At 41.9% G+C, this 284,536-nt stretch overlaps 17 protein-coding genes across 33 annotated transcripts in view; 4 read left to right on the forward strand and 13 right to left on the reverse strand.

Moving 5' to 3' along the window:
- Window positions 1-2,013: 2,013 nt before the first annotated feature.
- Window positions 2,014-16,261, reverse strand: ark2ca (arkadia (RNF111) C-terminal like ring finger ubiquitin ligase 2Ca). Of its 3 annotated transcripts, none has more exons than XM_069169581.1 (8): window positions 16,116-16,261; window positions 8,611-8,911; window positions 8,403-8,528; window positions 8,138-8,267; window positions 6,990-7,094; window positions 6,664-6,759; window positions 6,464-6,564; window positions 2,014-5,317 (listed from the first exon to the last, which is right to left on the reverse strand). In XM_069169581.1, exons 1-8 carry the CDS (start codon window positions 16,174-16,176, stop codon window positions 5,200-5,202), a joined length of 1,038 nt encoding a protein of 345 aa, XP_069025682.1. In that variant the 5' UTR covers window positions 16,177-16,261; the 3' UTR covers window positions 2,014-5,199. The 3 variants fall into 3 exon arrangements, with proteins under 3 accessions (XP_069025682.1, XP_069025691.1, XP_069025700.1); XM_069169590.1 differs by lacking the exon at window positions 16,116-16,261 and adding an exon at window positions 13,183-16,062; XM_069169599.1 differs by lacking the exon at window positions 6,990-7,094.
- Window positions 16,262-19,601: 3,340 nt separating this feature from the next.
- On the reverse strand, window positions 19,602-30,608 carry ark2n (arkadia (rnf111) N-terminal like PKA signaling regulator 2n). Of its 5 annotated transcripts, none has more exons than XM_069169633.1 (4): window positions 30,367-30,605; window positions 28,079-28,987; window positions 22,527-22,638; window positions 19,602-22,422 (listed from the first exon to the last, which is right to left on the reverse strand). In XM_069169633.1, exons 2-4 carry the CDS (start codon window positions 28,920-28,922, stop codon window positions 22,233-22,235), a joined length of 1,146 nt encoding a protein of 381 aa, XP_069025734.1. In that variant the 5' UTR covers window positions 28,923-28,987; window positions 30,367-30,605; the 3' UTR covers window positions 19,602-22,232. The 5 variants fall into 5 exon arrangements, with proteins under 5 accessions (XP_069025734.1, XP_069025742.1, XP_069025712.1 ...); XM_069169641.1 differs by lacking the exon at window positions 30,367-30,605 and adding an exon at window positions 23,083-23,253 and having other exon boundaries at window positions 28,079-28,985; XM_069169611.1 differs by lacking the exons at window positions 19,602-22,422; window positions 22,527-22,638 and adding an exon at window positions 23,448-26,270 and having other exon boundaries at window positions 30,367-30,608.
- A 788-nt stretch (window positions 30,609-31,396) lies between these two features.
- On the forward strand, window positions 31,397-36,309 carry atp5fa1 (ATP synthase F1 subunit alpha). Its single transcript, XM_069169652.1, has 11 exons — window positions 31,397-31,504; window positions 32,073-32,148; window positions 32,247-32,416; window positions 32,868-33,041; window positions 33,730-33,896; window positions 34,699-34,999; window positions 35,106-35,330; window positions 35,410-35,517; window positions 35,599-35,743; window positions 35,835-35,985; window positions 36,085-36,309. The coding sequence occupies exons 1-11, from the start codon at window positions 31,445-31,447 to the stop codon at window positions 36,161-36,163; spliced, it is 1,656 nt and encodes a 551-aa protein (XP_069025753.1). The 5' UTR covers window positions 31,397-31,444; the 3' UTR covers window positions 36,164-36,309.
- A 1,378-nt stretch (window positions 36,310-37,687) lies between these two features.
- On the reverse strand, window positions 37,688-40,738 carry hwa (huluwa). The gene is made up of 3 exons (XM_069159944.1): window positions 40,150-40,738; window positions 39,059-39,226; window positions 37,688-37,860 (listed from the first exon to the last, which is right to left on the reverse strand). Exons 1-3 carry the CDS (start codon window positions 40,736-40,738, stop codon window positions 37,688-37,690), a joined length of 930 nt encoding a protein of 309 aa, XP_069016045.1.
- A 431-nt stretch (window positions 40,739-41,169) lies between these two features.
- Window positions 41,170-45,070, reverse strand: LOC138210482 (dnaJ homolog subfamily B member 5). Its single transcript, XM_069169664.1, has 4 exons — window positions 44,832-45,070; window positions 43,955-44,213; window positions 43,043-43,596; window positions 41,170-42,131 (listed from the first exon to the last, which is right to left on the reverse strand). Exons 1-4 carry the CDS (start codon window positions 44,937-44,939, stop codon window positions 41,898-41,900), a joined length of 1,155 nt encoding a protein of 384 aa, XP_069025765.1. The 5' UTR covers window positions 44,940-45,070; the 3' UTR covers window positions 41,170-41,897.
- Window positions 45,071-48,967: 3,897 nt separating this feature from the next.
- On the reverse strand, window positions 48,968-56,611 carry LOC138210493 (urea transporter 1-like). 2 transcript variants are annotated; one of them, XM_069169675.1, is made up of 9 exons: window positions 56,493-56,611; window positions 54,560-54,993; window positions 54,248-54,376; window positions 52,747-52,876; window positions 52,589-52,657; window positions 51,950-52,097; window positions 51,593-51,727; window positions 51,435-51,484; window positions 48,968-50,343 (listed from the first exon to the last, which is right to left on the reverse strand). In XM_069169675.1, exons 2-9 carry the CDS (start codon window positions 54,865-54,867, stop codon window positions 50,020-50,022), a joined length of 1,293 nt encoding a protein of 430 aa, XP_069025776.1. In that variant the 5' UTR covers window positions 54,868-54,993; window positions 56,493-56,611; the 3' UTR covers window positions 48,968-50,019. The 2 variants fall into 2 exon arrangements, with proteins under 2 accessions (XP_069025776.1, XP_069025783.1); XM_069169682.1 differs by having other exon boundaries at window positions 50,251-51,323.
- Window positions 56,612-56,985: 374 nt separating this feature from the next.
- thbs4b (thrombospondin 4b) lies at window positions 56,986-73,747 on the reverse strand. The gene is made up of 22 exons (XM_069169695.1): window positions 73,516-73,747; window positions 69,647-69,844; window positions 68,258-68,508; window positions 68,037-68,139; window positions 67,798-67,880; window positions 67,632-67,683; window positions 67,343-67,494; window positions 65,580-65,717; window positions 64,371-64,448; window positions 64,124-64,276; window positions 63,912-64,016; window positions 63,702-63,809; window positions 63,086-63,245; window positions 61,863-61,981; window positions 61,461-61,513; window positions 61,178-61,371; window positions 59,817-59,995; window positions 59,228-59,276; window positions 58,939-59,135; window positions 58,574-58,746; window positions 58,151-58,290; window positions 56,986-57,823 (listed from the first exon to the last, which is right to left on the reverse strand). Exons 1-22 carry the CDS (start codon window positions 73,592-73,594, stop codon window positions 57,765-57,767), a joined length of 2,823 nt encoding a protein of 940 aa, XP_069025796.1. The 5' UTR covers window positions 73,595-73,747; the 3' UTR covers window positions 56,986-57,764.
- An 8,906-nt stretch (window positions 73,748-82,653) lies between these two features.
- Window positions 82,654-90,423, reverse strand: LOC138210516 (BCL2/adenovirus E1B 19 kDa protein-interacting protein 3). Its single transcript, XM_069169705.1, has 6 exons — window positions 90,181-90,423; window positions 86,885-87,035; window positions 86,557-86,638; window positions 85,973-86,046; window positions 84,850-84,996; window positions 82,654-83,414 (listed from the first exon to the last, which is right to left on the reverse strand). The coding sequence occupies exons 1-6, from the start codon at window positions 90,221-90,223 to the stop codon at window positions 83,366-83,368; spliced, it is 546 nt and encodes a 181-aa protein (XP_069025806.1). The 5' UTR covers window positions 90,224-90,423; the 3' UTR covers window positions 82,654-83,365.
- Window positions 90,424-98,658: 8,235 nt separating this feature from the next.
- LOC138210523 (mucin-2) lies at window positions 98,659-134,068 on the forward strand. Of its 4 annotated transcripts, none has more exons than XM_069169722.1 (5): window positions 98,659-99,210; window positions 106,690-106,978; window positions 107,439-110,478; window positions 113,676-113,750; window positions 132,997-134,068. In XM_069169722.1, exons 2-5 carry the CDS (start codon window positions 106,939-106,941, stop codon window positions 133,184-133,186), a joined length of 3,345 nt encoding a protein of 1,114 aa, XP_069025823.1. In that variant the 5' UTR covers window positions 98,659-99,210; window positions 106,690-106,938; the 3' UTR covers window positions 133,187-134,068. The 4 variants fall into 4 exon arrangements, with proteins under 4 accessions (XP_069025823.1, XP_069025837.1, XP_069025847.1 ...); XM_069169736.1 differs by having other exon boundaries at window positions 113,679-113,750; XM_069169732.1 differs by lacking the exon at window positions 98,659-99,210 and adding an exon at window positions 104,848-106,285.
- An 8,774-nt stretch (window positions 134,069-142,842) lies between these two features.
- On the forward strand, window positions 142,843-171,654 carry pcsk5a (proprotein convertase subtilisin/kexin type 5a). The gene is made up of 37 exons (XM_069169758.1): window positions 142,843-143,174; window positions 144,721-144,825; window positions 145,529-145,687; window positions 145,833-145,976; window positions 146,270-146,346; window positions 146,593-146,681; window positions 146,795-146,967; window positions 147,133-147,339; window positions 149,365-149,465; window positions 149,580-149,683; window positions 150,033-150,153; window positions 150,423-150,611; window positions 152,401-152,537; window positions 152,661-152,783; window positions 153,009-153,111; window positions 153,381-153,571; window positions 153,809-153,893; window positions 154,359-154,462; window positions 154,618-154,756; window positions 154,949-155,064; window positions 155,479-155,581; window positions 156,810-156,946; window positions 157,638-157,838; window positions 158,018-158,086; window positions 158,248-158,290; window positions 158,521-158,663; window positions 160,245-160,445; window positions 162,160-162,243; window positions 162,380-162,578; window positions 163,327-163,541; window positions 164,713-164,955; window positions 165,691-165,927; window positions 166,020-166,197; window positions 167,196-167,413; window positions 168,752-168,852; window positions 169,235-169,439; window positions 170,668-171,654. Exons 1-37 carry the CDS (start codon window positions 143,025-143,027, stop codon window positions 171,135-171,137), a joined length of 5,664 nt encoding a protein of 1,887 aa, XP_069025859.1. The 5' UTR covers window positions 142,843-143,024; the 3' UTR covers window positions 171,138-171,654.
- An 85-nt stretch (window positions 171,655-171,739) lies between these two features.
- prune2 (prune homolog 2 with BCH domain) lies at window positions 171,740-183,671 on the reverse strand. Of its 3 annotated transcripts, none has more exons than XM_069169841.1 (11): window positions 183,517-183,671; window positions 181,582-181,648; window positions 181,302-181,472; window positions 180,717-180,893; window positions 177,964-178,066; window positions 174,210-174,341; window positions 173,986-174,072; window positions 173,624-173,722; window positions 173,475-173,513; window positions 172,986-173,036; window positions 171,740-172,860 (listed from the first exon to the last, which is right to left on the reverse strand). In XM_069169841.1, exons 2-11 carry the CDS (start codon window positions 181,610-181,612, stop codon window positions 172,827-172,829), a joined length of 924 nt encoding a protein of 307 aa, XP_069025942.1. In that variant the 5' UTR covers window positions 181,613-181,648; window positions 183,517-183,671; the 3' UTR covers window positions 171,740-172,826. The 3 variants fall into 3 exon arrangements, with proteins under 3 accessions (XP_069025942.1, XP_069025933.1, XP_069025924.1); XM_069169832.1 differs by having other exon boundaries at window positions 171,740-172,857; window positions 181,302-181,499; XM_069169823.1 differs by having other exon boundaries at window positions 181,302-181,499; window positions 183,517-183,670.
- Window positions 183,672-184,455: 784 nt separating this feature from the next.
- Window positions 184,456-190,422, reverse strand: LOC138210575 (guanine nucleotide-binding protein subunit alpha-14-like). The gene is made up of 7 exons (XM_069169812.1): window positions 190,161-190,422; window positions 187,857-188,041; window positions 187,446-187,600; window positions 187,214-187,342; window positions 186,088-186,217; window positions 185,840-185,993; window positions 184,456-185,283 (listed from the first exon to the last, which is right to left on the reverse strand). The coding sequence occupies exons 1-7, from the start codon at window positions 190,279-190,281 to the stop codon at window positions 185,093-185,095; spliced, it is 1,065 nt and encodes a 354-aa protein (XP_069025913.1). The 5' UTR covers window positions 190,282-190,422; the 3' UTR covers window positions 184,456-185,092.
- Window positions 190,423-192,838: 2,416 nt separating this feature from the next.
- LOC138210566 (guanine nucleotide-binding protein G(q) subunit alpha-like) lies at window positions 192,839-203,214 on the reverse strand. The gene is made up of 8 exons (XM_069169798.1): window positions 202,946-203,214; window positions 202,602-202,758; window positions 200,819-201,003; window positions 197,571-197,725; window positions 197,100-197,228; window positions 195,983-196,112; window positions 195,297-195,450; window positions 192,839-194,320 (listed from the first exon to the last, which is right to left on the reverse strand). Exons 2-8 carry the CDS (start codon window positions 202,735-202,737, stop codon window positions 194,133-194,135), a joined length of 1,077 nt encoding a protein of 358 aa, XP_069025899.1. The 5' UTR covers window positions 202,738-202,758; window positions 202,946-203,214; the 3' UTR covers window positions 192,839-194,132.
- Window positions 203,215-204,335: 1,121 nt separating this feature from the next.
- hnrpkl (heterogeneous nuclear ribonucleoprotein K, like) lies at window positions 204,336-218,792 on the reverse strand. 3 transcript variants are annotated; one of them, XM_069169778.1, is made up of 16 exons: window positions 218,518-218,791; window positions 217,239-217,345; window positions 216,033-216,130; window positions 215,290-215,346; window positions 214,387-214,430; window positions 213,013-213,085; window positions 212,244-212,357; window positions 211,819-211,947; window positions 211,406-211,710; window positions 211,024-211,077; window positions 210,827-210,863; window positions 208,920-208,935; window positions 207,775-207,807; window positions 207,581-207,648; window positions 207,314-207,483; window positions 204,336-206,668 (listed from the first exon to the last, which is right to left on the reverse strand). In XM_069169778.1, exons 2-16 carry the CDS (start codon window positions 217,297-217,299, stop codon window positions 206,638-206,640), a joined length of 1,290 nt encoding a protein of 429 aa, XP_069025879.1. In that variant the 5' UTR covers window positions 217,300-217,345; window positions 218,518-218,791; the 3' UTR covers window positions 204,336-206,637. The 3 variants fall into 3 exon arrangements, with proteins under 3 accessions (XP_069025879.1, XP_069025872.1, XP_069025887.1); XM_069169771.1 differs by having other exon boundaries at window positions 217,239-217,348; XM_069169786.1 differs by lacking the exon at window positions 207,775-207,807 and having other exon boundaries at window positions 217,239-217,348; window positions 218,518-218,792.
- Window positions 218,793-221,769: 2,977 nt separating this feature from the next.
- ntrk2b (neurotrophic tyrosine kinase, receptor, type 2b) lies at window positions 221,770-239,152 on the forward strand. The gene is made up of 17 exons (XM_069169853.1): window positions 221,770-222,481; window positions 224,388-224,462; window positions 224,630-224,701; window positions 224,802-224,870; window positions 224,964-225,115; window positions 225,272-225,408; window positions 226,910-227,042; window positions 227,691-227,999; window positions 228,107-228,125; window positions 228,384-228,438; window positions 229,239-229,338; window positions 230,257-230,445; window positions 231,105-231,235; window positions 231,344-231,516; window positions 232,947-233,187; window positions 234,880-235,038; window positions 236,064-239,152. Exons 1-17 carry the CDS (start codon window positions 222,285-222,287, stop codon window positions 236,247-236,249), a joined length of 2,397 nt encoding a protein of 798 aa, XP_069025954.1. The 5' UTR covers window positions 221,770-222,284; the 3' UTR covers window positions 236,250-239,152.
- Window positions 239,153-241,220: 2,068 nt separating this feature from the next.
- Window positions 241,221-249,813, reverse strand: kcmf1 (potassium channel modulatory factor 1). 2 transcript variants are annotated; one of them, XM_069169873.1, is made up of 7 exons: window positions 249,560-249,813; window positions 248,064-248,231; window positions 247,723-247,862; window positions 245,441-245,542; window positions 245,141-245,324; window positions 244,532-244,826; window positions 241,221-242,916 (listed from the first exon to the last, which is right to left on the reverse strand). In XM_069169873.1, exons 1-7 carry the CDS (start codon window positions 249,573-249,575, stop codon window positions 242,652-242,654), a joined length of 1,170 nt encoding a protein of 389 aa, XP_069025974.1. In that variant the 5' UTR covers window positions 249,576-249,813; the 3' UTR covers window positions 241,221-242,651. The 2 variants fall into 2 exon arrangements, with proteins under 2 accessions (XP_069025974.1, XP_069025965.1); XM_069169864.1 differs by lacking the exon at window positions 249,560-249,813 and adding an exon at window positions 248,406-249,474.
- A 1,640-nt stretch (window positions 249,814-251,453) lies between these two features.
- Window positions 251,454-284,536, reverse strand: part of itga1 (integrin, alpha 1) — a 55,925-nt gene continuing 22,842 nt past the window's right edge. For both annotated transcript variants that reach the window (XM_069169893.1, XM_069169884.1), the window contains 29 exons: window positions 277,874-277,994; window positions 275,191-275,300; window positions 271,058-271,146; window positions 269,005-269,119; window positions 267,790-267,917; window positions 266,905-267,053; window positions 266,147-266,297; window positions 265,678-265,852; window positions 265,230-265,303; window positions 264,111-264,258; window positions 262,464-262,609; window positions 262,135-262,278; window positions 261,767-262,018; window positions 261,284-261,414; window positions 260,243-260,415; window positions 260,002-260,153; window positions 257,732-257,842; window positions 256,338-256,414; window positions 255,880-256,009; window positions 255,721-255,798; window positions 255,534-255,610; window positions 255,272-255,361; window positions 255,069-255,171; window positions 254,825-254,941; window positions 254,579-254,677; window positions 254,391-254,495; window positions 254,184-254,279; window positions 253,967-254,080; window positions 251,454-253,514 (listed from right to left, as the gene is read on the reverse strand). In XM_069169893.1, the coding sequence (XP_069025994.1) occupies window positions 253,458-253,514; window positions 253,967-254,080; window positions 254,184-254,279; window positions 254,391-254,495; window positions 254,579-254,677; window positions 254,825-254,941; window positions 255,069-255,171; window positions 255,272-255,361; window positions 255,534-255,610; window positions 255,721-255,798; window positions 255,880-256,009; window positions 256,338-256,414; window positions 257,732-257,842; window positions 260,002-260,153; window positions 260,243-260,415; window positions 261,284-261,414; window positions 261,767-262,018; window positions 262,135-262,278; window positions 262,464-262,609; window positions 264,111-264,258; window positions 265,230-265,303; window positions 265,678-265,852; window positions 266,147-266,297; window positions 266,905-267,053; window positions 267,790-267,917; window positions 269,005-269,119; window positions 271,058-271,146; window positions 275,191-275,300; window positions 277,874-277,920 (3,438 nt within the window). In that variant the 5' untranslated portion in view covers window positions 277,921-277,994 and the 3' untranslated portion in view covers window positions 251,454-253,457. The remainder of the gene's footprint in view (window positions 253,515-253,966; window positions 254,081-254,183; window positions 254,280-254,390; window positions 254,496-254,578; window positions 254,678-254,824; window positions 254,942-255,068; window positions 255,172-255,271; window positions 255,362-255,533; window positions 255,611-255,720; window positions 255,799-255,879; window positions 256,010-256,337; window positions 256,415-257,731; window positions 257,843-260,001; window positions 260,154-260,242; window positions 260,416-261,283; window positions 261,415-261,766; window positions 262,019-262,134; window positions 262,279-262,463; window positions 262,610-264,110; window positions 264,259-265,229; window positions 265,304-265,677; window positions 265,853-266,146; window positions 266,298-266,904; window positions 267,054-267,789; window positions 267,918-269,004; window positions 269,120-271,057; window positions 271,147-275,190; window positions 275,301-277,873; window positions 277,995-284,536) is intronic.

A 284,536-nucleotide genomic window follows, 5' to 3' on the forward strand; every position in this document is an offset into this window, starting at 1 on the left:
CAGAGAGATATAACTGGACTTGGATTAAATGGGGAGCAATATAATACTAATGTTACTCTGTTTGGAAAACTGTTTGCTGAGTTGTTTGTCAAAGCAAATTTATGAGGAAATTATGTGTTTTGTTTCATTTTATTTTTACAGCTTGTTCTTTGGTCCAAAAAAAAAATCTCCTTTAAAGTTTAGTAAAACTATGACTTTATACACATACATGTACACATTTTCAAATTTGATAAATAATGTAGAAATTGATCCACAAGACACCTAAAATGTTTCTAATGGAAGAAAACATCAAGTGTCAGTTTTACAATTTGAAATCTGAGACCAAAACACAACACGCAAAAACAGGTACTTCTCCATTTTATCAGGTTTATTACAAAAAGAGCACATATAAAAGGATAATATACAAGCCATGAAATAAAATTAAAAAACAAAACAGAACAGTTTGGGTTTAGCAATGCAACTTTTGCGATCATTATTAGTAGTAGTAATAATAAATAAAGTACAAAATTCCACCAAATGTGAATCTAACATTTACCCATAATATGCTCATCCATTTCTTCATCAACACACTCACCACCATTAATGCGCTATTGCTTTAATATTAATGATAAATAGTTCTATTTTCAGATAAAATATCCTATATTGAAAAACATTGCGCAGTCACAGCTAAACAGCAGATTTTCATACAAGGATGGCGGCAGCCCTTTCACTGGCACTTTTTGGGATATTTTCTCTTCAGTTTTGTTTTTCAGATTCAAGCAGCAACAAAATTAATACTTTTTTTTTTATTCTGTTATATTCTTTGTATATATTTTCACCATATACTATTAAAACCATTGAGACTATATTGAAACCTGAGAAAAACATGCATTTTTTAGAAAAGGTTGTGCTTTAAGATTCTTGCCTTCCTGTTAGTCTGTGAAAGGAAACACAGGACAATTTCGGAGAGGACGGACGGACGGACGGACGGTAAAATCAGACAAATGAAAGAACAGGAACCAAGAAATGAACCAAAGAAAGATTACCGAAGTATTTGTAAAGACCACAGTGAAACATGCCTCTTTATAGCCAAAACTATTTCCACAGTTGTAATGCTTCATCCTACAAACCAGCAACTATTTTGAACAGTTTTACTTGAATTTTTGAGTATAATGGCTTTTATAGACACCTGTTGTCTTAGCTTTCCTTCATGTACCGTTCATTTATTTAACTATGCAACCAATAAGGCATGGTGGCTTCATGGATTGATTGATTGATTGTTGTTGTTTTTTTTAAATGGTTTCAGTAATATGGAAATATCTCCTAACACCTAAAGCGAGGCACTTGTTATGCTAAAAGTCTACAAACTATTTTGGAAAAAACAACCGAAGAGAAACACCAGAGAGATGAGAATCAAAAGAGAGATACAAAGAGTTAAAGCGAAGGAACATGCTTCGTTAAGACCCATAGTGCATTGTGAGAAGCTGAGCGTAAAAAATAACAGCCAGTAAAGTTGAAATCATCTTTTTTTTTTTTTTTTTTTTTTTTTTTGCCAGTGAGAGGGTTCCCATATTTAAACAAGTGAGTGCAAAACTATAAAAGAAAAGATCACAAACTAAAACCAATTCACTTCATTGCAGTTTGTTCACTACATCACAGCATGGGGGATCAGAGAGAATTGCATTGAATGGAATGTAACCAAGATCCACAGCACCACATGAGAGAGAGAAAGAGAGAGAGAGAGAGAGATACATAGAGATAAAGAGAGAGAGAGAGAGAGAGAGAGACGGAGAGCGGGCTCAGTAGCTCAGCCTTGGACAGTAAACATCGCACAGCCAGCTTGTGGAGATCAAACAGCAGGGACCTTTTTTTCTTTTTGTTCGTTTTTTTGCTTTTAGTGTTCCAAAAAGTACAACTGCATGCAAAGCATTCCCATTTAAAACAATGCAAAAATGAGGTAATAGTTTTTTTTTCATAGCGTTTTTGTGTTATTTCTAAATAAATAAATTATGATTCAGTCGCCCCCCCCCCCACCCTTCAAAAAAAAAAAAAAAAACTATATAAAATTAAATACGTACCGACAATATCTACAGTTAGTAATAAATTATGATTGTTAAATACTTAAGGCATCTCAACTGACAACACCCTGTGTAAACTATGAAAACTTCATCACAGATGACTCCACTACAGGAGGAGGCAGTGTCAACACTGGCAGTGCACAAGACAGGGAGAAGTAATCCTTGTTAATTGATCCTCGGCCCACGGCGCTCAAAGAGTCCCTGACCCAAGTCTTATTCTTTCTTATCACAGTGCAAAGGACGGGGAGGGTCCTAAAGGCATCCTTTAAAGGAGCAGTGTGTAGGATTTAGTGGCATTTGGTGCATATTGCAACCAACTGAATACTCCTCACCTCAACTTCCAACAAACTTCTGGGAGAATCTACTGATGCTCTCGAGAGTTGGGGATTAAATTGTCCAATTTGGGCTCCGTGGAGGAGGACCTGCTCTCGATGGACTGGTGCTAGATTGGATCAGCGGGAGAGATGCTCCGCTTGAAATTGGTTGTTATGCTGTGGGAGAATTAAATTTAGGGTTAGGATTGTTGACTGTATAATAAAATGGCTGTAGTCTCAGGGTCTAAAAACTGAAGCTAATTGAGTGGCAACCCACCCAGTGCAATGCCACTGACGGCCACTAGTGGCTGGTTTAAAAAAAAACAACCTCTGGCTTCAATAGACTCCCATTCAAAAAGCCTGAAAATATTCTTATGAAATACTTATAGTCAATTGGTTAATTAGATAAGTCTGGTTTGATTGACATGCCTGGAGGGCAGGCAGGTTGCTGTTATAGGTAGGTGGGGCATAGTGTCCTCAATCACCTCCCCAGCTCGTCTAAACATGGTCACCTCTGGCTACAAAAAAACAAGACGGCGATGACCAAAGTGCGAGACTCGAAGCTTTCAAATGGAAGTCCACAAACCGATGGGTGGGTTCCCACTTGGATCGGATTAGGGACCAGTTGATGGACAGTAAAACAACCAATCACAGCAGAGTAGAGTTTAGTGCGTGCTTCAGTCCGGCTGATCCAATCTAGCACCAATTCCCCCTGTGTAAATATGCAGAGGTCATTCTAATTGAACCAAAACACGATTCTAAGTTTTGATCATACACTATGAATAACAATATGAATATTATATTCACTTCCTGCTAATAGATGGCCCTAAATCCTGCACACTGGTCCTTTAACACGGAGCTCTGTTCAACTGAAGTGACAAGCTGACACAAAGAGGAAAAAAAAAGAAAAAAAAAAAAAGAAAAGAAGAAGTGTTGGTGGGGAGTGAGTGAAGGATTCGACTTGTTTTAACAGCCCGAATGTTTTCCTGCTGTCGCGTCGTCTCGCGTCTGTGTGCACTGAGAGATGGAGGCTGCCTCCGTCGCACCACGTTCTACATGTTCTAGCAATACAGCATAGCAACCAGCATAGCAACCACGAGGGGAGGTCTGTCACACAAATACACAAGATCAATACGCAAGCTCCTCTCCCAGCTCAAACACTGCATGAATACCTAAATATAAACCAACGCAAATGCAATACCAAGGAGAAACTTTTGTTGCTATAACTATTGTCACATGTGCTTGTTCTTTAGGCAATAAGGTAAACATCAAAAAAGAGGATCCCATCGTTGCCACCAAAGGGGACAGGATGAACACACGCTACGAGTCAGGGGAGCAACCACTGACTGGCTTTTTTTTTTTTTTTGTTGTTGTTTGTTTGTTAGTGTAGAGAAGATAGTCACAGCTCAGATTAACTAAGTCATGCGCAGGCGTCTCTGTACCTTTTTTAAAATTGAAGTAACGCTACCAAAGCTAACAGCCCGAGTCCACAATGAAACATGCATTTTTAGCACAGGCTGTTCATCCACTGGCCCCGCGCCAGGCGGAAATGCAGGTGCAAGGGCTGCTAAATCCTCCCACCTCGCTCTGCAGTGCATGATAGTTTCTAGTTTCCTTTTTTCCATCCTGTTTTAATTTTTTTTTTTTTTTTTTTTTTTTGGCTTTGTGTTGTATAAGCACTCCAGTGGCCATGCTAATAAACCTACAGTGAGTTAAAGTCTTGAAAACACACTCACATTTGCATGTTCGACATCCACACGTTTGTTAGACACATTCTTTGCGTCACACACACACACACACACACACACACACACACACACACACACACACACACACACACACACACACACACACACAAAATCTGTGCGCAGATTCAAGCTACACCGTGACATAATGCATTTTGGTAAAACACTTTCTACCTATTTTTTTTTTTTTTATATAAAAAAACAAAAAATTTGAAACACAAAAACAACTCAATCACTGAGTTCTGTTTTCAACAGCAGTGAAAGAGACCTACTCACACGACACCATCTCACATGACACCAACCCAAATGTACAACTGTATTGCAAAATGTCAAAGCTGCATGATAGAATTAAAACACTCAGCTAGCCGGCGCTCGGCCCCACGAAGGCGGCAGCGCACCACGTATCACTTGTTGGTTACTGCTACTCTACTACGACCACAAATGATCTTTAGGTAAACATGGCATCAGAGCGTTTAGTTCCTGTTAAGCTTTCTTGTGTGGCAGAATATTTACTCTGATTGATGTGTGTTTGAAAGGAGAGAAATATATATAGATGTGTATATATATATATATATATATATATATATATATATAGAGAGAGAGAGAGAGAGAGAGAGAGAGAGAGAGAGAGAAACGTAGCCAGCTCAGTGTGGGGTTATGCGTTTTTCCACTCTCAGGACATTAAGTCATGGCTTTGAGGACATGCTACACAGCCCGGGGCTACCTACAGTACAACACCACAACAGCAACAACACCCCACTTACGACCAGCAAGCTACAAGTAAACCCTGTGTACATGAGTATGTGTGTGTGTTTTGCGTGTCTTTTGCTTCCAGAGGGATGTGCTTCTATATAAAGAGAGTCCTTCGCGGGCTCTCGTGCAGTTAGTTATCCTGGCTTGGCTCAGTAAAGCGCGAGTCAGAAGGGTGGTGATGTCACATGAAGTCTGGGAGACATTTGGCAAAGCACCCAACGGGGGTGTGGAGGGCGGGAGGGGTGGAGGCCGGCGGGCGGGCGGGCGGGCCGGGGTGGAAGAGAGCAGGAACCACACGGGGGTGATTGAATCACCAGGGGTCGAATCTCATCAGCTGTCAGGGTTCAGCTGTGTTTCGATGTCAACTCGGCAGATTGGACACTTCCTGCTGGTGGCCAGCCATTGGTCCACGCAGCCCTGATGGAAGAGGTGCATGCAGGGCAATCTCCTGGGAGACAGACAGACAGAGGAGCACGGGGTCAATGTTGATTCACATGGGCGAGCATGAGTCTCCCGGTGCGTACGGCTATGTGCTTGTTAAAGAAGTTCGGAGACGAGCAGGGATTTTGTTCATTCAGGCATGCGGAGACGACTTCTGTTGAGTCATCAGTCCCACACGCCTCTCGGACAGCTGAGACTCCATATGCCGTAAGCCGACCCCCTCTCCCCCATCCCAGGGTACAGCTCTTATTCCCTCAAACTCACTCCCCCAACTTGGTTTAAAATGCAAGTCGGTGCGCTCGTTTCAGAGCTTAAAGGAGTAGATCCACATTTTGGGAAGTATGGATGAGAAAACTGAGACCACTTCATGCCTGTGCATTAAATATGAAGATAGCTTCATGTAGCTGGCTAATATAACGCTGGTGTGTACAGGTTGCCATAACAACCCGGGTACTCAACATGCAGAATAATTTTTTTCATTGCTGTAAAGTCGTTTATTTTATTTTTTTTATGTCGATGCAATATTATAATGCATGTTACTTAATGTAATTACGGGTTTCATAAAGATGATCGAGTTTGTATTGTAAGTCACATGACCTCATGACTGAGAAGTTTTCAGCAGAGCTCAGAAAACGTTTGTTTTTTAAACCATTTTTTTTTCTTTCTCATTTTTATGGCGTTCCATGAAACTCCAGCAGGAGCTAAAAACAAACATGAACGTGGACATCATTAAGCAGCACAGCATCTCTAGAGCTCATTAATATCATAGTTTAATTATTCCACTGGAAAAACAAAACTTAACTGTAACCAAAGTGCTAATATATGGGGGGTTAAATATTGGACTGTTTCTTGGCTGCCACCATTAACTTCCCTGAAGTCTCCGCTAGTTGCTTGGCAACTGCTCACAGCAAAGATATAGTCCCCTGAAATCACGGCAAATTGTCACTTTTACACTTGAATTTGCTAATCAGTAATTTTGCTACTGTATAGGGACCAGATTTACATCGTTTATGCCAAGCTAAGCCAAACAACGGCTCGATGTGGCCTCAGATTTACCATACAGACGTCAGTGTGGTATCATTCTGCTCGTCCATAGACGGAGATTAAGGATATTTCCCGACCGCATTTCAGTGACTCGAGGAGCATTTCTCACCTGACGTCCTCTCCGTCTTCCAGCATGGACAAACAGATGGTGCATTTCTCATCCACATCCGTTTCCTCCTCCACCCCGATCTTCAGTTGCAGGGGCTTTCTCTGTTAGCAGGTCGGATTTCAAACGGACAAAAGCCGGGGTCAAACAAAGGGTTAATATATTCACCAGGTTGTGTCTCTGCGTGTTATTTACCGCCGTACCTTCTTGTATTTGTGTGGAAAGGTGAATCTCTCTATAGTTGTCTGGATGGCTCCTCTGCTGACGCTGCCCAGCCGGTCCTCCAGCTGCAGCAACTCCTGCTCAAACAACAAGTTCAAATATGTACATTTTCAGTCAAATCCATCTGCTGGTGAAGATCATGTGATTCGATGGAAAGCTACAGAACAGCTACCAAATAGATACCAACTAGAATACGTAGAGCAGATCGGGTGGCACAAATTTGGCATCGTTTCTTTGCAGCAGGAGAGTACAGGGTCAGACGGAGGGACGGAAAGTTTAACGTAAATATGATTTAAGGCAGATTTACCTCATAACTTTCCCGCACAGCCGTGGCATGCCTCGAAGGATTCAGACTTTGCAGTGCCAGCAGATGCAGCTGGGGGTACGGGTAGTTTCGTATTTCATGCACGACCTAGTAAAACAAAATATATCAGCAATCGTATTGTTTTGATGCATTTTTTTGGAAACCTTATTTTTGACGACCTTGAAAGTGACACAAAAATCAAAGCCGTGTTTCCATTTGCTAAACATCAAAATCATGCTGCTGAAGGCTCAAAACTCCTGACACAATTATTAAAATCATGTCCTAGTGTGCAGCTCTTGAAGTGAGTACCGGCCCAAACTTCTACGTTTTACTCTGAAATCCCGCGACTTTTGTTACGTTGTTTGTGTGTGTGTGTGTGTGTGTGTGTGACCAGTTAATTGAAAGTGAACCAACCAATCACAGACGCGGAGAGTTCTGCGTGCGTTTGCATCTGACCAATCGAATCTCGCCCCGCTGTGCTCCTGCTGGCTGCTTCCCTCTGTCGGCGGCTAGTCTGAGTTACTTTACATTACCCTTAATAACGTTGGCTTGGCTCCAAAAGAGCACGAAGAGAATGCAAACAGAGTCATATGATGACACAGCGCTTTGTCAAATCCACCTCAACCAGGAGCAGGAAGCAGCAAAGAGCCAATTAATGTAACGTTAGCATTAGCGAAAACACCTTCGGCCAGCATTTAGTCTAACCCCAGAACAACATGGTGCCATTTCTGTAAGTATGCAAATATCTTACTATTAATAGCAGTGTTGTTTGTCCTCCCAACTATGTCTAGTGCTTATTAAATTCATGCTATCATGAAATATTCAGTCAATTAATACAAACGAATTGTCTGCTTTTTCTACAAAGTGTGCATAATTCCTGAGAAAACGGCCAAAGTCATCATAGGCGGGCTGAGTGACAGAACTTTCTGTATTGTTTCATATCAAAAGCCCTTCAGTGTTTCATCCACAGTCCGAGATTAGGAAACAGTCTGGTGCAAATGCCTTCGGCGGCAAGTCCCTGGTTTGATTTGACCTTTACTGCAAGTCATTATCTTTCCCCGTCTTTATTACGGCTGTCTAGAAAATTACAAAATTTTGGATGAACTAAAAAAAAAAAAAAAAAACAGCAGCACAGTCTGGGACCAACATACCACTTGCGCAGAGGATGTGTTCCTGGGGAAGTGGTGCATTCGAGGGGAGGCCAGGTAATGCTGATAGTGCTGCGGAAGCTGGTGGAGCTGGTACTGATGGTGAGGCAGGCCGGCATCTACGCTGAGATCCCTGCAGAAAGAGAGGTGGGCCACTAAATCAGCGTCATCTCCCAACGTGACAGGCGGACAGATGGGTGCGGAGATGAGAGCTCGGGATAATTTCTCAGCTCTGCGGGATTCTCGTTAATCTCCGACGGCGACTCACCAGTCGGTGCCTTCGGCCAGGTACCGCGGTTGCTGTGTCATTGGCTGGGGGAGATGGAGGGGAGGGGAGAACTCGAAGCCAGAACGCAGTCGGTGAGGGTTCAGGGGAATACGCTCCTGGGTTCTTCTGCAATTAGAGAAAAAGATTAGATAAAAACGTTTGGCCTGGTTTCCCGTGCGCCTGTGTTTGTATTTGGTTGTATTACTACCTGGAGTGCGGGAGGATCCTGCGATGCTGCGCTTCGAGGAGCTGCTGCTGGATGAGGTATTGCTGGTGTAAGGCCTGAGGTAGGAATGAAGGCCCCGGCACATCCTGGAACTGAGGGGGTGCAGGCAGGGCAGTGAGGGGCGGATGGTGCGCGGCGGGGAGGTGCGGGGCCAGGCCCGTCTGCGGGGGCTGGCTGGCGTGTCCTAGAGGGAACTCGGCTGAGATGGGCGCCTGGGGAGCGCCCAGGTGAAAGTGTCGGCAGGAGGTAGCATGGCTGTGTTGATGCCTGGTGAAGTGTGCTCCTGTGGGAAATAAGTGCGAGTGATCAAAGTTGAGCCTTTGTGATTACTTTTAAATTTAAACAAAACACCACAGAGACAGAAACATCACACAGCAACACGCTGGAGGAGACACATTCACGTACAGCCGAGAACAGGTAACGTGGAGGACGCATAAAAAATAGCAGAGACATGACACGGGAAGAGACAAGACAGACAAGACAGCAGATGGACGATGACAGACATTGAGACCCCCTGTGGAGCTCCATCTAAACCCAGATTGAACCCAGTGGCCTGCCGCTCCACTCGTCATGATAGCAGCCAGCAGGAAAGACCCATCTTCACTAACAGCCCAGGTTTTTTTTTTTCTCCCCCCCTCCCAAGAAGATCTACAGCAGCGAGGCTCGTCTGCGCTCCATCGCTCGTTACCTTAATAGATCTGCGCTCTGTTATTTATGTCTGCTGTTGGAAGGAACATCTTAAACTGTAGATTTCTCATTGAAGGACTCTGATAACAGTGAGGCAAATTAAAATGGGCTTAAAAAGATGACGTGCCTCCGTTTCTACCTCTCCCTCACGCCTTCCTGTCCGAGGCGGAGGAGACGAGGGATCGCGTGGAAAGTCTCACCGAGTCTCCTCGGTGGCACACTCGCACAAAACGATCGATAGAAATTACTCTGCAGCCCGAGAAACGAGGGCTCAGGAGGAGGGTGAGACGGGGGCAAACAATTACTTCTTCCACCTCCCATTACAGCTTTCCAGCTTTCTGGAGCGGGACGCAGGCAGCCGGGTCTGGAGGACGGAGAGTGCACCGTGTAATAAAATACCTCAGTATTGGGTTTTTTCCACGGCCCGTCAATAAGTAGAGTTCATTCAAGTGATGATGTAAACAGTTTCGAGTTCAATCAGGCTGAGTGTATCTGCTGAAGAGTAATATGGGCTGACGGCGTATGTCTAATATGAGCAAGGAGGAGGATTTGGCAGTTAGTTAATGGTTTGTCATATATTTAACATTTGCTGACAAATTGAATTAACAGTAGACGGTTTACTGAGTCGAGGTCTAATTTACAAATGATCAAGTACGTCATATATTCCAGGCAAGAAATCTGGCGTTTGTCCAAGTAAACGCAAAATCCCATGACTGACAAAAATGTAGCCTACATCTAAATATTTATTTTATTTCATTTCAACGGTTCAATAAATTAGAGAATGTGCTCATAGTAAGTTTTTTTCTTTTCTTACAATGGCTGGTTAGCTTAGCTTAGCACACAGCCTGGAAACAGAGAAACGGATAGCCTGACCGTGTATTATGGTTACTAAAGCTCGCTCATCAAAATGACCTCGTTTGATTATTTTTGCACAAAAATCAAACTGTTAAAGCAGCTGAGATCAAGTTACAGCTCCATCAAAGACATACAATAGTTTGTTCCCCTTAAAATGGCAAATTATCATTTCAACACTTTTTTTTTTTTTTTTTAGGTGAATTAAATAAAAGTATAACTGTTTAGTGGGCTTTAGAAGTGGAGATAGGAGAATGTTTTTATCTTTTAACAGAGACATTTGCAGAGCAAATAGGAATATTTCTCTGAATGTCAAACCGTTCCTTTCGTCATTGCCGAAGTGACATATTTGCACGGTTTTGCTTGGTTGAATGTAGCCTTGGGACGTGTAATGCCAGTGAGCACCGACAGCCTTGAGCAAACTGAAAACAACATTTGGCTGAGGAAGTAGAGCAGAAATGGCAGACTGGTGGTTTGGATTGGTTGAAGGCTCCACATCGGTGTTGTATGAAGCCTGTGACCCGGTAAGACCGGACTCCGTGTGAAGCTCAGGGTAGATATCAAATTATTTGTCTGTGGGCTCTTCCACAACGTGAACCGCTGACATTAATATTTGACATACTGCAGAGAGAGCCGGCAGGAAACAGCCCTGATGCTGTTATTGTTACATCTCTGCTTCGATTTGCAGACATGAAATGCCTGATTGGTGCAGAACATACCCCCCCCCCCCCCCCACACACACACTCCACACACACATACACACATACACACACACACACCTCACCCCAGAGCTGCTGCACCGGCAGCCCCTCCCCCACAGTGTGGCTGCGGCATGGTGTCCCAGTGTGAGTGACAGCTCGCGAGGCCCCGCCCACTTGCGACTGCAGCAGTCTGACATGGAGCCTCTCTCCCTCACCCTCTTCCTGCTTCCATCACTGCAGCTTTACAATTCACACCTCCTCCACACACAATCCTGTCCTCTGCCTGTCTGGTGGGCTTCCATCATGTGACACGCCACAATCACCACACCTGCTGGCGTGTGGTAAACTCTCTCCGTCTGGAGAGGAAGAAATCAGCCTCTCTGTTGTAGAGCTGGACTGAGAACCTGCATACAAACAGCTCTGCGTGACACATGCTTTGCACTCTCTTCACTGACCTTGCTTCTGTACTCTGGCCAGACATGTGGGTGGAAGACTTTTGTGACCTTAGCGTCGGCCTGTGCCAGCGCAGCTACTGTGGAACAACATATGCATTACAGCTGTTGGGTTATTTAAAAGTCTGTTGCCGTAGCCGGTGGAGAAATTTGCCGAGCACACGCGGCTGCGTCTCGGGCACACTTTGTGTGTCTGCACATAAATAACTATTTCGGACATCGTGAACACATGTAGGGCTCAAATGGTCAGAAGTGGACCGCAGCCAAGTCCCCGACTCTAAAACTCTTTACATTTCGGTAGAATAGATTTAAAATGGGCATCTAAATACTTGAAGTTTATAACAGCGGGGCCCCACGCTGCATGTTGTGACTAATTGTCCGACTTTCAAACTTTTCAGAGGCTTTTAATGCTGTGTACAAAGTGAGCGCACCACTTAAAGGCCAGACAGCACATTTAAAAACTGAACATTTAAAGGGAAAAAACTGAACTTATGTGCATACACCAGGTGTGTAATTAAATATTTTTTTGTAGACACCATCAAGTGAAATATTAGAATTTACAAAAACCTCTAAGACTTTTAGTTAAAGTAATGTCACTACATGTTTCGTAAATAATTCAAAGCCTTAACTGCACTTGTACAGTAATGTGAGCCTAATTGGGTTTATTTATGCTATGGTGACAGGCTACAAAGGCGTGCGACTACATGATGTATTAATATGTTTTCACATTATAAAACCGCGGGCTGAAAAAAGCCTCTTTGTGATTTAAAAGTTGATCACTTGTGCCGAGACAGTTATGTTTTTGGCAAAGTTTGTTTGGCTGTTTGCTGCCAGGATGACGGAAAAACCAAACCGATTTTCATGAAAATTGGTGGAAGAGTGTAGCACGGGCCGAGGAAGAACCCATTCAATTTTGGAGCAGATCGAAATCACGGGGCAAATAATTTCTGGCTTTCGTCAACATTGCGAATTAGGCCATTTGGTCTGCTAAGTGCCGTACATCTTTAAATCCAGTAAGGGGTAGTAAAGTTAAATTGTGACAAAAAAATCAAAACATAGTCCATTCTACAAATAGGATGATCCTGTGTCATAATCCACATTCACAGGTAGCATTAATCCTCTGGGATACACATACAGAAAATAGTCCTTAAAGATCACTAAGGGCAGTGGTTTCATAGGGGAGAACTCTAACCAGTGATTTTAAGAGCCACAATTCAAGATTTAGTAGACAACTGGTCCTGGCAGAGGTCTGCGCTCTTCGAGTGCCCTTCTAGTTTAAAAATGTGTCAAGATCTATTCTTTTAATTAACAAGAAAAAGACAAGTTAAGAGGCTTGTTGCCTTCAGCATTACATAAAGACTGAGGAAAAACAGTAACAAAATCTGCTTACAACTCCCTTTACAGCTCATTAATTAACACATGATCTGGTGTTTGTTTAGCCCAGACACAATTGAAGTACAACAATGAAATGTTGTAGTTTTTACAGACAAAAATTAGCCTGTTAACTAACCTCCTACACAAAGCATTGAGGTTTTTATACATAACGTTGCGTTGTGAAGCTGGTGAGTGGATTTTGTAGGACAGAGTCAGGCTGTTTTCCTTTTGTTGTTGTGCTAAGCTAAGCTAACTGGTTGCACCTTCATGTGTTTCATACAGACATGAGTGGTATTGATCTTCTCATCGAACCGTCACAAAGACAACAGATGGGTTTCCTGCTCCTTTAATAACTCAGTGCAGAACTACTCAATTTTCAGAAGATTGCAACCCAGTGTTTGATAAAGAGAGACTTTGAAAGGTCTTTTAGCTTTAGATACTCGTCAGTCAATACCCTGAAGAAAGGTTGGGGCAAAATCAAGGTATACCTTCAGACGATTCATGCATCATTTTGTTTCCACCGAGGCGTAAAACCCTTTGTTATGTCTGAGTGTGTTAGGGAAATTATGGATTTTTGAACATTGATTAGTCGGAGATTTCTCTCGGATTGTTTTATCCATAAACATCTTCTCAGATAACTTTACAGAAAACTGATCTTATCACCATGTACATTATCAAGACAGAAAATGAAATACAACATGATTTTTATCCGCTCAGTGGTTCCAAAGTTAACTCAACACCAATGAACACCAATGAGTGAATGTGAGGGAAGCTGTTTTGTTTTATAAATAGTGTATGGATTAGAAGGGAATGACAGGAAATATCAATGCTGGTGTTTCAGTATAAACATGCTTTTTTTTTTTTTTTTTTTTTTTTTTTAAATGGATAGAAAACTTGGTTGCCCCTTCTTTAAAAATAAGCAGAGCAGCAACTTGAAGAAACTGTCAAAGACAGCTGAGAAATGAGAGCACATATAGAGTGAGGGGACCGTCTCAGTGACAGCACAGTGTGGAGGGAGGAGGGGAGGAACACATGGAAATCAGCAAAAAGCACACTGAAGGTTAGGAAGAAAACTACAGTCTTTATTGGAAAATATTAGTATGTGTGGCACTGTGTGATAATAGTAATAATAAGAGTTATATAGCCTATATAATCATAATAATACCATGCAAATAAAGACCATAGGCAAGGCCTGACCATGCTCTCTGTAGGGTTAACAGAACAGAAGCAGCATCCAATGAGTAGATGTGTATGCTTACAGCACATTTCAGTACAGCAGGGACATCTCTACACAAAGATTACATTGGAATCTGCTGTTCAATGTGGAAAAACAAAAGTATAAAATGACCATGCATTAGGATCTAATACAAGAACATAAGGTAGAAAAAACCACAAACAAAGAATAAAAAGACATTTTGATTCTAGAAGGAGATCTACAGCAGTGCAGGATATACACATCCCTGTAAAATGGATAGCATTCTGGAGGTGCCGGAGGAAAGATTTGAGAAAGGGGTGGGGGGAGGAAGGGGGAGCTGTGCATGACAGTGGGTTATTTTTTAAAATGGCAAGATGAGTTAGACCTACGTCTCGCCAATTTATTGTGAAATCAATTCAGCTAGCAAGGAACAAAGGCTTTGACACATGGATAGGATTACGACCAGCTGTTTGGACGCTACTAGAGCGGGCGCAGTGGACCGTAACCTCACACAGGTTACAGTGATTTCACTACTGCGGGTTATTGTCCAATTTTTTTTAATTTTTTTTTTTTTTAGAATAACAGGATTTCGGGTAAAACGGTGCTTTTAGGCGCACCTTTTGGAAATAGGGGATGGAGACTGTAATTTAAATCGGCTGTAATCGGAAAATCGGGGAGGATCAAAAATGCATCCACTTTACAGAAATTTACAGCAGAATGTAGTCTATCCACACTGAATGGGAGAATCACAATGACAAGTCTGTAGTAAAGTCTCACGCTACAATGGGTTATTCACTAAAGAGCAACATGACAGTTTTAAATAAAGACAAAACTGGTTGTTTTTGTTGTTGTTGTTGTTTTTTCTACAGAGAGTGTTATTCTTTAGTCGGTTACACAGAAGGATACGGTATGAGTGGGAACTCGGTGTTTTTTTTTTTTTTTTTTTTTTTTTTTTTTAATGCCAATGTCGTCTTCAGATGGAAAGAAGAAGGAAATGAGGAAGAAGGGGGTTCACAATACAGCTAGATGCAGAGAACAGGCAGAGGGCTACGGCAGACAGCAGCAGATGATCGTTAGCTACACAATGGAGGGGGACAAAGGTCTGAGAAATGCGGAATGTGGAGCCAGCCTCGATACTATGGAACAGGAAAAAAGAACACAAATAAAAGCACAATGAAATCATTGGTGCTAACTGCATGTAGTTGTTGTTGTTGTTGTTTTTTTTAACAATGCACGTCAAATTACTATTATTATTACATAATCAACACAGGTAGCCTGCTGCAGTGGAGGATGATGCTGTTGTTTGTTTTCATTTTTTTTTTTTTTTAATGCTGTTCACATTTTTACTACTTGGAGCACCTGCGGCGAATTAGGCATTTTTTTTTTTTTTTTTTTTTTTTTTTAGTAAAAATGCCACCATTTTATAGCCTATTTATAATATAGCCAACAATATCCCTGATCTAAACGACTGTTAAAAAAGCGCCTGTCTTAGATGGAAGAAGCGGTTCTGGAAGCTAAAAAATAAATAAATAAATAATCTCAGAAATGAGGTTAAAACGTGCGCAAAAAAAAAAAAAAATATATATAAATATATATATAACCACACAAAGGAGCGTTGGATTCAGATACCAGACGCCTGCCGGCTTGCTTGATGATAAATTAAAAGGCAAGAGTTGGTGTTGGTGTTGGTGGTGGTGGTGGGGGTCTAATTAGCGACAGCTGATCTCGTATTAATCTGATGGGTTTTGTCCGGTTCGGCGACGTAAAACAGGACAGACGAGCAGCCGCGGAGGGTGACCGAGGAGCGGGGCTGCCATTTGACAGCTGCGGTCATTTGGTGCGGTTAACAGGGCCCCGAAAAAAAAACAAAAAACAAACACCCTAACGCGACATCCTCGCAAGGCTGTTTTTGAAGAATAATTAAAAAAATAATAATGTCCTGAGTCACAGTAGTAAAGTACCTTTTTTTTTTAATTTTTTTTTTTAAACGGTCTCGGTTTTTTTTTTTCGACGCGACGGTCCAGCTAACGAAGACGGCTAACGCTGCCTCGGTCCGCTCGCTGGGTTTTTTTTTTTTTTTTTTTTTTTTTTTTTTTTTTTTAGTTAGCAGGTGTCAGCTCTGTTTACATCATTTATATAAAAAAAAAAAAATAAAAAAAAAAAAAAAGAAGAAACGCCGAGAAATGTGTTAGGGTTAAGGACAGAAGAACATGAAGCTAGTCGTACCTCTGTTTCTAACTGAGCCGAAGACGGGGAGAACCAGATATCCAACATGTACTAACACCATCCTGGGTCCTTCTTTGTTGTGTGCGCAGCCCGTGAGACAGATGGTCCATGGAAATGATCCCCTCCAGTCCTCGGTACATTCAAACGGACAGGCTGCGCTGCCTGCACACACAGACCCGCACGGTCCAATCACCGGACCCCTCCCAGCAGAACCCTCCGGCTCCGGCAGCCGGATCCACCAATGGGGAGCGTCGGCGGGGCGGGCATGTCTGTTGTGGGTTTTTTTTGGACCGCCCACCCCTCCATGATCCTGCAGCCCGGATCGAGAGGTACTCGGTGGCTCTGTCTTCTCGTCAGGGACCCCGTGATGAGCACATGAGACTGTTTATTTACAGTTTGCATGGACGTTTTTGGTCATTTGTTTTTTTTTTTATTTTAAAGGACTTTTAAAGAATTCAGCGGTGGTGAAATCAGAAATCAGACAGCTTTATTGGTTACACATACAAGGAAGGTGACTCTGGTTGTAGCTTTTCTCTCTGTGTGCAAAAAAAACAACAACAGACAGACATAAATAGACATATAAAACATAAATAGACACATATATATATGTATGTATACATATATATATATATGTATACATATACAGCTAAGAAACTAGTAGTACTCAAACTTGAGGTGGACCTACTTCTTCTCTAATACATCTATCTGACAGCTTTAGTTACTTGCTATTACTTTATAATTTCATTCAATAATTTCATTAAACAAAACATACGTAATGGTTGTAAATGTTTTAGCTCCATTATCGGTCAATTTACAGAAAAGTGCAAAGATGCCACACGTTTTATGATTCCACCTTCTCTAATGGGATCACTTGCTTCTTTCCTTTAATAGTTAATTTCAGTAACTTGCATTTATTTTTGGGGTAATTTAGAGGTTTGCGTTGTTTGAGTGTGACAGTATCGGTTTGAGTTCTGGCTTATTGTGATGTGGATTTGTGAATATTTTCAGAAATTTACAAACTCAAAGGAAACGATTCTATTAATCCTTGATGTGAATGATCATCAGTTGCTCCCCTGTAACATAAATATAGAAACAACCAACTTCAACAGTAAAATCCAAAGGGCCATTTTTTTTTCTGCCATTGAGCACTTCTACTTTTAAGTACATTTTCATCCCAATTTTGACAGCCTCATTTGGGGGAAACATTACAAGTTCATTCATTCGCGAAGAAGATTTGCCAAGTGGTTCAATATTTCTCTCCTAAACTCGGCCTGCTGACTCATTTTAGTCATTACATGTGAGCACCAACTACAAGGCCAGTCTGAGAGAAAAGAAACCCATTTAACTAAATCCAATTATAATTTTAGCTTATCTGTGTCACTTTGGGATGCTGTGGCTCATTTGTCCCGTGCAGCCATCTCTCATTGAGTAGTAACTAGCAGACGATGTCATCAGGGAAATATAAATAATCTGTTTCAGATCATCAAGTAATATTTGATTCTCATCATAATTCCTGTGGCTCTCCCTAAACATATGTTGCGCTATTTTTTTCTGTAGAGCAGAAGTGCTGAAAACTGTCTGTGTCCTGAAAACCTTTCTGCCTTCAGTGTTAAGCCTGAAGGATGAAGGAACAGATGGGCACGGGGAGGCTGAGGGGGTCACAAAACTCTTAGTCCCATATGTCCTCCTCATCCTCCGGTTCCCACCATCCCAGGCTTTAAGCCTGCAGTGAAACACAAAGAGCCTTTCATAATGCTTTACTATCACTGCCGGTCAAACTCCTGCAATCACTTCCTTTTACTCTTAAAGAACGCAGTCTTGATCTTTAATTTACAATATCTGAACTGCATTTCCTTTCTGTCCTCGTGTTTGTGAGTCACACTGCCCTCTACTTCAAGGCCACAAAATGTCAACATACAATTTCATATTTTCAAACCTCTAACTAACGATTAGTTTCATTATTAATTATTTTCCCTCTCATTTCAGAAGTTTGAAAAATATTTGGGTTCTTTTTTTTTTTTTTTTTAACCATTCGTACTTCCAAATTTATTGATGAATTCTTGTGCCATGCAGAAACATATGGATTTTTTTTCAAATGTGTTTTTGAGGGCAGGATCCAAATATGTTTTATGTATTTATCACTCATATATTTTTGTTCTAGTATGCAAACATGGACGTGGAAAAAGCCATGTCAAGGACAGTGTTGGTAGACTGTTGCTGAACACTAGAGGGATGTTCCAGAGGCCAAATAGAGGTGAAAATCACACACGGGTACATTTTTAGAAGTGATTTTGGGATTATTTTAAATCTGACATCAGCCTTATTTATGACAAAGTAATATAAGAGTTTGTCACTTAATAAGTAAGAAATCTAAAAACGGGTTCAGCGTGAAAAGTAGATTATGGTCTGTGTGCCAAGTTTAAGACAGTTGATGATTATTATGTCAATCAACATAAAGTTTTCAGCTCCAAACATTTTAACAAAAGGAAGTTGTTTAGAAAGCAGCTGATATTTTGAGTTCTCTTAGGCAGAGCCAGGAAGTTACACTCTAAGTCCTCACTGGTAATTAGAAGTAGTTCCATGCATAATTTTATTTTACAAAGTCCCGTGATGCTTATTGGAACCGTCATTCACGAGTGAGCTGCCACTCTGAATAAACCTGGAAACAACTCGGAGCAGTACATCTGTAACACGGAGTCTACGTCATTGGGGCATCACTGGGGCTAAAGAGACATCTGCGAGAGAGAGAAAGGACACTCGTTTCTGGCTTTGGCACATTCACCAGTCTGTGAGGCCACCACTGCCCTGTAAAAATTAGCATACAGCTGATGTTCTGCCCCGAGGGTGAAAAGAGTTGGCTAAAGGACCCCGCAGACTGCATTGCTCCACTCCCTCATTGTCCTCTTCATGTGAACTCCGTATGTCCCCCTAGTGGCAGGTGCCACACGGTGACCTCTGACCCGGCATGCCTCTTCGGTGGGTGAGGATGAAGCGACATTGTTCACAGCGAGGCAGTTGTCTAGACTGTTTGGCCGCGGGATAAAAAAAAGAAAACAACGAGAGAGCTCATTAAGTAGGTACAAACCTACAGTGACGAGTATTCTCATTCACACAGACAAGAACATACTGGAATAAAAATCTTCCCGGTGTACAAGAATTTGGACCTCAGGTGCATTCATTGTCATTGAAAGAGGAATTTCAGTAACAAGTTGTAAAGTTATCTAAAAGGATGAAAAACACGTCACCAATGTCAAATGTCTTCAGCTCAATTAAACTCTTTTGGACCGCCAGAGCTGTCAGCCATTTTTGCAAGTAGACCTTTAGACAAAAAAAATAAATAATCCTCAACCCGCCAATTATCCTTCTGTAAATTTAACATGAGACATCTGACATCCTAACAGTCACAGCACACGAGCAAAGACTTACACAACCTGCTTGTAAAATCAATAACTTGGACTTCAAAAATAAAAACCACAGCACAAAAGATCATTAAATAACGCTCTATTTATTTAGTTTTTAAAATAGTTTCTTTTTGTTCTACAGACATAATTTCAAGGAAGTCAGGGACTTGCAGAAGCAACAAAATAAACACATTTTTTTTGTTGTTAATTTAAAATACTGACAGTAAAATAGAATAAAAATAAGATAAGAGCAAGGCTGAATTACTGGTAATGAGGATAATATCTGACTTGAGGTTAAAAAGATGCCACCAAACATGCTATGTGCAACCATAGTCGAGCATCGCTGCCCTGTTTTCTACCACACCTCTATCACTAAAGACATGAGCAATGTCTTACTAACGTTTCATAATAATCCCACGGAACAATAGCAAAACTGGATTTTGCAAGCAGAAGTGATCTGGTAAAGAATTCTTACAGTGGTAGCTGCAAATATTGGAAAGAACTGGCCAAAGGAAAACAGAAAATATAATGGAACAATATCTTGAATTTTGAAACAAAATTCATGTTGCTTTTTTTTCCCCACAACAAATGCGCTGACTTCCAAATTAAAAGTTTAGACTTACAGAGCAAATTTTTTTAAGAATAAACATCAGGGAAATGAAACAAACCGAGAACATAAATTCCATTTAGACTTTGGTTTAGTTGTTTATATTTAGGATTTTCCCTTTCTGTGACCAGCAGAAGTTAAATAACATTTCTTGAATTCTCAAAGCATCACTTAGGAAAGTTATTCAATAGAACAAAATGAAATGTTAAAATAGTGTGTAAAGTTGTTGATAAAAATTCACCAGCATGGCTGCAGTACTGCATGACAACAAAATAAGACTGCAGGGAAGGCGCGCGAGCGGCCCTGAGGATCAGGGTGAAAACGGTTCATACAGTAAATGTCTTATCTAGAAACGCCCCACATGTGGGCACAAACTCAACACCACTTTTACTCTTTTTATACGTGTGCTAAATTCACATCTATTAATAAAATATTTATTGTTGAGATAGCAAAATCCGCTGCTTTGTAAGGTAAAAGAATAAGCTTTATACCATTCTGAAAGAAAATAGTGCACAATTCAAGGCATTCAGGCCATCTTGCTTTGCACGATTCAATGGAAGATACATTTCCTCGGTTATTATAAAGGGGTCCCCAGAGTTTTAAAGGAGTCTGCATTTATTTAGGATAAGCATGCAAACAAGAAGTCCACCCAGTCAGCACTGCAAGCTCATACATTCATCGATATCGACTGTACGTCACCTGGGACACTCGCACTCACAAATGTGGCTTCCTACCCATCTCAGCAAAAGAAATATTTTCTATTGCCAAAACACCACCAGCACCATCTGCAGTAGTGCTGCGGTGGAAATGAGCCACGTCTCGTAGTGGGTTTGTGACACGTGTTTTCATCAGAGTCAGACTTTAAACAGTGGTTTTTTTTTTATTCATTAAAAAAAAAAAAAGGGAGAACATTTTGTTGTCTAATAGTAACAAAACCTGTGAATTTAAATCAAAGAGACATTTTGGGAAACGCGTTCATTTGCATTCTGGTGAAGAGTTAATAACATGGAAAGGTTGACGCCATCTTTCATGTCTTCTATGTTGAACATTTAGCTACAGCCGCTTAGCTTAGCACCAAGACATGGAGGCGAGGTGGGGGGGGGGGAACAGTGAACCTGTCTCTGTCCAACTGTTTGACCAGGGACTGACTTTACCTGGTCAAGAAACAGACCAGCTGACAACCCCCCCCCCAAAAAAAACAACTATGAATGTTGTTCTAATTAGGGAGCTAGTAGATGGATTTTGTTACCTTAGCTCTTTCTCTGTTTCTTGTCTTAAACTAAGCTAACCAGCAATATTCTTAACAGACAGATTATATCAATCTTCTCATTTAACTCTCCGTAAAATGTGACTCAATTTCCCAAAATATCTAATGATTGCTTAAAGATAAACCAAACCCCTTCCTGACAGTAACAGAGCCGAGGCTGTGCCCGTGCTGGACACGGTAGAGCAAAGCAAACTATAAATGCAGACGGATCTAACTGTGAATCCAGTGGTGAGACCTTTGAAAAAACTAAATCCCAAAGTAAACTTTGCCATCTATCTATGGTCAACTGTACAGTGGAAAGTGTACCAGCTGCCGTTTTGTCTTGACCGCAGGTGACTGCAGATAAAAATGCCAAATCCTGACTGAAAATATCCCATTCAAAGTCTGTAGTGAAGCAGGTCAACAGCCATGTCGTGATACTGTCCCGCTCTGAAGCAGCAACTCGGACGTTTTCACTATACAGCTTGCAAGCACACAACACAAAACGTCTACCTACATCCGTTATTGAGGGGTAACTGAGGTATTAAATGAAGGGGGAGAGGATATTGCTATCATTAACAGTTAAATCACTCTTGTACATCTCCACCTGCACTTGAAGTGCTGTGCCATTTTATTACAACTAAACGATCGGGGGAATCACGTTGGTAGAATGGCTTTGATATATGATTGTTCAACAGTGAGTCAAAAACAAAGAGTGCTCGGGAACAGGAAGAGTCCACGAGCGATTACAGGCGAGGCCGCAACTCTAGAGAGGATTTCAGCCTTTAAACATGGAGCCGAGGCAAGGTGGACGAGCAGGGGTGAGGGGGAGAAAACAAAGGAGTCTTCAGTGTACAAGTTGTTTAAAGAAGGTATTTGTGTCCGGCGTCCTCGTCCAGCGTGAGATCCACCACTTCAGGAGGGGACACCCAGATGGGCTGAGGGGAAACAGTAGTCCAGAGCTGGGATTGATTTGTGCTGTTTAACTGCTCCACTGAGTTTTCCTTCCAGGAGGACAAACTCTTTATCACCCCTCCACATGGATGGGAGCATCTGGATTTGAAAAGGGAAAAACATTAAAAAGTTGAATTCCGGCAGGGAGAGAGGAGCAGGAAAAGTAAAAATGTTTACATCTTTCCCCCACTGAAAGTCTTTACCGTGCTTTTTCTTGCACTCCGACTATTTCCACCTCGCTGTCGGAGGAAGCGATGTTAATCTGGCCCTTGTGCTGAGAACCCTCCTTGTGCGACAGCTCTGCCTCCACGTGGCCTGAAACAAACGAGAGGAACACAGTCACACATTGTGAGGAGGACGGGAGCAGTCGAGAGCTTCAGGCCTCGCCGACACATGAAGACTGCAGCTGCTTTGACACAGACAGAAACAAAACAATGATGAATCTGACACTCGTGTTTGAAAAGCTCGTCTGGACAGCATGGAGTGACACGTTAGATGGTGGACTTTATATTTTGACAATGTCGGCTAGTTAGTCATCAAAGGTCAATTCTTTTGTCTCGATGCAAAGCAGCGAGACTCTTTGTAGCGAGCCGGCGGCGTGTGGAATGAAGAGTACTTCAAGGGCGTCTTGCCGAGATAAATAAGAGCGTTTCCCCACATAGCACCTTCTTATTGGTGTGACCCATGCCTTTTAAATGTCCTGCCGTCACTGACAGGAGTGGAAAGTAGCAGTTTGGATATACCGGGTTTGTAACTGACCTGCGATAGAGCTCAGAGCTCTTATACACCCAGAGTGAGATGCCATATCCTGGCCTCTGTGTGTTTTTAGCTCATGCTTTATCACCGTGGGCCGGACTGTCTCCACACTCATACTCTCCTGGTAAGAATCAGTGTCTGAAATATCATAGTGACCCACTACTGGAGGCCCGTCTGCAGAAAACAAAGAAAACACTTCATTATTCAAATCATGGCTGGTAATAGTGGGACTGGACGCTGCATCCGAAGTCCTGCCAGTTGCAGCATTTACAACATACACAAGGAAACACACCCCATTTTCCCAGATGGAAAGGTTTATATTGATTGTAAAGTCAATTATTTGGTGTAATAAGTTTAGTAACATGAACTGTGGAAGTGGTTATCATCAGTTTTTTAAAGCTACACTGATGAGGCTTTTACATTAGACGTGTGGTTGTGTTTGCAGTTTATTAATGAACCTTTTGCAGCAGCAGATTTTTATTTTTCTTTCCATTTATTGCTTTTAAAATAACAGCCATTCACATAAAAACTACACTAAAATACAGTCATTACAAAACACTTCAAAATAATGTTACTCAGTGAATGAAATGTAGTGGGATAATAAAAAGCCAAACGACAGAGGAGTAAACGGTGGAAGAGCGGGAACACGTATCTTTGTTCTACCCTGTAAAAGGAGTCCCTGGGAGTGAGAGAGACACACACACACACACACACACACACACACACACACACACACACACACACACACACAGCTATCCAGACATATGTGTGGGTGTGTGAGGGGGTTCGTCTGGACTGCATGTACTAGGAGAGAACACTGCCTATCAATAGCTGATTGGGCTGTAATAGGCACGTACCAGGGTTACCAGGGAAACCCAGCACTCGCCAATGTAAAGGCCATAGAAAGAGGACTCGTGTAAACCAGGATAGTCTCTTTGGTAAACATTGGACTGTCCTTAGTGTTGTTGTTTTTTAATGCACAGTTTTGATTGTATGCAACAGGCTCTCTTTACTGATGATTTAAAGGTAAATTTTCAGTCTGAACAAATGCTGATGTTGGATCCATTTAAATCCAAATGGCAAAAATGAATTATGCACCGTGAAACAAAAACAACAATATTCACACAATTTGAAAGTAAAACCCATTAGGCCAGAAGAAAACAACTAAATAGATCAAACGTCCTGCTGTCATTCACCATTTATCAGCATAAGCAAAGCTATACCTTGCACACATGCTGCTGATGAAAACTAATTTGGCCTTGCACATTCTATATACTAATATAATCACATGCAAACAGGTGGGGAGACGATGCATTCAGCTTTCGGTTCTCTAAAACTGACAGTCGTAGGGCTACACATACACATACGGAAAACACTTTAACATCCTAACTATAAATATGATTGGGCCAAAGACTCCTTCATCAATGTCTGTGATGTTTCATAGTGTTAAGAACTGTGACACTAATGCTCATCTTGAATCAGTGAAAGTAGTTTGAGGAGATGGTTGAGGAGGAGTGATTTGCTCCCCTCAAAGACCACAGGATCTGAACCAGAGAAAGGCCACTTGATCAACCAGATCAGTCCGTTTTTTTTGTTTGTTAAGAAAAATCAGTAAACATTGCCATGCACCAAACTGCAGCTGTGTCACTGCTGTGTATTTGTTAGTTTGATGCCTGGGTTTTCAGTTTAAAGTCAAGCTGCGATCACGCAGTGCCTCGTGAGGCACAGGCCAAGCTGGCAGACCAGTGCAAATAAAATAGAAATCAAAATCAAAATCAACTAGACTAATATGCGAGTGAAGATTTGAGGCTCGTCATTGCAGCTAACAGCCACAACAAAGAAACCGATGCCTTATCCATGTCTATAATCTATACATAGGCTACTAAAATTAAACACGGGGAGTTATTTTATTCCCCCCCTCACTAGTTTCTTGTTACTGCACAAAGGCAGCTATAGCAGCAAATGTAACAGAAAGGCCAATATTAAAAAAATGTAAACACATCTAATCTAAATATGATGTTAAAAAGCAAGAAATCCTGTGGGTTAGTATATTGCGTTTATATCTATAGGCAAATCTATGTTTAAATGTTCTGCTGTTCGTAAAGCTATGCCACCAAAATAAAGGTTGTCACAAGATTTTCCTGAACCATTTCCATGCAGAGTGCAAACAGTTCAGGAGAAAGAGGGCTAATGTAGAGTGTTCAACCTGATTCCAATAGAAATAGCACTAAAATGCTTCATCCGTCATTTCCCAGCATGAGTTCAAGAATGACAAGGCACATGCTATTATGCAGCAGCACCCCACCTAGCACTGTGATGATGGCTGCTCCGGTGCGGTAATGCACGCTCTGTTTGAATGTAATGGTCAGCTACTTTGTGTGAGTGTGTACAGCTGGTAAACAAAAACAAACAAGCCATACAGTAAGAGATACAATAAGAGCCCTGACTCAACAGTCTATTGAGACGTGTCCTGTGTCCGTGTCACAGACGCTGCAGAAATCAAACAGGTGAGTTGAAGTACTCTGAATGTTAAATCTCACAGTGATTCAGTGCGAGCAGACGCATGGAGCCTCAGGTCTGCACGGAGTCGAGTTCAAATGAGCAGCTCAGGCCCGGCTGCTGTTGTTGGTGTATCTGTTTGGGGACCTCACATCATTTACCTATTAATACCCACTGCCATGCTTTCGGCATCAACTAGTACTACACTTGGTGAGATCAAGGTATGTAACTGCGAAGAAGTGAAATCTAAACATTCAAGAGACCAGGGTCTGGAACGCCTAGATTTCCATTCTGAGTGACAGCTTCGGGGAGGATGTTGTTGTTGTTGTTTATAGGGGTGGGGGTGAGACTGTTGTTCTCCCGTGCCAACATGTAGTTGGCCATGGTCTCTGCAGACTCTGACGATGGCAAAAAAGAACTGGGAGGGGAAGGCCGCGCCCCCTGGGAGGGATGCTGCTGCCCCTCTAGGGCGTCACTTGAGCGTTTGGACGAATCGTTGTCCGAGTCGAGGTGGGCAAGCTTTTCCATCCAGACGCGGAAGCGCTCCTCAGTCTGGCGCTGCATCACAGCAAAGCGCGTCATGGCCTCCTCCAGAACACTGCCGATGCCGTTCCTGTCCCACGAACCGCTGTCCAGCAGCCCATGAATCTGGGCTCCCACTCTGGATCTCTCCGATGCACGTCTGAAGCCAGCTTTAAAGACATTGAGGCCAAGCCATAAGAAAATACAGTAGCACGTTCATGCTTCGGAGGTGGACTTTTGTATTAAAGAGAAAATGACAGTTTTGTTTTTGGTTACGTGCAGATCGACTCTTTCATGCTGATGGACTACATCATGCAGTTGTAGCACTCAAATCTGTGTGTGGGATGTAAAAATGGTTGAAAACACTTCATGTACTACAGATCCCTAAAGGAGGAAAACTGGATGTCTGGGGTGACTGATTCAGTTTGAAGAAATGTGTGAGACTTTGAGGTAAACACACCTATCTGAGGCAAATTAGATCCAAATCTACGGCACAAGAGCAACAAATATGTTAAACTATGTTTGCTACGAGGGGAAAATATGAGGTACAGTTAACAGCAGCCAGAATACTGCTATAACGTAGTTAAAGAAAAAACATTGGTAAACATACCAAGAGACCTCCACAATAATTTAACAAACAAAAGCATTAAATGGAAAAGAAAAGCTGCCGACCAGGAACGACCCAACTGGTTATATTCTTTAAAAAAAAAAAAAAAAAAAAACCAAAACACAATCACAATGAAAAGCTTAGCCTAAAATAAACAAAGTGACTTCCAGCAGCAGCGGCAGACACGTAAATACAAACCTGCTACCTCAACTCACCCAAGAGATTTCTACAACGACTTAAGAGAACACACACAGAATTTATTCCTATTCGACACATCTGTGCCCCAGTTAAGTTCACAGCATAGAGCCATCCTCAGTCAAAGGTGTGCACAGTATGCATTAACCTTTTCCAGTGGATGACACAAGAGCTACCGGACTCTTCAAAGGTGCTACAGAATCCATTAGAGAAGAGAACCTCCTGATTGCAATTCCATAAAGATTCACTGCCTCCCGTGTGGGCAGAGTGAAGTGCATGATGGGTCAGGACCTAAAGAATATTCAAAAGCTTGTAGGCACATTTGGTAAGGACAAACCCCCCCCCCCCCGCAGGATATACTAAATGCCTAGCAGGACAACTTGAGGACAGATCTAGACATTCAGTAAACCCCCCCCTAAAGAGAAAAGATTGTAATAAATATTAGCATTTTTAAGTAGTCTAATAAAATGGCACATTTAATATGATTTGAAGTCTTAACTCATGTAATATTTCTACTCCACGCCAACCCTGAACGGGAGCTGCAGAGTGTTTGCAGCTCCGACTAACAGTGAGGTCTATTTACAGCAAAGGCTGAGGATACAAATAGCTTACTTGTTAAATAGCAGAATCACACTATAGGTTAGATTACCACAACTGTTTTATCACTCCATGAGTTGAAGAATGTCAACAGCACTTCAGGAGCATGCGAACGATGAGACAAACTTATAACAAAACTTAATACTGTATTACAACAAGTGACCGGGCGTAGGCCCTCTACACATACAGTCGATATATCTGAACAGACAAGGTGAATGAATATAGATGATGAATGAGAAAAGAACTAAAAACAACAGAAAATGATCGATAAAACAAACATAAACAAAGCAGTTTTGTATTGATTTGATATCACAGAGTCTTTGTACAGCTCCATTAAATGTTCTTATATCAAGTTAACAATTTGGTTTAGGTTGCCTGAAAATTTTAAGTCATGCCGGCAGCCTCTTATTGTTTAAGTGTGCATCCAATGATTGCGGTATATTATAGGCCTGTATTTATTCTATTACAATGTGATACAGTGTTTTATGTGGCATATCTAAGTGGCTGCTCCTGTTACCGTGGACAGTGGAGGTAGAAGTGCTGTGCTTTAAGAATGTGTTGTGAACACTGGATTGTTACCTGGAATATCTGTCTTGATTGTCTTGCTACCTCCTGATGTGTTGTCGTCCTCGTAGTCGGAGGAGCTGGTGCTGGAGTCGCATGTGAGCTCGCTGTCACTCGTACTGCTGTCCTGCAGCAGGTTGTACTTCTTCCGTGCTGCTGCCTCTCGTTTTTGCCTCAGCAGACGCATACGCTCCTTGTGCTTCTGGCTCCTGTGACCTTTCACTTTTGCCAGCTTGCCATTGGTTTGTTTTTCCTGCCCCCCTGCTGCGACCATGGTGGGCTGGCAGCGGTTCTTCTTTGCAGCCATTGCGTTGGGAGGCATCTCGCTCTCCGAGCGTGACCGCCGAGACTTCCTCCCGCCCGAAGCCGTGGCAGATGTTTGCTTTCCTGCTGCTTGCCCAGGATCATTTGCAGCCTCCATGCCGCCCTCTTCCTCGTCTCCTACGGGAGGAGCGGCACGTTCTTCCCCTGAGGAGAGTGTGTCTGAGTCAGCTAGGTGGCCGCTGGATGAAGGGGAGAGCATGCAGGGGTTTGAGGAGTCACTCTCATAGATATGATGAGATGCAGGCTTGTCACTCCCTGTAGAGGCATTCTGGGACTCTGGGGAGTCTCTGCGGAGCTCCTTCATCAGGCAGGGCATGGAGAGGAGACTCTGCTCACCCTCTGTCTGCAAGGGGCTGTCTAGCTCCTTTTCCCTCGTGGGTGAGCTGGTACTGGTGGTGGTGGTGGTCTCCGTTTTCAGATGCTCATCCTGATCTCCTTGGACAGAAGCCGTGGCTGATTGTGTTTCATCAAGGCACTCTGGGGGGCACTCAGCATCCACAAATTCCTCTGCCTTCTCTGAATCAGCCATCTTCATGCTAGTTGAGCCCAGAGCCCAAAGGTCCAACAAACATGGACCGATGTGCCTGGACAGGAACACACCTGCTGGAGGAAATACATCAGGAAAAGAATTACATCACTAACTCCAATCAACAGTTTAAAATTGTGCAATTTGTACACGTGTCCTCTGGATGTCGGTAAGCAGGGGAATAGGATCTAAATGTTCACGATGGGAAGAATTATTCCTAAACCGTGCTGGCAACGTGGTTTTACCGCAACTGAGAGGTTCATATTAAAAAGATGAACACAAATTTTGAGCACTAAATTGTTTAGAATCAAACATAAGCTCTTTACCATTAGTTTTCATTTGGATATGTTTAAGACAGCTGTTAAATGCAGTGCTCATTCAGAGTTTCACTAAACCTGTTTCAGAGGTGGGAGGAGTAATCGGTTCTCGGTAAAACTGGCAATACCACTATGAAAAAAAAAAAAAAAAAAAAAAATCCAATTACAAATAAAAACCCTACATTGAAAATCCTACTCGAGTTTTACGCCACAAAATTACACAATTTAGAGCGTTGTGCTCGTTACACGTGAATTATTTGGGATATCGACATGCACATGACAGGAGTATTTAAACGAGAGCTAATTTCAAACTCATGATACTATCTGATATCATTTTTTTTTTTTTTTATGTATAACAATATTGATCTGAGAAGTAATTCGCTGGGAAATGAATGCCATGGAGTCAAAGCCCACGATTCCCCTTCAAGATGTAGTGGAATTAGAGTATAAAGTAGAAGAATTTAAAGTCCAAAATTGCCCTATAAATTATCATTAAAGTAAAAGTACTTAATTACATCCCACCACTGGCCTATTTGCTTTTACACACGCAGACCTCCGGTTCAACTAGATGTGTTAACACTGATGACTTTACACACATATAAATACTCATTTTCAGTTTTTTTATTGTTGTTGTTTTTGTTTAGTTTGTTCTGGGTTATTTCACGATAACTTAATTGGTCCCACACTAGAAAGAATATATAATCGTATTAATAAATCACCAGAATTTCCTTTACACGGTAAATGAACGAGATTAATCTATTTTTTTTTAAATTATTATTTTTTTAAAAACACATCTCACACACACAGATTATAAAAAAAACATGAAGTTCAACCAGATTTAAAAAAAAAATAAAAATAAAAAGGTGTTTCGCCTGAGACAAGACTTTAGCTGAGGCTAACACCTCTTTTAGCTGCGTAGCGAGGCTCAACCTCGGTCACAAACCTCAAACGCTCTTCAACACAAGTCAGGGGGGGCAAATATTCAGCTTGCGGGACGGCTGCCTTCGTAATAGTCTATAAATGGACGCGGTATCTATCCGGGCAAGAGTCGGAGCAGGCAGGATAATGTCGGCGGCTAACGGCAAAAAAAAAAAAAACTTAGCATCTAAAAATCGGCTCCGCTCGTTTCAACTCACCGCAGCGTTTAGTTATATTCTTCTTTTCCCAGCGTCAGACTTTTCGACATCTTCGGTAATTTGTCGCCTCTCTTTTACTTCTTTTTACAACTTGATAAGAATTTGAACGTGTTTTTTTGTTTGTTTGTTTTTTTTGTTTTGGCGCAGTCCGCTCGCACCTTTTGCGAGATGCGTTAGCCGTTAGCATTTAGCTGGTGTGTTTATTTTAAAATGTCTCCAATCGAGCTGTCGTTTCACAAAAGCTGCGTGCGACACTTCCGGTTGGTTCATTGCAGTCGAGCGCCCTCCCTGGGTCGGTTGTCGGTACTGCAAGGTGGAGAAATAAGTACAGAGCGGTTCAGGGCTTGTTTTCCATCCAGTTTGGTGTCAAATGAAACAGGCGTTATTATGAAAGACTGAAAGACTATTTTGGTCCCTTAGTTTCTTTTTCAAAAAACGAGATGAGTGTCCACTTTTCATTTCTAAACATCAAAAACACCGACAGGCTGCTGTATATACTGTGCATTTTATATTTTGTATTTTATATTTATATTTTATATTTTTTATTGCTTTTCTATTGTTCTGTTATTATCTTATTGCTCCTGTATGCTGCTGTAGCGAAAAAAATTTCCCCTCGGGGATTAATAAAGTAACTACCTAACCTAACCCTAACCTTACGAGCTGCACTGTTCCTAATATTTTGTCCAACCAAATTTATTTAAATGGGAGGGGGAGGGGGGGGGAAATAACCTTAGGAACAGCTCTTAAATGACACAATCAATTTTTATAAAATATAATTATTAATTTGTTGAATATTTAGCTGAAACAACTACAGAACAAAAATGGAAAGACGTTTTCAAAATAAGTATACAATTATATATTTCAAGTTAAATGAATTATTTTACTTACCGTAGTGAGCCATTAACCATAGATATATTGTTTTAATGTAACGTAATAAAAAAATAAAATAAAAATAAAAGTTGTTGCTTTTGAAGTACTTCCGGTTCGCGGTGACCTTTCTACAATCCGCCGCTGTGTCCGCCATCCTTCTGTGTCTCTCGGCTCCGGGAGGAGGACAAGACGACCGCACAACACCAACATGATGTCGGTTCGCGTCGCAGCGGCTCTCGCCCGCAGCCTCCCTCGACGGGCCGGACTCGTAAGCAACTTCATTGTGTTGCTCATTTGTGTTGTGACGTTAAGGTTGCTGCCAGTGAAAATGAATGGAAGTGCAAAAATACTGCCAAATGTATATTTTTTTGGTACTGAAGGTCATGTTTTTTTTTTTTTTTATCTCTCTGCGTGCCAGCTCTGGATTTACACAGTTGAAGGGAAATAAAACGGGATTATCACACTGTTCTGGTTTTATATTTTACTTGTGACTTGTGTCTTTTGTTATTGAGGGCTTGTGCCTCTGTTACTCTGCAGACTGCATGAACAGGGGACCTTTTAAATACAAAATTTTTTGGTGGGGTAAAGTATTTTTTTTTATAGCAATATAAGCCTTGTCTTAAAATATAAATATACACACCAAAATTAGCACACTTAGTTTGTTATCTCCAGGTCCTCTTTAGATTGTAATCATAGAGCTCAGCAAATAAACATGTCAATGTTTGACAAACCCAGAAAGTCATTTAACTACATCTACAGCTGTTCTGGAGGTGTTTTCTTTAAATTAACATCCCCCAGATTTATTTTTTTATTCACTATTTCTCATGTTGTTAAAGGTATCCAAGAATGTTGCTGCAGCATGTGTAGGAGCCAATAACCTGCACACCAGCCGTCCATGGCTGCAGAAAACAGGTGAGGAAACTTGAGGGGAGGGGGGAAAAAAAACAATAACATTTGGGAACATCTCCAAAAGTGGTCCTTTGCTCATTAACCACTTCTCTCACATGAAGGCACAGCCGAGGTGTCGTCCATTCTGGAGGAGAAGATCTTGGGAGCCGATACCGGCGCCAGCTTGGAGGAGACCGGTCGCGTGCTGTCCATCGGCGACGGTATCGCCAGAGTTTACGGCCTGAGGAACGTGCAGGCTGAGGAGATGGTGGAGTTCTCCTCCGGTCTGAAGGTGATGACGTGAACCTGAGACGCTGACCTTTTGCTGAATACACTACGGGGGTGTTTGAGAAGATGGACTTTTCTTGTTTTCTTGGCCGAATCGTGAAGCAGAAGGTTTATGACGATGATCTCCACATGGTCAGAAACTGTTGCGCCTCAGTAACACACTCAAGACACGAATACAAGTGACGGATTGTAATGTGAAGTGGCCCAGAAATAGTCATTTCTCAAATTATTATTAACTTGACTAAGTTTTGTTTGTACTTTCTGAAAGTGTTTTTTTTTTTTTAATTTTTTTAAATAGATTGATTTTGTGGTATTTTGTATTTTAATTTAAAGCGACAGTAAAGATACAAACAGGAAATGCATGTGATGTGGGTCTTAACCAGTCGGCTGATTATCACTCTGTAAACTAGAGGAAGCAGCAGTAGCAGTGATGGTTTGTTTGTTCTCTTATCCAGGGTATGTCTCTGAACTTGGAGCCCGACAACGTTGGTGTTGTGGTGTTTGGTAACGACAAGCTGATCAAAGAGGGCGACATCGTCAAGAGGACGGGCGCTATCGTGGACGTGCCCGTCGGTGAGGAGCTGCTGGGCCGTGTTGTCGACGCTCTGGGAAACGCCATCGATGGAAAGGTACCGTTCTTCTTTCGGTGTTCCTCATGTTCAGGGGTATTTTATTATCGTCATGCTGTTATTTTTCTTGATAAGACAGTGGGGATATGCCACGTTCTGTCGTTCATTTTTAATATGGATATAACATTCATGTCGTGATAGACTTGTTGACATAATGACATAACTTTGGTGTGTAACTTTATGCACGGTCAATAACGAACATGGCTGAAAGTGGAGCCGCTTCAGTCATGTGGAAGTGGTTTAGTTACAAAAGATCAGATGTACAACGAACCACATTCATATTTTAGTTTTTACTGAATGTTTGAAGTCAGGTTTATTGCATGCTAATTGATTTTTTGATGCAATTATATGTTCTTGAAAATCACAATAAAATATTTTTTTTGTATTTTGTCATATTGTTATTCCAACTATCTCCAAACGTTTTCTGATTATGATGCCGTGACAAAGAAAAGCAGCAAGTGTTCACAACCGAGATGCTTAAATTCAGAGGAAGTTCGATTTGATTGAGAAATTAGTTGGTGATTAATTTTCTGTTGAACTGATTCGTTAACTAATCATTACAGTTTTAGTGAACAGAGAATTCTGCCTCCCAGCGTGGTCTCCTGTTGTTGTCTCACATCCATCTTAGATTAAATTCATTAGCTGATGGCTCTCCTGATCTTTCTTTATTCTCTATTTTTCTTCGCAGGGCCCGCTCGGCTCCAGCATCCGCAGGCGTGTGGGTCTGAAAGCCCCCGGGATCATACCCCGCATCTCTGTGAGGGAGCCCATGCAGACTGGCATCAAAGCCGTGGACAGTTTGGTGCCCATCGGTCGTGGCCAGCGTGAGCTCATCATCGGAGACCGGCAGACTGGGTGAGAGGATTCATCTCAAAGGGAATAGTTTCGCACACGGCAGCATTTGATGTTATTTCCAGTTCCTTTGAAACTCTGTCGCTGCGGTGGATGTGATGACGCTGAAGACAGGTGGGACAAAGGATTTATGTCATGATGAAAGCTGCTGTGAAAAGGTATAACTTTTGATCGTTCTGAATTCTGGTAGTTCGTTGGTTCGTGGCTGTTTACAATGCTGACGCACGACTACGCACTGCTGCATATTAGGTACAAATATTCACTTTGTGTGGTTCAGTACAGATGTCCCATTGAGTCTCTAAAAGTAATGTTTCCTTCTGTAGTTGTAATTAATTTTCTTAACGGCTTTTAAATGCATTAAGTCGCTTTTTATGTTGGTGTTGGTGATGTTGGGAAATTTGGAAAGTGCAGAGAAAAGATTGACAGAACAAATCCATGGAAGAATATATCATGCAGTCTGTCCCAATAACGAGGCTTCTGGTTATACCGATCTTCGAGCCTGTATGCCATATATCTGCACAAGCTACATCTGTATGTAAACGTTGTATTTATGGAGCTGACTCCAGGAAAAGGCAGAATTCCGGGGTATTATTTATAGAAAAGAATGAATTCTTACAGATTTAATTTGGGACAAACACGGAGACAAAAGATCTGAAGAAAATGAGGGAATAAACCTTTTACTTTAAAGGTTTTTCAAAGTCATATTAATGCTTGAAACTTGCAGAACATTGGACTCCAAGGCACCAGAATGAAACCTGTTTGTCAGCGTCTCCATGGTACTAAAGGCTTTAAATTTGTGTTGCAGCAAAACCGCCATCGCCATCGACACGATCATCAACCAGAAGCGGTTCAACGAGGGAAAGGACGAGAAGAAGAAGCTGTACTGCATCTATGTCGCCATCGGCCAGAAGAGGTCCACCGTGGCTCAGCTGGTGAAGAGGCTGACCGACACCGATGCCATGAAGTACACCATCGTGGTGTCCGCTACGGCTTCCGATGCTGCTCCGCTGCAGTACCTGGCTCCCTACTCCGGCTGCTCCATGGGAGAGTACTTCAGAGACAACGGCAAGCACGCCCTGATCATCTACGACGATCTCTCCAAGCAGGTGAGGCTGATTCAACGCTGGAGGGTGTTTTAACACGAGGAAACCGAGCAGCTGGAAGCGGCTTTAAGAAAGAGAACTCCAACCTTTACTCGCGTGTTTCCTCCAGGCTGTCGCCTACCGTCAGATGTCCCTGCTTCTCCGTCGCCCCCCCGGCCGTGAGGCTTACCCAGGAGACGTCTTCTACTTGCATTCCCGTCTGCTGGAGAGAGCTGCTAAGATGAACGACAACTTCGGCGGCGGCTCCCTCACAGCTCTTCCCGTTATCGAGACCCAGGCTGGTGACGTGTCGGCCTACATTCCAACCAACGTCATCTCCATCACGGACGGACAGGTGAGCGCGTGACTGGTCGTCTCGGCTCATCCTAATTAAAAGTCTAGAACCAGTTAACAAACGACGCGTTCCCACACAGATCTTCTTGGAGACTGAGCTGTTCTACAAAGGGATTCGTCCAGCCATCAACGTCGGTCTGTCCGTGTCACGTGTCGGATCTGCTGCCCAGACCAAGGCCATGAAGCAGGTCGGTCCTCCTCGTGATCTCCCAGCTGTTATCACGCTGCAAGTCTTCCTTTATAACCCACCGTTTCCCCTCCATCCTCAGGTGGCTGGTACCATGAAGCTGGAGCTGGCCCAGTACCGCGAGGTGGCTGCCTTCGCTCAGTTCGGTTCCGACCTGGATGCTGCCACTCAGCAGCTGCTGAACCGCGGTGTTCGTCTGACTGAGCTCCTCAAACAGGGACAGTACTGTGAGTGTTTACCGTTTATTTCTGCATCTCTTTCACATCATTTTGTCTGTTCTTGTCTCACCAACGGAGCCTGCGTCCTTTGATCTTCCAGGCCCAATGGCTATTGAAGAGCAGGTAACAGTCATTTACGCCGGTGTGAGGGGATACTTGGACAAAATGGAGCCGAGCAAGATCACCAAGTTCGAGAAGGCGTTCCTGCAGCACATCCTGAGCCAGCACCAAGACCTGCTGACAGCTATTAGGTAAGTCAGAAATCTTCGAGGCCACGGCATGTGATTCTTTACGTTGTTTTTTTTCTTATGTATGGAGATGTATCGTAACCAAACTCTTTTCCATTGCAGGTCTGATGGCCAAATCTCTGAACCATCCGATGCTAAACTCAAGCAGATTGTGTTGTCGTTCCTCTCCAGCTTTGAGTAAAGTGATGCATTCTGGTCCGGTTCTTTTCATGTTCCTATGGTGCAGCATCAGTTTCACTTTCTATGAACTGAAAAAAATTCAAGTGGTACTTGATCGTTGATGTACAGATATATCTGCACAGAGAATAAAATATTCAGACTAATTGACTTCATTGCCTCTTTTTGTATTTGCACTAGTTCTAGTTCTTATTCAGTCATTTACATGCAAACATTGAGCTGATCCCAATTTTTTTAACTGAACAATTTCAGATGGACTGCTGCTGTTAAATTCAGTCTTTCCTTCAAATCATTCAAACGACAGTTTCATGGAGATTGAATTAGCATTCATATTTGTATGAATATTGACTGACACTTAATTTTGATGTTGAAAGTGCATAATTGAGCTATTTATTCTAACTCTGAGTTCCTTAAATCTCTCACAACTTGTCAAAAAAGAAAAAGATCCCCACAGAACACTTGTATTAAAAAAACAAACCACATACTGTAAATTCAGAGAAATTAAAATCCACCAATTTAGAATATAGTGAAAAATGCCTGTCTTGTAAATGTTCCAAATTATCAGCCAATTGCAGCCTGATGCTTTGAGGTTGGAGTTAAAAATTGCCGTAGTGGCTCACAGATAAGTTTCACTTACACTGTTGTGATGGTCTACAAATTAAAGAAACTTTTTGTGTTAAAACAAATATATGACGGAGAAATATGAAATATGGGCTGTTAAGCTTAAAGCCCAAGCACTGGCTGGCTGGCTGTTATTTCCATCCAGTTAAAACCACACCTACCACACTACAGTGCCCTCTGCTGGTCAGAAGTAGCAAATGACATGACATGCCCAAATCTGAAAAGTCCTAATACCTTTAAATCAAGTTATTTTGTTTATACATCTAAACCAAACAAAAGTTGAACAAAGTGTTGCGCGGCATTAAACAATTAAAACAAAACAAACTTTGACGGCTGGCTTTAAAGCATCTCCGACGGTCCATAACAGAACCAACAGGTCGTTTTTAAAAGGGATTTTTTTTTCTTGATGCCTAAACCCTGAATCCTTCTACAAGTCCTCAAAGCTCTCTACTGACACACCGTTTTTTTTTTTTATTTAATTGATTGAAGTTGAAAGATTAGCAGTCAGTTTAATTAATGGGCATTTTATTTAACATACATTGCCTTTATTGGTCAGAGTGAAAATATTTTAAACAAACAGTGACAGTGATTTGACTGTTGGTGAAACTCAAACCCAGCAAATATCCCTGTGGTCATGAAATAGTGACGACAACTAACGTATACATGAGTGAAAGATGCTCAATAAACATTTAACAATAACTGAAGTCATGGTGCAGAGTAAATATTAAATCATTTGAACAAATTCAGTGGCAGCCTGCAGTCACCGACATAAAATAAATGATGTCAAAAGTGTGAATCAAAAGCGAGACAAATAAAATAAAAGCTCTTCCTAAGACTAAAACGTATATACGATATTTAAATTAAAATAAATAAGTAATAAGAATAAACACACATTTAAAAACAGTCTTCACACCCAGTATTGTTTTGTGTGCACTGCAGGTCTGTGATGTTTGTGTTTGTGTTTGTGTACGTTGTTCTGTTTGATGTAGCAGGGGTCGTAATAATCCCACTCCAGAGGTGTAGCCAGCACGCCGTTGGACAGGCCGTCACTGTCTGCGGACAGAATCCGCAGGGAGACGCCTGAAAGGAAACGAGTTCGCATTCATTCTCAACCTCACCGACAAATCCACGGTCTACTAGTATGTAAATATATTTCATTTCCAATGTGAAAATATTAGATGCGAGATGCACATGAAAGTCTGTTGAATGTTTGTGCACTGAAGGATTCACATCACACTACATTTTAAATTCAATCAAAAAGTTATATCAAGTTTAACGCAGAGAAACTTGAAAAGTGAAGTAACAGTAAGCAAAACACATTTGTAAGTAACTAAATGCATAAGCTAAGTTTATTTAGTACACAGCAGCACCTTTCACTGGGAAAATGTCACAAAGTGCTTCTCCAGACTAAAACTAGTGTGTTGAGGGGGAGTTTAAATGAAGCAGTACAAAGACTTGCTTCTTGCTTCCGGGGATTTGTTTTTCAAGGTTTTGCAGCTACAGTTGTTATGTAAAACAACACCTGGTAGTTCAGACTATACTGGAGGGACCGTAGCATGCAGAAGAGATTTCTTTATATTTTTAGATGACATAACATTTTGACTATCTGAATAACTACCTCTAACTTTTGGATCGGTTTTCTTGATTATTTCTGGACTACAATAGCAAAGGTGATTGTTCAGCATGCAAACGTTTCCATCTTCATAAAGAATCAGTTGAAAATGATTTACAGTGATGAGACAAATTCTCAACTTTTATATTGATTTATTTTTCATTAAACCACCAAGACTTCATTCTAAAGCTGTAACTATTATCAGCTAATCTGCTCATCAATTTTTCAAATTATTATTTAAAAAATTTGTAAAAGATGTCATTAATATGTCAATAACTTCTCAGACAACAAAGATTACTTCTTCAAATGACTTGTTTTGTGTTATTAACGGTCCAAAACCACAATATTCAGTGTAAATTGGCAACAAATCATCACATTTTAGAGGCTTAAACAGCCAATCAAGCGATCAACTGATTAATCCACTGCTTGTTTCAGCCCTCATTAAAAAACAGGATCATTGATCCTCAGTGGTGAGACTCTGAAAGATCAATCGATGTTTGACTCAAAGTTAAAACATTTGTCCCAACAAGACAACAAAAACTGTGGTGAATAAGTTGACAAACTTTTGTTTTTGATTACAATCTACCCTTTTGTTTTGTATGATGAATGGAGTCTTATTAATGGATGTTGTATTGATTACAGGACAGCTGAAGCAGACTGAAGTACCTGCACTCGCTCCGAAGTCGCCGTCAAGTCCAGAACAGACAGCAGACGTGTTCAGGCAGGACGTCTCTGAAGGCGGGTTGATGTACTCCATGTCTACTGCAACATCTGGGCTCACATCTGTCAGCATCTGATAAGCACTGCTCCGATGAATGTGACCCAACTCCTGTTGTGAACAAAGAAACGAATGCAAGCGTCACACTTTGGACTTGATGCTTGGAGATTAGATGCATGATAACTTTACTCCACGATATGCAGTGATAGACACGGAAAGATGAGAGGAACACGGAAAGATGAGAGGAACACAGCTGATGTTTGGGACTTGTAGAAGTAAAACTAAATGTGAATGATTTAAATCAGCAGTCAGCCAACTAACTAATCCAAAGTATTATCAAAACTGTAAAACGTCAAGTCAGAAGGAAAAGACAAGAGATAAATAAACTTTTTAGATTTTCTGTTTTTCACAGCAACAAGCTGGTGTAACATTTATATTTTGTGCGGACAATGAAATATGTACATATTCAAGTCACATAGTGTCAAAATGTGTACAATATCTAAAATACAAAAGGAAACTGAAACACGCAACATCAAGCACACTGCAGGAAAACCACCTGGGCAACGCAGGCAACTGGCCCCGGGCCCCAGTCCTGCCGAGGCCCTCATAAATCCCATATTTAATGTGTGCCAATTTCTGGTATTTTCATTATCTTTGTTTGGTAATATGGAAATAATATGTTCAAGGCCCTGCATCAAAATCCAGTTTAAGACCATTACCAATAGCAAATTAGTGTTTTACTTGAATGTGCATGAATAAATAACAGTATTTAATTAGACGATCACAGAAAACCTGAGTTGGCCTCAACTGAAAAGAATAAAAGAAGACTAACAGCAGGTGAATCTGGCCGTGCTGCAGGCTCAGTGCAGTGGATTTGACCCTGTGTGTATTGGCACCACTTGCCCCATTGTTAGAATTATAATATCAGCATAGCACAGTACTGCATGTGGCCTATCTCCACCAATTAGCCAATGTTCATTACCAAGAAAACAAAAACAGCTACCCTCTACTCACTGGCCCTGTGTCCGGTAACCTTGATCACTCACCATCGGAGAGTTTGGTGGAACAAAGTTCAGTCTGGCTTCAGCCTCTGAATCACTGGATTGTGGTAAAACTGGTGCACTTTTACACCAGCCCGCCCTACTGACGCTGTAGGTCCGTGAGCCGGAGAGCAGGTCCAGTCTCGGGATGAAACCTGCAGCAGGTGAAGTGGCCCGGATGGTGCTCGGCGCCTTCAGGGACCCCGAGCCGGTGGCCCCATCAGGCCTCAGGAGTCGGATCCTGTGATCCTCCCGGGACGAAGCCCTGGAAGAAGTGAGCGGGTGGTGCAGCACGGGCTCGGACAGAGGTACGTAGGCTCTCCTCCGGTCCTCCAGCGGGTGGAAGGCCGCGTCGGACACTCTGCAGGCTCTCTGCAGGGTGGACCGCGAAATAATCTCCTCCGTGTTCTCGCGCTTCTTTCTGTTGTTCTTCTTGGAGAGGATCAATAAATTGTAGCCCAGGAAGAGGCAGTTGAGCAGAAGCAGGATGATCACACAGGGAATGAGCAGGAGGACGACCACGGTCAAGTTTGTCACAGGGTAACTTTCGCTCAGATGTGATACTGTGGTCTGACTTGACTGCGACATTTCATCTCTGAGCACATGCAGGGCGACTTTTACAGAACTGCTGCTCTCACGTGAGACTTCACGTCGTGTCTCTGTGCACAGGTTGATGTCTCAATCAGTGTGGATCACTTTAAGTTGTTTTTGGTTTTTTCCTATCTTATGTCATCCTGCTTCTCAAACGTGTCTGCAGATGTGCACGTTGTGTCCATCCCTGTAGACCAACACTGTCCGCGTTATCAAAGCAAAGGCTCGATATGAGACAGTCTGCAGCCACATAAATCACACCAACAGGTGTGTCGTATTGATCCGCGTTGTAATAGCAAGCACTGGCCGTTAGATGGCAGCAGGTAGCCCCTGTTCTCTCGCCGTGCTGTATTGAGGACTTTGCTTGTCCACTTATTTGCGAAATACTTTTTAATTGCAAAGAACAGCAGAAAACAGAATTCAAAATCTTGTTGTTTTTTTTTCTTTATTTTTCATGCTTTCAAATATGTCTCAGGTAATAATAATAATAATAATAATAATAATAATAATACATCAGCAGCTCATTGCAGAATAAATACAAACATTTCAAATAATTCAATAGAACATTTGACAGATGAATCTCTCTTAGAGACAATGTTTTCGCATTTTGCACACAAAGTAGATCTTTGTACGCAAGTACATTTTGCTATTGTAAGAAATCAATGCAAAAGATCAGTCATATGAACACCATATAACTATAATAGTAATAATAATATTAATAGTAATAATTGTAATAAAGTTGTTTTTCTATTCTTCATACATTTCTACCATTCAGCTTTAAGGAAGTCTATACAGACTTGAATAGCACACTGATATCCTGCTAAAATCTTTGCAAGGATACCAATACAAATAACCTTCTCGTTCAGGAGAAAGGTTATCCAGAGTCAATGGATGCCCTCAGATACCAAAGACCCCATTCATCGGTTCTGACCTCTTGTGGCATCATAGTTGTTGTGCTTCATACCGAACACCTGCACAAAGTCACCTCCACATCTGTCTGAACCGCAACTCACTCTCAGCTCTGCTTGCCATTTCCAAACACAATGAGAGGTTGTGATTGGTTGTGATATTAGCACCTTGGGCAAGGCTGTGTTTGTGAATTGATAACAACATATACACACGGTGATGCTGTGTCAACTACAATTAAAGGAGCAGGCTAGCACTGGGCCAGGCTGTGTTTGATGATCTCCCGGGACTGAGGTGGGATCCTGTCGGGGAAGAGCACCTGGAACTCCACCACCAGGTCGCCTCGCTTCGACGGGCTCTTGGGCAGCGGCAGGCCTTCGCCCCTCAGCCGCCGCACAGCACCGGGTTTGATAACGTCGCTGCAGGGCAGAGGCATCATCCGGTTGTCGAGTGTTGGGACGTTGACGGTGCAGCCGCAGAGAGCCTGGAGACAGAAGGAGGAAGAAAAAGTTAGTTCTGCAGAACTGTTATATTTGGAGCAGGTTTCATAATGCTTCCTGAGTGGCCTCATTATGACTGGAATGAAGTTAACGTGGGAAAAAAAAAAAATCTATTCAATTTGGTGTCAAGTTACATAAGAGATAAATATGGGGTGTCTGTCTCTTTGAAAGATGAATGATTTTCTGTGTTATGCAACAAACCGGTGTCAGAGATTTTATAATCGCTGCTCTATTTGCTGTCTGTGTGTGGGTGTTAAGAGTTTTAGTGACTGAAGGGAGCCATAGGAAGATGGAGGAGCTCTTTGAAATGTCAGTCTCTGTGACTGCTACCCTGCTAATCTGTGTGTGGGTTGGTGAAACTCAGAGCCAGAGACAGAGCGGGGCCAAAAAAAGCGCATTGTGGAGGCAGAGGAGTCTGCAGCAAGCATAGTAGCTGAGAGTGAAGTGAAGTGTTAGTCGTGGGGGCAGTCAGAGCTGAGGCTAAATTTAGCTGCTGCTTTCTCTCTCTCTCTGCAGGGGCTGATGAGGTAACGGAGGCGTTGGCAGGCTGCTGCTCTGTATGTGGGAGTCTGTCGGCTCATTGTAAGCAGGGGGCTCAGATGCACATATCAGAACACCGTGTTCTGTCCTCCGGCTGCAATCAAAGATGTTGCCCTTAATGCTCTTGGCAGAGATTGCACCTTCTAAGTGTGATTGATGGTTTTCAGTCCTTGATTTTCTTTGGTATTAAGAAAAAAAAACCTTAGCAACACTTATATAAAGGATGAGATGTGGTCCTGATGTCTCTGAGTGGGTGTAAGTGATTGTGTCTGCTTATAGACCAATCATATGTTTCATAATATAGGCCTCTCATTCGTGTGGAGGGTAAAGCCTGACAGAAGGGCACCAAACTCACCTCTTTAAGGGTGATCTTGGCCGTGAAGACGAGGTGGGAGCCGTCTCTCTTGTACTGCGGGTGCTCCTTATCCCTGAGAATGAAGGTGATGTCTGCGGGGGTGTTGTTGGGCGTCTCGTCTCCTTCCCTGGGGAAGGTGATCTTGGTCCCTGCTTTCCAGCCCTTCTTCACCACCACGTTCAGCACCTTGTCCTCCGTTCGTAGGCTGCGGCCGTCGGGGTTGAGGCGGCTGCGGGTGATCTTGACGTGCTTCGTGCAGCCTTGCATCACCTCGTCCAGGGTCAGCAGCAGTTCGTGCACCACTGCGTCGCCCTGTAGCCGCCGCTGGCCTCTTCGCAGACCGCCGTCGCTGCCGGCGAAGCCGCCCACGTGGCTGAAGGGGAACCGTCTGAAGGGGTTGAAGAGATCGTCTTCACTGTCATTGTCGTTGCTGAAGAAGATGTCAAAGTGGTCGGAGCCGTGGAAGAAGGAGGAGAAGGTGCCGTGGGGGTCGCTGGGGAAGTTGCTGCGGAAAATGTTGCTTTGGCCCGCCAGTGACATGCCATTTTTAAGGCCTAAAAAAAACAGAAGGAAAACAGACAGAGTGAAGTTAAACAGCTGCTTGATGTCCTCCTCATGCACTCTCTGCCTCTCCTTCTTAAGGATTTACTGAACTTAATCATCTCAGAGTTTTCAGGAAATTGCTCTCATTTCTCCCTGAATAATTTATCAGCCTCACAGCTGTCATGCTGCACAGCTGGTTTAATAGGGGTGGGAGAGTTTCAGTCATGATCCTCCCACTGCACAACATTATTCAGCCTTTAATGCCCACATAAATAGTCAATGTTCCCGCCTCCACTAATTTGTCAGATGGCAGATACTATTTAAGCTATTTAAATCACATAAACAGTTTCAGTACTTCCTCACTCTCACCTTCTTCTCCAAACTGGTCGTATATGCTTTTCTTCTTGGGGTCAGTCAGGATCTCGTAGGCCTCTGCGATCTCTTTGAACTTGTCCTCTGCGTCAGCGTCACTGTTCTTGTCTGGGTGGAACTTGAGAGCCATCTTCCTGTAGGCCTTCTTGATCTCGTCTTCATTGGATTCAGACGCGACACCCAGGACTTTGTAGAAATCCTTGCCTGGGGGTTTGATGGACAGGCACGGTGTGTCTTGCTCAGACTTGGTGCTTTCCTGTAGAGACACAAACCAGTCATTTAGATCATTTTCTTCATCCATAAAACGTGATATGAGAATTTTGCTTTTCCATATTGTTTTATAAGTGTTTTATACTGTAAAAAGGCTGGTGATGAATAAGTATTTAAATTAAATTATTCACCCCCCCAGAGTACAAAGCACAATTGCTGAAACACTGTATATCTTCCACACCAACTTCTGCACAGTATCTATTAACATGCAGAAAATCAGATCAGCCCCCAGCAAAGACTCTCTCTGGGAAAACACCCTTATCTCTGCTGCTATGGAACTGCATATCCATGAATTTTATAGGCGGATGCACATCTCAGCGAGAGAAAGGGGGGGGGGGGGAAGTCGTGAGGGGCAAAAGACTTTCCCCCAACGACTGAGATCCTGTGCAGCGATTGGCTGAGCGCGAATCACATTTCTTGCATGTGAATGAATCCAGGGCAGCCACACCGAAGATGCCGGTACATCAAAGGCTTTTGTTTTACAGAGAATTTAATTCTATAAAATTGATATGACATTTAATTATTCTAACAATCTTTTCATCGGATCGCTAGAATTGACAAATAGGTGAAAAAAAACAAAAAACTTTATAAAAAATGTACTTACCGCTGATGATGATGATCCTGAGCTGTCACCTCTGTGCATGACTCGCACTTTGCACTTAACATTGACATTTTTGTGCTTCACTCCGAACTGGGTCCAGATGAGAACCATGATTGTAAAGTTTGAGGTGGTGCTACGTGTCGCTGTCCGGCGGCGCTGGTGCTGAAATCGCTTCGCTTTGTCGGCTCTTAAGGCTCCGGTGCTTGTCTGCTCTCTCCTCGGCTCTGTGATAAATACCGCCGCGGCAGCTCCTTTTACTATCCACTCACCCGCCCACGCAGCGTGACAGAGCTTTCCCCGGATCCGCCCATTTCCTCACGCGCGGCACGGGATGCCGGTGTCCTCAGATTGGTTGGTGAGAAACCATTTGTGCTCCGGTGATGATCACACGGATGTTGCATCCCCCCTCTCCATCTCGAGGCTTGTTTCCGGAGTTCTTGAAGGCAGATCGGAGCAGACAGTCACGACTCAGCACATAGAGTCCTGTTTTCACAGACAGACAGAACAAGCACTTAAAAAAAAAAAACCCTGCTGTCTGGACAGTCCAGACAGCCTCCTGCTCAGTGATGGAGCCCCTGTCCTCAACTGACTTTTCACATTTTGGACATCTGAACCCACGTGTTTTAAAGATTAAGGCTGTATTCAATGTGGATACAATGACTGTGTTTCTTATTTTGGTGGGTTTTTAGGACTATTTTTGAAGGGTTTGCAGAAATTTACTTGAATCCCTATAAAGTTGAATGCAATCCAGTTAAACAGCACCAGAGGTATTTAGACCCTTTATGTAGCTAATAGAAATATCAATATATAGTCCTTTAGAAGCAAAAGTTCGGTACTTAACATTTCACTTACGTTATAGGCTCAAGCACAAAAGATTTATCAGCAAATGCAAATAATGAAAGTATCAAAAGGAAAATGTCTCCTATGAGTAAGAAACTCACAGAGCAGTTTATTAGGAACACCTATGCAGACTAGCAATTCAATGCAACAGCTCTGTTATCTGTTACAAGGATTACATATGCATAAATAATTAGATCCTTTATTTCTTATTGAGGTCGTAGTGGGTGGTGGTGGTGTACTGGACTGCAAAAAGCGGTCCTAATATTTTTTTCCCACCACATTAACGTTCATAAAGTTGAATGATAAGCCTCATGACAGTAGAAGTTATTGCAGCACTGGTATCTTGGATTTGCTGTAGTCGCTGACTCAGATGGATCTCCAGTTTGGTATTTCACTCCTGTCACTTGTCGAGATAGATGTGAGTGGTTGTTACATGACCAACAGGGTAGGAAAGAAAGACAAAATGACTCAATAACCTGAGTTTGGATTATGAAACCACTGAATAAGCTCCTTAGACATCATGATGAGGAGCTGTCACTGTATTTTTTTGTGTGGGCATGAGCCCTCAAATGTGTTGTTCTTCATTAGATTATCAAGTGTTTTAATGCACTATTTGAATCTAAACGGATAAATGTAGTGTTGCAAAAGAACTCTGAAAATATTCTGAAACAGTGGAGTAGAAGTATAGTGCAGGTAAAGTACTTCAAAACTGTACTTAAGTATACATGTAGTGCTTAAGTTGATGCATAATTATCTTTTTTTTTTGTTGAGACTGAGCTGTAGCGTTGCACAATCATATCACCAAGTGGTGTGTTTGTTACAATTTACCACAATTTAAAGGGAAAAAAAACAAACAGAAATTTCAGCATTAGAAAGTTTTCAGTGATCAAGATCCTGAGTTTATATCCTGTAGCTGAAATGATCCGTCAGAGGCGTTTGACAGAAAAGGTCACGGTAGTATTTCTTCAGTGGTTCTTCTACACATTAGATAGTACAGGTGTTCATGAAAGTTGATCTCCTCGGCAGTTGTGTTTGGTGCTGCAGACGCTACCTGCAAACCAATGCAAATGAGGCACTTAACAGCCGACAGCTGTGGAAGGAAAAGGCAGCTCTAACTTATGTAACCGAACGTGTTAAAAAAACAACCTTGTGGTGTTTGGTGGGTGTTCGTATATCGTGCGAAAATTCAGAATATCACCTCAAGAGCATGTTGATTGACTGCAGGATGCAGATTGCTTTCCAAACACAGGAATTAACATTTTGTAGAAACTGATGTTGATAATAAAAAGGACTGCACAGAAGTTGTATAACTAACCTCAAGTTAGTTTAATGGAACAATAATTTCACACATTGCACAAATTACAAGTTAAAGAGGGAATTAGTAATTGCCAAAAAAACAAAAACAAAATGAGTTTCCAGCCGACAGAACGTTCCTGGTCTTTGCTTTTAAGAAGAGAAATTAACTGTTATTAACTCTGCCACTGCATTAGTGAAGACAACAGAGGATTCAGCACCAGAATATTTTCACTTCGCCCATTAGGAGAAGATGGTGTGTTGTGTGAACATGTCTTATGTTATGATGCAGAATAAAGTAAAGGTAAATGCTGGCTAGTGAAAAATGTACATACTTTTTAGAAAGATAATGTGTAATTTCAAAGATCCGTGTCTGCTGTTTCTCAACGCTGACGCTATGGTTCTACTTGCTTGTTGTCTATATATAGCAAGGTGTATTATCATGGTCCATGGAGCACACAAAAGGCCTTTGTTTGGATCTAATTATATAACTGTAATCTTTTTATTGTAACTCTCTGGGGTTTTTTTTCTCAGTGAATTTCGCAATAAAAGATTAAATAGAATATAAAATCTGGGGTACAGAAAACAAATGGCCTCTTCTCTGTGCTCCCAAAACAATCACATTTCCTTCCCTCTAGCAAAATGAGAAAATAAAACATCCTACATCTCAGATCCTAACGGGATACTGTGTAAGGATAACAGAAGTGAGAAATAAGAAAGAGAAAAGAAACCATGAATAAAAGATGTTAGAAAACAGTCTTGATTTAAATATTGTCACTACGTGAAGGTCACACTTTTGATTAAATGCAGCAAGTCATGTGCTTAAACGTCCTTTTTACGCCGCTTGAAGTGTCTCTATTTAGAGGTTATACAACCCATACAGGATTCAGCACAGAGCCGACTGCAGCCCTGGATATGGAAATGTGAGTCACAGGGAGCGTACATACATGGCAGTGCTTCCTCCTCCGTGACGCTTTGTGCAACCAATGGTGGATGGAGTTTCCTGGGGATTCTCTTTTCGTCTTACAGGAAATGGAAGACAAATTTGGTTTGAGCTGGTTGAGCCGGGCGCGTCATGCTCCAGATAGAAGCTCTTATATACTATTCACAGATTTAGCAGATAGAGTGAATCAGAGCAGTTGGCGTTCAATGCTTCTGCCCACGGGAACACTTTGACTATGTGTTGGCCTGTTTTTTCTCACATTCACACTATCTCTTTCTCTCTCTCTCTCTCTCTCTCTCTCACACAGAATAACATACAAAGTTACCTGTCAGTCTCAGAGAAAATAATGCTAATTAAAGCAGCATGACACTGGTGCCTACCTGGGATGTGGGTTGTTGTTTACATGTATTGAACAGACTAAATAGCCTAAATGTATTTTATAAATTATAATATAATGAAAGTAGATTACTCCATTTATCTCCCTTAATACATTATCAGTCATAGTAATAGTGTACCTTATACTTATTATGCCAATTTATATAAAACCTTTCCCAAATCTTAGACGGTGGATGTGGGACAGTGGCAGCTTGTAGTTGCTATAGCAACAGCAACATTTGACCCAGCGACTGCTAAAGTCTTGTGTCGCGAAAATAAAAAAAAATTAAAACTATCAAGAAATAACAACATAAAATATTTGATAAAAGTTTCAGAAAAGGATTATCTTTTAATTTTAAACCAGCACACCTGGTTGAAAAAGTCAACAATCACCATTTGTAGCTGTCGGCTCAGGATATACTAACATGCGTGTTGTATACTAACACGTGTGTTGATGTGCTGTGTGAACAGGCTGGAATTATTGTTTGTTTGTTTGTTTGTTTATTTAAAAAAAAAAAAACTGCTGTCATACAGCAACCACAGAGCTACTGCAGTTCAAATATACCCTGGCATAAAATCCTACATGGCGAACGTACAGTGTCCTTCAAGAGCGTGTTAACAGTCAGATGGATGTTTTTACTGCATTTGAGTTTGAGATGTAAAAGAGACAAACATAGAGGCTGGCTTCAGCATTTTATTCCACGCAGTTTATATGTGAATAACATCCATATACGGTGTGTATAAAGCTGCAATATTGCAAACGGTTTCAGCAGCCATGCTTTTATCTGACTGTCAACTGTGAGCCAAACTTAAAGGCCATTTATTCCCTTTTTGACCGTTAGTTTAATGGTAAATGCCGTCGTTTCTGCAACATACCCGTTACTTTACTGCTCAAACCTGTTCAGGTTCCCTCAATTCTGAAATTAGTAATTACTTTCCATTGGATCACTCCCTCATTTCCTGTCATCTCCCCACTATTGCCGCCTAACAAAGGTATAACATGCTGAAAACAGAAGGAAAAATACAACAAATATGTGGTGTAAAATGTGGCTTAATGGAATAAATTGATAGTGTTTAACCGTGTATGGCTAAACTGACCTGATATCCATCCCCACTTGACATTATATACAGTATAAACTCCATGTAGGAAGTAGGTCTGCTACTCCCATTATTGTGTCCTTCAGACTGTTGTCAGCTTCTTCCTGTTCATACTGAACAGTGTTTAACTACAGTTATAAAAGACTCTGCCCCAGTTTGTTATATGAGACATGTGATTTGTAACTGGAAGACGCTGGAGGAGACACAAGCACGGGTGATTTTGTGTCACCCTCTACTGTTGGGTTTTGTGGGTGCAGTAGGTGCTGCCTGAAGGGGACTCGCGAAGGTGAATCACCCCGCTGAGAGCTCGCAGAGGAGGTGACACCAACCTCATCGCACATCATCCCACTGCCAACACTTATCCTGCCCTTCAAAGGTCACTGGATGAATCGTTGTTGTGTAAAAGGCCACTGAAGATTGCACTGACTGAGGTCATTTTCACCTACAGGCTGCTCTAGATCAGAGAAAATGTTACCGACAGTGTTTTGGAAAATTTCCCCTTTTGTAATACCTCGAGAGAGTTTGACAGTTTAAGTGGAAAACCATTTGATTTGAGCTGGTATTATGTTACACATGGAGCAGAAAGAAGACAGGCACATTAGACATTCAGTAAAAAAAAAACAACAAAAAAAAAACACACCCTCATAACAAGTCATATTTTATCACCAGGCAAAGAAATGAGATGTTCTCATTTTTCAAATTGTCCCCTTCTCTCGTCTCGCACCTTCTCCTCCGATGTTCTGCAACTCCCACACATGTCTGGGAGTGTGACTTGCTCCAATGTGTTGTCGTGGCTAGACTACAGCCGTGTGCACTCGATACACAGACAGACAGACAGATGGCAATATAGACACACAACGATAGATTCATAAATGTAAATATAAATACAGACACTGACCCAGACAGAGCGCTTTCATAAGCTGACATCTTGGCAGCTTTCTTCTCACGCAGATTGAAATCTTTTTGCTTCAGGCAAAAGGAGAGAAGTTGTCCTCAAAAGATGAGATGAAGGCAGATAATGCCAGAAGAGAGAAGTGGAAAGGAGAAAAGTAGATGTAAAAAAAAAAGGGGTTAAATTGAGGAAAAAGCACGGCTAATAACACAAAAGACAAATGATGAGAGAAAACAAAAGGACAGATTGGAGTACAGAATGCAGTGATGGATTATTGCTGGCAGGGAAGAAGGGTGTTTTTGCTGGGGGAGCACTTTATGAAATCTCCCCTACAGCTCAGTGTCTGTCCTGATGAAACGCTCTGCTGCATTTTTAAACCCTCCACCAGCGACCAGTCAAATTGTGCCGTCGAGAGCAGAAAGTGTGTTTATTTTTCCTTTTTAGCTCATGCATACAATTAATGCTGCATGAAATGGCTTTGTTTGCAAAGTCAAATGTTTAATAACGTTATGTTTTGTAGATATGCTGTTTTCCTAACTGTGTTATTAGATTTATGTGCACTGTGGTTATAGCTATCCTTGGAATGTGCTGCCCTCTGCAGTGTAGAAGAAATTCTGCAGAAGAAAATGTTAAAAAAAATAATTAAATTATCGCCACAAAACCAGGCCAAAAACTAATTTTGTTGTATAAGAGAGAAAATACCAAAATTGTACATTGCCCCACTTTTACTGCAGTTAAATCTTTACGGTCAGTGGTAAATGTCAGAACAAAAGAGCACTTCATAAAATCATCCACTGCAGCCCAATCACAGGCCCACCACCAGCTGGACATTTGGGCCACCACTCTCCTTCAGCGGGGCCTCTTCTTGGCTGCCGCTCTGCTGACTGTGCTGAGCTTTCTCTGAGGCCTTTAATTGTCTCCGGTAGCGCCGATTTTCCTCGGGGTAGGAGACCACAGGCAGAGGCAGTCTGCATATGGCCGGGATCTCAGAGGAAATGAGGAGGAAGATGAGAGTCGACAGGCAGAAAGGCCACGTGCAGGCTGGTAACGCAAGCTGAAAGGGGATGTCGTCAGAGAGGAGAGCATGACACATGATCTGAGAGACATCTGGGTCGTTCACATGACGTTTATAGAGTTTGACCTGGGGAGGATGTTTGCGACTTACCACAGACATCAGTTTTGAGGTTGCTGAAGTCATGTATGCGGAGAAAAGTGCTGGAAAGAAACATAGTTTTTACATTTGTAATTAAGACCTTTAATTAAGGCCTTTTTCTGAGCATGTACCTGCTAAAGGATATTAATAATACTGTGCATGAGTCTTACCACATATTATAGCCAGTAGATGGGTTTGCCATGTTAAAACATAGAATACCCCGCCAATGGCAATGCAGGATAGCGCGCTGTTATATCCCCACAGCCCTGAGTAAATATCCCTGTGAGGAGCAGCCAGAGCGAATCCTGCATGGCATGTCAAAGAAGAATACAATAACCCCATAATCTACGTGAAGTATTACCAAACAGTTGCACACATTTGAAAGCTAAACATACAAATTATTTGAGAAAAACATGCCATGGTTCATTCACCATGATCCCACGGTGCTGTATGAAGAGCCAAAGCTCGCAGTGCAGCCTGAACAGACATTATGCAGATTTATATGCAAATGGTGGAGAGTCTTTTACCAGTAAAAATGCCAGCAGCTGAACCCAACATGGCATGAAAACAGATCGTTGGTGAGCAGAGCAGCAGGGCCAGAAGGATGAGACCTCCTGTCCAAGGACTGTCACAGCCGTACACCTGGCCAACACCAACTGGCACAGACAAGAATAGCTGCAAACAAAACGCTTCCATTTAGTTACATTTTAAATAGTTAGTGCCTTTTTCTTTAATTAAGATGACACATAAGGTCCACAATAGCCGCTATAATAACTCGGGTAAGGTGGGCATGTGAAGAAGAAGAACGTGATAAAGTCAGAGTAGGGACGAGGCCGGGAGAGGCTGGACAGAACAAACAGGACTGGTACCCTGGAGACCAGTGTTTGAGTCTGTGAGAAAGCTAAAATCAGCTTGGATTTCTTTTGAGTAATGTAAATAAGTTGCTTGAATAACGTAACATATTTAATTTACGTACATAACATTTCTTACCTAAAACTACTTATTTTTACCCAAACCATCTTTTCCAAAAGCTAACCACCTGAGACACCTTACTTTTCACACATAAGCAAGGAAAAACACGACACTGACACGGTATCGTGAAACGGATTAAATCGGGTTGAATAATTTAGATTGTGTCATTGTGATAGTGGACCAATAACATTCACCTGAGAGATACTGAGGCTTTGGATGGAGTCATTTGAAGGGTGCAGATTGCTTTTTGGCTGGATATCCACCTGAAGGTGCAGAAAAAAAGAAAAAAGGTTTCACTTCCATCTGTTCTCTGTGTGAGAGCATCTTTGTGTGTTGCAGAGCTGCACTGTACCTCAGGAAAGTATGGGTGAGCAGCTCCTGTTGCTGCGATGTGCAAACACACCAAGATATTAAAGGGCAGGGTGAATACAGGGAGGTCCCATTTGCTGGCAAGTGAAGACAAAGCGCTGGAGACGACTGGGCTGCGAACAGAGGCAGGAAATTAATTACTGATTGGTCGGAAAGGCGAACCAGACCTTATTAGACATTATAATCCTGCCTTGATTGTTCATGTTTGCCTTAAAGGTGGAGCTGTACGTAGGAATTACAAAGCCAAATACACCATCTGTTCTTTATATTTAAAAGTAACTGTGTACTGAAAATCTCACCTGAATAACTGTCAAATTTAAGCTTAGCAAAGAGTGTACAGGAGGCCTGTGGTGGGAGAGCTACTCTCTGCAGGGTGGCACCTTCTTGTGTCGTATCCAAATGATGAACACAAGAGCCAAAAGCTTCATGGGGATCACCAAAGATATCAAGATCTTTTGTCTACATAGTCCAAAATCAAGGACATATTGTTTACAAGAATAACCAAAGCTTTGTCCAAAACATCTCAGTCACTCATTCACTGCTTGGTATATAATAGAGACTGAGTGGTTCACTCAACAGTGAGCAGCGAACACTCAGCCGACTAATCATCATTATTTTGTGGGATCGCTGCAGGTGTAGACTCGCACAGCAGTAATCTTCTAGTCTTGGCTGAGTCTGAAATCACCACATCTTCACTGTAAGTGTAAAGTATAGTCATTTACTGTCCAACAGTTCTTTTTTTTTAAAAAAGGTGTATGAATGAGCGTGTAACTGTATCCACAGTGTACTGCCCTCAAAAAACCTATAATGAGTTTCAAAAAGTGTCCTAAAAAAAAAACCCCACAATGCAAAGTGGTGCATTAACAGCAGTTTGTGATGAATCAAAATGATGTAGCATACTTCTCTGTGGTATATGTTAGCAGAAAGTAGGTCAAGAAATTAGAAAGTAGTCACGATTTTTGAATATTAGTGATTAAAACTTTAAAAAAAAAAAGTCAAATTGTATATCCGGCTCATGTTCTTCCGTATTTCCTGTTTTTACCGGTGCCTGGCTGTGATGCGTTACTCCTGTCAGAAGGTGGCGATAATGCACCGAAAAGCTGTTTAGCAGCCGCTATTAAACAACTTGAGGAGAAGAAGAACATGTTGCTGCCAGACTCCGAAGCTTTGGCGTGTAAATATTAAATTATCAGTGCAGAACAATCAAATAAAATGACATATTACATAATGTAACGAGTAATTTTGACTTTCACTCCCTCATATGCAGATTATCACTGTGAGCTGCAAATGGATCACAAAGATTGACAGGTGTAGCAACAGTAACTAAGAGGACAGGGCTTAGTGAATGGCCCGTTCTTTGGAAACAGAAACCGTAACCATGGCTGAGTTTGAATACGTCTCCCGCCCCTCACCGCATGCTGGTCCCTTTCTCTGTTTCCTGTTTAAAGTGTGCTGCAATTGGATTTTTAGAAGAGAATATTCACCATAACATGGACGTGAAGACATTTGGCAGTAACAGCCACCAGTACCAGCTTCCTTTGGCAGAGAATACAGCCATCAGTATCCCGACCAAGGTTCCGTTGTAGCCGTGTAATCCCATTGATATGGCTTCCCTGAGGTGAATGTGACAGATGCAGCCCACACGATTAAATGAGAAACAAACTGTGAAAACAGCAGCGTGTGAAAGCTGAAGAAAGTGCAGCCACAAGGAATATAAGTGAGAGATGATGTGGGAGGAGGAGGAAAATATGTCTTTCTTTTGTTATGATGAAGTCTAATGAGGATGAGGAGATTACCTGCTCTGTCCTAGTAAGATGGCGGACCCAGTGGAGACGAGGGTGCCCAGCAGACCATTCAGAGCCCACCAAGGGTTCTGCACGAAGAGGCCGGCCACGACGAGGAGCCCGCTGAGAGGGTTGTTGACAAACATGACCTGGGCCACCCCCCGAAAAATGCAGTCCAGCAGCTGGATTACCACAGCCTGTCCTAGTAGAGATATCCAGCATGATTCTTCCGACTTAAATGACAAACTGAACCAAATACTATATTCAATGAAATTTTTATTTAATTCGAGTATAACTGTCACCTCACGTCGGCAGATCATCACCTACTTTTCACCCACTGTCTGTACCGCCTCATGTTCCCGGTCAAAAGCCCAACAGCTCTGAAGACACAATATCGAGCCGGAGCTTCTTCTTCTGAAGGCCGGTTGCTGTCGTCCATATTTGCTCTGATATATACAAAATGCCAAATTATTCAAAAACATGTATTCAGGAAACAACTGGCTACTAATATACTTCAGGTTATATCAGCACTCGGAGATTCTCTGAGTGGCTGCAGACTGAATTATATTAACAAATACTGGATTGATTGCTATAAAAGTTTGTAGAGACGTTCATGGTCCTCCAGTGGTCCAGCGAGGGGAGCTTCACTACTAAAATCTACTGACTCCATCACCGTGATCGTGATTCAGTGTAATGACTTCACTCTGAACCTTCACCGTAAAATACTTATTTATACATGCAGTTGAACATTTTAAATCCATGACGCACAGAGAACGAGCGCTCGGACTTTGGTGACCCTCTGATTTTTTTTTTTTACAGTACCATCATCTGGAACTCTTCACTTATCAATCAATCAATCAATCAATCAATCAATCAATCAATCAATATACCAATCAACCAATTAATCTATCAATCAATTATTTCAAGTGGAGAATCACTAATCAATGTGATCCTAATCCACATTACAAGTACAAACGATAAGTAGACCAGAACATAAAAGAGAGAAAACCACATTAAAACATCAATGTCAATATGCAGACCATGAATTTAGAAACTTGTCCAGTGAAATACGGTTTGTCTACATCGACAATGATCTTGCCATCTACCCTCTGCTTCGTACACATTACAGGCAAGTCGATGCCTCCCTGCACACAAACTAAATCAGTGTGAATGTTTCCTTTTGTTCCTCGAGTTGAAAACAACTCCAGCAGAGAGCTGTGAGCTGAAATCGAACCCTCACTGGCAGTTTGCCGCATCGTTTTTCTCCACTTTTTAAAACAAATCCTTCTTATTTATTTCTTTATTTTGAAGGAGTGATCAAAGCAGATATCCCGAAGAGCTTCCCACTGTTACCGTCAACATCCTCAGTCGCAGTTCTCCGCATGAAAGCCGGGCTGTGTTTATGTTGCTCAGCGAACGGTGAACCTCTTGATCTTTGAGCTCTGCCTCTTTCCCTCTGTGCTGCAACACTTCCAAAGAGTCAACAAATATAGAAACTACTAGAACACAACTTTGCAGTAAGTTTTGTTACTGCAAACAAAAGCCGTGTGATCAAATATAAAATGAACAATCGCCTCCTTTCTGAACTTTTATCGAACAGAATTTGTCCAAAGGTAATTTGGACCACAATACTGTTATCTTCTAGCCACCACATTGTTATTGTGTTGTATTGTTAAGTGTCATGTTGTACTGTTTCAATTATTTGAAAGAGAACAGCATTCGCAGCGCTTATATGCTGCATATGCAGTCTGATTTATAAATTTATAGGTTCAACAATCCCAACATACAGTATAGTGAAGCGATAGAGTGGACAAAAGCAGTGCTGTTTCAGTTAATCAGTTGCATTTCTGGTAGAAATTGAATAGCAATTTTAGCAAAAATAAGCCACACTGCATTCGTCTGTTCCTTTCCTCATAGTACAAATTTAAGAAAGGAGATTTCCTACCTCTCGGCGTTGAGGATAAAAATCACAGGTCTTTTATCTACCAGCTAAGTAAACTGAAGCGTGCATGCTTGATTAACAAAAAAGATATGCAGGTATGTGCATGATTCTCGCTTATAAAAGAAAACACCCCCATCCTTGAATATTTTCCGTCTGACTCTCGCCTCAAGCAAAGCCCATAGTTCCTATTCAGCAGCTAATCAGGGATAAGAATGTTTTTTAATAGGAAGGTATTTCCTGGTCAAACTAAAGAGGGGCCTTTGTTTCTCAAATACCCCTGAGGAAAAAGGGGACTTTCACCAGGAAGTAGGGTCCTGTAATGCATTGAAGTGGTCCGCTGGTGGTACATATGCATGTCCAGTGTATTCTGTGTGCCGTTTGGTATCTTCAAGTAAGCAGGTGGCTGCTAAAGAAACTCCTCTGAATGTAAAATCATGAACATTTTGAAGTGAATTCTCAAAATTAAACACAACATCAACAAATATTTACATGTATTTTAAAGCCCTTTATTGTGACCAGGTTTATGACTACACAGATATGACATAAACAAGATCTGGAGGCTCAAATGATGGAAAGAGAAAACAATGTTACATCAAGCTTTAAGTTAATCTATATTAAGTCAGACAGCAGAATCTGAAGTTTGAAACTTCTTACTGGTCATCCTTTCGCAAAAGGAATACAAATTAACAAGCTGATAGTGAAACAAAAAGCTTAACACACAATGCGACCCATTTGTGATTTAAAAAAAATAAAATATAGGAAACATCATCTGGCCTTTTTTATTGCGAACTATAGTTTGCAATGAAATGATTATCGTACTAGACATGAGCAAAAATGTTCAAATGTAACTACTGTTTAAAAGTAAAAATGTAGTTTTCATCATTATTACCTTTTTATTTTGAAAATGTCAGATTTATTATGCAGAAATATTTCAAGAAAAAAAAGAAGGAATATATGGAAAAACTGGATTCTCTTGTTCTCATGTTGTGTTTGGTAAAATTCATTATAACTTACAATATTCAGAATCAGCAAGTCTTTTGAGAGACGATTAAAAAGAAACGACACATTTGGGAGAAAGGAGTCCGACATGATAATATGCACATACAGTACAAGGATAGCGGTCATATATGCACAGAAACTGTACACACCAATACGCAGACACACACAAACACTCACGGTTTCTCTGACGCCCACACACACACAGGCACACACACTTCAACACCCACACAAAGACTCACTCTTGATAGATGTGGTGTCATATTTTTGTCTTTGACTTTAGAGTGAGTCAACGCCGTGCTGAGTGCTGAACTCCTGGAAATCCTCTGGGATGGTGTCTGTGGAAGTGACGAGGCAGGTGTCAGGTGACGAGTGCAGAATGTAAAAGCCGGTGAGGCCAAACTAATTCTCTTCACAGCTTTAGTCTTTATGCAACAAGATCAAATGTAATGATGTGCCAGTATCATAGTTGAAATGATGCTAATATTTGTTAATTCGCATTAAACACAACAGATATGGCTGATGGGGATGCCATAAATCAAACTGACTGGAATTCAGCCCCCCCAAAAAAGAAGCTTTCTATCATTTTAACCCATTTAGAAATATAAAAATAATTCAAATAATAATAATGTATGATGGTGCGATTGGAACGAGTGTTTTCTCACCGTTGCAGCGGTATTTCAAATTGGACCAGATGATGTTTTCTTGAGAGAAACAGAACACGCCGAGTCGTCCTCCTCTCATGGTCGTGTCGATAGTCACACCGGAGTCTGCAACCAGCTCAGTTCCCTCATAAAAACGTGCTCTAAATACAGAACGAGGAGGGATTTTGACACGTTTCATCTCTTATCTTTAAATGTAAAGATCGACGCCATTCTTATACTTGGCTTACTATCAAGACTGGAAACGGGGGGATGCAGCTACTCTGACAGTTCAAATCTACACTAATTAACAGACCACACTGACTATTCCTTGTGTAATATAATGATATGGATATGAGGGTAGTATCCAGCTTCTCGTGTCGTTCCCAGCGAGAAACTGAAGAAGTGATGCATTTCTCTAAATATCCAGCACACGTCTCATCGTACCTGATGTATCCAACCTGTGGGCGGTGCTGCAGGTACCAGCGGTAGGACACCTTGTCCTTCCAGCCCACGTTTCGTGGGTCCTTCCACAGCAGACGCACCTGGTCGTTGGTGTCTCCCGTGTGCCACAGTGAGTTTCTCAAGTGCTCCCCGGGGCCTGATTGAGACTTCACAGCCTGGCAGAGGCAGCGGCGCGCGCACACACACACACACACACACACACACACACACACACACACACACACACACACACACACAGAGAGAGAGAGAGAGAAGAAAAGAGAAATGTGGAAAATATGTCAGACGATAAAAATAGGATGAGCATGAATCTTCCTTCCGGGGATTCGTGACACGACTTGTGCTCTCACCTTAAGCTGGATGCCGGGCTCGGCCACAGCTCTGAAAGGTGTCGCCTGCCAGTAGGTCTGTTCGGTCTGCTTCCACATCACCACGTAGAAGGACGATGAGTCCTGGTAGCCAAAGATGAAGCCGGCGTAGTCGTCGTCAGTAACTGTATTCACGTGAAACGTCCCCTCAAAGTCTACTCCGCTGAAAGCAGTGTAACCTGACATCAGAGAATGTAATTAGTGCATTATACATGTTTAAACTGGGCTTAATGGAGAGCACCGTGTAATACTGACTGATGTTACATCTTACCAACAGCAAGTCCTGGGTCACTATTCATGGTCTGAACAATTTCCATTCCCTATTTAGGAAAGAGAGACAGTTGGTCATAATGAATTTGGCACTTCAATTTTGTTGTTATAGCCAAATGCTCATTAGGTTAATTAAATGCAGCTTTATCGGAGGTTTAATGCGTTTTTTATTTTTTTATTTTATTAATCTGGCAAATTTATGAGCAAAAAGTTGTTTATGTAAATATTCAACAGTTACAGTGCAGCATTAAGTTATTTGGAGTGAATATAGTCATCCATCACTCTCTCTGCATCTCCTGAGGAAAATATCTGCCATTTTACCTGCATAACGGCCCACTGGGTTTAATGACTTGTCACAAACTGTTCCTCAACAGATATTGTGCGTTTGGTTTTGAGAGCTTTTTTATGCTTAAAATGAACCAAAACGGTAAACCCGGACAGAAAAACTATGAGTTGTAAATTGTGAGGAAGCTTCAGATTTAGGTGATAATTCTCTGCAGATTAATTGCTACAAGCGACTCCTTTCACATGGTCATTTAATACATATAAAAATAACTATTTTAGTTTGTGCTAGAAGAGCAAAGTTTCACCTGGTTCAAAACAACCCAGTTGGGATCGATCTGGGCGTCGCCCTCAGGGTCCAGCACCACCGTCTGATAGGCCCTGAAGTCGGTCAAGGTAACCTCTGCATTCTCAGGGCAGTTGTCGATCCTGTCGATCACTTTGTCCTGGTCAAAGTCAGACTCACAAATATCTCCAACACCATCATCTGAGGATCAACAGAGGGGGGTTAAATTCAAGTAAAAAAAGATGTTCATTGACCAGCTCTTTTCATTCCTTTTAAAACTAGGATTGAAAAGAAATTCCTTTTGAAAGTGAGTTTTTCGACTCTTTTCACCGAAAAAAAAAGTGTGATTTCAAAAGTAAATAATGTTTTTGTTCAGAAGCTGTGGAGGTGCAAGACCTGAATAGAAAACACCCTCAATCATGTGAGTTGCCAAAAGGCGAAAACAGACCTTTCTTCCTCTTTTTACTTTTAATAAAATGTTTTTCGATGGACTTGTATTGAAGCTCAGGTTGGTCTGAACCCTGCTGTGTGACAGGGTTTCTAATATGTGCAGTTCTGAGGGTGTATATTATTAAAAAGAAGGAAATAAGTGGCTGAGCTTCTTCAACATATTGGAGTTTTAATAGGTTATTAATTCAGTGAATGTACCCCGACCACCTCTGACTGCACATGAAAATGGTCTCAGATTTTACGGTTTTTAGTATAAAAGCTTTCTTGTGTGCTACATTAACAATTTCATTTGATGAATGTGACACTTGGTATGTGCATCTTGATGAAATTTTTTTGGAAGCAAAAACAGTTTCTTTGAGTATTTGTAGATGTAGAACTGCTGGCTTTGTGCAAGGCCACATCTTCATCGGCCTTATATAATAATTTGAATATATATATATATATATATGTTCATCATTAGGATGCAGCTGAACATACAAGTCTAATAAACATCTTTGGGACAGCCTGAAGGTCTCAGTCCAGTCTGCTCTGCATCACTGGACTCTGACTGCCAACAAAAACAGCTCTGCCCCATTTGATTTGAATTGACACTCGACTCCCATTTGTTTCAGAGAGCCTTTTAACACAAGTAATGTTACAATGTGTCATAAAATTGAGTTCAAGCACACAAAATGGTGCTTTCACTTTCTCCGAAATTGCCGTGTAATCTACTCAAGGTTGTCGTTGCTTGATTCGCGTGGGCGTGAAATTGGGCCTCAGAAAATGCACTTAAATGTCATCCAGGTTCCGTTCCGAGAGAAAGTGGACGTTTAGATGAAATTATGAACATTCATCTTTTGAGCACCAAGCTGCTGTTTGTGCAAATATATCAACAATAATATCTGAAGGTTACAGTAGATAGTCTGTGTCTCCAGTAGGTGTGTTCAGACTCACTGTTGTCATCAATCTGGTCCGGGTTCGGTACCAGCCGGCAGTTGTCTGGTCCCGGCGGTAAAGTGTCAGGGATGCCATCGTTGTCGTCGTCATCGTCGCACTCGTCCCCGAGCCCGTCTTTGTCGGTGTCCAGCTGAGAGCTATTGATCACGAGCGGGCAGTTATCCTTGGTATCCTGGTGACCATCGCCATCGCTACGGTGGGAATGTGACACGGTGACGTGAGATAAATAACGAAATAGAGCGGCGGGTTAACGACATGCACACTGTGACAGTGTTGGTACCTGTCTTGGTTTGTGTCACAGGAGTCGCCAACCAGGTCGTTGTCAATATCAGACTGAAAAGAGAGCAGACAGTAGTTACAGTCCTGTATTTAACATCTTGGTTAAGAAAAAGTATAATCAGCAGAATGCATGCATGTTTATAAACATATGTTGTGCTGTAAAATGACTCCTGAAACGGACCTATTCTTATTGAAGGTATTATTAGATTGTCATAACTAATATATTAAAGGGTAAGCAGTTGGAAAGGACACAACTCACTGTGTTGAATTCTATGTCCTTATCAACTCTTGTAGTAGTCAGATAAATGTAATGGAACAAATACTCAAGTAAAGCACAAACACCTCAACACACAGTACGAGTATACGGTATTTTGTACTTTATGCATTTATTTATCTGAGAGACCTGGTTTGGGTTTGGGATGTCGGGGCAGCTGTCGCAGGCGTCTCCCACTCCGTCTCCGTCTCGGTCCAGCTGGTCTCTGTTCTGGACACGCTGGCAGTTGTCCAGGAAGTTCTTCAGACCTGCCGACCAATCAGCCAGAGGAGCTGGTTAGCCTCATTTGACACCCAAACCCACCTCTGAGTGGTTTTATACAGAGAATAAATCTGCAACAATTTAAAAAATTCATCATTTTGCCGTTAAAAATCCTCAAACACTCCGTAGCTTCTCAGTTGTAGAGATTTGTTGAATTTATTTGTCTGATGTGACAGTAAACGGAATATCTTTGGCTTTTTAACTTGTGGTCGGACAAAACAAGCTATTTAAAGATATCGCTGGGCTTTAGAAAGCTGTCATGGTCATATTTTATTTTTCTGGCCTTTTATCGACGAAGCAAGAATAACAGCCATAAATACACCAGCAGATGAATAAATGATGAAAGTAGAGCATTATTACAAAAACAAAACATTATTACCAAATATGCATGTTGATTACTTGAACTGATTACGTTGCTGCAATCATATTTATCTGTGTATTTGATATCAGTTTTTCCTCTGAGTGATTTATATTAAAGTGAAGAAGAAATTTACATTTATTCAACGAATTCACAAAAACCTTGAGTCCTAATAGAGGTGTATAATCTTGTATGATCGACTGAGTCATGTTACAGCCTGTTCTTTGTCATTTCACCACTGGGAGGCACTGTTGCACTTGCGATGTGGGTGAGCCCAGATGGTATTTTCTTTTTTTTTCATGGCAGGGAAGGCAGCAGCAGCACCAGAAATGCGTAAAGGTCAAGCAGCAGTGATGGAAGAAAAACTATCTCCTGTCCTGTGGGTTTTTTTGAGGTGTAATCATACCGCTGGATGATCAAAGCTTGTGTTTGCTCTGAGGTCAGACCGCTATTGGCTTTGACTTTTTTTTTTTTTTGCAGTGCTGTTTGTCATGCCTCAGCTTGCTTATAAAATCATCCATCCCACTCCATAGCGATGCATTTAAAAGACATGATTTAGAGAGTTGTTTAATTAACTGTAAAATCTATATAGATGAGTGTGATTCTTCTATAATTTACTGGTGGAAACATAAAAGAGGAGAGCTGAATAATAAGTCCGAGCAACGAGTGCCTTCAGTGATGTTGGTTACGTAACATGAGCGTCCAGTGTTGGTGATGTAATATCTCTCCATACCATCTCCATCCATGTCGTCATCACAGGCGTCCCCTTTGCCGTCTTCGTCGGTGTCCCTCTGGTCGGGGTTCTCCACCATGCGGCAGTTATCGCAGGCGTCGCCGTGGCTGTCTTTATCACTGTTCCTCTGGTCCAGGTTGGGCTTCAACCAGCAGTTGTCCTGAGACACACAGAGAAAACACAGGTCTCATTCACAGCACGTGGATGTGAGTTGGCATATGTTTGTAAATGGTAAAAACAGGATTGAGGAGTGATTGTGTAAGTCTCTGTGTGCTTCAGAGGTCAGACCAAGAGTCGAATAATTCATTAGTCGACCGACAGAGGACGGGTTTGATGATTAACTGTCTGTTTAAAGTGTTAAATAGTATATTTTGTTAGTTTAATTTGGATAAAAGTGTATATGAATTAAATTGGAGTTTAATAGAAGGTAATGTACCACACAATTCCCATGACTTGTTGATTTCACACTTCAGTTTTACACAGGATATAACGTTAATTACTGAGCATTGGAGATGCTGGTAAATAGTTTTTGTGTCCTTTGGACACAACCTGTCTCGTTGTTTCTCAAAAGGAAAATCCTCAGTTGCAAGCATCTCTAGAAACATTTCCCACAAACCTGCTCATTAAGAATACCGTCACCATCTGCATCGGGATCACAGGCGTCTCCCTGACCGTTCCTGTCGGCATCCTCTTGACCAGAGTTAGGAACGAAGATGCAGTTATCCTGTGAAGAGATGTGACAGTAAAATGATTATAAAAAAAAATAAAAAAATGGCCTGCCTATCACAGCGAAGTGGCATTTTCTGATAATTTGCGCCTTGCTTACCTTTCTACAGCTTGCGTCCTTGCATTTGAGCTTCTCATCTGGATATCCATCAATGTCGGTATCCTTCCCGCACAGGTATCCATTACCGGCCCAGCCAATTCCACACTGACAGGACAAATGAAACTGCTCAGAAACTCAGACAGAATGCATTTGGACTTCTGCTTTAATACAGTGTGTGAACAGGTGTATGTGTGAGGAGTGTAAAATCCAACCTGACAGGAGATGGACCCGTCTCGTTCCACCATACACTGGGCGTTGATATCACAGGGGTTGGTCAGGCTGTTGCCACAGCTGATCTCTGGCTTACATCCCTTCACCTGATCTCCTGTGAAACCAGACTTACAGCTGCCGCATTGATAGGAGCCCTGTGTGGGATCAGGACAGCTGCACATGAGCTGCTTCGAACAGCCACACAAATGAAATAACTGTCCCCAGGATGATATTTCACAGTAGTCTTACCACAGAGTTGTGACAGATTGAGTTTGCAGTACAGCCTCCGTTGTCGGCTGCTTTGCATTCGTCAATGTCGTCGCAGACCTGAATTGTGCAGAATGAGTCGAATGTAACGTAATCCATATGCTTCAAATGCTGGTTTTATTGTGGTAATAGTTACTGAATAAAAAACAGACAGAGGACGCCATATCATCCCCAAAGGCTCCGCAGAGGAGCTTAAGCTTGCCATAATTAACACTTGTAGCAAATTACATTGTTAGTATTTTGTACACATGGGGTGTTTTGAATGTTTGTTTAGGAGGATCCTTGAAATTAATTACATTGCTACTTTTTAACTACCCGATGCATATTATGTCATTACATCCACACATCCGCTGAAGGCTATAATTATCTTAAAAAGGATTGAACAATGAATGCTTTATTTTACAGCTAACAGCCATAACTCACACTAGTGGAGCATTCTCACACATTTTCAATGGCTTATTCCAACGACCATTACCTCAGCTGGAATTAGTGATGCATGCTTTTCAGAAGTGCTACCCAGTAGAAACTGAGGGAATTTATAAGTCATTTATTGAACTGATGAATACCCACACGACTCTTGATCCCATAATTTGGACTCTATAAAGTTTGGTCTCTGAGTGTGTGTGTGTATTTTGCCATAAATTGTTACACGGTTCTTTGAGAACATTGGTTCTTTAAAACCAGTTTCGGTCGGGATAAAAAGCTGCAGCTTCTTTCCAGGTTGAGCAGCAATAATATTATACACTCCTCTAGATTAAGAGTAAAATTGTTGTTTACATCTTGCAAATCCAGAAGTTTTGTTAATATTTTTAGTTCTCTGGTGTTCTCTCTTGTGGAATCCTCCAGTAACGTGCAAAGTACATTGGCAAGTTTGTGAACAATTATGTTTGCAACCCTGTAGGTGTGGTTAAAGTAAGTATATCTCCAGGGTCATTTGTGTAAGTTTATTTATTGTTTCCAATGCACTTTTTGATATACTTTGTCTTTTTTGGAATTGCCAAAGTTCCCACTGGTTAGTTTGTGAACAAATTTAACATTCAAACACACATTTACCTCATTTCCACTTTCCCCCAGCACATTAACATTAAAAACTCTCTTCAAAATGAGGTTATATGTCTCTAATTTGCATGCACACCTTTTATAGTCTCATTTTTTTACTCTATATTATCCATACGTTATCCACTCTTTTACCTGTTTGTTGGTCTGTGCAAACAAAACACCCACACCCTCCACTGGCATGCCGGTGAAGCCCAGCGGACAGACATCACAGCGAAAGCCCGGGGCGATGTTCACGCACTTCACTCCCGGGTAGCAGGGGTTAAACTGGCACTGCAGAAAAGAGGACATGAGCTCTGTCGAAGCTGCAAAATGTATGTGGTTCTCACAGGGCTTCTCCCCGAAAGCTTTTAGGTCTGATGACACTTCTGCTCATGCAAAAAAGAGAATGCTGAAGGGAAGAGTCCTCAGAAAAGAGGTCAGTACAAACACGAGAAGACAGACAGACAAACACACATGCACACACACATCCCTGTACTTCTATCCTTATGGGGGCCTCCAAAAGCAAAAGTGATTCTTTAGCTTTCACAAAATTTCTAAACTTCTATCTTTCCCTGGGGCTTTTGTCTATATACAGCATGAAGCTCAACGATCCCACAGACAGATTGTTTCCTAAATGAATGGTAAAATATGTCTGCGAACTCTCACGACCTTTGGAGGTCTGGAAAATCTTGTCACCCAGCAAAACACTTTGTAGATCCTTAAATTACACTGGTACAGCTGAGTGGTTTAAAAGAAAAAGGCCTGCCATGGCAACCTTCTGGTTAAGATGCATTGAGATGCATCTCAAGATGAGTTCCTGTGTTAAATGTTCCAGCCTCACTTTGGTGAGATTTTCTTGAATACAACCAAATGTCTAAAAATACTGCAAAATCTGCAATTTACGTACCCTCTCAATAGACAGCTATTTATCTTTTCCTATAAAACTTTTGAAATGTTGAGCTCCACTGCTATCTCATTGATTGATCAACATATTTATTGCTATATTGTATGTGGGATGTACTGTATTAGGGACACAAATTCAGTAAATATACACCTACTTTACAGATATTTATATACTAAATACATGCATTGCAAATTCCGGCATCATTATTATACAATGGCACCAAGGTGTTCGCTGTAATTTGAGTACACCCCCTGAGGTGGAGTAATTAATCACACTCTGTTAGTTCATAATGTTTTTCATCTGGATCCAAAACGAACTTGCTGCTATGCGCCAAATGTATATATTCAGTAAAGGCCAACTTCATCTATTTTAACATTAGCGTGGTGATAATCTCATAAGCTGCATTCACATCAAAGATTCGCGATGAGACAAAACTGTTGCAGGGGAAAGTTGCAGCAGTGTGAATCAGCCAGCTGACGGTGTCGCCTGTAACTCAGCTTGTAATGTCGCCAGTCAGCTGGTCACAGTTATAAACTGTCAGCAGCTGATCGAAATGGCAGAACCTTAGACAGAAGAAAGACTAAACAGGGAAACTCGGGTGTCTCAAGGGCGCTGCATAAATCTGTAAGTCTCCTGGATGTTTCATTAAAGTGCCAATGGGCAGCTCTAAGTTCAAGACCCTGTCATTTTGCAGTTTCATCATTACTAAAAAGGTAACTGTTTCCTCGTTCATGTTTTAGGATGGTACAAATGAAATCCAGCAGCAAAAAAGCCTGAAAAGCTGGCAGTTAAAACTGGCAGGTTTCCGAATGGTTCAGACTGGGGAATTGTGGGTAGCTGCAAGTTTCAAGTTTTCTGTCGACTCTTCGGTCTGAACTTGCCATTAAACCAGTAAACTAAGTTCTTGCTCTAAAATACAAACCCGGATTGCCACACTATGTAAAACTGTAGTTACTCTGCAGGTCTTAATTCTCACATTGAGAAGCACAGAAACACACAAGTTAAACTTTACCTCGTCCACATCATCACAGCTGAAACCGTCCCCGGTGTACCCTTGAGGACACTGTCCACATTCAACACCGTTCGCTGTCTCTATACAGATGTCTTCACGAAAACAGACACCTGGGGCACACCTTGGTTTCACCACCTCAGTACCACCCAGACCTTTAAATACGAGAGGAAACAGATTTATTTTATCACCTGCGTATTTGTTTTATTCATAAACTATCCAGAAATAGTCATGAAAACCAAACATTTACTGGAGAGTGAAAAAGACTGACAGTTATTGGAGATTATCTTACCGCAGGCCTGACACTCTGAGATGGTGTTTCTGAGAAAGTCGGTTTCTTTAACCTGGAAGGGGTCGAACATAAACAAGTTTATATGCAGTTGGGGAGACTGTCAGGGAGGTCAGGGTTTAGGAGGCAGGGATTAAGTGGCCTCATAGGGACTGTTTGAGGTAGTTACCTGCCGAATGACGACGTCTTTCAGCTCAATTATCACCTTCGTTAACTCAAGCATTTGATTGGACAGCTGCTTTGTGTTGACCCCTAAGAGAAAGGCACTGTTATTGTGTTGGACGGAAACAGAGGTGGGGGCTTTTCAGAGCCTGTCCCTTGAGTCACCCCGACAAACACTGACCGTTGTTGTTTTACAGTCAGGATTGTTTTTCTGGGAGACATTTACTTCCACAGAAAAAGTCTTACCCAGAGTTTGGACAGCGTCTCTTTGCTGGAAATGGCAGTCTTGTAATGAAGCAACATTCTCAAATGAGTCCCCGACCACCAGCTTTAGCTCATTTAAACCCTCCTGTTAGAAAAAAAAACAAGCCAAAGTGGACAACTCAGCCATCTGGAAAGCTGCAGAGCCATTACTGGGACAGAAACATATTTATTATTGTATGGAAATGTTGTAAGTGATGGATCACCTGCTCTCTGGCTTGCATGGTCTTTAGCTCCACCATACCATAGCCTGTTGGCAGGCCCTGGAAGGCGGCAGGAAGATCTCGGACTGTGTCCACCAGCCTGCAGTCCAGATGCAGCTCCACCCCACCTGGCCCCTGCTGCTGCATCCCTTTCAGGTGGAACAACAGCCGGTGTTGTTGGCCGTCTGCCAACACCAGGTTGTTGAAGGTAACAGAGCTCATCCTCTTGTCACTCCGCAGGTAGCGTAGCACAGCTTTGAGAGGACGAGGTCGTGAGAGATGAAGAGAGGGCAGAGACGGAGGAGAAAGGGTTTACGCAGAGCATTTACTGCCGTAAGATGGTCGTGTCTGTGTGATGTTAAGCATTTTCATCATATTTGTTTAGCATGTTAGCATACAAACATTTGCTAATTAGGCCTGAACATATACACACCATTTCATTTAAGTCCACCCAAAAGATTTTGTGATATTTCCATATGGACCAAATGTTTGAACGACAGACCAACATGTCTTAAGCCATAACGCTAGAGTGACTCCTTCTTTACTTCTTCTTACCTCTAATTTTGAGATATTAATCTTTGAGATTTATTTGAGATTTTTCAGAGGAGTAAGAAAAGCTTCCCTCACTTTAATTTAAGGCAGCTGTTGTCAAACAATTATATTAAGAACTGGAGCAAAAACAAGCACTTTTCCTGGATGTACATTTAAGGGGCCCAATGACCTCGGAGTATTACGTTGCAGCCCGTTCTGCGGCTGCCTACTGTCAGCACTTTCTTTCAATACTAGAATAATATCAAAATTTGTTGACCTCTTTAGTCACTTAAGCCCAAAATGATGTAGAAGTAGAGTCCAGGTTTAGTAGGTGAAACACTAAAATCTAAATTTAATGAACACACACATAGCTCTAAGTATTTTACTTAGAGCTATGTGTGTGTTCATTAAATTGGCACAGTTGTACAGAAGGCTCCAAATTGTTTTGTAAAATAAAGCCTCGAGAGCAAAAAAAAAAAGGGCAATTAATTAGAAAATTATGTAAGCAGTTGTAACCAACGAGAGCGATCCTGTCTTACTCTGTTAAAGAGTTAAAGGTTCCTAATCCCTCAGACTCATGTTAATCCTTCAAAGCAAAACGGATTCTTGCAGTCAGTTTGTAGAGCTTCTTTTCTTAAAAAACAGCTGTGACTGAAAACTGGGTTGGTGAAAGTTGTCAGTGAACCAAAACAGTGACGTTTCAGACCTTAAAACCAAAACAATGAGCTGAATGATACTAAAATGCTGTTTAATGGAAGGGAACTGTGGAGTTTTAGGGCAACCCCTATGATGTTTGAACCTACATAAAAATACTGAGTGGTGCAACTTTAAACGTCCAGAGCCTCTTTCATGTCCTCCTACCTCTGTTGAGCTTCCCCATCACAGTGAACTCAAAGTACTTGCTGTTGTCCCTGGGGTTGTACAGTCCAAACACAGTGGTTCCGGTTTTGGGCTGCAACTTGAAGGAGGCGAGGATAAAAGCCTCATTCACCCCCTGGCCGATCAGACCGCCCTGCAGCAGGTCTGGCAGGCAATCAGGCGAGGTGAGCAGATCATAGACTGTTGACAAGGATAGGAAAGATCGGTGGTAAAGCACACGAGTAATGGATAATGAGGTATGAATATTTACAACCGGCCGCCGCGCTCTGACAGTAGAGTAAATACATCCTGAGTCGACGAGAGGATGATGATGTTGACCCAGTGTTTGTTGCTTTTGCGAGGCACCACGTCAATCAGGCAGGAATAACTTGGCAGGCAGAGTTGGCTCCGAGAAATCACACAGAGTTGGATTTCAAAGTAAATCAAAGTTATGTACTGTGACTGTTAGATGTATGGTGTTTTATTACTTTTTTTTAAAGGTCTATACTAACAACAGTTTGGCTTAGAAAACAGTTTTTGAGCTTTCTTTTCCAAGCAGAAGTGTGGCAGAATTTAGACATATTGTATCTGCTGACAGGCGTCTCAGTACGAGACAAACGTCAGACGGGAGCAGGACACTTGCGCTCATGGTTCGAGTCTCCTTTTAATAAAGTAACTTCGGGAGCTGGGCAGGCCACGAGGATGTGCAGTGAATCTCGAGTCCACCATCTGCACACATCATGAATACACAAGTACCATAAAAGCAGTCTGCAACGCCCTGTGTCATGAGAGAGTAAAATTGCTCCCAGAGACGGGCTGTTTTCAGCCAAGATCGCCCCAGATGAGAGCGCTCCGTCTTTCTTTTGTCCCTCTCCTCCTTTGAGTTTTTCAGGCGCATGGCGTATTTCAGCACAACACAGAGGCTTGAGATGAGTGCAGTTGAACGGGACTAAGCCACCAAAAATACATGCTTACATCAATATGTCAACATCACTTCCACGAAAAATGTGATGCTTTTGAAGGTGTTTTGTTTTCACTAATATCAAGATCATCATCTTATAATAGGATACAATGAATGAAAATCCCCAAATAAACAAAACAAGAGATGAAAGGTACCATGGTCCCTGTTTCATGTTTTTAGAGTAACTGTAAGACTGCAAAGACATGCACTTCCACATAAAGCACAGAATCCTGTGATCATAAGTCTTGTGAACAGGGAGCTTTGTGGGGGAAAGGGTCGTCTTACACAAGAGACCCTGAGAAAGTGCCTCATTTCACCCCCTGATTAACCTCCGATTTCAAGCTTCATAAAACTAGTTCAGCGGGAAGCCATAAAGCAATCCAGTTTCTTGTCCTTTCTTTAACACCAGAACATAAATCTGTCACAGATCACCAGAAAGTGTGCAAATAGTTGGCATTCTTCATTTTAGTGCTTAACAAATGTGTCACACTGGAAGTTTTGTATAGAGAAAGCTGTGATTTATTGTTTCATGTTTAAAAGTAGCAAGTCAAACATTACCGGTGATGAAGGAATTACATCATCAACGTCAGCGTGTAGTAACCATAAACACTAAAGTCACATTTAGCCATGAGTAATGGCTAATAGGAGCAGCGATACATTATATTTCATGATGCAAAACAGTGCAAGAATAAAATGCTCTCATTTGCATTTTTGTGCTTGAGACAAAAACATTTCAAATCTGCAATAACTCTTTTTTTTTTTGAACATATGTGGACAGTAGAAACAAAAACACAGAACTGGCATCGTCTTTAAGTTGAGATGGCAAATATGTTAGTTGCTTATTTGTATTTAATTCCACTCCCTCTCTTTTGGCTCTTTTTTTGCTCGACACCAACTCCTTTATCATTGAGCTCTTTAGCTGCTCAATGCTTCGCTATGTTCACCGTCTTCCTGCAATTTGATGCTGCAGTCCCGCATCTCACTAAAGTGTAATACACCCAAAACTCCCCTAGAGGGGAACATGGTAGTGTCACATTTTGACTTGCCTAGCTATGACAAATACGTCCGTTTTTTATTTCCAGGGGTACAAGCAGTGATAAAGTCTACATACACACAGGTGTGTCACCCAGGAGACTGGTGTTAGAGTCCATAAGAGAGCAAAAGTCAACGTGGATTTCTTTTAAGTTGCCTAAAGTAAGTTACGTACATATAACTACGTCTTTAACTTATGTAACGTACATGTGAAGTAACTTACTTGACGGATGTAACGTTACGAATGTAAAATCCTTGATTTCAAACCACAAGCTTTTCCTCACCCTAACTTCGTGGATTTGTATTTTTCACGCCTAGGCGAGGCAAAACCTGACACGGTGTCCCGTCGTGGACTGACGGGTGTATGACACGCTTTAGTGTGATATCGGGTTGGATACTGAGCAGCCGGTGTACAATAGGTATTTAGAGAGAACGGCTGCCCAACATCAACGCTATGAGAGTGAACCAAAAAACGAAAGTTTGGGCCCATGCAACTAAACAATGAGCTGAGACTCTCTGGAAACTCTGTAAACCCAAGTGGAGCTGCAGATTCAGCTCATAATTCCCTTAATGAACAACCCTCTCACTTCGTTTTCACATCGTCATTATAGACATTGTTGTTATAAAAATATCTGTAAATAGTGACACTTAAGGTTGGACTTTAAGCAGGAGGGAGTCTTTGTGCCCAGAGTAGAAAATATGTTTCAAGTTCCAGTAATCTTTAGTGAAGTCATCCTCAAGACTTTAATATTGATCAATGACCCCAAAACTCGACAGAATATAATGACTGTTTTGTGTTCCTAAAATCGGACTTAAGCGCTGCTTGAAACTGTTCTAACTGCTTATAAACACAGTGAATTCCCGTCACGCGTATACAAAGCCATTTGCAAGGGAAATGATAGATGATGAACTCCATTCATCTGGACTTGTTTTATACATAACATCAGGCACCTTTTGCCGAAAGATTGTAGGGATTACTGGGCGCTTGAAAGGTACGCCATCAATCACCTGCCGTGATTTGTAAGAAGCCGATAAACTAAAAACACAGATATTTCTACGTGTCGTCTGCAGCTGTGTTTGTGTGTGACCTTGAACAAATTTGTGTGTGAGCGCATGTGTGTGTCAGAGAGGAAAGAGAGAGAGAGGGGAGAGTGTGACTTGAAGTTCAATAGTGTGCACAGATCATCTCTGATTATTCCCATGTGTTTGACCTCGCTGGGACTTTGTTTGAATTCACAGGAGCCAGAAGGCTGAACCTCCTGAGCCGAAGTAATCAAGCAGATCCGGCTAGATGAATATGAAAAGCAGGGTGACTTTACTTCATCGGAAGAATAAAACTCTAATTTCTTTCTTCTTTTATTCTTTATCTGCGTCCTGTCAGAGACACAAAAAATTATTCGACTTTCCCATCTCTTCTACAAGTGACAGGGATATTTAGCATTTTACTCATACCTCAGCGAGTATCACCCACCATGTCTAATCCTATGTGTTCTTTGGGTCTGCACATGATAGTCTCTTTCACAGTGTCTGCTTCATCCATTATGCATTAAACTCATACATACTGTGTTAAAATACCTAGTGGTGGAGCCATTACATCTTTTTTGACAGATAATAAAAATGGAGGATTACATCACAGCCAGGATGTCAAAAAAAGTGCAGAATATAAAAAAGTCAGACATCTTTCTTTGTGTGTGTTGAAATCTAAACAACAAAAAGAAAACCTAAAAAGATGTTTCTTGAAATGTTGTCATCCCTAGCAGCTGCCACAGCTGTTGCAATCTGGAATCGTCAATCCACATGACACACTTTGTAAAAATTGAAATGACTTTTTAAATGACTGACATGAAAAGCAAATTAAAACACCTCAAATAACACTCACCCAAAGCCTGAGCTTCCACACGTAAGCACAGTTTTAGTAGCAGCTGCGAGGCCAGAATTAGGGCTGTCCACACACCCATTTTGTCCTTCCAACTGGTCCCAGATCTGCAGTTTCTCTGTAATGGCTTATCTGTGTGTGACACAGTAGCAGTTCCCCGTATGTCTGCGCCTGCTGCGAGTGGTGCGTCTGAGTCCTTGCCTCCTTTTTGAATCAAAAGTGTGGCAAAAGAAGCTGTTTTGTGTGTGTGTGTGTGTGTGTGTGTGTGTGTGTGTGTGTATATGTGTGTGTGTGTGTGTGTGTCTGAACTGGTATGTGGATGTGAAGAAGGGATCGTAGGAGTCTGATTGAGGGAGGAGCATCAGGGTCCGGAACCTGCTTTTAAAACCTTCCTCATACGGCCCCATGCAGAGAAGGAGTGACCTGGGGAAACTCTTTGCATTGGCTCTCACTGGCTGCTACCAGATTCCCACCGGCTCGCTCAAAAAAATCCACTGTACACCAGCAGCTCTGAATTCAGCCTAGGAGCCCATGTTCTGCCACTGACATCATGTTTCAGACCAAATTGTGCCCAGAATATTTTTAGACTCTCGAGTTCACGCTTCGGGTGAATTGCTGAAAATGTGTTTCCCACCTCCAGCAATTAAACTTCTAGTTTGTTTTTTTTTCACACTCCTGCCTGAAATACAAGGAAGATTCTTTCATTTTTCCTTCCGGTGATCAGATTTAACACCTTTCCCAACGTGCCTTCGCTTCCCTCTTACATCTCCGGGCAAAGTCAGGAAATGAGCGCTCTGGAGCTCGCGCCTTAACAAGCCGCGTTAACTGTCCGGCAGAGCTACAGACAAGCTGCTGGCTCACGCGGCCTCCAGGTCGTCAGCATGTCTGGCACCACGCGACTCGCCACATTTGGCTGAGTTTGCAGAGGCTCAGGTCCTAACAATGTTTGTTTTCCCTTTTTCCTTTCCTGTTGCATTTTATTTTTCAAGCCACTCAAGCTTAATTCCAAGGGTGGGTCACTACCACCGAGCACAAAAAACACTGAAACTATTAATGATGTTTGAAGGCTTCACCCTTTCAAGTCTCAATGGTTACAAGATGATGTTCCTACTTAAAAGGATAAACACAGGTATCTATAGCAACAAACACCAGTGGCTGAGTCATAGTTTCCACACATTTACTGAAGTACCACAGGTGTTCCTTGTGGGTAGACTGTGTACAGTGTCTTCCAATCTTTTGTTGCGCGTGGACTCCAGCCAGCCAGCTACAGGACGCTCAGAGTTTTATCTGCTCCCTGATTGGTTTTCAGAATGATCATTTACAGGCGTTGGGGGTTCTGGACCACAGAAAGCCCAGTAGACCTCCGTGCATTGTCGGCAGCTGCAGCCAGAAGCTCAGCAGACCACGTCGGTTTGCCAGAGGACCTGGGCTGACTCACATCATGGTGCGGTTGATGAGGTCAGACAGTCAATGCCACAGCTGGCTCCGAGATAAAAACCAAACCCCAAATGTGTCTGACACCATCTCCTGACTATTTTTATTTGTGATACCGATACGACCAAATCCTCGGACTCGTAACTCAACTTCACATTACTTTGTAACAGGCACTAAATATTGTAGCGCTGCCGTAACCGCAATGACAACAAAACGTACTGGGTTACTAATGACCGATACATAGCAGACATGAAATTGGGGTTTTAAGCAGCGTTGAAACACACTGAAGGCCGTTTGTGTGCTTATGGGAGCTCTGACCGTTCACATTTTTCCAAACATTTGAACCAAAAAAGAAAACAAGACAAAACAAGGATGATGTACCTAATTGAAAGCATGTGGCGCATTAATAACAAATCAAGGGAAGATTTTTGTAATCCAAGTATAAAAAAAAAAAAGGACAAACTTGCATGGCCTACAAATATTTTATGAACAGCATTAATTCTCATCAGATTCTGCCAAAGACGAAATCCATCCTTCTGTACTTTTTGCGTTTTTGTGCGTCGTCTTTCTCGCAGATGTTTTGCAGTCATGTGGTTTTGGTCGTTCTTCCTCTGGTGTGGTATCGTCAGATAATATATCACGCTCGCAGGATTAAATTGTCAATGGTAAGTGTTTTTATGATTTACTCGTACACTATTGTGGACTATCACTCACTGTCCCTACAAGTTACTTAAACTCCCATTTTATTCTCTTGGCACAGCGCGCTGCATGAAGGGCACGCATGAATATATGTTTTTCTCATTGATGTGATTTTTTTTTCTGGCGTAATTGAAAAAGATTAACCGGTTGAGACTTTGTGGGAAATGTGTTTTTATGTCAGAGAATTACAGTATTAAAGAAAATAATAATTACATTCACCACATGAAGGTTTCTCCCCACAAGAAGTTCTTTCATAAAACGACTTACATCAGTTGACTTATGTTTGAAGAATGGACAGACTTTTACAACCGCAGCTGGAGGTGGCCATAACTCTCCTCGCTCCTGCGCTGAGTACTTATGTGGTCATTACACTGTGGGATGCTGTACCTTACAAGCTGCGCACTGTCTTACCTGATGAAGTTACGTAACAGCAGCCAGTCAGCAAGTCAGAAGGGTCTGATCCAACACCTCATTAAATCTGCAGCATCTATCAAAACCGCACCCGAGTCTGGTCGAAGGGGACTCGCTCCAAACCCAAATTACAGCATTAAATTGCCTGAATTTTTGGTATTAGACCGACTGTAGCTCTGAACCCGAGGCAGAGGCTTAATAAATGGACCCACATCCTGCAGCATATTTAGTCTGCAAACTCTTGAGCCAAATTGGTAAGTCATGGTGGATAAAGCTGTCAAGTTTCCTGGAATCGTCTAACGTAGAGTGTAGAGGGCATGAATACAAATTATACATCAAATGTTATAGATCCAAAATTAATCAGAAAAAAAATACTCTGAGCTAATATAGAACAGGAAATGTTTCGAAATGAGGCCCCGTTTATTACAGTTTATTTAGTTCCCGGCCTGAGGTACCTCAACTGAAGCCGCTGGGAACGTATTTGATCGAGCTGAAGATGAGTTCAGATATCAGTCCAGGATTTGTCTAAAAGTTAGAATCCAAACCTCAGAAAATAACAGGAAACTGATGAAATCATTTTTTCGATTCCATTTACCTGACCGAATCGCCCGACTTCATATCGCTCTGGGAAATCGCTCAAAGCTGCCTCAGTTGTGGACACTGTAACATAAACCTGCCCTGCTTGGAAAAGCACGGCTATTATGCTGGAAGATTGATGATACAAAGGTATTCTCAGAATAACCTCAGTGGAACGGGGGGGACATAGCCTTTCTAAAACAACAATGTGGTTTCAGCCTCTCAGTAAATTACTCAATATTATACAAGCATATTAATGAAAGCCCCCGCAAAGCCACTGTTAGAAGTTTCAGTTGATAGTTTTGCCATGTGTAAACTGTGAGTTCACTCTCAGACCATCTCAGACTATACAGCTGCTCTTTCAGTCACTCGCACCAGCTGGATGCGTTCAAACTCATTCAGTCCGTTCCAGCGCACGTCTCGCCTCCACCTACACACCTCATACGGTGGAAGGAGACAGCTGTAAATCACCACAGTATACTTGACACCAAGTCAGCCATGCAGCTTGGTAAATTCCTCTCTATGTTTCTCACATGAACACCCCCAACTCAACCTTTTGTTGTTGTTTTTTTGCCATGCTAGTGGCACGGCTATAGGAAAGAGTACCACTACTTTGGTCCAGACTAAAACATCTCAACAACTTTTGTTGCCATGAAGATTGCTTCAGACATTTATGTTTCCCAGATGCTGAATCCTACTGACTTTGATGATCTTCTAACTTTTCCTCCAGTGCCTCCATAAGGTTTTGTGTGAAATTTTGACATATATTGGATGGATAGCCACTAAGTTGCTCCAGATGTTCAGTTTCTCCGCCGAATGCATTTTTCATAACTGCGATGATCATCTAGCACCATTATCAGGTCAACATTTAAATTCTTCCTGTTCTATTGTTTCATGAAATACCATTAAAGCCTATGTCATTGCCTTTGTTAGTGAACAAACTGTACTGAATCACTTCTTGGAATGATTCGTTCATTTCTGTCTAGTTGGAGTCTCAGTCAGGGATACATTCCCACACATTACAGTCCTCTCCACTGAAGGCTCTTGTTGACCCTGTGCCAGAGCTTTTGGCTGGAAACTATCTCAGATCTTTCCACTGTGCATTTTCTGAGATTAGGTCATTGAATGTACGATACAGTGACGGTAAATCCTGAGTTATCAGCAACTCATTCTGCAGATATTAGGCTCAGCAAGTTCAAGGATAAAGCCGAACTGTATATCAGTTAAAAAGACCTTAAAAGTCATTAAAAATCTGTGTTCATCTCCAGAATTTGGGAAGGAAACTTTTAAAATATCAAGAATTTTAAATGGAGTTTGGCGCGTGTCAAAGCGACAGCACTTGCACTTCTGGAAGCTGGGCATCATGTGCAATATACACCGTTTGGCCATGGAGCAGTTCAGTGAGTGGGACTGCACAGTCTGGGCTCCGGTCAAGCACTGAATGATTCGTTTAACAGAGCTTTTGAATTACTTATTAAAATGAACTCATTCTAATGATTCGGGACACTGAAAAGAACCACTTCTCACATTCTTAGAAAGCAAAATGAAAGGTCGCAGGTCATAGAGAGGGAAGAGATGTAGTAATTATATAAAAATGGGAGGAATTGAAGCCAAAGTCTGCAATGGTCATTTACTGACATGACGTTGCACCAAGTGGCAACCAACAGTGACGTCACCCGTTTTGCTATTTTGGAGCCAGAAGTGTCCAAATTTGGGTGAGCTGGGAAGAAGTGAGCAATGTTATGTGACTCAATCTGATTGGGAACCCGAAGATACTACGCCCGCCCACCTATAGCAGAAACCTGACTGCACCCCAGGCCTGTCAGTCAAACAGATACGCCACAGAAAATACCGCTTTTTGAGGCTTAATATCTAATTAATGATTATTTTCAGATGGACAGCTAGAAAACTAACAAGAAGGAGCGACTTTAGTTAATGACACCATCATGGTTTTAGGAACATTGCATTGACTTTGTATTTCATTGGAGAAGTTGAATGGAAGTCTATGGAGTCAGAGCCTTCTTGGAGCCCACCCCTAGTGGCCATCAGTGGTATTGCACGTTATGTCCCTTCTGTATTGGCCTCACTTTTCAGACCCAAAAGCTACCTCAACTTTAATAATACAGTCTATGTGTTACACTCTGCTCCCATTGGACGGGAGGAAGGGAGTCTCTGTTGTGTACAGCTTGGTGAGTTTTAGCATACAACATGCGTCATATGGTGGCCAATCCCGATTGGTTCCGAAAGTTAATACAAATGTTTGGCACAGCTCCCCCTCATTCCAATGGTGTTGGGGGAGAGGGGGTTTCCGAAGGTATTTGATCATCCGAAGAGCTGCCCAAGTTAAGCATACTGAAGGTATTAGTCTTGATCCTTGTACTCAACACTATTATGAAGCCACACCCACTCATCTACAGTGTGACAAATATATCCCCCCTTTTACTCAACTCAACACATCCGTAAAGGATTCTTCAGAGCAAACCATGTGCGGGACAATTTCTTCAAGATGTCAGTACAAAGCACACCTATACTGCATTGAGCTGTTTGTTTACACAGTACGAACAGCAGTGCATTGTGCTCCAGTGAGTTTTATTCCAGGTGCTCTCGTTAATCCTTTGAATTTCTGGCACACCGAGACCGAACGTGTCCGGGCTGGAAAGATCCGTCCTATGGCGGGAAACGGCGCAGAGCGGCAGAGCAGCACACTGGGTCATTTGTTCAGTCCCAGTGCAGTTCACGTCCACGTCGGTGCCCCGCTCGCCCAGCGTGATTAACTACTGTGAGGAAGAAAGAGCAGCGTACACAAGAGTGAGGAGAGGGGCGACAGCACCAGGGAGCAATTATCGCCCCTTTTCACCAGTGTGTAATCTGGCACAGATCCAAGATGACAAGCACATGAGTACATGACAGGAAGCAAAAAAAAAAAAAAAAAAAACCCACCAAATTATTTAAAGGAACTTCTTTCACTCTCCTTGTTGCACCTCAGTGCCTCGTCACATATCCGGCCTATTAATCAAACTGCTGCTGTTCTCAGAAGTGACCTCCACAAATTTTCATCCTGTATTTACTCAAGCAAATATCAGACATGGGAAGTTAATGCATTCAATCTTCATGATTCATGAGCCCAAACTAAAAAGTTTTTCTCTCTTGTGTAGCAGTGTGTTGTTTTGGGAAGCTGTATGTGATTACGCGTCTGATTTTTTTTAGAGTACATCACTGTTCTGTAGAATTATAACCTCATAATGAGCGGTCCATGAGGCGGAAGTGGGCCACATGTGGTAAAGTAAAGCTACTTGAGATGGAGGAGGCTCAAATTAGTGACCTTGTTTTAGTGTTAAGGTGCAGACGCCGCGCCAGGGAAGCTGAATTCTTTTGTTACATCCACACTCTTTGAAACCAGACTCTCTATTTCCTGTCTCGCAGTATACGAGCAGGAAGGTAATGCATTTCCCAGAGAGGCAGATGTCCGATCTCTAAAAAATTCGGTCCAGGAAATGAACAGACTTCTTCCACATTCTGCCTCGGCTTCAGTCTCCTCCACCTTTGAGAACAGGATTGTACTTTTTCTTTTGTAACACCAACTGCTCAAACTCATTTATTTCCCCCTATTCCACATGTACCTCCATGTATGCTCCGCACAACTGACGTGTATGGAAAATCACAGATGGTGTTTAATGTTGTTCACTGTAGTAATTGCGGAGAATAGTACAGGGTGGACAGATCTTAACACGGTCCCCTGCCATGAAGAAGTCACGAAGGTTTATGGCAACAGGGGACGAAACTGTGAGAACATGATGATTTCCATCAGCCTGCCCCACCTGTGGCCGCCAGTTTGTCCCGAGATAAGGATAAACCGTTCAGGGGGTTGAACCAGGGACAACCTCCAGGCCAAAACTGATGGCCTGAATTACTGTTACTATTACACCTCTTATCATAGTTTCACTGTCATGTTTATCAATTTAATTGACGAGAATCTGAGAAATGTCACTACAATCAAATTGACTTTGATTTGGTTTGTCATCCGGTTAGGTTCAGACTAAAATATCTTGATAATATTAGATGGATGACCATGAGATTTTAATGTTTCCCACACTGGTGGAAAGTAACAAAGTACATTTACACATGTACTTTAGTAGTACTTGTGCTTTCTTTTAGTGTCTCCATTTTCTGATACTTAATATTTATACTTCAATATTAAATTCGAAATCTTATACTTTTTACTCAAATTTTGGATTACTTACTGCTGATTCTAGTTAATAAAATGAAATGTAATCAAATAAATGATGTGGTATTTTTACGTGTATATATTGGCATTCACAAAAATACCCAGCTGTAAACAATAACCTTGAACCTTAAAAAGCCTTTACAAGCTGCAACATTAATGTGTACAATGATGCACCAATAATTACAGGCCAATAATAATATGTTATTCTGCAATTTGCCCTTCTGCATAATGACTATATTTACTTGCTGCTAAAACTTTGGTAGTTCAGTAAAATCTTTAATGCTGGACTTTTACGAGGAAAAAGTATTTTGATTCTGGCGTCCCCGGACTTTTCATGTGGTGCCACAGTGAGTTTCATATCTTTGCTTTTGAGTGAAACGTCTGGTGGTTTACTTTGAAATTTGGTGCAGATATTCATGGTTCCCAGAGGATGTTTCCTAATGACTTAAATAACGCCCTGATTTTTTTAGAAAGTATGCAAAAATTGTACCTCAATATTTTTTTTTGTCTTTACATTTTTATGTTGTTTTATTCTTGTTTTTGGTTAAAATAAATTTGTTGACAAATTGGGGCTCTCCTTCACTGTTGTTAATGATCTCTGGCCAAGAAAAACGGTGCACTAAACTACAGTAAAAAGTTGGTCAAAGCTGAAGCAGAACGTCAATCTGTAAACCCTGTTGGAAGCTCAAATCAGATTACTTGGGTAATTATTTTCTGGTTTGCTTTACTTTTCTCTTCCAATAAGCTGCAGTACTTCAGACTTTAACCGTTAAACTGCAGCATTGCCTAAAATAAACAGCCTGATGTCAATCCAAGATGATGAATGGACATTTCCTAAACACGTGTAATCCTTTCATCTACCTACAAAGTGTTTCCTTCTGCTCCTTGTTGTGTAAAAGTGATGCCAAAAAAATGTTCTAGTAGTATAGATTGCTTGTGTGTGCACGTGTGGTTGCCTGTGAATGGAAACCAGGTGCTTTTGTGCTCTGCCAAGGCAGGCTTGTTGTTGCACCGTCAGCTCGGTGCGTCTAGAAGTAGCTTTAATGAGCTCAGCAGGGCCCCTCACATCAAACACTCAGCTAATGGCTGATAAACTCATTGGGCTTGGTCAGGTTGGACAACAAATGGGCACCTTTACGTCCAAGACACCAGAGCAAAGCCTCAGTGTGCTTCTCAAACCCTTCATTCAAAATGTAGGCCGGCTATTTTCATGAGATGTTAAGAGGAAACGGGTTTATGGTTTATGGGAAAGCAATAAAATGTGAAATCCTTGAAGGGTCGAAGCAGCAGTGTGTTTAAAAAAAAAAAGAGAAAAGGAAGACTTATGTGGGGTAGGGAATGACAAACACAGATGGAAAAGAGACTTGTTGGTGTGATGTCATAACATTTGTGCAAGAGTTCGGTTAGACAGGAGGAACAGTCATCACTGGTAAAAAACCAGCAGCAAAGAACTTATCAGGATAAACCAACAGTCATTAGCAGTGATTTACCTCATGTGGAAACAGGAATCAATTTTAAACAGATGCTGTGGTTCATTTACAGGTTGTTAACTGCACAGTAGGTTGTAAAAAGTCTTCCATTCCTGTTGTCTATGACTGCCTACAAATAATCTCCAGACTACCAAAGCCTAAAAACTAAAGATTTTTATTGTACAGGGGCCAAAGCTTACTTCAGCAAACCTTTGTGCTGTTGGCTAAAAATGTTTTACCTGCATTTATTATAAGAGATGAACATGTGCACAACAAATGCTGCCAGGATGAGCGCGGAGGAGAAGAATAAAAGACCCAAGAGGCACATTCAGGTTTTGAGGAGTGAAGTTTAATGGGATCATGTTTGTCTTTGTCAGAGGTCAAATATTTAATTGGTTTGTGGGACAAAAAGCACAACCAGAGCCACTTCCTACATTCACTCAGCCAACTAAAAGTCTCTACGTTAGATTCACCATCAGGCCAGACAAAAACCCAACAATCACTTTAGCTGCTCAGTCTTACAGAGGGTCATTACTCTCAACATATGGACATTTTGGTTTTTCAAAGGTTGGGAGAATGGCTATCACTTATTATCTTTCTCATTTTGTCAGACGACACCGTTCCCATCGATCTGTTTTCATCTCCTATCAAAGGGATTTATTGTTCTAGCTGGGTAAAACTCTCTCTCTCTCTCCTTTCTCTTCAATCTGGGCAATCTCTCCCCTCCGATTATGCTTTAGCTAGATGAGATCAGTGCTACTCTGCGCGGGAGTAAAAGTGACCTCAGTCTGACTCAGTGGTCGGCATCCATCCGCTACCCGGACCCTACGACATGCACAGACTGAAAAAGAGGCTGACAGAAAGGACAGACTGACTGAGTACTGCTGGGTAGACAGATGTGTAGAGACACAGACGTACAGACAGGCAGGGTCCTATATGTTTGCCCCCATAAGGAAGGAAGGAGGCAAGTTAGAGAGGCCGGACTGTGACCTTATTGGCCAGACGGGTAGCGAATGGGGGCGCTGGACTACATCTGACGTCACAGCGTACAGGTTGTGGAAGCGGCCAATCGCTTTCCTATGTAGATCCTAAAAAGAGAAAAGAGAAAGCAGGAATTAACGATTAACCCTTCACCCGTAAACCTGAGCAAACATAATTAGGGATTTGATAGCGCATTCTGCCTTTTCAAAACCAAAGATACAGGAGCAAAAGTGTAGGAAATGAACCAGTGTTTGTATCTGCTCTGATGAAAGGTAACTATCTACAGATTATATTAAAAAATGATCTAAAAAAAAAAAACGGGCTCACCAATGGCACAAATTAGGCGTTTAGTATCGAAGTTTGATATAAGGTTGGCATCGCTGCCTTACACCAGTAGGAGAGGTCAAGTGAAACTGGTGGGTTTTGGTCATTTCTTTAAAAATCCTAAAACTCTGAAAATCAAGCTTTTAAACAGAACCTTTTCTCACAGTATGCCATTTGGCTTGCTTCCTATGTTTCACAAATATCCACTGTATCTTTTAATGAACACCATTTCCATTAAACCCTAGACGAACGAAACATCCCATCTGGACGGAAGAGATGACCTAATGGACGAGTCAGGAGTCACATGAGTTCAGAGGTAACAACTGGACATTTGAAGACAACTTTTTGGTGAGTTACAAACCAAGTGATGATGCATAAATACCAGAAGTGCTGCACTTATATCTTTTTTTAATGGGAGCTGCATTTTTTTTCCGTGCTCACACAGTAATCATCTAATCCTTTCAATCCTTGAGGTCTCTGTCCCTGTAGCGGGACCAGACTCCAGCGTTTTTTCAAAGGTTGTTGAGTGTGCCACATTCAATAAAGAAGCTGCAAAGTGGAGGCTGAAATATTGGAAATAACCCAATATTTTTTTTTTCTTCTTCAGAAAAAACAATGAAAGAAATGTTAAATGAGAGATTGGGCTGAGTTACAGAAGTGAACTGGTTGTTGGATTTGGGGGAATTTACAGTCCAGAGAAGCAGCTGAAGCATCGTGGGAGGGAAAACCGCTTCAAGTAAGAACAAAATGCACTTTCTTTGTTTCCATTCAATTCATATAGATGCTAACATTTAGCGTGGAACATGCTGTCACAGGTTTTGCCATCAACTCTATCTTTAAAAAAAAAAAAAAAAAATCCTCTTTTTGAAACTAGTCAGCTGGATAAAATGGAAGACAACTCATAGAGATAATTTATCATAATTAGCCAGCTACAGCGGATAAAATCTTCCAGCAACAGGGAAAGCTCAAAGGCGCCATCTAGAAATGAAACGTGAAGCTGTTGTTGTCTACATCTGTTTGGAGTAAAGAACCCATTATTTAAAACATTGGTGAGAAGATCAAGCTGTAAATCTACCGTTGCAAAGTGCTTATGAGTCGTGTGAGGAAAGCTTAACAAGCAGCAACAGTAGGAAGTTGGAGGCAGGACGGTTGCAGCCCTGTAATGTACATGCAGTAGATACCAATGGTTAAAGGGTAATTGATGTGAGTTCGTCTCACCCGACTCCGAGTGTGAGCAGGTGTGAAGCCAGCAGTGACGGAACAAGAATGAGGAGGACATCAGAGGAGAAGATTCCTCTCTTCATCACCTCTGTCTTCCGAACGCTGAGGGAGCTCTGCTGTTTCGGGTGCTGAAACACAAACTCTCTGCAGAGAGAGAGAGGAGAGGAGTCGGAGATAAGAGATGCAGGAGGAAGGAAGATTGAAAGGGTGGAAAAAAAAAATAAACAGAGATAATGAGAGCACAAGAGAGCAGACTGAGAATGCAGGAAAAATACTGAGTCTGAGACCAAGGAGAGCTGCTACCTGTCAAACAGACTTTATTTCACTGCAGGAGATTAAAGGTGAAGAGTGGCAGTGTAAATAAAAATGAGGTTGATTCATGTGCTTCAAAGGTAAGATCCATAAGTAAAGTTAAAAACACTACGTGCTCTTGAAGTTAAACTGAACAAGCAGACTAGACAACCAAGGAAGCCGTGCTTACGATTATTTTTAATGCCGTTATCTCAAGATCATAAATTAACTATTTTTTGATCTCGATAAAACAAAAAGCAGATTTCTTGTTTTCTATGAGACTTGCAAGCCCATCCCACTTTACATAGTGATCTCCACCGCATCGCCACTCCGGCCTACGGACACCTGTTGACTGTGACACTAGATTTCTATCAACAAATTGATGGGGTGGCATGACACATCTGAGGTTTAAAGAATATAAGAAGAGGAAACAACCTTCTGTTTCCTCTTGATAACACGTTGATTAACTTGAGATAACAAAGGTCGTTTTCTCGGGATAACAAAATAATGAACTTGTGATCTAGAAATAGCAGCAAAAAGTACAACAACAGTAACAAGAAGACAACATGACTTCAATCAGGAAGTCTCTGCTCCTGGATGCATCTCTCCATTAAACCATATTTTTGTTGTAACTATTCATTTTAATTACAAATTAAACAAACTGGATCGGCAGTGTTAATTACTGACCTCTAGAGGTGCTGCTAGGCAGAATTTAAAACTGGTCATCTTTGCTTTCCATCTTTATAAAATCTTTATGCTAAGCTAAGCTAATTGCAACATGGCTTAGATCTCTGACAACAGTAAATAGTGAAATTCAAGTCGGTCTTACTTTGGTGGCATATTTTCAGGCCTACTGGACCAATCCCAGACCCAGTCAGTGTCCACCCGTCGCTCTCCTTCCTCCTGCAACACACACACAGTTCATCAGATGTCTGACAGTAAAAGTAAAACTGTGACAGTGTCATCATTGCAAAATGGGTCACGTAAATCTTTTGAGGAAATCTAAAACAAGAAGAAACAACTGCTCACAGACAGTTCTATAAAACAGCTTGATTGGTTCCCTTGGAAGTCAGAACATTAAAAATTTAGATCCCACTAAATAATTTGTTACGTAAATGCCAAACATATTCCCTGATAATGATTACCGATTTCAAGCAAAGCTTCTATATCCGCAAGTGGATTTCTAAAGTGTTCCAAAATAAATAGAAACGATGCCTTTGTGTTTTGGTGGTTAGTCATCAATAATGTAAAATGTAATGCAGACACATGCTGTGTGGGTTTCATAACTACAGACAATGTTTATATTCTTTTCACTACATCATTAAATGGCTCTGTGGTGCGTTTCTGTTTGCAGATTACAGGAAGGAGGATCCAGTGAATATGAACATGTGTCAGTGTTGACAAAATGAGCACCTGTATGGTGATACAGTCGCTGTCCTGCTCACTAGCGGGTCTCGGGGAACCAGTGGACTGTGGAGTCACTGCCTGTGGAGGACTGTGGACAACAAACACACATTAACAATGTGGCTGTAACACCAAGAAATACACCGAGTGCAATGTAATAATTCAACATTTGTGGTAAAACAAACAAAAACAGAAAGTAAACACATTTTTTTTAAAACAAGCAAAGTTCTTCTGAGGGCAGAAAAAAAAAGCTCATTACTGTGAAAATGCTTTCCACACCTTGCTGTGCAGCTCAACCCCCGAACAAAACAAAACAAAACAAAGCCCACTGCATTACCTGTCTCGACTCCTCTCGCACTCGAGCTGCGCCTCCAGAAGGATCCTCTCCAGCTCCCCCTGCAGGGTGGAGGAGATGTTGTCCTGCGACCCTGTCAGACTCTCCCTGCGGCTCACTGCTGCGATCAGCTCCTCCAGCTCGACCCAGGAGCCTGGGAGGGGGGGGACAACACAGGCCGCAGTTTGTAACAACGCTCAGGGGGACAGAAAACAATGCTGCTTCATGCCGGACTGTAATGAGCCAGAAAGGAGTCATGATGAGGAGAGTAAACAAATCTACACCCTAAAAACTGATTGTTTACACAACATCACATTCATCAGGCTTTCGACCTTTATTTAGATTGTTATTGTAATTTTTGTTCAAATAATGAATAGATGTTAGCACTTTGCCTTAATTAACAAAAAAAAAATCTACTATTAATCTACTATTTCTTTGAGCATAATTTTCAGCCATGAGAGATATTCATATTTAAATCTAATGAATCTCACATTTTCTATGAATGATGCAGTTCAGTGATATTTTCTGTCTATTCTGGTTGGATACACTCATACTTTCTATATGAATTTAGTCTTTGCATAATGGCCAAAACATGACTTAACACTTGTTTAATTTTCCTCCCAATTTTAGTTTCCATTGTCCACATTATTTTTGCTTTATCGTCATGTCAACCTATTCGATTTTTTTCTTTTTCTTTTTAGAATAACTGAAGACTTCAGCTCTTGTTGTGACCAAACAAACCATCCTAGTCAGTGGCTTAGAATAATCCAGGCAACCATATTAGATTTACTGGACTTAATATTTCTGTAAATTCCCATTTCACATTGCGGTATTAATAGGCTCCATTTCACTGAACTCTAAAAAAGGCATGTGGGTAGTGAAGCCTGTTGGTTTCCTTCCAACCTGCCGACTGTTTACTGTGAATGGACAGGTGTGTGTTGTTGTGCGCTGACATATGGTGACTTATATCCTAAGTAGCACCTCAAATGCCCTGACGTGACATGGGGTGACCAGAGGGACCGCTGGACGGACATCCGGCCGCGTTACACACATGTACGAAACCCATTCACGTAAACATGGAGAGAGAGAGAAACAAAGCGTCCGTTTCCGTCTGTCAGTGCGCTCTGCAAAACATACGCAGCAATACGAATGAATGAATGGACACGCAGGTTCAATGGGTAGAAGAGCAGGAAGAGATTTACACATGCACACACATAAACACACATGCACGCTGGTGTGTATGGCGTGCACACGGCCTCAGCTAAACAGTAGGGCAGGCCTAACTCGGGCTGACAGCATGCTTGCTTACGTAAGATCTTATTTCTGTTAGAGATTAGCCATTCACCCTCTCCCTTCCTCCCCTTGCATCTCTCCTGTCATGCTGTCGGTGTCTCTCTCTGACACAGACAGCTTTAACAAAATATCTCGCCTCATCTCGCCTCCCAAAGTATCCTTCCCTCTCATCTGATCTCTCCCATCTTCACTTTACCCGGGTTTATGACACACAAACAGCAGTGGAGGGGGTAGAGGCATGAGTTGGCACGGTGCTGGAGGGAGGGAGGGCAGAGGAAACTGTGCCATTGCCCTAGTTATTCGCCTACAGACGGGACTTATGACATAACAGCTGCTTCGCTGATGACTTATCTATCTGTTGCCATTCTGCGGCACTAAATCAGTTTCTATGGTGCAATCATGTACACATTCGTCCGTGCCGCTGCCAAATCAGCGTTATGTAATGTGGACAAGAGCTGGATGCGAAAAAAGACTCAATGAACTGCGGCACAACAGATTCATTCTTGTTTTGCCAGGTTATGAACGCCTGTTTCCAGTTTAGGGAATGTACACAAATTATCAGGGTGTCAGGTGGAGTCAGAAAAGGAGGGTTTGAGTGATGCCTGGTTGTTTTGGGAGAGCAGGGGAGGGTAGTTTATGTGGAGTCATAAAGTAGTTATGTCCAAAACGTTTGTTTTTGTTTGTGTCCCGGACCTCGAAGGACAACAATCTAACTACAAGTTAAAAACCCGAAGTGGAAACACCAAAAACAACAACAACACAAATTGCAAAAAGGTTTTTTCCATTTAGTGAGGTGGAAAAATAAATTCCATCCCATTTTCCACAGTGCTGACATTCGTTTAGACTTGCTTTTTAAAATGATGCCGTCCTCTGCTTCATTGATTTGATGGCACCTCATTGGAGAATTTGAACTTGTGCTTATCTTCTGATGATAGTTTAATAGATGAAAATGTGAATTAATTTAGCTTTTTATTTAACATATTAAACTTGAAATTGAGGTGTAATTATTAGAGGATGAGGGTTGATATTTTTCAAAAGGAGCATTCAAATTAAATACTGATAACAGAGCTAGACTTTTGCACATCCAGTGCACTGTACCAGTGTTGATGTCAGATGATAACAAGAAATTGCAGTGCAGAAATATCAAACTAGGTTTGAAGTAATTATAAAGTATTATCCCCTTCACATAGCTTGTCCACTTGAGAGCACTGACAAGTTTATTTTTCAACTGTAAAATGTCCCACTTAGTATTTCTCTTGTTTACAAGTCCTAAAAACACCTGATCCAGAGCATCCCTATCAAGTATATTTATGTGTTTAAGTTAAACAAGAGACTACGAGTTGATATATTATTGTTAGATTTTATGAGTGTTGACGTTAAAAATCCAGTATGGGTCAGCCTTTATTTTATATCCCTGTTTTGCTTTTTAAAAAAGTCAAATCCCCACCTCAGTAATTTCTGTACAGTAAGTCAGAGTGCAGCTGATTCCCAGCATCCTCTGTGCCAAGAACTGTGTACCCAGCACAGTGGAGCTATAAGTGTCAGGAAATTTCCACAGCTTAATTGGCTTACAGAGAAACGGACAGGTGAGTCAGGGAATCCGTTTACACAATGACGGTGTCAGTGGCAACAACAATGACAACCAAAAAACTGGCAGTGCCTTCTTCTGACGTTGGCATCCTCTCTCACACCTGCTCTCAGACTGACAAGCCTGTTAGTATCATGTCTCCACTGATGAGCAGCTGTGGTTGGATATCTGCACATCAGACCTGGACTGGGGTCCCTGCGTGCACTGGTTACTCAGACTGATGATATTTACATGGTGAAATTAAAATGTAAATCGACACAAATCGACTCTGCTTTGTGCACACACAAAAGCTGATCTGTTGGCTGTTTAAATTTAGCGAGAATGAACTACGGTGAAAGGCAAATATTGAACTGTCATGACGCAACAGGGAAAAAAACAACAACATCAGCGGCCTGGTCCATGTGCCACTCTCACTCACCGTAGAGTCCGTCTTCTGGTGTCTGCGAGCCGGACAGAGACATGCTTGAACGGCGGGGAGAGGCTGGAGACGGAACTCGGAGAAGATGCTGACACGGACCGAAGACGACAAGCAGGTGCAATTGGGTTTCTGCCCTGTACGCGTTTCCCCTTAATCACTCTTGTGTTTGTTGTCGTCCAAAGAGGACACCGGACATCGACGCTGAGCTAATCCGCTCCCCTTGTGCTCCCCGCCCCTTCCCGCACGCTCCTGTCCCCCCTCCCCGTTACCACGTGTCAGGAGGGAAGAGGTAAACAAAACAGGCTGAGAGCTTAATGTCAACAAGACGCACGAGAGCCCTGAAATTACCCTCAAATTGGGATGCGATGTGAATCTTTGGGATGGCAATAGCACCCCTCTTTCCCAACCGAGGCATTCCTATTGTTTATCTTTTTTTTTTTTTTTTTTTAATTTCTAATATATAAATATTAAAATCAAAAAGTAGACTCATTAAAATAGAATCGATTTTTTTTTTTTTTTTTTTTTGTATTTATTTTTTACACAAAAAAAAACCCCATAAAGCCAACACAGATAATCTGAGTTGGACAATTGAACTTTGACCTTACTTCCACTTCCTGTTAGCCAGAGCGCATTGTTTTCCTAACTTTAGCATTATCATGAGCATAATGTTGTTTTACTCCATAAATGAGTCCAAACCTGGAAAGGAGAGTGATTGTGAATCTAACAGGGTGATGTTAATGGGTCTCATAAAAAATAGTCGTCTCTAAAAAAAGATTGCGCACGACTCCTGAGGATGCCAGCATTGCTACAGCTGTTGTTCTGTAATGAAGGTAACATCAGTAATAACTTACTAATGGTAAATGCATGATTCCCCCCCCCCCCTCCCTTGTTGCCATGTTGTAAATGTAATGCATTTGTTGGTTGAGTCACAGACTCCTTATAGCCTCTGTGTGATTCTCTTCCATCTAACATTTTGTCTGTGAAACTGAAAACTATTAATTCATAAGTGCAGGTGTTGGCAGGTTTGAGTTTTTGATCTCAGACATTGAGGCTGAAATGTGCAAACACACACACACACACACACACACACACCTACCTGTGTGGCTGGCTGTTTGTGTGCCGGACGTATCCGTGATGTAACTGTGTGAAATATTATACTCAGAGGTGTGTTTACGAAGGCAGGCCTGTGAAGCTTGCATCTATTTCCCCTGGAGCTGAATATCTCGCTTTGTGTTTAAGCGAGCGGCAACTTAAAGTGACGTCACACCTCGGTTTGTGAGCTGCCGTTGTAAAGTCTCAAGTGCGGCATTTCGGGACATCTTTGGAGCCAGAAGTGAAAATATTAGGACGAGCTCACCTACCTTTAGGGGAAACCTAACAGTACCCCAGGCCTGTCAATCAACCCACACAACTTTTTCAGGCATAATATCACATACATTTTGGGGAACAAATTTAGCAAGTGACAGAAGTTGAATGGGAGTCTATGGCGCCAGAGGCATTTTTGAAGCCATCCCCTAGTGGCCATTGGTGGTATTACACACACGCAATTGTATATTCACAATTAGAGTTCAACTGTGATTTGCCATATTGGCATTAATGTTACCCCTCTATGCATGTCCTGGCTGTAGTACGGTGTTATTGATACCTTGAATAATAAGAATAATACATTTCCCATCAACAATTGATGGGAACAATAATGATTACTTGGTTACGTTATCTTTGTCTTGTAATATGACACGATTCTTATCACATGTACAAGCACTACTTTTACAGGGGCAGCAAAAAGTAAATTTAGAATTATTTTACTGTTTGTTAACAAAAATCTCACACAATTCTGCAAAGCTTGTAATGAACACATATCATTTTACATGCAATTTAATTCTGAATGTGTTAAATAAGCTTCTTGAAACAGTAAATAGTGAAAGGATGAACACTGTTTTCAAGGACAGCACATTAAAAAATAATAGTGATTATCAAATGATTATATGCATATATAAACAAGGGATTTTAAAGGTTAATTTAATGTTACTCTGAATTTTATCGTCAATTATTCTTGTGTAGAAGTATAAATCTGTCTGATGGTGGCACTTCAGGCAGGATCCATGTGGTCCTCTAGTTATATGGATGTCTACATTAAATTGTACAGGAAACAAGCTATTATTGGATGTTGCAGCATTGTCATGGTCCAAAATGTTGCTCGAGATGTTTTGGGCCGGTGATGTCAATAAAACCCCTGGAATTTCATCTTCTGAGGACCATGAATGTCCAGACACAAAATATCAAGGAAATGTGGTCAGCCCTCATCAACATCAGACAATATTACCAGCCATGTGCCCAAACTATCCTCTGTTGTCTGCGGAAGCTTATAAACATGTGCTGCTGCAAGTGCAGCGAGCAGAGTCTCTCCTGGCATGTGGAGGACGGATTGACGGGGAGCTTACATGAGTGTGTTCCAGTAGATTTGGAGTTACACAGCACTTGACAGACAGGTTGTTCCAGGCAGCTTGGAGGACTTTCTGCAGTTTTTGGGTGGATTTTGTCCATCTCGGTGTCTTCTGTGTCCTCATGTTATCCCAGACATACTCCGTGATGTTAAGATCAGGACTTGGAGGGGTCCACACCGTTTGCCGCAGGACTTCTTGTTCTTCTTGTTCTTCTTGTGGCTGAGCGGTTCTTTGACTCTGGCTGCATGTTCGGCTCAGTGTCTTGCAGCAGAATGAATTTTGGAAACAATTAGATGTCTCCCTGATGGTATTGTGTAATGGAAAAACATCTAAACTTTTGCACAGTGCTGCATATATACATGTGTGTCACATAACACATCTTACAGTTCTTTGACGCATTTTTTTTAAAGCTAAATAAAATGCTGTTTTACTTTGTGAAAGGTGATTAAGGATGACTTTCTTGGTCCTGGGAACAGGCCGTCCAAATCCCTCTCAACTCGCCTATTTATACTACAATAACTCAACAATAGTGCAGTTTATTTGTTGGATTTGTGGATGGATTATGAGACGATTGCTCCTGGGTACAGACATGTAAAAGCCTCATCCTTTCTTCCCACGCAGGCAGGGTCACTTGGAGCCATTTTGTATCTCTTTCAGCAGCATTTTGCAGGTCGACTATGACTCTTAACTCCTGCTGTTGGTTGGAAACTACACCTGTACTTCAGTATTTTTTTTTTCTTTCACTATAATCATGAAAAGAAAGTCTATTCAAAGCCTCCTGCCATATCAAATCCACACTGACCGATTTCCAGAGCCACACAGCCATCAAAGATATTTCTTTTCTAATTTTAATATAGGTGTACTGTAGTGTAAGTAAGCCCTGTGGAGCAAAAATAATAACAAAAAGTCTTACAATAACAGGTATTGGATTTTCAGACACCGGGCAGGAGGAGTCTCGGCCCTACTGTGAAAAGACTCAGAGACTTCTTTGATCAGAAGCAAAGCAGAAAATAAAAGAAGAGAAAGTATGTGATCAAGACTTCCTTAATTCTCACAGAGTGCTTTAAATTTGCAACAACAACGGTTAACATCAATTTCTTCATTCAAGGGGGACATGGTGTCCTGCTGTAATATCCTGTTTGAACCTGATTTGTCAATAATAGAGAAGTCCTCAGGGCTATCTAAGGGGAATGAATGTGATTATTCTTGTGTTGAATATAGTGCCGTCATGATTATAAAGTTTTAGTTTTATGACAACATTACGATATAAGGCTAATGATAGTTTAATAATACGTATGCAAATACAAAGAAGAGCCATTTATTGGCTGTGGTGTTTGGCTTTGTCAGTAATATTAATGTCAATATAGGCTCACGAATGTGGCCTGTCGAATATTAGAAATTAAGCAACTTGAGATAGTTGGTGGCATTAATTCTCCACTCGTATGCATTTATTCTTGGCTCATTTATATTTAACCACACCTTGATGACAACACCTGTTGTTTGGACATTTGTTTGTTTTGGTGCCAAATAATTTAACATTACATCTGTTATATTGGTAACAGTAATGTTTACTATGATAAAAATGATGTTTTCATAGGTTTTAATATAAGGTTATTGCCAAACTCAAGAATATATTTCAAAAGTTCTCCCTTTTTAATCTTTGGCAAGCTGCACAGGCTGGAGAATACCCTTTGATGTGTGCCTTAAAAACATCAAATGAAATGGACCAAAGCAGATTAGGATGTTCATGGTTGCAGCATCATCACTTTATCAGCATCATGTACCTGGAACATGTGAGAGCTCGGCGCTATATTTAAACAAATTCTCGTCAATTTGATCGAGAATGTGTTTGAGATTTTTCCGTTGGTGTGTCGAATGAGCCCCGTGGCCAGTGATTCATCTATTTCTGTGACATTTCTCTAAGACGCTTGGCATCAGTGACATCAGCAGCGCACAGACTCAGTGCTGGATTTCCTTCATGTAGCCAAGAGCAAACAGAGGCACAACACAGGAGGAGGCACATACGACATGCAACAACAGTGCTCATCATCATTAATGTGTTTACCGCTTTTTTCTGATACTTCCTCAATTGAACAATTCAGCCTTGAGGGTCAAATGAGTAAATAACATTTGAGGGAAATTGATTTTTTTTTTTCTCCCTTTCCCGGATCATTTGGAACATGTATTGTGATGCAACATTGCCCAACACTTTATGAACAACATCACCACCTGGTGGAAAGAGCTATTAAAAAGCACCATGTCTTGAAGCAGTTTTATTAGCCAGTATTAAAACCAGAGCTGCTGCATGCTTTACTGATTGAAGTCCAACTGATTTAGAGCCTCTAACCTCGTTTGTTAATCACTTTTTAAGACTTTTTTGAGGGTAGACGAGAAGACGGAGCATTAAGAATGATGCAATGTATTGATAGTGCCTCCTGGTACATAGCAGCTGCCAGAAACCACTCGGCTTTCACACTCTATCCTTTCACCCATTCATTATGTTGCCAAGCAGCATTTCTCTTCTGACCTCCAGCCTTGTTTCGAGGGAAGAGGACAGACACAGAAAGTCATTATTCGACCCAGAAACAAAGCAGGAAAAGTTACCTCATCCATCAAAGGAACTTAAGATCTTTGACAATGTCCAGGGCCCGGCTCAGATCAGAGAGAGAGAGAGATGGCAGCTGTACTCGGGTCCGGCAAATGACTGGCCACCTCGTTCATCCATCATGCTTGAAACTGAGATAGCAAAATAATAAAACCTTTTCAGGTAATGGCCACAGTTAGACCTCACCATTACACACATCCCCCAGCCTACAACCTTGTATTAGGCTGTGATTGATGACTTGATCTGAGTGGACATTACAGGATCTGCTTAAGATTCAATGTTTTTATGTGGGTAGGCAGTCACAGAGGCTGATTAATGAGTGCCAGGGGAAACAAGTGGTGTTCTTTTGGTGGCTCTGTAGGCACTTTGAAAACAAGATCTGATTGGGTGTATGCAGGGAGCCTGTGATAAATAATAATTACTGTCCCTTGGCCCACCCAACAGCATGGTAACTGTGGTGTGGACAACACAAAAGCCAGAGAAAGAAAGAGGAAAAAGTACAAAGAGAAACAAAGGATTTTATATAACAGCTACGTGTGCTATACACACTTTACCATGACATGTGGTTGATTTGTAGCACAACCAGTGAGAATTCACAGCCATGCTATTACTGAGGCTGTAATTGTTACGGTGGTGCTTTGAGCTGAATGCTAACGCCCGCATGGCAACATGCTAACCTGCATATAGGTATCGTTTCCCAAGATCACCGAATGAAATGAGGATGTTAATATGCTAACATTTGACTTTTAGCACTAAACAAAAAGTACACCTGATGCTGAGAAAAGTTTCTCCTCTTTTGTCGGTATTTATTTCTAAACCATAATATTGAACAAATTAAAATGTTCACCTAATTGAGGCACTCATGAAAAAGAGTCGTGCTTTTGTAAGTCAGGTCGGATTCGTCTGTACAACACAAAGTTTTGATGATTGGTTCTGTGTTTTTTTTTTCTCATAATCTGGCAACCTGTAGGCCTCCCGTGACTTCTGTGCAGGTCTCCCACAGAGCACAAGTCCTAATAACCTTAACTCTTTAAAAAAAAAACAAGAAGAAATGCTCTATTTGAAGAATCTCAGTTCACAAAGCAGCTGCTGCGTCTGTGCCTGAAAGGCTCTAAAACTACAAAGAGCTTCTTTTTTTTTAGGTCTCTAAAAATGGCTTGACCGTCACGCAACTCCACCACAATCCACTGGAAAACAGCTGAGATGGTAGAGAGCTTCAGCATCGTCAAAACAGAAAGGGCAATACACTGAACACCACATAAAAACACCGCCAGGAGAAGATCTTTGTTGTGTGTAAACTCAAGGTCCTCTCTGTTGCCAATATGGCTGCTCTGCCTGTTTAGACGCCTCATGGAGTCTGTCCTCCTGTCATTATACTTCACGGCTCCATCTGCTGCTTCGCCAGGCTGACGGTCTCCAACTGCCACAGACGTGCTAATTCGAACATCACCGGTCTTTCAGCTCGCCCAGACATCAGTCGTGCAAAGCAAAGCTCTCGATGCGGCACGTGACCCTGAACGCCACTTCAACCCGTGCGTCACTCTGCTTCAGCCCAGCTGCAGGTGCAGATGGTGGAGCCTGATCCTTAGTTACAGTATCTGTGCAAAGTTAAAGGTTTTAAAGGTTCAGTGTGTAGGATCTTACAGATTCAATATTATTTTGACAAGTATGTTTTTATTAGTGTATCATCACCTGAAACTAAGAATCACTGCGTTTTCATTCTGAGGTCAAGTCCTTCATATCGATGAAGGGAGCGGGTCCTCTTCCACGGAGCACCGCCGTGTTTCTACAGGAGCCCAGAAGGGACAGACCCAGCACTTCAGAGGACATGTTGTTTTGTGTTTTTGGCCACCGTAGATTCTTCGACATGCTCAGAAGGGGAAGGTGAGAGGAAAGGTGTTTCAATCTGTCACTAAATCCCACTCCTTTAAGTTTATATGGTGAATATTAGGCGATGAACATACCTGCAAAATAGCAACATGCTTGTATTGTCTGTTTGAGCCTATTAGCACGCCGTCCAAGCACATAGCTGTGCCTCAGTACGGCCACATAGAGCCAGATGTCAACTTTCAGTGGAGATCCAACAACAGATTTGAAGATGCGCACAAATCCACTGAAGACATGTTTGTGACAGCGAGCCACGGTTAACACACCACAATGTGTAAAGAATGCTAAATAGCTTGTAAAACGCATACAGTATGCATAGTTAGGCAGCTAAAATGCTTGACTCTATATTCATATGTGTCTTTCACATTTCGGCACATTATATCACATTATGTCTCGGTAGCGCAGTGGACGGCTCGTCCATTCAAGTCTGATTATTGTACATTCAGTGGGAGTAATTGTGTTCTTTCCATGAAATTGTATTTGAAATCTATTCAATTCCTAGAAATTGAGTCTGAAAGCGTAAAGTAGAGCAACTGAGAGATATAAAAACTCGATTCACTGGGATGTTAATGTAGGTCTGATAGAGAGAGGAGATGGGACAAGATAAGTGATCAGAGCTGATAAAGCAGGATGAGATCTCTCAGCCCTCGAGGCATTTAGGTGTAGACTTTATCTCTCCGTCTCTGCTGTGCAGAGTGGTTTCTCCCGCAGCCTCAGGTGACACCAGCCCGCACCGTTATGATGGGGTCGATGTACAACAATGAGGAAAAGAAATCAGTTTGTTCTAGTCATCAAGCGCAGACAAAAAACAACTTGTTCCCCAATACTCACAACTTCAGACAGGAGGGCAGAAATATGGGATTCATTTAATACAGATTGGCCTTTTATTTACATGCGCAACACTCACGCATGCTCTAATCCAGAGAGGCCTGAAAACACTTAACCTTCGATGGCTATGGATCTGCCGCTGCCTCAGAGGGCCGTTGTCCATGTGTCTCTATTATCCTGCTGGTCACGGTTCCCCGGCTCGGCCCCCGCTCATATGGGAGATATCTGTAGAATAATTCTACCTGTCTGTTCCTATCTCCTTCTCTCTCTTTCTGTGCCTGACCTTTCTGCATTCCTCTCCAGCTGACCTTGGTGTCCTGTCAGCTCGTTCCTTTTCCCCAACCTCACACTACTAGCTGCTCTCTACCCCCCCCCCCACACACACACACACACCTAAACCATTCCCCCCCCCCCCCCCCCCCCCCGCTGACTGCTTCTTTCCCTCCCTGTCCCTCGGTTCCGCCCCCTGGATCACTTCGCTCCCCTCTCTCCTCCCCCCTCTCCTCCCCCCTCTCCTCCCCTCTCTCCTCCCCCCTCTCCTCCTCTCGCCGTGTCCCTCTTCGCTCTCTGCAGCTGTACATACTCTGCTTTTTAATTAGACCGACTCACTAGCTCCACCTCCCTCGGCTTCCTACTCTCCATCCCCCCCCCCCCCCCCCATCATCCTCCCCCCGCCCCTCTTGCTCCCTCCCTCTTTTTGCTTACAAGGATACGGGGGCTTGCATGGCGACACGGAGAGGAGGTCATGATGGAGAGATGCAGAGAGAAAGAGGGAGAGAGGGAACAAGACAGGGAGAACTGAGAGGAGCATCTGAGAGGATAACTGCCTGTTTGCTCACTCTTGTCTTCTTGCTCCCCCTCCTGTCCTTTCACTTCCACTCACGGCACAAACGCACAGACAACTAGGTAGGCACAGCGGAGCACAGAGCTGTGAGGGATGGATAAAAAGGTTCCCACGTGAAAGCCATGAATCCGCGGGAGAGAAGAGGAGGGTGAGATAGAAGAAGACACAGCCAAAGAGGAGAGGAGGAGAAAGAGTGGAGGAAAGGAAAGACAGGAGAGGAGCAGATGGACTCTACACAGAGGAGAGGAGACGGTGTGAAGCTCACCGAGCAGCAGTGACAGAGAGGTGGGAATAAAAGCAAACATGAACGCCAGAGGGATGGAAGAACGGGAGGAAGCAACGTGAAGGAATAGCGGAGAAGAGGAGCGAGCGCTCGTGGGAGAAAGAGACAACACAGAGGGAAACAGGAAGAGAGAGATGTGGTATGTGTGACTCAGTTCTGTGTCCTGATGGAAGATAGTACAGCAATCTCCCCAGTAGCCTTCTCTCAGCATCACCATAGAGATAACCAAGTGAGGGGAAATCAGAGATGAGGACAGATTTAAAAGCAACACACAAGTATCTGTTTCTATTTACTGAACACGAGTAGTGAGAAGAATTTACTTGTTGTTTTGTTTTGGCTCTTTAAATTCTGCTGAATTGTACAACGAAGCAGAGGCAGTGTCCTTGCATGCGTGCACACACACGTGCATGCACACATTTTGTTTATGTGTTTGGCAGGTGCGTGCATGCACACATATTTGTTTTGACAATGGGGGTGTGTTCATGTGCTCGCGATGTGCCTCTGCTTGTTTTTGTGAAATGTAGTGAAATTGGATTGCGTGTGTGTGTGCGAGTGCGTGTGTTTGGAAACTGGGATTTGCTTTACTGCAGGTGTGGGAGTTATTTTCTGAGATTGTGCAGCTTTATGAGGAGCTTTAAAGAGTGAGGAGCTTAGATTGGTCTGTCAGTGATGTAGCTTTGCAGATTCCAGCAGCATGCTTTCATTGCATATTTGTCATGAGGCAGGACAGTGCGTGTGTGTTTGTGTGTATATATATATATATATATATATATATATATATATATATATATATATGTGTGTGTGTGTGTGTGTGTGGAGGGGAGAGGAGGGAGGGGGACGCAGAAAGTTGGAGGAGGAGGCACTGAGTGAGGGAATTCCATTTGTATGGATCTATGTGTGTGTGTGTGTGTGTGTGTGTGTGTGTGTGTGTGTGTGTGTGTACCCTAAGCAAGGTCCAGTGCTGTACAGGCTAGTCCTCCCATATAAATTGTTAATGCAACATTAACACACTTCAACATTATGATCACACATTTAGATGTAACAGTTTATTCTAGTTTGCACGTTTTCACGTTTCTTAGTTAAGTAATCTTGTCCCTGTCAAGCATGACACACACGTAATTGCACATACATTCTCTTGTGCATGCACACCATCACATACACATGCATGCGTTTACCACGCACAGGTGCATTTTGCACACACGCACTCGCTGTGTGAAGAAACGCTGTGCTGTTAATCCTGTCCGTCTTCCCACAAGTCTTTCCTCTTGTTCTCTCACTCCTTCTGCTGTGCACTACTGTATCTTTCTCTTTCATCTTATCTCATCAGCGGCTCTTTTAAGGGGTCAGCTATCTCCATCTCCCAGCTTTCTTTCTTTTTTTCTGTCTGGCAGCCCTTTTCTAACATTTCTTATAAACGTGTTGTCTATCTCCACCACTTAAACGTCTTCACCCGACAGCAGTCAATGTCCTCTCTTATTCTTTTACTTTGATTTACTTCCTCTACACTTGGACAACCTGTCTGTCTGCAGGCCAGGTGTTTTCTCTGGACTGACAGCGACTTGGCTTTATAGGTAACACACTATGATGTACTCTTGGGACATTAGTCTGGACAGGGACATTGCAACACGACAGCCCAGCAGAGAGTAGCCCCCAGGGAGTGCACTGTGCTCTACGTACCTACATGAAGCATGCTGCTGTGCACTGGACATGTCAGTCAGGCCACCTGTTCTGCTTTGTTGCTGACAATTCACGCAGAGAACATAGGAACTTCTCTGAAACCGCGGCGGAGTGGAAAAGAGAGACAAATAAGCTCGAGCATAAATTAACTAACCAGCCAGTGAGACAAGACAATTAGGCTGCAGAATGAGTGCAAGAGAGAAAACTATGTTTACTCTGGCTTTCTTTCACACACACCCAAACATCCTCAAATTTGCTCACAATTGGCCGAGTATGCTTATGACAATCCAGTGGCCTACATATAGGGATTTTATATTAGGCAGTGGATTTTGGTCAAAAGATGACAGATGGAACAAATCATTTATGGCACTCACACCCTAAAAGTTAGAAATAATCCACCCATCCTTGAAGGAAAGTGGAACAAGTACGGCGGCCGCAGTGACCTCTTTCGTAATAAGCTGTCATTTACACATGTTTATGTGACTTTTAAAGTAATGATAGAAGTAGAAGATGTTCAAGTATTTGCTCTGTGAGGTGAGCAGGGCATTACAATAAAGCATTGAAAATGAATTATAACTCATCATTGTGAATTATGAACGTCTGTCTTGCTAATGAACAGTGCTGAGATATGGAGCATCAAAGTTTCACATCCATCCATCAAAGTTATGCTGTTAATTCTGAAGATGATTTTAAATGTTTGTCTCCTAAAACAAATCAGCAGGAACAACATTTCCCAGATAAGACATATGAGCTTCTTAAACCTCCTTCCAGATCTGTGCATTGCATCCCTATTCAGTATCTGTTAAAAATGAATGTGAAAAATTGTGTGTGAGGTGAAAAGGGAAAAGCAGAAATATCAGGTTAGAACCTCTTTTTTCTTTCACTAGAGTCTCTCAGTCAAAACAATAACAAAGGACAGAATTTAATGACATTGTGAAGTAGCATGAGATCCTGGGAGTTGTTGTCTTGATTGTTAAACAACCACCATTAGCGATTCAAATCTTAAAAAAAAAATTTAAATCAATGTTTAGCTTAGCATCTAGCGATGTCTTCTGTTTCTCCCTCTCACTCTCCTGCTGTCTCTTGTTCAGCGAGTCTTATAATTTGCTATTCCTCCGCTTCTTTTAGTGATAATGATACATGTGAGGAGTGTCCTTTATTTGCCGTGTTACAGATAAGCCTCAGTGAATTCGAAGGGAGGCTCCTCACTATGGAAATCCAATCGTTAGCTGCTGTAGTTCACCAGCCTTCAGTAGCCGGTGCGAATCATCTGGAGAACGTTCAGGCTCGACAGGACGCAGAATAACATTGGTGTTCAACGGCGGTGCGTTGAACATCCTGTGGGGTTTTCACACCTCTGACACACCCAAAATGTGAGAAAACCCAGAAGCCATAGCAAAACAGTGCACATTGTTTTCGGGTTGAAGGTGCACCTGGTCTTGAGAGTATTTCACAGTTGGAGCAAATCAAGGGGGTAAAGTGGATATGACGCCATGGACAGGCGACCTAATTAAACACTTTAATTTAGATTACTGATTTCTCTGAACATTGCTGGAAACCTTTGGGATGATATGTCTCGTCCTTTTTTAGACATTTTAGTGTGAAAAAGTTTCATATTACACCTTTAACTAAAAAAAACGTGCATGCCAAACTAGCCAGGACACTCTTGAAGGAGCGGTCTGTATGATTTAGTGGCATCCAGTGGTGAGATTGCAGATTGCAACCAAGTGAACACTGTTCAACTCACCCTCCCAAGCATGAGAATCTACAGTAGAAATGTAAACATATGGTAAAAACATGCTCCAAAAACACAACCTTTCTCAGTTTCAGGTGATTATACACTATAACATTTTTTATTATTTTTATTTTTTTTTTTTTTTATGGAAATGATGTTCCATTCATGATTCTATTCATGCCAGTAGATTCTCCTAAATCCTACACACTGGACATTCAAGTGAGCAAAAAGTGTTTTCTTGCCACTTTGGGGCAGCGGAAGCAACTTGCAAACGCTACCACGGCAAATGATCGTCTTTTGAGTTGTAGCTACGTTACCCGACCGTCACACATCCAGCAGGCACACAGAACACTCATTTAGAAATGCGTTGCCGGCCACCAGATGAATGTTATATGAACACTGACTCTCTTTTTTAGCTCTGTTTGTCTCTCCACTAACTCCTGAGGGACATATTTGTCATATTTGTCATGCCCTAATTGGTCCACTTTGTTCACCAGTTAGCCCCTAACTTCGGCTGTTGTTTCTCTTTTTCAATTTTTGCTGACTAGAGCTCCAAATTTAAAATGCGTGTAGGCGTGTCCTCCTCTAAGAACTCACATGAAACAAGGGATGCATCACGCTGCCCATGGAAGAGAGAAAATAGTCGCCAGCTTGCTAACAACTAATGTTGATTCCTCGAACAAGAGATAAAGTGCAGCTGTCAGTGCCAGTGGACTCTCAGAGATCATCTGTGTGTATAGACTTTTGTAGACACTTGGCATCTAGAGGTCAAGTGCTTCAACTCTGAGCCATGGTGGTTACCACTTGGGCAATAACTTCATTTAGAGGAAGGGGAAAATAAATCCTCTGTCTATTTGTATATGCTGATTACAGAAAACCTCCAGTGCAGCTCGTGCCTCTTGAAATATGGCTTGCTGTGATTGTAACTGACCAAATTGGATGCCAGTACAGTCATAAACAAACAAACAAACAAACAAACTGACGTTTACTGCCGGATGCTTTTACACAAGTGTCTGACAGGAATGACAATGTCTGTGTTGCCTCACATAATGAATTAAGAATCGTAATTTAATTTACGTTTGTTTCTATAATTTAATTTGCTGTTCAGCATTACCACGCTTAAGATTTCGTCAGCCAGAGGAAGCAGGAGTAACACCGCTTCCTGCTTTGATTATCAGCAAAGAACCAATCTTATTCCCCAGACCAATAAAGATGATGCGTTTACTTGGTTTCCCTACAAGTTGTACATTTCTTATTCCTTCATCAATGAATAAGTGTATAATTTCGGGCTGTGTTTAGTTCCTGCTTTAGCACCACTTAGGTCTGCATGTGGATCTATTTACGGACGAATCTTTGTGCCCACAAAGTCTTTTATGGGCTTACATGTGCATTTTTTATGCGCTCGCTGGTTTCATAGTGTCCAATAAAACGAAGCATCCCCCTGTTTGAGATGTTGCTCTGCTCTGCTGCACACAATGCTTACCTAACAAAATAGTCATCTACAGGCAACTCCCAAGGAGCTCTTCTTGAATCGAAGATCTCTTTGGACAAGAAGGTAAACACCACAATGGCTCATGCACTTTGCGTCTGTTTGGTGAGCTGACTGTGTTGTAAGTTCCTCTGACAGAGCGCAGGTATAACTCTTACGCTCCTTGTGCTCACAGGACCAATAACCGATCATATAGCTTTTTTTTGTTCCTCTCCAGTTCTCCCTTAAATGCCCTGACATGCTGATGCTCCTGATTTACCACTTCACTGAACCCTAACCATGACATTTCCTCTGCTGCCAGGGGTTGTTCCCTCCTGCTTGGCTCCCTGTCCCCCTACCTCCGCCTCTTCTCCCTCCTACTTATTCAGATTTCTACTCCTCTTAGTTTGCTGTGCGTTTCATTGCCTCTCTAAATATAACCAAGCATGTCTACCTCCTCTCCTTCCTCTTCCTCTTTCTGCCTCCTCTTCATCTCAGTCCTGTCTGACAAATTTTAAGCGTGCCTAGACAATCCAATCTGACATGCCTTTACATAACAATTCAATCCACAGCACCTTCCGCCTCCTCAGCACAGTGAGAACCAAAGGTGTGTTATTGGCATGGATGCAATTCTCAACATCCCTGAAAGACTCTGACTCAGAATATTATTAGATCAGCGCAACCAGAGTCTTGACTTCTTGTATTTTGAATGCAACACACAGCCATGAAAAGGCACACACCGGAAGGAGGTTAGAAGCCCATATTCACCGAAAAGCCTTCTCGGAGACGCAGGCAGGGAGGCTATAGTAAATCTTAAATAATAACCACAAAGAGTTATGACCCTTGCTGGCATTATGCCGTTGCACACCTTCCTCCTCTTGCCTGGTGATTTATCTCTTGTCTGCCAATAATGCTCAACATGGAAATGTCACATGTGGGGCAGGACTGGCCTCAGCCCAGAGAGTGAGCCCATGCAGCATTAAGAAGGTCTCAGAAGGATTCATTAAACTGTCGGCGTAAATTTTGATCCGAGGGTAGTTTGCGGAGTGAGAGGGAGGAACTGTGGATAGAAAGGGATGTGGGACAAAGAGGCAGCAGGAGAGACTGTGGCAGAGCAAGTGGTGGCGTAGGAGAAGAAAAAGATCTGAGTGACGGAGGTGAAAAGACAAAAGAGAAAAAGCCAGATGTAAGAAAGATGAAAAGAGGGCATGTTCAGGATGACACCCCCATAGAATGAGTGAGGGTAATGGTCCTACGACGCGTGGATGGAACACTGAGGAAAATCTGTCAGGGTGAAGGTTGGGAGTAGAGTGCCTTTTACAGGGGATGGGTTTGGAAGACTGACGACGGGTATAAAAATGGGATATTTATGAAAAAACAGGAGCGGAGGAAACACGATTTTTTCCAGGAAGGAAAAAGAAAGGAAAATCCCCATCAAGGTCAAATGGACAGCGTGGATCCAAGCAGGTTAATGATATGCCGTATAGAGCAGGATTCAGTCCTCCATGCTTGAGACATGTGTACCACTACCTAGAATGAGTTGGTCTTCTGTGTGATTCAGAGTTAAGCAGTTCATCTGTATACACTGCAGTGATAAGAAAGTAAAATGAGAAGGAATCCCGTGGTTTTGTTTCTAAATTCATTAATATATCTGAGTGTGTATGGTTGATATTTCCCCTCAAGGCTCTCTCTGCTGTGATTTTAATCATAATTAATCCTAATAACCATGTTTTTAAAGGGGTTGACGGGAAGGGGGGGCACAGTTGTGACAAAGATCCTCCTCCTCTGAGCCGGGGAAAGAAAGAGAGAGCGCGAGGAAAACAGTGGACGTAAATAAAAGTGGCAGCCCCTCGGGTATCTCTCTCCCTAAATAACCTGGGAGCTGTGAAGGAGTCACTAATTACCCCTCCCACAGAAGATAGGGAGCACCGAGCAACGGACAGTCACACTTGCGCACAGAATTAGCCCGGGCCTGTCAGTGTCGGAGGCTATCACGATGAGATAACAAGGAACAGATCCATAGATGGTGTAAGGCAAATGACAGCATCACGCCTGACTGCTAGTGGCACAGACAGGAAATGGAAGTGATATATACGTATCAAGGCCACAGATCGTCAAAAACAGACCGCAGAATCAGAGTGACGAGAACATACTACTAACTACAGCATGGCGGACAGACTGTCACGAAGTGACCGGATGAATCAGAAAGGATGTCAACATGACAGATCATCAAGGACTGATAACAGGGCCACAGACTCTTAAAACATGGAGGAAAAAGAAAAATCCAAAGATGCACACATGTGAAGAATAACAACCACGCTGTGTGCCCGAGAGGTAATAATACTACCAGTGCTGACGCTACTACAACACAGCTACTTTTAACAGTAATGAGGGAGAGGAATATCGAACAGACATAAAACATAAGTATCCCCTTCAGGCAATGTGAATAGGCCTTAATTACAATCTCTTGTCACTTGTTTTGAGTGTGTATTTCTCCACCGCTGATGATATTCCGAGTGTTTTTTTTCTTTTGCCACCTCCATCCTTTCTCTACTTTTTCTGAATTGATGTCTTCTTCATCCTGCTCTCGTGCATTTCAAAATAGCTGCATGTCATATATCTTCTTCATTATCCTGAGGCACAAGCACATTGTGTTTCAATAGAAATGCAATAATATGGAAACAATTACAGTCTCTTACTCCTCTTCTTTCTTTCCTTTGTCTTTCTCCTCACTCTAGGAGCTCCTACTCTCTTCAGCCATGAGAGACTGAGTCACCGAGAGAAGAGCTAAGAAAGAAAGAACAAGAGACAGAAAGTAATAAACTAAAAAGGGGAGTAGGAAAGAGTGAAAAAGTTCCTAAAGACAGGCTACTATGGGGAAGCATGCAAGCCCATCCCATAGTTTGGCCATCCAATCTCCTGAGGTCCCACGGGACAAAGCAGGTGGAGAAGGAGGGGCTGCCAAGCCAATGTGATGGACACAGAGAATGGACAGGATGCATTCCCTTCCTCTCGACTTGTTTGCAGGTAACCTCTCTGGCCTCGTCAAGACTTAACCTTCCTGGAAAGTTAAATGGAAATGGGAATAAGAAGCAGAAGCGCACAACTTCAGTATGGACATGCTCCTTTTAAAGAATATTTGATGCTGCATATATTTATTTTTGTAACAGTATAAGAGTAGAGACCCATAAGGCTCTTTGGGTTAACATATGATCTATACTCAGTTTTTACTGTCTGTGCTTGATATTACCACACCTTGAACTGTGAATATAATCCACCTTTTTCTCGGGGACAATCTTAGTTGCAAAGGAAGTCCTCGTCCTGGTGTACAGATAAGCTGAGCAGCTATACACAGTCCTATAAAGAGACATCTATATCTCCAGTCTGTTCTGTGGTGAAACTGGAACCCAGTCAATAAATTGTATAGATCTTTCATTGTTGTTATGAATATATAGTAATGGAGAGATCACTTTCCTTGTTGACGCAGTAACACAACAAGGCCTTCACGACAGCAAACTCCCTGCAGAGCCTGTGGATGTTGGGGGAGCGAGAGAAGCAAGAGAAATGGTGAGCAAAGAGCCCAACCACTTGCTCACAGGCCGAACCAACGGCAAGAGCACCTTGGCGGACAAGTTGCCCGGGACAATGACTGTGCGCTCTGTGCTGCTCAATCGAGACTCCCCGGATATTGAGAGTCGCCTTAAGCGGCGCCGCAGCCGCACCCACCAGGTCCGCTTCAAAGACCTGGAGGATGGCAGCAGCAGCAGTGGCAACAGTGGAACAGGAGATAACAATAGCCATCAGAGGCCTGCCACAGACTGTGACAGCCCACATCCTCTTCGCAAACACAGCAGCAGGTCCCCGCAGCCATGGACTGACAGGGACAGGCCACAGACTGATAGTCTGCCAGGCCAGACCTCTGTGGTGGGCGCTGTGCGTGGGGACATGGCAAGTACTATTGAGGTGGTGGCTGCTTTTTTAGCCCGGGCCCCTCCTCATCCATTGACACCAGGCCCGACACGTCGATGCTGGGCACCGCCACAGACGAACTCCTTAACCTTGCCAATGACACGCAGGCCCAGTACGAGCACCAGCACAGCCATCCAGACCTCCCCATGCCTGAGAAAGCCCCAGCCTCTCACTTCCACTCACACACGTAGCCACAGCCTTGGGGACTCGGTCGGTGTGGATGGCGATGACGAACACGACTCTCAAGATGAGTACCTTACGCACAACCATGTGCCGTCTGGGGCCAAAGATCAGAATGGCCCTCATGGCCATGGGGATCGAACCGTTGTGGAACGAAGGTCTAAGGTATCCAGGGCAGACCTTAAGTCAGCTGTTAGTGTGTTAAAAACCTCAAGGCACAGCTGCCCCCCTTCAGTCCTTCATAACACTGAGCCATGTCACTGTTCCTCTGTATCCTGCCGAGACGGCCCGAAGCGTCAAGGAAGCAGCACTCCCTCGGTGGTCAGGAGGAGAAAGCGGCTAAGTAGGACAACAAGTGACCCTGGAAAGGAAGTGCACTACTGTACCACTCCCACGCAGACTGAAAGCCCCAGCCCATCCCCGCCACCCTCCGATACCAAAATCAGTACCACCCAGGTTCAAACCGAGAGCCCTCGCCCACCTCTAAATTCAAAGTACTGCACCACCCAAAGTCAAACTGAGAATCAACATCGGTCTCCACCTTCGAGTGACGAACAATGCACAACCCAAGTTCAGATTGCCAGTTCTCATCCGGCCCTACCTCCAAACGCTGAACAATGCTCCACTAAAATACAAACAGACTCTCCCTGTCACTCCTCTCCTAATCATAAACCTTGCACTACGCAGACACAAATTGACAGCCCCGTTGCTTCCCCACCTCTGACGGAAACACCCGGCTCAGTGCAAATTCGCCCTGACAGTCCTGTAGTCCCAACCGCAACTCAAGACCCTCCCACCACCCAAATAACTACTGTGCCTTACTGTACCTCCCCGCCACCTACAAGTGCGACAATACAAACCCCTAAACACTGCGCTAAGCCACCTTGCTCCTCCCCAGCTAAGCCAGCTTGCACCACCCCACCACCGCCCAAAGCACTGCCCATTCCTTGCTCCACCTCTGCACCCGCTGTGATCCAACACCCTATCCCCTACTATACTGTTGTGTCGCCACCAACAACCCCAAGCACAGCTGTGGTCTGCTCCAGTCCTTCCTCAATTGCACCGCCATGCCCCACCCAAACCTGCACCACCCCCATCTCAAACTCAATGTTATCCCCTCCCTTAACCTGTTCCACCCCGACCCCAGCTATAACCCCTGGTGTAACACCTTGTGACCCCAGCAAACATCCAACCAGTGCCCCAAATGTAAAACATCATCCACCATCAGGTGCATCAAATGCTACACCATCTACAAATCTAACACCCTGTACATTTGTAACGCAAACAGCCCTGTCTTGCACCTCCATATCATACTACACCACCACACATCCAGGCGGTCCCCATGCACCTCATTTAAATCAAACTACACCTTCATATGCCACTGTCATACAAACTGTATCTCATTGCAACATCCCATGTCAAGCTCTGCAAAATACCTCTTCTGCCAACACAGGCATAACCCCCTATTCCTCCCCAGTCCCCAAACTAAAATCTTGCACTTCTCCACCTCCACTTGTGAAAACTTATGTTTCCACTCTTCCAAACTTGCAACCGTGTGCAACTCCGACTAAAGCCGTCCCTCTATATTCTTCCACATTTCGTGCTGCACCACCGTACACACCCCCCTCCTTCAATGCTCAGGATAAGAGGGGCATTCGACTTCCACCTCCTCCCCCACCACCTCCACCCTACACACCACGGAAAAAAGGAAACGATCCACCTGGTCCTACAACCCGAACACCCATGCTCAGGGCAGACGGCAAGGCCGGCGAGAAAGATAAAGAGAAGGAGAAGGAGAAAAAGGAAGATATAAAATGTACAAACTCACCCAAGCTGTGTGAGAGAGCCAGCTCTCTGAAGCACAGAGCTCAAACCCCGCCAGTCGCTGTGATGAAGGGAGAGAAGCAAGCCTCCTCCTCCTCTCCTGCCAAGGCCTGTTTTAAGCCCAGCTGTCTTAGCTCAGCCCAGGCTCAGCTAGGGGCGCTACACAAAATGCTCTGCTCAGGAGCCAACGCCAGGCCCACCACTCCCAACAGCCAACATGCTCTCCCTTCAAACCAGCAGGGCTGCTCAGGAGCCAGGGGCTGCTCTGCTTCGGGGGAGCGGCCTACAGCCGGACCTCTGACTGCCACCCAGGCTGACACTCTAAGACAGGTCCAGGAAATTCTGGGAGGGTTGGTGTCTGGGGCCAGGTGTAAACTGGACCCTGCCAGGGTGACAGAAAAGCTGCTGGGCCCTAATGGACCACTGCATGATATCCGCAGCCTGCAGACCCAGCTTCACAGCCTGGAGGGGGTCCTGGAGACCAGCCAGAACACCATTAAGGTCCTGCTGGATGTCATTCAAGACCTCGAGAAGAAGGAAGCCGAGAGAGATGGGTGAGGCTGTATTTTATTTTAGTGGACAATTTACATAATGAAAAGCTAATGGCTGCGTATTGACACCCAACTGTTGTAATCAACCAGGATTTCAGACTTTTGTCAGGTTGTAACGTTTCCTTAAACGTGTGTTCAGGCAGCGGGGAACTGGGAAGGGGAAAGTCCTACTTCCTAGATAAGAGCGTTTACATGACAACAACAAACTGGCAACATGGCCACCCCTGAAACTGTACTCCGTTTATGTTGTCACTGTACAGAAAAACCTCATCCTCATCCATATAAACCTACACAGGGAAAGAATGGAACTCAAGACGTCAATATTATTTGAACACTACATTTCTACAAGCTTTGATCTACTGTCGTTTTTAGCAAACTTGCTAGGCTAGATTGGCCATTTCACCTTACTTTTTACCGTATTTGTGTGCAGAGCAAGAACATTTCTTACCTTTTTACCTGAGCTCTCAAAAACCGCCCACATTCCCAGAAGGATATTCCTCGTTCAGCAGATTTTAAAGTATATCCCCCCCCACTCAAAGATCATAACTTTCCCAGTTCCCAGTTGCTCCTGAACACACCATTAGAACTGCTGACTTTCTAACAACTGCTGACATTAGTGGGTCTGAAGGCGATTCATGCTTGCTGTTAATCAGCCCTTGGCTAACGAAACTCTTGAGTCTGTAGAAAGGCTAGTGTGCTCAAGGCAACGCCTCGCTTTGTTTTATCGTAGAGCTTTTTTGTAAGACTTTTAAGAATTCATACCTGAAAATTTAAAGCCCAAACTTTATCTCTTTGGGGGTTCACTGCACACAATTCAGACAAGCACCGCTTTGATTGGATAAAAGTGCCATCTTCACTGAACTGATATGAGAACAGTTCAAATCTCCTTTCACACAAAACAATTTTAACCATGTGCTTCTGAGGCTAAAACTGAGATATGTGAGACCCTGCTCCTGCCCGGAGTGGAGTTTAGTATGGGGCTTTACGCTCGCATATATTAGTGCAAGTGTAAACTGGGGTTAGACTATTCCTGGGTCAGCATATACCACATTTCACATTTGAAAGGTTAAACAAAATCCCCCCAGGACTTTATTTTTTGAAATTTCACACAGCAGGGACGATGACCCCCGGACCACAGCATTGTTCTGTGTACCACATGCCCAAGGTGTTGTCCAAAGGTAGCGTTAACAGTAGTGTGAAAAGTGTCGTAGCCTGGGGGTAAATCAGGGGTTTTGGGAGTCAGCTTGTTTGGGTTTAAATGCTGTGTGACAGCCCTGAGCCAAAAGAGGAGCTATCCCATATTTTGAAGTTGTAAATGTGAAATGACTGGAACCCTCAGGCTAATGGAGCTGTAAACCCAAGGCTAACAGGACCGCTCAGCCCAGGGCCAAGTGCACTATGAGAAACCATCTGGTAATATTTAACAGTCAGTGTTCTCTTAGCCTCTATTGAATTCAGATAGATAGATAGATAGATAGATAGATAGATAGATAGATAGATAGATAGATAGATAGATAGATAGATAGATAGATAGATAGATAGATAGATAGATAGATAGATAGATAGATAGATAGATAGATAGATAGAAAGATAGAAAGAAAGAAAGAAAGAAAGAAAGAAAGATAGATAGATAGATAGATAGACAGATAGATAGAAAGAAAGAAAGAAAGAAAGAAAGAAAGAAAGAAAGAAAGAAAGAAAGAAGAGAAGGATAATGTGCAGTAAATTATGAGTGCCTGGTACTTTGGAGACCTGCAAAGTAAATGTCAGCATGTAGCTTAAGTGCCAACTGTTTTATTCCAAGACAGTTCATTTTTCTACTAAGGATCTGGTTCCACACATACAAACAAACGAGGGCCAGATGCGATGTTGTGATCACAGCTTTGCACTAAAAGATGGTCTCCTCTCTCCTGCAATGGAGGAGACAAGTGGGTTGTTGTAGGCAGATTATTCTTCTTCACCAAAAAGGGAATATATCCACAGCCCAGCAGTAATAACCTCCCCGCATCGTGTGCTGTGAATATTACAGATAGATGGTTGTTGTGCCTGAGCTTTGCTCTGATGCGCCTCCTCTATTTATAGCCAATCCCAGTAAGCATTGTAAATACAAAGCTGTGTGGACAGAGCACAGTGTAAATTTGGATCGAATGACAAGGCTAGAGAAACAAAGTGGCTAAAACGGCAGGGTGAGCACCAGAAGAAGAGGGGGGAAAAGATTGAATTCCACAGATAGACAGCAGGGGAGCATCTGCAATTATTTTTATGAAGTCTCATGTCAGTCATCCAAGTCTCAACTCTCAATATACTGAAGAAATTATGTCATATCCGACTACAGGGAGCCTTTTGGGAGTTTGGTTGCACCTATTTAGCAGCAGCTCTCTTCCTCATGCATGTATGCAGCAGGCGCGGATAGATGGAAATCAGCATTTGGCTGTCATCTTGTTGGTGGTTTCAGATGCTCCATGCCTCTTAGTGTAAACCCTTTACCATTCTCATCAAGTCTTTAATTAATCTGCTTCCTACGTTGTAAGCTGCTTAGTAATTTCTGCCGCCTTATCGCAGCAAAATAGTACACGACGTGGGGACGAGAAAAATTCTTGGATAGGAAGCGATACACATGGACGGATGTGTGTCTGTGAATCCACGGAAAGGCTTGAGTGATATCTGAGCAGCGTAATCCAAATCACAGTGTTACCAGTAATGCCAACACTATACTTCGCAGGCATTGAAACATGTGACTGAACAGCCCTGTGTCTCATGAAGTGACTCTTGCGTGTTCCAGTATTAGGACTCAGTGATTGGTCTTATGCACGCAGACTTGACTTTTACCTCATAAGCATTATTTTATGCCTGGAGTGATATGGTGAGTCATGGTTTACATAACAGACTGAGCCTGTTGGAAGGGGGTATCGTTCATTAAAAAATGATCAGGGGTGATTTCAGAGTGGAGATTGGTATATTTGAGAGAGAGCTCACAAAGACATATTCAGGTTACGGTTTCCCTTGTTGAACTGAATTTCTGGCACACACACACACACACACACACACACACACACACACACACACACACACACACACACACACACACACACACACACACACACACACACACACACACACACACACACACACACACACACACACATACATTAAAAATCATTCTATTACCCCTGATATGTCATTTCTATGCTTTTCAACAGAAGACATTCTTACAGAACCGGACAGGACATTGAAAACTGTGGGACCTGCAGGGACTGTGCCTGCATCATCTACAGGTATGTGGATCTCTGCACGTGTGAATTGCTGCATATTTGTCGCTTGTTTTACATGCGAGCGCTGAGAGCACAGAGCTCGTCTCGGTGCACAGTTGTGTGCATCACGCTGTCATTTTGAATCACGTCAGTTTTTTTTGAAAGTTCCGTTTCATGGCTTGGTAGGATTGTCATTCTGCTCTGTGTGACAGCACAGCCGGATGCAGCACTTTGAGTTTGGCCACTCATTGCATAAACACCGCTGCAGGTTTGATCACTGAGCACAGTTACAAGAGATTTATTAAGATTTATCACGCACACTCGTATGCTCTCCCTCTTCAATTTAATGAGGTGAAACAACACAGACTTAAGTCGTGCGCCCGTGTGCCCTCTTTGTTTCCTCGCTCCTCCTCGTTTTGGTGCTCCTCTTATTTCTGTTTTACGCACACGCACGCACGCACGCACGCACGCACGCACGCACGCACACACACACACACAGTGTCAAAAACACAAACACACAAGCAGAGTTACTGCATAATCATTGCGCTCTGAGATTTGAATTGAAATCAATCAATTAACAAACAGGATTTCACACTTTTACAGGAGGATGAAGAAAGGCAAAAATAAAAGTGTGGATCGCTATGAAATTTAAATCCATGTCTGTAAGTTGTAAATGTCAAAATTTTAAAAAGAAAAAAATCCTGCGGAGAGAAAGGAGAAATAAAACAGTGGAGGGATGACACGAGTGCAATTTAATTTGATTAAGACCGGATTAAAGCGGCACTCTGATTATTAGAACTTTCATGTAAACACCTCAGAGGGGTTATGTTTGTCAAATTATGTCATAAATCTGAGGAAGCATAACCTCATTAACAAGCCCAGATTCATCATAAGGCTTTTGAATTGTGGACTGGAGCTATGAAACGTGGCACGTATATACCGTAGACTGATTGCTTTCAGTGATTTTATTCTGCGCGCTCACCTACTCATTTATTATTTATTATTTAGCTCTGCTAATGAGGTGTTTCCTGTAGCTGCGACATATCCTCGACCTCAACTCCGTTAGCAAACAAACCATATTATAGCTGAAGTTCAGTTACTGTAAACCACATCAATGATTCAATCAAGCTATCATCCTAATCTGCTTATGCTCAGTAATTTATTTATACTGTGTATGCAAACCTCCTCAATCAAGGCACATAAAAAGAGAAGAGAAGAGACGGTGGGGGAGGACAAGACGAAAGGCAGTTGAGGATAAGGGAGTGGATAGCCAAAAAAAGAAAAAGAAAAGAGAGAGATCTGAGAGAAAAGATCTGAGATTTAGAAATGGAACAAGAGAAAGTGAGAGCAGAGGGAGAACAGACCCATAAAGAAAATGATTCATTCAGAAACCAAATAGAGTTCATCTTGAAAGATTAGAATATTACTGCTCAGGAACGTCGGTTTGAAGTAGCGGCTCCTCAGCTTGAAGTGAGCGAATAAGAAATACAGATGACACAATACAGGAAATGTGACAGAAGATCTCATTCTGAGATGTTGTACTGTATCGTCGTGTGTTTTTCTTGACAGCTTTACTTAATATTACACTGCACAGTCGACATCGCAATTCACAGTTTTATGGTCAGACGAGGGCTTATCACTCAATCAGCTGTCAAGTCGTCGTGTTCCTTTCATGTGTGACAAGAGGATTTTCCTGCTTTGTGAAGGGGAGGAGATTCTCTTTTTGCTGAGGCTCCAGTTCAGCCGAGTTTAAAAAGAGAATTTGGCAGCAACAGAGAAAAAGGTGAAGATAAAGTGAAGCCTAAAAATGAGTGAGTGATGGAAAAGCCACAAGATCTGACAAGACAGATTCCATCAATTAGAAAGCTTCTTGAAATCCAGAGTCCTCGAAGAAAAGCACAGCTCAGCACACTGCACACTGTCAGTCTACTTGAAAAGCTCAGACAGGAATACATTTAGAAAAATGAAATTAATTTCACATTTCTATGCAAGTATATTTGTCCTTGACCAATCATCCAGCAACAGAGTTGACCTCAGTAAATCTCCTGCCAGAGAGATTTATTTTGAAGCTCCTGTAATAAACATTAACAATAAGGTCAGATGACTAGATATAATGTAAAAAGAATTTCCTGCACGGGTTAAGGTTCTGTTTTGGACCGCAGCCCACAACTGTTTCCAGTAGGAATCTAAACAAGTACATTATTTGGATATGAAGAAGTTATGAGCTCAGACCAAAAAAACTGGATCATTTTTGAGTTAAAGTAATTTATATTTAACTTTAAATTTTTCCCATTACACAGTTTTAAAGCAATTGTATGCCTGACGCACTTCTGACTTAATAAAAACCTCTTCTGTTTTTGTTCACACATACACAGCTTTTGTTTCAACTCTTTTTAGACTTTGAAGGTTTCACATTGTACACTTGTACAGTGTTTTATTTGCAGTCTTGATATCCATAAGAATTGGGGTTTTTTTAAGTATAGTTTTTTATCTTCTCTCTTTAGCCTCTGTCTGGAGCTCTGCCGACAACAGGATGTTCTGTGTCTGTGTCCTCAAGATGCATTGATATCAGTGACTCTTTCTTCTGATTGGCTCGTTCTTTTCTGAGTGACGCATGCCCAGGCCAACCACAGGTTTTCTTCGTCTTGTAGATCACTACCTCCATGACAGAATAAGCACATATGACATGAATGTGAGTTTGTGACGTCACAAACTTACCAGAGTCCAACCAGCAGAGTTGCTGAATATGGGCTGTGTGTATTTTTCTCTGTGGAGACTTCTGACATCTAAACAGTGTTTACAGCACCTTGACCTGCTTTATGATAAAATAAGAAATCTGATTTGTACAATACAAGACTTTTTAAGTTGGTTTTAAATGCAAACTATTAGTGATTAGCTGGTGAATTTAGTGAAGACATAAAGAGCCAAAGAGACGCCTAACTTTTTATTTAGAGGTTGATGGAGAGCAAACAGATAAATCTGTTATCTGAAGTCAGTGTTGTGTTTACAATTTACTGTGCTTCCCCAAAATGGCAACAACAAATAACTCGAGGAATTAATTGTAATGGAGAACCTGAAGTTTTTAAGCACAGCAAATAATATCAAAAATAAATTGTAAAAACAAAGGCACAATATACCAAACAGACATTTTAGGAACATGTCAGACTTAGTTTGAATGTATTTGAGCATTATAAGAACTACAATAAGCCCTCATTTATTTGTATAAGATAATATCATAAATGGAGATTGTCTTTAATTGAAAAAACCTAAAAGAAAAATATCAAAGGAAAATACATCATATTTGCTTCAAAGAAGGTAAATAGCCGGAAATAGCGGACATTTCTTTAAAAGAAGTAGAAAAATAAAAGGCTAACAACAATATTGATATGTTGAGTACAAAGCTATTATGATACATATATAAGTAAGCCTGTCTTTGTGTGTTTGCACACAGAGCTTTGTTCTCCAGTTACTCAGGACATCTTTCAGGGCAAAGCTTATATAAAAATGCTAATGACACTTTAAGCATGCAAATTTAGATAGTAATGGCTAGAGAATGTAACATTTTGTACCCAACCAAGACTCATACGTAAGCGTTTCATTTGCTCTGCTTTTTTAAGCTCTCATACAGGAAGAATAATGCATGATGTATCTGATGTTATTTATCCAGCACCAGTGGCACATTATGTGCATATAAATACGTGAATCAGATTGTGTGGCCGTTGTGTTAATTGGTGAGTGTAGTTGTGATGTTTCCCCGTTACTCTTTTTGCTAATGGCGAATGTGCCGTATGTAACAAAGTCGGGAGGTCTAACAAGGAACTGTTGTGCTTAATCCCCGTGGAGTGTGCGGAGACAGCAGCCTAATCAGATCTGTACTCTGCTGCTTTATCTCTGCAACTGCTCTGTCTATTGCTCGATCACGCATTTCGCTGGAGGAGCTCGATGGGCCTCTACTCTGAGATGGATTAATGACTCTCTGAACCGTACGTTTTCAGCTAAACTATAAGTCCACTAAGAGTTTTTTTTTTTCCCTTCAAACACAATCCGTCATCGCCTTCACTGAACAGCAGATAATTGAGAAAAAGGACTGCTGAGGTAGCATTCTTGGTCTGTCTGTCTTTCCTGCTCGCTGACGGTTATCTGTGGAGATGCCACTCTTGCTTGTTTCATATCTGCTCTGTGGCCTCATTTCACAAGCACATTGTTTTGTCCCTATTTCTCTCATTTACAGTCTGGTTTGACTGTTTATAGGTGCTCTATGCACATGTTTTAGTTTTAAACGTTCAATTGTAAAGCTATCCACAAAATGTGAAGAAAAAACTGTTTTGACATGAAGTCAGAGACATCAGTGTGTTGTGTTGCGGAGAGATCTAACCAAGTTAGCATGCTAACCAGCTATCCCCATCCCATACTGTCTCGTAATACCACTTTGTACCTCAAGAGGTGTTAGTGAGTAACTGTAGTGTCCAGTCTGCTCTCAGTCCAACAACGACGAAGTAAAATTCATCCTCTCATTGAACAATAAACACAAAGATGGCTGAAGCTCTTGGCAAACGATGATTATCCCCACCAAAGAAAAGAAATGATAGTCAATCAAACAGACACCCCCCCCCCCCCCAAACATCCTGCTTCTTGAGACCTAATATCTAATCAGAAAATGAATAAAAAGCTGTGACCGTGGTCAATAACACCATAATGACATGTGGATAAAAAATTTTGACTTTGTATTTCAAGGGAGAAGTTGAATGGGAGTCTATGGATGCAGAACCTTTTCGGAGCCAACCCCCCTAGTGGCCCTCGGTGGTATCGCAGTTTAAGGCACTTCCGCATTGGCCTCAGTTTTCAGACCCGAAAGCTACGTTCACTTTTAGATACAATCAATGGAGCAGACTGGATGCTACAGTGACTCACTGACGCCTCTTGAGGTGTAAAGTGGTATTACAAGACGGGACTCAATATGTAAATACAGCACCATTAAACATTTGTCAATGAATGTTTCTTCACACCGGGGACACGCATATGCATGCCAGGCGCAGTGGTGGTGGTGGGAGGGCGGAGGATTCCTCTTGTGAGTCTCCAAGACTCGCAGGATGAAGGCTGTAGACTGATCCATCAGTGGAGGACTTGAGACGAACATTTTGTGACAGCGCCCACAGTAACAACTCATCACTCCCCATTCTCACCACACATTAATAATGAATCAGCGCGTTCTGACGCACATCTCCAGTGACACAACATTGCATGACAGAACCGGATACTCGCACGCTGTACTTCGATTGAGATAGACCACAGAGAGAGTTGGTGGAGCATAAGAGACTCCGGAGACTGAGCAGGGAGAATGAAATTGGGGTGACTCTTCCTGCAGCTCAATATCTCCAACTTTTTTTTCTCTCACCACGTATCCCTCATACCTTTGCTTCGGAGGCTCTCCCCACACCCCACCTTTTTTTTTTTTGTTACAATACCCTGACTCTAATGTGCAGTGAAATATTCATCCCCATTAAAAATTAATCACAGAGGCTTTAAACGATTTTAAAAAGTAATAATAGTGTTAAAGGAGACCTGGAGACATCTCCTCGTTGGCTCGGTGTGGGTGAAGGATGCCTGCCAGACACATTGGCCCAATAGATCCCCATGATGGAGCAGTGCTTCGTGTCTTGCATGACTAAACATGCAGTGTAATGCAATTTGAGTTTCAGACAGAATTAATTGATTGAGAGACATAATTGATTGTGGTAAAAATTTCCAAACAGCATGTGGTTTTTTGTGCATCTGTGAAGGGCTAAACAAGGGAATATGTAGATGGGGAACAGACAACTCTAAAGTGGAGAATCTAGTAAGAATAACATGTAGTGTCTTCGCTGTCACTCAAGTCAATGTTAAGAGCTGTGGGCTGTGGTGCATGGAGCCCTCATTCATGCTACTCCTGCCCTCTATAATGTGCTTCTGTCTCCTTCCCCATCTCCAGGGTGCTGCTTCTCAGCTCGGGCTCACGTTTCACTTTCACCGGCTTTGAATCACTTTCTCATGTGGCCCAGAAGGGCGTAGCAGTCCAATTCAAATACTCTCCACACAGTCCTAACACTGGCCCATAGCTACTGACAGCTTCTCATTGTCCGGGTTTCATCCAGACGAATATGCTATTTTACAGACATCAGAAAGAGGCGCCTTTTCCAGTAGATTGCTTGTGTCACTTCCTCCGCTCTCCCCCCACTTCTCCGTTTTTCTCTGCTTTGAATATAAATACATTTCACACCTAAATGGGGATGAGGAGAAGTGGTGCAAACTGGCAGCTCTGGATTGGGTCTAGGAGCAGGAGGAAAGAGGAGCAACAGAGAGGAGGTGAGTAGGAAAGATTGCCTCGGCAGCTACTTACAGCTTTGCCTTTTCTTCCACAGTCAAATGAACCAGAACCCGACGTGTCTCTGTGCACAGTTTACTCCGGGAAACCAACATCTGCACTATATATATAGTATGTAAATGAGCAGAAACTTTTCCAAAATAAATCTGTGCCTCAGCGTGCACACATTTAGCCGAGCTGCTCTAAAACAGTGATGTGTGAGCAAATTATAGATGAACTTCTCATGTTCACAGTCACAAGGATATTTCTGAACCTGTATCTAGCCTCCAGCCTTTCATTAAACATTGACAATTCTCTGCCATTATCATAACATGGAGAGAAAAGACCTGACTGAATAGAATATAAAATGAATTCTCAGGAAGATATGCAGGTTGAGAGGAAGAGTGCATCTGTATTTGAAGAGGCAATGAAGCAAAGCAAACAGAAATATTAAACATATATAACCGTATATAACAGTGACAGAAGAACCTGCGAGTGTGTCGGAGTAAAAGAGAGAGAGAGACATCGTACAAATTTTTAAAAGAAACTTAAAAAAATTAAAATTTTTAGCTCCGTATTGGTGTGATTTACATCTGTACCGGACTATTCTGCACTTAATTATGTATCTAGTGTTAAAGTCCAATGTTTGTTCAGAAGTTGTTGTGGATGTGGCGGTGCTGGATGGACACTTAACGAGTTTGATTTTCATGCATGAGACTGTTCCACTTAAAATCATAGCTATTAACTGTAACTATGATCTTTCCAAAACCTAAAAACATGTATATTCAATATTTTTACACCAACGATGTTTCAAACAACAATGTGAAAACAAAGTGAAGCGGGTCACTGCTCGTGTTGAACCTACAGAGATTTTATTTGACCTTTATTTAACCAGGTAATATCAATTGAGAACCAATTCTCATTTACAATGATGACCTGTCTCATCATTGATGAGATGTCTCATCCAAATGTACTGCTTTATTACCGTCGCCCTCACAGAGCTTCAAAGCAAGTTTCAGCTTGGTGTTTTTGGTTTTCTGGCCTACAACCTTACTGTTTTGCTTCGTCGGACCAAATTACAGTTAAGTACTTCATCGTCTCCCCATGTGTTACGTTGGCTCACTTTTACTTGTCTTCCAGTTCCTTTTCTTCTTCTTCTTCTTCTGTTTAACGGGTGACGATAGCCTGCCTCAACTTCCTGCATTGGTCAGAAAGTTCAAAGCATCCAAGTGTTTTCACAACCAAACCATGGCTCAGTTTTATCTGGACTGAGACTGCCTCTCTTGGCAGGACCATACTTTGGTACTTTGGTCCAGACCAGAGTCCCTGGCATCTTTCACACCTACTAATTTGGCTCGGACCAAACTGAAAAGTCCCAAGGTCTGGGCCAAAATCCGTAAGAGACAAATATTTCCATCTGGAGTTTATAGAAACCAAAAACGGAGCTAACAGATCATTATTATTGCCCATTAATCAGGTGGACTCACATGAACAAATACAAAAAAAAAGAATGGAAATACACTAAATGACAGTCATAGATAGTAAATTAGGCTTGATGTAATAACATGTCTAAATATTGTGGCATATATATGCATAAAAGAAAGAAAACAGACACTGATCTCAAATAATAAAAAATAACCCAGTTACCAGTCAATAGTACACATCGAATCCTGAGGTTAAGTCCCTCAAGTCAGTCAACATCCAGACATAATCTTCTCTCTGCAGAGACTAGATTTGTTTTTTTCTGATATTCTAAATCGCCAAGTTGTCAACGTGTCACCGGAAATTGATCTGAACGTGAACAGATTTCCTCCTTTCTGTGCGTCTTCAATGACAAAATTGAGTGAAAAACAATGATAAATAGAATCTGATGTAAAGACAACAAGAAAAAAAAATAATAGCTGTTGTATTATCAGTTTAACTGGCTGTCAAGGGTTTGAAGATTTGTCAGATTCTTGACTCTGACCTTTTGCTAACAACACTGTCAGAGCTCTCAGACCTGAGTGGATGTAGAGGTGTGTGTGTGTGTGTGTGTGTGTGTGTGTGTGTGTGTGTGTGTGTGTGTGTGTGTGTGTGTGCGTGCGTGCGTGTGCATGTGTGTGTGTGCGTGCGCACCACTTCCCCCATGGATGAGGCTGATAATGGAGAAGTGGTGTGTGTGAAATGTGTAAAGGGCAGGGCAGGCAGTTCCTCTGCAGTAATCCATCTTTACTTCAGGGCTGAGCCGTGGAGCAACAGGCGTCTCACAGGGGAGATGGAGAAAACACACTCTAGGCATCACTCTCATTCATATGAAACTACACAGAAGAAATGTTCAGCCAGCAGGAGCACCAGATTTTCCCTGCAAGAACACAAGAAAACAGAAATGAAGATTATTATTTGTTCCATATTCTCTCCATTAACAGCTGTACGGTGAGGCACACTCGAATGCAAAATGTTAGCAGTACATACATCTAAAAACACTTTTGTCTCAGAACATTCACCGGAGATGCCTCGCTGTAAAACTGATATATGTTCTCACAAATGTGTATCCATCCACTTGTAAGTTTGTTTTTGTGAGGAAGTGACAGATATAGGGGCTGGGTGTGAAACAGAGGGAGAGGGAGTGCGAGACGCACCAAGAAAAGGGGGAGTGCGAGAACCCTTGTTCATGCTGTTTGGCAATAATCACAGAGCCGAAGTCGTGCCAACAGTGAGTGCCAGATGGTGCCCATCACCGTTGTGCCATGCCTTTGAAACACGGAGGAGAGAGCAAGATCAAGAGTGGCATGTGGAACAGGGAAGCGCAGCCTAATGTGGATGATGTGTCAGATAAATACTAATCACGCTAGAATCACACCCACAGCTAAATTAGATCCCTGAAGCTCATCCACTAGCACCCACTTTCAATCGTCTCCTTGCTTTGGCACCGTGCATCTGTCATTATCAGAGAGGATCAATAGATGAGAACATAAATGCTGAACGTATTTTTTTTCCACTTACTATAATCAAATAGTATTCATCAGTACCACTTTATAACGTCTGTATGTGTGGGCGGGGGGGGGACTATCTGCTTTATTAAAAGATATTAAATCAATTATTAATACTTTGTTATAAGCATTCTTTTAGATTGCCATGTTGTAAGAAACTTTTGGCTGATGTTTGGCCACCAACATGAACTCCGGACTAAAAGACTCAAAATGAACTAAACTACACTGTGTTGTCCAAACTTCTCTGCAGGAAACCATGTTTATATCGTCCACACTCAAAAATAAGAAAGCTGGTTGTAGACCTGATTATTATGTTGCAGTTTCAGTCTCACGATAAATGACAGAATGGTTTCAAGGTTGATAAAAAAGCTTTAAAGCGCCTTTCTGGTTCAGCAATTCGGAGACAAAAGCTGGCAGTCGTGAGAGAAAAGTCTTTGGTCGATCTCAGTCAGCCCCACTGTGACGGTCTTAGACAAGGACGAAAGACATTATGAGAAATTTAGGATGAAATTCTTACAGTGTGGCCACTGCTACAAACCACATCGATAACTAACCAATCACAATTGGACATGAATTGACTACGCCGACTACGCCAGCTAATTTTGTGAGTGCCAGTTTTGCAACAAGTCCTCCAACCTGAATGACCTTAAAGGTTGCTATCAATAGTTTACAATGATTAACATGCTGTTAATCTTTTATAACAATCATGGTTAAAGCATTAACTTTAGATTTAAAACCGCAAACAAGTCTCCCTTGATTAAGTCCAAAATTTGTTGACACATCCATCCGCCCCGAGCTCCTCCTCATGCAGACAATGTGTCTCTAAAACTACGTCAATTCACTTCGTCCTTTACATAATTACCATTGCTTAATGAAATGTAACTCTTTAGTAAGAATAAACTGTTTAAGAGAGGGCAGTCTCCAGTTTTGAAAAACGTTTTAGAAGAAAAACACACATGGTCCACACTTCTGGACAACCTCTTTCTCCACACTTCTGGTTTTTTGATAGATGGAAGAGTCGGCACTGTGGCCAAAGCGTGTCCATATTTATTTTGCTGCATTTTCAAACCATAAGAGCGGCACAGATGGATGACATGGGCTGTGTTTTTATATACATCCTTTCACTGCAATTCACCAGACAGTCATTGCACAGTGTGACATGACTCAAATTGATATCATGGTTGGACACAGACGGCAAACCAGAATTTAGTTTTGACCCACCCTGCACAGTGTGACATATGGGAGACTCACACAAAGTTGTCGTTCCAGTCTAAAGGTGCCTTTAGAGAGAAGCTCATACTGTTTCAGAAAGTTCCAGAAAGTCTGAAGGACCCCTTAAATTCCAACATTAGAAAGCTGTGAGTGAAAGTCATTTCAGACTCTGTTCGATCGCCCAATAAACATTTATATACGAGAAAAATGAATACATTTATGTTCTATTACTCTGGTTTGACAAAAATTTGTTTGCTTAATAGCTTTTTATCCCAAGGCTTTCAAACACACGTCCCAGTCTTCCTCAGTAAAAGGAGTTTGCTTCGTGTATTTGCATCTTTATTTTGTCATATTTACATGCAAGTGTGAGATGAAAACAATCCTCAAAATTCATAGATTTTGAGGATTGTTTTACTTATACTCTCCATTTTCTTATTACATTATCATCTCATTGTTAGTAATCTGTGAATGTATTTTATACCACGTAAACACAAGTGGATTAAATAAGAGCTCCAGGCACAAAACTGGCTTTTTTTTTTTTTTTATAGAGATAACAAAACTAATCTAAACAAAACAAACCTGAGTTAAATACTGTCGTTTGTGGTTGAATTCTTCAGTTGTCCGTGGAAAATCCATTTAGATAAAAGAATCAAATAAAAAGATGAACAATCGAGATATCCATATTTTCTGCATCTGTGCACATATCGTCCAGCTCACCTCAGCCCTAAATCTTCATTACCCCTCCAGGCTCTTTTTTATCCGTCCCGCCTCCAAACACTGGTGAGGTGAAACAAGAATACACCTCGTCACACAGAGCAAGCTATGAAGAAAGCCTCCGCGCGTTAGTGTGTTTATGAATGGGTGTGACAGAGATAGAGATGGATTGATTCTAACTGCTGGTTGTTTATTCTCTTTTTTTTCAGGTGGCAAACTGCCACCGTGCCGTCACACCTCCCTCCCTCCGATCCCCCCGACAGCCACTCATCCATCAGAGCCTTCTGCTCCAGCAGCTTTCACTCAATACCTCAGTGGTGCTGAGGACAAACAGGCGATGTGTGCAACCAGCCATCACCTTTTGCCTTTTAATTCACCTTACCTGACTTACTGTACAGCTGCTTTGTGGTAGTATCCGGGTGAATAGTGAACAGACTTCTGCAGTGACAGGAAAACTCTGCGGTACTTTTGTGTGTACAATTGCTGGATAAATATCGATTGTGGGCGAGTGGTGAGGAGAAATCCTGGCTCGAATGTTGGGACAGACTGTGTAAGCACACCTCACCACATATGCTGCACTAAATTTGGCCCGAAACAGCCCCGGGAGGCCGAACAGTAAGTTTGGATCCAGTTTTCTCGATACCAGCACTCAGCTCAACACAAATCTACACTGTTTGTGTTTAACTACTCTTCACGCTGAAGCTGTGTTTTACACTCAGAATTACAGATCAGCTGAATTGAAATGACGTGTTCAGCAGTTCGTGGTCCACAGTAACAGGGACGGTTAACCATCGTAGTTCAAATTTTCCTGCTCAGCAGTCCAGAAACAGCGCTGTAGAGGCAAACTGCAGGCATGTGAAAGATTTACCATTAAACCCTCCTCTTTCCTCTGTCAAGTCTGCGATGCAATTAAAGGTTTTGTGCTTCATCAAGCGTTTGGAGACCAATAACTTTAAGGCTGCGATAATCAATCATTTTTACGTTGCGTAATATGAAAAGGTCACTTGCAGTGATGAACCGTCACCCGGCGCCCCACCCCAACAGACGATTGAATAGGTGGTCGTCATCACATCTATCCCGAATGTATGGGCGAGTAGGGGGCTACGTAACCAACAACACATACACCAGTAGCAGCAACATATGTAACCTTCATGGACTTTATCACTCTTTATATTACGTCACCTGACTTCCTCCATTCGAGGTCGCAGTTACTGTGAACTTCTAGCCGACTACTATGTGCAGTAGTATGTGGGTCCGGCCGGTGTATGTGGAAGAATGTGTATCAATAACTGCCTCTTCGGTCTGATAACAGTCAGATCTAGTGAGACTCTGCAGTTGCCCTCAGCTCCATAGAGGTTTTTTCTGCATGTTTCACACTCACATTTTTGTGTTCTGGCTTGCATCGTTATTGTTTTGGTCTCTTTGCTGTCATCAGTGTTGTTTCCAGACACATCAGGCAGCTGTTTCTATTGACAAAGCTCTAAAATCTGCTCTCACCGAACAGCACACAGACACAGTTAGCGACTAGCTGGTGAACATCAGGGGACATTTAACAACTAAAGAGCTGCACATTTCCCTCAGGAGATGGTGGAGACCAAAGACGGAGCTAAAAGAACATCACATATTGTCTGCTGGATGTCGATGTAGATGCCTCTCTGTTAACGCACTCCGCACATGAACTGACGTCCAAGTGGATCAGTGGCCATAACGTGATTTTGTTTTCTCCTCAGAGTGAATTCTTATGTCCTCTTACTTTGTCCGTCAGCCTGTTGTGTCATCGATCTACCGTACATCTCACCTACCGCTGCCTCTGCTACGCTACATTTAACAATCAGGTTGCTCAAAGCAGCTCCTGATAGAGGAGGTTAAGTGTTAGCGACGTGTGCGCACACTGACCTCCCAAAGTAAAACAACAGCGAGTGTGAATTCACAGCAAACCGTTTTCTTTTCCCCCACAGAGCAGACCCTGGATGTCTCAGGACTGCCAACCTCGCTTTTGGCTGCATGTAAGCTTGTCGTATATATACACTTTGTACAGCATCTTCCCATGGTACAATGAGCTCTACGGGGTAAACAAAGCACTGAGAGTTAGACCACAATAGCGGGTCAAGTCTTGAGCTTGCACAGGCGAACTCTGACGGGACCGTGAGCTCCGAGCCTATGTCTGCTTTCATTTCCTCATCCTGAGCTCATGCTTCCTCAGTAATCAATCTTAACCTCGCTTGCTCTTTATTTACGAAGCTCTGTGATGCAGGGGATCTTCTTTGATCTTAAGCCTCTCAGGTTCTTCATCTGGTATCTTCAATAAAAACACTATTTTGTGTTATTTATTCATGCGCGTGGAGAGAAATACAAACAAGGTGACACCCTGCTTATTCTCTCCAACAGCTCAGTGTTGCTTTCTGAAAAACAAAGCTGTGTGGAAAGTACCAGAGGTCACTAATAAGGTCATATTAGTAAAATCATTGTGGCTAATTGTTATAAAAATGTAAATATTAGGCATTCATTATTACACAATTGGAAAAATAATACAAGAGAAAGGGCAGAGATGCTGGGAGAGACGATGATATTGAGGCTGCACAAGGTTAAAATGATCCATAACAGGTTTCCCTTTGTTTATTCTGAATCGCTGCCAAAAACTTCAGCACTTTGTTATGAAGCCAAATGAACTGACCTTGAAAAAAAGATAGTTTCAATAAAATATTTTGTTCTGTTATGCTAAGAGGCGTTGTGGCGTAATGTGAACTGACTGCTGGTGATGTGCTTTTAGACTTTTAGCATCCTATGATTATCATAAATTATAGTGTATCGTCAAACCTGACTGTGGGCAGCATAAATCATATGAAGATGTGTCCCCAAGGTATTAGTTATGTTTACAGTGGCTTTCTTGTCTCATTCAGTCACACAGTCTCCTCTCAGCGAGATGTTTGCTGCCTGTTGGAGAGATCCACTTCAGCTGGTTCTCGCCTTGAGTTCACTAACTTGCTGCGCATATGACAACCAAACACCTCACCTGATTTGGATCTCGCCACCATGCCATTCAAAGTAGTCCCCTCGTGCAGCGATACACAGAGATTCTGCCACAGCTGGACGTTGAGACGTTTTAATGAGATTTCCTCCAGACTTCTGAGTTTGATGAATGAAGGTGTGAAAATGACTGATTTTGTGTTTCTCTCCAATATGAAATCTCCTCTTATTGCTCCGTGGTGACCGCTGTGATTGGGTCTCTCTGTCAATCAGTTCAAGCCATCAGACGAAAGATGTTTTAGTCAGCTGCCAATAAAGTGACAGAGTGGCTGTCATGCTTGAAATCACACCTTAATTATCTCATTATCTTTAGATGTAAGACAATTTCTCATGATCATAACTTAATTATCTGAAGCTTGTATTTAGTTTTCAAGCCTGTCATCCTGAGATACTGATTTAAATATCAGACATTGTTGACAATCTTACTGTAAATGACTACTTGTGCCGAAAATGTCTACCGGTCGGTTCACTGCTTTGATTCATATCTCGAAAACTATTAAATTAATATTTCATTTGTGGTTTTGTGTGAAAAAACCCAAAACTATTACTGTGAAATTTTGTACAAATATTCCAACCTGATATCACACCAAAGCTTGTAATAAACCCGTCAGTCAGACAGTGTGTCAGTTTCACAGTCGGCCTCGCCTCACAGAGAAAAGTATGGTGTCTTATGTTTTGATATGTTTTTACCTAAAAGAAATCCACCTTTGCTGTTTGCGGCCTGAAACACGTGTCGTCCTGGTGAAAGTCTTGTATTTGTTCCATCCAACCACCGCAGACTTTCTTTTTTCTGACTTGATCATTCTTTGTACTTTGTCACTTGACCTCCATCACATGACCTTCGGGTTTTATTTGCTTATACTTTTCATGCCTATTCGAGGCAAAACGTGACACAGACACGGTGTCTCGGTGAGCCTCAGCTGCACTTTCTGTTTGGTGCTACTAAAAAAGATGTTTGCATGCAAAATCTAGTCATTGTCATTGTCAGTATGCCACTGTTAGCATTTAGCTCAAAGCTTTGTTGTGCCAAAGACAGTCCACCTTCTCAGAGCAGCATGTCTGCACACTCTTGGTTTTTCATTTTGCGGTGCTCTTGTTTCTTTCTTAGAACGATTTGATTTTGCTGAGGTGGTGTAATCACCTCACTACCAATTTAATCTCTTTTCTGTCTCATTCAGGTTTGCTCGGCCAAATTCTGGCCCTGCAAAATTCAACTGCACTTACTGTCCAGTAATTGTAAGCGATGCTCACAGAGAGCTTGTACTTGTCGCTCTCTTCACCTGACTACCTTGAATGACTTTGAAGTGTGAACCTCTTTTCCCATAGTGTATTGTAAGGCATTATATAGTGTATGTTATCTCCAGCTTCAACAGAAACAAACAGACTTACACTATGGTTACATCTGTAGCTAAATAACAGGATTCAGCTGAGATCACACACACAGTATTGTAAAAAAAAAAAAACATAGATATTTGGACAACATTAAAGCAGTGCATCTATCAGTATTTGAGGAAGATCTTTATTCAAAATTCTGCATCCTGCTGCTGGGTTTCTTGAAATGGATGAGCTAAACAAATCACACCTGGCTGGATAAATTACCAGCTTGTAGAAAGAATCAAAAGTTAAACAACGCAACCTTGGACACTGCAACACTCTTTCTAAAACGCACGCATCTGTTTGTATCCCACTCCCCAAATCAGTGCAGTCTAAATGTTAATGAAGAAGTGACTTTAAAGTAAAGGATTTTTTAAACTCGTCAAGCAGCTGGTGGATCCATCTTGAGGACGATAGTAGGAGGGGGGTGTAATACCTCAGGGAGCATCCTGTTCTCCTGAGCAGTAATAGGAAAGTTGCCGTGTGTGCAGATGTTGAGGTGTGTATGTTGCATGCATGTTTATCTGTTTTATTGTGTGTCTACGTATGTATTTTGCGTTTTTTTGGGTGTGGTGTGGAATTACATGCACAGTCCATCTCTGGACTGTGCATGTAATTCCTGCCAAACGGAAATGTTCTGTTTTTCTTTTTAAAGGATAGTCAGCCTATAGGAGAGAAAATTGCAAAGATATTTGGAATTGATTGCCTTCCCACTGCTATATTCCTGCTGAAAGTCTCTCCTCCGACAAACCAGAGGAGGAGAGATGGAGGAGAAATGATGTTCTCCTGCTGGTGCAGTTGAATGAATGTTTTATAGATGGAAGGATGAAAAAGAAATGAGGCCCTGCCCAACCACTATGCCTACATTATTTTAGTTTTAAAGTAATGTGTTATTGTCCGTAATATTTCAAATACTGCTGTTAATTTTATTTTTAATTTACTGTTAATTTTTTTCAAATGTGAACAACCTTGAATTTCATTAGGTGGTTAACTACAAATCTGCTGATTCAATCCCCTCTAGAGATGCGCTGGGGTAGTGCTCTTGGGCAAGGTCGCTGCCTCCCAAACTGAATGATTATAATAGAGGAGATTTATACAGTAAATCTCTTAGGATGGAATAATGTGTGCAAAGTAAGGTCACTCAGTGGGAATAGATCGTATACTTACATTTTAACAGCGAGAAATATCTACTTTTTCCAGCTGATGCGAGTTGACTTTGGAGTCACTTTGATCTTCCTCGTTCTGAAACTGACATCAGAATTGTTTCAACCACCGAGACAATTAGATACGAGTAGAGAGGAGAGAGGACGAGAGAGAGAGAGAGAAGAAGCCCCTCAAGACACATGACAATACTCTGCTTTTAACGATTGTTTGCGAGGTTTCGAAGGTTTAAATGTTCAACACAAGATGTCTCCTGTGTCGACTGTTTGTGAAATGGCAGCATTAATAGAGATTGAAATGTCGATGTGTTCTCTAAACGTTCTAATGTTCAGAGACTGTGATGAGCTTCGGTGCATCCCAGTAACTGGATGATGATGATGTCAGTAATTACCACCATAAATCTGGTCACATACTCGCCATCGTCTCTGACACTTCCGCTGAACTTGCTCAGACTAAGTGTGATCACACTTACACATATCACTTACTATTACACTACCATCACAACACATTTCTTTCTACTTTACTTACTGGATGCTAGATTTAGAACGAGCTCGCAGCTGCCAAGTCACTCAAGCTCAGGTCAACACCGTAATATAGTTTTGAAACTCTACTTCTATACGGCGAGAATTATATGTAAACACACCTAATATGGCCACAGGCAGGAGATGAGGTGGGGCGCAGCCTGAAGCCAAAACTGCAGAGTTGTGAGCGGAGGATAGAAGAGGAGCAGCGGGGAGAGCTGTGTTAGGTTCACAGCTTCCTGCCTGCCACAGTTTGTGGGCTCAGCGTGCAGATAATTAAGGTTGAGGGTGGACAGCTCCCCACAGCACCAATGTGCCTTGATCACGCAGAACTGTGGACCGGGGCTATTCATTTTCAACAAAGAGGGAACACAGCAGAAGGGAGGCGGGAGTCACTGGGGAGCTCTATAGGGAGCTAAGCTGTATGGTGGCACAAATAAGGGAGGCTGTGAAGATGAAGGAAAGGTTTACTTTGTTTATTCTGTTCATTTTAGGGTAGCAGAATGGCAGAGAGCCTCCATCACGAACTTTCCCATTGACTCGTGCCTCATTTTACACAGCTTTGGAGGTTTGTTTCTCGCTGTGAAACAGTCCCCGCTGCCACAGAGAGGTTTAGTTGAAGTGGCTTTTTTTTTCCTACCTGCTGTAAATATTGTGGAGTGAAGAAATCCTCTCCACTTCTCTTTGTACCCACTCACTCTTTTACTGTTTACTCTGTCCGCACCTATCGCCTGCACTGTGCTCCTGTCTGGAGTTTGATGTTTCATTTGTTTTGTTTTTTGCTCATTTGAATACCAGTGGGCATCCACTCCAGTGAGGGAGTGGGAGCTATGAAGCCAGATGGAGATGAATGTGAGAGTCCTCGTTGTTCTTGCCTGAAAACTCCAGGCCCGGCTGCTGCTGCTGCTGAGCTGAGTTCTTCTTCTTGCTTCCTCTGCAGCACTTCTCTCCTCATATCTTCAACCGAGGGAGTCCTCTTTATTTCCAGCATCTGTGCTGTGATGAGAAACACCAGCTAACTAGGCCACTGCATAATAAGCAAGAATAGCAGCAAAGTAAAATGAATAAAAAAAAAAGGGAAAAAGAATCAGTTCACGGGGGGAATGCTTACCCGACATGTAACTGCTGACAGAAGTAATTCAGTAAGCAAATATTGTCCTTATTCCTTTATTGCCGATGCATCCATTTATTATTGCTTACCTTTACCTATAGCTTCTGCAGAGGTGCATCAGAGTTCACGTCTCATTTCGCCAGTGAAGCCCCTGAGCTATACTGTCATGTGACTGACAATGAACCTTGCTGACTTTTCCTTTGGTGTGTGTCAACTGCAGTTCTGGGATCCCTGCTGCTGCTGCGACATTTCTGTGATACTCAGCATTTTCTCACTTGATTCACTTTGTCAACAGCTTCATTATTGTCTTCTAGGAAATGGCAGATAAGGGACTCTCCATTGTTTGATGCTTTTCACACTGGCTCTTTGTTGTTTAAGACTCAATGTACACCCCTGTAATTTGAAAAATGTGACGATGATCAAAGCAGGTATAATTACTGCTCGTATAATTTATCAAATAACATTATAAAATCAATGTGAAAGGGGAACAGCTGCAGAATCTGCAGCTTCCTCTGTGTTATGGACCTTTATAGTGATTTGTAGCTTATTGTTTAGCTTTCTGGCCTGAGAATTCACTCTGGTTTCCCTCTCACTGCTCTCATAGGGTCACTTTCAGTTTCAGGTAACAGTTTGTACCTGCTTAACACCAAACAGCATTGTATTGGGATCCTCCCCAGAAATATGGTCACTTCTAGCCCCAATAAAACCAAGATGGCAACTCCACTCGAGGCTTCAAAACGGCAGTTCACGAACCAGGGGGTGACGTCACAGTGTGTTGCCGCTTGGTTTAAATGCATACAACTAACTCTTCCTTGAATTGTCTGTCTTTTTGTCTTTCCAGTGTAGAGCACGACTTTCGTCTGCAGGAAGGGCAGGTGGTACGCACGTGGAAGGTGGGCGACCCTCCGGAGGGCTCGCCACCGACCCCCACTCCCCCGCCCACAACACCTCACCAACAAGACTCCCCTCAACCAGTGCGACCCCCTGCCACCACCAAGAAGAACCGGAAGAAATGCTTCTGGTTCCTCTGAGCGCCAGACGATGGAGACATTTTGATACTGTAATGCACTGCATACCCCTCGAAAAAAAGAAAAAAAAAAGATTATCGATGGAGATTTGTTTAAAAAAACAAAAGGGAAATGAACTTGAGGATTAAAATGCAAACATAAATCCTGTGGGAGTTGAAAGCGCCACAAAGGTTATGATGCTAGCTGTTTCTGTTGGAGTCGATGAGAATAGTTTGACTGGGCCGCACATGTTGTTACTGCTCTTAAAATGCCACTGCAGCACTTCTAGGTTTGACACTGGTGCAGGGAAGCAAAAGTGCTGAAGTCAAATAAAAGCAAAAGTTCAGTACACAATATGACTCACAGTTAGGAAGCAATTAGGAGATGTAAAGAGAATATATAGCGGTCAAGGGGCACAGAACAAGAGGCAACACAGCAGAATGGATGGAGCATATTTATAAAAGATGAAATGACTTTATAGACGAAGAGAGAAAGAGACAGAGACGAGGGATTTATCTTCATTAATGGACTAATGAGGGTCAGAACACCAGCTTTTATATTCAGAGACATTTAAAAAAGAATTATTATGACCTGTATTTAAAACTTTTAATATACTGTAATTGATGAAAAGACTACCACACATGTCGACACACACACACACACACACACACACATACACACACACACACACACACACACACACACACACACACACACACACACACACACACACACACACACACACAGAGCACACACACACGTGGACAAATAAACTGACACATTTACATGGAAAGCATATATAAAGTGGAGAATAACGGTGAGATGAGTTCTGTACATATCAGAGCTATTCTGCTTGGATGATATATTTCAGATATGGATTACTGCTCTATAAAAAATATTTTACCACAGCTCCGTGGTGTGTGTTGTCATTCGACATGTTTTCGACAGGAGACAGTGGAAGAATCACCTCCTACAAAACCTGCATTGAAAGTCCTGCTGAGGTAAAAGTACGTTGATATTAGCTGCAAAATGTTTTTCGGTTATTAAATGTAAAAGTATTCGTGAAAAATTGACACTTAGCTGGTTTATTACTATAGATTACATTATTCACTGTTGCAGCTGGTTGAGTTGGAGATAGTTTTATACAGTTTGGTGCTTTAAACCAGTGGCTTAATGTTTGAGGGGGTCACAAAAGGTCAAAAAATAACTGTGAGGGGTCATGATATGATTAAGAGGGCAGCGAAGAAGAAGAAGAAAGAAGTTTCTATGCATCTATGTTTGGTAGCCCTGTTTTAAACTATTTTAAAATATTTGCTTTTTTATTCTTTGAACAGTGAAACCACTGAAGAAATTTAGAAGTGAAAATAATTTCTTGGTGCAACTGGAAACAACTCGCTGATCTAAAATGGGTCACCTCCAAGATGTTGCTTTTCTGGAAGGGCCAAAAAAGTTGCCTCCAATTCACTTAATTTCATCACTGGTCATCATCAGTAAGCGTTGGTCACTTCCGAGTGACACGTTTTTTTTTTTTTTTTTTCAATGACCTTTGATTTCCAGGAAAAAAAGATACCACGACGGAGTGCGAGCAAAGGAAACTTCTCAGTCGTCAGATGGCGGCTCAGACAGCCCACTTTCGTGGACACTGCGGGGCAAGTCTCAGGAAATTAAGCCTCAGCTGTTTGATGGCTGCAAGAAGCCCCAAATATTACCACTTAGTAATTCATGACACACATAAGCTGCTTCTACGGGGCTCTGAGGTGGTATGAGATCCTGGCCTAATTTATTCCAAACTTTAGAAAGTGTTCGCTCTCAGTTTGTTTGCCGGCTTGTTTAGATTTGTTCGACTCCCGGCAGCTCCCACTTTGCCTCCAAACAAAGCAGTTAGAAGCAGACTGTGTTTTATTTTTCGTTGGGAGGAATTATGTGGGAAAAGACTTTTGAGGCGTCTGTCAGGCAGCAGTCCACACACTCTCATGTACTGGACTTGTAACTGCCACTTGTTTTTTTGTTCTTTTTTCCTCTTCACTGGGCTCTTAAGACACGAGTACACAAATGTGCTCACATGAGAATCCTCGCATGCATCAGCCTAAAGCTTGTTCAACTTGTTCACTGACTTAACTCTGTCCTGCTGTGCTGCGCTGAGGTGCACAAGTTGAAAAGCTTCTGCTGCACGTATTACCGCTTCAAAATAAGAAACGCACTCACACACAAACACAAACCCCTGTCACACACACTCTGTCTTCTAGCAGCCACACATTTCCACTACACACACACACACACACACACACACACACACACACACACACACACACACACACACACACACACACACACACACACACACACACACAATCTCACAGCTAACATATTGTTCTCAGACCAACACAATGCATTATCTCCCCCGCAGTTGTTCCTCTCCCCTTCACAACCAGGCACACGCTCCGTCCTGGTAGCTCTGTGTGTGCCGTGCAATGCTGAGAGGAGTGTAGAGTTGTCAGTCATTAATCTGCTACAGCACAGCCTGTAATCCTGATGACAGAGCGGAGCGGGTTTACAGAGAGCACAGAGGATCTGAGCCCAGCCTGGAGTGGGGAACAAAGGAGACGGAGAAGACTGGCTTTGAATCCATAAAGAGAAAGGAAGTGTGTGTGTGTGTGTGTGTGTGTGTGTGTGTGTGTGTGTGTGTGTGTGTGTGTGTGTGTGTGTGTGTGTGTGTGTAGGGATTCTAGAGTGAGCTAGGTAACTATTTTGTCAGCATTGCTGCAGTGCTATTCAAGAATGCTGGCACACACAAAAGGAAAAGAAAAAAGCTCTACATGGAAAGCAACCCTGGCTGCCGGTGTGTCACGGCAACACATCAGATAAACCGGCTCCGGTCCAGACTGGTCTTTACGGAGCTCCGGATAGAGACGCACAGGTCTGCAGAGAAAGAGAGAGAACAAGCTTATTTGGAGGGGCCTCTTCAAAGAAACATCAAGGGTCAAAGTTGGCTCACGCAATTCAGTGCAACATCAGATGAAGCTCGGCTGAAAATGAAGGAGAGAAAAAAAGAGAAGCATGTCTTCAGGCATCAACAAGCATGCATAATGGGCATGTGAAAACAACTACAACTGCCCCTGCACGCTGAGAGGAAGCAGTAAAGCTAATACTGTATGAGTCATTGAGTTTAGGCTGCTATAGAGGTATTACGTTTCACTTTACCACATTACAACTAAAGAGGTCATTTCACAGTCAATCAGACCGAGAAGTCGGAGGTGCTGCAGCCGTAACCTGTCCAGCAGTCAAATAATATCATTTGAGGACTAATGCAGGAAATGATGCAACATAAGCTGTGTCTTTTCTCAATGACTTAATAATGATGCTGATAAACAAGCCCTGAAGTTGCAATGATACTTGAAAGAATTTTATTTTCTTTGAACTGAGATAGGAGCCTCATTAGTGACCAAATAAAATAAAAATATGGATTGGATGTGGACCAGGGGATCCAAATTAAAAAAGACCCACACACACAACACGCAGACTGACACAATGCCTGGGCACATCCTCTGGCTCAGCTCTCTAGATTTCAGAGGCAACGCACACAAACACACACAGTATTCCAGTCATATCCGAGTGTGTGTGTGTGTGTGTGTGTGTGTGTGTGTGTGTGTGTGTGTGTGTGTGTGTGTGTGTGTGTGTGTGTGTGTGTGTGTGTGTGTGTGTGTGTGTGTCTTACTGGGAAATGGTAAATAATGAATTAAAATGTACCCATTTCAACACGACCTGCCAAGTTTCTGAGTCAACTGCGATAGCTGCAGATTGGTTTAATAAAATATGAGCTAAATTCTCCCCTGCCACTTCTGTCACTGATGCAAAAAAGGGCAATGAAATGTAAATACGGCGTGGCTGGGCTGGGAAGGACACAGCAGAGCTGCGGCACGGGAGGGGGGGGGGGGGTGCTCCAGTCGTGGAGAGAAAGACGATCACATGTTGATGTTACAGAGGAAGAGGAAGGGCTAAATTTGTTGTCCATAAGTTGTTTTGCTTTGTTTTGGACATTTTCCCTTCACGGGAAACCTCTGAGCAGGAACGCATAGGAAAGCTTTGATGATGATATATGTGACAAAGGAGGTTCAGAAAAAGCAAACAAACCTCCCAAATGTATGTAATCAGGGCTGCAGAGGAACATCCACATAAGAGCTGGGCTGTCAGGGAATTTTTTTAATGTCTTCTCATTCCTTTACTAGTAACAATTGTCCTTATATCCTTTTGTTTTGCAAGCTAATATAGTGCACACTGTTTAGACCTCAAATGAATCTGTTGATATCATGGAAAACAAGAAAAATCTGTGTTTTCAATGTGTAAAATATAAACATTCTTTATCCTTGATAAATTATTTACAATTTTGAAATTTCCGCCTCAAGAATGAACAGTTTTCAGACAATACTCAGGGATGTGTTACACCAGAAAGTCAAATAAAGTATGCTAGGAAGCCAGCAGGTATATAAAAAAATTAAGTTGGTGTGCATAAAAGTTACCAAAAGATACCAAATCTTTGAAGCTGAAACTTGTTTTTCTGTTTCTCTTAGAGCCCTTTAAGCGAATGTACACAGGAGTCAACCAGATATTAGTGTAATATTTTTGTCAGTCTACAGCAAGATCCTGTGAAAGTGTCACTGATGCACCTTTTCTATATGAGTAGTGTCACACATGAAAGACAAAAGAAAACAGTTAAATCCACACTAATAATGACATTTTTTAGATCTTCAAAATGGAGACTTCTCACCACAGCATGTCATGCAGGAAAACTCCTGATGCCAAACAACAGAGTTCGTAAAACAGCAAGAAATTTTGAACAAAGACTAATAAGAGTTCATGCCTGCGCTGCCTGCAGGGTAGTCAATGTGCTCAGGAATACGTTTGACAATTATTTTCAGGGGAATATGTCACTGTTTTAGAGAAGTTTTCTGAACATCAAAGTCAGTCTCTCTGAAGACATGTTAGATAACTTCAAAGTCTTGTGACTGCTTTGCCAAGAGGTGCTTTTCCTTTGTTTTGTTCTGCTAGTTTGTTTTCTACTCCGTTGTGGAGTCGATGATACGGACTGTGAGTGTCTATTGCATCATGAACCTGTTCTTTGTAATTTACAGTTCAAGGACACGATGGACATTGAACATGATTTTAAACACCGAAATATTCTGACAGGTAGGTATCCATGAAGCTCGAAGCTCGAAGCTCACAGAAGCCCCTTTGAAGCTGTTTCCATTTCTTCTTTCTTTTGCAGAAATAGTCATGAATTTGTGATGATAAAACAGCATAATTTTAGAATTTTTAAGTTTTGATTTCCAATTTCATCACAAATTTGTCACATTTGTCCTTATAATAATTTTTTCGCTTAATTTCAGTTCATCACAACAGAGAGAAAACTGTCCTCAGTTTATAAGAAGACAGTGAAAGGAGAAGGGCTGTGTGTGGTTGAAGTGCGTTGTCAGTTGGGTTGCCATTCACACTGAGCTGTGCACTCATCAATATCCTGCTTTTTACCATTACCTGGTGAGATTTTTAATTTTTTACAAGATAAAAACTTTTCCAGACCTTCATTTATTTTTCATAACAAATCTGAACCAAAGATATACAGCCAAAAGCTCCGGCTGCTGATAGAGCTTTCAAATGGGAAATGGATTTAGTTTTCATGTCATAGTTTGTTGTGCTTTAAGGCCCTCCAATTGACGTAATAATAATCCATTAACGTAATATCTCGTTTCCAGTCTTGATGCTATGCTGAGCTGCTGTTGGTATATTCTTATTAAATGGATGCCAAAGTGTGTAATACACCCGTCAGTTCCCTCGAGGATACCGTGTCAGTGTCATGTTTTGCATCACCTGGGAGTGAAAAGTAAACGCTTGTATGACCGGGGTTGAAAAAGGAGGTCAAAAGTTTCTTGTAAGCAGTTTTTTACCCGAACCATGACCTTTCCTTAAACCTCACCCAAACCACATGCGTTTACTTTTCGCAACTCAACGAGGCAAAATGTGACACTGACACGATGTCCTCTAGTGGCCCGATGGGTGAATTACACACTTTGACATGATACCTGGTTACGATGTTCTCAGTCGGCTTTCTCCAAAAAAGTTTTTAAAAAGTTGACTTCCCAAAATGTCAAACTATTTCTTCAATAAATTACTCCAAATAGTGTTACTGCCCATGTAATCATGAATATGCACAGTAATTGGGAAATACTTTCCGAAGGATCTGAAACATTTTCAGGGTCGTTAAATATTTCATATTGATAACCATCTGGATACATGCGTGGATACAAAGTCTGATAAAAAAAAAGAGCAGCTGCTGTCATATCAGAAAAGATCAGCTGTCGTGAAGCCTTTATTTCCCACGGCATCAAAACAGCAATGAGAGGCTGATGCCTACAAGTCCTCTTAATTAGTCGAGTATCCTCCAACAACATGCAATATTCATCACATTATGAACCTCACCTACCTGCTGTACACATATATTAGGTCTCTGGTGACATAATTATATGATGATGCAGCGTCATTGGAATTACTATCCCTGAAGATCAGTGTCGGTGGATATAAGAGGACTATCTCTGTGATATTAGCCCAGAGCCCACTCAGGCAATCACAGTAGAAAAAGTTACAACACCAGGACAGACATTTCACTGGGCTTTGTCTAACACAAACGCAAAGGCAACATCACCTTCTCAAATAATGCACAACTGAAATTAACATACCACAATGTGTTGCATCACATATTCTGGTAACCCGCCTCCTCCTTTTCCTATCAACTCCCGCCATTTCCATTTCTCCGTGTAATACAGTATTGTAGAGTATAAAACATGCAGTAATAAGCTGTTTTGGCTGTGGATGAGAAGATTTGCTTTCTCTGTAGTATGCTACAATATAAAGAGGTATCCAACTTCAGAGATCACACAAGTGATTTCATTTAGTTCGTCCCCTCCTCCAGTTTTTTTTCATTCTTTTTTTCAAGTAAATTAAATGTAAAACAAAGTGGCAAGAAAAAGTAAGTGAACCCTGTGGAATTACGTCTGAAAAGATGATCTTCATCCAAGTTACAATTATAAACAGACACAATCTCTTTGAACTAATAATACAAAAATAGCTGTGTTGTTCTTATACACTCTGTGATTATTCAGGGTGTAGATTGAAAAAGTCAGCTCATGACATTAATAAAAGCTAAGTATGGTAAACCTGGGAGTTAATCATTAAAAATAATTGGGGGTGCAGGTTAAAGCTAAACATTTAGTGGGATGTTGAGAATCAATCAAGATTTCTTGATTTGCACGAAGCTTGAAGGGGGTTACAAATTCATCTTAAAGAGTTTAAATGATGAAATAGTCAGATAAGCTGTTTACGATGTAGGTTCAGCTCTGTGGCTATTCTCCTTTGAGGATGACCCACGCAGAAGAATCACTGCACGCTGTTCATGTCTCTGAAAAAACACATCACAGTTTGCCTGAAATTTGCAAAGAAAAAACAACTTTAAACTCCACAACACCACCAGGAAAATGTTTTACGGGCTCTTGAAAAAGGCATAAAAAGGGCACCGCATGCCAACATGAAAATATCATCCCAGCGGGGGGGTGGCATCATGATTTGGTGCTGTTTTGCTGCTTCTGTGCTTGGACAGCCTGCTGCACACGACCGCTGGCAAACTGGCAGAATAAAGAGAAGAGGTATAAAAATGTGCATTTATCTCGAGAGCTCTATGCATAAATTTATGATTCAAGAGATCTCTCATGTTTTAATAGACTTTATTCATGTGTGTGTGTGTGTGTGTGTGTGTGTGTGTGTGTGTGTGTGTGTGTGTGTGTGAGGACATGTGGACACTAACACAAAGTGTCACAGTTGAAGAGCCAAAAAACACAGTGCACATCTGCTCAGAGAGCAAACAGCAGACTCAAGTAAACACCAGACCCACATTAAAGGAGCAGTTCAGGCAGAGACTTTCGATGGAGACGTCTGACCCCACTTATATATTTGTTGCTTGAACATGAAGCTGCAGCCAGTTAGCTTAGCTTAGCGCAAACAGTGAAGACAGGCAGCCTGGTTGAAAAGGAGTGTGGGGGGGGAGGATGTGCCCACTATCTGCTCACAAGTTACATCTCGTTGTTTAATCTGTACAAAAACATGTCAAAATAAGAATTTGCCGTTTTAGGAAAGCCAGGCAACCAACAGAAACACCAAGAAGTTACTGGACCAGGTCAAGAAACAACATAAAATAATGACCAAAAAACAATCCCTAAAACTAAATTGTTGTGAATATTTGTAATTATTTTAGCTTTGGACAAAGTCAGGCTGGCTGCTTTCTGTTTTCAGTCCTTGTGCTTACATTGCAGTAGGCTACATCAATACTGCAGATGACTTCTCAAACCAGTAGCTGCAGTTTATCGCCACCAAGGTTTCTCGTCCCTCCTCTGTGGAGAATCTCAGCATTAAATTTTAAGAATATCTTGATGGTCTTCTAATACACCATGAATGATTTTTTTCTGATTGCTTCAGACTGGCCCAGTTAAAGCAGTGAATTTTTTAAATGCAGGGATATCGTTTCACAAAGCAGACTGCTGTGGTGCCAACGGGAAAGGCATTTGGCCAAATAAAAAATAAAAAAAATCCTTCAGGCAAATATTACTTCCCCCCCAAAATACTTAACGCATCCTCTGGGTTGAGGATTAAGCTTTTCACTGCAAACACACTGGCCATCTATCGTCGATGTGGGCAGTGACTTCTATGTGACTGAATGTCAGTACAAATTACAGCAGAGTGGCCGGGCTGGCAAAGAAAGCTACTGACAGATGCTTTAATGCGGCTTTTCTGTTCTTGTTTGTTGTTCTGATCCCAAAACTATGATGGTCAGTCTGAGAGCGAGGAGGTGACTGAAACAACTGTCACGTCTTATTGATGGAAAGAAAAAAAGCCAGCTGTTTTCCAATGTGTGGATTTTGATATAGACAACTGTGTTGTGAGACAGACAATGACAGATAGGTTATCTTAAAATGGAAAAAGTACCAATACACAAAAAAATGCTCTAGTAAAAGTAACATTCCTGTATTGTAGTATTATCTCCAAATAAAGAATTAAAAGTTAAATTTATCCCACTGCAGAAAATACCGGCCCTTTGACTGATTTATATGACACTTTAAGATTGTAACTGTACAGCGTTAGTGTGTAAGCAGTATTTTACTGTGGTGCTTTATATACCGTTTGGTAAGGCCCTTTCCAAAGGTCACCAGATAGGTCATGATTACTGCAAAATGTTGGTTATTTTCTGTAATCTTTGCTTTTTGTGAAACACTGAAGCCATACTTTACTGAAACTATATGTGACGTTTAATGAAACTTTTGCTGGAATAAAAATGTATGGAAAGTCAAAGATTTGACATTTACCATACCTATGGTGTTGCCAATAGGCTTTTAGCTGATTACATTATGATCTAGGCCTACATGCACTTATAATTTTACAGGAGGGGGAAATACTAAACAACAACAAAAAAGACAGTCTACAGACAGTCTATTTATTAGTTTATTAATTAAATTGTTTCATACTGACGAATCTGCGCCTTTTCGGCTGCGACCCACTGGTCTGATCCTTGTAAAGTAAAACGATCTCTGGCTCTCATGTTGAAGTAATTTGATAGGTGCTTGCTGCCATTGAAGGAGAGTTAAGTCTTCATAGCTCCAGCTGGCAAACATCCTTCCGTTTCTGCAGAGTTTCGGCTGCAACCTGCTTCTTTGAGTCCGCGGACTTCCCGCAATGAGAAGCACCTTCAGCAGAACCGGGTGCGGGGACGACGCCTGAACCAGCTGGGCTCCGTCTAATTACAGGAAGCCTCTTGATCCCAACAGTAATGGGGCGATTTTTGGTGCTGTGGATGGTAACCCTCCTTCAGTTTTGTCATGCAACGATTTACACCAACGACTGGGCGGTAAAAATAAGAGGAGACTTGGAGTCTGTGAACAGGATAGCAGAGAAACATGGATTTACTAACATGGGTCAGGTGAGTGTGCTGAAACACGAGAAGACGTCACAAGAACACATCAAGCATGTTGATCTCAGTTGTTGTCAAAGTTTGTATTACACTGTTATTTTCAGTCTGTTACTGTTTATGCAGGCCGGTAGGGACACACACACCGTGTAGGCCTTCAGATTAACAGGTCGCATCCCTCGGATGGAAAATTATAACAAATGCAGACAAAATCCAATATTCGTTATGATGATATGTGTAAAATATTGTCTCTAATCTTTCACCATTGTGACTGATAGTTTTAATAAAAAAAAATAAAAAATAAACAAGTGTCCCATGTATCCAATTACCAGACTTGCCCTCGTGCAGTCATAAAGCAATATTGCAAAAAACCCTACTGGAGTGGAAGCATGAATTGTGTTTTATTAGAGATGTTCAGATGGGAATTACCTGTTATTGTGTCTGTAATTCACTGTCAGCCATCTGCAGGCGGAAACTTGAGTAATGTTTAATAATTATTGATGATTGTGATAAAACAATAACAACCTTAATTGTTAGAAGTAGGATTAATGATTAGGATAGTGCACAAAGAAGCTAAAAAATATATATATTTTAATCATATAGACTGGATTTCCCTATAGAGTTTTACTTTTGTCGCTTCCAGGAACTCTTTTAACAACCTCTACAAGCTTGCTGGGATGTTAGTCAGGTGTAAGGGATAGCAAGCTGCCAAAAAACACACAATTAATTCTCACTTTTCACCTTAATTTAATAATTCCATACTTGAGCGTATTTTATGGATTATCAGTGAAATTTGATAACTCTAAAGAACTAAGATCCTGTACTTGTCTAGCATTTTAATCAAAGTTGCACACAGTTTGTCTGCACTCGTCTACACAAAAGAAATATAAGCAGAATTAAACCGGATAAGACTTTCAATAGGCCCACAGAATGGTCAAATAAATGAAGAGAGCAAATAAATAAAACCGAGTTATGGAGCCTATGCCCATAAAACTCAACACGTACTCCGACGGGATAGGTGCTGTAATGAAAGTCTCAGGCATTCAGTCTGCTGCAGGTAATATAAACCAGGAAGACCTAAGGAAACTGAAAAGAAGACTATACAGCTTCTTTATAGTGCTGAGGTCAGAAATCAAACAGTAAATTACACAACACAACCACCAGGGGATATATTAAGGCTATAATTTATTAGTCAGAAAAAAAAAAGGTCAGCCTATGACACGTTTTTATAAAACATTAAATTATTCACTGCTCTGCTTCTTTTTGTACAAAAAAAAAAAAAAATCACCTTACATCATGACATTACAGACCTAAATACACACACACGCACGCACGCACGCACAAGCACACACACTAGTAGCGGTGTGGCTGAAGTCTTGTGGCTCAGGTTGCCCTCACCTGAAAGTCTATCACAGGTGTAAGGTAGCCACCTTAATGAAAGATGCCAAAAGCGGTTTCATAATTTAACAGCTGTTTAGTGCAGAGACGCATCGCGACGAGCAACACGCCTCCATCTGGAAACAAATGCATTTAGACCATTTCATGTCTGTTTCACCAGATTGGAGAACTGAAGGGTTATTACAGTTTTTGGCACCACGAGACAGAGAATCGGTCCACTGTGTGCAACAAAGAAGTGACTGTTGGCGTCGCCAAGGAGACCAAGGTATAGTAATGGGATATGAGGAGAGCTGGAGGACTCTGCTGGATTATTAATCAGCAGCATGTCCACTCCCTACCTCCACATACACGTCAGCAAACATGTTAGTCTGCTGGAGCCTTCCATCAGATCACAACCTGACACACACACACACACACACACACACACACACACACACACACACACACACACACATACACACTTACACACTTACACTTACAAAACCTAAAGACGTCAAGAGTGATTTAAGGACAACCAACTGCACACCACATTTAGACGATGGTTAGCTCTAGAACGTAGTTGGATCACAGTTTTGTCGATGCTGCCGTCATTACTGTCAATAAAAAAGTTGATTTTTTTTTTTTTCTTGAACATGGTGCAGGATGTCAGTCGGACAATTTTTTTAGTAAATTCTTCTGAGCATTCGAAACTAAGCAAATATTATTCTTTTTATTCTCAAAATTTGACCCATTTCGCACAGTAATCTTTGAAAAGTCTAGAGGAGCCATATGATTATTTAATTTCATCCCATTCATGTGTGCAGGGCGCCAGCGGCAATCTCAGTCCTCATGCTCCCAATGTGCTCGTCTGGGAACTTTCTGAGAACTGAGAAACTTTCATTTGAATGAATGATGCGCCATCTTATAATCCGGTGTCCAGCTCTCTTCAATACATCAGTGGTACAAACAACCTGTGTGTTCCTTTGAAGGTGGAGTGGCTCCAACAGCAGGTGCTCCAGAGAAGATCGAAGAGGAGCTCCAGAGTCAATCACATCTCTTCCAAACACCTTTCTGCCGCCCGTCGTCCGTCCAGCGGCAGCCAGACACTTCACTTTAGCGACCCAGTGTGGAGCAGCCTGTGGTACATTGTGAGTCAGATTTAATTTTTTCCCTTTACTCAGCTCAAGTCTGAAACACAGACACACAAACCCAGACAGACAGAGCCTAAAATAGACCCTGATTTATTCTTTACTCCCAAAGGCTAAGTTGGATGTCCCACTATTTGCTCCACAGCGCTGCAGTGATGAGTCTAACAGCTGCCAGTCTCATATGAACATCGCGGGGGCCTGGAGGAGAGGGTATACTGGGAAGGGTGTGGTGGTGTCTGTCCTAGATGATGGCATTGAGAGAGAGCATCCGGATCTGAAGCCAAATTATGTAAGTGCCCTGGGATGGGACGCTCTTCTTGGGAGGGGGACATTAATCATAAGCAAATTGGCAGAGCTCTCGGTGTAAGAGCGCGGAGCTGAGACAGATATTGCAGGCAGAGCTTTTGGGCCAAAGGTTTGGAAAGGCCGGCTAAGAGTATTGGAATGGACATTAAACGTCTGATCCACTTAACTGTCGAGTGGACCGGTGAATAATGCTCTTTGTGATTTGTCTGATGAAACGGAGACAGATAGCCGCTGGCATCCTCTTACGTGCTGCTACTTACTATCCATCTGATCTAGGATCCTTTTGCCAGCTATGATGTGAATGGACAAGACCAAGATCCTTCTCCAAATTACTTCAACAATGCTGCTAACGAGTGAGTGCCTCTTATCTCAAGATTTCTCTTTGCACCTGCTTTGCAGCTTCCCCATAGTAATTCCAGTTTTAATTAATGCATGCCTCTCCTTTCCGTTTTTCAGTAATTACATGCACATATGGATATGCAAATTCCCCAGTCTGAATTCTGTCTTCTCACTGGTTTGATGTAACGGAAATAGCCTGTCTTCTCCTCATGCATATGCAGCTAACCTCGTGTTCTGATGTTCTCCTCCTTTCTCCGAAGCCATGGGACTCGGTGTGCGGGGATGGTTGCTGCGGCTGCAAATAACTCTCAGTGCACAGTTGGAGTGTCTTTCCACGCACGGATAGGCGGTAGGTCCATGTGACGGCATGAAGGCGGCGTGCTGAAGGACTTCTGGAGGCCGACGTTTTCTGTACAGCGCATTCACACATTACCGTTGCTCCTCTGCCCTCTTTCCCTGAAGGCATTCGTATGCTGGATGGAGATGTGACAGACATCGTGGAGGCCCAATCACTGAGCTTCAGGCCACAGTATATAGATATTTATTTAGCTGGCTGGGGGCCAGAAGATGACGGGGCCACCTTGGAGGGACCTCGGCCTCTGACTCATCTGGTTTTACGGAACGGCATTCAAACAGTGAGAGAGAGCGAGACAGAAAGAAAAAGGCTGTTTGTTTCTGTGTTTGTTTACATTTGTGTCCTACCTGAGGCTGTATATTTACTTCACAGATTTATCCTCTTCTCCTTATCAATATGTAAATATCATTAATAAATTAATGTGTGCTTCCCCAATTAATCTCAGGGCCGCCGTGGGCGGGGCTCTGTTTTTGTTTGGGCGTCGGGGAACGGAGGGCGAAGAGGTGACCACTGTTCCTGTGACGGCTACAGCAGCAGCATCTACACTGTCTCTGTCAGCGGCAGCACTCGGTGTGGAGGCCGGCCTGATTACCTGGAGCAGTGCTCCTCCACGCTGGCAGCAGCTTACAGTGGTGGGGAGACGGAGGACATGGTGAGTGGAGACTGTGAGAAACATCTCCAGCATGGCTGTAAAGTGCCAGAAGACACAGACCTTTATATGAGATGTGTCCGTATGAGTAACGGTTAATATTATACACTTTCTCTAAATAAAGGTGTGTGTGTGTGTGTGTGATCCACAAAAAAGGCACTTGGCCTTCTGAATCATCAGCGACAACCACAGTCTTTGCCAGAATCAATCCATTAAGAGTGGTTTTTACCAAATGCTACAAAAATATTTATTTTCACTTGAGGCTAAAACAAGGTTGTAAAAACACTTGTTTATGTTTCTTGGCACAAATAACCACAAGTTTTTAAGCCTGAAAAATCAGGTTATCAACAAAAATAGACAGTATTTAACTGGTAAATTAATAATTCCAATTAATTTTTTATCATAACTTGGAGAATATTTTAGTGGGTGCAAAAATGTGAAATTTGTCTACAGACAAGCATACAATTCAACATTAACACACAATATTTCCAGTTACAAGTGAATAATGAATTAATATTTCCTTTGTCTTAAATTAACTTCAAATACATAAAACTGAGAGTGCAAATTGACAGTCCTGAGGGTCAGAAACTATCACTGACCTGTTATTTCTGATAATAAAATTATTTTAACACAAAATTAGAAATATCTTTAACATCATTTTTGATGGCGACATCTGTAACTTGGGTTGAACTCTTAAGCGCTGTTTTAAAGTCCGTAGTCGGATTTAACTTTCGCCGCCGTCTTGCCAGCTGCTTCAAGCCAGAAAATACACATTTAGGAAATGAGGCGTGGGCTGGGGGGAGCCGTGTTGGGGGAGAGCGAGCGACAACTTCTGCAGTTGAGTTTGATACTCCGAGACACCTGTCAATCAAGAAAATATGCCCCAGAAGTACCCTCTCTGAACTTTTCCTCCTGGTGGAACAATAACTTTGAAATTCAAAAGTCACAGGAGCGAGTAGCTGGTGAGAACCTGTCGCCTCCTGTGGGGAAAAAAGATCCTGTGTTTTACAGTACGCTTCAACAGACTGGATATTTTTGAAGCCTTTAGTTTCCTGCAATAAAAGCCGCTAGAACACGGACAGTATGGCTAAATAAAAGTTTTATGAAGTTTGAAGAAATTTACTTTTCTAGAAATACCTGATTACCCTCTTTTTACCCCTTCTGCTTGATTGATTAGAACTGATGTTTGTGTTTTTATAGCAATGCACCAGAGTTGATACATCGTTATCATACAGTAGGTAATGCAGTGCACTATTGGAAAACAATACCACTGAAAAGGCTGTATATCGACTCCATATACTGATTTATGTTGGCAGTGTTGGGAAGCAGCAGTCAGGTAGTGGCAAAAAAAAAAAAAAAAAAAAAAAGTCCAGTTTGAATTGAAATGCTGTCTGTCTGAGTGAATTTGTGATTTTTGAGTCAGAGGGTAGAAAGAAGCAGACACTTCTCTCGTGTCATATAATTTGCAGGCGCCACGGGTAAACAGAGTTGGGTGGCTCATTACAGTAAATTGGGTGAACACTGAGAGCTGCTCCCATGGCCTCAGGCTTATGTGTTCTCCACTTGTGCTTTCTTTTGTGAGAATCTCACCTGACAACATACCAACAGCACCATGACGTATCCCCAGCAGTGCTCAACTATTTCACTGTTACAAAACCCATTAACTTTTCCTTTCCTTTTTCGTCTCCCAGTTTGATAAACCACTGATGGTTTATAAACTAATTTTGCCTAAAAAAGAAGCCTAGTGATTTTCTGCCAGATGACATGGTAATCGGTACGTCTACATAACAAGAGGAATCAAAAATAAGAGCAGGAAAACCAGAAGCATTTTCAAAATAATATATTATTCTAAATTGTCAATTTATCTTATGAAGATAAGATCTTGATCACATTAATGTAAAAATACGTCAGTATTTTTGTTCAGTATTGACAAATTCCATAGCAAATTCCTCACAGAGAAAAAAACATTCTGTGTAATTGATAACTGTTAAATGTTGAAAAGCTGAAAAGATCTGGTGTCCTCTGCAGGTAACCTTGGGCCCACAGCAGAGCTGCCGCAGGGCTCCATCGGGTACTTCCCTCTCCGCCTCCATGGCTGCTGGTGTCATTGCTCTCACTTTGGAAGCCAAGTAAGCAGCGAAACTCTAAATCCATACACGTTAAAATCGATATGTATAATGAAGAGCTGAGAGTATGTTGTTTCCTTTTCTTTGACTTTTTTTTTTATTTTTTTAAATTTTCAGTCCTTTGCTAACCTGGAGGGATGTGCAGCACATTATTGTCCGAACATCAAAAGCTCGTCATCTCACTGCTCCTGACTGGCATGTTAATGGAGCCGGGTACAAAGGTGCTCTGAATATCTAATTCTAAACATTATTTATTTCATTATTCTCAGTAGATTACATGACGACTTCTGGAAATCGACTCAAAACTTATAATAAAGAGCAGGGGCAAAGATGAGTTAAGCTTGATAAGCATATTTTGGGTAATTTTCACAGCTCTTTTTAGGGAAACTATAAAGCAGTGAGCACACAAACTAATGAGATACTGTGAGCAGAAGAGCGATAAACGCCCACAAAGTCCCAGGAGTACGTGAAGTCTTTTATAAGCTGCGATGCCTTCTCTGCCCCAGCTAATGTGTCTGTGTGTGTCTGTGTGTGTCTGTTTGTCTGTGTGTGTCTGTGTGTGTCTGTTAGTGAGCCACCTCTACGGCTTCGGCCTGCTGGATGCTGAGAGCATGGTGAAGGAGGCCGAGCGTTGGAAACGAGTCCCCTCACAGCACGAGTGTGTGGAGGAGGCTGCCATCCAGCTGAGCAGGTATCACACCCGCCACACTGTGAGAGATCTTCGCTTTGAGTCAGGGCTTCCCTTGATTCCTCCGCTGTTATCGCACGTTATCTATTTCTGTCTCAGTCCTCACATGGATTTCTCTCGCATTGATTCCCACCCACTTTAATGGGTGTCATTTTCTTTACTGCTGCTGTTCCTTGTAACTCTCGACTCTGCTCCTTGTTTTCTGCCTCTTCCCTTATCTCTGCCGCTCGCTGTGTCTCTTTATTCTTTTTCTTCTCTGTGCCTCATGACAGAATTATTCATCCCGGCTCGGTGCTGACGTCTGTGTATGAGACTACAGGCTGCTCCGGCGAGGCCCCGCAGCACGTTGTTTATGTGGAGCATGTCGTCGTCCGTGTTACCATCACTCACAGTCGTCGCGGCGACCTTTCCATTACGCTCACATCACCTTCGGGCACCGCGTCACAGCTGCTCGCTAACAGGTAACTAGGAGCGATGCTCCATCCAAACTACAATAGTCCCCCTCCCACGTCTTCACCACATGATGGTTTCTGTGTACAATAATTGATGTGCATCATTTTTGTTTTTGGAGCGCAGCATCTACTCTGCAGAGCTGAAGGCTTCAGTGTGTCCAATTAGGGGGGAAAAGTAGATTTTGGCAAACACTACTGAAAAATCACAGGAGTGGTGCTCATATGGCGTTTCAAGGGAACAAGTGTCTGGGCAAGTTCCCGGCAAAATTAATTCCTGGCAATTTTCCATTCAGCGTCTCACTTTCGATAAACTCTGAAATTCCAAAAATACACAACAAATTAGACCCAAAGTGTCGATTGAAAGCACATTGGCTCAGATACAATTTGACATAAACAAAGGGTAACAATGACTATATTGTGTGAAAGCTTTTTCTCCTACCCACAGATAATTGACACGTGACCGTGACTGTAACCTATGGAGCATTATAGGTTCTTTTAGCTCACTGTTTCACTCTCATCAGCATCGTTTCTGGCATGAGTGGGAAGTTGTTTTCAGTGTAAAGGCTGTAAAAAAAAAACCCTGCTGTTCTCAACCTTTGAGGCACTTAACAATAAACAGATACAGTTCGTGACTCGATGGTAACGACAGAGGAGCATTTAGCAGCAACAAAGAAGAGAAACAGAGTTATTTATTATTGGACTGATAATCGTCTGGTGGCCAGCCCGTTACTGCGTAACTCCTGGATGTGTTACAAGGTGATTAGGAACACCTGTACAATCCACTGCCATAAATATATGTATATATTGAAAAATGTTCCTAATATTTGGTCCATCCCACCAACATACATGAAAGGGACGAATTATTTGGTGTTCCTAAATAAAGTGCTCGATGAGTATTAGCGCCTCAAGTGGCCAGAAAATTATTGCAGGTTTTACTATCGAGGTACTTTAGTTTCACAACAATTCATATAGAAAATCCATACAAATATAATCTATGCCTGATATTGTGTATTTTATTGAGTATTTTAACCTGTTAGTTAACTAATTTGATTGTTAGAAGTATCAGTAGTTGTAAATTGTCTTCACTTATATGGCATTTTATCACAGTGGTGGTCTCAAAGCGCTTTACATTGTTTGCTATTCATGCTGCCATAAAAGGTGCTTGCCTCCCATCGGAAACAACTTGAGGTTCAGTTTCTGGCCCAAGGACACTTCGGCATGTGGACGATCGAACCCACAACCTTATGATTAGTGGACAACCGGCTCCATCTGAGCCAGAGTCGTCCCACGTAGTAGAAGTAATTAGTTAGTTATTGTGTCATGTACGTACAGTTGTTTAAAAAAAACAAGTACTTTCCATAGAATTTTTTTTTTTTTTTTTTTTTTTTTTTTTTAATATATATATATACCTAAAGAAGTTAACATTTGTTTTAACCAAATATGTTGAAAAAAACCAACAGTTGTGCTCACTTTTTTACATGACTATCAGCGCCCAGCCCACAAGGACTCACAAAACACCCTGTACCCGCATACTATTGTGGTGCATTTGTCAAACATACACAAGAACAAAACTTCTTGCATTACAAACAAAGAAGCTTTGTCTCACATCCGAGACTCCACAAATAGAACGAGCCACACAAAAGGCTCCCTACCCGAAACACTGCTTGAGTTTCTTATAATTATTCATCCGGAAGAAGTTATTTTGCTAAATAATGTTGCCTTTAAATCAGCAATATAATGAGCTGTGGTTGTAATTACAGCAGTGGTATAATAGTGATTATGTAATGTTTTGGTTTAGGCCCCTCGACGACTCTACCGAGGGATTTCAGAACTGGGAATTCATGACGGCTCACTGCTGGGGGGAGCAGGCAGCCGGGGAGTGGACTTTGAAAATCCAGGATACTCCCTCTCAGAAGAGAGACAGCGATGAACTCGGTCTGCTCTTTCCCTTTGTAACATCTCAATATTATTAAACATAAACTGAATCAGAAGCAGCTGAGATCCGGTGCGAGGCCTCGCGGGATGAGCCTCTCATCTTACTCTGTTTTTGTTTCACAGGGACGTTAAAGAAGTGGTCCCTGGTGATTTATGGCACCGCAGAGCAGCCGTACCCTCAGCATCGTGAGCGAGCTCGATCAGCTGAGAATCTGATGGATAGTGATCTCGCTGAGGAATACAGCGGTGAGTCATATACTCTGCATCTTGGTGGTATTAAGCTTCTCCTTGTTCTCACTCGGACCTCTCAGATAGCAGCTTAATGCAGCTGTGACGCAGACTTGCAGTAGATGACTGCTGAGAACGTTTCTCACATACTGTAGATGTACAATTAAATCCGCAGTCCGCATAACTTCTCTTCTCGTTGTTGCCATGATGGGGCTGTGACTTTTCGAGCGTTTGCCCTTGCAGGACCTTGCGACCCAGAATGCAGTGACGATGGTTGTGAGGGGCCGAGCCCGCAGCAGTGTGTCACATGCTTGCACTTTTTTCTCAAGTTCAAGAACAACACAAGGTTAGCATGATTACACTGCGCAGAGTGCAGATAGTAGACCCAGAAAGCCGTGTACAGTTCATCCTGTTGCTGTGGAGCATATGGCTCATACGTACCTGCCCAGCTGTTCCTTTATCCACATGTTTATATATTTTATCAACTCATTTTTGACTTTTAAAGGCTTGTCTGTATGGAATAAAATGTAAATGACCAGGATGTCACATTATGTTGTAATTGTTTACACCTGTTGTCCTCCTGTGTGCTTTGATCCGTGTGTCTCCTATATATAGATTGTGTGTGTCAGAGTGTCCCAGGGGTTTCTGGGGCGACCGCCGGCGTTGTAAGAAGTGCTACTCCTCCTGTGAGAGCTGCACCGGGAGTCGCAGCAACCAGTGCACTTCCTGTCAGCCTGGTCATCACCTGACCGAGGGGACCAATACCTGCACAGCCAGCTGCGAGGACAACTACTACCTCGACCACGGTTGGAGGCTTCTAATTTTCTGTGTTTTTGTCACATTTTTTATAATTAAACTTAACAAGACGGAAGGAATGTCCTTAAGTGAACATGTAAGGATCTGCGTCTTACACAGGAGTACACAGCTGCACACGGGCCTGTAATGAATAGTCAGTTGGTGTAACTGGAGCTGAGAGGTGTGTGAGTAAGATGGATTAATGGCTCTGATGTGTAGTCCATGTGTATTGTTTGATTTCCCCACAGATGCGAATATGTGCAGAAAGTGCAGTGAAAACTGTTGGAAGTGCACCTCCTACAGCATCTGCACAGAATGCAAACCAGACACAAGGTGAAACAAATTCTCTGATGGTGCTTGAATTAAGTGCTCGGTAAACACTGCTCCGTCTCCTGCAGCCACCGAGAATACCGACTCTTCCCGTGCACACGCGCGCGCGCGCACACACACACACACACACACTCTCTGCAGTATCATAACAATTAGAAAGAGCTACTGTATTTTTAACTCTGTATTCAAAACTTTGTGCTGTCAGCTCAGACAGAAAAGTGTATCTTGATTTCCATTTTGCGATATGATTAGGAGAGAAGATGAAGCATCTCTGACAAATTCACCATATTGTTGAGTTAGAAGTTTCCGGAATGGAGCGCTCACTGACTCAGTTCACTGAGTGCCTGTGGTGGTGTGCTGTGGGTTGGAAAACCGAGCCTGCAGTCGGAAGGCAATGACTCATCTTTATGGTGTCACATGATTGACTGAGTGTGTCTCGGTGCCACATGCTTCCTCCGCCCTCTCCAGTCTGCAGGGGAATCGGTGCCAGCAGAGCTGCGCGGCCGGATTCTACCATGACACACAGGAAGGCGCGTGCAAGCCCTGTCACAAGGCGTGTGCTACCTGTGCAGGTGAGGCTGAGGTCAAAGGTCACGGCCGTGAGCTGTATGAAAACCTCTTTAAATGTCATTAAAATGCATGACTTTACTCTGTTGTTGCTTGCAGTACTACTTCATATCCTCTGTCCACTTAAGAGCGTGTTTGTTTGTGCGTCGTGCGGCATCAGGTGCAGGCGTTGGGGCGTGCAACCGTTGCGCAGAAGGCTACTTGATGGAGGAGTGGAGGTGCGTGTCCGCCTGCAGCGCCGGCTTCTACGCCACAGAGCCGAACCCGGAGATAGATGATGGTCACAGGATATGTAGGAGGTGAGCTCACTGGTGTGGGTGGTTTGTTTATCTGGTGATGGCAGGCCTTAATCTGGAGGTTGGCTGCTGAGTGCGTTTGTTTTTGCGCTTGCGTCGTGCGCCTGTACATGCGGAGGGTGTGGGTAGTTGTTGTTGTTGTTGTTGTCTCTGTGTGTGTTTTTATGTGCTCAGTCTCTGCGCTCTTCTCCTCAGGTGTGACGCCAGCTGTCTCACCTGTATTGGACCGAGCCGGGGGAACTGCAGCAGCTGTTCCAGCGGTCACAGCCTGCAGGAGGGAGTGTGTGTTGTTAGCACAGTGTGCTCAGACGGTCAGTCAACCATCTTCTTCCTCTATTACACGTTGGCTCGCTGCTGCTTGATGAATAAAATGCAACTTTGAGACATTTAGTTCTAACTTCTGCAGCTTATTTACACAAAAATACAAGTATTTCCTTTTACAGAATTAATACCATGTATTCTCAACAGCTACTCGTGTTTGTTGAGAGTGTAAGATTAGACCTTTTGTATCTGTTTAGAGTGAGGTGTGTATTATCATATCCTCATTCTGAGCCCTCTGAGTCAACCATAAGTCAGCTGTGTTTATTTGTATAAACGAATGTTGTGGAGCTGCTCGGTTTATGTGTCCCTTCCGTTCTTCGGCATCTGACATTAAGCCCACCTCTGTGCCTCAGATGATTATTCATTCCTGACTCACTGTGGCTCTCTCGCTGTTTGTCCATCAGGAGAGTACCAGGACAGCGATGGGAAGTGCCACGCGTGCGATGCAACGTGTTTGAAGTGCACAGGGCCGCAGAGCGAAGACTGCATCAGCTGTGCTTCTTCACGGTGAGTTGGACTTGACTTTTTAAGTTTCAGGGTCAGAGGGGAGATGAATGCATCCCACTGTTTCTCTGAGTAATAAATGGTATTTCACGACGGTGTCGGATACCAAATGGTCATATTTCACAGATGTATTGGTTTTGTTTCAATAAAGCCAGTCAGATGCTGATTCAATTCTAAATCAATTAATGAACAGACAGACTTTGTATCCAGCTGAAATGATTAGTCATTAAATTGATTTGTTAAATAAAAGAAAGATAACTAACAACTACTGTAATAAAATAAATGACCATTTCAGTAATTTTAGGTGAGATAGTAAGAAAAATAAAAGAGTCTCTGGTTTTAGCCTCTTAAATGTAAAGATCATCTGCCAAATGTAACAGAATTAAGTTAAATAAGCTGCAGATACTACATTGACTTTTTGAATTTTTGGACAATCAATAACAGAATTTTTAACTCATTCATTGAAAAAGGTAACTCACTCCATGGAGGATTAGGTTCCAGTCGCTGATAAGTACTCTGCAAAAGATTACTGCACTAAAAGTAAACTCGGGATGCTTTCAAAAATGAGTCCATTAATAGTGTTTATTTATCAGTAAACTTCAAACAAAAATCAGTAAAGAGAAAATACCTCAATCATCACATGACCACCGTTTGTGTTAAGAACAGCAGTTCTCTGAGGTTCACTTGTGCACAGTTTTTTTTTTTTTAAGACAGGCCGGTTGTTCCAGGACTCTTTGAGACCGACTGAATCTACAGAGCTGTGCAAGTTCTCCGTGTCTTCTGTCTCGTCATTTAATCCCAGACTGAGTCCAGGATGTTGAGATCAGGGCTCTATGGGCGCCACACCGGCTGTTGGCTGAGGATAGTTCCTTGTAACTCTGACTGGATGTCTGATATCGATGTCATGCTGCAGAATGAATTTCAGACCAATCAGACTCTGATGGTATTGCATGGTGGATGAGAATCTAAATGTGTAGTGTCTGACATTTCCACAGTATTGAATATCAGACAGATTTAGCAGACAGATTGGTTGTTGGAAATTCAAATTTTGAATACTTAACATTAGTATTTAAAAACATCTAAATTCCCTTTCATTTTAACCAACTTTCCTCCTCTGCTTTGTCAACACACTCTTTGTGAATCCATGTGTTTCATGCTGGGACGTAGATGAGTTCAACTCATGAACACAGACATAAATCACATGTGTGGACTTGTTTTGATGTTGCTGCAGGGCTCTCGACGAGGGCCGCTGCGTGGTGGCGTGTTCCAGGGGCAGGTACCAGTCAGGCGGCCAGTGTCACCTGTGTGACCACACCTGTGCCACCTGTGTGGACGCCGTGCCCGCCAACTGCACCAGCTGTGACACCGGTGAGGACGAAACCAGCGGATCACGCTGTGTTGAGCATGTGTGTTCAACTTTAATCATGTGCACCTCCAGTATGTAAAAGGGAAGCGGGGTGTGGTATTTTTTGCCCTCTCTTTACTCTCACAGTGGTGAAACAGGTCAGAAATGTTCCTGTTAAAGAATATAAAAACCTAAAACTATGTATTCCTTTTACTTTTTTATTCAAGGGATTATTTGAGTGACTGTTTTACTTTTTTTAGAATAAGTAAAATGGCCTGGAGTTTTTGACACATTAATCACACAATGATTTAAACAAGGTTAGTGTTCTGTTTTTATTTTACTGCTTCTAATTTTTTCACTTTTATCCTGACCTGTTGTCGGGGTCTGACCATACCAGTCTGTAACTGTGTCTGTCATTGGCTGTTTGGAGGTCATATAAGAGGTTTTTAGAGCTGTGCAATGAGCTGCCGGCTGCATCGGAAAACGGTCCTCAAGAGAGCGGCGACAGTGAATCAATAATTATTTGTGGGTTCGTCACTATAAGTGACCCCTTTCACATTGCACGCAATTCATTTACTCGCATTTAAAAAAGTCAAACTTAAATTTTGCCCAATAAATTATTAACTATGTAGCCAAACGACAAGCTGAATGTTTTGTACATCTCAAAGCTCAGTGTCACATGTCTTTGCACCACGAATGTTGTTGTTCTTCCAGATAAGTTTGGCATGGAGCGTTACTTGTATAAAGGCCTGTGTGTGGACGCCTGTCCAGAGGCCTTCTACCACACCAAGGAGAAGAGCTGCGAGCCCTGCTCGGACCACTGCCGACTCTGCACCAACCCCAACCACTGCCTGAAGTGCAACTCCTCCTACTACGTCTCTGATGGAAGGTGTGCGAAGCTGGAGTGTGGAGAAGGTAAACAAGTGTTATTTATGAGATGGCCTTCTGTTATCTGTTGTGTTACAGCTTCAGAGATGACCTTGAAGAGCTTTGTTTCACACCCGTCCACCCTCAGCGCTCTCTCACCTCCTTTCTCCAGTTGTTTCTCTCGCTGTATCTCTCCTCCACACTCCATCTCTTGTCTGTTTTCTCAGGAGAGGTGGAGGATCCAGATTACGACGACTGCATGGCTTGTGAGGAGGGCTGCAGGAAGTGTGTCCTGTGTAAGTCACGACTCAGTAGCCCTAACAAAGTTTTCCCCAAATGAGCGCTGCCTACGGTAGAGCGAGCTCTCCTCCCAGTGTGTTGCCGACCACGTTCAAAGGTTTTTCCCGGTAGTTCCTGTTTATAAGGAGAGCTGAGTTTTTTTGTCTGCTTTCAACAGATAACCCCAGGCATTGCCTGTCCTGCACTGAGGGCTTTTACAAGTAAGGCTGTGTGCCTCTCTGTCGCCAGGTGTTGATCTCGCCTCTCTGCACCCGCTCTGCCTTTCATTTCACTGCTATACGAATGAAAAGGCCTCTTTTTGCAGTGAGAGTAGAGTTGATCTTGTGTGTGTGTGTGTGTGTGTGTGTGTGTGTGTGTGTGTGTGTGTGTGTGTGTGTGTGTGTGTGTGTGTGTTACAACCACAGGTATCGACTGCTGCTTTTGTTATCAGTTTTCAGGATGGCTGCTACAAAAACTGCCCAGCTAAGACGTACAGCATGGAAGAGGAGATGACCTGCATTCCATGTGAAGACAACTGTGTGAGCTGTGATGAACACGAGTGCTACTGGTGCGAGACCGACCTCTTCTTATCAGGTAAAACTGCCCCACTGGTTCAGACATTAAGTCATGAAGCAGTATTTACAGCAGTGGAAGTCTTGCATTAAAGGATCAAAAGTTATTGATGTGGACAAAGAGGCTCCTGTCATGTTTTATTATACTGCACATGATAAATTAACTTTTATTAGAATTGATGTCATTTTTTTTCTCAACCTACTTTTTTTTTTTTACATTCTTTTTTTTTTTTTTTTTTTTCACATTTAAAAAGCAGAAATAATTTTCTGACTGTTGTGGCACACCTCCTCCAGCAGTCTCCTGTTAGTGCTGCTTTTATTTTTGCCACTCTGGTTGGAGGAAAAGAAATGTCATTTTCCATCTGTATTCTGCTCAGGTGTAACTCTGACATTCTTGTATTTTTTCCATGTTTTATTCTGAATATGTCCTTCAAGCTAAGACTCCCATTTATTTTTAATTTGCATATTACTACTGCCTTTTGCCGCAGTGGAGACTAGCAGTATTTAGATGGACAATATTAATTTAAATACTTTAAATACTACTTTATGTTGGGTGATTAATGTATGGCAATACATAGTACTTTACAAGATGAGCATTTTATATTTCAAGTATTAATATATTAAACTGACTGTTAACTGTATCCAGGGACAGATTAACCCACAAGAAAACTGATTGACTAAAAACAAATTTATATAAGCATGAGTATGCACCATGTCAGCTTGACAGAAACAGTTCTGATAAATGTATTAAACCTGAATTTTGACACTGCATTTTTACTTGAATCTCTGAGGCCACTTTAGATGCTTATCCCTTCAATTTAAATTGTGCTGTCATGTCTACAAACAAAGGTCTGTGGCCCCAGTGCCCCAGCCCAGCCTTGACTGTATCTGCCAATTACATGCAGTGCAGGTAAAAATACTCTAATGTTGAGAAGAATTTTAAAGTGCTGTAACATAAAATGAAAAAAACCCCGAATGCAGCCGAACGGATAGATTATCTGTTTTCATTCACCATATTCTTTTTCTTTGTTGGAAATGGAGTCAAGTTGGAATGGGAGTCTATATACACAGAGGCTATCTGGAGCCAACCCCTTGTGGCCCTCGGTGGTATTGCACCTTAAGACACTTCCGTTCTGGCCTCACTTCTCAGAGACAGCAGCTATGTCCACTTTTATATACAGTCTATGGTTAAAACCTAGTGCCTGTCTTACCCACAATGCAACTCAACCGCTGACAGTTCACTCAGGTGTGTTGTGCTAATAGCAGCTAATGTAGCTATAAGTAAACATGGCGACAGAGCCACAGTGACCTGATAACCTTTCTTCTTTCTAACTGCGCACCACAAGATTTTTTTTTTTTAAGCTGGTTGTCTTCAGACCCAGCAGATGTATCAGACTTCACACCAAAGCATAAAAAGGCTTTATACATCTTTTTTTTCATACATGTGGTAAAACTGTAAACAGACTTTGATGTGTAAAATCGGTGGAGTTCGCCTCTTAGGAAAGTACAACCTCCCAAAATGGTGAACTCACCCAGCTGAAGTTGGTTACATACAAGATGGATCTCAGAAAACAGAGAATTTTCTCCTTTTCTTTCTCCTCAGAGGGGAGGTGTGTTTCAGAGTGTCCCGACAGTTTCTATGGCGATGAAGACACCAACGACTGTGAGGAGTGTCACTCAGACTGTGTGACTTGCAGCGGCCCGGAGGACGAAGACTGTCTGTCGTGTGAGGAGGGGAAGATGCTGGAAAACGGAGAGTGTGTGTCTGACCATGAGGCCTGTCCCATTAAGACCTTTCGCAGCGGTGAGACTAATACTTGTACTCCACTAATCCAACCGTCTGCCCATAATGAATCAGGGATTTGGGCACTTTCACAGGGCCAGAAAAGAAATGTTGGAGGGTAATTGGTCTGTGTGCCATCGTGCCTGAACCCTGTACCAACTTAAGCACTCAAAACAGAATGAATGTCGGCCAGATACGGACTTTGAAATAATTGATCGTATACGCTGAACATTTTGTTCCCTCCTCGAATTAGTTGGACAGTCCTTAAAACAACATATGGTAATTAGTGGGAGGCAAGACATCTTAATTATAGGAACTAAAATAACTCTGAGAAAAGTGCAGAGGTTAATACAAAGGTTGAAAGTGAACGCACAGAGGTAAAGTTATTCTTAAACTTCTCAGCAATGAGAAAACAGAATCTGAAACAGCACAAAATCGCAGGGTGCAGTTGGGATTTTGTGTAATTGACAGTTAATTCAGATTGTGAATGTAGAATTTAAGTATTAATCCAAGTTGTTTTTTTCTAATTGCTGTTGTTGGAAGAGATTTTGGGAAACACACTTTCTTACCCAGAGTTAAATAAGAAGATCAATCCCACTTTCACGCCTGAAACAAATACACTTATTTGCTTTCTTGCTGGTATTTAAATGAGAAGTTTATCTTAGGACACTAGTTCTCTGCTGGTGTAACCTCAGGAACTCAATTTATCTTTGTCATTAAGTCACAACCCAAATGAGTCATTCATTTATCATAAAACACAATGCCTTCATGCACTATTAAAAAAATGAAATAAATTGAAAAAAGTGGAACAAAAATGCACTCAATGAAAATGACTTTTATCTTGAATTAAACAGGTCAAATTTATCTAATCCCAAACCTGTTTACAGATGTTCCACTGAGAACTAATTATTGAGGATAGGTAGTTACTTTTGGTTTTAACTGTCATGGCAATGTTAGCAGTGAACGGCTACTGCACACGCACTGCATCGTGGTAAACGCATGTCCTTAAAATAAAAGGGCAGAACCAAAAATTCAGTAGACTTCACAATGAAACTTTCTTTTCCCTCAACTTTTTTTCTGCGACCCACTTGATGGGTCATAACCTGCCAGTCAAGGCCCAGTCGCTTAGGACAGTGACTGAACTCAGGGGGAAACAGCTGACCTGGCTCTGTCAAAAGGTAAAACGTTTGCCAGACAAAGTGGGAAGGACACTCAGAAGTCACAGCTCCCAGACAAAATAAAAAAGTTGCCGCACACAGCACCGTTTAAAGCCACAATTTGTAATTTTTACTGTTTGGTAAGTAAAGATCCGACTTCATAGTGTTAAGTCATATTTAGATTTGCTGGTTGGTGAATAATGATTTTGACCAGAGCCGACCTCATTGTTTCCTCCTGTTTCCAGTCTTTACGTTAAGCTAAGCAGCTTCTAGCTTTATCTTCACTGTAGGCTGCAGGTAATATTACACTACAAGCAGTATTTCTGCTTCCAGCAACCTTCCTCTCACTTCAAACGTCTCTGAGACGACCTGTGACCATTGTCTGAGTTCAAATTTTCACTATTCCTTCCTTAACAAGTTTTTATCGAATGACCGACATGTTTTGTTTGCATCTGTTGGCCAGGACTGTGATGGTCCTGGATCACGGCTCAGGTTTCCTCTGTTGTGCGTTTTGTGTGTTGTGCTGTAATGTGAATCGTAACTCTTTCTCTCATGTCCACCGTGTTGTTTCCCTCCAGATGACGGTGCGTGCGAGGACTGCCACCCGTCCTGTGAGTCCTGCTCTGGAGAGGAGAAGAACCAGTGTACAAAATGTGCAAAAGGTCTGTTCGTGACTTCTGTAGATTAGGTTTATGCTTCCGGACCTGCAACAGCCGTTTTAATATTTTCATGGTTACACCACATGAGATCCTGCTCTCCCACAAAGATGATGTTTACTGTTTGTTGTTGCTCCTCCAGGGAGATTTCTAACCACACAGCAGACATGTGTGTCAAAGTGTCCGGGGGGCTTCTTTGCCAGTCGGCTGAGCGGTGTGTGTGAGGCGTGCCCTCCAGGCTGTTTGCAGTGTGTGGATGCCGAGCACTGCAGCCGCTGTCAGAGCACTCGCAAAGCTCAGTTGTTCCTGCAGGATGGACAGTGTGTCCAGGAGTGTGTCAGGTCAGGGGTCAATCCTATCACTGTTGGCTCAAATTGAAATGCATTTACGTGCTTCTTTTCATCTCTGCCTGGGAATTGATTAATCTCAGTTTGCAGAGATTTAACCTTGCTGCCATGTTGTAATCACATCTTTTGAACACCTGGCCAGATGTATGAATCCCGTCCTCTGGGGAGCCATAAATAAAATGTCAGGAGATGCATTTTTTGGCCATGGTTTTGACATTTCCTGCTTGATGTTTATGTGCAAATAAACCGTGATATCCTTGAAACTGAAAGCATGTATTGTCCTTGCTGAAGCACCATTAGCATTAAGATGAGAATTTAAACTTTCCCCCCATGCGGGCTTTATGATAATTAATTTTTTTACCACCGTCTAATAATTTTTTTGAATTACATAAGGTCTGCATAATTGCCTGTATACATTATTAGCTGTCCTCTCGAGTGGAGCAGAGAGCAGAGCAAATGTCAGTCCACTTGTTTACCCCGGCGGCATTCATGACAGCTTATTTAATATTTTTCACATGCAAAAAAAAAATCCGTCCAGCTTGACGAGTACCGCAAGGAAAGAAATCATTTAATTAAGAGAAATAATGCAAGTGTGAAGTTTAATTTGTTTCAATATTATCATGCATGGTTTGAGTGATTTCAGCAGAATGAGGACAAAACAAATATAAAGTATACATGCATGAGTTCAGTTTATTTATTTTCTTGTGTTTGATTATGTGTCTACCCATCTGTCATCCAACAGGGGTTATCCTGCAGGCCAGGTGTGTCGTAGCTGTGCGGCCGGCTGTGCGTCCTGTTGGAGGAACGCGACCCACTGCCTGAGCTGTGAAGAGCCTCTCCTCCTGCACAAGCACCAGTGTGTGGAGGAGTGTCCGCCAGCACACATTGTCCGGGACCGGGGGTGCCAACGCTGCCCCTTGGCCTGTCAGGAGTGCAACCCAGTCGGGCAGTGCACAGGTACTGAAACACAATGCAGACCAGGAGAAATTCAGCTGTTGGAGCTCATTCAGTCTGCGTGTTTTTATTCTACAAGTCCTCTTTTGACAGCAGTGTTTTCACAGGCAAGTTTGTTGCTTGTTATTGTCAGCCACACTAAAGGGATACCTCGAGGGACAGCATGACTGGTCAGTCCAGACTGAATTATAATCAAGCTTTATCGATGGTTCCTACACAGTGTATCCTAGTAACTTCTGTCTAGCGTCACCAGGAGTTTATATTTAGGGTTTTCAATGATATATCACAAAGCTATTGCACGCTAGAGGGCTCTTAATTTGATACGAGTACAGAAAGTGTTACATTTGCATTAACTGTAACTTTAAGGTACAGGTTTAGGGCAAACTACACCTGTGCCTACAAGGCTGCTATAATCAAAATTATAATCATGGACCAAATACAGGGTAAAAGGATCATCGTGAAGAGTCCACAGAGAACTACCGGTAGCTCCCTCGGCTCTACAGAGCTTTGCAGTGAGTTTTAGATTGTAGTTCAGTTATTCACTCTCAAAACGCTACAGCTGTTTTTAGTGGAAGAAGTTCTACTACAAACATGGTTAGTGTCTAGTTAACAGACTGTAGCATTTATAGTAGCTAAGGAGCCAGATATTTGACATCAAGAGCTGGTGGAGACCAAAAACGGAGCTAAAAGAGAGGAAATATTTAACTTATCTTCACCTGGTGGTCAGAAACATGACTTCAAACAACTGCTAGATGTTAACTACTGTTTGCAAACAAACTCACCGTACCAATTGAAAACCATTTGACCATTTGTCTCTAGCCGTGCTGTTCCTACTCCCTCACAGGACTGGTAGCATGGCTGTAGACAGATATGTTAGAGAGCACAACGAGGTCCCTTGTGGCAAGATGACAGCGTCAAACTTCATTTTTGTTAATCTACTGTGAACACACTTTTACGTTTTGCGGCAATATTTGGATACAAGAAAAGTGTGCGTCTGACATAATACACAACTCGCCTGGATAATTTTTCATTCGTGGCTTGTCATTTTCTAACCAACTGAAGTCCATGCCTGACAGAGAGGACTTTTGTTAAAGACTTTAGGGTACTTACTATAGTTTCATTGAGTTGTAATAAACTGTTCCTCCATTTAGTTGAAAAGCTCTTCTCGGTGCAGGCTGCGAGGAGTATCACTTTCTCCACGAGGGCCTGTGCGTGCTCGACTGTCCTGAGAGGTTCTTCGAGGACAAGGAGGAAGGGGAGTGTTTGCGTTGCCACCCAGACTGCGCTTTGTGTGACGGGCAGAACAACAACGATTGTGATGCCTGCGTGGACCCCGACGCCACCCTGCACAACGGGGCATGTCTGGCACCCTGCCCCTCCCATACCTACAGGGACGCTCTAACTGGAGACTGTAAAGGTACGACCTTCATTGCACAGCAGAAAACACACTGCTTATCTGTCTTTTCAGATGTTTTGGTGAAAATGTATTTATCTTGGGCTGCATGGAGCATCACGGGCAAACAAAAGTTACTCATCAAAGTGAAGCCGTCACCCATTTTTGAGTTAATAACGCTGAAATTATTTCTTACTACACAGTCAGAGCTTCTGTCCTTTTGGGTATGACATGCATTTTCTCAATTATATTCCGTAGTATGCTTGAGTGTGTTTCTTCACTTCAGCACTGACTAAAATAGCAACGCTTCTCAGACGGTTAACAGGCAGCTGTCAAACCTTGAAAACAGCACAGCGACGCCAAAGACAGTTCCCTCGAGAAAGACACACCGCTCTGGTTTTGTGTGCCTCTCCCTATAAAATGTTGCAGGCGACGCCCGCTTTTGTTGCTACTTAAAGTAGCTGCCTGCAGAAAGTCTTTTAAAAGCAAAGTACATTGCTCTGCTGCAAAACGGACAGTGTGAGCTTACAACAGAAAATGTTTTCACAGATCATGCACGGGTAGAAACTACCAGGTAAAATGTGCTGCTACAGTAAAAAGACAATTAATTAAAATCTCTGACCTGATGTTCATAGTTTATTTTCAGATACAGCTATTACATATTAGATATCATGTCTAGATGAAAAATATAGAATCTACATGTGCTTCACTTTAGGTATGATAACTTTTGATGTAGTTCTTTTTCACTCATATCTCCAGACTGTGATACCTCCTGCCTCACATGCTTCGGGCCCCACGCCGGCTCCTGCACTAGCTGCAGAGAGGGTGAGAGGCTGGACGGTCACAGCCACTGCACGCCGCCCGCCAACAAGTGCTCGCCTCACCAGTACGCAGACCAGCACGGGGAGTGCCATCCTTGTCACAAATACTGCCACAGGTGCTCCGGTCCTGGCAAAACCCACTGCCTGAGCTGTAACCAGAGACATCTCCTGCTCAGTGAGTCCAGTTTGGGCTGCGAGTCCCGGAAAGATCTTCGGGCGTCTGTGACTTGTTTGCTTAGCTGCATGATCGTGTGTTTGTTGGTACAGATGGCACCTGCACGGACAAATGCCCAGCAGACTACTACGAGGAGGAGTCGGGGCAGACGTGTGAACCCTGCCACGCTTCCTGTCAGTCCTGCGTTGGAAAGCACAGCCACGAGTGTCTCACCTGCAAAGCCCATCTATTTCGAGAGGGCAAGGAGTGTGTGGAGACCTGCCAGCACAGGTAGTTTAACCTGCTCGCCGTCCAACTGTGCCGCTCACCCATCACATTAAATGCGGTCACACAGTGTTGTCGTTAATGAAAGACAGGCCGTGTCCGATAATGACACTATGGACACTAAACCATAGCTTTCTTTTAGTTAGCTGGACAGGGGCGCAGTTTGGAGATGCAAGCTAATTTACCCTGAGATTTAAATAGCCCTTCATGTGGCCTGTAAAATGCTAATTAGACTGGATTATTTTTGGGCAGGGGTGCTGTGACGGAGACAGTTAAATTAATGTGCCGTTAAATTGATGCGCAGTTAAATACTTTAGAGAAAAATAAAACAGGATGCAACGTCTACCTACAACAATCAGCTGAAAAATAAAGCTGCCTCCTCTCAGCCACCAAACCAGCTCTGATCTGTCCAGGCAGGGACTCATCAAGACCTCTGACAGTGTCCTGTGGTATCAGGATCCTTTAAGTCCTGGAAGTTGCGAGATGGGGCCTCTATGGATCAGACTTGTCTTTCCAGTACCTCTGGGGACTTTGTAGGCGTAGTCAACACCTTGAGCTTTTTGTCATGTTCCTAAAACCCTTCCTGAACAATTTTTACAATTGGCAAGGTGTTATCCTGGTGAAAGAGGCCACTTGGAAGCAGGAAGCAGTTTCCTGATGACAAAGGCATTACCTTTAAGAACTGACGGTTCACGTGCTGCCACATATGTCCTGTTCTCTGCAGGTCCCAGTGTTATTCACCTCACCTGTCAGTGGTTTTAATGATGTGGCTGTACTTTTATACCTGCATGCAAACAATGTGACATTCCTCAGCAGTGGATGGAGGTGTTTTGTTGTGACTAGTGTATCAGGTGTTAGTCCCCGCCATGTCTAAATAGTTATAGTTGTGTAAATCTAAATGTCAGGCTGCAGGAAGGTATTTCCTTTGAGGACAAACAAAGCTCTAATCTCATTTCATTTAATTAAATCCAGTCTGTCATAACTTTTGACCATCTGTGCACTAGTCACTATGGAAACACTGACTCGAGGATGTGTGAGAAGTGTGACCCGAGTTGCGGGGAGTGCATCGGGCCCAGGGAGGACGGCTGCCTGAGCTGCGCTCTGGGCCTCATCTACTTCAGAAAAGAAGGCCGTTGCCTCCCCTCGTGCCCTGAGGGGCACTACCACGACACTACACACAGGACCTGTGAGCCCTGCCACGCCAGCTGCAGGACGTGCTCAGGTACAAGTGTCCACTCAGCAGTAATTTCATGTACGGCAGATACACACACGCACGCGCACACACGCACGCACACGCACACACACACACACACACAGATCGCATGTAGGTTATGAGATATTGATGATGCTTTTTTCTCCCAGGACTGCAGATGTGAAAGTGGTGGAGAGCTCGGACAGTGTTCCGTATCGACCCTCGTAATGATATATACAGTACATGCTCATGTTATTCGTACATCCTGCAAAGGAACGCTAATTTTAAACCTTCTTAAAAGAATCATGTAAACATTTGAACAGTTTATCTACTCTAAAATTAAATAAAAAGGCTGGTGATATTCAAAAGTTTTGCAACTGTCAAGAGATTTGATTAGAAGAGAAAACAACAACAACAATAGCAGTAGTGAGCTGTTAGCTGAGTGGTCGTACGTTATGGGTGCATATGCTCTGAATGTATGTGACCAAAAATTTAATCTTAAAAAAAAACTAAAAAAAAAAGCTATGATTTTTAATGGTCTCTCAAATATTGCCAGCATGTCTGTAGCTATAAGCCTCAGCCCCACTGCTTCCTCGTCTGGCTCACCTCAGCAGCTTCAGTCTGGAAACCCTGTTTGCATTAAGGTTCGCTCAGCCCAACCTCGACCTCCCCGGCTGAGAAATGAGGCTGATGCAAAGTACCAAAAACAGCAGTTCTTTGAATGGCCACTTAAAGGCTGCAAAAGCGAGTCAATTTCCACAGACCCTGATGTTTATGACAACTGTACCAGTGGTGAATTGTTATGTAACCCACCCATCTAAATTGTATTAAGGATCAAAGTTATGCAAAACTAAGGGCGGTGCTGCTTTAAATGACAGGTGGCTGGCATCCCTGTTGGCTCGCTCCCTGCAGGTTTCAGCAATCAGGCTTCATTTGGGCCGCCTCAGCTCCACCCACGCACCATCTCCTTGCACATTTTTGAGAATAAGGCTGAGGCTCTAAATACAGTCTCTGACTCAGCCACTCGGAAGGGTTAAAGGCTATACTCCAGTGGTTTCCAAATTAACCCAAAGTCTACTCTCATTCAGATGCAATGACTGGAAACAAACCCTAATGGAGCGTGGCCAGGCTGGTAATACCAGGCTAGCTGCTTCCTACTGTACACATACAATTTTACTAATGAGTCACTAAAATACAGTATAATATTCAAAGAGTGATAAGTGTTTTTATTTGTTAAGGATTACAAATTATGCTTTGGCTACACTGGCAACTCTTGTCATAGGATCAGTTGAAATTTGATTCATTTATATTTTTAAGGGATGAAGACTATCACCAGACTAACATTTTAAACTTGTCATGTGTCTGCAGGAAAAGTTTCCCAGTCCTGTGACTCATGCTACCCTGGATACCTGCTGTCAGACGGCATATGTGAGTCCATGTGCGATATAGGCCGGTATCCTGTAATAAAGGTAACCTCACTTTTCTAGCTTTTAATTTCTCAAATATTAATTTATTATTTGAAAAAAATCCTTACCCTGTCCTTCACCAAAATAATTACTGCTAATATTTTGGCCCCAGGTATCATATAATGTAATTCAGAGTGACTTAGCAGAAATCTCAAACTGCAGAGTGAAAAATAATTAGTGTGCCACAATATCTAAATAAATCTTGCGGCTCATGCTGTGAGGCAGCTGATTGAAACTGTCGGACAGGTACATGCATGTTAATTGACTACTCTGAGAGGTAGTGCGTTACTTTCGTTCAGTCCTTTTAAAAAGTTTTGGAAAAAATAAGTCTCTAGTTACGATGTAAATATGCTCCGTGTCCGTCCTCTGTCCTTTCCCTCATCAGGGTTCAGGCCACTCTTGTGAAGACTGTGACCGCTCCTGTCTGGAGTGTCGGGGGCCCGGTCCCTCCAACTGCACCGTGTGTCCCGCTCAGGCCATCCTAGAAGCTGGAGGGCGCTGTCTGCTTTGTTGCCGCCATGAAGAAGAAGATGAGGATGAAGACGTCAGAGCACTGCAGCAGGACTGTTGTAACTGCACAGAGACTCGAGGTAGGCTCGACTTGTTGGTTCTTCTTTTTGAAAGAAAGTGGAGGAGAATGGTGAGCGACTTGGAGGGGAGACGATTTCTTTCCAAAAATTAGAGCTTTTTTTTTTTTTTAGGGAGTGAAGGATGATCTTTGGATTAAACTTATCTGTGTTGATCACATCCCCTGTCCAGTAAAAAAAATACTGGGACTGTAACTAATTAGATTTTTTTTATTTTTGATTAATCTCTTCATTACTTTTTATAATTACAGTGCGTGATTGATCACTTGGTCTTTAAAATGTCAGAAGCGAAAAGAAAAATGCTCTCATGATGTCCAAGATCCCAAAGTAATGACTTGCTTTGTCTGGCCAACTCAACCCCGACCCTACACCAAAATATCCAACTTACAGCAACAAGAAACTAATTTACACATTTAAAAAGATGGATTCAACCAATTCTTTTTAGCATTTGTCTTTAAAAAATGAGCAAACTCATTTTTAAAAAGGTACACCAATGATTACTCTTGCATTTTGGTAAATTTGTAGAATCACCAATTAACCTGATGTGCATGTTTTTGGATGGTGGGAGGAAGCCGGAGTACCTGGAGAGAACCCACGCAGGCTCAGGGAGAACACACACGGATTTGAACCCAGAACCTTTTCACTGTGAGGCGACAATGCTAACCACTGTGCCACCCAACATTGTTTCTGATTTCAATCAAAATGTTTAGTTGTTAAATCAGTTTTCTCAGCAGTGTAATCTTTATCTCCCGCCCGACAGTTTTAAGCTTTGTTATTGGAAATTTGAGGCTGAAAAGAACCTTGGGTGTCATAATTACCTGTTTCTGTTCACCAAACTGTACTGTCAACTTTTTTATTATAGAATCAGGTTTTTCTAATGCATTTGTTCATCTTTTGGGCTGATGTTTTAACCAGGACAGTTTCATGTTGAGTCAAGCAGTAGAAGAGCTTGAATGGGATTTTCACTGTCTGAACCAGGAGCACACGCAATCGCTCTCTTACACAACTCTGTTTTTCAGACTTTGAAAAACTCCCTCCGGAGCCCCAGAAAATATTATTTAGTTGTTTTGACAGGCTGAGTGGGACTTTTCATTCCAAGAAAACTGAACTTTGTGTGTAAACTTGACAGAGGGTTTTTGAAAATTGTCATCATTTAAGCACTTTGATATTTTCCTCTTCAGACAGCACAGTCACTCATACATCTGTCTAAACCCTCCGTTTTTATCTCTAGGAGAGTGCATCCTCAGCACCAACTTGGCATTCAGGAATGAGGAGGAAGAGCATGCCAGTGGTAACCTGACAGTCTTCATCATCGCCTGCATCCTTCTAGTGCTGGTACTGGTGGCCGTCATCTTCATCATCAGACACTCCCGGTCGAAAAGCAAACAGTCAGACCTTCCTCCCCGTGGCTACGAGAAGCTGGGCTCTGGCGGGGGACACGGAGGCGGCTACAGCTCTGCCTCCTCTGCGCCGTATGGCGGCCGAGCCGGCTCCTCTGGAGGCCGTTTCCAGGAGGCTCAGCTGGTCGACATCGATCGTCGCTCAGGGAATAAGGATGACGATGACGACGATGATGAAGATGAGGACATTGTTTACATGGGCCAGGATGGGACTGTGTACAGGAAGTTCCGGTACGGACATCTGGGAGACGACAACGACGACGAGCTGGAGTACGACGACGAGAGCTACGCCTTCCGGTGAGGCATAAGATTTCCTCTAAAGAAACGTTTCTCCATTTTCTTCTGGATTCTTCGCTCTCTCATTCCTTCGTCTGTGCTGTTTATCTCCTCCCGCCTGAGGGACAGACCCATTTATCCTTCACTGAATGAGCTCAACCAAATGAGACATGAGAAGCTATTTATATTGAGCAGCATTTTACAACTGCTCTCCATTCACAAAATGAAACATGCTGCAGAAAAAAAAAAATCCATGTTTAGCCTTGTCAAGGACTTTTTACATAATTAAGCTTGATTTTATAGACTTTGTTTGGAGTTTGATGACTTGCCACGTGTATGACATAATTCATCATGGGCATTTATTAGTTTTGACAGTTTCGTTAATCACATTATCTCTTTAGTTATTGGAGTGTTGGATTAGCATTTTAAATTTGACTAATCGTGCTATTTATTTTGTTTTTCCATATTCTCACGTGTTTGCTGTCATTGAATTTTAATTTGAAAATATGTTGTTTTTCCGTTCTAATAAAGTCTTGACTCATGACTTCACGAGGCGGAAACTGACTGATTCATCATTTGGCAGCAAACCAATTAAATTCCAGCGAACAAATAAGACTGAAAACAACATTTAGACTTGACTCCATTTTTATTGAATTACTAGACAGTGATCTATAATTTCTTTGTACCTCCTCAATACACCATAGAAGAGTTATGGGTAGGAGGACCATTGGTTATCTAATGAGGGGACATGCACTGATGCACAAATACACACACACACACACACACATGCGTGTGGACACACACACAGATAACATGTTGTGCTTTACAGAGATCCCTTCATTATTTTCAGCAGTGGTTTCTTTCTGATGCAGAAACCAGAGACACGATTCCTGGTTTGTATCGACAGAAAGACACATGCACACACACACACACACACACACACACACACACACACACACACACACACACATTTGCAGAACGCAGCTGAAAAGACAAGCTGTCACACATAACGGACAACTTTATATAATATCTAACTTATTCCTTCTTGGTTTTAAATTAAATCTATAAAGTTAATATATCTATTTTTAGGTTTATTTTTCAGTTTTAGAACGAGACAGAGAAGTAGATTGCTTAAATGCAAGTTGGTCTTCATCTATGGCACAAGGGTTTGTTTGTATTTTTTGGCTACACCTTGTGCTTTTATTGTAGATTGCTGACACACAAGTTGCCTCTTTGTCAGAAATACTGAGACTGTTTAACTGCTAAAGGGTGATATTATTGCTTCACTGCTTCTCATGCACACAACTACAACACTATAGACTCTATAAATGGATTTGCGCAGTACACTGTCTGGTGTGGAATTGCATTTTCTATCCTAAAGTGAACGATAATGCTACTCTGCTTCCAAGTATCCCGCTTGACTAGATAGTTCTCTGGAGTGCAGGTGTAAGGTACAGCAGATGCTACAGCAACCATAAAGAATGAGATCTTAGTGTTAACAGGTACTATTGTAACTTGTGTTTTCATATTAAACTCCAGTGTCTAACTGACAAACACTGACACGCACGCACACACACACACACACACACACACACACACACACACACACACACACACACACACACACGCGCGCCACTATTTTCCAGCTTTACCCGTTCATTACGACAGTGACTTCTGAACATTGAGGTGACCCATCCATTTAGGATGTTTGAGTTTAAGAGCCGCTGGCACCGGCTGCGTCTGGTCTGCTGGGAAGATGAAAGTACAAAGCAGAGACATTAAAGATGGGTGTGTTTATCTACAGGTGACAGACTGCTGACACAGGGCCATTTGTCTTCCATGTGTGAACTTAAAAATGTCTTCGAGGACTTACTCTGTTCTGCTTGCTGCTGTTGGCTCAGATCCCTGCAAAAAACTATTGACTCTGTAATGAAAGAAACAAATATGGAGAGGTTGTTGGAACTTAATTTACTGTTGTAATACATGGGTATGCTGTGAATTTGAAGGCAAATGCAACTTATGATCCAAAGCACAATTAGCCAGCCAGTGATGAGTGTGAATTCTGCAGCTTCATTTCTGCATTTATTATTTGTGTAGTAGATCACTGTGCAACAAGGAGTGGCTCATTTATTTTACTGTAATGACAAATGAGATGACTGCGATGCATTTAGCATCTTTAGCAACTTTTTTTCGCCTGTCTCTCCTCTGTAATTGCAACCACGGCCAAATCCAATTGGTCCTGATCCAGCAGATCTAAAAGTGAGCCATCTGATATATGAGCGCTCCAGCCAAGGAGAAAACTGAGGCGGGGGCCACTGCCTCCACAGAGGAAGCAATGAGAGGCTGGAGAGTCGGGACTTACTTTGAGTTCTCCGCTGCCTCCTTCAGTTCCTTGTCGAGTCTAAAAGGTGAAAGTTCAAATGACAAGATGAATACAAAGTCATTTAACAGACAGCTCAGGCTCGGAGGAGGCACGGCTGATGTTGCGTTTGTGGGTTTAGAGGGACTCACCTAATGATGCACTCTGGGATCTGGATGCAGTCCATCGGGATGAGTTTATGCAGCTCGTCCAAACTGTTCACGTACTTTATCTTACTGCTGAACTTGGTGCTATAACAAAAATAAACAAACACACATTAATAAAAGCAAGTGCGAGGGCAATGATAATGCTAACATGTAAATGTTTACCTTGTTCAGAACCAGAGTTTATCTGTTAGCATAATTGGTAACAAGCTAATTAGAATTTACTCAATTAAAAAAAAATCTATTTTGGAGGACAATTATAGTCCGAAATGTTATGGCAGTAGATTAAACAGCTGTCGAGTGGACCTATCGTGATGCTAGAGTGGCAAATAAAAGTGGAATATTTTTACCTGATGAAAGGCTTGGTAATGGCTAGAACGGTCCTGATAAACCATGAGGGATGGAGAATAATGAAGGATTTCAAATTCTTTCTGAGCCTGAAGACAACACAAAGTGTCACATACTAGGTCAACGTTTATTTTCACTTTCATTTTTGAGAGCTGCAAATGTTCTGAGTCAGACAGTTATGCAATGCTATTGTATCACACAGGAGATGCAAGTGAACAGGACAAACCTTCTGTCAATCATCTGATAGCACTTCTTCAGCCATCCGAGGCCAGGCATTCTTCTGTGAGGTGTGGCTCCATTCAGGTACACAATCATGTAGTCCTCTGCCACCATCAGCTCCAGTGTGCTGATCACGTAGCTGAAGACACACACACACAGACATTACATTTACTTCCATTATTTCTTCCATTAAACCAAGTCTTCATTTAACAAGTTACTTGATGGGCACTATTTTGTGTACCCAAAGGGAAGACAGGTCCCCATAATGTGACTGTGTAAACAGATTTATGCACGCAAAGCATGAACCGTACAAGTACAGACACATTAACACACAAACACGCACACAATGTGTCACAAAATAATGTCCTCACAAAAATGTTTGCTTCTCAATACCTGGTCCTCACAAGTATAGCAAAACAAACGCACACACTATGAAATGTGTTACAGAATAATGTCCTGCCAAAAAAAGGTTGTTTCTCAACACCAGACCCTCACAAGTATAGTGAAACCAGCAAGAACACAAACAAACAAACACACACAATAATGTCACAAAATAATGTCCTCACAAAAAAGGGTGTTTCTCCATGCCTGGTCCTCACAAGTGTAGCAAAGCCAACATAAACACACACTCAATGAAATATGTAAAAGCATAATGGCAAAATGACAAAAATAATATACATTAAAGCCTGAGAGTAAAACTGTAATTTGACCCATACTTTGTAAATTGCACTGTATAGTACACCCCCCACATCACATAATGATCGTGGCATTTTCTCTCAGTGAGGCATTTAGAGGAACGCTAACCTCAGCATGCAAACATGCACACAATGACAAGCTGATGTTTAGCAGGTGTAATGATGAACAAGTTCACCATGTAGTTTAACCTGTCTGCTAATTGTCTCCAAAATGCAAAGTACAGCTGAGGCTGACAAAGATGTAATTATTTCTGCAGGTTTTTGATAATATATCAATAAGTGCCTGGTCAAATTAAAGTTTACACAAATCATCAAGTTTCAAACTTGAATGTTTGAAAGTACATTCATTGCAATCCCTCAAATACTCCAGACACTTTTTCCCAAAACCCAAAATTTTAGTCTCATGGAGGGAAAAACAAGGGGATCTCTTAAGTATTGAGATTCATCCTCCGAGCACCATGAATATTTGCACCAAAAGTCAAAGTGGTCGTCTGACAAAGAGAGTGGTATTACCATCACACTATATATTTTAATTTGGTATTCTACTTTGAAAATTGAAACTACAACAGTTGATATAAATACATAATAGTAAATGCTAGCAAAACCTCTAGCTTGTGAATAGGTCAAGGACAACAATTTACTAGTTTTTACAGGGCACATAAAATAATGGGCCAAAAAATAAAAATAAAAATATAAAACAACATCAAAGTGGAGATTATGAGTGGACATTATCTGCATTTTGGCTCCTATTCCAATCCAAAAATTCAACAAATCAAAGCAAAGCTGAGTCACAAAGGCTCTAACTTGATGTTTTTTTTGAAAATGGTGAAATAGAGGAGCAACTTTTATTTGAACCTGAATGCCAAAGACATGAGGAAATAGGACATGAGTTTTACCCTGAATTTAAAAAAAAACTCAACTAGCAGCATTTTTAAAAAAAATTCTCCTCTGATGTCAGCTACAAGAAACTGATGAATGCTGCTTCACAGAAAAGCCGTTTTGAATTATCCCTTTTTTTCTTTGTTGCATGAATCTCAGAAACTCGATCAGACTTCTACCTTTCCAAAATCCAATTTTTTGATTGAAACCAACAGAAAGTTATCCTTTCTCATTTCTCATTTTTATCCTACCCCCCCCCTACCCACCTCCTCTCTGTCTTCTCAGTCAGCAGGGAACTTTGTCACTTTCTTTGAAAATGAAGTTGACAATGTCCTCAGCTAGTTTCCAGAATGAGTCCTCTAACTCCACTGACTTTGCTTTCAGTCTGACTCTCCTCTTGTCCTGATTAAATGTCATTCTCCATCTTACAAACAAACCCTGCTGATCCACTCTGTTTCGTGACTATTGTGATCATCTCCCACCGACATCAAACTGCAACCCTGTTCCTCCTCGCAAGGATTCAGACCTCAAGCCATCTGGCATCAGAAACTGCACACACTACGGTTTACCTCCTTTCATTTCTATCCAAAACTCTCAGATATGCCAGCTTACTCAATATCTTTCACAGAACAGCCTGTGGGATCCCAACCACATCGTCCGGGCATGAAATGCATCTGTGCCAGAACAACAGTAGAGTTATAAACACAGGCAATCTCGGCAAACAAGCTAGACAATCACTCTATTTCTGCCACTTTATTTGGAGAGTTTTCCTGTGGCTGATTTAAAACACTAACTAAATTAACTCAAAACATATAAAGAACCGTGGAGCAGCTTTTAGGCTGTAATTTGGAGCAGCAGTGCCTTGAGCTTAATGGCATTCATTCCTATGTTCCCCAGATTTTTATTGCACATAATGTAAAGATAACAAAGGGTCTTTGTTATTTGCTGTTCATTTTCAATCTTTTTCCCATTGTGAAGGAACGACATACTATAGGATGACTTTTTTCCCCCCTTTTTGACAGCGTGCAGTGGTTAGGACTGGCGTCCCCACAGTCAAAAGGTTCTGAGTTCGATCCCAGGCCTGGGTGTTTCTTTGTGGAGTTTGCATGATCTCCCTGTGTCTGCTTGGGTTCTCTCTGTATACTCCGGCCTCCTCCCTCCAAACACATGCATCTCAGTTAAACTGAAGATTTGGACGACGTGCAAATTGTTATTTCACTTTTTAAACTACATGCTTTAGTATGACTATTATTTCACTTTTTGAACTACATACTTTAGTATGACTTTTTTTTTTTTTATCATATTTTGGACGACATGTTATAGTATGACCTTTTTATCACTTTTTGGACATGCTATAGTTTGACTTTTTGATATTTTTTTGGACGACATGCTATAGTATGACTTTTTTTTTCATATTTTGGACGTGCTATAGTACTACTTTTTTCACTTTTTGGATGACCTGCTATAGTATTATATTTTTTTTCATATTTTGGGCGACACATTATAGTATGACTTTTTCTTTCACAATTTGGACAACATGTTATAGTACAACTTTTTCTTTTTCTTTTTATACAGTATGAAAAACAGTATTATAGTTAATAATTTATTCACAGTGGGGGACTTCCTCAATGTTAATACCATGGCTACAACCTTGTAACTTGGTGATCCATTTTAGAGTTAAATTCATCCAACCCTTTTGAGTGAGATCAAACACCAGAAAAACAAATGGCATTCCCTTCGGCTGCTTTGTGTTTGGTGCTAATTCACAAAATGTTATAATGCTAACATGTTAAACTAAGATGGTGAAAATGTTAAACATTACACCTCCTAAACATCCGCATGTTGCCATTCATCGTAAGCATGTTAGTAAGCTGAGCATTTTGCTAAAAGTCCGCTTTGCACTGATGTGACTTCAAAAATGATTCATGGTTTATTCCAACTTGTGTATTTCTTCTAGATTTTGGCCATAAAATGTTGTTTTTTAAGTCTGTAAATGGTCGTTGATGGGTAAATTATCACAAACAAAACTAAAAAACAAAATAAATAACATCAATCTAAAAACAATAACTGAAATTTCTATAATCGAAAAATGTACACGTGAACTGTAATAGACCAATCTCAAAACATGCAAAAAAAAATGTAAATGAGTGGTTTAAAGTGTGTTAGTCACTGCCGTGTAGTACTCACAGGAAGAGGTTCTCCATTATTTCATGGTAGTCCTCTCGGTCACTGTCTGGCAGAAAGCAGGCCGCAAACACTATGATGGCATTCACTCCGTTGCTATAGTAGCCTTGATAAAAAACACACACAAACAAAAAGTAGTAAGAGTCCATTTGATTTTGCTCCTTTGTTTGGCGAGAATTTGATTGCCCTCTTATTTTCCTGTTTTTTTGTTCTATTTATCTGCCAATCTGTCTCTTTTGTCTGTCTGTCTCTCTGTCCTGCTTCCTCTCACTACTTTTCAGATTAATGCAATTTCCTTTTATTCAGCAGCCCATTCATTACCAGATTTGGTGTCACTCAGACAGAGGGTCTTTTATCTAAATGACAGAGCTGGTGATATTGACTTTTCAGTGACAGACGTCTCTGTTTCAATGGGACGGCTGTGTTTCACTTAAGCCCACAGCGCAGCAGAGCACAGTGGGAAACGCTCAGCCTGCTGTGGTTAGGAGTCTTATTTCCACCTGTAATGGTACATGGTTCGTGCTTACGTGAACCACAGGCTTACCAGGGCACAAGCCTCATGGCCGTGGGGTTTTAAAGGTCCCCACAGAGAGGGAAGAGACAAAGATGGCGCCCCTAACTGAGAAACCAACATGGTATGACTTAGTGTCAATTTAAGATGCAGGTCCCACACATAGTTTTAACAAAGTCTGCACATAAACTGCTTTAGTACACTCTGCTTCGTGATGAACAACACAATCGTTTTGATAATTAAATTATTCTTTCAAGCACTTAAAATTCTCTATTTGTCAATCCTGTATTGTGATGATTTGTAGCTTTTATTTGTCTTATGTGATAGTAAAATTAGTTTTGTGTGTTTTAGGTGGTTAGTTAAACAAACAAAGGCATTTCAAGATGTCACTTTGGGCTTTCGAAAATTGTCATTTTTTTCCACTATTTTCTAAAATTCTATAGAAAGTTAAAAATGTTCTTCATCATATCAGTAAATAATTGTTGCAGCCTGTTTGTTTTGATGATGGTGGTGGGAAGTGCTGTCTAAGACAATTCCATGAGTTCAGTTCTGGTAACGCTGCAACATATTGTATGATATATTTCTATGGTCAAACCAATTCGTGACCTCTTAGGCCCTGTAGAGAACCGTGCTTTTTCTTGATCATGTTTGCATGCTCGTAGTGAGCCGTTTTCAATGTTTTATTAATCACGGATAGATTTATTGAAAATTGGCCACTGCCAATTTTCCTCCTGATTCCTGTCGTTCCTCTGTAGAGGACGAGTGAAAATTGGACATCAAAATTTGTGAGGAAAAACTCATCCGCTGGCTTCAGCCTACAACCTGTATTTCTTCTTTTTTGGTTGGACTGCCGCCAAGATAAGACGGAGCATTTAAAAAATGACACATCAGAGACAAGAGGTGATTGTGAGACAACAGACCTGTGATGATGCATTCTACAACATGGGGTTACTTCAGTCCTACTGAAAACTGAGAATACCTCCTCTGCTGTTTTGATTTTGTCTGTTCATTTTCTCTTTATCTTTGTGGCCACAGGATTGACGGAAGAATGCTAAAGGATAAGATCATTGCTTTTATTCGCACTGCCTGTCAATAGTGCTTTCCTAACACACTACAGAAGTCATAGTCTTCCTATAGTGCACGCTAAGGTTCATCTGAAGCTAACATAATTCAGTCTGCTAAAGTCTCATACTGGCCTCAGCTAAACTTTACAATGCACTTATGCGCTAAACAATGGTCGTGGACTTGTCCTCCATCTTTTACATGAACTGTGTTCAGCTGGCATTACACTGGAGGATAATTGGCTGATCTGAACCATGTATCTGCCCAAATGATCCTGCAGTGCTCTTAATATTACTGACTACATCAGAGTCTCCTGGATTTTGAATATTAAATATCAGCTTTCATGATTTCAACTACTGTGAGAAGAACAGCGAGGGAGTATCAAGCAGTAGCCAATGAGAGCGAGCTGACCCAAAAGTGTCATCAACCCCACGAGCCCAGAACACAGTAATATTAATATGGAACGGCATCTCTATGGCAGTGGAAGGTCAGAGGATGTAAGACTACATTTCTGATAATCACAGGTTGTCTGTGGTCTCTAAGGTTTTTTAAATTCAGCTGAGATTAGTGTGCAGCAGGCATTAGAAAGGTATCTCTGCTCGGCCATTGTGAACACAAGGAATAATGTGTGCATTTCCATTTTTACTACAAAGAGCAGAGTCTTTTACTGCATTGGTCTAAACTGGTGTTTTTGTTCATTATTCATTTATTGAATTATATGGGAGAGTGCACACTAATCAGCCCTGACGTTAACAACATCAGCATAAATGTTCAGAGAGCTAATTTGTACTCCAGAATTACAAACATTAACTAAATTATCTTAATGCAAGAGGAGCCCTGAGTCATGTCTGCAGGTCTACGTCTCAGGATCCACACAACCCCAGCAACCTGCCTTTAAATAAAATGTGGTATTCTTGTCTCCCTGCGAGATCAAACCCAGGGCACATAAAAGTATTTAATTCACTCACAATTCCTAATTAAGGTGAGAACACATTCGTAATGATGGCAACTCAGAGGAAGGGCTTTCAAAAAATGTGAATCTACCTTTTAGATTCGACTTTGAGAATAATGATAATAATAATGGAATTTTCTTTTAAGCATTAATGGGTGAATTTGAAAATATTTTTTTTCTGTAAATATAGCTAACATAGCTCTGTTGGTGAAGTGGGTCTTTGATTCTCACCTCCATGTGAGATGACTCTCATGTAGGGCTCAATGACCTTCATGTTGATTCGGTGCTCCTGCTCCCCAATGATGACTGTCCTCCATAGCTTGCCATCCTGGCGCTCCTCCTCAGCGCTGTATGTCGGAATTGTGTTGTACGACTCACTTGTCCCACTTCTACTGGGTGCACTTGGACCTGATATGAAGAAAAAAAAAAAAAGACCAAAATACTGTGTTGTGGGTCATTTTCACACTTTTAATACCATTCATGACGTCTCTGTTCTGTTCAAGTGGCCCAGTGAGCCAACATGCACAGCAGCAGGGCCCTGAGAGTGAAGCAGCTTAATGGTCAGTGATTTGAAGAATTATACCCCAAACATATTAAAACCATCTCCAAAATATTGACAATAAATACACACAAAAATTAAGGCTTTTTAAATTTCATCTAGATATGAGACTAGGTAATAAACTCTGGTTATCAGGAAGGAAGGAAAACTGCAAAATCTAATGCTTTATTTTATTCTGTGCTCTTCTTGCATTCCTCACAGTGATTCAGGATTATGGGGATGTCAGACTGACATTGTCTCCACTATGACCGACCCACCTTCCCAGTCCATTTCATGGTCTGTGTAGTCGAGGTAATCCCCCTCGTCTGGAGTGTCGAGGTCGTCCACGTTAATGTCGAGATCGTCTGGCGTCTCCCCCAGGTCATCCTCGCTCTGGTCCAGCGACAGGCTGATAGGAGGGGCAGAAAGCTTTTTTCTCTGGGTGGCACCTTGCAGGGGTAGAGAGGTAGGAGGAACTGAAAAAGAGTACATACAAATTTATATTTATTTGGACTAAAACAGTCTTTTAGACATTAAGAGCATTCGATTCGCACTCACCTGGCCGGCCTTCGCCCGCCTCAGAGTTCATTTTGCTCTCTGATGGCAGGTCTGTCCCCAGGGGGACCTATGAAAAGATAATGACAGTTATTAAATGGACAGTTATATTACAACGACACACATGGACGGTACCCACACTGTCGTGGTGGCCTGTAATGCCTCGACATGAAACCAATTACAAAGAACAACATCAAGAGTAAGTTAAACGTGTTAAAGGTATAGTCTGGGTAATGTGACCTCAAAAGCAACACTAGTGGAAAGTAAGTACAGTTACTCAACTGCTAAATTTAAGGTACGAGAGTATTTCCATGTCATGCTCATTTTCTACTCCAGAGTTTAAATGGAACCTTTTATACTACGACATCTATTGGACTTCTTTAGTTAGCCTTCAAATTAAGTTTGTACGTATAAAACATATGGTGAACTTAAGAGAGATATTATTATATATACTGGTCAAATAGTTCAAATTGGACAAAAACTTTAAGCAACCCTGCTAAAATCCACAGCAAGAATAATCCATCATTATAAAGAAAATGGAATAACTCTTTTGCTTTTGACATGTAATGGAGTATTTTTGTATTATAGTGTTGCTACTTCTACCTGAGTAAATAATCTTGTTTGTTTACATGAACACTTGATAAAATAATAAATAAACAAAAGTAAACTTCCAGGCTGTTGTAGTTAAGAAGTATCCTGATGTCAATGTCAGTCAATATAACCTGATTATTCTGATCTTTATCCTTTTTTGTGCATCTCCTCATAGTACCCTACGCTTCATTATATCTCTCATTGTGATGCAAATATCCTGGCCGCACACACACCTGTCAATAACAAGGCTGCTGCAGAAACAGTAATGAGTTTGGGAGAGAGGGCTTTCATTTAACCAATAACAATAGTTAAAAAGTCATAGTATAGCATGTCATCCAAAAAGGTCAGTAGCTTATTGCAGGATCCATCACATTAATGTTGGAAAATATGTCATGTGTGTGCATCTTCAAAAAAAAATAATCGATGAGATCCACCTCAATATTGTTGTTTATGTTGAAAAATTGCTATTGGTCTTTATAGTTTTATTGGATTTTTAAAGTCCTAAATATCAATATCAGTACTCGGATCAATAAACCAGGAACAGGAAGCCCATAAAACTAGCATGTCTTAACACATGTATTGATTGTTCTGGTCAAGTTAAATTTCCATAGTTATTAGGGAATAGGGGGAGTAAAGACAAGAGTGGTAAAATGGTAGGGGGAGAAAGAGGGATGAGGTTAAAGGTCATCTTCCCCTGTGAATAGTCCCTCTATTCAAAGTGGAGGAGGGGGAGGATGATGAGTGGTGGGTGGGGGCGGGGAGGGGGGAAGCGGGGAAAGGAGGCAGGCCTCGTTACATCATGACAAGCCCATTCCCCTCCTCACTGCTTTTTCCTCGTGCTGATTCAAAGCGAATGAATGCACACTCGCCTGAGCACAGATTGGGCAGAGATGCAAATTCAGTGTGCTCATTCGTATGAAAAAGAAAACATCCTTGTTCCTCCTCGGTTATCTGGAACAAGCGGAGGAAATAGGATTGCATTACCAGCTGCAACAGAAAAAAATAAAATAAAAATGCTGAATGGTTGATTCCTGTACAGAGGAGAGGACTGTCAGGCTGACGATGTCTACAGTATACAGAGATAAAATCACAGCAATACACGGTGCTATACTGCAGCATAATAAAAATCAGCATCGTGTTATATGAGGATGCTACAGATCTACTTCCATAGCAGAGCACAGGACCACAGTGCTGATGACAGCAGCCCCTCCCTCACTCTCGCTTCCTGTCTGCTGGCTGAGAGAGAGGGAGACAAAAAAAAAAAAAAAAAGACAAAAAAAAAAAAAAGAGAACATATCCCATCTTTCTGTTCTTTTTATCTTCACTGAACAAAAGCCATTGACTCACCGCTGCTGGGGCTCGGGAATATCTGTCCTCCTGCGTCTCACAGCATGGATGTACCTCCAAGTTCCCTGTCTGCTTCCTGCTCCTAGCCTCTTCGATGGAGATGCTCAGCTTACAAACAGCTCACAGCTTCCACCATTTTGTGGTCACATGATCTGGGCCATTACCAAATAAGGGCGATCACCTGCTATAACAGCTCTGTGCACAGCAGCTTCCTCCGGCAGTGAAACTGAATGGGGATATAGGAGGGTGCGTTTATGTGTCACCATTATCTTCCACTGGAGGGGATAAACTCAGTGTACTACATGTGCAGGTGCTGCTGTGCTATTACTACACAGCTATTAATGCTACCAACGCCTGACAGTAGATTTGTGAGCCTGGCTGTGCAGTTACAAGATTTTATTAGCCCTTGAAGGGGAAAAGGAGCAATAACACTAAAACGAGAATACTGTCAGCTTCATGTGCAGATAATATTCAGTCTTTACCACAAGCTGCAAGAAAATATTGACTGATCCAAAGCTGATGCTTACGCTTCCAGTGTTTATAAGGCTGCTTTTAATGTGTGCTTTATATTCTGCATTAGCCCTGAACTTTTCAACCCTTAAACAAGCAAACTATAACCACACAGCAGATGAAAATCAATAGTACCTAGATAGTCTCGCCTTCCGTGTGGAGACAGGCATTGTTCTGTCCGCAGGTCGAACACCGCTGAATGCCTCTTTTTACTCACCACTGTTCGGTCCCAACAGTTAGACAGGAAGACGGCGAACACCCTGTTAAGACTCTGCACATTGTTTTGGTACAAAGGTTGTGACCACAGTGTACCAATCACTGCAACCACACCTGAAGAGAGGACATCTAAACAAAGCCTCTGGGTTAATCAGTGCCATGTCGCTGCCGTCACACAACATCAGATGGATCATAAATTTCTGGATAGAAACCTTTTTTTTTCTGTAATAATTTTAATGTCAAAATAAAGGGACAAAGATGAAGAAACAGCAGAATTCCAGTTGTTCAAAAACACATTAAATGTGGTTTCAATATCTATATTTCATAAATGTTAGTGGGGGGGGGAAATCATTTTATGGGCTACATGGTTGTTGCACACAATAAAAACAGTAGGACTGCATTAGAAAAATAAACTAAGGCACCGCAGGTTCCTGCAGGTTGTCTTTTTACTTCCTCCTGTCAGAGCTGTAAGGCAGGGTGAGTTGGATTCTTGTTCGATAAGACTTTGTTAAACCAGTTTGATACCATTTCAGACAGTAATGTTACATTAAAAAAAAAGGACCTGTACAGTACAGGAAAACTATTAACTGACATTGTTTTTTTCCTCACCTGTAGAAATAAAAATATTGTTTACCAATTATGATAAACTGTGACGTTACAATAGTCACTTACTGTGTGATACAGTACTGAGATGAATGCACCTTACCTTACACCACTGTCTGATTCTCTTTGATCTTTTTGAACAAGTTGCAACTGACGGCACACAACAGATAAAAAGTTCATAAAAGTGTGACGTGATTGTGACTAGTTTCTTTCATCCTGAAGGTGAGACCATCGCTGAGTCCTTTCTTTATTCGAGGTTGAACTTTTCCAGGTTATCTCTGAAGAGTGTATCTTTGACTGCTTTGAAGACGACCCGGATGTTCTCCGTGTCTGTGGCGCAGGTGTAGTGAGTGTAAAGGGGCTTGTGACGCCCGCTGTGGTTCTCCACGTACATTTTCAAGATGAACTTTTTCGCTGATTCGACGTCACGCTGAGGCCCTGTAGGAAGGGGAAAGAGGTAGCAATCAGAAGGAATCTTTGTATTCTGAGAAAAGTAAATGTTTGTGTTTTCGGACAAACACTAGTTTATTCTACTGAGAGCATTGAACTGAGATTTAAGAACTTATAAATCAACAGGAATTTGTGGGATTTAATTAATGCCACAATACTCCACCTGTTCTGTTGCATTGCAAGATTTCCCACTTAAAGAATAATTTGTTTTAAATCATCAAACATTTCAGAGTAAATCCTTGATTTAACATTTCATGTACAAAATGCCAAAAAATGTGCTCATCACAGCTTCTAACAGCCCAACATGACGTCTTGAAATTGCTTGTTATGTGTAATCAGCTGTCTCAGACACAAAGATATTTAGTTTATAATGATGTGCACAAGAGAGAAGCTGCAAATCACAAAAATTGTAGACTGGGAGACTGAAATGATTAATGGATTATAAAATTAGTGGCCAATTCATTTCCTGTCAGTGGACGCTCAAATAAACGTTTGAACACGTGCAGAAAAAAAAAAGAAAAAAAAAAAGGAGAATTTGCTTTACCGGTGAAGCCTGGGAAGTAGGTTGCCAAATGAGAATGTGTGATTTTCTCCTCCAGTAAGTCTGTTTTGTTGAGAAAGAGGATGGTGGAGGACTCCTGAAACCACTGGTACGACAGGATGGTCTTGAACAAGGCGAGGCTCTCCTCCAGCCGATTCTGAAAGAGGTGGGAACAGTTTTACACTGAATATTAACAGTTTTTTAAGCAAATAAAGGAATATTGATAGTAACTTTATTGCTTTTGAACGTACATCGTTCTCACTCTCGAAAAGAAACTGATCGTACTCGCTGAGGGCAGCGAGGAAGATGACGGAGGTGACGTTCTCAAAACAGTGGATCCATTTCTTCCTCTCTGAACGCTGGCCACCCACATCCACCATCCTACAGACACATGATGGAAATTATTAAAAGTTACAAGATTACTGAAGGTAGAGCTCAGTGGTTTGGGACATACGAGAGGTAATCAACAAGTGCAGCAACATGATGCACATGAAGCGTGAGGCATATTTAACCTTCCTAAGTATTCCAAGTTACATTGTTAGATCAACATCAGCACCCGAGTTACAGACATTTATGTGACCACCTGCATGTGCCCAGTGACCATGAACTTGAATGCACATCAAAATGTGTGTCAAACTCTGGAAATCTGCAACAGAGACCCTTGAAATGTTTCAGAAAGCCTACAGCAATGAAGCGATGATCCGAGTGAGATGTTTTAGCGGCATTTGCGTTTCAAGAGGGCAGAACGTCGCTGTTCGAGACCGAAGGCGCAGCAGGAGCAACCCAGGTGGGTTTGTTTGACATTTACGGGGTTGTGCACCGAAAATCTGTCCTTCAGGGTCGGACTGTCAACGCCGAGTTCGACTGTGACGCTCTGATGGAAAACATTTGGTGTAAACCACCTGAACTGTGGCACGATGGCACTTTGCTTCTCCACTATGACAACGTGCCCGCTCAAGGCGAGTTTCTCGTCGCTCTCCCACCGCTCCCTAAAACTTTGACAGGGAACTTGAAGGCCACTGCTTAGATTCCAGGTTCATGGTGGAATCACAAATGTGCACATGCCAGTGGTCACATGAGCGTGTGTAACTCAGGTGCTGTTAACTTAAAATACTTCCCCACAAATGGGATAGTTTCAAATATGCTCTACAGGAGCAGCCTTGGAACTTTTTAAACCACCTTTATGTACTTGTTTTTTTTGCAGCTGAGCGTTAGATCAAATTAATATCAGTCATTTTGTAAGCTTTAACTTAGCATAAAAACTTGACTGAGGGGAAACAGCTAGCAAGCTAAAAAAATTAACACTTTTTTTTAGTCAGAAACTCTGTCAGTTCTTTACTAATTGTGCTGGCCAGGGAATAAAGTGTGACATCATACCTGAAGATGACTTTTGAAAGGTCGAAGGGGTACTCTATGATGCCCGTGGTGGGAACTCTGACCCTCAAGATGTCCTGCAGGGTGGGGATGTAACTCGGCACTGTGATTCTGTCCAAGTCACTCAGGTAACTGAAAAGTTAACAACAAAGCATCTGATTTAATCTTGAAGAATGCTTAAAAAAAAAAAAAAAAGCACTGTAAAACTCTGACATGAAATATGGAAAAGTCTTACTATTTGGCAGAGTCTGATAATTGGTATTCCCTCCGGCGGTCGTAGCACTTTTGAACACCGTGGTCACTCCACACTGTCTTGATGGCATCCACCTGCCAGGACTCCAAAGTGGACACCTGGGTCGAGTCCATCTGTTTCAACTTCTCTGCAAGGCTCTAACACACAAAACATCCACAAGGGACACAACCTTTCAATCCATATTTGTTGTAGGTTATTTCTCAATGCTCCTCTTTTCTCTCTCCCCTTACCTCAACCAGTCTGATTCGCTCTGAGGTGTCAATACATGTTATGTTTAGACCTAAATAGCAAACTAAGTTTTGAGTGTTTTGAGTTTTGTTAAATGTTACAGACACACTGAACTTTATCAAATGCTGCAATAATCTTTTTTATAAACAATGTACAGCTTCTCACAATGTTCTTGTCATCAACGTAGTCGATCTTTAGGCTCTTCATGGCATCAGTCAGCGCCTGGATGGCGATGATGATGTTCTGAAACACCAACCGAGTGAAACCCTTCTTGTCAGCTTCACTGTATCCGCTGCCGTGGATGATCCTCATCTGTTTGATGAAAGTGCTCTTCCCACTTTCACCGGTCCCTAGGCAAATGAGATGAATGAGACCGAAGGATGAAAAATGGAATAAGATCAAAGCAATGCCAGAAATAGGACATCTGTGACATGCAAAAAAAAAAGAAAAAAAAAAAAAAAGAATCATCTCAACTTCAATCAGCTGCGGCTAAACAGGATTTTGGCAACAAAACAACAACCGAAAAGGCTTCATTCTTCGGAGCGGCAGACTATTTTCAAAGGGATCACAGGTTCTAATAGTTTTGACTCAAGCCAGATACGCATGTGTGTGGGTGTATACGTGCTTGGCTTCTTCAGGTGCATGCAAGCTGCCAAATCTTAATTTGTTTCACCCCATTACTAATGTTAATACTCAGATACAGAAGAGAACTTACAGGTTGAACTGGAGGCACATACCTGTTTTTAATATGATTTTAATGAAAACAGGTGGAAAACAAAGAAAACCAAACAATAAAAGCTCAAAATACAAAAACAAAAAACTGAAAAGAAAATGACAATATAAATAAGATGAATTTAAGTTGTATTTGTTTTCTCTTGCAAGTAAAAAGTTTGTTGTGTACTATTCTGGGGCGGTGTGTCCTTGAATGCAACAGCGAACCGCTTCCTGCCCTGTGGTTGTAAATTACTCTCGATAAGGGTGTCAGCTAAGCACCTAAAAATGCCAAAAAATGTTAACCATTAGACTGACCTTTACAGGAGGATATTGTTCTCCAAACAACTCAAGCTAAGGTTTAAAGTAGCGCTGACCTTTAAACACAGCCCTTCGTGTCTAATGTATTGTTTCCAACAGTCTGGCTTTTAGAAGTGGCCTGTTGTGATTGTTTTGGGAAAAACAGGCCTCGTCTCATTTCACGAGGTCCTCCCTCTTCATCGTGTTGTCAACATGTCGCTCTGCTCTGTGACACATTTATTCTCTTTTTATGAGCTGCAAACTTACCTGACCCTGGTTTTGCACATGCAGGTTGATAGTTCAAACAAAAGTAACAAAGTGAAAGAAAAAGAAAAAGGCTGCATGTATCATATTGAACTTGCACAGCTTTTACACTGAAGCATTATTATCGAAGACCAAAGTGTAGTGAGTAACATAGAACCTCGATACAATTAGTGGGTGAACATCTAGTCTGATGAGGGCAGTCTAATTTCATTTGAATGAAGAACAACCAAACCATCAGGCTTGCATATCAGAGATTCATCAACTATTTGAAGAATGCAAACGGTGACTTGTAACTAAGCTAAAGAAAAACAGTGCAGCCAAAAACACATACCAGAGCCTCTGTATCTGTGGATCTGGATACTCGTGTTATTGGGTGGGTTTGTGAGTTTGCATGATGCATCACAGTTCAGTGACTCATTGATTCTGGAAGCCACGAAACACACCGAGCACTCACAGGCAAAGATAATGATACAGTGGGTTACAGTCAACGAAACTTATCCTTGTTATCCATTTGCTAGTTGACCACTTTGTTAAAGACTGAAATATCTCCAAAACATCTAAATAGATCAAGCTTTTGGTGATGAAATTCCTCAACATCTAATGAATGGATTGTCAAAGACATTTTGGTATCAACATTAATGCTCACCACATAATGAATGCTACAATCGTTTTCTAAACATAACCAAATGGTTTTTGTGCCTAAACCTAACCATATCCCATGTTGAAAAATATATATATATATATATATATATATATATATATATATATATATATATATATTATGGTAAAAGTTCTGGAAAACACCTGACAAACTCAGACATATTTGAGAAGACCAGGACCTCTTAACACTGCATTATGTGGTGGTGGCACATAATTCAGTGAGAGGTTGTGGTCATTTAAGAAATGTCAAAATGCAAATATTTGTTTTTGAGGTACCAAGATCAGGCCAATAAATCCCTGCTTCAGCTTCAGAGAGCTGAGCTTCGAGGCCTCCCAAGTACTAATTCAGTTATGCTGCTCCCTATCGTCTCCTCGCGTAAAGTGGTATTACAACACGACACCTTAAACTTACATATCGCATCTTCAATGTCTTGTAGTGACAGCGATACTTTTCAGAAGGTAATACGTGGTGATTCATTACTTTCACGCATTTCCAGTGAGTCAACATGTGAAAGTTAATTATTGAGCTCTCACCTAAAAGCAGCAGCTTCAGCTCCCGGTGCGAATCTCTCTTATCACGGCGAATCTGCCTCTCTATTTCTCTGTGTATCCTCTGTCTCTCCAAATCGTCACCAGACAGACAGCACTCCTCCATCGTGGTAAAAGTTCACCGGCTCCTGCTCCTTAAACCACACCACAGCTGACAGGGATTAGTGAAATGAATGGATGTTGCTTTTTCTCAGACCTTCTAGGAAAACTCTCCCGGAACAGGTGTGCTGGCAACTTTCTGCAGTCATTCTTCCTCATTCGGGATCCAGTTCAGGTGCATTTCACATTCCTGCTGTGCAGGGGAGGCGGGCTCTCAATGAGTTTACGCAGACAGCTCAGGAGTATCTGTTTACAGGTCCACACTCCGGCTGCTCAATCTGGAAGTCTGTTTCCACAGAGAGGCAAAGTGCAAGAGGGAACACATTATGGAAGACAGCCAGGTGTAATATATATTAGCCCTGTTTATATCTGCAATAAAGGGGCACGAACGTAGAACCTGGAGGCATCAAATCCAACAAGATGAAAAGGTTTCGAAATGGCTTGACATTATCCAGAACATACAAGTGAGGTTAAAAAGAGTTATAGCGATGTATTATTGCACTTCCATCAAGCTGGGAACTCACAGATGACTTTATTGAACCAGGAGAGGCCAAAATATTCTGACTTTTAGTCCCCAGTGTGAGTGTGAGACTGTGTTGTTCTCAAATGTGTTGCAATTAATCGATTAGTTGATCGAAACAAAATTAAACACCAGCCGTTTTGATAAGCCGTTTGATTAAATGTTTTCAGTCATTTTTTTAAATTAAAAAATAAAAATTATATGAAATTTAAAAAAAAATATTATATTATATAAAAATAATTGGTTCTTTTAGTCATCCATGGCAATAAACCAAATCTCTTTCAGTTGGGGAGTGTTGGCCCGGACAAAACCAGACATTTAAGCTTCACATTGGCAGACATTTTAAAGACTAATCACTTAATCAATAAATAATCACAGATTAATTAATTCTCAAAATATCTGTTAGTTGCAGCCCCACTCCTTCTAACAGCTAAACTGTGCGTAAAACATCGGCAGCGGGCCCTTTCTAAGTTAAAGTCCAGGTCAAAGGGGTCACGGTCCAGGGGCATTTGTGTCCTGGGTGTCATGGGGGCGGGGCCTCCCTGCTAAGGGCCACTCTGAGTCAGGTTTGGGGCCAGAGGGGTGGCACAGGGCTCCCGTAGAATCTGATCAGCTGCTGGACCGAGCCGCTCCATGTCAGACAACCACAAAAAACACACAATGACCACGAAGATGAAGAACTTGGGGATGTCCAAGCATTTGTTGTCTAATAATACGGCTTTGACTTGTCACAGGTGAACTTGCTAACATAAATTTGTGTATTTATTCATTGGTTTTACTTTTTCAAAAAAAAAAAAAAAAATCTTTTTATCCATCTTATTTTATTCTATACGTATTTGTAATTTTTTTCTTATTGTGAGCACCTTTTTCTTCCTGTGACGACCAAATTTTCCCATTGTGTGATTAATAAAGTCTAAGTCTCGGTCTAAATGATGACTCATTTTCATTTCGTGTCCCAGTAACGCATGACAGTGAACCAGGATGTTCAATAGCAGTACTTTACCTCAGAGGAATGCAGCCATCATTAACACACCTGCTCTTCCTCCTGAGATACCAGAGTATCTGCTGTGAACGAGGTCTATCTGTCCCGTGGCAGTGTCCATGAGTACACCTGTATGTCACTGGACCAAGATAAGAAGTTAAACCACTGGAGGTCAGCAAAGACAAGATTTCCAAGATCTACTAGCAACACGTCATCAGTTCAAACTTCTTAATTGTGAATAATTTCTGCTTTTTTATAACTTGGGTTTTTGTTTGTTGGATATCTGGAGACGGTGTGTCCTTCAAAACCACTTTTAAAATAAATTGCCCGTAATTAATTGTAGATTAGTTAAAAAGTAAAATAATTGTTAAGTACAGCCTCGGCATAATGTACAATGTAAATTCACATGAATGGGTTGCACTAGTAGGCAAACCGCATACGTCAACCATGAAGAGACAATCTGGCTTCATGAGGCTGTATTGCATTACTGACAATATTGATTAATTCTTGAAACAAATGTCTCAAATGGTTTCTGATTCCAGTTTTTCAAATGTGAGGATTTTTGTATCTCTTATGGGAAATTCTAATTAACTCTTCATTGTATTCTGCTATCGAACCTAGAAAATAATCAATTAGTCTATAATAAATTGTTCGTTGTAGCCCTGGTGCTTATCATATTCAGTGGATAATATGTTTGGCTGGAATCAATAACATTTTTGAATTCAGGGCCGATGTGGAAAGGACCACTGAGGATTTTCTACCAGCAGCATCTTCCCCCTTTTAATCCATCCTTGATAGTGCCATGTACACCTGCTACATTACTTTCAGCATCTGTCCTCCAAAAAAACATTTTCCGCCACTCTACAGTATATCCCTGTGTGCAAGACTAAAAATATGGACGTACTGCTGCAGGCTGCAGCCAGATGGATGTATCACCGAGGAGGATTGAAGGACTAACACAGCTCCAGATGAGCTGATGGAGCAGCCAAGTAGACAAACACTTGAATGGCAAAACCCATCAGTGTGCAGAAGCTTGTTTGTAAACACAGACAAAACCTGAGCAGCAAATGAACAGACTGTTTATTTATCCACTCATATTCAAAACACTACGTCTGCATGGAGACGCTTCAGTGACAGTGAAAGGTACCCATAAATTAAGTCGTACAAATTAGACTGTAATTATTTCTAACAAGAAGAAAAGGGGTCGTGTAAACATTAGTGCTGTGGATACACTCTCATTAGCTTTTTATTCATGCATATGATACCTTTGAACTGCGTGATTTAAGACAGAGAACACACAAGATTAATGCCCCAAAGATTATTTAACATTTAACAGCTCTCTCTTTAGCAGTTTACCTTTCAAAACTGACCTCGATGCAAACAAAAATGAAACATAAACGCAGTATATAATTGTATCATGCAATATTCACAATTTGTTCAGATAAACAATCACACAAGTTCTGAAGCCCTTTAAGCAAAGGATTTTTTAACCAAGAAACCTAAAAATCCAATCAAACAGTCCCTAAACTGAATGAACTCACTATTCTACAGTACAGATTTGACAGCAGAAAGAAGTTTAAAGATCCCATTTGAAATATGTTAAATTACGTAAAAATACATGAATGCTGTGCCCACACAAAGTGATTCGACAATGCCACCACAGACAAATACAAAGTGCATAAAGTCAAGTGAAATCAGGAACAAGTTTGCAGAAGTGACATGATTCCGACTAAGTAAGGCACAAATAGCAACGTTACACAATGTACCGTGTGCAGTAATACCTGTAATAAAGTGTATGTCGTTAGTGTTAATTATGACTCGTTCCCTTTAATTCAAGAGACAAACTAAGCATTAGACCATTTCAAACAGATTATATCTTAAAAAAAAAAGACCAACTTGGTTAGTGATGTGAGGTGCTGCATTGCAGTTAGTCTACAATCACTTCCACAGATTCCCTGAAGCAGAGACCTAGTACATCACAAGTCCTCTGAGGCTTTTCAGCTCAATGAAATACTTTTTTCCCTCTTAATCCATCTGTGTGCATTTACACTGTTACTGCTCAAAAACGTTCCATGAATTTCAGAGTAGTAGTTAAATAGACTCCTTACCAAGGCAGCACTTTAATTGTCAAGTCACACTTGATAATAGCTGGAGACATCCATTTTCAAAAAGTCTAACAAGAAAATTTGAAATACATCAGTAGTACAGTCATTAGACGACAGGCTCTGCAGCTTCCCAATTTCCAGTTTTGGATAATTGCGTTCAGCAGCAGCGTGAAGCAAACTGAACCACCGCAGAGCTCTCTGGACCGCCAGCTGCACACAGCCGATTGAATTACAGCAGCAGCAATGCCGCTTTAAACCAGGTTGTAGCCGTCCAGGTTGATGTGCAAGATGTGATCCTTCACTGCGAGGAAGACAAATCGAATGTTGTCTGTGTCTGTGGCGCACGTGAAGTGGGGGTAGACTTTTTTCCCGTTTGGATTGAGACTTTCGAACTTGTGAAGGAAGAAATCTTTTCCTGCTTTGATATCCCGCTGGGGGCCTGAGGGATGAAAACAGAGGGCACTGTAGTATTTTCAGCGATTTAAAAAAAAAAAAAAAAAAAAAAAAAAAAAATATGATATTAAAATAGTTGCTGAACATTTTTTTTTTTTAAAGAAATAGCACAATCTGAATATATAAGCAATGAAATACAACCTTCATCCATTCACTACATGCTGGTACAGCTGTACTTGGCTGTTATGACCAGTAGCTTGTATTGGTTAATGTTAGCGACCCGTCACGTCAGACAAGGTAGGCTGAGAGTGTGAAATTAAGCAAGGGTGTGTTTTGTTACTTATAAACAGAACTTTTAATAAGTAAGAGCAAAATTGTGTTATTTTTTTTAATAAAAAAAAAAGGTCATAGTGTTATTTTAAACTAACTACCTCAAAGATCTGTTTTGATCTCTTTGGCGGCACCTGTGGCGATAAGTGGTAACTGCAGCTGTGTTTTTGTTGTACTTCACTTCCCAGAGATTCAAACAGTTTCACCTGTGTGACGTCACATAGTTCGCAGTTACGCAGCTTCACATCAAGTGAGTTGAAGAGCGAGCCTGCTTCTTTAGCTCTGCCTACTCTCTTTTTCCGGACGAGGGCAGGCTCATGTTGATAGATATATGAAATCTCAGTTTTTTTTAATCCAGCTGTTTGTATAGATATTAATAAAAAAAAAAAAAAAAAAAGATTCTAATGATGCAAAATGATGACTATTATGCTGAAATAATTGCAAACACGCATTTTTCCCGGGAATGTCTCCACACACACTGAGCTCAGTCCGTTTATATTAATGCAGCTGGAGGAGCTTTCATCAGTCTGCCACAAGTATTATTTCATTGCGACTTAAAATGCATTTAGTCAAATAAAAATCTTTGAGATTATTAGTTTAAAGATGCAGCAAATCTAAATAACTAAACATACAGAGATGCTGTCATATTGTATTCGGATGTTCTTTGCCAGGAGTAAACTGTTCCTTCTTACCATCAAACTCTGGGAAGTAGTCGACCAAATGCGAATGCATGATTTTTTCCTCCAGTAAATCAGTCTTGTTGAGGAACAAGATGATGGAGGAGTCCATGAACCACTCGTAGGTTACGATCGTCTTGAACAGGGCAATGCTTTCCTCCATTCGATTCTGTGAAGAACACATAAGCAGAAATATGAAATAAGACATAATGTTAGAGAGCAGTACTTCAGCAGTGATTGTCTGTGTAAGCAAATTCAATTGGCTGTAATCTCATCAAGTGAACCAGCCTTGCTGAGAGGTGCCCTTTCCTGAACAGAGTGACTAAAGAGCTCCCCCTGCAGGTGAACTACACGCACTGCCACAGAGGAGGCTCGAGATGAGGTTTGTGTGATGGAGAGGGAGGGGGGGGGAGAAAGAGAGAGAGAGAGAGAGAGAAATGGAGAGAGAGAGAGAGAGAAATGGAGAGACAGAGAGAGAGAGAGAGAGGGAAAGCAGATGAGTGCTGGACTCTGTGGAAATCTAGGTCATCATTTCCACCAAACAGGTTTGGCCTTAAACAGAGTTAACAATGTCCCTTTGTGTCCCTTCCAGTGACGTTTCTGATCATCCCAAAGCGAGCCTCCTCTCTCCTCCCATGTGCAGAATAGCAACATACATGGAATCAGACGAGTTATTTTGTGGGCAGCAGTCTGCTTCTCACCTCGTAGTTGGACTCAGCGAGGACCTGATCGTACTCGCTAAGTGCCACCAGGAACATGATGGAAGTGACATTTTCAAAACAGTGAATCCACTTCCTCCTCTCTGATCGCTGGCCACCCACATCCACCATCCTACAGCCGCAGGTTTATGTCATCATTGAAAACAGAAACACCATCGTGTTACCAATTCACAGCTTAATGAAAACAGATTAGAAGTAATGTTCTAATATACGATTTAACTAGAAGAATCCAGTGTTTCCCCTTGACTGGGACCCCCTAACCCTCCTGAAAGAATGCATGTGTAGGTCTAAACCTAGTAGATGGGTGGACCCTGTGTGAAACTGGAGGGCTTTTAATTTGAAAAGTCACGGCATTCAGCCGAACTGCGGTGCAACTTTGATCTGTCACTCACTCAGTGACGGACACTTTACAGCTCTGGCCCCGCTGTCTCGGTCCAGCCCAAAATATTGTATATTATTTACCTAATTTATTAGAAGTTGTTTCTTTTAGTTCAGAGTGAGAGTCTCAGCTACGTTTTGCAGCCGGGTTGCAGGTCCGTTTCTGTCCTCTGATCTCTGTGTGTTTCATGAAGAGGCCCCTCCCTCCCCCCTTCACCCCCCTCCCCTTTGTTACACTGACACAGTGTGGCACAGACACAGGAGAAGGAGAGCGAGGGGAGATTGCCCACTCGTTAACAGGTCACATTGATAGCATCGTTATCTCGGAGTGGTTAAAAAATAAATAAATAAAAAATGATTAAATGGGTCACCAAATATACAGTATACGTGGGTGGCCACCCCAAGTACATCTGTGTATGGGAAACACTGCATGTTGGTCGAACCTTCAGTGAGCTACTCAGGAACAGATAACCAGTTACTGGTAGCTCGCGAGCAACGGGTTGCAGACCCCTGGTTCAGTTAAATACGGTATTTGAACTGCCTTCACCGAAAAGCTCTATTTGGTAATTGTTAAATTGTTAATTCTTACTAAATTCCCATGACAACAGCATTCACCTTGAAGGTATCATGGTTAAATTCTGTCTTAAACCCAAAATGATCAATAACAACAATACCCCCTTTGCAATAAAACCACTAAAACTTAAAACATAAAGACACTCACCTGAACACCACACCCTCCAGGTCAAAGGGGTACTCTATGATACCTGTTGTGGGCACCCTGACCCTCAGGACGTCTTGCTGGGTCGGTAGATAAGCAGTGTCAGCAATTCGATCCAGGTCATTCAGATAGCTGACAGAAGAGAAATCATAAAGAAAATCATGACAGTAAAATAAAAACCACTTTGACAGACTGATGAAGAACCAGGAGAGAAGTTAGAGAATGGAGACAGTTATTGTAAAATATTCAAGACATGAATGTTCCTGTTTCAGTCACGTCACTGTGATTAATTATTTATTGAGATTTTAAATGGTGTTTTTTTTGTTGTTGCTTTTAAGCCTTTTGTCAACAGCCTTAAATGGAAGAACTATTGAACCACAGCGGTTCGGGTGCATTAAAGAGACAACTGGTAGATGAAACACTGTAAACTATTTGACAGCGTCTGAGGAGTGATTAGCCACTGTTTACACTCACTATTTGGCTGAGTCAGAGAGCTGGTACTCCCTCTTCCGACTGTAACATTCCTGAATCCCCGCGTCGCTCCACAGGCTCTTCAAGGCGTCCACATACGGTTTCATTAATGTTGTGACCTTTTCCACATCAACACCATTCACAATATCGGCGTTGGCCTGAATAACAGAATGACACACTGGAATTAATGGCACTGCCCGACACTTTCAGAGACAAATGTATGGACTGATTTTTGGAAGTATGATCTCATGTTTGTGCCCTTGTGTTATTGCAGCATTATAAACAAAGAATCCGTTTGGGTGTTGGAGGGAAGGGGGATGTCACTGAGGTTAGTAAGAGTGCAGCTCCAACATGGACTGGGTGTCTGGGTCTGAAAAGTCGAGTACCCCAAAGTACAATATCACTGATGGCCACTAAGGGCCGATAAAAAAAAAAAAAACTGGCTCTATAGACTCCCCTTAAAAAAAGCTTATATTTCTCTCATTAAATACAAAGTCAATAAAAAAAATGTCACAAATTATTATGGCCTCATTAGCTAAATTCACTCCTTCTGATGTTCTGGTGATTCATCTGAAAATAATATGATTAGCTATTAGACCTCAAAAAGGAACAGTATATACAGAGGAACATGCCTGGAGTGGACTTAAGAGTCAAGGCTTTAAAATGGCAGTTAATAAACCAGTGGGTACCATCGTGGTGGGTTGCCACTTGTCGTTTCATTTAACGGGATGCAATTCAGAACTTGAGGGTTATCACCAATCAAGGACAAAAAATAAACTTCCCCATCAACAAGTAGCCTGCATAAGTGTGATAAGAAGCAACCTTTTGAGACCAGCCAACAGGTAGACAGAAAGTTTGGCTGTCCACATGAGGTCAACAGCAGAACCACTGTTGGCCTGGAATTAAAGGTGAGGCCAAAACATTGCAGCAGTTCAGGCATCCTTGAAAGAACATTGAGTCGGATCTCTGAGTTTCCAGAGACATATTTTAAAGGTTCACGTGTATTAAGGCTTCTTCAGTCCTCTATGCCAACTTGTCTGCAAAACTTGCAACATTTACTTAAACGATAAGTTTAAGGGACAAGTAATCGCTTCAGGAATTTTTCAATCAAAATTGCCAAACATGTCATGTCATGAAGTAGACCCCGAGCGATTTATTGGTTGGTCAATTTTACAGATATATCAGTATAGAACATGATACAGAAAAAGATGCTTCAGGTCATTTGGAAATTGTTCTATTAGTGTTTTTTAATATATAAAATATAAAATATCCTGCCTCCATTACATAACATTGTCACAATAGTAACCCTACTCCAGTCACTATATCGATATCAGAGTTTTTTTTTACTTCCTAATATTAGTATTGGCCCCAACAATTCAGTATTGGCAGCTATTGTTTTTAGGAGTTAATGGATTTAAAAATATTTATTGGCAGGCTAATCAATTGTGAAAATAATCATTAGTTGCAGCTGCAGAGTAAAATTTTACTGGCTAAAACATTTACTAAAAATAACCATGGAACAAGCTAAGTGGGATTACCAACTGTATTAAAAACCATAGTCATAGAAATATGGCCTCTTACATTATATTACATTATCTAGTTTTTCTTCCCTTTCACATATATTCATAAACACAAAATGCTAAACAAATTACAAAGGCTGTTATGTCATCCTGAATGATGTCTTATGTCTTCTTGGACTGCTTTAATTTCTGCCTGATTAATAGTAAGTGTTTTCCTGACAGCACGTCCCACTGCTGCACTGTGGAACCGCAGCGCAAGCGTTCAGCCAGAAAACACTTCTGCACAAGCTGTTTGAAGTACCACAATGGTCATTTATGGGTGAACTATTACAGTCTGTTTACGCTCAGTTGTTGCTGCCTCAAACTTCGGCATGATCACAGGGGAGGTTTAACTTTTTGTACAGCCTTTTCGTACAAGCTACTATAAACGAATTTGTCCAGGCATGCTTACGTCAGAGCGTATAACGACACAGGTTAATCCACTCTTACAACTCTATATCCAACACACAAGTTCTGCAGGTGGAGAAACCCAAAGCCTGCCATGCCTATTTATGGTTGCTATTGGACATCACTTTTCAGGGGAGGGTTTGAAAGGTCACCTGACACACCAGCTGTGTCTATTGACTGTATATAAAAGTGGAAGTAGTGTCCAGGTCTGAATAATGAGGCCAATGCATGTGACATAAACTGCAATACCAAAAATGCCTCAAAAAGACATGTTTTGAGTGCGTGTCTGTTTGATTGACAGGCCTGTGGTGCAGTTAGGATTCCACTATTGGTGGGCGGGACATAGTATTGCCGGGTGTTGAGTCAGATCTTGACCTCACCGACCTCACAGGCCGTCGGCACTTCGTCACTGAGATCTGCTTGCTGCGTTACAAACAGTGCCATCACGACACCGTCTTCACTCAGAGACAGCAAGAAATTCCATGCTGACTTCCCGGCCTGGCTCTCATCCCAACCTGGAACTTCAGCTACTTGTGTGAGCCAGGAGGTGTGTGTGGTTAATAAACTCCAACCGGAACGACAGGAATGGATACTTGTATAACAGATAGGGAATCTTCAATCTCCCTTCTTCTTTGTCTCCTGTATTTGGAGCCTGTCTTTACATGCAGTGCTACATCATGGGTGTGGAACCGGTTTTGCAAAACAAAACACTGGTGCAGGGGTAGCACAGTGGTGCAGTGATTAGCATTGTCGCCTCACAGTGAAAAAGTTCCGGGTTTGAATCCAGGCCTGGGCCTTTCTGTGTGGAGTTTACATGTTCTCCCTGAGCGTGGATTCTCTCCGGGTACTCTGGCTTCCTCCCAACATCCAAAAACATGCTCCTCGGGTTAATCGGTGGTTCTACAAATTTCCCTCAGGTGTGAATGGTCTTTGTTTCCGTCTGTTTATAGGTGTTGGCCCTGTGATGGACTGGCGGGCTGTCCAGGGTGTATCCTGCCTTTGCCCAAAGTGAGCTGGAATAGCCCCCCCCCCCCCCCCCCCCACCCTCCCCCACCGTGACTCTGTTCAGGATAAAGCGGGTATAGATAATGGATCCATCCATTATAGATAATGGATGGTTGCAAATTACCCGAAGTGTTTTGCAGGAATACACTCTGCAGGCTTCCGTCTCTGTCAGACACAGTAAACCTTGCTTCTGTGGAGCACTGAGTGGTAAAAGCTCTTCCTTAATTTGTCTGAGCAAAGCAGCAAAGAAAAGGACACAGAAACAACAGTCCGGCCTACCTCGTTGTGTTCGTGCTTGTAGGGGATCTGCAGTGTGTTCATGGCCTGGATCATGGCCTGCATGGCAGTGAAGATGTTCTGGTAGACCAGCTGGGTGAAGTCTCTCTTGTCATCATCGGAGTATCCACGGCCATGGATGATCCTCATCTGTTTGATGAAGGTGCTCTTCCCACTTTCACCAGTTCCTGGACACCAACAGATGCATAACATTACTGCACACAGGTATACAACCTCAAGGATAAGGCTGATGTTGTTATATATTCTGTTTTAGTTATGATCAAATCCCATTGAAATTGGGAAATTGACAAATCGTTGGTCTTTCGCTTAATACTTTATGCTCATCAGTCCCTACTGAAGACCTCCCTTTTTAAAGCCTCAACAATTACATACAGGTTTTAGCTCAAATGTGAATAAACTGTCTATTTGTTGGGGACTATTTTCAGCAACAGACTAACTTGGTGCAACAGTGAGCATGTGGGATCAACTCAAAATGAACTGCAGTGCCCACATCACAAAGTGTGGCTCACTGACAGTTTTTATTAGCCATCCTAGCGGCTAGTATCTTTCTGGATGGAAATATCCGTCTTTCAGTCCACCTATCTTTTTTTGTTCCCATCAGAATGAATCTGAACCACACTGGGAATCTAAATTTTTCAACTGTCACTATCATCAGGTCAAAAGTTCAACACTTTCAGATCTGTTGTTTACGATGACGTTGTATGACATTCCCATCATCCTCAGCTGCACGCTGTTTTAAAGGACTTCGTACCTGCTAAATGTCAGCATGTTAGCATTGTTTTGTGAGCATGACTGCACTCTCAAAGAACTATTATACCAAAGCACAACCTCCACCAGCAACTTGTTGGACAACGCTGATTAAGGCTCAGAGGAATAAACTACACTACGAAACCTGTTAGTGGCAATTCACTGCTAGTTTTGAGGTCTTTGTTAATCATTATGAAAAATACAGAAAACCACCAGCTTTGTCACTTGAATCTGCCCATTGTTAATATCAAAGAAAACACAAGCAAAAACGTAATCTGTGTTCACTGTTATGCAATGCTGGATTTCTTTAATTGCCCTCGTCTGGGTTGTGTCTTACTCACGATCCCTGCGGGTCTTATGTTCATTCTTTACGTCAAGTGTTACAAACAGTACTTTGACCTCACTGGTGACGGCCTGAATCATTTAAAGAAACTGGATTAAGTTGCAGCATTTCCTCCTGAAGCTGACAACACATAAATAGCAGCGTTCACTGAGGACAGTGAAAGAACTACACACAGGGATGAGCACTTTCCCTCTGTCGCCTTTTACATCCATGAGAGTAAATATGAACTAAAAATCTATAGGTAACAGAGAAATTCTGAAAACATACAAGGATTCAATGTGCAAATAGATCAAAATCAGAGTTGAATCTTTGTTATCCAATGTTGCCATCTTATACAATTATGTATTGTTGTCGATTAAATTTACCAAACTGTGTAAAAACATTTAAATGAGCTCTACCAGCAATAACATAAACATATGAGGAATAAATCATGTCCAAAATATTCAAAACGTTACCCAGGACATTGAGAAAGTCATTGAGAAATTTAAACTTTTAGTATTTTAAGATCATTTTGTTGGTAACTCCATTTTTATTTAATAAATATTTTTGGATGCACGGTTTTTTACAATCTATTTCTACCGGGGGGGGGATACTGCTACTGGATTTCTCCTCCACCTCTGATCACAGCCCGACACAGAGAAGTATTACAGACACACTGAATTTTCCGTCTCTTACCGAGCAAAAGGAGTTTATATTCCCGCCGGGCATCCCTCTTGTCCCGGCGGAGCTGCCTCTCAATCTCATCGTTGATCCTGCGAGCCTCCTTGGCTTCCGGGCTGAGGCAGCAAGCCCCCACGGAGCTCAGCGTCATTACTCCTGGATAACACTTCACCTTCCCGGGCACACACACACACACAATGTTGGTTACACAGCGAGGACAGTGAGCCCCGTTGTTACCCCGAAGTCCTCATGGTAGAAATCAGAGAAACCTCAACTGAGAGCTGCGGAACAGTCTTCTCCGAAGCTGGAAACAAAATGCAAGTTTAAGGAAGTGAACTTTTCGTTACTGTTTGTATTACCTTGTTCCTCTGCAGTCCGGTTAGGAGGAAATGAACTTTGTGCAACAACTTCAGCAGACTGTGTGTGTGTGTGTGTGTGTGTGTGTGTATGGGCGTGTGTGTGTGTGTGTGTGTTGAACCCTGGCCGCGGAGCTCCGGGCGTGGTGGGCTGAATATGGCGGAGTTTCACTTCACGGCGTCACAAAATGATACAAAGATGACATAAGTTATTCTCTCCGAGCCAAACAAACAGATCCTCCCGACTCTGTTTCTGCCTCTGCTGTGTGCTGCTCTGCTGTTTGTCCCCCCCCCCCCCTGTTGTCCCGTCCTGTCCTCCCCCCCCCCTTCCTATTTATTTCTCCGGGAGAAAATCGGCAGCAGCATGTGACGGCCGGATCCTTGCTGTTGATGGGAAACCGTGTGGGCTTCAGCTATTACATTATGGGAACATATTTCCGGTGTTAACCAGCAAACTACGGATGCATGTGACAGTCAGAGCAACAGGCTGACACACTTCACCTTTACTGGAAACCACATTTACTCCAGAGCAGGACAATTTATTCTGCTTTATTCTTCCACTCCATTTCAGAGGAGGATATTTTGTTTACTCTTTTTTTTTTTTTTTTACTCCACTAGCTGCATTTATTTGACAGATTTAGATGCATTTAAAGTGAAAGATTTGACACAAGCTAAAGATTGTTAAAGATTAAACCAGTGGTTTCCAACTTTTTGGGCTTCTGACATTTAACAAAAAGCAGTGTAGTTGGAGCCATGTTTCACATGTCAGAATTTGTATCAGCTCCAACTAATAGTGATTTTTTTTTTTTCCTTCTAACCTCCACGTGGTTTCGTGTAAATAAATGATCCAATACCTTACCAAAAATCAACTTACAGAAAAAACACAAAAACTAAAAAACATATATTTTTTTTGTCTCTCAGTAATCATCTGATGACCCCTCACATTTATCTGAATATAAAGTAGTTTAAACTAGCGCCGTCTGCAGCAGTTACAACGGTAACGTGCTGCTTACACACTATTGATGATGTCATCGATGTTCCAAGGAAAGGTCAATGAAATAAGAGGAGGTGGCTTTTGGTGTGTACGGCCAGAGGAGCCGAGAGCTTCACAATCTTTAAACACCTTTGAAGTAAACCTCAAGACCTACCTTTTAAAAAAAAGCCTTTTTGTACTCTACTTTATATAATAATATATCAGTCAAAGGGACCAAACCAGGACTTTTACTACATTTTGCTGCAAATACTTCTGGATTTGAGTAAAATGTTTCATGCCGGACTTTTAATTACAATAGAGTGATTTTACTTTGTTGTACTGGTACTTTGCTGTGGGAAACTAGTTACACAGCCTAAAGAAAATATACCATATTGCTACGTTGAAATAAAACACAGTCAGTGAACTGTGACACAGACTTTATTTACTAAACACCTGCAGGTACTACACAGATACAGAAATCACCACTCATGGACTCAAAGCTGCACGCGTCTCACGTCAAACCGCACCTTAAGAGATCCTTTCAAAAAACGTTAAAAAGGTTCGTTAACGGTCAAAAATTAAAATGAAAAAAATGGATCTAACAGATGAGATGGTAAGGTTGCATTACAGCGAGTCCATCCCTGTGAGTGGCAGAAAAAAAGAAATCAGATAACGATGGAAAGAAAACAAAAGATTACCAAAGCTGTCTATTGGCCCCTTCTTCCAAGAAAGTATTAAGTAGTCTGGGCCAATCTAAGCACTCACTGTTTTATGTAAATATACAGTATATATACACACACTTTATACAACGCTCTGTCTTTCAATAAAAGACAGATTTTTTTTAAATGTTCTTTTTGCCAAAACACAGTGGCACATTTATCCCAACTTAAAGCAAAAAGTTCGATATTTTGGGAAATAAGTTTATTCGCTTTCTGTTGGACAGTTAGCCAAGTTGGATGTGAAGATTGACACCAATCCGATATGTAAATTAAAATATTAAACTATTTTACAGCTAGCAACCAGTTAGCTTAGCACAAACACTGGACACAACAAGCCTGGCATGAGATTTGTTGTTGTTTTTCCTAGGATGGTGAGGGAATCTCTTAACTTGACCACACATCAAACTAATTAAATTGGTCGTTTACCTTAATCCTTCAACATCTAACAACCAATCACAGCTGCATGCAAAGTTGTACAGTCCCTCGTGGCAGAACATAGTCACCATCCTACTTACAAAAAAAAATCGAGCTATCCTGATTCTGTTGAACAGCAACAGTGCACCTACAGCTTCAGCACCTCAGAGACTCACTAATTATACATCATTTAAAAATAATTGTTTTTTAAAGTGTACATAAAAATCAAGCTACATTAATACAAAATTTGGCCTTGTTCTGGTAACATATCGGACAATAAATGTTTTTTTTGTCCTGCCGAGAGGGAGGGACTGGATCGGTTGTTACATAGCGGGAGGTTCGTGTTAGGGACCAATATAATTAGTGGGGGCGTGGTCAAGGCAACAAAAACAAAAAAATCCATTTGTCAGCTTCATATTTTAATGGACAGACATCACAGTGGTGTCCATCGCTTCATCTAACTTGGTTAATTCTGTTACCACCCTTGGGGGAAAAAAACTTTTGGCAGTCGTTGCCAAGCAACCAGGAGATACTCTACAGAGCCAAGAAGTAGTCAAACAGAGTCCCTTTAAGCGTGAAATTGAAATTAAATAAGTGAGATATTCTGGATTAAGATGTTATCTGAAGAGAGACAGTCAGGCTGTTTCCTCGTTTTCAGTAATCTAACCAGCTGCTGTTTCTTCATAATAACCGTCCAGACATGATGCCGGTATCACAAAGACGTTTTACACTGGACTCCAGTTGTATTTTAGAAATTAGATCAGTCTAAATAGTTTAACAAAAGTATAGACTAACGTATTTTAAATTAGCCTCCACACATCCAGGGTAACTCGGAACAAAAGCCATATTTCCATGGCAACAATAAAAGACACCTGCTTAGCAGTGTCTTCTTGGTAACAATTAAACCTAGTCAGACCTTACGACCATTAATTAAATTCTCAGCCAATTGTTTGTGAAACTGGACAATGAAAGTGTTTAGATTTTCTCAGTAGTGAATAATCGTATTTCCCAAACCACCCCATTAAAGCCCATTTTACAAAAAGCACTTCATTTTACAGTGGAAAAGGGTGTCGGAGGGGGTGTAAAAACTATTATTTAAATGAATTTTTAACCATTCAGAAACCATGCATCTTCATTTGGAGATAAAAAAAAAAAAAAAAAAAAAAAAAAAAAAAAACTAACCATGTTCCTTACAAAACGATTACATTCTGCATGCTGTACTGAAAAGAGGGGAGATAAGGGCCAGGGGCGGCTCACAACACCGAAACTTATCACACAGATGGGTTTACTCCAGCGACAGCACAACAATCTCCCAAAAAAGAATTACACCAGCACAGAAACATGTTGCTCTGACTCCTTGTTTGCTGTTTGACAGCTTAAGATTTTTCAGAATCTACAAATAAAAACTGCGATGTATAGATCGGTGGTGTTGTGTGTGATAGTGAGGAGGAGGAGGATGAAGGGGTGGGGAGAGGTGAAGGGGAGGGGGCGGGGGCACATCTACCCAAAGCAGAGGAATGTAGGCTCTGAATAGAAGGAGCAAACAGTATGGCAGCATGGCTTCACTCTTCGTCTTCGCTTCGATCCTCCTAGAAGAACCGTCCGGAGTACTGCCTCACACTGGAATAACAAACGGAGAAGGGTGAGCACGTTGCAAAAAAACATTACGAATATTTATGTGAGCAGGAACATGACACGGGCCAGGAGTTGTAAAGGCTGGATGCTGCAAACCGCCAGACGTTTTTCATGTGGCGCACAATAACTGTAAGTTATAAAGAAGTATGCCAAAGTCAAGGCTGAAAATAAATTCAGTCTGCGAGAAGCAATAAGACGAGCGAGACCGGCCTTAATGATGGGGAGGGAGGCGAGAGACCTGAGACACACGATGAAACACGCCATTTTCATTATCGATTAATCTGTTATTGTCTCAGCTGATTGACTCATTTTGTCCATAAAATGTCACAAAAATAGTGAAAAGTCAACTGGAAGATATTCAGTTCATGTTTAGAAATCTAAAATAAACAAGTAAATTTCACAATCGATTATCAACATAGTTGCATTAATTTTCTGTTGATCGATTAAAAGTTTAGTCCATTAAGTTTTATGTAGATTATTTTTTAGCCTGTGTTTGTCAAAGTGAAGTTACATTTAATTTAATTAAAAGTAGAGAACTGTTTGCTTCCTCCTGGCAGTAGAAGAGCTCACAGGCCAGCAGAGGAGGAGACCTCGCTGGTGGTGATGTCGGGGAATCGGAGGATCACGTGCCTGTTCTGCAGCAGGTACTGGGCGTTCTGGATCTGGTCCTGTGTCCCTGTGATGGTGATGATGCGGTCCTCGGAGCCCTCTAGTGGCTCGTCGATCTTGATGGACGCTCCGGACTCGTGGCGGATCTGCTTGATCCTCTGGCCGCCCTTCCCGATGATGGAGCCAGCCAGCTGCACAACAACACGCAACACGGGCCGGACGGAAATGGATTCATGAGTGACGTTGTATTTCTGTCACCGTTTACAGCCAGAGTCGGGTCTTACTTACATCTTTTGGGATGGTGACTTGCGTAGTGATGACGGGGCCTCCGATGTCGCTGTACGACCCTCGACCACCTGAGGAGGAGAGACGGGACATTTGAAGGGAATCTGTCTTTAAACTAAAGTGTGCGACATGAAGAAACAATCCCTTCAGGACAGGAAACAAAGACGCAGGGACAACAACAATCCATCCCGACTCACCGGACTGGAAGTGCTCCCAGGAAGAATTGTTGTCTTTGAAAACATTGGGAAGGAAACAAGAGAGTGAAAAATGAAAGTGCACCGCAGAGACAAGAGAAATGTGATAGTAAACAAGAAATACAGGCAGAACGCCCAAGACAGCAACAGCTGAGATTTATCAATTGATTGATTAATCCGTCAACAAAAAAATATGGGAAACAATTTGCATCAGTTTGTCTTATAAAATGCCTTAATGGATTCAGTTCACCCTGGATGATAATAAATTAAATATATTTGGCAAAGGAGCCGTTTGTCTGACAAAATAAGACATTTGATGAAACCTTCTTGGCTTCAGGGAAAGTGTGATGGACTTTAATAAAATAATGATCAGACTGACTGATGAAAATAATCACCCATTGGTTTGGGAACTGCCGTTATGAAGCATGTTGCTAGTTCGGAGCGGTTTGGAGCAGGAAGTGACCATATTTGGACGAGCAGCGGATCTAACTCGATCTGATTGGTTGTTTTGATTCCGTTTGATAATGTGAAGCACTTTGACCAACCTCTGTTGTGTTTTAAATCTGTTATATACATAAATCTGACTTGACTTGACTACCATGCGCCAGTAAAAAAAAAATGGAAAGAAAGAAAAAAGGGGGAAATAAGACAGTTGCTTTGATTTTCTAATGATGACCCATCAGAAGGGATATGTCAACACACAGCAACAAGTATACACAGAGTTTAATAAGGTAACTAAAGAGTGATCAGGCGGCCAGACGCATTTTCAACAACAAAGCATTGCAGTTCATTCTTGCAATAATTAACTAATTTAAGTTCAACCCAGTTATCCAATGTAATATGCAATGAAATGTATGTCATGATCATCCATTAGATTGTAAAACTGTTTTCATGTGCAATCATGCTCAAAATAGAGTCAGCAAAAATCAAACCAGGAAGTGACTCTGCAAAACCTGGGGCAACCAGCTGATACACATTTTTGTGGTTTCCGTGTGGTTTGTTTATATCACTGCAGATTGAAAGAAGCCACTCACGCAGCCTCTGCGGATGCCCCGTGTCCAGCAGAGTTATTGTACTTCTACGAGACATGTCTGAAACAAATTATGGCCCTAAATCTGTGCCGGATTTACATGAACATCAATACTCACCATATCCGCCTCCACCCTGCATGTCAGGATCGATTGAAGAAAAAAAAAAAAGATGAAATAGTTTTAATGTCACATTAAAGACAGAAAGTTCTCAAAACCTGAAGTAAACCATGTATCAAATATCCATTCAACATTAAATCATAAACAACTGTTACAATTATTAAATGATCACCTAAATGCGGGTTATTTAATCTGACCTTAATCATTTTGCATAATTGTTACAAATAGTTTCCATTCATCTGAATCAACCCACTAAACATTTTTCCATCATTATTTCCACATTATTTTCTCCTGGTAGACTGTCGCGACGTCATCGCACCCATTTATCAGCAACATTCAGGCCTTTGCACTTTCTCTGAAAAGCACATCGTTAAGTTTGAATTTAAACAATGTGAAGTAACTCCTGAACCATCCTGTGATGACTTTGTCTTTCTGGACTCGTTCATTTGAATAAAACTGACCACAGCAGTGAAAAGATTCACATGAACAGTGATAAAGTGTCGATAGTTTTGAGACACCTTTAAGCTCACGTGGAAACACACTGTCCTTCATGTCGAGTACCTGAAAGCATCATCAGTTACAGGTCGAGTGCTTCGGCTGTGTTTTTACACGCTTCATTTTAAAGAGTCAAACTATGTCCACAAGCTGCTTCACAGGTTTACGTGCTATAGTACAAAATGTATTCTTAAGCTTTGAATGCATTTTATTGCGCTTTGCGCAATGATGATAACCGACTAATCTTTGACCGGTCGTCAAAACTTTATCGTCAAAACCTTATCACATTATATGCAGTCATAGATGGAGATCTGATGCTGCTCTGCTAACAGGCTGCACATGTTCAAAGTACACGGGGTTTTTTTTTTTTTGTTTTTTTTACCAAGTGTCTACATGTGGTTATGTTTTTTATTTTAATATTTAATGCAAAATATAAATACTATATGATTTATTACTTTAAGATACAGGTAACTGGACTGTTTCCCTGTTTTTTTGTCACAGGTGGCAGCTCAGACGTCAGGAAACAAGAAACTTGAAAGTGGGTCAAAATATTAAAGCCTATCTGGAAACAATTTAGTATATCACTTTTTTATAGACACTAATCTAATCATGTCAAAGAATTAATTGTTCCTATTTAGGACATTTAAAATGCAGAGTAATAATTTGCTTTAACCCTGTAAATCCCCCCTCTGGCTATTCAAAGTGTCACAGATATGTCTTATTAGAGCAAGGTTAGCCTCAATATCCCAAATAAATAAAAAGTAAATATACTAAATATCTTAGTTTTTTTGGAGCATGTAAACACTTTCCTACCTTCACTACATACAGCAGTAAACTAGATATTGTAGTTACAAAGACTTTACACGAGTAATAAACAGTGATACGCTTCTCCCTGCTGAAGTTCATCGGCATTCCCTGAAGTGAAAAATGACACGTTTAATTTTTGTGCTGTTTCCAAGGACTTTTGTGTTTAAATCTCAGGAATTTATCGACATCTATTGGTTTCTATTTGCTCAAATGTGTTCTTCAGCCTTCTTATTGAAACAATTTGCTTGCAGCTAAAATCCTGCAGGGAACCGGTTCAGGAATTGCTTTGGTTTCTGCTCAAGTTCATTTGCTAGCCCGGTGGATCTCTGGACTACGTATTCGGCTGCTCTGTGGTAACCAAGGAGACAGCTGTTGCCAGGCAACAACAGGCCTACATCAGTGTGCATACACAGTAGAGAGGGAAAAAAAAAAAAGAAGAAGAGGAGAAACGCAGCACAGTGTCCAAGCCTCTGCGCTTCTACTACACTGAAAAAAAGGAATTCCAATCATCTCGTCTGAAACATAATTCACAAACACCTGCTGCACAGAACCAGGAAGCGACAAGCGCACACAGCCGAGCAGCTGCAAACACGCACGGCACTCACCATGCTGTCGTAGCGGTCTCCTCGGCCTCTTCTGTCACTGCGAACAAAAAGGTATGCGTTAAAATAGTTTCTCTGGAGGACAATTCGATTGGTGTTTAGAAAGTCGAGTGTGACAGACGACCCGTGATCGGGTTGTAACTTTCACCGACATCTGTTGCTCTGCTTTTGAGAGAAATGAAACTCGCAACCCTGCTCACCTTGGTCTGTCGTCCATGCTGCCGTGATAGCTGCCGTGTGAAAACCTGTCTCCCCTGCAAACAAGGACAGAAGAGGAAGTAAAGGGTGTGAAATGCAAAATAAATAAACAAAAATAATAAACTGTCTAAACAAACAGGCCGTCTACGGCTGCTATCATCCCCTAAGTTTGATTCATTTATGGTCGTGACCAGGGAATAATTAAATACACGGTTGGCTTTTAGTTTCGGTCTGATTAATATTCACACTGAGTTTTTACTGTAAACAGAAGTCTCATGGATCGATTGGCAGCTTTCACACCGGCCAAAACAAACTGAACCACTTTAGCAAAGTCACCAGAGTTTGTTTTAACCAAACAGAACGGGTCTGAAAGTTAATCCTCACCCTCCTCTTGGCGGCGGTGGCGGGGGAAGAGGCAGGTTACGAGCTCGGCTACCTCCTCGTCCTCTGCTCAGCGGCGGCGGAGGCCCTCGCCGGGGGCTCATGTCGTCGTAGTCCCTCCTGGAGGGAGGCATGGGTCTGCTGCCGCGAACGGGGGGCATGCGCTCGAACCCCCCACGCACTCGAATGGGAAAGCCGCCGACGGGCCGTCTGCCTCTCTCCTCGAACAACATGGTGAAACCGCCGTAGTCGTACGTCTCGTCGTAGAAGTTGGGGTCGTAAGGCTGGGCGCGACCTTTGATTGGCGCCTGCAAATGAAATTAAGAAAATTACGTTTAAATCGGTTTAACAACATATGTCACGTCTTTTAAAAGTCCTTACTGCATGAGGTGAAACATGATGTGCAGCAAACTCACCTCTGAAACCAGCTCCAGGATAACTTTTATACATTCGATGACGCGTTCTGGCTTCCCTCCCACCAACACCACTCTGTCAGTGGAGTGTGGACAGCACTCCTGGAACAGCTTGATGGTGGTCTGAGTGTTCTGGTGCACGCAAACATGAAAGTTAGTCGGACATCCAGATCATCAAATTCACTGATCATCCCTTTGCTACGGAGCTCGCCAATACACATATCATGTGTCACTGCTCGGACTCGTTACATCATGGAAAATAAAAAAATAAAAAAAGAAGTCAGTACAGGTTATAGAACATCTGGGAAATACAGATGCACAGCGTATCAGGTGGAGAGACATATAATTTAACATTCAGTATTTATCATCAATTCATCTGCAGGCCAGCTGTTGGTGCAGAGCGTCACTGAGTACTGCTGCCGTCTTACCTCTCTCAGCTCCTTTATCTTGGCACCTTTCACCCCGATGATGCCCCCTGCCAAACTCTGATGGATCAACAGACGAAGCTCAGAGTCGAAATCAATCCCGCTGTAATGCTGGTACTACAGGAACACAACGCAGGATTAGGAGCGTCAGTAGGTTCGGAAACTTTTTCTATTGTTGATGAGCAATCAGATACTTTCTCGTTTGAAAAAAAATAAAAGTCAACGATCGAACACAGGGTTGCACAATATACAGTTTCAACATCACGATGTATGCATGTGCGGTATTCACATCGCATGATGTGCAATCTCAAGACAGTCTGGGGGATTTAGTGGCATCTAGTGGTGATATTGCAGGTTGCAACTCATCGAACACCTTCCACCTCCAAGCATAGAGTTGGTGTTTGATTTGTCCTTTCTGGGCTACCGTTGAAACAAGGCAGTGGAACATGGCGGGCTACGTGGAGGAGGACCCGCTCTCTGCGTAGATATGAAGGGCTCACGCCAAGGTAACAGTATAAGTTCCATGTGATTATACACTAATGAAAACATAATTACGAATATTACATTTAATTTCTGCCAATTAATCCCCCTAAAATCCTACCTACTGGCCAAAATTAATACAACATAAATGTCAAATGCTACATATTTATGATCAAATGCATTTCTTTTTTTCTATTCTACTAAATCCAGCAGGAAGCATGTTTCAAAATGAGTTATCAATCATCTTTGACTGCTCTCTGCTTTAACTCACACAATTAACCTGGCAGCTTACCTCCTCTAGAGTCGGTATGATTTTCAGCAGAATGTCTCCAATAGTGTCGATGCTGGCGTTCACACTCAGGATCCTGTCCGAACCATTTTGGCCCAAAGGAAGCAAGGCATTACAAGAAGGACAAAGATAGAGATCTGATAGACCTGATAGAGAGTACACGAGAAGCATTCCAGCAAACAGTACGGACAGACTCACGACAGCTTTCAAACTAAAAAAAAATCAAGGCTGCTGCACACTATGCAAAATTATAACTTTTCCCCCAACGCTATACTGATTAAATAAGCAGCTGACATGCACTGAATCGAATATTATTTATAAAGTAGGAGAAGCTTTGGGAGGATGGACTGTTTGAGAACGGCTCAAATTAACGTGAGAGCGGCCACACAGAGTTCGGTGGGGGGAAGGAGAAGAGGGGGGGGGTGTAAGAGAGAGAGAGAGAAAGAGAGAGAGAGCGAGAGAGAGAGATCTATAACCATCCCACCACCAGCAAGTTGGGAAGAAAAAAAAAAAATCAACATAACAAACTTAACACAATATGTTGCATTGACAACTGCACCACCAGCACACCTTCTCATTGTGACCAGGGGTTGAGGGGGGAGGGGGAGGGGGAGGAGAGGGCTCAGGGGGGCTGAGGTGAGAGGAGACGAGGTGGGCAGTAGAAAAACAGTCACAGAGCGGGGGGTGTGAGGGGGGAGGGGTTCACCAACTACTTTGTGGCACAGAACAGGAGCGGGGTGGGGTGGGGTGGGGTAGGGGGGGGTTATGAAAGGGTTCAGCAGGCAGCTCTGATGTCGCCTGAATTTGACAGAAGGTATGCAGCACGATGAAATAAAGAAACGACGTTAATGAGTGACAGAGCGGAGGGGAGGAGGAGAAGGGGGGGGGGGGGGGACTGGCAAGACTTCATGGACAGTGATGCTGAAAACGGGTGGGGAGGGGAGTGGGGGGGGGGCAAAGAGGACAGAGTGAGAAAGAGATGTCTGCTTTCCACATGTTTCATGGTAAAACTTAAAACACCACAGCGAGAAGGAACGACCTCCAGCCGCTGTGCTGCTAACGCTACGACACCGGCTACGTGGTCGTGGGGTTGTCAGTGATTCTCTGCACGCACAATAAACTGCAACGACACAAAAGTCCAACTCAATGGAGGTACTGAAAATGGACAGAAAAATCAAAAGGAACAATACACGTCTCTTACAAGTGGTGGAGAGGGAGGGGTGGGGGTGTTTGGGGGAGGGGAGGGGTGTGGGGGGTAGGGGTGGGGGTATACCGTCATGTAGATAAAGATGTTAAAATGAAACAGAAGGCAGGTTATCAAAGACATGTGTTTCACTGTTCTAATCAGGCAGTGAGGCAATAACTGGTGGGACATACCGCTCTGGGCCACTGCTGTCTGGGACTGATACACTGGCATTGTACTGCATGGGCCGAGGTGGTGGTGGTGGTGGTGGTGGTGGTTGTGGTGGTGGTTGTGGTGGAGGAGGTTGGCATTGGGCGGGGGCATTCAATCACAAGATGTCAAGTTAGGTGCCCGATTAAGGAGGGGCACGGTTTATGGGCAGGGCCAACCGGGAGTGTCAGGTGGGCGGGCGGGCGTTCAGGGGCGGGCGGAGGTTGGGCCAACGTCAAGGTGGGCAACGCAGGAGGGGCATGTCGATCCAGTACATGGGCAACGGAGGAAGGTGGCCAAAAATGAAAACAAAAAAAGTAAAAAGGAGAAGGGAAGAGGGGGAGAAGGAATACATTTTTAATTGAATACACGCTACACTTTGTCCCAAAAGTGAAATGAGAGACTTGAAACTGTGTTGAGTGAAGAAGAACAGGAAGTGTGACCTGGACACAGATAATTTCAATAAGCAGTGTGGAGCACGACAGAGATTAACGTCCCTGAAAAAAAGACTTTCCAGTCAGGCTTTCAGGCACCTGTTGTCACTTCAAGGTCAAACGGGACTGGAAACAAAATCCAACGGCCCAACACGGCCTTCCTGGTCTGTCCACATGAGCCAACTTGGTTTCATTGTAACAGTGCATGTCAATCGTTGAGGTCAAATAATTAAAACCTGCAGGCAATAAAAATCTGGGACTGTTTCTGTGGGAATCCAATGAACTGGGTTTGGAATTAAAGGGAATTTCAGAGTGGATCAAATGTTTGAATATGGCACATTGGTTCGGTCCAACAAGACCTCTACAGGTTCTGCAACAGAGGGGGCATCATTAGCCAACTAAATTCTCTCCTCACGTGCAGACATGTTTCCAGGATTTCATCGGTTTACTCACATCTGTGCGCAGCGCTTTTATGTTCTTGCCACCCTTTCCGATAACAGCACCGGCATTCTGCAAAGACAAAAAAGAAGAAGATAAAGATTTGATCAATAGTGGGGGGGGGGGGGGTGCAGAGTGGCCCAATATCTAATGCAGCCCACTGTGGCCCTGTTCAGACCTGGTATCAACAAGGGTTCTGGGTGATCGGATCACAAGAGGTGAACTCGAAGGATGCATTGAGATCTGATCCGCTCAGACCACATATGGAGGTCGTCCGGCTCTGGTTTCAACAAAGCCTCTTGTGGGTTTAAGTTTTGTTTTTCTTTTAGTCGACCTTGTCTGTATTTTCATCAGACCCACAGCGGTGGAAAAGCCCCGCCCACCTCGCACGGTTACATTTATTCACCGCAGCGCAGGGCCCAACCCTCTCAAACCTGCTGGAATGGCTAAATAAACCTGAACCAACCCGATCGGGTCGAGCCTGACGACTCAGGTTCTGAAGGAATTTACATGGTGAAATACGGCATAAATTTTGAATTAATGGTGTATTAAATTGAGGCTCCAGTAAACAATATTTTTTTTATATTTATGTTTCCGAACCTGTTTGCATCTTTATTTCCGTGTATATTCGTGACATGCGTGTTTTTTATAAAGTCACCACTTGAGACACGCGTGTGAACAGACGTGGTCAGAGCCGTCCACCCAGAGCGCATGTTAACGGCAGCTCTCAACAGCCTGTGAACTAAACGGGTCTTTACTTTGCTCTGAAGCAGCACACGCAGCTCCACCATCTCATCTGTGTTGCGTGAACGTTTGAAGGCCTGCTCCTCATCCATGTCCTCAGCTGGCCGTTTACCTGAGAGGGAAGACAAGTCGGGTCAAAAACGGGAGCCAGAAATTCGTAAGTTCGGCGTATCGACCAACTTTGAGCCCAAAGTTTGGCAGTATAAAAAAAAACAACTACGTTTGATTCTTCAAACTTTTCACCAGGATTATCTCACTTTCTAAAAAGAACTGCGACACATGGTGGCAAAACTTTGGGACTGCGTCATCGTAATGTTTAGAAAGAAACCCCCAAAGGGAACTAAATTAACATTACTGGCTCCAGCCACTGAAGGCTTAATACAAGTGGCAAAATATAAATACATGGCGGGTGCTGGGGTCTACAGCATGTTCCACCCAAAGAATGGGTTTCATTCAGCAGCCAACGGTATCCTGGAGGAAGTCCAGCACCATCATGTACCCTTCCTGGATTAAAACACAGGCAGATCTGCTCAGGGCCCACAGAACAGCAGTAACTTGGACAGGAGAATCCCTCAACCATCTGACGTGTCCACATGCTATGTACTGCCAGCCAGAAATCTGCACTTTTTTTTTTCCTCTTTTTTTTTTATTTTCCTCCCTTGAGTGAACTAATTAGCCGGTAAATCTTTACACACAGTATTTCATGCTGGTTGTAGCATCAGACAGACTCAGCTCATTTTCTGCTTAATGCACGAGTTCATTCATATGGTTTACAAGGGTTTAATCAAAAGGTTCTCCTGTTGCATACGAACCGGAGTGCAGCACCATAATGTGAGAAGAGCAGGGGGAGGCTGTAGCCTTAGGGAGGAAATATTAACAGTACTGCAGCTTGATCAAAAACCGCAGCCGAGTTGCACACATTTTGGTGACCATTGCTACATGTGTGATTTCACAAAGAGCAGCTGACAAACTCTGGGAATCTGCAACAGAGGCACCTGTGATGTTTCAGAAAATGTCTGAAGCGATGAGCCGGTTTTGAGTGGCATTTGGATTTTTAAGAAGGGCAGGACGTCACTGTCCAGGACCGACGGAGGAGTTTCAGGTCAGGAGCTCAAGCAGGTGGGTTTTCTTTTTACATTAACGGGGTTGTGCACCGTGAATTCATCCTTCAGGGTCAGACTGTCAACACAAAGTTGTCAAGCTAAAGATGTGCGTCTTACCATTCGTGTCAGTGTTGCTGAATGAGATGTCTTCGTCCTGCTGTTCGACTTTCACCTCCATTGTCTTGCGCCTGCAGTGGAAAGCAAACAGGTTCCTCTCCCTGGATCTGCTGAAGGAAGGAGGGTGATAATATGATAAGTGAGGTCACATACAGAGACACACGTGGTCAAATATTCTTAGTAGGGTTGCAACTAACAGTCTTTCTAATTTATTAATTTCAGACAACCATTTTCTGAAGTTGTTGACTAGTTTTTGGGGCTTTTAATGTCACAAAATAGTAGAAAATGACAATGATATGAACACAGATCAGAAAGATATAGTTAAAAAAAAAAAAAATAACAAAGGATCAGGAAGAGCAGAAAATCCTCATAAAACAGAAGCTCCATCCAGAGGATGTTTGGCTTGATAAACGACTGAAACAATCAATAATCAAACTGGCTGCATGATATGAAACCACGAGTCAAAAGTGCATCCAGCAGCACGAATACTGCCTTGATAAATCTGGATATTGAACAGCTGAAATACAGCCTGCACACATGCAGCCCACCTACACACTCTGCCCACTGGCCAAGCTGTCTGTGCTTCTGCGAGCATCCCTCCTTCACTGAGGCCTTGCTAAAACTTGAAGGGGGGGGGAGGAGGGGAAGGGAGGTGGGGGGGGGGGGGGGGCGTCGACGCCTACATAGCTCAGGAATTAACAGCACCCATTTTAACTACCCAGGGCTTTGCAAGGAGCAGCTCGTGTTTGGATGAGGTCCTCCACAAGACACAGTCACATGTGCACTGGTGCCATTTCTCCCTCCCCTCCCCTCCCCAAAAAAAAATATATAGCCATTTGTTGAGGAAAGCTCATCATGTGCTGAGCTATCGAGCCCTTTTCCTTTATTTGAATCTCTAAAATGAAGTTTAAAAAAACAACCTAAAGCTCCCCGAGGTGACTGCACACGGAAGGAGACCTGCAAAAAAAAAACAACCGGAAACTTAGCCTGCATTCAGCGGCGTTGACATGACAGTGCCATGCTAACAGCTCTGCTAAGCTGTGTTTTTCACGAGGCGTGTCTCGCAGCTACAGCGTCCACGTTGCGACTGAACAACACTCACTGCCGGAGGGGGGGGAAAAAAAAACAAAACGAGAGCGCCGCGACCGAGGCTACCCTCCTAATGTCGGCGGTGGGAGTCGGGGTTTAAACCACCCCGCGGCCGGACGGACGGACGGACGGGACGGACGGGACGAACGACGCGACGCTCACAAGCAGGAAAATCAAACAGAAAACAGACCTGCAGCAAAACCACGTTCACTGCGGGTCCTCCGCGGTCGCCTCGCCCTGAGACGTTTGCACGTTTTCGGCACGGAGAAGGAGACACACGGCGGATGAGCTCGATTCGTCCACTCTCTGCCGGTGGTTTGTTGAGCACTCTCGACGAGACAGCGCGGGCGGGCGGGGCTTTACGATACGTTAGGTCCGGAAAACACCGAGTCGGCGTTCCCGTAAAGTCCACGCAGAAGTGTCTGATCAAACTCCCCCCCTGAGTGTCTCGGGGACATGTGGTCCCCGAGTCGAGGCTCGCAGACAGAGACAGCTCGTGTCCGCATGCCTTCGACCCCGCCCCCCCCCAACTCTCCCCCTTATTCGGTAGACACCGCGCCGTCCACCTCCAACAATCACTGCGGGACAAACTAAGGGGCTTTTTGGTCCTAAATATTGACTGTCAGGTTGAAGTTAGGCTCCATTTCAATATATGACGCAAATATAACAGGATTATGAGTACAGAATTACTAAATAAAGTATGCTTAAAGACATTAGTAGCCTATGAATTAACCTGTCGCTAAGTACACACCCCCCCCCCCCCCCCCCCCACAACAAAACAATCGCTTGATTAAGTGATTAGTCGATGATTATTCATGAAAAACAATTTCAATCACTGAATTATTTCAAACAAAACCACGAATTTTCTGACTGAAAAAAAAGAAGAAAGAAGCTTTTCTTTGTTGGACAGTGCTCTGGTGACCACTGGGGAACTTTCCTCGTGCAGAAGCCAAATAGGAACTTGTGATACATGATCTCCTGTGCAAATGCACAGACCGGATCAGGATGCAGAGAGAGCAAACTCAGACCCTTCGTTTATGTTACTGAGATGGACAACTCAGGAAATGATGCCATAAAATGATCGAACAAAATGCAATTATATATTTATATTTAATTGACTTGTGCACTTATACACTGCTCCTCAAGTCCCTTTTATCTAGAACACTCACTTGAGCAAGAGTATAAGTTGAATTTGATTTTTCTCTTGAACATTGGAGACAGAGATATGCCAGGTCAAGATAACCTTGTTATCAACAGCTAAGCATGAAACTGGATAAAGAAAGTTGTGTGTGACTTTGAAGAATTCAGCTCCAATACACAACTGTAGCAAGTTATTAAAATGACACTAACTTGATTTTTTAACCTGTTTCTACCACATTGATTTCATTATTCAAATTCAGTCTTGTTCTTCAAAGGGTCTAAACATGCCGCAGTGATGAGACATCACTCAGGAATCCTTTGTGATGAAGGATTTTTTGAGGATTTTGTGATTTTAGAAACGCTTTCTGGTTTTAACGGTTTTTAGAATCACAATATATGAGTACACAAACAATAAATATATTTTATTTTTGTTGGTGTATTTACACAAAGTTCCAAGAAGAAATTCAGGTCGAGATGGAAATTGAGCATAATTAATTTTTTGTTGTTCTTTTTTAAACATACCGTTAAACTGTTTCTGATAGAAACAAGAACACAACCCTTCAACCGTGCTGGAGTACTTTCAATACTTTATGACTAATGTAAGATGATACTTTACACATGAAGTCGGTGGTTATGTCCAGCATGTGTGTGCAGCATATACAGATTTATATTTGATGATGATGATGGTGATGAGTCTGAGAGGCTCCAAGAGGAGGAAGATCCTTTCCAGAGGGGTAACCACCTCAAAGTGAGGACCTTTCCAGCTCCGAGCATCAGCAAGCACAAAAAAAAGTTCTTATTTTAATTTAAAAAAAGTAATTCCCTGATTTGGAAGATAAAAGAAACAGCACTAATCACCAAAAACTAATGAGCTTCAATTTGGTAACCTGAAACTGAAGCCTTATTTGAACTGCAGCTATAGATTATCTTTAGTTTTTCTTCAGTGTAAATAAAATGTAATGACATGAAAAAAGCCATGAGATCAGATTTTTTTTAATCCAGAGCTACCACTTCATGTCCATTTACTCCAAATCAGGAGGCTGAATCATCTCCAGATTTAATCTATTAAACATCCCTTTTCTCGTAGTGTTGTCATGCTCCTTCAGATATAGGCAAGGATCTTTTGCAAAATAAAGAGCTCTCTTTTCTCTCTCCTATACGCTGAGGTTACCATGGAGACAGATATAATTCAGTTCTTGATGTTTCTCATAAAAAAAAAAAGCCTGCGTACATATTTTCATCTGCAACCATAGCGACACTTGACATTGTCCGCGCTATTTGTAAAAAGCAAGTCACCATAGCGACACTAACCATCCAGGCTGTGTCATAGATCATGTGTCCTAGCTGAGTATGGCTCCTCATCATGGGTGAAATTTAGGAATCCACTGGTAAACAGGATTCATTTGGTCATTTTAAATCATGTTATCAGCTTCATGTTTAGCACTGCATAGTAATACACAAAGGACTGAAGAACAGACATTTCATTCTGTTGTTTTTGGACATTAAAGGCTCAAAAATAACATGTTGGAATTAATATTTGAATTATACGAGTTTAAAATAAACATTTATGAGTGAGCACCAACATCAGGACAACAGATTTACAGGTCAGCCCTTAAATATTGTTAATAATTACTTTAACAGGTCAGGGTTAATCCTGAGATGTCTTGAATTTAAATGAAATCATGCCAGAAGTTGTTTACAGTGGGTTGAAGTTTATTTGTTTCTGTATTAATCTGTGCCAAAAGGAAAATATAAACTACAAATAGACTCACAATAAATGCTGGGAAGGAGATAAAATAGAGCAAACACAATTCTTGCTTCTATATCGTGCACTGATCAGTGATTGGAGTGAGACCCATTTGAAGCTTGCAGACATAGTATAGGTAATTATTTTTCATAGATGCACCCCGTCTTGTGCGTCAACCGTACGTCACACTAGGCCTAATGGCCAACCGTACAACAGTGTCGGTGTGGAAAAAAAGCGCTGCTTTCATCCAATGCATGGCTTCAGAGAAACCACAACACAAGGAGTTTACATGCATATTGTTGTTGTGCCCAACACAGACAGGACATTTGACCCACAGCTGGCCGCTTGCTGTGCAACCTCACAAAACTGCAGCAGCTTGGTTTTTTGTTTTGTTTTGTTTTTGTTGCACGAGTAAAATACAAATTTCTCACACAAATTCCTATGAATACAAATGGTCTGAAACAAAATCTCCAGGGTAGCATCGCGAACATCTCCCCAATAAACCCCAGTCCCAGTGATGGCTGGGGGAGATGCGCTCGTCCTCGGCGATAATCGATAGACGGATGCAGGTAGCCTGCCTCCCTACACACGCAGCATCACCACGCATCCTTACTCCACTGTGCAGTCTCTCCTATTTTCCTCCCCATCACCACACATATGAGAAATCGCTCGTGGGGGCCCTACCTATTGATCTCTAAACATCTGGAACACCTCATATTTGTTTTACAAGGCAGAGGCGAGCTGTCTGTTGCCGCGATAGGGGAGTGAGACAGCAGCAGCAGCAGCAGCAGCACCAGGACGGACCACTTGACACCTTGCTTCACGGCATCGATATGCAGTAGTGTGATACCAGCTCTGCGGAGACGAGAAGGCCAGTCCATGGCATCTTGATATTAAAACCGTGGGCTCTGCGCATTCCTCACCGACAGCGTAGTCTCTTTTTTTTTTCTTCCTGCGGAGTCGAAAGGATTAACTTGGCCAGATAAAGGCGACGAGGGAGGAAATCTTACGAATAATTCAATTTGACCAGATTCTGTTTGGGGGATTCGTGGGATATCATTGGACCTGCGATGGACTCCAGCGCGGGGGGATATGGCATGGCTCGTTTTGGATTGTTTTTGGTTTTGATGGGGCTGTGGAGATTTAGCGATGCTTGCCCCGCATCCTGCACTTGCAGCATCTCAAGGATTGTTTGTATTGATTCTGTACCAGGGATCGAGGATTTCCCTGTCCTCACGTTAGATGACATGGAAAACATCACCGAGATGTAAGTGGATGAAAATGATCGTGCAGACAGCTTATGAACTTATTAGGATGCAATGCGTAAAGAGCTCCCTTTCGATCGTGTAGGTCGCAATAATACCAAATGGTGAGGGTTATACTACTACTAATAAAGGTGATAATAACACCAGCAGCTGTATTAATAACTGCAGGCCTGGTGCTATTCTCCTCGTGTGGCTTGAGATCTGTCCTCCGCGCTTCATGTCAAACACCAAATTTGCGATTTTATTCTCATAACCAGTGGGTTTGTCAGATCATGTAGCCTCGTATATGTGTGTGTGTGCGTGAGTGTGTGTGTGTGTGGCGGAGATAGTGGTTGCGCGTGCGGGCGCGCGTGCGTAAATGGTGGCGAGAGTGCGCGTCAAGCTTATTTGGATTAGTCGGTGTTTTCCTTTACAAAACAGCTCCAGAGGTAGTGGTGGAGTAAATGTTTCGGGCCCAGCGCTGCAGCCTCCGAGGTGTTAATTCGGCTTTTTGGGCGGCGGTGGGAAACAGCCTCAGTAATTTCCAAATGACCACACTGCTGGCAGATTACACATGAGATCACATCAGTTGTATACAGCCGGCAAAAGGCTACCCACAGATATGTAGCCTTATCTGCGTCAGTGTGTAGGCCTGTGTCGGAGTGTACCTGCTACAACCCTGCACAAATACACAACTGCATGGCACCCAGTGGAGAGTGTGGGGGAGACTGGGTGAGTTTTCTGAGGCAGACAGCCTGAGACTACAGGCGTCACATCAACCCATCATGGACGTAGTTTACCAGGCGTCTACTGTGGCAACGTGATGATTCGCCTCTTCATTCTGCACAGCAGAGACGTCTTTTAGCAGCCTCCACTTTGTGGATTTATCTCACTGTCTGCAACACGTTTGACAGATAGATTCAGCAGCTGTCATCCTTAATGCATAGAAGAAAAGTTTAATAAAGGACATTAGGCTTGTCAGCTGCACCTTCTGAAAATCAAATCAGGAATTAAAAAAAAAAAAAAAAATCCTGTGCCCTAAAATTAAAGGGAAAACTCCTGAACAAGCACTGACCCTTAATATAAAGTTTCTTCAACTTGAAATAGGCCTGTAATGCAGCTTTAAGGTACAATGCACATGTAAACAAAAGTGTCACCTCATGAAACACCAAAACTAAAAGCAGCCTGAAGCCATTCTTAATAAACATTTTTTTTGTAAACAGGGTACCATTACAAAACAATTAAATCAAAGTTGTTTCTCTTTTATGTTGATTTGTAAAGCTAAAAACATGCAGTTTAATTTATGATTAAAATTTGTACAGCTCTAAAAATATAGTTAAAATCATTTAAATTTAAAATAATCCATAACATTGCTGCTTTGCACTATAGCATGCCCTGGAAACGTTTATAAAATGTGTAGTTATTTGTGCCCAAGTTATATTTCATAAAACACCTTTAGGGGTGACATTTGATCAAAACATCAGAAAAACCTCATGTCAGTTGTAACATTATTAGGCTACAAAATCCAGGTATTTGTTTTGTTTAAATCTGTATTAAAAACTTTATAAAATTATTTTTCGATGTCTACATGTAATATAAACAATACCGGCAACAATATAAGCTACAAGTGTGTAAATATATGCTGTTGTGCTGGTTCATATTAGACTGAAAAGTGCTGCAGACCAAAATCTATCATAGAAACTACACATTTACTGTGTGTAGACAGTAGCCGACTACAAAGTGAAGACCTGGTATTTAGTTTAATAAAATACTTTCTTTTTTTTTATTCTACTCTTCTATTTTTGGAGGATTTATCTGTAGAATACACAGTAACATACAAGCAAACAAACTTCACATGAACATGAATGGTGTGTGATTTCACTGAGAATTCACCTGATAACAGGTTTCCTTTTATATTTTTGTCCACAGATACATTGCTAATCAGAACAAGCTGTTTGACATGAGCGACAGCAGTCTGAGGCACTACATCAACCTCAGAAACCTGTGAGTATCACACACACACACACACACACACACACACACACACACACACACACACACACACACACACACACACACACACACACACACACACACACACACACAGTTTTAAAGTGTTTTACATTGAATTTAAAGAATTGAAAATAACTCTACTATTTGACCTCCAACAGAACGGTGATGAAGACGAGATTGACGTCGATATCGTCAGACGCATTTTTTAACAATACGAGACTTCAATATGTGTAAGAAGTATTTAAAGACCCTCGTCTTTTATCGTATTGATGAACACGAGTGGCCTTGTTTGGATTTTTATTGTTGGTTTTTTTTTTTTCCCCCTTTTAGAAATCTCAGAGACAATAACCTGTCGACGCTGTCATGGAGAACATTTCAGAACTATAACATTTCATTTCCGTAAGTCACACATGCACACAAACATTATAAGTATACACGTTGGCTCTTTTTGGGAAGTTTCTCATGTGCCGTGTGATTTGTTTTTATTTCCAGGCTCCTCCTGACTGGAAACCCTCTGGACTGTGTTTGTGAGAACTTGTGGATCAAACTGAGGCTCCAAGAAGAAACAGACAGTCCAGAGCTGCAATGCAAAGACGAGAGAGGAGCGTCCCAGGACTTTGTCACACTCACTCCACCGGACTGTGGTAATGCGATCGCCCCTCTAAACGTTCAATATCAGAAATTCAGCTCTGCTAATTATAACCTGGCTTCACTTCACAAAGATCGAAACCTGGAAACAAATCAATAAAGTTTTGCTTCCGGCCAGATGTTTGATTACGCTGTTTGCGGGTTTCTTGCAGTGGTTCCCACAGTAGAGGTCAACCCCAGAACCGTGACCAAGATGCAGGGGAGCAACGTGGAAGCAGTGTGCAGCGCCTCGGGATCCCCGACGCCCGAGATCCTCTGGAACCTCGATATGCTCTCGACCCATTATGAGGTGAGGTGGTCTCGCACCTCGCAGCTTCCTGTTTTAACCTCTGGGACACTTGGGGCTCCTGATTCTTTTAAGATGTTGCTGTTTGAGGGAAGAGGTAGCACGAAGATGAAGGGATGCCTTGAACTCCAAGCTGCAATGAGTTGAAGGCCATGATAGTTTAACTTCGTTGATATTGTTCTATCAAATCCCACAAAAAAAACCCGAAGACTAAATTGATCCGACTGAAAAGTCTGTTTGACTCAACCCGATAAAGCTGGTTCCTATACGGCTTCACTAATGTCAACAACTTTTAAAAAGACGACATGTTCCTTCATTACTACGACCACAACTACTGAAAGGTATAATAAATCTCATTATTAATCTCATTATTATTTTATCAATATTATTAATATAAGAAGGTCAAAAAAGTCCCAACAAATCCAGTATTTATTCCAGTTTGTTTAAGCAAGTTATTATTATTAAATTAAATGTGTAGAATCTTTAAAAATTGACATCTTTACAAAGAACCACCGGACCGAGAGCGAGTAGGAGAGTATTTGAATTGTTTTGGTCTTTTTATGAGCTCTGCTGATTATAAGAAAATACAGAAAATGGTGAGTGGTGAGCTTTTTCCTTTCAGCCACAAGAACAACTTGGACTTAACTCGATGTGAGACAAGGTTGAGACTTAAGACTCCAAGTCAAGCAGCTTGAGTAGATAATTATAAGGCTTTTACTTTGAAACGTTACTAACGCAGCTTTGATAGAAAAGTGTTCAATTCATTTCAATGATTAACGTGCGTCCGGAGTCTCATTTTAATTGCGATGGTTTGTGACTCTGGTTTATGACTCGGTTGGTAAAAACTATCTGACTTGAGAAACTGAATCAAGGTTGGAGTTGGATGAAAACACATGTAGGATGGGAGGCTTCACTAACAGCAGATGTTTCAAATGAATTTTTCACTGGTTGTGTTAATTAATACTTATTATATCTTCCAGTATTTTTTCATACAATTGAATTGACAGTGTTTAAGATAGTTGGGTAATGTTTGTGATAATTTTATTTTTGCTTACCATTTCAACTCTAACTAGTAAAGTACTAGTTAACTATTTCAGTCATTTATATGTTACTTGTAGCTAATTATTCCCATCCTGTATCTGTTACTTTTAAATATTTCAACTCTTTATCCATTTCACTGTTTATGCATTATTTATTATTTAAACTATTAATCCTTATTCATTTTTACTGTTTCAACTGTTTGCTTTAAGCCAATATGTATCCAACTGCTTTCATTCCTGTTTGGTATTTAAACTTTTAGGTAAACATATCCATTTTTTTTTGCTTTGCTTCGCTTTGAACGAGTCTTCATGCGGTCTCAGTCGGTGGTAGTGATGATGTGTTACAGCTGACTGAGGTTGTGTTAACTACTAACTGTTGACTGCACATGTACTTAAAAGATCAGCATTACATCAATATGACATTAGCAGGAAATATAATACAAATAATACCGTTGTGTTTGCAGATTGACTCTTTGGAGACAGAGAGCCGCCTCACCTTGTCGGGCCTGTCTCCTGATGATAATGGCCGCGTGATTGTGTGCAGCGCGGAGAACATGGTCGGTCAGAGCGAGGCCACCCTTCAGCTCAATATTCTCTGTAAGGACTTCAACTATGGCATACATCTTTAGAAATCATATTTACATCGCTAAGTTAAAGTTGTCTAATTTCCTCTGTGATGAGATTTTAAATGCCTTCTTCTAGACCTTGTTTTTCCAGTGAAAGCAGAAGGCTCCTGAGTTTGTAATCATTAGCGTCTCTTGGCAAATCTTATTGACTCTCCATGTTTCCTGTCCATAACTCTTCCTCCTGTAAAGCTCCTCATGCCTTCCCATGCACCTCTGCTTGTTTAGTGCCACCCTTCTCCTCATTCCTCTCTTCCATGTTTTCCTATTGTCAGTGTTCACACGTTGTGTGATCGGCCTCTCCTCTTCCTTTCCTTTCCTTTCCTTTCCTTTCCTTTCCTTTCCTTTCCTTTCCTTTCCTTTCCTTTCCTTTCCTTTCCTTTCCTTTCCTTTCCTTTCCTTTCCTTTCCTTTCCTTTCCTTTCCTTTCCTTTCCTTTCCTCTCCTCCTCTCCTCTCCTCTCCTCTCCTCTCCTCTCCTCTCCTCTCCTCCATACTTTACTTCCCCCACTACATCTCTACTCTCTGAGCCCATAGATGTTGCTTTTCCTACTGGTGTTCCTCCTGGTGTTTATTTCCTGTCATCCTGTGATTACTCTTCCTCTACTGTTGCCTCCGTGTCAGTTGCCCCCACCATCCAGCAGCTGCTGGCTCCAGAGCGGGACCACCACTGGTGCATCCCCTTCACCGTGACGGGGAACCCCAAACCCGAGCTGCAGTGGTACCACAAGAACAAGCCCCTCCAGGAGCAGGACTACATCCGCACCATGATCCACGTGTCCACCGAGAACGAGGACCACGGCTGCCTGCAGCTGGTCAACCCCACGCACATTCACAACGGCGAGTACAAGCTGGTGGCGAAGAATAAGTTCGGCCGGGACGAGAAGAAGGTCTCTGCCCAGTTCATCGATCCGCCTAACATCAGCCACACAGGTGTCCGAATCCATCTTTTTACACGGGTTCATTTCATATCAGGTCTTCTCATTGCTGGTCTGTGAGGTGGACGACTAACATGTCAATTTTTCTCTTCTGTACTATAGAAGACTCCGACTACTGTAAGTAACGATTCAGCTCTATAACACCAACAGTATTCACACTCCTCAGCTTGATATTGCTCGCATACAAAGTTAAAATGAACTCTGATGATATCCGTCTGTCTTTCCTCCTCTGGCTTTCCTCGGCATCGTCTGCAGACACCGGTACGTGTTTGTACTCTTTCAGGACTTACACACACTTTTATGACATGACTCCCATCAGTCAGCATTACAAAAATGTTTGCTCTTAATATTTGTTGTTACTTTTAAATGTTCAGACAAGTATTTTGATGTGTTTTTCAGACCCACCCCTCCCTCCACTGGACGACAGTGTTGCAGTAAGTGATCGTGATCTGAAGCAGTGGCTCCTTAACTTTCTACTTGTGGCCCCTGACACTTATTTACAATCATTTTTGTGTTCGTTTTGATTTATTTTAATTCTATTCAACTCAACTCAGTCCCTTCCCATCCTATAAATGGTGGTTCTCAACTGGTGGCTCGCAATCTAAAAGTAGGTCATTGGGTCATTTTGAGTGGGTTGTGGATGTATGCATGATCAAAAAAAGTTGAGGGGGAAAAAAAGCCAAACTTTTTGAGCTTCTGCTGCTGTGCTTTTATTTTGAAGGACTTACATTTCCCACCATGTTTGCTGCCAATGTTGTCATGACTGTAAAGACCAAAACTAAAGTCGTCACATCAATCAGCTCTCATTCGAGTATTTTATAAACTGGGCTAGGATTTAATGAGTCTGGCTTTTTATTTCATATTTCATATAGTTCAATTTAAATCCTTGAAACCTGATGAGCATTATGAGTTTAAACTTGTTTGAAAAGCCTGTATTTCAAGGTAAGGCAGATTTTTGAACTTTCATTAGGTTTTTGCTCTGTGTGCACATTTATTGCATTTCTTTAACAATGCATAAAGGCGTTGTGTATCAATACACTATTTTTTGTGAAATAAATTTGAGAGACTCAAAAATCAGAGTTGTCACTTAAAGAAAAAAAAGTAGATCCTGAGGCTGGACCAGTTGAGAACGACTGCAATAATCAATGTCTCCTCAGATTTAATTTGTAGGTTGTTTTTGCGGGATCACAATCTCTATGTTTTTGTTGACATTTATCGTTTATTTCCTCGGCAGGTGTATGTAGTTGTGGGAATCGCTGGAGTTGCCCTGACTGGCTGTGTTCTGATGGTGATCATTCTGAAATATGGAAGAAACTCCAAGTTTGGTATTAAAGGTAAACAAATTTTTCTTAAATGGATAAATTGACATTTTAGTAAATACCCAAAAGTAAGTGAGAAAATGGACACTCCTCTTTATCTGTCTGTTAAAGTTTTAGTTTCCCCTACAGAGGCAGGCTAGCCGTTTCCAGTATTTGTGCTAAGTTAAGCAGCTGCTGGCTGTAGCTTCTGATTTAGTACAGACTGGTTATTGAGCATCTCGTCTGACTCTCGGCAAGAAAGTGAAAAAACAAGTTTCCCAAAATGTTGAACTATTCCTTTTTTTTTAAATTTTATTTCAGGAGTTGGCTTGGTAAAAAACACTCTATCCCAATTATCAACCCAGTAGTATAATGTAACTGTATTATTACATACTGTGCAGCTTGAATTATACGTGTTTGTTATTGCATCTGTCATCAATCCATCACTGATGTATCGACAGTTCGTGAAAGCTTGATAACACTGTATAATGTGTAAACTGTGTGATTACACGCACAAACAAATCTTTTCAGTTTGTCGTCAAGCATCTGTTTGCATTCAGTTATAGATGCCTCAAGATTATTAACACTAGACGAATGCATTGATAAATACTTACGATGTCCTTGTCAAAAAAGTGATTGTGTACCATTTGTAAACGCTACATCTGAAAGTATTAGCGTTGACCTTAAAGCTTATTGCAGTCATGGAAATGAACACCGGATGTTGTGAGCCCAACTGTGGGCTGAGCTCATGCTCATGTTGTTCAGCATGACATCGACCCGATCGTCTGATCAGCTTTCATACAACCTGGAGTCTCTTTCTCTGTGCATTCCTCCTCTTCCTCCTCCCCCTCTTCCTCCTCCTCCTCCTCCCGTACGACCTCCACCCTCCACTTCTTCATCGCTCGTCTCTGCACCTTCCCTTTCCTCTCCACCTCCTCCTCTGTGGCTCCCTAGGCTCCTCCTCAGTCATCAGTAATGACGATGACTCCGCCAGCCCTCTTCATCACGTCTCCAATGGCAACAACACCCCGTCGTCCTCGGAGATGGGTCCAGACGCAGTGATCATTGGGATGACAAAGATTCCTGTCATCGAGAACCCACAGTACTTCCGTAACTCCGGCAGCATGCTGAAATCTGACACGTGTGAGTTACCGCCTCGCTCGACAAGCGCCGGGTAACCCGGACCTTTTCTGATAAATCCATGCAGGGATCGCTGCGAAGGCGCCATATTTACTGTCAGCATCCTGCTGCATTGTGATAGTGACTCCTGCTCCGAGGGCAAACTGGACATTTAGCCCAGAGAGGATGTGCAGAAACAGAAGATGTACAAGAAGCTTCACTCAGCAAAGTTAATTCCAGTTTTATGAATTTATAAATCTATTAGTCAATAAGTGTTTACGTCGCGCATAAATGTCAAATATTTTCTGTTTCCAGCCTTTTAAATGTGTAGGTTTACTGCCTTTAATTATTTAATAATATTTATTTATTATTATATAATTCCCATTTAGAATTTATCATTATTGTATATTAAAAATCTTTCTGCTGAGGACTTTTCATCAGACATATCGTGCAATCTAAAGACACCACTTTTCTCCTTGGAGATTATTTTCGGATCTCATACAAAAAACTGATAATGAAAAATATTAGTCAGTTGCAATATTCTTAAGGTCATACCAATAACTGATATATTCTAGCGTAACGCTTGCAACGCCAATAAACATTTTACGTAAGCTAAACTATCCACTAAATAATCGAGACGCACACATGACCTTGGGAGTGACTTGACTTATTCTGCATTAAAGTTGTCCAGCACATCAAGAGACACAACATCGTGCTGAAGCGGGAGCTGGGAGAGGGAGCCTTCGGGAAGGTCTTCCTCGCCGAGTGCTACAACCTGACTCCAGACCAGGAGAAGCTCCACGTGGCAGTCAAGGTACAGATCGCTCAAATAATCAATGCGCTTGTCATTCAGTTGGTGAATTCGATTGATTATGTGTACATCCTTGCGGATAACGCTCCTCGCCGTGTTTCGCCCCGACAGACTCTGAAGGAGGCGAGCGAGAGCGGCCGAGCAGACTTCTACAGGGAGGCTGAGCTCCTCACCAACCTGCAACACGAACACATCGTCACCTTCTACGGAGTGTGTGTGGAGAGCGACCCGCTCATCATGGTGTTTGAATACATGAAGCACGGAGACCTGAATAAGTTCCTCAGGTAAGATCGGTTTGACGAGAAACACAACAAACCTCTTTGTCACCGAGGGTTTTGATGAGAAGGTCGGTGCGTCCCTCGTACCTGCGCGTTCAATGTGAAGCTGCAATACTTGACGTACAAACACACAGCTTCTCCGTTAAACGTGCTCGGTGCATTGGATTTCCCGTAGGCCACCGAAGCGGCGCTGCAAATCAGTGAGGGTGATTTAATGAAGCAAAGTTCAGTAAATGTTACCGTGTCCTGGCCTCTTAACTCAAATTGAGGCAGTGGCACACTAACGAGAGCAAATTTAGAAAAACAAATTGGCAAGCTGTAAAAAACGTACTATTATGCAGATTAAAAACTAGTGACGTAATTATTCTGAAATTGTATTTTACATTTAGAATGATAATTTTCTGTCAAATATATTACATTTGAATGAAATGTAATTTTTTATATAACATAAACATACAGTTTTGACTAGTGTCCATCCAGCTGGATAAACTTTTGGCCCTTCATTGGAGAGAATTTGGGCATCTCTGTCCTAAAGGCCTGATTTTGCCCCTCCTGATAATGACGAGGGAGTTCCAGACAATAAATGTAAATAACTACATCTACAATAACCATGTCTCCATCTTTTCTCCACCTGTGTCCTAATCACAGTAACATTAGCTTGCACTTAACACTTTAACTTTATTTCTAACTCACCTCAGTAAAAATGTATCAGTCATTCTGACACCGTTTTCTCAGATAACGGCTTCATTCACAGTTTTTTTTCCCCTCTAATTTAGTTTTTCTGTGTAAATGTAGCCGCGCTCAGGTGCAAACAGGTGAGGACGACCACGGTCCGCCTGCATGTTTGTTTTGCTTCGAAGTCACGTTTGATCGCGCGAGATTTGAGTGAGCTCTAAAGTTCTAGAAATCGTAGCTCTCATGATGAAAATATAATTTTTTTTTTTTCGAAAAATCTGTCCCATAAGACCAGAAATCAGTTAAGATCCACTTCTTTCACCAGATATTAACCCACAACATGGATTTCAAATCACTTCAATGAATATACGGCTGAAGTGATTAATTGATTAGTCAGTCAACGGAAAATTAATCTGTAACATATCAAATGTTATAAAACACAAAAAAATGCCCATTATAATTTTCTCAGAAAACTTGTCTCAGTTGTGTTATTTGATCAATATTCCAAAACCTGAATATATTCAGTTTACTATTGAATATTACAAATAGAAATACATCAAACCGATCAAAGTGAGAGGTTGGAGCAAATGTTTGGCTGTTGAACTAATTCATGATTCAGCTTTAAGCCATTCACATAAAATGTACAATATTATAGTCACATATAACAGTAATGACAGAATCATCCACTTGTAATGGGCAATGTTAAATCCTGCAATGTAGCCTATGTATTTACCAAATTGTGTGATATTTCCTGGGTGCAGGTCCCACGGTCCTGATGCAGTGCTCATGGCAGACGGTCAGCACAGTATCCTGGTGGAGCTCACTCAGTCCCAGATGCTGCACATTGCCCAACAGATTGCTGCTGGCATGGTCTACCTGGCCTCCCAGCACTTTGTCCACAGAGACTTGGCAACGAGGAACTGCCTGGTAGGAGAAAACCTGCTGGTCAAGATAGGAGACTTTGGCATGTCCAGAGATGTTTACAGCACAGACTACTACAGAGTGAGTATTTTAGATTATTTCCCCCTTTTCCTCACCTCGTCTTGCCCCCAGTCGCTCACTCGCACAGGAGCCCATTCATGCATACTTTCTGATATAGACACAGAAATATGGAAATGTATACGCACAGTCGGAGATATGTAATTAGAATTTTACTCCAGTTTTGGTCTGAAATAACATTTTTACCAGAGGTATTTTATCTATTTTTAATACCATTTAAATGCAAATTCTATAATCTGCATAAAATTACTGTTTCCATGGTAATGAGGGCCAACAGTGCAAAAAGTGCATGGGCAGTTTTTTCCTTTTCCCCGAGCAAGGAGTTATTACATCCCCTCGCGCTACATGAACGGCATCATATTAAACCGCAGAGGAGTTATAGTAAATGTAATGACGCTGATTGAGATCTCACTTATATATACGGTCCTGGTGTTACAATACAGGTCATTAAATGAAAAGAATAACGTTTATTAAGTTGAGGAGCAGATGGTTTTATTTCATTCCCTCATCCTTTGTGTGTCAGATCCCAGCTTGAATCCCACAGCGCCCTCTGCTGCCTGAAGAGGAGTCAGCTATCCAAACACAAAAAACATTTCCAAGATGCATTTGCCTGCATCTGATAAGATCCCCTTAAAGAGGGCCTGTCACCAGCTCCTGATATCAAACGTTTTTATCAAATGGAAAGCGAATGCATGAACAAAGCTTAAAATATGAGGCCCCCGCCTCATCTGGTGGAAGGCTGCTTTTATTTCACAAATCAAAGGCAATCATGTTATCCTGTAAATTAGATCAGAAAACCATAAAACTCCATTATGTTCACATTAAGAAAGGTGATCAGGTTAGTCGTGAATTACACTAGAATTTTACATTTGTGCACCGTTGTTGATCTGCCGGTTATAAAGTCCATCACTTGGTGACATGTCATGAATATCCAGGTGGAAAGTTACGACACTCTTGTTGTTATCTTGTTTTTTCCACCACTTTTATAGCCATGAGGAGAAACATCTCTCTGCATGATGCAACACTTCAACAGCACCACAAACCACCAAATTCATTTCAATGCTTTTTCAGACCTTTTTATATTTCATATCTACTGTAACACCTGTTTCATGATCATATTGATCCTTCTGTCTAAATGAATGGAAACAGTGCTTTTGTCCGTAAAGCACTCAAAACAATGTAAATTGAAAGTATTAGTCAAATAATCTAATCGTTGATTAACAGAAAATGAATCATATTTTACTATTTTGATCCTTTATAATTTATATAAAATATGTTTGATTATACAACTAGTTTGATAGTGAAGTATTTACACTTCAGTACGCATGTCAAACATTTGATAAGTCTCTTTATTAAATTCGGTGCACTTTCCTGTCTTATCTTATCGTAAATTGAATAAGATGGGAATGCCATTTGTTTTGCAGGTATTAGTTACAAGAGAATTTGTCCTCTGTGGACCTTGAACATCTAAAACTAATTTCACAGCAATCCATCACATGGTTGTCAAATTTGGTAGAAGGAAGAAAAAAAATAGGGATTCCAAAAATCCTGACTATTGAATGTCATGAATGTTTGTACGGCAACATATCCAGTAGTTGTCGAGATGTTTCACCCGGGACCAAAGTGCCCTCCTGCTGGCCTCGTGGTGTTGCTTTCTACTGGATGTGTCCTCTCTCTCTGTCTCTATCGCTGCAGGTGGGCGGCCACACGATGCTGCCGATCCGCTGGATGCCCCCAGAGAGCATCATGTACCGGCGGTTCACCACGGAGAGCGACGTGTGGAGCCTCGGCGTGGTGCTGTGGGAGATCTTCACCTACGGCAAGCAGCCCTGGTACCAGCTCTCCAACAACGAGGTCAGACTTACATATCGCACGAACTCATCCGCATGTTTCCATCTCTAAATCTCTGAACTTCATGGAAGCACGATACACAAATACTTCAAATATTCCAGTGCACGTTTGAACTTTGTTTCTATACTGTGGGAGAAACTCCCCCTCACATGTAAAAACTCAGCTAGAAGGCACGTTTCTGCGATTAGAAGTCGAGGAAAGTTCTTTTGAGAGTATTAAACATCCTTCATGATGTCTCATACTTGATGCATATTTCTACTTCCTGGCCACCTTGTAATAAATGTTTTGCTTCAATTTAATCTCACATTTGTGATTCCTGAACGCTGCAAACAGACAAGAGTTGATTGTAAATGAAATTGGTTTGATTAATTTTCTCTCCCTTAACTATCGAACCAATTGAAAGTTCTGCAGATATACTTTGAATTGTCCCTTTTTTTAAAAATTATATTTGACAAACTTTACAAAATTTGAATTCACTGTGTTGATATATGGATGTCGCCACCCTCCATTCGGTCGGGATTGTTTCCAGTCACTGCATCCTCATGCAAGTAGACTTTAACCAATTGGCATTGACCACCATATTACATGTTTTAAATTTGTGCCATTGTTCTGGCTCCGGCTTCAATTCCTAAATAATTGCTAGTGTTGCCACAACTGTTCACATCACTTCATTTAGTTCTAACACATTGAGGAACAAACTTGACTTCAATGTCATTGTGCTTAGCCACGCCCACTGGTCGCTGATTGGTCCGTCCTTCAGAGTGGCTGAGTGAACTTTAATCTGAACATGGTTTCCAGACTACAAACACAGTGAAGACCGAAGCTGTGAGCTATTATTTCTATTGACAAAAAAAAAAGATGTAAATAACGTGAATAAAAATAGTGCAGAACAATGCGTGCTAAAACTAGTTCACTGATGATGCCGTAAAAGCAATTGTCTGACTTAAATTTGATTACGTGACAATATATTGCCGGTAAATTATGTTTCATCTGCGTATCTAACAGTACCATCTCCCCGTTTCCTGCAGGTGATCGAGTGCATCACTCAGGGCCGCGTGCTGCAGCGGCCCCGTACCTGTCCTAAAGAGGTGTACGACCTGATGCTGGGCTGCTGGCAGAGGGAGCCCTACATGAGGCTCAACATCAAGGAGATCCACAGCATGCTCCAGAGCCTGGCCAAGGCCTCACCGGTGTACCTGGACATACTGGGCTGAAGCACCAGTGTCCCTGTATGTACTCTGCGTGCATGTGTGCTTCGTGTGTGGACAAGTGTTTGTGTGTTTCAACTGCACATTGGTGAAACGGAGAGGAGAGGAGGAAGTTAAGGCTGCGTGACTGCGTGTACAGAACCTGTCTGTACACGTTCCTGTAAATGCTCCCGTCCGTGTCCTCATCACATCGAGAAAAGCCTTAAAATTTTCCGTGATTTTGGTTTTCTTTTCTTATCAATTTGCAGACGTTACTGAGGCATGTTTCACAAAAAGGAAACCAAAATACATACAGAATTATGTAACTTTATCCAAAACCATCAACAGACCCGGACATTTACTGTATGTTAAAGGCCTAAAACTAAACGACCAGACGTCTCACTCCTCTCCATCCGCTGCATTAAATCCTCCTCCTGTATCCCATATCTGCTGGAAATGAACAAAGGGAAAATAATGTGTCTCTCTGTGATGAACAGTATATGGATACATCTTTGTACATAGAGCTTTTTCCTCTCTCAACAATGCCGCACATATTCTGCCAGAAGATAAAATTAATTTACAGCTGGAGCTTTTTCTTTTCTATGTCACAGACTATTTTAATATTTGTACAATTTATAAATGTCGACTCTGCTTCATCGATTTAAATCTGTTGCTTTTGAGTCATCTACAGATATTTTAACCATGCGTGTATATAATTATACACAAGCGTTAAAAAAAAAAGAAACACGTGAAACCCCTATAGTCATATAGATGCCTGCGTCTGTTATATCGAACTCACCGCGAGTCCACTGAGGGACGTCCTCGTGTGATTTCACATTTGTTCTTTTTGATTAATATCATGATCATTCAACATATTTTCTGTAAATATCTGTTCATATTTTACACTAATTGCCCTGAGATCATCTATATTCACGTTTTAAATGTTGTTGCGGCGCTCTACTCGTTTCATTTGAATAATTGGACGGATTTAAAGCACAGGGAACGAGGACTCGGCAGCACAGATCGATTTCTTTTTTTTTTTTTTACATTTAATTTTCATTCACCAGCAGCCATTTAGCAAATCTCCGTTGTTCGGTGGCCCATATCTGTAAGTGATGTGCTTTCGTTTGCATCTTCAGAGGCAGGTTTTCAGGCGTTGTGGGTGCTGATGAGATGGTGTTCGTGGTTGGGATTGAAGCAGCTTCCTGCGCGCTCACGTAGGATCAGCAGACTGAAGATTTCTTTTAGTTTTTTAAGGATCGAAGCTGCTACTTGTTTATTTGTCATTAATTTACATTACGAGGCTGTTCTTTGAGGATGTAATCTTTACCTCTACGTAGTGGGCCGTGAGGCTGCAGTAAAAGGATTAATTAAGAGTGGGATTGGCCTTAAAATGTCCCGGGGGTGCTTTCATCTCTCCTTGCGGCCTCAGGCAGTCGGCCGGTGACGGAGGCAGCTCTTCATCCCGGGCGGCGGTGAAGCACATTCGTTGAGGCGATAAACAGTTGTAAAATGTACTCTTGTTACATCTTTGATAGTTTTGTTTTCCAGAGATAAAAAAAAAAAGAAAAGAAAAAAGGCTAAAATATTGAAGCAGCCATGGTGGAAGTGTCCGGAAACAAACTTCTGTATTAATATTACAGAATATTACGCAGCAGCGATCGCTCCTTCATATGAACCATTATGTTTTTCCATATGAGGAATAAGGCAGTGAGACTTTGGGCTCCGTCTTTACATTCAGTTAAAAGCAGCATCAAGCGCAACGTAAGAATCTTTCGGTTGTCATTTCTTTGTCCAGCGCCAATGCTGTTCAAAGAGCAGATGTACTTACATAAAGGTGTTGGTCTCTAAATGAGGTGTGGTCGGATGCATTTTTGGTGTTTGCTATCTTGAGGCAGCAAAAAAACAACAACAAAAACAACAAAAAAAAAAACAACGTGATCTTAAGTTGGTGTGTTAGTTATTTTAAGGGCACATTAGTGACACGGTAATATGACCTTCATACAATGCATTTATTGCTCTGCATGATACACACACAAACCTCCAAAAAAATGTAAAAGATTTCAACGTGAAAGATCATTATCGTGTGCATCCGTCTGTGAACGCTTGCAGAGAAATGTTCTTTCCTAATACCTGGCAAATCTGCCTTTATATTAACAATCCACGAGGATGCAAGCACACCTGGATCTTAAAGGGAAAGAGACGACACGGATTAAATAAGAGAACGAGAACCACCCCTTTAAACCCCGCATCAAACTTTGCACTCAGATTTGAAGCCGCTCTAAATGCACCTGCACCGTGCGCTTTAAACCGCATGCTTACGTCGTTAACATGCAGCCCAACCAGTTACATTTGTAAAATGCACTTTGTAGCGTTCTTTAACCCCCAAAATGCACAACCTGAGCGACTGTGAACACCCTCCACCTCGACCTCAGCTGCTCCTAACAACAAAAAACAAACAAACACAACATGTCACCCTCGCTCCGCTGGCCATGACGGACGCAGGTCCAAACTCGGACACATTGTCCCCGATGAAAACAACAGTTTCTGTGTCCTTCTATGTTTTTATTATTGTATAATAGTCACGTGTCTGCTGTACATAAATCGCTGTCCATTCTGTACAGTTCTGATATTTGTCTATATGAATAGTAGGCTATGTTTATTAGTATAATCCGTTTTAAGCAGGTATGTGTGACATCTATTGAAGACAACGTGTTATGGGCCACTGGCAATACATACTAAATGTAAATACGATTATTTTATTTGTGCTACATTGTATAATTTCTTTGTGCTCGTTCATAACACCAGTGAGAATACAATCCTTTTTTTTTGTTTGTTTTGGCAACTTTTGATCTGCAGAGGACTTTATTTGAACAATGTGTTTTTCTCTGAAGACAAAAAAAGAAAAAAAAAAAAGAAAAAAAGAAAAAGATCTCCTCTTTCCTCTCCACTGTGATGGGGAGCTCTCACAGAGGCTGTCTGAGACGCTGCCTGTCTGCAGGAGGACCACAGACTCTAAACATCAGGACCTCTCTGAGCCGACAGGCGTCCCGGCAGACGTGCGGCCGATGGCGAGGAGGTCAAAGGTCGCCTCCTGGCCAACCCCGCCGCTCAACCTCTGACAGACTGTAGCCTACTTTGATCCTCTTTCAGATGAATAACTGTGACTTTGCATCATGAATAGTATATTATTTTGAATGTAATCTAGAAGGGTGGGGACCTCTTTTGAATGTAATCTATCTCGGGAGGGTGGGTGGGGGTGGAGGGGGGGCATTCATGATTTTTTTGTAAATATACGGTAAAAGAAGAAAAAAGATTACAGTTTTCATTCCTGTGCAGACAACAAATTTTACTTACTGTGTGAATACAAAGAGAAAGTGTGTGTGTGTGTATGTGTTTGTGCGTATTTGCACATACATCTGAATGCAAGTGTGTGTGTGTGTGAGAGAGCGTGTGTGTGTGTGTGTGTGTGTGTGTGTACTCTCCTGGCAGATTTAATCCTGCTTTAATCAGCCAGTTCTATCAATCAATTCAATGCTTTGTGCATCATGTGAGTAGCTTATCCACAATTAATGGAAATGTTCCTTGTGATACTGTGCATTTAATAAAGGTGGTATGTCTTACAATACACTTCGTGCCCTCACAATTACTGATGTTTTCTCAGTTCAAACTAGCTCCTGCAGCTGCTGATACACTAATCCTTCACTATTAATAATCTAATGATGTCATCAGCCAGAGGAACCAAACTGGTCATTTTACTTTAACACTGTACATTTTGCAGCTAAAACTTCTGTACTTTTACTTCAGTATGATTTGCAGACCTCCCAGTTGTACGGGATTATTCCTGTCTGGCTGCTAAGTACCTATTTTTACCGCTGGTAGATTGTCTCCTAAAGTGTGATTGACATTTAATCTGTTGTTTTTGGTGGTGGGCTACTTTAAAAAGAACCGGCAGCCCAACATGTGTCATGAAAACTATCCGGCGGACACCATTTGTTTCTAACAATAACTACAGAGGAGTGACACGGACAGCTGGCCTGAAGGGCCACACACACACACACGCACACACACACACGCACACGCACACGCACACACACACACGCACACGCACACACACACACACACACACACACGCACACACACACACACACACAGGACAAACCAGTTCCAGTTTAGGAAGCATATTGTGCCCTCGACTGTGCATTTCTGCGGTGTTCAGTGTGCTTTAGACCGACCGGATCCGGAGCTGCGGGTCGATCCGTCCGTCAGGCCCGAGGGCGCCGTCCTCCACAGATTTATGTCTTCTATCAGGGGTGACCCGCTGTCCTCTGTGGGACGCTTCACCCTGTCTGCTGCAGGAAGAACGAGTACAAGAAGCTGTCAATCAACCAAAACATGCAGGATGTTAAGAGTAACTCCTCGGCAGATTAATCCATTTCGTTGCTGCTTTTCTGATTTGATCACTGCAGGACATGAACTGACTTAGCTTTCATTTTATATTTGACATGTTTTATATTACTGAACACTTAATCTGCCCATTTTAGCATTTAGAAGCTTTATATACACATTTAATTATGACACTATCATGAAGTTGCATGCAGATATGAGGACATAACTATTTGTCAACAATTACTTTCACATTTCATGTTATAATAGCGCTATTTGACTATATAGTGTCATTTATTATCTGCTCATACAACAGCCTCCACTTATTCCCATAAAGTGCTGTTATAGTTGTTGACAATGATATCTGCTTCCAGACACGTTAGTGTTATAAACTATTAATTCAACGTTCATTTACTGTTTCTAAAAGTCAAAATATGAGTGTGGGGGAGTGTTAAAAAAAACAAATGTCACCAGTTTACCTTTGCTCTAAATCAGGGGGGCGTTCACCAGCAAGAAAAAAAAAAAAAAAAAAGGTTGAAGAGCTGCTAACGTTCCCATCCCGAGATCTTAAGTTCATTATTATGCAACAATAACACACGGTGCAGAAGGCAATGGTGGTCTCTTGCTTTCATCAAAAGCTGTGCGCAGTTTATATTTATTGTATTCTAAATTTACATTGTTTTTTAAAAAAAAAAGTCTTGCCCATGTCTTAGAACCATTATGAAAGTTAACGCACAAATTCAATATACATCTCATTGTATTTTACATAGAGGGTAAAAGTATAGGCATGAAGGTGGCATGATCCATATCAAGGCTCAAAAGAAATCAGAGAATAAACAGGAATAAATAGAAAGTGCTAGCTTTAGCAGAAGAAAATCAAAAGAAAACAAACAAACAAAAACAGAATAAAAACTGCAGAGTGGAAAGTCTTCAGCTCCTGATGTCCAGCAAAGAAACTCATACAAAGCCGTCGAAAGCATGTGGTGACACTGGGCCTGTACATGAGCAGAGGGTGGAGGGCTGAGGTGGGCGTCTTGTACTCGTCTATAAAGTATACTTGTGCCTTAACAGCTTAGAACTAAACATTAACATCTAGGACAAACTCAAGAGACGAGCTCTTTTCTTCTCTTCCTACTTTTCTGAGAAAACCGGAGCTCAGAAAACACACATCGCAGCATTTCTTCAGAAGCCACCGCAGAATCCGATTGTTTTGTCTTCATATTAAGTACTCGTTGAAAAAGAAAACCTAACGAGACATATTGTCAGAGTTAAATTTCTGCATGTCAGTTTTGTAAACTACTCAGTTGTCAATATTTAAACCGTGTTTGAAGTAATCATTTAAAAACAGTTGAAAGCTTTGGGATATTAAAAAAAAAAAAAAAAAAGAAGGTTGTTTAATGACAGGGTCATTAAAGGTCATGCACGCTGCAAATAACTGCATGCAGTAGTTATGGTAACCCATCCAAGCACTTTTTATTTATTAATAGTCATAAACACACACAGCAGCTTCATCAGAGGAGCCTGTGCCCTCTCGACTTTTGAATGTGGAGTATTTATACGGAGAGCCGTTTGCATGTCACAGGAAGCAAAGGTGTGCCACAGCTGCCTGTAACATTTACCTGATAAAAGAAAAGAAAAGTTATGTGGATTGATTATCAACTTCATATATATTTTATATATATTTATATATTTCTCTTCTCTCGCTCACTCAGTTGCTTTGCGCACTCGCACGTTTATCCCACTTGCTCTCATTTATTTTTTTTTTTGTTTACAATGTAACAAATGCGGTGACAGGCCTGAAATTACAATCACCAAAAACAAACTCAGAAAATTCGAGGAGGGAGAAAAAGGAGGGCGAGGCCAGCCAGGGGGGTGGTGGGGAGGAGGAGGAGGAGGAGGAGAAGGAGGAAGAGGAAGAGGAGGAGAAGAAGGAGGAGAAGGAGGAGGAGGAGGAGGAGGAGGAGGAGGAGGGGACTGCTGCTGTCTGCTGCCCATCACTGGCAGTTGCAGCACAGAGGACACAGTCTGCTTGATGCTCGGACATCAAAGAGGAGGCGGCGGAGGCTCCTTCCCCGTAGAGCTGCTCTCTCGGAGCTGGAGGTTCTCCAGCGCCACATCTAAAGGCATGATATCCACGCAGCCCATGGCTCCGAAGTCGGCGAAGTCTCGGCGCTCCTCCTCGTCAGAAGAGGAGCTTTCCTCGTGCATCAGCGTGGACAGAAGCAGCTCCTGGACGAACAGGCTGCGGTCGGCTCGCTCGCCTTCTAGAAACTGCCGCTCCGCTTCGGACATCTTAGGTTCATTCAACCTGAGGAAAATCAGCAATATTCATTTGGGTTCATTCAGGTAATACGTGTTCGAATGTTTTATAAAATGCAGAAGGAACGCGACCAGCTGATCGGTTTTATTTCTCGGGTTTTGACGCTGAAGAAAAGCTTGACGTTAATTTTGACAGTGTTTAATCTGATAGATTTAATAATTTATCAGAATTAATTGGGAATATATATAATTTACCTTCTTGTACACAGTTCATCATATAACCAAATCTAACCAGAAATCAGTGTGAAAATGTATATTGATCTGCTGGTTCGGCAGTTTTAGCATCAATTCAATTCAATTTTATTTATATAGTGCCAAAGAACAACACAAGTTATTTCACTGTGTCTGAAGATCATTGGTGGTAATCAGAATGATGTCGTCCATCTTTTCAAAGTCACAGCCTCTCAGAGGCCGAAGCGACGCAGGTTTCATGTCCTCAAAAGGCCTAAAACCAACAATGTCCTCTAATCTTTAGTCACATCAGCGTTTTAAACAACCAGAGACTGAAACCTCCGAGGTGATTGAAATATGCATGTTTACACCGAGCGTCCACACCAAAAATACAGAACCACGTTTCCTTCCTGATCGAGTCTTATCAGTCATGACGTGTGCTTCCTTGATTTGTCACAATCGCGTGACCCTTCAGAAGATTACAAACCAGAACAGCCTTCAATGACAGCGGTTAATTAAACCTGGATAACAAACTACAGACCTTCTAAAAATTCAATTCTGCATTATATAATGACACCAACTTCCTGCATGAGCAGGGAGCAAGCGATCATTCGAGCGATGTCTGAAGATTTCCTTTGTCCAGCCCCACACGGAGCATCAGTGTTGCACCGTATTTGGTGACCCATGTGATTCGGTGATCTTGCGGGATAGTTTTACTGTCACCATCTCACTCCTCATGCCTGAACATAACCAACCACAGAACCTGATCGGTCACCAAACACAGCATATCGCTGGCTTTTCCCTCTTTATCCTCTCTCTTTCTGCAGGTATGTTCTGCTGTGGAGCTGCATGTTTCTGATCGGTGGTTCCTGCTTCCACCAACCTGCCCAGTGTTTTTCGTTTGTTGTCTCTCTTTGCTGCCCTTTTCCCTCTCCAATGTCCCAACACCCCGACCGGTCGAAGCAGATGGCCGCTCACCTCTGAGTCGGTTCTCTCGGAGGTTTCTGCCTGTTAAAAGGGAGTTTTTTTTTTTTCCTTCCTACTTTTCTCTCATGGGGGAATCGTTTGTTTTCTCTCTACAATGTTGTGAGGTCTCGACCGTACTATACTAAGAGCTCTCGACTTATGGTGTGATGTGACGCTACATAAATAAAACTGAAACTGCCCAGTCTACGTGAGCGGTCACGTGATTTGCATTTTTGGGCATATTCGTTCTGAATGGTGTTAAAGACGCTTGTGTGCAGGGAGATTTTCATTTCAGAATGAATATATTAGTATGGATGAAAGCTAAAAGAACATTGGTACGATAAAACTTGCAATCGCTCCAGAGTTTGTGTCTGTAGGAGGCCAAAATGCCGGCAGAACAAACCCTTTAAAAGAACATTGTGTGTTGGCACACTTTACAACCAAACTATAAAGCTGGTCTCGCTCACCGTGCTAATAGGAACTGGGAGCTGTGGGACGAGGACGAGGGATTGCTTTCACCCACAGTGGCGGAGTTGGCAGTTGCTGTGCTGGGTGGAGGGATGGTGGTGCCAGTGTTGCCTGGGTTGTTGCTGCGTCGCGTTGCGTGGCGGCCCGTCTCCACCTGCTGCCGCGCTGCCTGAGCCTGCTGCCGCTCCAACTGCAGTTGCATCTGGAGCTGCTGCAGCTGAGAGGCTGAAGGCCCCGACGAGTTTATTTGCCCCCCCGCTGCACGACGCACACCTGACAGCTGAGACAGCAACTCTGCAGGAGACACGCACACAAAAACAGGCACTTTCTAAATAAATCATGCTTTCAAAGGACAATACTGTAGATACCTGTAAGACAGAGCGAGGGGAGAAAAAGCCTCGAGGAAGATACGGATCTCTATGCACCCACAGACTCAAAGTCCAAGGGGCTAAAAAAGTTCAGGCTCATCTCCAATACTGAAAATGGACATTATCAGTCCTACACTGCAAAAAGGTTTTGATGGTATTCAATGACAACTTTTTTTTTTTTTACCAGTGGAAGATAAAACACCGTGCTGAGCATCAGTTCTGGGAAACCACTTTTCTCACCTGCGATTGGGTCCATTGCTTCTCTGTTACTGGGGGTGTAAGTGGAGCTCTGTGATGAGGAGGATGAAAGTCCCCCTGTGGAGCCGCTAGTAAAGTGCATATTTGTCCGCCGTGCTCTGGGGCCGCCAAGTCCTCGTCCAGGGTGGAACATCCTGCGTACGTGTCGGACACTGCTGGACTCGTCGTAAAGGAGCACTGTTAAGGTTCGATTCGGTATAAAATCAATATAATGCGGACATTTTAAAACATGTAAACATACATTCATTCAGATGCTAAAATGTTGCAAAACAAAAAGGATATTAAATCTCTTGGCGCTCTGTGTTCGAGAGTGAGGTGAGCTGTAAAGTCATCTGTGACGTGGTTGGGGTCCCCTCCAGGCAAGGCAGCACATATTGGACAGATCTGAAACGAGAGAGTGAGAAACTTCTTTGGAAAGTTCATGGTTTCCCCGTGCGTGATCATCAGTGTGCAGCATCGTAACCAGCGGCCTGTCTGAGAGCAGCTTCTGTGCCTACTCACTAAATGTTTAGACTACAGATGACACCCAATAAAAGCAGTTTAAAAAGTATTACAGAGATGCAGCACTGGACTCTTGGAACGATGTCAGAATCACAATAGGAAGGATCAGTCTGCAGCACAACCAGAGATAATATTTTTGTTTTCCCAACATTATTCTATCTTGTTGAAAGCTGGTGCCTACATTACCCATAATGCTACTTGATTACTAACGGCAAGATTCAGGCGTGTTATGTTAGTAGCTACTAGTCTCATACAGTGCCATCAGGTGCCATCACTCAAGTCAACTGATCCCACAGCAGCAATAAAAAAAACACTCAAGTGTGTACAATCTGTGGGTTTCCCTTTTAAGATTAAATACATTTTTATGTGTAAATGCCTAATGCACCGATATGAACGCAAATTACTGCACATGGGAAAATGAGGACATGTTTATGGACTGCGCACAAAATCCTTTAACTGTAGTCAACAAGACTTGAACCCAAAAACATTAAAATCGTGCTCGAACTAATAGGAAATAATTAATTGGGACAACTGACTGAAATTTTCATGGCTTTGATGCTTTCCTTTCTCATGTACGCTAACAAGCTGAATAACTTTGGATTTTTTTTTTACTTTTACAAAACTCTACCTGTGGAAATTAATAACAAAGAGTTTTGACTTTTTACTGACATTTTAGGAAGAAAAAAATGAGCTGAGAAACAAAAAGCAGCAGATGAATTAATAATGAAAATAACCGGTAATTGCAGCCGAAAAGTCCGACCTGCTTCATCGTGTTTTTGACAGAACGACCTATGGCTCAGCACTCACTGCTCTAACAAACCATCCAACTTTATTCAGACACAACTTTTAACCACAAATGAGTCTATTATGTAATTAAGTACTCATCAGTAGAAAAGTCAGCATTGTGCTTCAGCCCGAGCGTCAAATTCTTTGTGTAGGACTCACACAGATAACAACCTGTTCATTAACTGCTACATACAAGCACAGACACGTGTCGGCACCATTTTTCTTTTCTTTTGGTTAATCTTTGAAAAATGACTTTAAAAGAAAGGGCTGGTAATATTCTAGTCATACATGGACACTGTAGTTTTTTATTTTTTTTTAACTTACTAGAACACCAAATGTGTATCAACCGACGGCTGAAATTAGTCCGACAAATGTACAATCGCCTCCTGTATAAATAAGGTTTGCTGGAAACTAGAGTGCAGCACTGTTTTAGGAAATTACTCAGCATTGCACGACAGTTAAACTACATTTTTGCGAGCAGTTTGTGAGATTTCCATCCTTTGTATGAGCAAATGGGCTGGAGGCTTACTGCCAGAGGAAGTGTGGGGAAGTCTGGGACGTTTGTTTTGGGCTTTGAATTTTTTTTTATAGCTGAAACGACTAATTCAGAAACAGCAAATGAATCCATGACTTTTTCTAACAACTGAGTAATAACTGGTTCCACCCTCTAAGATGTAAACATGAGCTTTTTCTGTTTTATGTCGTCTGTTCGACTGTTGGTTGGACTAAAACAACATTTCTCAACTTTGGCTCGGGAAAATTGCCGATCAAATAATGTATTTATTGTGACAAATATATAGGATGATGCCAACCGTATTATTTTAAGGAATTTAGTGTTACACTCTGCTGTGGCATCATCGACACAATCCAACAAAAATACTCCTCGGTGGAGCTCACTGTTTTATTTGGCACTGGTGGTCAAGCTGGAGCACAAATATTTCTAGTGGGCTCTACTCCTGAGCTCCACGGGTCTCTTTTTTTCCCCCCCTCATCGCTGCAAGCCTGTCGGACATGTCACCTGCTAGCCAGCCAACCAGGTGTCAGCACCGTAAGCAGCGGCCCGAGTCTTTGCCTTGCTTTGCTCAGCAGTGGACAGCGCTCATACAGTATTTTCTCTGACAACAATAATCCATAACTGTCCTGTCCACATGCGTTCTGTGAAGTCCTTTTAACTGACTAACGTGCAGCGCTCGACAGCAAAAGCAGACAATATTGATGACTAATAGATGAAATGGGGGTTTACTATCTGTGAAGCCTGATCCTTGATGTGTACTCACCACCTCTGTGGAAGTCTCTGAGTGCTCGGAGGTGACGTGCTCCTGTAGAGACGTCTCTGTGAAGCCCATCTTGCCACAGTAAGGACATGTGAACGACTGCGGTTGCTCTACTGAAAAAGTGTCGCCTCCATAATACAAGTCTGCGAGAGGACAGGAAAACACAACGACCGTTAATGGCAGTCAATCAATATTTACATGATAACGCTCGATAAATTACATTATTTACGGCTGAAATTACGATGGATGACTTGTTATCGCACAGTGGAGTCATGAAATAGTAATGTACGACACGGGCACGATGAATCTGTGCGTGATCAGTGACGCGTCAGCCAGGTCCTCACCATAGTCTACCCTGGTTAATATACACTGCATGGGGTGCTCTGTGGTGTGTCTGGTCGTCGTGGCTCCGCTCTCGTAGCACGACGCGCACAGGTCGTAGTCGTAGCAAATTAAACACTTGAACCGTCTTCCTCTAAAGTTGCCTTTTAAACACGCATCGCAGCTCACACCTGCAAAAAAAAAAAAAAAAAAAAAAAGAGAGGTGGGGGGGGGGGGGGGGGGGGAGGAGAGAGGAGAAAAAACAAGCACAACGTGAAATCAAACACCTGAAAATTAAGCTACGAATTCCTTATAACTGCGTCTGCGTTGAAAGCCATCTTTATCTGAAGGCCGGTCTCACTTACATGAGCTTTTTTGGAGCGGCACCAAACCACGAGTGCCGGCAATGAGGAACTCCGGCATCCCAGTGAATACAAATCATCTGAAAGCTGTTTTTTTTACTACAGATTTCACGACTCATTTGTAACCCAGTGCACATATTTTTAGGTAGCATGCAGCTTTTTAATTTTTTTTATTTTGTATTTATCTAAATCCTAAGTGGAGCCAACCAAAGCTATTTACTAGTTGCATCTCTGCTGCTATTCAAACTCTGCAGACTTTTATTTTCTATGAGACATCATACTGACATTTCCTTTGGAGGTATAAATAAAAAATTTAAAAAAAAGCCTTATTTGGCAATGGGCTGGATAATATGTAAACAAATATGAAGGGGATATCCTGACTGATTTAAGGCTTGAGAATAAACAACAACAACAACAAAAATCTCCAATTTATTCAGCGATTGACGTTTTTTTTTTTTTGGTTTTTCAGCAGCAAGTTTCGCAGACACCGATAATAATAAAAACCCAGCTGACTTAGTGAGTGTTTTCTCGGTTCTGGTTCTGGTTCTGGAGGCCTCAGACTTTCTGGGTCTTCTTGATGACACTGCATTCGCCAACAACCCAGTGAACCAGTGTGGGCGCTAATTTAACAGCTTACGGGCTCCTTCAAATAATTAAAACGGGACGCGAAATGATCCCAGCTCCGTCGCGGTATATAAAGCCACATCAAAATAAAACAAAAAACAAAAAAAAACAACAATCAAAATTAAAAAAAAAGCTTTACGAGCGACGACTTCTTATATTTAGCCCGCTGTTAGCTCGCTTGCTAAGCCTAAGCTAGCCGTGAGGTACCTAGCAACGGCTAACTGCTAAAAAAAAAAAAATAAAAATAAAAATAAATACAAATAAATAAAAAATAAAAAAAAATAATAAAAAAAAAGCCGCTTGCTTCGAGTGAAGTTACAACCGCCTGGCTTCAAATTAGTAAACACGAGACACACCGGAGAGCTACCGGCAGCACATATGCGAAACGCACCGGGGGGGAAGAGCGCGACGGACCTCCCCAACCCACCTGACTCGGAATAAGCACCGAGCGGCGGCTAGCGGAGGAGCTAGCCGCCGCTCGGGTACCGTAAGCCCGCCGAACCGGCCGCTGAAAGACCCGTTTATCAACTCACCCTCATGTCGGGACATCCTACAAACAGCGACGCAGCCCCGCCTCGGGCTCCCCAGCGCGCCTAACGGGGGGCGATACAGTTTCTTTCTTTTTTTGGAGGGGTGGTGGTGGTGGTGGTGGTGGGGAGGAAGGAGGTGGAGGGAGGAATACGTAAACTGGAAAGAAAAAAAAAAAAAAATCCTTCAACCTCGTCTCTTTTTCGAGCAAGATGGATCCCCCAGCAGCTTACAGTTTGTTCTGCTTCCCCTCCCACAGTGTGACTTACGGCGAAGTGCTGCGGGTTGAACACCAGGCGGCGCTCTCCGGCAGGAAATCACTCGGCCCTGACCTTTGTGTTGTTAACGCCCTTAGTTTTGCCTCGCAGGATAAACTCTATTACTGGTCGAATAAAAAGCCCAGTTTCAAGATTTTATGTATGTGTATTTTTTTTTTTTTTAAATGAGGGGAGTAATTATAATTATTTATTCATTCATTCATTATTACATAAATAATTTTATACTTGTACTACCTCTACTTTTTTATTCTGTAATCTATCTATCTATCTATCTATCTATCTATCTATCTATCTATCTATCTATCTATCTATCTATCTATCTATCTATCTATCTATCTATCTATCTATCTATCTATCTATCTGTCTGTCTGTCTGTCTGTCTGTCTATCTATCATGTCTGTCTGTCTGTCTGTCTGTCTGTCTATCTATCTATCTATCTATCTATCTATCTATCTATCTATCTATCTATCTATCTATCTATCTATCTATCTATCTATCTGTCTGTCTGTCTGTCTGTCTGTCTGTCTGTCTGTCTATCATGTCTGTCTGTCTAACTATCTGTCTGTCTATCTATCATGTCTGTCTGTCTGTCTGTCTGTCTGTCTATCTATCTATCTATCTATCTATCTATCTATCTATCTATCTATCTATCTATCTATCTATCTATCTATCTATCTATCTATCTATCTATCTATCTATCTGTCTGTCTGTCTGTCTGTCTGTCTGTCTGTCTGTCTATCATGTCTGTCTGTCTAACTATCTGTCTGTCTATCTATCATGTCTGTCTGTCTGTCTGTCTGTCTGTCTGTCTGTCTGTCTGTCTATCTATCTATCTATCTATCTATCTATCTATCTATCTATCTATCTATCTATCTATCTATCTATCTATCTATCTATCTATCTATCTGTCTGTCTGTCTGTCTGTCTGTCTGTCTGTCTGTCTGTCTGTCTATCTAATGGGACTTATAGCAGATACAAGCAAGCAATACACAACCCCAAAACAATTACAGTTAAAGGAACTAACTAGAAAGTAATCTAATCTTCAAGCCTCTCTCATTTAAAAAATGACTGTGAAATGTGGGTATTTTTTTGTAAATAAATATTCATTTTATTCAATCAATTTATCCATCCATTATTTTTTCAATTCACTGTTCAGTCTATAAAATGTCAGAAATGAGTAAAAAATGCCTGTCAGAGGCAAAAATTGAGGTCTGTAGAATGTAGCTGACCGTGGCTAGGCTGTCATTGAGTTACTCAATAATAATAATAATAATAATAATAATAATAATAATAATAATAATAATAATAATAATAATAGTTATTCATTGGCCAACTGCTAGACTTCATTTATCATTTTCAAATTAAAAGTCCATGTTTCAAATTAAAAGCCCTTTAATGTTTCATACATGGTCCAGCCACAGGTCTTGACCTGGTTGCCTTGCATGATGAATTTCGTTATTACACTAATTGTTTCAGCAGTATTGACCACTGTCGGCCAATATAGTTCAAGAAGTAATATTTATATCCCAGAACGATTGTCAGGAGGCTGCAGTAACTGGCAGAACTGAAACCAGCACCTTATATCTTTTCATTAAGAGAACAATAAATAATAACCAAGAAATTCTTCATAAAAAGTCTTTATTTTTGTACATAAGATTCAATTCATTTCTGTGCTGATGAGTACACATACAGTCTGACAAACCAGTGCATTACAATGAAGACTTCACAGCAGTGTAGAAGGCTGGGCTGGAGCTCACAACTCTCACTTTGTGCCTCACACTTCCTCAGAAGTTATTAAGGAAATAAAACTGGTCTGAAAAAATTATCTCAGACCACCTCGAGCTCCTTAAAGAGACACTTCCAACTCCACCCTCGTGCATAAACCCAATGTGGCCGTACAGTCTTAAAATGACTAACACTTACACATTCTGTACATACAATTTATTACATGTGCTTCATGTCAACAGTGGAGAGTGTAAGCTGAGGAGTAGTAAAAGATACAAAATCTGCCTCTTCTTCTTGCCATTTCCCTCAGTTTTATTATAGAACAGCGAGGGAAAAAGTCAAGGAAGAGGCGGGAACACAATCTCCCCAACATCCAATATAATCTCTTCTAACGTACTGTGTGGCTGTGCAACGTCTGGAAACAAAAACACGGCAGAGATCCTCAGTGAAGAAGGTACTGTGTACCGCTTATGGGGTGAAGGTGAACCTGCAGTATATGCTGATGCTTTGTGTACATGCTGTAGCTACCAGTGAATCCCTTCACTATATGGAGAAAACTGGTGAATGTGGAGACATTTATTTCTAAATGGGATAAAGTGGAGGAATATTATCCTCTATTTTGCAAATTAAATGGTTGAAATCAAAATATTCTTTGGTGGTATTTAATCTCAATCAGCCACAGCATTCAAAACAGTCATTCAACAGGTTTGAAATACAATTTCAATCAGATAAAACCAAGGTAGTGGAAATAAACCCTCATCTTGATGTATATTTCAGTACAGAATAATTATACTTTCATTTTTCATCAAAATATAACAATATTTACATATTTGCATCAGCTCTGAAATTGTGACAAACGCTAGATAATTTTCAAATGTGTCAAATGTTAAATGTCATCATTCATGATACTTGTAGCACCTGAGCAAAATCATGTCTCTGACCACTGATCACAAAAAAAACATAAAATTAAATGCAAACGCTATTATATACATGTTTACGCTTTACATTTGTGAGCACTTATATTTACAGTACAATCAAAGTTTGGGATTTTGAAGGCGCAGCAGTAACCAGTGATATTAATTACAAAAATGTAACATCACGGTTGTTTAACTAACATTAAAAGTATAAAAAAATAAACGCATACAAACTGCACCTTTGCTTGAGAAAAAAAAAAATTGCATTCAGGTTTCTGTGTTTAGCCAATGATTGGAAGTGAAGGATGTGCCATGAAATATTGTTAAAATTCAGCAACAAACACAAAATGCTATAAAATGCTAAAAGATACAGTGTTTCATAAAACATAAGTTTTAACACAAGAGTCTAAACTATCAGACAGATTGCTCCAACGCAAGTTCACATATCGTCTCATTAGATCTTTGGGCATTCATGCTGTGATGAAATTATGAGTGTGTAAGATGGCTTTTAGGCAACTTTGGATCCTCGTCGTGAAAAACCTGAGTACTTCTTTTTCCTCTGATGCTGAACAGCAGCTCTGAAGGTTTTGTAAATCTGCTGTATTTAATACAGATATCTGCTACTTTGCCAACGGATAAGTGAAAAGCTCTTCCTTCTCGCCTCTGCTTCCTGACTTCGATGTATGCTGTAATATTTGCGATGTAGAACAAATAGCATTTGCAAATACTTCAAATAACAGTGAGTGTCTTTGTCTCCGTGTATGAGACCACCTCAACAGCCCCAGTGTTGTAACCTAGTGCTTAAAGCAGGACAGAAAAGTTGTCAGGAAGTATTTGCAAACATTATCTGCTCCGTGCCGACGTAGGAAACAGTGATGGTAACCATGGTTTCCAGGTAGTCAGTGTGTCAGAGCACTGAGATGTCTGCGGGTCTTATGGCATCTGTCCGTCACTTTGTGCGACCTGATGGCGGTTGCCTGGATACCTCAGTCCATCATGTCCTCCTTTGAGAAGTCCCTGGATTTTCTCTTGAAGAAGCCCAACTGGATGAGAAGGAAACTCAGTTACAAAAAGTCACTCAGTTCGGATTCACCGCCTGTACTACAGGAGTAGTGTGACTTTTTGGAAAATATACTTATTTGCTTTTTTAGCTGAGAGTTACAATAAAAAAAAAAGAACATTGATGCCACTCTCATCTGTCTGTTAAAAATAAGATGCAACAGCAGAGAATTCAATATGTTTAGCATAAAGACTAGAAACGGGGAAAACCACCACATGTGCTCTGTGCAAATCAACATCATCTGCAGCATCTCTGAAGTTCCCTAATAAACACGCTATATGTTCAATCTGTGCAAAAACATAGTGTATAAATGACAATTTATGGTTTTGTTGAATGTTGAAGAAATGTTGAACTCTGCTTGCTTTGCAGTGGCAAAATACCACACGTATTTTAATATATTGAAATACTTTGCAGTGTAATTCAGGAAATATTTACCCTCCACAGAATGAAGATGACAAGTGCTAAGATCAGCAGTCCTATCAGGATGCTGAGGATGATGATCCAGATGGGGATCCCTCCGACGCTCTCTTTCGAAACCTGGATCTTCACCTGGTTAGCACACACACACACACACATACCGTATTTGTACACATACTGAACACGCACAGGCATTTAATGATAATTAAAACAATACTTAAACTCTCTGACTTACACTTCTGAGTCTGGCATTGCTGCCCAGTTCAAACAGTTGCGTGTTTTTGATGCTCAAAGTGCCGTTCACCATCATGTACAGACTGGAAAACTCGCTCTGCAAGACAAACCACCTTTAAATGTTTGCTTTCATGTCACACAGCTATCCGTCCTGTGTTAGTCTATAATTTATCCCCACCCACGACAAACTAGTTCATCCTGAACTTACCTTGATGAACGTAGGTTTCCACACTCTGAATGTCACGTTGACCTGACTGGTCTTTGCTTCAGGGATGGAGCAGGTAAATGACGCACAGTCTATGTGTTCACATCGCTATGAAGCAAATCAAATGCACCCAATGAGACGGGGGGCAGCAACAGCGCAGCAGTCTTTAGAAAATAAATCGAAACACTCACCACCAAGAAGACACTCAGAGTTTCTTTTTTCGGTTTGGGCTCTATAACGCCCGGGTTAATGTTATCAGGGTTGATCCAACGCGCTGCTTCACATTTCACCTACAGAGCGAGGAGACGCAGACGTGAAGGTGGGTGTGTTTGTTTGGATACACTTGCGTGTCTGTGTGCGTGTGTGTGTGTGTGTGTGCGTGTGTGTGTGCGTGTGTGTGTGTGTGTGTGTGTGTGTGTATGTGTGTGCACAGATACCTGTGGGGTGGTGGTGACGTGTGTCAGGTACAGTAACCTGTTCTTCAGAGGAGACACATGAGGATACGTCACTGTAAGTCGGAGGGGCGGAGTCACCATGTCACCTGACTTCTCCACCTGAGGATGTAAGATAGAGACGGGTGAGGAGTGGCGTTCGTTTTACTGATCTCCTGCACCACATCTGCACGAAGCTGTATTCTTTATATTACCAACTCATGGTATGATCTCGGTGTGCCGACGTTACCGTGTAGCTGACGTTGACCTCCTCTCCGATCATCCTGGTGTCGTTGAATACCGCGGCGTGCTGTTCGCCTTCTTTTACCACAATGTGTTCATCTAAATGTGCCCTGGAAAATACATGTTTTTAAAAAGACATGTTATATTTCAGTTTCAGATGCACAAAGATGCAAAAGATGCTGGTTCACAAGTGTTTCCACAACTACTCACACTCTGAATGTGAGTCCAGCCTCGTACTTCACAGGGATGGAGATTTGCACGGAGTTGTCACTCAGGGTAGAAGGCAGCTCTTCACTGTCACTGAGGGAAATAAAAAATAAATATAAAAAAAAAAGCGTATTGGTACAATTGAAGAGAGAACTAACTGCACTTAATCAAACACATAACCAAACAGAAACAAAATATATTTTTTTTCAGAATCATCAGTGTCAGACTTAATCGTGTGGGGATATGAAAAAAAAAATGCTCTTACCTTGTGGCTGTCACATTGATCTGAATTTTTCCCTGAATATGTGTTGGATTCACCTCAAATTTCACTTTGAAATCTTCCTGTGGATATAATATCACACCAGAGTTTTAAGTAGCAGTAGTAAAGACAAAGAATAGAGCTATATCTCGTACAGATGATATGTCGTAAGGCCCCTGCAGCTGAAACTGACCTCCGCATTGTTTCCCAGGAAGGGGTATCCGACAGCACACTCCACTCTGGTGTGATTCAGCGTGCACATATTCTCCGGCTGATAAAACAAAATAAAACATCACCTTTGCTTCAGTCCCTGCTGTACACACTGAAACGATGCAGAAAGCAGAAATCTCACCTCCACTTTGACGTAGTTGATGTTTGGTGTGAAGCTGACGATGACTTTGGTGTTGTATGCGTTGTCTTTGCTGTTTCTGACGTTGATGCTCACATCAATCTTGTCTTTTTCGTTTACTTTGATCAACATGCTGGAGAAGTGAATAAAAACCGTCAGGGTGGCTGGTTGTGATGCACGTATCTCCCCACAGGGGTGCAGTCATGCTCTTAAAGAGCTTTCAGCTTGTTAATGTAACCCGTGTACTGTGAGTGACAATATTATCAGTTCATAATTAACAACTTTAATGTGAAAAGATGAGAAAATGATTTCCTATATAAGAAAGTGAAGAAAAAATGAATGAATTAAATACAATAGAAATCTTATTAGAAATGGATCTCTATACAATTAGGTGCACATACTATATGGGAATGTTAGTATTGTTTTAAAACTGACTTTAAAACTGAAAACTGACTACGTACCTTTTTACATTTGGCTCTGCTTTCAGGGAGAGGTCAGCGATGCACTTATCATCACTTCCACAGTCCACTAAAGGAATCTACAAGACATTTTCAAGAAGAAACTAAGTGAAACCTTGAAGCGTCCCTCAGCTCAAAAATACATTTTGCTTATAGTTTTCTTATAGCTATGAAATGATCATAGAAAATAAACAACATATGTTTATGTTTGATAAATTTGCAGATTTTTTAATGAGATGTAATTTTAAGAATTTGTTACTATTTCATTCAAGTTTATAAGAAACACATCGCAGACATTTTTTTTTTTTAAGGTGTGTAAATGTATGAGTCTGAAATTTTTTTCTAAACAGTGGAATACAGACAGTAAGATGAGGCTTGAGAACCGAGAATCAGCTGCTGCTGCTGCGTATTTGTTTGCACCCGACTGGACGGGTGCATCCGGATGACCTAAATTTCCTTCGCCATTTCCCTCCGAGTGTCTGAGGGTCACATTCGTTCCCATTCTCAATCGTCTCCCACTGGACTGTTAAAGATCAACAGTGTCTTTGCTCCCAAGAAAAGGAACGAGAGATGAGAATATCACGTGAAGTACAATGTCACAAGAAAAAAAACGCAGCTTCCGTTTGATGACTTCCTCTTTCTGTGTGTGTGTGTGTGTGTGTGTGTGTGTGTGTGTGTGTGTGTGTGTGTGTATCCCTTCTCTTCCTTTTGATAACAATAACAGGAGAAGTTAGAACGACACTTCCTCGCTTGCGTAAGTGCAGGGTGCATTTCTGCCTCTGACACTATCTGATATGAGGCGAGACAGGATGTATCTGGGCTTTTAAGAACAACACATTCAGGCCTCATGTTTATAGGTGAGCAAAAGTGGTGCTGCATTTCACACACACACACACACACACACACACACACACACACACACACACACACACACACACACACACACACACACACACACACACACACACACACACACACAGAGAGAGGCTTTAATTGCATTCTCAAAGTTGAATTCTCCTGTGATCTTCCCAGCTTTATCTGGACGTATCACTCATTGCAACAATTATCTGGCAACCCTCTGGTTAGAACAAATATGCACGTGGGAGTGTGGGAAAATCATCTTGGCTGTTGGTGATGAAACACTTAATGCAGACTCGGGGACACTGAAGGATGGCAGTCAGCTGTTGCAGATGCTAATATACTGTAACAGCAGCATGTTTAGAGCCAGAAAAAGAAAAGCCCACTTCTCAGTGTTGGATCGTACACACAGACAGATGGGGGATGTTGGAGAAGAGGTTCAAATCCTTCCTGTCTGGGAATTTAAATCTTCCGCTTACTGTTTTTTGGATGTTATTTTACTAAAAGAACCTCTTAGAGGTGAAATAAAGAGGTCTTACTGTCTTGTTGATGGATTTGGGAAGGCTTTCATCCAGGACGGGTCCTTGGTCCTCATCAGCTAGTTCAAACTCCAGAGACACCATGAGAGGGTCCCGGAAGTCCAGGCGGGCCTGAGACAGAGGAGGATGAAGAGGAGTAGAGAGGAAAATAAAAGATGAAGAAGAAGAGAATGAGAACTTAAGCAGGAAGGACGTAAAGGTCCGCGAAGCCTGTGGTCTATTTCTTTGGCTGATCAGACATCAATCAGGACTGTGTTGGTGTGTTCAGAGAATTGATTGAAAGCTTTCTGACTCTGAAGTTTGTTGCATCTTACTTTGTTTACATCATTCAGCCTGTTGTTAGGAGCCACTAATTCTTCTAAAAATGTTCGCACCAACCTCTTGAGTAGTGATTCCAGGTCAGAGATATCAGGGAATCCTCACAGCGATGGTATCACTCACTTAGTGAAAACTTTTCAACATTGACGAAAATCTCAAAGGAATGTCTCAAACATTTAGTAGAATCAATGTCAAGAATAACTGAGTGTGTGAGAGCAAAGGGAGGCCCGGCCCGGTATTAGCATGGTGTTCCTAATAAAGCGCTCATTAAGTGTATAAACTAAACCTCCCTGGCAAATCATCTAACATTTCAACCTCGTGGTACATGAAAGGTCAGAAAATCACCGGACATTAAGATTCATCATCTGGGAACTGAGTTTTGTACAAACATTATCATCATTATGTGGCGTTGATGGCACCACAGTAAAAACCATGCTGCCACCAAAGTTATTAAAAGTCATACATCAAAGATATCTCGCTGAAAACCGAACAGATCGATCATTTGCTGTCGCTGGAAGAAAAGTCAGAGTATCACAGCTATCAGTGGGTTTTATCCTCTGTGGACCACAAAGTCAGTGAGAGTGTGCACGGCCTTTAAGTGACTGAAACATGAAGATAGCATTTGAAATAGCTGCTCCACATTGAGGCGCAGCATAATGCAAAGCCATATATATGGGTCTTTCTTGGGCCTGTTCCAAATGTGGATTAACTGATTTGGAGAAACAGCATCAGCCCAGAGACAGTATCAATCACTTTTGATGCCTTTATGCTGGCGAGAGCTGCGGTGGGAGACATTAGGTCTTCAGGTTATCTGTCCGTTTGAATGTACACTGGCATATCTGGCAATATCTCAGTAACACTTCGAGAGAATCTTTTCAAACTTGGCACGAATGTTCAGGTGGATTCAAGGTGGTCGAACTTGGTCGACTGTGACCTCACAAAACATGTTTTGAAGTATATTTAAAGCTTTATTTACTGTCATGGCCACAACTTTGTGCTGTGTCAGAATCAGCTTTATTGAGTCTTTTAAAGTCTTCATTGAATATATTATCAGTCTGGAAAAAATGGATGTAAACTGAAACTTGACTGGTTGGCGGTGACAGAAAACCAAGAGGCAGTAATTCTAGTCTCGACATGCGTTTATCCCCGATGAATCCCCTTTCTGGTTCATACAGTTGCTGTCTGGTCTGTTCAGGTTTGGGTCCGGACACAGATGTGGCACTTTTTGTGTCTGGGACAAATCTTCTGACCCAGGAAGACTTCTGCTCTGGAAATATGTGGGAAGTTTCTGCACAAACTGGCATACTAGAACAGAGCAGGTATTCATGCTCAGCACACACAACAACAACAGCTGCTTTCACTGATTAGTTCCTCTTTCTCCCACCCGAGGGCATCTAATCAGAGAAATCCGTAGCTGCAGTGAAAGCATTGGAAAGAGAAAACTGCTGGAGACTGCTGGAGTTTACAGTCTGCGGTGACGTTCAAAGGTTTCAGCTCTGATGAACAGCTTGTTGGACCACTTGCAAAAATCTTCCTTAATTTGAAATGTCACTTTTGTCACATTCACAAAACACCTCGTTCACTCTCATTCAGTCTTTGCTCGTTGTTTCCTCATCTCTCCAAGTGTCGACAGATAATATATCACTGAGAGCGGCACGGGGCTGAACTAAGCATGCTTTGATCAGAACGAGTCTGGTTCATGTTAGAACCGAAGTCTTCCTGCTCTGCACTGGCCTTCTTACAGCTTTGTCCTGCTTTCTCTCTGGCAAACGGCCCTTAAACAACACTTGCATGTCCAACAAACCAAGAATCTAACTTTCATGAATGAACGGAGAATGAAGGCATCCAGTTGATCTGAATACGGATAAAGGGCTCAAAAATAAAGTAGGAGGTTGACTTGCATAGGTGATAAACCAAAACTGACCCCATGTCATAAAGATCGGAGTACTTACCGACATCATGAAGTTTTCATTCACACATTTTCTCTCTCTGTCTTTGATTTTGAACATCTTGGTAATACTACGATCGCTTTTATCGTCCGAGCCAATAAACGAAGCTCTGGCTTTGGCACGCAGAGCATCCACAGTCAAACTATAGCGGATGTCTACAGGAGACAAAAAAACAAAAACAAATGATGGAGTCCGTTCAGTGACAGAATCTTTAACACCAACACTGACCTGCTGCGTGGCTCACCTGCAGGAGCGACTGAGACCTTGTCAGATTTGATACTGTAGAAGAAACACACTTCGGTCGCCACACACACAGATTTGCGTCCAGCGTGCTCACACTGGTACTGAGACTGCTGCAGGTTGATTTTAGCGGGGTTGAAAGTCATGTTGGCGTGCAGCTCTGCAACATCTCTGGACCTGGTGAAAAAAAAATGAACATAAAAACATACCACATGAGTACAGATTTGAGGTACTTCCTCTCCGCTACATCACGACCCTTCAGATTTATCTTATGACTCCTTGGAGAGGACGCAGACCTAAGGTTGGGAACCACTGTACCAAACTGCATATAAAGTAGCAAATGTAGCTCCTCCTCATCCAGCTGCAACAATAACATGCTAACTACCTACACACTGATGCATTTTTAATGTCAGTCAAAAGCCATTTTTCTGTTTAATGAGCACATTTACTTTGATGCAGTAGGTGTGTGTATGTGTGTGTGCTGACGTGTGTGGTGTGCATGCACCACTCTCTGAAAGAAAAAGAATGAAGAAAGGATGCATCTTGAGGATAAAACTTGGCTTCGGCTCTCTCCATCCAACCGTTAAGCTTTCTAAAACACAGCCAACAGTCCAGGAAGAGCCACCGCCTGCTGCCAAATCCTATTTAAACTCTAAGCCACTTGGGAGATGCAGTTTTCACACAGCTTAGTTGAGCCTCTGCCAGTAGGAGCTGTGGGAGAAGGTCTACTGGGGAAGTTAAATCAGGGCGTGGGCTGATGTTTCAGAACTTTGTGGGGTTGAAGTCTGAAGGCTGGCCTCCAACAGTGAAGTATGTAGCTGGGAGTTTTAACAGAGAGATCATTAGAAAGTTGTTGGTCTCCAGCCTACAAGCCCAGTGGGACGCGCGCAGCTGTCTAAACCCGAACAAGACAATGTACAGCGGACATGTGAGATGATGTCTCCGGGATACGAGCGCTGCTGCTGCTGCTGCTGGGGAGGATTGAAGAAGAATGTGTAGTTTTAGGAGGGAATGTTTGTATCTTAAAGGATGGGCCACTTCTCACCAGAACAGCGACGCCCCTCCCAGACCTCCTATGGTAACATCAGTGATGCCGTCTCCATTGAGATCCATGACTCCATGTATGGACTGACCAAAGAATTTCACCTTTTCACCATCGCCACCTGCAGGGATATGCTGAGGAGACACCGCAGAACAAAGAAGAGCACATTAAAGGAGAGTTCCAGTTTATTTTTCCATAAATGGGGCTACTGGGGCTGTATGGTTCACACTGATTTGGGAAAACGAGGACTAAAATAGGGGAGAAAGCTGTCATTTGGAAAACTAATAAGATGTTCGTGCAGCTTGCCCTGACATAAGTAGTTCTCTCATTTCCCCTAGTCTCTACAGGACAAAATACAGAAACAGAAGTGCAAAGTTAGCACAACCCACAGAGCCTCAATGGTCACATTAACGGAAAATATGCCTGGTTAGAATATATTGTAAATTACCTTTTTATCTTTTGGCATGAACAGTTCAGCGTTCTCACCTGTACAAAGTTCTTCTTCAGTGACGCCTTCTCTCCGTGATAGATGTAGACGGCCCCTCGGTGATCGTTCTCAAAAGGTGCACCGATCGCCACATCATTAAACCCATCAAGGTTCAGGTCTGACACCGCTGCGATGGCTGTACCGAACCGGGCACCGCACGGCTCATTCTTATTAGTGCAGGTGGCTGAGTGGGAGGTACAACAGGACTGATTGACAGGCTTTAAAGTAAACTCATGCTCAAACTGGCCGTCCTGAAAATGAAGAAAAAGTAAAAACACGATCACTATCAGTGGTTTTATCATCACAGATGCATTATTATGAATTTCTGCAGAAATCTGATAAAAGAAATGTGATCCGTGTTCTGTACCTGACTGAGTTTGTAGACGTAGACTTGTCCCTGCTCGTCTCTCTCTGAACCCATGTACATCGGAGCTCCGACCAACAAGACGTCGGTGTAGGAATCCCTGTCCACGTCCACAGTCTGCAGGACGCTGCCGAAGTACGAACCGATCTGCACAGAGGAGCCACAAACAAAGTGTTTACTCTTCCACCACTTCACACATCAGGGCTGTCATTCTTCTGCGCTCATATTTGGACACTTGCACACATTTACTCACACTGTGTGAGCTGTATAAAGTTATTAGACAACAAGAGAGGCAGAGACCGGACAAGATGCCAAAACCGAGAAAGACTCACCTGTTCTCCTTTCAGTATCTGTGAGACGACGATGTTGTTCTTTTGATCCAGACGGTAGATAACAACGCGACCTGTGTGGTTGTACCGCGGAGCACCTGTGATGTACAGAACACCGGCAGGGGTGGACGCCGACTGGACGTCATAGCCTGCAGAGAACACATTTGTAATCACAACAGGAGCAGGAATGTGTCAAAACGTAATTTTTTTGGGGTTATTTACGATGTATTTTATCACTTGGTGAAATATTTTTAAACAATTCTAACTGTGAGGAGGAAACTATAAAACTCGCCTGGAAACTGGCAGGAACACACACCCTTTCTGAGAAGCAACACAAACTCTCTGCATGCTGCAATCTGACCATTAACCTTTTAAAAACACACCTATTTTTTAGGCCTCTGCTCGAAAATTGCATACCCATAATAAAAAGAGTATATCTCTGCAACCACAATAAAAAATTATAGAAAAAAAAAAAAAAAAAAAAAAAATTAATAATGAAGGGAACACTTGTGAAATTTGTTCAGATGTGTAAATATCAGTATATATGTCCATATTTTAATAATAGTTTTGCTAAGTCTTCTCCCTAGCCCCCAATTGGGGGCCTCTAGGGCTTAAAGGGTTAAGCAGGAGCATGTGCCAACAGCTGAGTTTACAGTCCTGGACCTTGGACCTGCCAGTGCTCCATCTAATGACATGTTGATTAAATAACTTGATATTAAGATGCTGCGGTTGCTTTACAAGCCATAAAAGGCAGCAGGACGTAGAGATGAGCCTGTGTGTGTTATTTATGTGACAGAGCGAGAGAGAGAGAGGCATCTGCTGTCAAAGTTTAACAAATTACACATTTTAGCAGAATTTCTATATTTATTCTGCATATCTGAAGGATTTCACTTTATCCCTTACAAGATCTTATAGCTTAACACCGAGCTAAGATTGGGGAAAAAAAAATTGTGTTTTCTTTGTATTTTATTCATCTTACGAACAGATGTCCAGGCGCAGTAAACGTGGTTAGCATCTTTAGTCTTTTTTCTTTAACATTAAAAATTCAAAAATAAGAAAGCAAAGAAAAGAAGACAAGCAGATAAATTGAATTATTAAGCTTCATCGGGACTGTGTGGGTGTACTGTAGTTTCATGAGATTTGATGGACAGAGACCAAACCAGCCTCTAACTGTCATTAGTTTCTGACTCAAATGTTGTGAAAGATTACAGAGAAAAACAGACCAGACAGACATCTCTCATGAGGAACAACCAAAACCAACATTATCCTTCACATTTAAAGAGTCTTTTTTTTTTTTAGCTTGACCTTCATAAATGTAAAAACCCAACACTCCCTCTGCTCTTACTCTGCCACATCATTTCTTCAGTGTTTCATCAGTCTGTCTGTCTAAACTTTCACATTTTCATTTCAATCTATATCTATGAAAATGTGACCAGAATTACTACAACACGTGATAAAGTTACATTACATGTCTTAACTCTGTTAACAGGACACCACAAACTGCAGGCAAGATCAGTATGTTATGAATTTTTTATCCATTTAGATTTTATATTTCGAAAACTTTCCAGCTACTAAGAAAAGAGATTTTGTGCGACGTGTAGAGAATCAGAAATGTTTTCAGCGTCTTTTAGACGTCGCCGGTCGACTCACCAAGGTACCCGGCCAGTCCTTCGTACCCGGCCTCCACCTCTGGGTCGTAGAACTGGGTTTTCCCGGGAACAATTGTCCCTCCACCAGTATGCATTACCACCGTCCCGTTCCAGTCGTACGCTCCCACTGCTCCCAGTAACACACCTTCCTGAGGGAGACAACACAGCTGATGTTAGAAACAGTAGAACATGAAATTAGGAATTGGAAATATTTTTAACAACTTCACGAATTCATTAAAATGGAAAAAAAAATAATCAGTCTCTCAAGTGATTAAATAAAAAAAAGTCAAACTTACAAATACAGACATGAGTCAAAAAATTAAATACAGCAGATTTACCCAAGTCAGGTCATAGAAAATATCTACCCATCTTTTTATATCCAGAATAAACAGAGTTATCTAAAAGGAAGGGGAGAGGTCGCAGGACATAGTGCGGGCCATTAGTCACAACGAACAGCATCAAGTGGTTCTTTCCCATCAGTGACGGTTAAAGCGTGGCGTCACGTGTTTAACGCTCAGTGGTACAACTCGGTTTGATCACGTCTGGTTGTTTAAAGTATGAAAGGATGAGCCACCTCAGCCCCAGACAGTTTACACAATGATAGAGGAGGTGATAACCGTGATTCAGGAGCAGGAAGGGGCGCATAACACAGGAGACTGTTTGTCTTTAAATAGACGTAGGGAAATACCTACTGAATGAATTTCAAGAAGCGTGTGAAGGGGCAAAAGCAACAACCATCTGATTCAACCTCCCTCACTGTTTATGCCTCGTGTTTGCCTTTCAATCTCCGTCGGTCTCTCATGCAATCAGACAAAACAGCTCCAGTCTGTGTCTGGAAGCTTCGACTGACCGAGGTGATTCACCGAAGGGCTGAAGATGCACCAGAGATAACACAGAGCGGCATTGTGCCTGAATGAGTTTCAACGGCTGAGCAAACTTCCACGGTAGTTCACACATTTGCATGTCTACATATCAAATAAAGAGTTTCTCTGAAACTGAACGCCTACACACGTGTAAACTTTGCCAATATGTAAAGATTTCACAGTTAGTCACTGTCTTTTTTTTTTCCAAACATATTTTTGTGTATTAATCAGACATAAATAATTGGATTTGGACTTACTTTGGATGTGTGCGCACTAAACCCAGTTTGGGACATCTCCATCTCAAAAGAGGAAGTGAAATTGCCAGTTGTAGCTGCGGAAAGAAAAGTTAAGTGTCAGGAGGAAATAGTTTGACATTTTAGGAAATGTCTGTTATCCTTTTTGCAGAGAGTTAGATGAAACCAATCTGTGGATAATAATAAGCCTGTTAGTTTAGCACAAAGACTGAGAGCATGGGGAAACAGCTAGCGTCAACCTGTCACAGGTAACAAATTCTATCTACCACCTTTGACATTCACAAATTAACACACGCTGTGTTAAACTTTTATGAATCAGACCAGCGGTTTACTCCATTTCTAGACTTTATGCTAAGCTAAGCTAACTACCTCCCAGAAATAGCTTCATAGGTGCATTTACAAAAATGTCAAACGACTGCTTTAAAGCTGTTGTGTGTGTTTCTGTGTTTACCTTCCAAGGCGAAGATCCTGTTGCCCAGCGTATCCACAATGTTCAACAAAGCAAACTCGTCAGACACGTTGAAGAAGTGTTCTCGCAACGGCTGACTGGAGATCGACTCGATCTCTTTGATGAACTTGTGCAATTCCGCTGCACTTTTGTTCTGACGATTGTAGTCTCCCAAAACCTGGAAACAACGATAAACGATCAATATTTGTAACAGAAGCTCCTCAGGAAACTTTTCCTAGATTTGATATTAATGGGTTGATATTTGTATGCAAGTTAGAAACGAATTAATTGGCTAATTCATTGGCTGAATGAATCAATATTCTTAATTACTGCAAAGTCACAGCGGTGAGTGATGTGGCGGGACATTAGTATGATTCGTATAATCACACTCCAGATACCCTCCACGGATACGAAAGCGAGTCCGTATGTTAAGACAACCTCTGAAAACAACACAAAGACAGTTTGTACCCACAGCAATGCCAAATCTCTCGATGTCATCATCGTCGCAGTCCTTGACGACCTTTTCCAGGTTATGGAAGTCATGTGACTCTCCGTCAGTCACAATCACCATGACTTTCTTCACTCCAGGCCGAGCGCCGCGCTCCGGCATGAAGGCCTCCTTCCTGATTGGTGGAACATTTTTAGCATTCAGTCAGAAGAAGTAACTTCCAGAGAATTAGTTTTGCCCCTTGTCCGTTGTTTCTTATCTGTTCGCCCGCTTTGATTGAAATGAGATGGACAAATTAATAGAAACATGAGTCGGATTATTTCTCTTTCAAACTCAGCATTACCCACAACATTTAAAGGAGCTAGTTAGGATTGTCCCTTCTGGGCTACAGTAGAAACATGGCACACTCCATGGAAAAGGACCCTTATGTATATAATATGGGCTCATTCTAAGGTAACAAAACAACTATTCTTAATTACATGTGATGTTACACGAATGAGAACATAATTACAAATATCATATTCTATTTCTGCCAATATATCCCTCTAAATCCTCAACACTTAGCCTCACCTGACCACATACATATTGGACTCGTCAGGGATCTTCTGCTGGCTAGTTTAGGAAAAATGTGACGGAGACAACCATGAGTCCATTGTCCAGACGAATTGAACTGACACTGTCCCAATAAAATGTCCATTAAACCTTGCCAGACCGAGGTGACGTCATTGTAAATTGTGGCCTGGCATTGCCCAAAATGAGAGGGAGGGGCTATTGTTTAGTACCTGGCAGTATCAATGCCCAAGAAAGTCATGGTCTTGAAGCCGGTCTGCTGAGGAAGGTCTTTGACAAAATCCTGCAGAGCAGCGGTGTTGTCAAACTGGCTCAGGTTGACGCGGTGAGTCACAGTCTCACCATAGGACACGATGCCCACCTGGAAAACACACACACACACACACACACACACACACACACACACACACACACACACACACACACACACACATTTTTTTCTTGTAAATATTATCCTACATTAAATTTATTTTCCCTTTTCACTCCTTCTGTGCTGCTCTCTCCTCGGCCGGCGGTCCCTGACAGTCTGCAGAGGATGTGGCTGAGTATGGTGAGGGTGATATGACACAATGTTCTTTATACAGAGAGGCAGAGGACTTCAGCAGCCATGGAAGATGTGACTTTCAACCGCTGGGCTCCACAGCGAGAAGACTTTCCAGTGCTTTCCAGTGGAAAACTCCACAAGCTCCAGGCCAGATCAATGTAACCATAATAAAAACTAATCACCCATTCGCAGAGCGATCCAAGACAAGTGGACAGAAATACACTGGAGGTATAACTTAGTAAGACAGAGGCTGAAATTACTTTTAAGACTGGGAAGCCTTTAGTTCATGAAGTCTGCCTTATGAAGGACATCTTACAGTTATTTTTACCGCTGGCACCATGTGGAATATTCCATAATGGGGACACTTAAGTCATCAAATATAATATGAAGAATTGAGCTGGCAGCAAATAATATATTGCTTCATTCATTCGGGGTTTTTTTTCACTGTATGTCAGATTAAAGTTATAGACACAACTCATTCATTCATGCATGTTAAATCTGCATATATGTACACTGCGGAGGCAGACAAACAAAACAAACATTTGCAACTGACTTGTGAGAGTTTAGGTCCGATCTCAATTTTATCGAGGAAGCGGTTCAGAAAGTCGACGATGCTGGACCACGGGTAGATACTGTTCGAACCATCCAGAACGAGTACGATGTCCAGCTCCTTCGCACACTCTGGAACAGAGCCGGAAAATACAGTTAATTAAAGGGTAAGTCTAATTTTCCGTTTCTCTGTGCGCAGTAACATGCAGGAAGCTGGAAGCTGAGATTGGATTTATTTTATTTCTCCTTGTGCTTTTCATTTCATCAGAATGTAATAGTGTGGCGCAGTCGTTCACATTGTGGAAACATTTTTCCCCCACAAAAATATGTCAAGTTTTAAGACTTTTACTCTGATGTTTTTTCTTGGGATTACTGGATCATTACAAGTATTTGCACTGCTTTCCTTAAAGGGGTCACCGGCCAAAAAGATTTACCACTACTGATGTGGAGGATAATATGAAGTAAAAAAGTACATACAAATCCTCTGTTAAAGAAGTGGAAGGTGGTCTTCCTGAGTTCAGTATTTACCAGAGGGGCAACTAGAGTTTAACAGTCCTGAGATCTGTTCTGGTGGGCAGTGGTTTTAAATTGGATTTAACACCTTCAAACTGCGTGCAGAGATCTAAAAAAACGCATCAATGACGTTTTCTCACTTGAGGCAAGAAGCAAATAAAGTTCAACTACGTAACGACTTCATTCGTCTGATCTGCCAGTTGTTGACTTTACTTTCATTCAGTATTGATAAAAATTAGTCTATGATAAAACACTTTCTCCAAGTCATTTAGATGGAGTTTTGCTGGCCTACATGATCAGCCGGTTTGCTTGTGGTAAAGTAAAGGCAGAGCAAGTGATGCTGAAAGAACAAGAGGAACAAAAAGAAAACAACTGTAGACTGTTTACTCTCGGTTCGTTCTACGCTGCTTCCTTCCACGGAAACTGAGTGCAGGTCCTGTAAACTGTCTCCTAACTTGGTCATACAACACAGCAGAGGGGCCGGGCTGGGCCGGGTCCAAAGCAGGATGGGAGGTGGCAGACTAAGTTTACATTAAGAAGAATGCTCTAATCGTCCTCTTCAAGGGAGGATGAGTTGGATGTCAGGGTCTTGGGTGATACTACTGCGACGAGCAGATTATAATCTCTTGTCCCAGATAAGCAATTTGTACAGATGCCGTCACGTCCTGTGCAGAACTGCTGTGTCTAACTCTGACAGGCGACGTACCTTGCACGGCCGGTGCCACCGAGTTGAGGATCTGGAAGGAAGAGCTGACATTGGCACAAACTCCTGAGATGTACTGCTGCTGGCCGCACATGTAGCCGTACTGAGGACCACACGCCTGCGGAAACAGGACACACGCATCCAAACAAATTTAAACAAACCGAGAAAGGGAAACTCGCAACTGGTTAGTTTTCCACCAGTGTGAGGTCATGGGTGAGAGGAGTTTCAGGGCTACTGAGGAAAACCAAGAGGAAAGAACTACACTAACTGAGGATGACACAGAGACTATTAAAAAAAAAAACCTTCAGACAGAGAAAAGGAGAAGAAGGAAATAGAGAGACAGCCTCTGAGGAAGCGGAGGTTAAAGATTACCATCAAAAACTGGAATATTAAAGAACATCTATTACTCTTTTGGCTTCATTTCTTTATATTTCCCTGCATGCTACACAGCCTCAGAAATCTACAGTCGTGCAAACAGTCCTGTGAGACTGTACTTCAACAGAACAATACTGAACTAAAAAACTATAAAATGTATCATGGCCACTATTAGAATTTTACCCCCTTCAAGATCATGACATAATAAATGTGTATAACGCACCTACATCTGGTCCATTTCAACTACACGGGCTCCGTCTCACTATGTTTGACATTGATTGGTGTGCAGGTGGGTGTGTCTGATGTGTCAGGTGTGTTTCCATTTTTGTGTAGAACCAGATTCATTTAGTCAGAAAATAGATTTCAGTGAGTTGACTTGAGATTTTTTTTTCCTTGGATCAAATGACAATGTAATGCTTTGTCTCCTCTTCCTCGAGTTGCTGCAACTCATTTTGAAATTGTAGTTTGTTCAACTTTGTTGTGTTTCTCTATAGTTTCATGGCTGACGATAGTCTGCTTCCACTTCCTGTAATTAATCTGAAAGTCCATACCGTTCAGAAAGTGCAAACAAAAACCAAAACAGAGTTCAGTTTGATCCCATCCGAGGAAACCTCTGACCAAACCTTGGTCCTTCGGTCGGGACTGTGGTCCGAGGCACTTTTTTCACACCAGCTGTTTTAGTTCAGACCAAACGGAGAAGTCTGAAGGTCGCAACCAAACATGGTCGGTCTGAAGGCACCCTATATTTTACTATGTTCACCGAACCCAGTCAACCCTGACCCTGTTGTTAGTATGCTAACATTTGCTTCTTATCAATAGTCACAAAGTAACGTCGAGGTTTAAACCACAGTTGTGAACAAAATGACATTCTGACTAATGATGTTTCGAGATGGAGGTTTGGAGGATTAATAAACTCACTCGGATTCATCATCTGGGGTCGATGAAACAAAACTTGATTTTGTTCCTTCGTTCTGTCACCACAATGACAATTTACATTGTTGTCGGTAAATCTCAGTAGACTGAAGCAGTGGATCAACCAACAGACAGATCCAGTGGCACCGCGGAAAGTTTGAATCGTAACACAAATACAATACAGCTGGCAATTATATTGTGTTGACAAGGGTTGTTAAATGAGCACTTGTCGCTCCGTCAGCCTGATTCAAAACTGTCAAATATTTTGTATTCATCCTGAGTGGTGTTCATGTCCATCATATAAACACAAACGTAGTGTTGAAGAGTTGCGTTTACTCGTCCCGTCGATCACGTTAAGGGTTCTGGCTTCGTGCAGCTGCCCTCAAACTCCAACATTTTATTTTCTTTCTCAAATTTTATTGGACCAATTAACAACTTGCATTAACATTTAATGTCCCTCCGTCCACTGTTTGTGCAATTTTCACACCCTGTTAATATAATCGTTAGGTAGAAATACAGATTTACTGGAGCTCTGAACCGCTGAGTATTCTCCTGCGTTTGTTCAGTTGATTCACAGTGTCGTGTTACATTCCCAGGACATGAAGCCTGACTGGGAAACACTGAGTGTCAAGCCCACTCTTTCCATAGAGTCCAAAGGTCTCGTGAACACACTGTTATACTCGCTGTCCAGTTCCTCGCATGAAATATGCAAAGATCAGTCCTGCTCTGTTATGTTGGGTATAGAAAACATAGAACACTTCCTGCTTACCAGAAATCCTCCGCTGGGATTGGTCACCAGGGTGGTTCCCATGGTCATGTTCTCCTTGACTTCACGCAAATTGGGAATGGTTGTGTTTTCTAAAAAAAAAAAAAAAAAAAAAGAATTTTGGATGGATAAACAAAGTGAGACAAACAGAGAGCAGCACAGAGGAAGAACAGCTGGACAAATTCTTCTCTTTCATTTTCCCACAGGAAGAACCGCTGCTCACCCTTCTCTCCTGTCCTGATGTAATTATTACTGACGTATAGTTTGTGTTTCATTACTTTACCATGCAGTCCCACTGTGTGTTGCTTATGGCTATTAACAAAGGACACCAAGCACTAATATTTTGTTGATAAACATCCCCGTTGTTGTGATGAAGACATAGAGGACTCAACTCATTAAGCAATCTCAACATGTGGCTAAAATTAGCACCGAGCTTGGGAATGCTTTTGGATGTGATTTAGTTTTTTTCCCTTTTGAGGAATCCACATATTCTCACAAACACATCCACGTTATTTCAATTTTCAATCGAGGTCCCCACGAGAGCAATTTAGATGTGAAACAAGTTTTGATTCTCATTAGCATGACATTAGCATTAGCAACAGATCTGTTGTCTGTTAGTGAGACATGTGATTTAAGTTTTAGCCTTTTCTTTATCTCTGTGTGACAACAGCAGTTTCTGTCTTATTCTTTGGCTGCAATAAAGTTATGACGCAGATGGGCTAATCAGAGTCTTATGGTGGTGGTTTGAGTAACTGCGGTGAAAAAAAACAAACATGAATCAATCTCTGTCTATGTAGACTTACTGTATGTGTGCGCCTGGGAACCCAAATGCTAAAGTAGCCGATGAAGTTCTTATGTATCCTATGAAATATACTGACGCAGGTGCCAACTGAAGCACACCAGAGTGACACTCCACTACTGTTCGCAGCTTTGGTGATCCGCTCCTGCTTGTGTTAGTAAATACTGATTACTTCCTGTATCTGTTTGGAATTAAAAGCCCTCCACATTTCAGTAGATATATTCATTTCTTAACGAGGCTCTTTTTGATGAAACATTTTCAGGAATACGTTGTGATTTAAATCAGACAAAAACACTTGGATGAGTAACCCATAACAACCGTTAAATAGTGGCAGGATTGTATTGTTTATTTTACTCAATGAAAGCCATGGAAATATACATTACAGACTGATCTATGTGAATATTTCACCATAGGAACGGTGGTTACACAACCTTAGAAACAAGCCACAACTTCACAGCATAAGCGAGCCAATGTTTCCGCTCGCGTGCTCAGAAAGAAATATCACCACACTCACGGTGCAGATCTCCATTTCTCTGTGTACCCTTTGTATAATTCCTGCCCTAAAGCTCACTCAAGTATCTTAAAGAGGGGAGCACCCTGGGGCTGTTCAAGAGCGCCTGCTGGTCTCAGAATAAAAAAAGATCTTTCCATTACTCAAACATACTTTGTATTTGACAAAACTGTAATGTGAAAATAATTTGGTTGGTAACATGAGCTTTCTCTATTTCTTAACTATCCGATACAAAAAGAGTGATATGGATCGAGATCCTGCACCTCATGATGCATCCACATGGGACTGGAAGGAGCTGCAGAGGAGAACACACGCTTTGTCCTCAGTGAACTGTGATGCCTGATAATCATCAGAACAATTCACACAATCCCTGTAGAGACTTCTTAAAAATCACATAGGTCAAACGCTATTATGCAAGTGGCTTCTGCTATAATATATAGTCATTATAACATTTATTTAATAAGGAGTGGATATGAATTTGCAGGGAAGATTTCATGATATTTATAACCAGGGAAAATGAATTTTAAATAGTACAAAAATAAATATATTTACTTACATAACTACCACATGCATAACAAATATGTATGTGTATTTGATATGCTTAATGGACCAGTATAATAAGCAGCGTAACCTAAAAGACATCCATCCATCTCCAGCTTGTTAGACTGCAGCCTGAGTTTGCATTTGTGCAGAACAACAGATTGTGTTTCTTTTTTGTCATTTGGATTAAATTTTCCAAACAGAACGTAAATATATTGCAGAACTGTTGACCCAAAAAACCCTCATTGCCAGTATGTCATCAAGCATAACTGTCACGGCTTAACCACCCTTCAGTTTCACTGCTCGGATGGAAGTGTGATTAAAAATTACAACACGACCACCACCAAATTTAACTTGGCTCATTGTGGTTTGGCCTCGCTGGATAATTGTAAATCCAGCACGGAGACAGATCTGGCAGCGTGAGATGAGGGCGTCTTCAGTGGGTACAGACCGGCATGACTCAGAGCTGCAGAAGATTAAAACGTTAACATGACTCCATCCTGCTGGGCTGTCCCGCATCTGCCTCATGTTCAGGGACTCTCGAGAAATATCACTTTAAATATCCACCAAGGTCAAAACAACAAACCGGCCATGCATTTGCTGAGTCATGTCCAGTTTCACTTAAAATTGAAAATACAGCACTGTTGTTGTTGTAGTCATGTAAACCAGTTTACTGCTGAGTGGTCTGGCTCCGACTGCAGGTCTAAATCAATTCCCGGTGGATATTTTCCAGACTAAACTTGAGTTTGTGAGATTTCTGCTTTTGCCTGTCAGACTCATGCAAAATAAAACAAACACAGCACTCTTCTCTGCATTAAGCACTTAAAGCCAATAAATGACCAACAGCACATGAACAGTTCCTCCTCGTACGTGATAATTCGGAGGTGTGAACAGCTGTGGTGAAGCATTAATCTCAGAGCTCAGAGTCTACCATACACACGAGCCCTAGGTTATCCAGAGTCGACACACAGATGAGCAATATCAGAAGCTTTGCAGACTGGTGACCGGGAACTAAGTTGTGTTTATCTGTTTAATTAAAATAAATTGGAAGGATGAAACATTAAAACCTTGTTTATTTGCTGTCTTCCTGTTCAGGCCAAACTTCCTCCCGAGGCGACCAAGTCAGATATGCAGCTAACACAGAGGTGAAATTACTTACAGTGAGCAGCGCTAAGATTGATTGTATTTGAACATAGTCAGTAGATGTCCTCAACAATGCAGATGCAGCAAATAAGGTGCATTTGTGCATATTTTTATGCACACAAGGCAATAATTTGTGTCCCTATGTTTTATTTGATCCTCTTTACTTTTTTTTGTTTTGTTTGAGGTTGCTTCACGCTGGGTTCAGACTAATAGTTTTGTCTGATAAGATTACTCTATTTCAGAGTCATAAATTCTTGTTGTGACTTCGCCGAGACACATGACTGATGACACTTATACGACCTACAACAAATTGCCGATTTAGTAATGTAATAATAATGTAAACAAACAATGGCATGAATGACACAGGCTGTCCTGCACTCGAAAAAAGAATGACTGAGGAGCATCTATAAGTCACACAAAGAGGACAATCTGTGTCATTTATCATCTTTCACAGTTTCTATGCCGTGTGAGGAAGTGTGCTCTGCAGTCTGACCTCAGAATTAGTCACTGAGCTATTTGTAAACAGTGTTGCCTGACTGTTCAGCCACGACAATCGAGATGAGAGACAATGGGAAGAAAAATGCTGCCAAAATTGTCCGAGTCGCCTTCGGTTGTTACGCTGCACTGGGAGCAGTGAGCATAAGAATAACCGTATAATAATGATGACGCAATCGAGCAGGAAAGGTAGTTGGATCCATACGCAGGCTGAAATTAAAACATGCAAATACTATTGAACATAATCTATACTTACAAACTAAAATGGCTAAATGTCCTCCTAATTTGATTGACATATACAGTGCTGAGAAAAGGTTCTAGGCACGTTGGATGTTTAGACTCGTATCTACAACCAGTACCATCAGTGAGGTGTCTGATCAGACCCAGATTTATTCTGTAGCGTGACAACGCAACTATCTCAGTGACAAGAAGAACAAGGAGTCCTGGAACAGATGGCGTGGCCCCCTGGAGGCCTAATCTCTACATTACGGAGTCAGTCTGGGATTACATGAAACAGCAGACACTGGGAGAGTGTAAATTCACAGAAGAAATATCTACAGTCGGCGCACACACACATACACACACACACACACACACACACACACACACACACACACACACACACACACACACACACTGTATTCTTACTGGGTAGCTCCAGTTTGACACATATGTTGTCCCCCCTCCCGACAGGACATTTGTAGACGTCTCCTGTTCGTTTGGCCGGCTGGCCCGACAGCGGCGATCCAATCAGAACCCTGAAAAAATAAAGAACAGTCGGGACTGGTTGATTGGACGTCCAGCCAAAAACCACAGAACAGCATCACGGTTTAACGATTATGATAACAAGCACAATTCACATTATTACAGAAATTAAGAGTTGGCAGCATGGAAGCGTTAACTCTGAGGACCACAACAGTTTAGACTTGACTTAATTATACTTATATAGTTCAATTAAAAATAAACCACAGGTTCAGATTGAGTGGTAAAGCTGTTGCAGCTTATTGTGATTGGCTCACGAGGTTGTGGCTGTCGAATTATTATATCATCACACAATAACACTGAAATGGCTGACAATAAAAAGCAACATTTAACTATCGTTTACTCTCACCTTACCATAGATGTAACTGTATCTGTAGGAGTGAACATGACATGTATACTCAGTATGCACAACCATGTAACTCCCTCCATGTTTCATAACATCGTGTCACTCCATCAGTAAACTGATGCTAAAAACAGTCGGTCATCTGCCTTCCTCTAAACACTCATGCTTATTAACATTCCTCAGCTCTAATTGGCCCTGCTCTTCTGAAGCGAGAAGCAGAAAGGAACAAGTACACAGCTTTGGGAACTTTATCTATGACGCTCCATGGGTTCTCTTTCAATTCAGCTTTTAAAAGTTTTAAGATGATTAAATCTTATTTTTATTTTGGTTGGTCAGTCGACGACTGAAATATCTCAACAACTACTGCATTGGTAGAGACATTCGTGGTACCCGGAGTGATGCACTGGCTTTAAATCCGGCATCACCATCAGGTCAATTCATAATTTGTACGATACTTTGGTTTATGGCAAAATACCTGCAAACCTGACATGACATTCCTATCAGTGAATGAGTGAAGATGGTGAACATGGTAAACGTCTTAAAAATGTCAAGTTCTAGAATTTCTAAAATTATATCAACCAATAGTTCCATATTGTGGGAAATATGAATATTTTCTTTTTTGTTATGCTTCCATTGAAGCTGTAACTCTGAGCCTGTTAGTTTAGCTTATGACAAAGACTTGAAACTGGGGAACAACAAGTCTGTCTCTGTCCAAAAGTTACAGAATCCAGGTACCAGCACTTTTAAAGCTCACTTTACAATATCTAGCAAACAATTCATAGAAGCCTATATCTCATGTCCAAAAATGCCACTTTTATGCTACTATAATTTCAGTAATATTTGGTTTCCCCGATCGGCTGATTTTGCCTGTTTTATGTCTGAATGTGTCTTCAGACTTCTCAAATTCTTTCCACAAACAAGCAATAATTCGTTTTTTTGTGTGAGGGGATTTTTGCAGCTCAGTTGATTAAATTACCAACTGAAATGTCATTTATCTGAGATCTATTCCAGCAGTTCTGTACAAAGAAGACGAACGTATGGCGATGAAACATCTGTGCCACATGTAACATATTTTCTCTGTGCTGCCGAGTCACCTTTTGACACTGCCGGGGGTCGAGGCCTGCTGGAGACATCTGCAACTAATCAGTTACCTCCCAGTTAACCTGCGTGTTACATCACCAAGTGATTGCTGTATTTTCCCATTGAAATCTCCCACACAGGGCTACATATCATCTCTAATTGTACCCCTTTAAACCTCTCCATCATTCAAGGCCTCCCTCTGCTCTCAGCCTGCTTTACCCACATTGTTCTACTCAGGTTCAACTTCACTGAAAGCCTCATCACTCCGATCTCTTCGGCTCTGAACGAGAACAAAACAGTACTATTTGGAGACGCTACAGAGCCGTTGTGTTTTCAGGGAACATGGATGAGGGTTAGTCGCAGCTGGCTCGGCTGATTAGCCGTGAGTGAATTACCCTAACTGATCTCATATGAGCTCGATAAGATCATTACTGCAGAACAGGTTGGAGGGAAGCAAACCGAGGAATAAAAACTGTGGTAACTGGAGGAGAAATGTAGAAAGAACGAAAGACGACGAGCCATTAACCACACTCTAATAGCATTTAACAGGGTTTTAAAAATGTGTTCCCACACTGTTTTAACAGGGAGCCATGGATGCTTGGTTCCAGTGTATTTACAGGCCGGGTATGTGGATACTCTGGCGGGGTGTTCACGGTTAACAGCCAGTAGTAAAGGCAAGGATCCTCATTTCAGCAGCAGCTGGTGAGCACTTAGTTTTACAGGTGAATTAGGGGTTTTCACTTTTCTTAATGTTCTGGAGTTTAATTAAACTGAAGTCCTTGTCTTGGTAAAATACGTTCTTTCAGACCTCTATCAGACAAGTATTTCCTGACAAAGAAAAGTAATTATTATAAAGGTAGAAGTTTGTGTCTGGTACCTCTGCCACCTTATAGCGTTGGAGCATCATTCATTATGGACTCAGACTGACACTTTGTTGAAGATGTTATGATGACATTACTAACAAGAACCCTCAGGTGACTTTAATGTCAAATATTGACTCATGAGCTCATCATCGTGTTAAACATGTAAAGAGGTGAATGTTTGAAATGGGCTCGTGTGAGATGCAGAGGAAATGCTGCAGCGGTGAAAGATGACATTCAGTACGCTCTTAATAACCTCTCAAAACGCTTAGCTCATGAAACTCACCATTTTCCCTCGCTGTTCTCAAACTGCTGGACAGTGTAGCCAAACATGTCCTCTAGCGGGCCGCTGAAAGACAAACCGTTCTTCTGGTCCACGTTGAAGGACAACACGCACGCCAGCGTCACTGCAGGGACGGAAGGAGAGAAAAGATTGAGCGTTACTGCACCACCGGTCATTTTAGTCCACTACATCGCTCGCCACATAATAAATAAACCGACTGATAAATAAAACCTGAAACAAGAGACGTGTGTATGAATTTCCTTAAATCCAGAGACCCATAAACATTTTCAGTAAATATTTATAAAATACTCAAGATGCTCGGAAATGAAAAATAAATAGATTTATTAAAAATAATATATTGAGGTAATAAATAAAAAAGGATATTTGGGTAATTTAGTCACAAAATGTATCTAATTACATCTGTAATATGTGATAAGATGTAGAAATGGTACATGGAGATGAGCGATGAACTTCACCCACACACACACACACACACACACACACACACACACACACACACACACACACACACACACACACACACACACACACACTCACACAGAGCCATTCTGGAGGACACTGGAGGAATTTCAAACATCACTGTGAAGCATTTTGGTCCGGGTTGAGTTTGACCTGTGGGACAATGGCTTCTTCTCTGCGCTCTGCAGAGTCTCGGCCTGTCTGTCACTGAGCTGAGTATATCACAGAGGCTCTATATAAATCCATCCATGTCTCATTGTGCCGGCACCACAATGACACTCTTTATATTTACTGTCCCAGGGAATTCCTCCAGTGTAATTTATTCAATTCGCCGACTTGCGAGCGAGTGCGGAGGAGAACAGTGGGATTAAAAGCAGAACGTGCAAACACAGACCACATACATGGAGACACAAATAAAAAGCAGCTATTTATCCTTTGATGGTGATGCTTTGTAGCTAATGTGTGTGACCCAAACGCTACAGAGAACAGCTATATGGTGTCTGGACAGAAGTAATTATGAAGCTTTTAGGAACGCCAGCGGTTGAAACTCAACAGATGATGATGCTGCTTGTTTGGTCCACTGCTTCCATTCAGACTGCTCGATGAATTGTGAAGACATTTATGATCTTAAAAGGACGAATCTAAATGACTTTCCCTGCCAGCAGTGTGTTTATTCTTTCAGTGAAATATCTCTGAATCTATAAAATTAACCCTTTGACTTGTTGAAAGCTTTTTATGCTCGTTTAGACTCATTACTTTGCATACCTAGCTATTTATTTGTGTATTTTAACACGCAATTAACATTTGAAGTTTTGTAATCAACATTATTACAGATATTGTACAAATTTATGGCCAAATGTCTGCAAAACTCTTGACATTTATCGTCCTTGGCTGTACGTACGGATGTTAGTATGGTCATTGTGAGCATATTAGCATGGTGACATTATTGTACAGCCTGACAGTCAGTAGTGTTTAATTGTAATAAATGAATCATGTTAGAAATCAGCTGCTCAGATTAATTAACTGTTTTGTGTCGGCGGGTCTTCAAATTAAAGCTTCATCATCAGTTGTTTTTAGGATTCTTGTAAATTTTTGTTTCCATTTTTTGTTTATTGTGTTGTTATGTTGTCTGTTTTGCTGATTGTGTTCCTGTGAATGTTTCTTATTGTCGGGTCTCTCTCGAAAATCAAAAAGTAATTTGTTTTGACATCAATCAACCTTTAATGGATTATAATTAAACACCAATTAAAGAGGCTATAATTTCCCCTGCGGCTCCCCCGGCTCCACACAGTCAGACTGGACTGGACTCTTGTAAGATCATAAACTGCTGCTACATGGTCTGTGGTGCACGTTGACAGGACATGCTTCGTAAAAGAAAGACAGGCAGAGCAATACAAACAGGGATCAGAGCATTTAGGTAGTCCATATTTCAAGGAGGTTTAGAGGCACGAATTACATGCAAATATCTGTCACGGCCCCTCTCGCTGCTTCCTTATAAACAGAGGAGTTAGAAAAAAATTGTTTCAAGGTTGATCACTTAGATTTTATACGAGATTACGCTTCTTACATTCCCAGAGAGAGAGAACCAGACCTGCAGAGTCACACACAGGAATCCCAGCCAATAATTATTATCCCCTGTTTCTCCCTCAATCCTCTCTCTACTTCCCCGGTGACCCCCCTTTCCATTTCTCATAGAAGCTCCATTTCCTGTTCCTATTAACCTGATTAGAGAGATCCCCTCAAATCCGCAGGTACACACACACGCGCGCACACACACACACACACACACACACACACACACACACACACACACACACACACACACACACACACACAGCTAATTTAGCTGAATCAAGATGGCTTCAGGCCAGATAGGCCTTTTTCATTCATCAGAGTCTGAGCTCAAGTACAGTTCAGAGTCACTTTGGCCTGAGCTGTAAATCACACAGGAACGTCCTCTGTCTACTGGCAAACACGTATTTTGTGTACACCAATTTCCTTTTGCTGTGTGTGATGTATCTTGGCTTCACTGTAGTAAAATTAAAACCATGTAACTGGCTATTTTCGGGAGCTTGGCTGACATCTGCCCTGGAAAACCAATAAGCGGGCTTATGTCTTTGTGGATGGAAATGGCCTCATGAGTCTCTGAGGTATTGGCACATAAAGTTGTCCATCACTGTCTGGACAGCTCGTATTGTACCCGATCACATATGGTGAGCAGAGCAGAGGAGTTTGTAACTATGTAATTCTCTGTTGGTTGGCAACGACTGAAATATCTCAACATCTACTGGATGCCCTGAAGTTTTGTACAAACATTCACGGTCCCCAGAGGACGAATCCCAGTGAGTATCATAACACTGTGACTTTTCTTCCAGCACGTCTTTTTACCTTTTACAGTAAAATATTGAATAAAGCTATTCAGTGATTGGCTCCACACTTTGAACACAGATTCGTTATACACAGAGGATGAATCCTACAGAACCTGAACTTTTCCTCAAGCTTCACAATGAGGCTGAGATTTGTTGTTTTAAGTGAAATGTTACAACAATTATTCATTCATGCCCCCTTGAGGATGAATGTTTATTTTTGTTAACATCCATGGGGCAAAAGTAAAATTTCTTTCCCATTGGCTAAGCTATAACTTGTCCACCACTCTTATAGTACTAATTAGAAAACAATGGCATTCTAATATGTTTCACTAAGATGCTGAATATGGTAAGTAGTACACTGGGCCTGCTAAATTTAAACTTGTTAGCATTGTCGCTGCAGAGCTCCTAATATGGCCGTAGACTCTGATAGACGAGTCTACAGCTGTCATACATTTCAAGCACAAACATATATGCACAAACACGAATACTAATCATTTCAACTGTCCACAGAGGCCGCATAACATCTCGCATATCACTCACACTATATTTGCATAAACATGATTCAAAGTGTAACCCAATTTTAAGTCTATTTTTTGCTGTTTGTGTCTGTTGGGCTCTGACTGCTGCCAAACAATCAGAGACCACTCAGTATTGTGCCTGAACAGACAGATGACTAAAGCTGCTGCTCTGCTGATGTCACTGCTTATCGCAAGAAAAATCTCATTCTTGTTCACCAGAATTTTCTAATCTAAAATTGGTTCAAATTTCTCAGCCGTAAGATGTCAGTGGGTCTGTTTTCAGTTGAGTGCCTCGTGGTCCTGATTGATCCTGGCAGTCTGTCAGCCACACTCACTCGCAATAAAACCCTCCCGGCCACAGTTATCTATACCAAAACCACTCCATTCCAGCATTTAACAATTCTGCAGGACGCCGTGTCAAGCAGCAGAAGTCAGATGCGGTCGATACAGCTGGGGCAAAAAACAGCGCAGATCAGCACCTGTTGGCCTGGGAGACTTCAAACCAGCAATAAAAATCACCCGGCTCAGCACATGAAGGCTTCAAAGCTTCAGTAAAAACACACACCCAACTGGCACCTGCTCATCTGTAACATTTCGAACCAACCATAAACAGTTTTTAAAGCTCAACGCATATCAGCACCTGTGGGCAACAAGGTCATTGTTGAAACTCAACCTTAATTAGCTGTGGCAAGAAACGGGTCAGTTGTAAAGCTGATCCAAGACAGACAGTTAAGTCTCCTAAAATCAAAGTAAGCAAACATCTGTAGGAGCTCAGAGTCTGGATGACGTTAATGTAGAAGTAAAGACTTCATGAAGAATTCCTGTATTTATGATGGACTGGTACTTGACCCTTCAAAGGAACAAGGTCGAAGCGGGCTTTGGGTGGGACCTGCAGCTATTCTACGCCATATGCTGGCATTTAATAACAGACAATACTGGCAGGCAAGAGAAGCTTCATATTCTGGCATGGCCGCAGGGCAGCCTAGAGCCATGACACAGTTATGAAACAGAAATATTTCCAGATTTTCCTCCTTTGTTCTTTTATCTTTATCTGTTTGTTTTTTTTCTCCATTTCTCCTTTTTCTCCTTTTTTTTCTCTTTAACTTCCCCACAATCCTCCTCTGACTGTATGATCTTTTCTTGTTTTGCTCTCCAGCAGCATCCATGCTTTCTTCTCTAATTGCTCTTGGGACTCACGAGCTGAACCTCTGATGGGTTTCAGCTCTGCTTCCTTTGACTTAATTTTCTCATTTGGCTGTCTGCTCAGTCTCTGCTTTATTCTTGGCAAACGTGCAGTACGTGGGCGTGCAGTGGACGCAAGAGGTCACGAATATAGGCGAGATGGTGTCTTTATGTGCAGAGGAGAACGCGAGGGGCCGAATTCCTGTGAGTTTTGATGATAATGTCTGAGGAGGCAGAGGAGGTTTGGATAAATAAGACGAGCTAAAACAACAGCAGACATGTTGGCAGCTCTGTGAGGCTATACAAGTTCAAGGAGGCGTTCGCGACCAGTATTGAGCTATAGGTCTCAATATAGGCAGTATATAGGCAGTTTGGATGGACTCAGTGTCAACAAAAAAATCTGTGTAGTTTTGTGAATAAAACTCTGGAAAATAGACTTGATTCTTAAAAATATACGAGACTGATGGATCATTAAAGTAGGATCATCGATGACCTTGCACAGCAGCCCTGTTGCTATTTGTGATTGAGTGTGTGTGAATCAGAGGTAAAAAATTGTAAGGTGAACTGCAGACCATTGAGGGGAAAGGGTGCGACACGGAGGGTGCGACTATGTACACCCTCCGTGTCGCAATCTTGTCAGGGAAAGTCGTTAGTTTAATGAGTGGTAATAAAACAAAGTACTGCACAAAAAGTTATTTCACTAAAAACTACAGTGACAAACTCGTGGTGGAGCGAGAGGAAAATCTGCACATCACCAACGTCATTAGGATTCATCCTCTGCACTGAATGCCTTCATAAGAATTTATGGCAGTCCACCCAATAGCAGACCGACTGCCATCCCTGGAGGAGCCACTCGGCCAGCTCGGCTAAAATCATCTCCCTCGAACCCCGCATGCTATTTCATCTGCCTCCTCCAATCCTTCCATTCATTAATCTACTCTACCATCCCTCTGTCCCTCAAGAACATCCTCCATCCCTCCGCTGTGTTTTCTGCCCATTCATCTCCACCCCTCCCTCCCTTCCTCCCTCCCGCCCACCACCCGTCCCTGCATGTCTTTGCGTGCATCCCTTCATTCATTGACTGAGCATGTTGGCCCGACGGTGTCAGGTTCCACTTTGTGAAACTTCCAGATGTATTCTCTGGAGCTCTGTTTTCTCACTGGTGCAGAAAACATCCAGGCTTCCACGCCGAGACCCACACATGACATCATCCCCCCTGACGACTGTCAAACCTTTCATCCCCACACTCCCCAAATTTCTCTCTCGATAATAGGGGAGAGGGGAAGGAGTGGGGGGGGGGGGGGGGGTGACACTCTCCTAACCGTTTCCCTCCAGCGGACACACACCACCTGCCAAAATCTGCTGATCACAACAGTTTTAGCGTACAGGGAGCAGCTGGGAAGACGGGACCCCCGGGTTACATCAAACTAAAAATACACACACACCCAGAGGTCAACGAATGACCTCCCTCCAAAATCAATAAGCAACATGCAAAAATAACCGTGCATGTTATGAGGAAAACAGAGAGAGAAAATAACATAACCCGCCCCCCCGAGCTTGTGGGTAAACTCCGTCTCATCGATTCTCACAACATCACGGCAGGTTTATTTTGCAAAGGCAATGAAAGCAAATAGAAGCTTTGAAAGAAAACAGAGGTACAAACGAACAGGAGAAAAAGGAGCGTGGAAACAGTGACCAATTACCTGCAACGCTCTCTGATTGTATGCGACACTTCTGACATAATAATATCTGTATAATGATATGCTTAAACAGCATACATTAAAACTGTAATCATAGTTCTTTTGCAGTGCTATTTAATTATTGTTTTTAATAATGTAGTGATGCTAAAGCTGTTAGCCAGCCAGACTCCCGCTAAACAAACGCATTGATCTGCACCCGCCACTTATTTTACTTAAATTTGATTGGCGTGTTCAGCTAATCACCTTATCCTGTTTTCAGAGGCCAAAATCCAAAAAAATTTCAACGATAAATCTGTTCATTTCAACAAAGTTTTATGATTCAGTGGACCCCTTTTTACGAGTGAGACAATGACTCTAACAAATACTGTATGGGGCGACTATAGAAAGAGATGTCTGGGGTGAAAACAAATAGGCCAG

This window comes from Embiotoca jacksoni, unplaced genomic scaffold (genome assembly GCF_022577435.1).
Source record: "Embiotoca jacksoni isolate LCO1_2020_lvr unplaced genomic scaffold, fEmbJac1.0.p SCAF_10, whole genome shotgun sequence".
In the NCBI taxonomy this organism is placed as follows: Eukaryota; Metazoa; Chordata; class Actinopteri; family Embiotocidae; genus Embiotoca; species Embiotoca jacksoni.

Bases quoted from the DNA above. Each gene is read 5' to 3' on its own strand.
- LOC138210482 (XM_069169664.1), bottom strand. From the start codon at position 44,939: ATGGTTCTCATCTGGACCCAGTTCGGAGTGAAGCACAAAAATGTCAAT. The intron at 43,597-43,954 runs GTGAGAGTGAGG...TGTTTTTTTTAG, and splicing joins CGACCAGTTTGGAGAAGAAG to GCCTTAAAAATGGCATGTCA. The intron at 42,132-43,042 runs GTGAGTTTGGTG...TTCTGTCTCCAG, and splicing joins CCAAGATCACCCTTAAAGAG to GCTCTCTGCGGCTGCACCGT.
- ntrk2b (XM_069169853.1), top strand. From the start codon at position 222,285: ATGGACTCCAGCGCGGGGGGATATGGCATGGCTCGTTTTGGATTGTTT. The intron at 224,702-224,801 runs GTAAGAAGTATT...TCCCCCTTTTAG, and splicing joins AATACGAGACTTCAATATGT to AAATCTCAGAGACAATAACC. The intron at 224,871-224,963 runs GTAAGTCACACA...TTTTATTTCCAG, and splicing joins AACTATAACATTTCATTTCC to GCTCCTCCTGACTGGAAACC.
- LOC138210493 (XM_069169675.1), bottom strand. From the start codon at position 54,867: ATGATCTGCCGACGTGAGGTGACAGTTATACTCGAATTAAATAAAAAT. The intron at 52,098-52,588 runs GTGAATGTTATT...TTTTGTTTGCAG, and splicing joins AAAGCCTCAGTATCTCTCAG to CTATTCTTGTCTGTGCCAGT. The intron at 51,485-51,592 runs GTAAGACTCATG...GTTTCTTTCCAG, and splicing joins TCTACTGGCTATAATATGTG to CACTTTTCTCCGCATACATG.
- LOC138210516 (XM_069169705.1), bottom strand. From the start codon at position 90,223: ATGTCTCTGTCCGGCTCGCAGACACCAGAAGACGGACTCTACG. The intron at 87,036-90,180 runs GTGAGTGAGAGT...CCCCCCTCCCAG, and splicing joins ACCAGAAGACGGACTCTACG to GCTCCTGGGTCGAGCTGGAG. The intron at 84,997-85,972 runs GTAAGACCGACT...CTCTCTCTGCAG, and splicing joins CCTGAAAATATGCCACCAAA to AGAGTTTGTGTTTCAGCACC.
- LOC138210523 (XM_069169722.1), top strand. From the start codon at position 106,939: ATGGACAGGATGCATTCCCTTCCTCTCGACTTGTTTGCAG. The intron at 106,979-107,438 runs GTAACCTCTCTG...TTGTTGACGCAG, and splicing joins TCCTCTCGACTTGTTTGCAG to TAACACAACAAGGCCTTCAC. The intron at 110,479-113,675 runs GTGAGGCTGTAT...GCTTTTCAACAG, and splicing joins AAGGAAGCCGAGAGAGATGG to AAGACATTCTTACAGAACCG.
- hwa (XM_069159944.1), bottom strand. From the start codon at position 40,738: ATGTCGCAGTCAAGTCAGACCACAGTATCACATCTGAGCGAAAGTTAC. The intron at 39,227-40,149 runs ATCAAGGTTACC...TTCTTTGTTCAC, and splicing joins AAACTCTCCGATGGTGAGTG to AACAGGAGTTGGGTCACATT. The intron at 37,861-39,058 runs GTACTTCAGTCT...GTTTCCTTTCAG, and splicing joins CGACTTCGGAGCGAGTGCAG to GCGTCTCCCTGCGGATTCTG.
- thbs4b (XM_069169695.1), bottom strand. From the start codon at position 73,594: ATGGGTGTGTGGACAGCCCTAATTCTGGCCTCGCAGCTGCTACTAAAA. The intron at 61,372-61,460 runs GTACCAACACTG...TTCCCACCGTAG, and splicing joins TGTGACACAAACCAAGACAG to CGATGGCGATGGTCACCAGG. The intron at 59,277-59,816 runs GTGAAACTTTGC...TTTCCTAAATAG, and splicing joins ACTGGGTTGTTTTGAACCAG to GGAATGGAAATTGTTCAGAC.
- pcsk5a (XM_069169758.1), top strand. From the start codon at position 143,025: ATGGGGCGATTTTTGGTGCTGTGGATGGTAACCCTCCTTCAGTTTTGT. The intron at 146,347-146,592 runs GTGAGTGCCTCT...CTTTCTCCGAAG, and splicing joins TTCAACAATGCTGCTAACGA to CCATGGGACTCGGTGTGCGG. The intron at 153,572-153,808 runs GTTGGAGGCTTC...ATTTCCCCACAG, and splicing joins CAACTACTACCTCGACCACG to ATGCGAATATGTGCAGAAAG.
- atp5fa1 (XM_069169652.1), top strand. From the start codon at position 31,445: ATGATGTCGGTTCGCGTCGCAGCGGCTCTCGCCCGCAGCCTCCCTCGA. The intron at 33,897-34,698 runs GTGAGAGGATTC...TTTGTGTTGCAG, and splicing joins ATCGGAGACCGGCAGACTGG to CAAAACCGCCATCGCCATCG. The intron at 35,331-35,409 runs GTGAGCGCGTGA...GTTCCCACACAG, and splicing joins TCTCCATCACGGACGGACAG to ATCTTCTTGGAGACTGAGCT.
- hnrpkl (XM_069169778.1), bottom strand. From the start codon at position 217,299: ATGGAGGTGAAAGTCGAACAGCAGGACGAAGACATCTCATTCAGCAAC. The intron at 212,358-213,012 runs GTAAGCTGCCAG...GTGTTCCTGTAG, and splicing joins TCATACCGACTCTAGAGGAG to TACCAGCATTACAGCGGGAT. The intron at 206,669-207,313 runs GCACGTGATCCT...TTGTTATTCCAG, and splicing joins CAGTACCTGCTGCAGAACAG to TGTGAGGCAGTACTCCGGAC.
- ark2n (XM_069169641.1), bottom strand. From the start codon at position 28,922: ATGAAGATGGCTGATTCAGAGAAGGCAGAGGAATTTGTGGATGCTGAG. The intron at 23,254-28,078 runs GTAACAATCCAG...TGTTTTCTGCAG, and splicing joins AATCAAGACAGATATTCCAG to ACGGGCCTCCAGTAGTGGGT. The intron at 22,423-22,526 runs GTAAAGACTTTC...TTTCAAATCCAG, and splicing joins GGAGTGCAAGAAAAAGCACG to ATGCTCCCATCCATGTGGAG.
- prune2 (XM_069169823.1), bottom strand. From the start codon at position 181,612: ATGAACTCTGAGGCGGGCGAAGGCCGGCCAG. The intron at 181,500-181,581 runs GTGAGTGCGAAT...ACTCTTTTTCAG, and splicing joins GGCGGGCGAAGGCCGGCCAG to TTCCTCCTACCTCTCTACCC. The intron at 172,861-172,985 runs GTAAGTCCTCGA...TCATCTTCCCAG, and splicing joins ACAGCAGCAAGCAGAACAGA to CAGACCAGACGCAGCCGGTG.
- LOC138210566 (XM_069169798.1), bottom strand. From the start codon at position 202,737: ATGACGCTGAGCTCCGTGGGGGCTTGCTGCCTCAGCCCGGAAGCCAAG. The intron at 201,004-202,601 runs GTAAGAGACGGA...GTTGGTGTCCAG, and splicing joins ATATAAACTCCTTTTGCTCG to GAACTGGTGAAAGTGGGAAG. The intron at 196,113-197,099 runs GTGAGTGTCTTT...CTGCGGCTGTAG, and splicing joins CTGGAGGGTGTGGTGTTCAG to GATGGTGGATGTGGGTGGCC.
- kcmf1 (XM_069169864.1), bottom strand. From the start codon at position 248,463: ATGCCGGAGTTCCTCATTGCCGGCACTCGTGGTTTGGTGCCGCTCCAA. The intron at 245,325-245,440 runs ATATCCTTTTTG...GTGCTCCTTTAC, and splicing joins ACAGAGCGCCAAGAGATTTA to GACGAGTCCAGCAGTGTCCG. The intron at 242,917-244,531 runs GTGAGCGAGACC...GATTTTCCTCAG, and splicing joins TCCCAGTTCCTATTAGCACG to GTTGAATGAACCTAAGATGT.
- ark2ca (XM_069169581.1), bottom strand. From the start codon at position 16,176: ATGGTGTTAGTACATGTTGGATATCTGGTTCTCCCCGTCTTCGGCTCA. The intron at 8,912-16,115 runs GTACGACTAGCT...TATTTCCCACAG, and splicing joins CGGCTCAGTTAGAAACAGAG to GAGCACACTTCACCAGGCAT. The intron at 5,318-6,463 runs GTGAGAAATGCT...TCTGTCTCCCAG, and splicing joins GAAGACGGAGAGGACGTCAG to GAGATTGCCCTGCATGCACC.
- LOC138210575 (XM_069169812.1), bottom strand. From the start codon at position 190,281: ATGGAGGAGTGCTGTCTGTCTGGTGACGATTTGGAGAGACAGAGGATA. The intron at 187,601-187,856 runs GTGAGAAGCTGT...TTTGTGTGTTAG, and splicing joins ACGTTGATGACAAGAACATT to AGCCTTGCAGAGAAGTTGAA. The intron at 185,994-186,087 runs GTACGTTCAAAA...CACCTCTTTCAG, and splicing joins TTTTCGAGAGTGAGAACGAT to AATCGGCTGGAGGAGAGCCT.